The sequence below is a fragment of the Apodemus sylvaticus genome, chromosome 18 (assembly GCF_947179515.1).
Source record: "Apodemus sylvaticus chromosome 18, mApoSyl1.1, whole genome shotgun sequence".
NCBI lineage: Eukaryota > Metazoa > Chordata > Mammalia > Rodentia > Muridae > Apodemus > Apodemus sylvaticus.
Genome location: NC_067489.1, coordinates 59,299,784 through 59,528,764, shown reverse-complemented (window position 1 = coordinate 59,528,764; position 228,981 = coordinate 59,299,784). Strand labels below are relative to the sequence as shown.

General features: G+C 39.7%; 1 protein-coding gene and 1 long non-coding RNA gene across 4 annotated transcripts; one reads left to right on the top strand and one right to left on the bottom strand.

The window, feature by feature from the left end:
* Positions 1-4,617: 4,617 nt before the first annotated feature.
* Positions 4,618-129,613, bottom strand: LOC127668459 (probable ATP-dependent RNA helicase DDX60). Of its 3 annotated transcripts, XM_052162111.1 has the most exons (39): positions 129,533-129,613; positions 128,928-129,160; positions 111,827-111,934; positions 111,591-111,657; positions 111,149-111,338; positions 109,328-109,669; positions 106,497-106,613; positions 103,257-103,418; positions 95,488-95,646; positions 84,664-84,805; positions 83,238-83,393; positions 81,768-81,873; positions 81,245-81,360; positions 76,698-76,855; positions 71,363-71,615; positions 68,352-68,518; positions 66,472-66,630; positions 64,561-64,710; positions 61,376-61,495; positions 59,632-59,727; positions 55,983-56,098; positions 54,586-54,728; positions 54,358-54,467; positions 48,183-48,287; positions 47,465-47,593; positions 45,578-45,702; positions 40,896-41,054; positions 33,123-33,270; positions 30,825-30,977; positions 28,389-28,493; positions 25,979-26,179; positions 19,453-19,557; positions 18,823-18,964; positions 15,319-15,440; positions 13,713-13,860; positions 12,071-12,213; positions 9,308-9,459; positions 7,683-7,745; positions 4,618-5,828 (listed from the first exon to the last, which is right to left on the bottom strand). In XM_052162111.1, exons 3-39 carry the CDS (start codon positions 111,828-111,830, stop codon positions 5,729-5,731), a joined length of 5,133 nt encoding a protein of 1,710 aa, XP_052018071.1. In that variant the 5' UTR covers positions 111,831-111,934; positions 128,928-129,160; positions 129,533-129,613; the 3' UTR covers positions 4,618-5,728. The 3 variants fall into 3 exon arrangements, with proteins under 3 accessions (XP_052018071.1, XP_052018070.1, XP_052018073.1); XM_052162110.1 differs by lacking the exon at positions 128,928-129,160; XM_052162113.1 differs by lacking the exon at positions 128,928-129,160 and having other exon boundaries at positions 76,704-76,855.
* An 87-nt stretch (positions 129,614-129,700) lies between these two features.
* Positions 129,701-154,299, top strand: LOC127668460 (uncharacterized). Its single transcript, XR_007974110.1, has 3 exons — positions 129,701-129,895; positions 144,786-145,079; positions 153,557-154,299. It is a non-coding gene; the product is annotated as an uncharacterized LOC127668460 (long non-coding RNA).
* Positions 154,300-228,981: the final 74,682 nt, after the last annotated feature.

Here is a 228,981-nt window from a genome sequence, read left to right as displayed (position 1 = left end):
CCAAGAGCCATACTCCTGAATTACTTGTACAGAAACTTGAGTTTACCAGTAAGGGTTTACACACCTCTGTGTGTATACTCTGATTGTGCTACTGCCACTCCAATAAAGACAGTTAAGCTACTTTTTAAAAGGAAGTTCTTGGTTTAGTTTTGAAAGAAGGATGGGTGCATATGGACGGACCATGGTTCATGGGCACCCTGGCACATATGTAAAGGCCTAAGGCAGTTTCCCTGTGGACTCTTAAGATCAAAATCAATAAATTCCTCAAAAAATTCCAGAAAAGTTATTGTTTGATATACATAATTTTTACATTTAAAATATATCAATGACCCCTTCTCTTTCCTCTCTCTAAGACCCAATCATTACTTGCCTTACTCTCTCTAAAATTCATGGCCTCCTTTTTAAATCAGTCTGTGTGTGTGTGTGTGTGTGTGAGAGAGAGAGAGAGAGAGAGAGAGAGAGAGAGAGAGAGAGAGAGAGAGAGAGAGAAAGAAAGAGAGAGAAAATATATTCCTTAATATATAAATAAAATTTGCTCAATCCTTCTAATGTCGCTTGCAGATATGGGAGATGAGGGCTAACCACTTCACATCTGATAACCACTTGGGGTACTTCCCAGAAGAACCATACTTCTCCTGCTCTAAGTATCTTTTAATTGCCTAGTCTTTCTCTGGGGCTGGGGTCCCATGAGATTTCCCTCTTTCATGTTCGCATGTCCAGTGGTGTCTTCCTTGTTCAAATTCTTTATCAGATCAGATATGTGATGGGACTTCATGAGTGTAGCTTCTGACATGTCTAGGAGACCCAATCTCACAAAAATATCTATGGATCCTCAGGCTCTTCCAATCTTTCTGTCTATCTTCTGTAATGATCCCAAAGCCTTCGACACAGGAGTCATGGTCTAGGTGTATCAATTGGGGTTGTGCACCACATGATCACTTATTTTCCACATTTTGATAGGTTATGGTTTTCTGTAATGGTCTCTGCGCAGGAGTCATTTCTTAGGCAAGGATGAGGTCTACACTTGTATGTAAATATTGTGTATCCATAGCACATGAGAAAGAACAGGTGACCTATGGCTTTCTGGCTCTGGCTTAACTTACTCAATATGATCTTTTCCACTTGCACTTGTTTATTTGCAAATTTCATAATTTCAACTTTTCTTGAAGCTAAATAGTATTTCATAATACATATTTTTCATTTCCCTCAAGATTTTTAGTTGTTTCCATTTGCTAGCTACTGTGAACAGAGCAGCATTGAACATGTGATTGTGGAGGCCGATGCTGAGTCCATTGGGAATATACTGAGACATAGGATAACTAGGTCATATGGAAGATTTCTTTTAGGCTTTTGAAGGTTCCTCATACTAATTTCTAGAATGTCTGGATCAGTTTCTCTTCACTCCATTGTTTTTCTTTAGCTGTACAAAAACTTTTTAGTTCTATGAAGGCCCACTCTGAATTCCTGAGCAAATAGGGTCCTATTTAGAAAGTTCTTTCCTACACCTACATTCTGTATGGTAGTGCCTGTGGGGTTTTTGTTTGTTTGTTTGGTTGGTTGGTTTTGTTTATTGTATTTATTCACATTTGAAATATGAGTCCCCCCTTCAGATTTCCCTCCAGACTTTCCCATCTCATTCCCACCCTTTTGCCTCTATGAGGGTACTCCCCTACTCTCCCACCCAATCCTGCCTAACTGCTCTGTCATCTCCTTACACTGGGGTCTCAAAGCTCTACAGAACCAAAAGCCTCCCTTCCCACTGATGCCAGATAAGGCAATTCTCTACTACATATGCAACTGGAGCCATGGGTCCCTCCAAGTGTACTCTTTGGTTGGTGGTTTAGACCCTGGGAGCTCTGGGTGGTCCGTTTAGTTGGCATTGTTGTTCTTCCTGTGGGATTGCAATTCCCTTCAACTCCTTCAGTCCTTCCCTTTGCTCTTCCATTGGTGTCCTAATGATCAGTCGGATGGCTGACTGTGAGTATCTGCATCTGTATTGGTCAGGAGCTACCAGAGCCTCTCAGGGGACAGTTATACCAGGTTCCTGTCAGCAAGCACTTTTTAGCATCAGCAACAGAGTGGGGGCTTGATATCTGCAGATGGGATAGATCCCTAGGTGGGGCAGTCTCTGAATGGCCTTTCCTTCAGACTCTGCTCCATGTCTTTAGATAGGAACAATTCTGGGTTAAATTTTTGAGATGGGTGAGTGTCCCCATCTCTTGACTAGGAATTGTGCTTATATACTGGAGATGGCCTTTACAGTTTCTATCTCCCCTTTATTGGGAATTTAGGCTAAGGTCATTCCCATTGGGTCCTGGGGACCTGTTGCTTCCCTAGCACCTGGGACTTTCTAGTGGCTACCCCCAGTTCCTCATCACCAACTGTTACATATTTCTGTTCAATTTCTTTTTTCTTTTTCATTTTTATTGGTTATTTCATTTATTTACATTTCAAATGTTATCCCCCTTCCCAGTTTCCCCTCCACAATCCTCCTATCTTCTCCCCTCCCCCATATGCTTTTCACCATAGAGATTCATTCTTTGCTTCACTAAATTTACTGCTACTTGCTTTTGCAGCAAACATGACTGGAATTTTGTAGATTATTTTTAGGAGAACCTTAACATAAAGAAATGCCCTTGGATGGGGCTGGAGCAATAGGACTTGCTACCATAGCGGAGGACCTTGATCTGGTCCCAAAACCTTCATGATGGTTTAAAACTAACTGCAGTCACAGAAGAATCAACACACCTTTCTGTCCCCTGACGGCATTTGGCATGCATGTGGCATACATACAAACTGTGAGGCAGACAATTGTGTGCATAAAATAAGAATAAATATAGTTTTAGGGAAAGAAAGATGCTGGTATTTTAAATGTAATTTTTAACTGACATGTGAAGATAAATATGGAATCCAGTGTGACATTCATAACAATATGTCACAATCAGACTGGGACAATTGGTGTGTTCATCATTAAACATTTATCATTTCTTTGTAGTGGGAAAATTGAACATTGTACTTGCTATTTTGAAATGTGTAATTAATTGGTGCCAATCATAGTCTCGTTGTGCTATAGAGCACTAGAAGGTATTGCTGCAAGCAGCTGCACCCCTCTACTTGTCCCATAGTCTCTGCATTCTGCTTTGCAAACCCTTCCTAGCCTCCAATAACCAACCACTGATGTCCTCCTTATTCTTCCATAACTCTGTTCTCCTGCTCTGGTTCTTATTTCTGCCGCTGACGTATTTCTGTATCCATTCATTTACCCAACATGTAAGATTGTACTCTACATCTGGCTTATGGAGAGGAATGCTATAAGCAGCCTGAAGGTGCAGACGCCTGACTTCCCAGCAGTGGAGTCTGGGGGTGATATGATGACTTTCTATTTTCCTTGAGAAATAAATGTCCATTTTTTTCCATAATAATTGCACTCATTTACATTTCCACCAGAAATGTACAAGACCCGTTTCTCTGAAATCCTTATATCTTACTTATTTCAGTCACTTTTGACATAGCTAGGTGGAAGAGGGCCATATTGCAGTGGAACCCTAATTTGCATTATCTTAGTTGTTACTGGAGTTGAGTATTTTTTCATGTGCTTGGATACATTCCTTTGATAAATGCCTATTGAGGTCATCTGTTCCCTTTTAAATGATTGTTTAGAGTAATGTTTCTCTCTGAAGTTATTTTTTCAGTTCCTCGTATAGTTTTTATTTTATCCCCTTCTCAGATAATATAGTTTACAAGTGTTCTGTTGGTTGTTTACTATGAAGAACTTTAAAGTAAGATATATTCTTGTCAATTTATGGTCTTGTTGCTTTTAGAGTTACATCCAACCCTTCTTTGCCTCAAACAACACAGACACTTGCTCTGTTTCTGTGGAGAGCGGTAGGAGTGAACCTCACGCAGAGACACAGGCGACATGAAACACATGTCTACCCTGAACTCATCTTCTCCAGAGTAGACCCCACTTAAGCCTGGGACAGTTTTCTGTGTGTGAAAACCACCAAGCTGGAGAGACTAGCACCCTGGACAAAGACCCACATTTCTCTTACTATATGTCTGTAGTTTTTATTTTCTTCTCTGAGACCCAAGGAATCATCACAATTTCTACAGTTCCCAAGAATTCTAAGTAAAAACTTGACAGTGCATAGTTTTTGTAGGCTTTCTGAGTAAGCCCAGCAAGATATCTGTTTTACCTTTCTCTAATGTGTCTCTTCCAAACTCACTGGAGAAATCTTGAGAAATTGCTCCTGCCTACACTTCAGATTTAGCTAAGGTTGATGTAACAGTGTACCCCTGTACCCAGTGGACTCCCCTTAAAGATGTTAGGTATAATTCTGCACTTTTAAGAAGATTCCAGATGTCAAAAAACAACCTCGGTCTTGTAAATCTAGAAGCCTGATTAACTGATGCATATTTATTGAGGTGGATCTTCTCTTCACATATGATTCCCAAGTACAAGCCTGAAGTTGAAACTAGCATGATAATAGCTTTCACATTGTGTAACACTCCAGTGAGTAGAGATTAGGAGGTGCTAGACAGGATCAGGCTGTTCTAAGTGTTTTGGAGTTATAGCATTGTTGTAGCATTTAAAGAATGGAAACACAGGCCAAGAGGTGGTGGTGCAGGCCTTTAATCCCAGCCCTTAGAAGACAGAGGCAAATGGATCTCTGAGTTCCAGGCCAGCCTTGTTTACAGAGAGAGTTCCAGCGCAGCCAAGACTACATACAGAAGCCCTGTCCCCCAAAACAACAAGAAGATTGGAAACAATTTAAACTGTACCCCCCACCAAAAACGACAACATAGAGATTTCTAACATGAATCATGAAATGGTCTGTCATTTCCAACAACTGGAATTTTTCTGCTTCAGGAATAAATGTACCATGACTGTTTTTAAGCCACTATAGTCTATTTATAGTAGCAACAAAAAAACAAAACAAAAACAAACAAATAAAAATACCCATCATTCGGTGAGATACCTGACTGGTAGAAAAGTCACATCTTTTGAAGTTCAACCACTGTAAGTTCATGTTGAGAGCTTAAAATTCTAGTGATAAGTATTGAGGCTAAAAACTCAATTAGAGAATGATCCCATCTAAATAATTATATTGAATGAATGGCAGGGTGCAAGTGGATTAATAGAGGAATATTATTTCAAACAAATGAAACCAATGACATCATTATTTCAACAGCCATTTATATACAATTAAAAGGAAGAAAAACATTAGCTACATGTTTTCTTTAAAGCATCACAAATATTCATTTTTTTTACAAGTAGCTTATTTATCAAGATTTCAATGGCTAGCTCTCTAAGCAGCGAGATCCCTTTATGTTGATTGGGTAGATTATATTACATTTTCAGGATACCACAATTAATTTTCCCATCTTCAGAAATATTTTTACATATATTAGCAGTGAAAATATGTAAAATGCAATATTTGATTAGGTCTCATGGAGTATAAAAACTGTCTTCAAATGTATATATGCAAGATCCTTGTATTTTTTCATTCAATCCTCAATAATTTGGAGACATAAGCATTTTTTGCCAACTTTTTAGGAAGCCACCAAGTACGTTGGCCAAGGGTGCTTAGAAGCTTGATGGCACGTCTATCTGTTTGTTCATTCCATCTCATCGTGTATGATTGCTTGATGAAGACGTAAGAGTAAAAGTATGTAATTTGCAAAGCTTCTCTGGTGATAGTTTAAGTGGTTTACATAGTTTATCTTTTCACACTAAATCAAACTTCTCCTGAAAAGACGTAGACAATTGTTCAAATGCTAAAACAACATTGTCTTCTTCATTTTCACACAGTTCACGCAAGGAGACACTATAAATAGAAAAATACATTAAAATATACATATATTCAACTAAGTCACATTGAATATTATAAAATAGCCTGTCCTGTAAAGTTATGAGGTAGTATTAGCTAAGTTATGAGGTAGTATTAGCAAATTATAAAAACAAAGTTATTAATAAAATAATATCCAAAAATTAAATAAGAAAATAAGATAACGTGTCACATTGGGCAAAGGGTGATTGAAAGAACACCAAATTCCATGTAATTTGATCCTTGATCCCTTAGGCAATACAACAGAAATTTCTTTTCTCTACATATCTCATGGATGCATTTTGTGGTTTTTCTACTACTAGGTCCAGCATATACTGAAAACAATTATAGCGAAAGAAAGCTTCCTTTCTTTTTCAAGGTAGGGGAGAAAAATAAAGGTGGGATGTTGTCAGCAGAGTAATAGTCCTCACCTAAATTCAGATGACCTCACCTAAATCCCCAGAAACCGGGAATTATGTTAGGCTCCATAGCAAAGGCAAATTACCATCACAGATGAACCCACAGATGATAATGAATGCTCAGAGGAGGTGATTACTCTGGATTCTCTAGGTAGGACTAATGGAATTCTCAAAGGTGTTCATGGGGGTGACGAAGGAGAAGATGGGGGTCAGAGGGATGAAATATGGATATCTGATACATAACCTCAGATCTCTCTATTGAACATCCCTAGCCTCCAGACAGAAGGAAACTCTAACCCAAAGATGCAGACAACCTCTAACAGTTGGGAAAGAGCCAAGGTTTTCCCTCAGAATATCCAGACGCCTACTTTTGTCAAGTGAAACCCATGTTGACATTTGACCTTCAGAATGGTAAGATGATACATTTATATAGGTTCATACCATTGAGTGACAATTTGTTACACCAGCATTAAGAAACTTGTGAACAGGCATGAAGAAAGGGAGAAGAAGAAACATCACTCTATTAATGGGTCCCAGCATTAGGAAGGTGGAGAACCACTGCTACAGATGAACAAAGCTATTCCCTTCTGCTCTAGTATGCCCCAAATGAACTCTGCATATAACATAACAAGTAAATAATAAAATTATATGAAAGTAAGTAAGTCAGATAAAAATAATAACTAATAAAAATAATAAAATAAATAATAAAGCTCTCTGTATAAAAAACATCCATATAGATCTGATTCAGCTCTGATCAAGGAAATAAAACAAGGAACTGTTTTTTAAGGACCCTATAAGGATGGTCACTTGAACACACGTGTGACAAATTAAAAACTAGTGTTAAAATGTTGAAATGCATATAGATAAGGTAGCGGTCATTTAACGAGGTGACATTATATGGCCAATGGAGCCTAAGGATGAGGGTGTTCACATAAAATTTGATATTGCTTTGTGAGTAACTGGGCTTTGTTCTACATCAGAACAGGAAGTGACTATTATTTTACAGTCAGACAGACCCTGAAGAAAAAGGCAGTATCAGGATATTCAAGGGCAAGCAAATGCTATAAACTGGAGACCTGCTGGCACCTCAGAGAGAGTTCTGAAACATCATGTATTAGTTACGATATTGCAATTGGGATCACTAAGAATATCTGGGATCAGGGATGCTCTGGAATAGTTTTGAGCTCTGTGTACTGCCTGAGTCTGAGGCTCTATCTGAATGGAACGTAATCTCAAAAACATTTTGAATTAATTATAATACAGACCATAACCAAGAGGTTGTAGAAATGGGAAACTTTATAGGCCCTCTGGGAAGTTAAATTACATGGTATATAACAGACTCAGTGACAATTTTACATACCTGGATCATGGGGAAATATAATCTCGACATTTCAAAATGACAATTAAATTTGGGGAAAATATGAAAGTAACATACCTGATAGTTTTAATGGTAAGAGAAAAATCTTTCAACAGATAATAAACTTCCCCTGGATGTATTCTAAGGGACAGAAAAGCAGAAATTAATGGTAAAACATTATTTAGTATTGATGTTAATACCCATAACTTAGGGCTGGATCGGACATGGTGAAAGTCAATGTTGTTGTTGTTGTTGTTGTAATGGGTGGCTCATAATCAGAATACTTAGAATAAGTGATTGCTGAGCACTGACACCTATTTGGACCATCTCTGTCACTCGACCAAGACTCATCATGTGTTTTGAGAACATCACAAAAGGTGAGTCAGAGAGAATTAAGAGCTAAGTGTGAAGCAAGTGCTGTGAAATGCTGTCTTCTGGGCCTGATGTGACTCATGAGTCCACAGCAGCTAAGGCTGCCTGCATGGGCTCAGCACAAGATTGAACCCAATACCATCTGCCAAGAATGAGAGACAGGTTCCTAGGACAAGTAGTTCCCAAGGGAACCAGGGACTCTATGGAGTGAAGAAAGGAGAGCCATTTTTCTCCAGTATTGTTTTCTCCAGTGAGCCTCCTGACTTCCAAGAGATGGCACCACACTCCTGCACACGGCCCTTGTAAAAACTCACTGGGGCTCAAAAGGAAAGCAAACCTAAATTTAACGACAACACAAAAATGGGAGGCTGACTTGCTGGGGTTAGGGGGTACAACTGAGAAGATATACAAGAATATGTGGGGGAGGGTACAGTCATAATGTTTTATATACAGTTCTGAAATTATCAATGAACAAGTTTAAAAAGAAAAAAAAATTATCAACTAATGCACCAGCTACTTTATTCACAATAACAATCAACCTTAATAAGCAAAAATAGTTTAGGTTTCTGAGGACTATCAAAACTTTTTATATGTTAACTTAATAAGGATTGTTCACATTTTTATGTCTACTATATGTTTAATTCCTTAGTATATTTGCCACTAGATGATATGTTTAGCACTTAGATCAATATCCTCCTGCTCAGGGATAGTTCCCTGACTATTTCCCTGGGAGTGCATATCTAATATGCTTGGCATGACTGTTTCTTGAAATTATCAAGAAAGAACATCCCTATTGACCTAGTCTAGTCACATAAGGGAAATGTGCTTGCTTACAGACATCAAGGCCTATGTGTTCAGTGGCAATTTCTTCCTCAACTAGCAAATTTCTATGGCCACAACACTGGAGTGTGAGAGTGATGGATGCCAAGTGTATGAAGAATGACCTAAATAATGCCTGTTTCTATTTATGCTTATAGAAATGGCTTCCCTGGCAACAGGCTAAAACAATGGTGTCTGACCCAGGTATGTAAACTAGACACTGTATACTCTCTCGGGCACTAAAAAAATACCAGATTGATATTTTCCATTATATCTAAAATACTAAATGGTGCCTAAATAAAATTTTAATGTAAAGATATATTTGATATACACTAAGACACATTTAGAGTATATATTTAGGTCAAGCGAGTTGGCCCAAATACTAAACTTTTGCTGCTCAACTAGAAATAAATTGTATAGAATATGCCATCATCTGTGCCATTGGTCTAGAAGTGAAAATCTAATGTTTGGCAGGACTAGTCATTTCTTGGAATTTTCAAGATAGAACATACCTATTGTCCTGGACTAATCCAGTAAGGGATCCATGCTTATAGAAATCAAGTGCATAGGCATTAAGTGGCATTTTTCTTCCTTGACTGTCCAATCTGTGTGGCCACAGCACTGGGGCTTGTCTGTGATCGATACCAATCGTGTGCAGAATGACCTAAAGAAATATAAGTTTTTGGTTATTTACATGGACAGAGGCTTCCAACTTAGAACTTGTAGTTCTCAATAGAAAAATTTTAGTCCACCAATATGGCTGATCTGGCAAGGAACAATATCAAAATACCTTCTAGGTCTGTGTGATCCAGTCGGAATGCGGATAGTGGATTACAGTATGGTCTGGCTGGAATAAAAATATGCTCAGTACACACCTTTAATCCTTAACAATAGGGGCAAGATTAGTTTGTAGAAGGAAGAGGCCATGTTTGAAAGTAAGATGTAATTGAGGGGCAGACAAAGTGAGAAATCAGAGAAATACTGGCAGAATGAGTTAGAGATAGGATAGGCCCAACTCTCATGAAAACACAGGCGACCTCAGAGAGCATCTGAGAGTGAAGCAGGGTAGAGGAATAAGGACAAAGGAAGGGGAGGGAGGGAGAGAGGGATGGAGGGGGGGGAGGGAGGGAGGAAGAAACAGAGCCAGAGCCAGAGCCAGAGCAAGAGAGGGGACAGTTTTATCAGGACAGTTTTACAGAGACAGGTTGCAGGTGAAGACAGAATGAGGCAGAAAATTAGAAAAGCCAGAAGATAGAACATATTGAAAAGTTATTATGAGGCCAAGCAGAGCAATTCAGTCAGAAGTCCAATGAAGCCAGATTAAATCAGTCATCTTGGAGAGGACTTTGTCCTAGAATTGCTGAGTGGGATCAGCCAGCCCAAGTTCAGAAAGAGTTAGAAAAGGTGAGTTTTCTTGGCAGTAATCTTCCAAGACAACACTTACAACAGGTAAATAAAAGTTACATTGAAAGTTGTTCATCAACAGTGTCCTTCAAAGAATACTCTGTTGCCATCTGCACACACTAAGACAGTGTATCTAGAGAGTGGCTTAGTCCACCTGTGTTGGTGACTGCCCCGCAGCAGCTGATGGCAAGTCCACCAGTTTTGCTGGAATATAGCAAGACCGACTAGGAAAGAAAGGCCACTAAAAAATGTAAAGACTCCTTAACAATTCAGAGAATACCTTTGCAAATGGGATTTCAGAGAGCAGGAGGCATCCATGTCATAAGAGAATATTCAACTGAACAAATCTAATGATCTTCAGAATCAACAACCAGAATAAAAAGAGTAGAGAAGAGAGAAGAAAAATTTGAATAACGAAGAAAGCAAATAAGTAGTTTTCTGTGTCTGTTCACAGTTTTGCAAACCGCCTTATGTCATCAAAAGGAGCTCTGATGTAGAGTTAATGGTGCTATAAGCTGGCCCAACTACAGCCTAAAGAGGGTTGGAGTCATGGGTAATAGATTAGAATATTTTAATATCCCTATTTTCTTACATCCCAAAAAACCTACGTCCAAGAGAAAGTTGCACACACGTAACAGACATTAACACCAACCTTGTTTGTAGCAGCAAAGAAGTAAAAACATACCAAACATTGACAGAAGACAGAGTAATGCCTAGTTTTATGTTATAAAGTACTATGGCATGTAAAAAAAATGAACTAGAGCTTCATGTTAAAACATGGATGGATCTTACAGACATAAGACTAAACACAGGAAAGGATACTTTCCTACAATGGACCATCCCTTCACTTCTGCAAAAATAAAATGCAAGCATAAACAGAAAGTCATGTGTAAAATGAAAATCTTTGGAAGCCTTTGAAAATGTAGGTAACTGTGGTAGAACACAGGAAATGAAATAAAGGAGAAGCTTATGAGGCCTCACTCCATGGGTGCCTACTGTGTGCCTGCTCTTCATGAGACATCTAGAACACTACAATGTGGATTTAATTAGAATGTAATTTAATCAGAACTAAGCTGTAATAAGTAATTCAGGGAAATGAAATTTACATAAAGTAAATTGGGTCAAGCAAAAACAAGGCTATCATCAAGTAACATGAATCGAAATAGTGATGCCAGCTGCTTCAACATGAAGGGAAGAGGAGTACAAACTGTTTTCTAGAACTCTGGGCAGCAAGAGTACATGGGAATGAGTTTATATACACACCTAGGTCCCTTGTAATTGATGGCGATTTTGTCAACACCAAGAAACAAACTTTCTAGTCTATTCTCACCTGTAACAGTATCCCTCTGAATCACCAGAAAACTTTATATATAAAAAGGAAATAAAAGTGATTGTTACATTTCATAAATTGAGTTAATTACATAATAAATGGAAAGGAAGATTATTTTGCTCTCCTCCTCTTCCTTCTCTTCTTGAAAAGGGATTGCTGAAACTCATTATGTAATACTTAAATTTCTAGCCATCCTCCTGTCTCAGCTTCTCCAGTCTGGAATTACAGGCATGAGCCATCATATCCATCTTGGGAAAGGAAAACTATAATGTTTAAAACTTAAGGTTTTTTTTTAAATATACTTAACTACCAATCTCTTACATGTCTAAATAGTCACTTATAGACATCCAAACCAAAAAAAGAAAAAGAAAAAAAAGAAATCAAAGCCTTTAAAAATTATTTTTTCTTTCAATGAAAAGTATAATTTTGTATCATTTGTATGCTAGAGTTTCACAGCTTCAACGGCAGTCTGATAAGACACCACACGTACTGGAGCAAAAGCCCCGCAGAGACTAACAAATAAGCATCACGCTTTACTTACATTATCTGGAACTCCTGGACTAAGCAAGTCCACATCAAAGTTTCCAGAGAGACAAGCAAAGGGCGAAACCGCCACCCTTCCTTCCTTGCAGTTCATCAAGTGAGACACAAGTGGTGAATCTTCACATTCTTTACCTGTGAACTCTAAGCAGAAGGAGTTGAGATCCAACCACTTGTGTTCTTGTTATTCCAATTTCTTGTTCATTTGCTTGCTTGTCTGAGACAAAGTCTCACTCTGCATCCCTAGGATGCCTAGAACTCTCTGTGTAGGCCATGCTGATCATAGCAATCCCCCTGCCTCTGAATAATGAAAATTAAGGCAGAATCTACCATGCGTGGAAGATTCATTTTTAAATGGAGCCACAGTGTCAAACGTCATCTACTTGTATGAGAGCCAAACAATGCTAATAGGGAAGGCATTGAACCTAGCAGGGTCCACACCAGAGCGAAGATTGAATTGACACATCCAGCCTAGACACTGCACGATAGAATACATTCATTAAGTATAGGATAATAGTGCTAGTGATACTAGTACTAAGTATGTACTATACTTTTGATCACTCAAAAGTTAAACAGAAAGTTGTCTAAATTAACTCTTACATTTATAACCTTTTCTCCACTGAACTGAGACTTGGTCTTAGAATCTTCCCAGACACTAACCGTACACAGCTTTGCTTAGCTTTCCAGATCAGACAAGATTAGGCACATTTAAAGTGGCTTGGGAATAGATTAAATATGCTAGTTTAAGTGCACACTACCAGTAGGTTTGGAAATGGTTACGAGAATATGTACATTATCCATTCCTGTTCTTAGAAAATGCCAGTGTGAGCTCTGGTGTGTCACTGAGGCAGACTACCCTTCTGCTCCCATCTCACCTGGCCCAAGAGGTGGGTGTCCACCATTACTATCGGCTCTTGTCCATGCTTCTACATTTATAGAGTCTAAGAGAGTATATATACTCAACTTCTGAGAATTTCTCCAAATGAAGATGTTAGGACATAGTGAAGCACGGACATTTCTCCACAACTCAAAATCTTATATCTTAGTCACCCATCTTTCTGTTTATGATCTCTTAGGAAGCTCCCATCTATTGGTTATAAATAAGAACAAAAGCGAACCATTTTACTATGTGCTAAGCCGTCATGTGCACTAATGATTTAAAACAATTCATTTGAAGCACAGTAATACAACACAATACTCTTCTCTGTCTCCACTGTCCATTGATAAAGCAAGGACATGATTAGGGTATCACTTCTGCCAATTCCAGAGGTCAGAGTAGCAGAGTCAGGGACTCTTACTATGATAATCAACATCAAGCCTGTCCTGAAAACACTCATAGATTTACTCTTGTTTCTCTTGTCTTAGAGTCAGCCTTGCTCAGCTTTCAAGAACTCACCCAGAGTCTGCCCTGACAACAGTTTATAAATGATAAAATTTGGTTTGATTCTCCACTGTCCTTTTAACTGTCAATCACCAGCTTCCTTTTTTCGCAGAAAGAATCCAACTGTTCTCAGGCAGGCTGACTTTATTCTAGAGTGTCAGCCTTCAGAGGTAAACATGGTTGGAGCCGGACCACTGACCTGCATCTCTAGCAGCCACCTGACATGCCCTTGGGCTTCACAGTGGAACTAAAATACACTTACCGATTTTTGACAAGGGGAGTTGATACTCCTGTTTCATATCAGCCAATCGGGATACAATCAGCAGAAAGGAAGCAAAGTCTTCTGTCACTTGCCTGTTGTACTCAAGCAGGGCATCACTGAAGTCGGCAGGGAGGTCATCAAGGAACACCTAGAAGCCAAAGTTTTTCACAGAGAGTTGAATACCCTCCTTAAAACACTGAATATCTAGAGCAATGAAGGCAAAAGAACACATATTGTAATTTATTGTTTTCAATAAAGCTGCTTTTTCTTCTCTTCTTGGTTGAATGGAGGTATAAAAAACAATTATTCTTGTTCTTATATGCATGTGTAAAAATACTCTACTCACAATGTTTAATCTGACACAACTTAATCAAAACAATGGCATTTGCTAAAAATAGAAGCATGCCCTCAAATGCCATTGGACTCATACATAATTTCAAAGGATCTAGGGATACATTTGCAGAACAAGGAAGATGAAGCACACTTGTAGGCTGGGAATCATCTGTGCCTAGTTGAGAGGGTTGGACCCTCCACCTGTGTTCACTGTACTATCACTGGTAATGACTTTTACAAGGACACATGAAAGTGCTCTGTATCTAATTTTCTTTTCTTCTTTGGGGGGATGGGGGTGGGGGTTAATAGCAAACTACAACATAAAAGCACCTTTCATTTAAGACTTCTGGACCTGAATAACTGGGAAGAAAAGAATTCTGCCTCTCTCAGCCATGCATAAGGGCTCCATCAGGACCTTATATGAATATTAAGGAGAGAACCCACTTGAAGCACCAAGGAGTGGTAAGGCTGCTATGAGCTCACGTACACAAATGCATGGTTTAATTAATTCAAATAAATGTTTTAATTAAATGGACAAATGCACCTTTTCAAAACCGAACAAGCTAGATGAAAATATTAAAATTGAAAAACAATGTTTCTAAGATTTAGACTCTAGGAGTCAGAGGATAGTTTCCCAGATAACTTTGCAATACTTCCTCAGAGACGGCTTTGTGACATATGGGCATATCACAAGGCACACATTCAGCAATGAGGGTAGTTTTGGGTTTAAATATATAATTACCTACATGTTGTGCATATGAACATGATATGTGTGTGCGTGATCTCCACCCTATTTTTTTGAAGCAAGGTTTCCCACCACACCTGGCACTCTCCAAGTAGGCTCTGTTGTCCTAGCCAGGTCGGGGAAGCCATGCATTCTTGCCTCCCTAGCTCTGGGAATCAATGCACACCACTGTGCATATCTTTTCATGTGGGTACTGGGAATCCAAACTCAACCCCTCATGCTTGAGTGGGAAGTACTTTCCTAAGTTGTCTTGCAGCCCATGTATACTTTTTCATTATTGCTGCATTTTGTTGTAATCAACTAAAGAGTTGAATGTGCTTTCACGTTATTTATCCTCAAGACATGTGAACTTTGAATGGGTTCACAGAGGGACGGAATTACAGAAAAATACTACAGTATTTCTGGAAAGAATGGATTAATATATAAAATACATTCATTATTCCATATTCGTAAAACCCAATTGCTTTTGACACATTTCTGACAGATTCTGTATACTATTATTAATTCATTTTATCAGAAGATTTTTACCTTTGATTGATAAAACTTGGAGTTAACCTCATAGAACTTGGCTGGAATATATTTTCTTCCAAAAAGATTTGCCAATACTAAAACCAGCTTTTCCATTACATCTTCAGAAAAACGTTTTGAGCCTGTACAAAAGAAACGTTCCATGTTATATATGTATGTAAAAAGGGGTTGGGTCAAGTTTTTCACATTTAAATTGTTATGTTTATTTCACAGCAACTGTAGACTAAGCTTTCCAGCAGATGCTTCTCATCTGAGCTTTTACATTCATGCGTATTACCTTCATTAACATCCTTCTCTTTCCAGCTTCGAATCACTTCCTGCTCAGATGTACTCACTTTGGCCCATCTCCCAGTGAATAACCAAATTTATGACAATGTCTCTGTATTGGTCAGTGTGCTATGACCAAGAGACACAATGACCATGACAACTCTGATAAAAGAAATCACTTAATTGCGGCTGTTTACAGTTTCAGAGGTTTAGTCCGTCACCGACATGGTAGGGAAGATGGTGACACTCAGGCACACATGGTGCTGGAGAAGCAGTTGAGAGTTCTACATCTGAATGATCAGGCAACAGGAAGAGAGAGCCACTGGGCCTACTTGAGATTTCAAAGCCCCAAAGCCCAACCTCAGTGACATATTTCCTTCAATGATACACCTTCTGATCCCTCTCAAGTAGTGCCACTCCTGAACGACCATGCATTCAAATATATGAGCTTGTGGGAGCCATTCCTAGTGAGGTCACCACTAGATCCTGCTACTGCCACTTGCCAAGCTAATGAGCTGCATCAGATCCATCTGTAGCGTCACAACTGACCCACTAATCACAGCAGTGTCTTTCCCTGAATATCCCTATGGATCCTGGAGCCTGCCGTTCCTATAATGCTCTTCAGCAACAATTTAAAAACTTTATCACTATTCTTGGGGGCTCCAATACAATCCATGCTTCAGCTTCACAGCTTCATGCAATGGCCTCTTGGAGCATCCGTGACACACACCTGGCCTCAGCAGCTTGTCTTCCTCTTAGAGTGGAATTCCACAACCCCTCTCTTATATTCTTGACTTTAAAGCCAGAACTGTATGGTTGAAGTTGCTTGTTTTAGAATTACATCTGCATTAGCTTCCTCCTGCTGCTGGTTGCCTTCACTGCTTAGGTTTTTCACAAGCTGGAAGCTTACGCAGGGTGCTCCCTTTATCCCATTTATCATCATGGGCACTGGACTTAGCTCCATCACACTTCCTGGCGCTCTGTTTCTCCTCTAACTGAATATTTTGTCTTTCCCTCTGTGCAGCTTGCTCCTTTTCATTATAGATCTGCCTAAGAGTGACTGCAAATGACCACAAGACACAAGTCAATACTAGGTGGCCTTGACATCTCTGCTAATGTCAGTAATCCAGAACTCTTCAGTTTAGTCTCTGGCATAGTTTTTGAATAAGAGCAGAAAATTCTTTGCCAAAAAAATCACAAAACAGGTCTCCAGGCCACTAATATTCTTCTCCTCTGAAAGCTCTTGAGCTGAGCTGTTATAATCTACATTATTCTCAGCACCATTGTCTTTCTGGCTCCTACTACTATAGTCTATTAAGCCCCCACTTAAAATGTTAAACAACTATCCTAATCCACATTCCTCTCAAAAGCAGAACAGAACAGTCAGGCTTGTCACAGTAATATCACACTTCTGGTACTGACTTCTGCTTGGCTACTGTTTTATTGTTGCACAGAGACATCATGACCATGGAAACTTTTATAACAAGAAAGCTTTTCATTGGGGCTCGTTTACAGTTTCAGAGGTTTAGTTCATTGTCATTAGGGTGAGGAGCATGGTGCCACTCGGGCAAACATGGTGCTGGAGAGGTAGCTGAAGAGGTCTACATCAGATCCACAGGCAGCAGGAAGAACAGAGACTCTGGACTTGGCCAGAGGCTTTTCAAACCTCATAGTCCACTCCCAGTAACATACTTCCTACAACAAGGCTACACCCCCCTAATTCTTTCAAATAGTGCCACTCCCTGAGACCAAGTATTGTGCATGTGAGGGCCATTCTCATTCAAACCTTCACAGCCTCTCTCATCTAGTCCACAACATCTCAGTGAGATCTTATGAGATCTCAGGGCCTAACAACAAAATATCCAAAACTAAACCCACAGATAACCTTCCTGCATTGGAAGGGAGCCATGGCTCACTTGAGGCACCGCACTCTGACAGGAACAGTACAAGTGCTTAAAAAGTTGTCATGGTCAGTAACTTGGGATCTAGTATCAGGCTAGTTATGTTTGAGTGAGAACCAGTCAACTTAACTTCTCTATGCATCCTTTATAAAGTTACCCATTTTAGCTCCCCCTATCAACAACAATAAACACAACAAAACTTTCTGTTGCTTTAAATGATTTCTCCTTTTACAAATTTTTGGGGAATGGAACTTTCTGAGTAGCTACAACATGATACGGTCTTTTAAGGCATAAAGACTGCAGGTGTCATACAAAGTATTTCCATCAGCTAGTCACAGAAGGCAAAGTAAGAGGCATTGAAGTCACCATCACACACATAATTAAGTGCATATTACGAGAGGGCAATATTTACTTCAGAGATGTTGTATAAAGAATTTATTTTGAAATGTAATTCATTCAAAGGTTTTTCCATAATAACTTTATGGGATTTATTTTTAAATATTTTGTCCAATACGGGCAAACTTAATGTTTAAGTTGACCTAGATCACATAATAAATTCAATATTAGTTGTTGACCTATATTTATATAATTATATTCAAAGAAAATGGTGTTGCAAATAATGATCACAGATATTAATAGTGATTATGTGTAGATAGAATTTTTCTAATGTTATTACTCAAAACTGATCATATATTATATTTAATTACAAGGAAATATAATTATTAAATATACAATATAATTACTATGTATCATTCAATAAGTCCTGAATCCTACTAGCAATGCACTTTTCAAATTACAATTTGCAGTAGTAAATACATTAAAACTTATTGGCACAAAATAAAACCCTACTAATACTTAATTAACTTCATTTTATCTTCTTTTTGTAAGCCTAAAATTTGTCTGTATAATTGTCATTCTCTTTTTAATAACTAAACTTTTATTTTAAATACACAATAATAAGACTTTCATACAAAATTATTATTCTAAACTGGTATTCTCTTAAGTAACAGCTGAATAAACAGTTTCCTGAAATTCTTATTTTCTATGAATCAGGTTTTTTCCCACTATGGGAAGATTTTATTTTATATATATGCATATGTGTGTGTGCATGTGTGTATGTGTGTGTGTGTGCACGTGGGTGTGCATGCACATGTGCATATGTATAAATATTTATGTAAAAATACATATTACATATAAATTACATAAATATTACATATATTATTTGATATATACCCATATACTAACAAGGATATATTATTTATATGCTAATTACATGACAATATTACTTCAATGCTACATGAACCCCCAGACAAGACAACACAGCCCTCAAACTTACCTTTACTTGTTGGCTGACAAAGTTTATGGAAAAGACCTTTTACAAGAAAACTGACAAACACGAGATTTGAAGGTTCATGGTAATGTAAATGTGAGACAAGGCCAGCAAACCCTGTAGGATTACCTTCTTGATCTATATAACCCTAAAAAACAAAAATGATTTCTTAGCTTGGCCCAATTCATAGAACTAAGAACAAGTCAATTATTCATGGTCAGTTTAAAATAATCCATCATATTAATAAGATGGTTTATATGAATTACAAGTAATGCTACTCATTGGGTATTGTCTTCTAAAGACTACAACAATGCAATGAGCTTGAAACCCCAAAACGTAGGGCTGGAGAGATGCTCAGCAGTGAGGAGCACATTCTGCCCTTCCAGACGACCTCATCTCAGTTTTCCAGAACTCACATCGAGCTTCTTAGTTAGCTGTGACTCCAGATCCAGGCTTCTCATACCCTCATATAGGCACACACACACACACACACACACACACTCACACACACACAAACTTTAAAAATTAGATGTAAAATATGAAAGGTCTGATACTTTAAAAAATCTAGATAGCAGCAAATCTATTGCGTACACACAGAGGGAGGGGAGGGAGAGCGAAAGCAGGGTGGCTTTGTACCTCTTTTACCAGGAACTGCAAAGAATATAAGAAGTAAAGCTTTAACATGTCTGTGGCTCGGGGTTGTTTGAAGGATAGCAATGAATGCTTCAGCACTGACAGTGCCTACAAAAAAACAAAACAAAACAAAACACATTTTAAGTTAGCAACATTAAGTGAATGAAATGTCTTTAAATAGCACAGGCTAAGTTACATGTCAACTATACAAACACACAAACATAAACAAAAGAATATACCTTCTTCTCAGCACCTCATGGTACCATCTCCAAAACTGACCATACATCAGTCACAAAACGGGCCTCAGCAGATACAAAAAGATTGAAATAATCCCATACATCCTACCAGATGACTGCAGACTAAGACTCATCTTGAATAACAACAAAAACAACAGAAAGCCCACATACACATGGAAGCTGAACAATGGCCTACTCAATGATAACTTGGTAGAGGAAGAAATAAAGACGTTTTAGAATTTAAATGACGGCATAACATACCCAAACTTATGGGACACAAGGAAAGCAGTGCTAAGAGGAAAATTCATAGCTCTCAGTGCCTCCAAAAAGAAACTGGAGAGAGCATACATTAGCAGTTTAACAACACATCTGAAAGTTCCAGAACAAAAAGAAGCAAACATACCCAAGAGGAATAGACAGCAGGAAATAATCAAACCCAGGGTCGAAATCAATCAAGTAGAAACAAAAAGAACTATACAAAGAATCAACAAAACCATGAGCTGGTTCTTGAGAAAATCAACAAAATAGATAAACCTTTAGACAGACTAACCAGAGGGCACAGAGACAGTATCCAAATTAACAAAAGCAGAAATGGGAAGGGAGATACAACAACAGAAAATGAGGAAATTAAAAAAAAAAATCATCAGATCCTACTACAAAAACCTATACTCAACAAAACTGGTAAATCTGGATGAAATGGACAATTTTCTAGACAGATACCAAATACCAAAGTTGAATCAGGATCAGATAAGCTATCTAAACAGTCCCATAATCCCTAAAGAAATAGAAGCAGTCATTAAAAATATCCCAACCAAAAAAAGGCCCAGGACCAGACAGGTTTATTGCAGAATTCTAGTAGACCTTCAAAGAAGACCTAAGACCAATACACTTTAAACTATTCCACAAGATAGAAACAGAAAGAACACTACCCAGTGCATTCTATGAAGCCACCTAGGTTCATGCTGATACCTAAAACACACAAAGACCCAACAAAGAAAGAACTTCAGACCAATTTCCTTATGAATATTGATGCAAAAATACTCAATAAAATTCTTGCCAACCAAATCCAAGAACATATCAAAACAATCATTCAGCATGATCAAGTAGGGATTCAGGGATGGTTCAATATACAGAAATCCAGCAATGTAATCCACTACATAAACAAACTCAAAGAAAAAAACCACATGGTCATTTCATTAGATACTGGAAAAGCATTTGACAAAATTCAGCATGTTAAAGGTCTTGGAAAGAACAGGAATTCAAGGCCCATAACTAAACATAATAAAAGCAATATACAGCAAACCAGGAGCCAACATCAAACTAAATGGAGAGAAACTTGAAGCAATCCCACTAAAATCAGGGACTAGACAAGGCTGCCCACACTCTCCCTATCTATTCAACATAGTACTTGAAGTTCTAGCTATAGCAATTAGAAAACAAAAGGAGGCAAAAGGGATACAAATTGGAAAGGAAGAAGTCAAAATATCACTATTTGCAGATGATACAATAGTATACTTAAGTGACCCCAAAAATTCCATCAGAGAACTCCTAAAGCTGATTAAAAAAAAACTTCAGCAAAGTGGCCAGATATAAAATTAACTCAAAAAAATCAGTAGCCTTCCTATACTCAAAGGATAAACAGGCTAAGAAAGAAATTAGGAAAATGACACGCTTCAAAATAGTCACAATACAAAATATCTTGGTATGACTCTAACCAAGCAAGTGAAAGATCTTTATGATGAGAACATCAAGTCTCTGAAGAAAGAAATCAAAGACCTCAGAAGATGGAAAGATCTCCCATACTTATGGACTGGCAGTATTAATAGAGTAAAAATAGCTATCTTGTCAAAAGCAATCTACAACTTCAATGCAATCACCATCAAAATTCCAACTCAATTCTTCATAGAGTTAAAAAGAGGAATTCTTAAATTCATTTGAAATAACAAAAAAAAAAAAAAACCAGGAGAGCAAAAAACTATTCTCAACAATAAAAGAACTTCTGGGGGAATCACCATCCCTGACCTCAAGCTATACTACAGAGCAACAGTGATAAAAAAAAAAAAAATGCATGGTATAAGTACAAGGACAGGAAGGTAGATCAATGGAATAGAATTGAAGACTCAGAAATGAACCCACATTCCTATGGTTACTTGATCATTGTCAATGGAGCTAAAACCATCCAGTGGAAGAAAGACAGCATTTTCAACAAATGGTGCTGGTTCAACTAGCAGTCAACATGTAAAAGAATGCAAATTGATTCATTCTTATCTCCCTGTACAAAGCTCACGTACAAGTAGATCAAGGACTTCCACATAAAACCAGATACACTGAATCTAATAGAAGATAAAGTGGGGAAAAGCCTCAAACACATGGGCATGGGGAAAATTTTCCTGAACAAAACACCAATAGCTTATGCTCTAAGATCAAGAATTGACAAATGGGACCTCATAAAATTGAAAACTTCTGTAACGCAAAGGACACTGTCAATAAGATTAAATGGCAACCATCAGATTTGGAAAAGATCTTTACCAATCCTACATTTGAGAGAAGGCTAATATCCAGTATATACAAAGAACTCAAGAAGTTAGACTCCAGAGAACCAAATAACCCTATTAAAAATTGGGGAAAGAACTAAACAGAGAATTCTCAGCTGAGGAAACTCAAAGGGCTTAGAAGCACCTAAAGAAATATTCAACATCCTTAGTCATCAGAGAAATGGAAATCAAAACGACCCTGAGATTCTTCCTCACACCAGTCAGAATGGATAAGCTCAAAATTTCATGGGACAGCAGATGCCAGCGAGGATGTGGGGAAAGAGGAACACTCCTCCGTTGCTGGTGGGATTGCAAGCTGGTAAAACCACTCTGGAAATCAGTTTGGCAGTACCTCAAAAAATTAGACATAGTACTATCTGAGAACCCAGCTATATTACTCCTGGACATATACCCAGAGGATTCTCCAGTATGTAATAAGGACACATGCTCCACTATGTTTACAGCAGTCTTATTTATAATAGTCAGAAGCTGGAAAGAACCCAGATGTCCTTCAACAGAAGAATGGATATAGAAAATATGGTATATATACACAATGGAGTACTATTCAGCTATTAGAAACAATGAATTCATGAAATTCTTAGGCAAATGGAAGGAACTAGAAAGTGTCATCCTGAGTGAGGTTACCCAATCACAAAAGAACACACATGGTATGCACTCACTGATAAGTGGATACTAGCCCAAAAGTTCAAAATAAACAAGTTACAATTCATAGACCACAGGATGCTCAAGAAGAAGGAAAACCGAAGTGTGGGTGCTTTGGTTTTTTTTGAGAAAGGGAACAAAATATTCACAGGAGCAATTATGGAGACAAAGTGTGGAGTAGAGACTGAAGGAAAGGCCACCCAGAGTATGCCCTATCTGGGGATTCATCCTATAAACAGTCACCAAACCCTGACAAGAAGTGCTTGCCAAAAGGAACCTGTTATGGTTGTCTCCAGAAGAGCCCTGCCAGATCCTTACAGATACAGAGGCAGATGCTAGCAGTCAACCATTGGACTGAGCGTGGGGTCCCTGATGGAAGAGTTGGACAGAGGACTGAAGGAGCTGAAGGGGTTTGCAGCTCCATGGGAAGAATGACGATGTTGGCCACCCAGATGCCCCAGGACTTCCAGGGACTAAGCCATCAACCAAGGGGTACACATGGTTCCAGCCAAAAGTGTGGCAGAGTAAGGCCTTGTCCAGTATCAGTGGGAGGAGAAGTCCTTGGTCCTGTGAAGGCTCAAGAGATGCCCCAATGTGGGGAAATCAAGGGGGTTAAGTGGGAGTGGATTGGGTAGAGGGGCATCTTCTTGGAGGAGGGGTTGGGTGGTTGGGTTGGGGATTTTCTGGGAAGGGGGGAAAACCGGGAAAGGGTCTAAAATTTGAATTGTAAATAAAAGAATATATTCAATAAAACGTATATTTAAAAATTCATTAAAATAAAAAAAGCACAGTCTGAAGAGTTGATGCCCACACTTAAAAGTGGGCACAAGTCAGCAGAGGCTTCGTACCAGGCTTCTCAAATAGGCCAGACGCAGAAAGTGACCCTTCCTAATTAAGTATCTGAAAAATGACAAGGGGTCAGAGATATAGCTCAGCAGGTAAAGGGGTTGTGTACAAGCCTGGAGATGGGAGTTCAACCCCTTGGATCCATGTAAAAGTTGCCTTCCAAACTCCACGTCTGTTCTGTGACACTTGCATGACAGGTACGTGTACACAATCATACATATACCATAAAAATAAGTAAAATAAAATATCTTATAACATTAAATTATTGCTAAATTAATAATAAGTCTTATTAGATATACTTAAGAACTGAAAAACAGACCAATATAGTGGTTCAGTGGGTAAAGGCACTTGTCACCAGGATGTACAACCAGAGTTAGATATCTAGGACAAAAGACAGAGGACCAGGACAAAGAAGGAAGAAAGAGAGAACCAGGCTCCTGAAAATTGTCCTCTGCTTGTTCTCTGGCCTGCCACATGTGTGTGTGTGCCATGGAATGTGTATGCAAGCGCGCGCACACACACACACACACACAGGACAGGGAAGAGGGAGAAAAGAAGGGAGAGAAGGAGAGAGAAGACATTTTTTAAAAACCCAAACCCTCACACTATTATGGACAACAAAAAAGTGCATACCAAAAGGAACATGTCATGGTTGTCTGTGGAGGGACCCTGTCAGAGCCTCACACATAGAGAGGCTGATGCTAGCAGTCCACCATTGGACTGGGTGTGGGGTCCCCAACGGAGGAGTTGGAGGGCGATCTGGAGGGGTTTGCAGCCCCATGGGAAGAAGATGATGTCGTCCACCTAGACGCCCCAGGATTCCCAGGGTCCAAACCATAAACCAAGGGGTACACATGGTTCCAGCCAAAAATGTGGCAGAGGAATGCCTTGTCGGGCATCAGTGGGAGGAGAGGTCCTTGGTCAGGTGAAGGCTCAATAGATGCCTCAACCATCTATTGGGGTCGAGGGGGGAAGTGGATCAGGTGGAGGGGCAAATACTTGGAGGCAGGAGGTGGGAGGAGGGGTTGGGAGTTTCCATCGAGGGGGGAACCAGGAAAGGTTTTAGCATTTGAAATGTAAATAAAGATTATTTTCAATAAAAAAAAAAATGAAGAAATATCCCCTAAACAGTGTTTTGCAAAACCAGCAGACCCATTAGGCATATCCAGGAACTCTCACCTCCTCCGTAAGCAGTCTCTGATTAAACTGGTTATAATAATTCATACAAAGAATTAGGAAGAATAGATCCTGCTGTGGTCTGAATGTGGTCCCTAGGTCATGCTGAAATCTACTCTCCATGCTGGCTATCATATTGAGGTCTGGGACTTGAAGAAGTGAATAGAAATCAGAGGAAGTTCTAAGATTAGAGGATTCCCATGTTGGAATCCACATGATTTTACAAAAGTAATTGCATGGGGACAAAGAGTTGGCGAGAGCAAACAGGCCTGCATGCTTCTTGTTTAGCATGTAATGTTTTGTGACTTGGGACACTTCAAACAAAATGAATTTCAGTAGATGTCAACCTTCAGCATCAAACCTCTGGAATCATGAACCAAAACAGACCTCTCTTCATAATTCACTCCACCTGTGGTATTACGTTACAGCAGAGAGAAAATAAACACAAGTCCTTTAGCAGTGCCTTGTTCCTAACCTGGAAATCAAATCACCTAATTGCAAGTTTCCAATTCACTCTCAGACTGTCGTTATATAACTCTAAAGCATCAAGACAATGTTCTGATTATATTTTGATATCCTCTGCCTTATAAAATGAGCAATCATACCTTGGCAAAATGTCTGCAAAACAAGAACAACAAAATAATAATCATGTGACCATTAGGTAGAACCAGGCATGAAACCTTTTGTTTTGTTTTGTTTTCCAGTTTTCTATATTTTCTAAATACTCTTAATGAATTTGGATTTTGTTTTATGAAAAAAAAACTGTTACTTTACAATTATTAAAAAAAATCATTCTTGTTTCTGAATGGTAGAAACATTATAGCTAGAGTCCTTTGGTACAACATAATGATGCTGATCATACATGAAGAGACTGATCATGGGCAAACCTGTGTGCCCACCCAGTCATAAACTTTGTCTGATCATGGAAAAAACAAAATTTGTCACTCTGTTCCCAGCTTCTTCCTCCCATCTCTAGAGAACGCCAAAGGCATGGCAAGCTAAATAAAAGCACAGCTGAACTGATTTCACTCAGGCTAGCAGTGAAGACGAAGACCCAAGCAGGGGACACAGCACCTTTGCCTTGCCATCCTCTAGGTCATCTGCCTTGGTAGCCAGCAACATGAGTCTCAGGATGAGTGAGATACTGAGGGGAAACTGTCCTCTCAGCTCAGGAACTTTGGATTTTATGAGTTTTCCTACTTTGGGCAGTGGAATATCAAAAAAGTAGACATCACCCAGCAGGTCTTGCCCTCGTCTTCCGGCCCGACCAGACATCTGGAATAGAGCAGAATCATGCCATGAGAATCTCCTAAGAGGGTGTAAAGAGATTAAGCTTTTTCTGTTTTTTGAGCAAGTATGCTGCATATGGAGGTTAACTAATGACTAACCTATTTTTAATCTGAAATATTGACCACCCCTGAAGCAACGTTATTTTAAATATCTATCATCCCATGCATCATTAATCAAACCACGTATTTGTATAATGCTGTACAGAATTACACATATTTATAATATCATATATCTAACATTATGGTTATATACTGTATAAGATATATAATTGCCACTTCCTGGCAATTACTTGGTACAATATTCTATTATATATAATATATGCTATAACATATAACAGTATATGATAATGTATTGTTAATAATAATCATACATGTTATATATAATTTATATATTCTAAATTTGAGGTTGCCTACAGAAATACTGATGGAACATTTCTGAGAAGGTAAACTATACGCAGACAAACTTTGCTGTCTGCAGAACAGAATAGAACAAGGAGAATCCAAAGTAAGCAAAATGCTTTAATATTCAAGGTCAAGACTTTATAGCAAAAGAAAATGTGTGGGGAACTGAGGAAGTCCTGGGGGAAATGAACAAAGCCCTATATAAATGTATCACATTGATGTGGGTACAGATATGTCAAAGACTCAATGTCTCAGTCCCATGGAAATGGCAAATTTCCTTTATTTCACACGAGGGACTGAAAAATCATTCCTCTTGAACACTCCTCCACTGCTGGTGGGGTTGCAAATTGGTACAACCACTCTGGAAATCAGTCTGGCGGTTCCTCCCAAAACTGGGTACCTCACTTCCAGAAGATCCTACTATACCACTCCTGGGCATATACCCAGAGGATAGAGGATTCCCCACCATGTAATAAAGATACATGCTCTACTATGTTCATAGCAGCCCTATTTATAATTGCCAGATGCTGGAAAGAACCCAGGTATCCATCAACAGAAGAGTGGATGCAAAAAATGTGGTATATCTACAAATGGAGTACTATTCAGCCATTAGAAACAATGAATTCATGAAATTCTTAGGCAAATGGATGGAGATGGAGAACATCATACTAAGTGAGGTAACCCAGACTACAAAGGTGAATCATGGTATGCACTCACTAATAAGTGGATATTAACCTAGAAAACTGGAATACCCAAAACATAATCCACACATCAAATGAGGTACAAGAAGAAAGGAAGAGTGGCCCCTTGTTCTGGAAAGACTCAGTGAAGCAGTATTCGGCAAAACCAGAACGGGGAAGTGGGAAGGCGTGGGTGGGAGGACAAGGGGAGAGAAGGGGGCTTATGGGACTTTCGGGGAGTGGGGTGCTAGAAAAGGGGAAATCATTTGAAATGTAAATAAAAAATATATCGAATTAAAAAAAGAGAGAGAGAAAAATCATTCCTCTTTATGTTTGGATGTTGATAGTGTGTTCACAAGCATTCTACTGTAGCTTTCTCCTTCCAGATAGTTATGCCTGTAGACTGCTGTCTAAAAGAGACTGCTCCTAAGGAGATCAGTTAAGCCTTGTTCAGTTACATGCACTAGCCCTATTTCCCTGTTCAACTGTATATAATAAACACACTGTGCTTCCAAGTCATAGAGTTTCTAAAGGTAAGTAGACTTGCCTTTAGAAAGACAAGTCTACATGATCCCAGCTCTTCTGTATGTCCATGTATCTGTCCTTTCTTATTACCTTGCTGCCCTAGTTAGGTCAGTTCCTAGAGCTGGGCACAGTGTGGCAATAATGGGTGTACAGCTTGCAGAGCAACCCGGGAGTATGGAACGTTGTTTGGAAACAGTATGTATCAAAAGTCCAGAAAAGGATTAAAGGTGGATCTAGACTATAAAAGAAAAGACATGCTCAGTTGTGTGAAAGTAAATGTTTCCCAATTGTCTTTGATATGATCCTCTTTTGCAAATCGTTCTGTTTAGTTTGGGTGACTGTTGTGGGGTAAAGATGGTCACCCACATTCTGCAGATAGGAGAGGAGATTCGATATATCCAAGATCACACACATCTTAACAGTGTGCACATACTATCACAGCCCTGTGTTTCCTCTATACTAGTCACCTACAGCACTCTGCCAGAAACTGCAGCATGCTAGGAAATTAGTAACAAAGTAATTTCTTTGTTCATATTTTATGGCTATACAGTATTAATATGTTGAGTAAGTTAATACATATTATCATACCTGTCTGTAATTTAAAGCATCCAAGTAGACTGAGTTTTGAGCAAAAACCACAGATTTACAGGGCATGTTGATTCCCAAAGCAAGTGTTCCAGTAGCTGTCACCACCTAAAAAGGAACAAAACAGGGGTCCTCACACTGGCAATTTGGTAGAATGCAAGTATTTCCAATTGATTGATCAAAACTGTATTAAGATAACAATTAAATTACAGTGGGAAAACACATACGTTACACACATCGTGTTTGTGTAAACACAAACAGCACATTCTCTAATGGAGGTCATTATAATACTAGTTGCTTTGCAAGAAATACATATTTAATTATACTTAATATATATACTAATATATATAAATATATGCATATATAAATACATATACAAATATATACATGTATAAATACACACACACACACACACATATATATATATATATATATATATATATATATATACACACCTTAATTGTGTGGCACAAATGTCACAGAGGAAGTTTTGGGTCACATCTAAAATAATTATCTTTTCCTATCCCCATCTACCTCTCTGTATTAGAACCTCAGTGTCCCTCAATATCGTTGTGGTTTTGTTTACCTTTCAAATATAGAATGCAAGCATTATTCACAGTTCTATCTCGAGTCACAAAGAACATCTGGCATGGGATAAGTATTGCAGGAAACATTGTAAGTAAATATGAGAATAGAAATTTCTCTGTGAGAGGGCAATACATCTTTTATAAGCCTACTTCCTGGCAAGTATTTGATCTACCAAAATTCATTGAGAAATGATATAAAAGTAATGTATATTCTCTTATTCTGCCATGAAATTGCATGATCACTAATAAGAAACAGACAAGAATATGAAGTTCATTTATATCATCTAACTTCTTGTTCATTTTTTTTCCTGATATAGTTAATATATGCTGACTTGTGTCTGTCTCTTTATACTGGCGGCTGTTTGTGCTGTTTTCTGATGATGCTTCAGGGTATAAATTAATGTTTTCTAATCATTTTATAACTGAGGCTTGTGGCAGATTTTTTCCCTAATTAATTGGATAATAAAGAGTAAAAGAATCCAATCTCTGGGTGAGGAGGAGGCAGGCCTTTCGGTCTGAGAGAGGAAGAAGGAACACAAGGAGACAAGAACTTTTTTGGATGGTGAGGTGGAAGAGATAGGAGGCACCATGTAGACCAGGAATTGTTAGATCTGGTGATGGAACCCACCAGATCCGCCACCAGAAGATTTCTAACATAGAATAGTTGATGTGTTTAGGATGAGAAATTCCATGCCCAGCAGTTGTGTTATCTGCTGATTCTAAACTAAGATTGTCTGGTGTTTTCCATTTCATGGCACTCAACTGAGCCCTACGGGAAAGGTAACTGCATGGGTTGGTGAGCAGGTACCCACAGCTAGCTGCAGAAATTTGCAAGTGTGCTAGCATTGACAAGGGGGAACATGCAGTCTGAGGCTATGTACCGGGCTGGGAACAGATCAAGACCACCAACTGGTACTAAGCCAGCAATAGTGTGGTTTGTTTTATAATAATTACATGCAACAGAGGCTGAGACATATGGCAAAATAAAATATGCTACTTATTAAATGTTTTGTTCAAATACCTTTAACAAACACAAACAATGAAAGAATAGACACTTTACATATAAGAAAGGAACAGCCTTCTGCACCTCCTGAAAATGTGCTCTCTGATGAAGCTATTGTATTTCCCTAAATCTGTTTGGTTATTCATCACCTTATTACTGATTGAGAAATTACTGACCAATCCTATTTTAGCCAGGCCTCTTTCTGTCTTACTCTCTCTTCTTTCTATCCTACCCTTCATTTACTCTATGCCACACAAAAGTTAAAGTGGATAATTTTTAGTTGTCATAGTCTATGTTGAAATCATAGTCAAAATTCAGATTAGGTTAGTAATGATCTTGGTGTCTTCTGTATACTTGTCTGGGTCACTGTAACGAGCCTTCCTAGGATGTATTAGACAAAAGATGGCAAGGATGTGGACTGAAAGTTATTCATGGCGGTCTTCCTCTTGTTCCCCATCAATAACAGGAGAACCAACAGTAGATCCTGACACATCTACAAGCTCTGCTGAGAGAAGCAAAGCCCAAAGAGGCAGATACCTGTGCTCGTCTTTGTGCTACCATAGTAGAAAAAGATCTGCCCTGAACTCGAATATAAATCCCCTCCAAAGCTTGGAGAGAACATCTATAGCAAAATCACATCAACCAACCTTCCATATGAAAACTACAAAGTAGGACACACCACTGAGACCGGCAGAGGAATACTTCCTCGCTTAAATGACACAGGGCATGTGGAAAAGCAGGAAACATTCAGGAAATCAGCCCAAGAGACATAGCTACATGAGAAAAAAATAAAGGAGTGGCTTTATAAATGTTCACATTCTCAACTCTTAGGATGAAACATCAACCCACCCTGATGAATCCTTTCCTGAAGAGGATTTCCACCAACTGCTTTTCTTTGGCACTCATGGAACTGTGATGATAGCCAATGCCCCTTCTTGCCAACCTCTTCAGTGTGCCACCTTTTCGTTCGTATTTCACCCGCCTAAACACCATCTGCAATGACTAAAAGAAACCAAAGATTTAGAGCATTGCTTATCAAATTCTAAAGCAATCCAGTGTTTAATGAAAAGAGTAGGCATATTACTTAATAATTTGCCCAAATGATGTCACCATTAGGTCTTTCTACTATAAAACAATGACAACATTTTATGGCAACAACAGTCACCATAAGAAAAATCTTCCCCTCTCCTTGGCATGGACCAACCCAGTCTCACCTCAGTTCTGAGACGGAAGATCTGCCAAAGTAGTAGACCAAAGCACCAAGGGCATAAGTGGGGCCCACTCTCACCTGAACAAGATCAAGTGACTATGGAATTTTTCTAAAGGCTCCCCCAGAAAGCAAAGCAAAATCTTTATAGTATAAGGTCACAAAATGGCTACATCCATTGAAAATGACATACTGAGGACGTTTTTTTAAATACCCATGTCTCAAGCACAAGTCCCTGACACTATTAATGGTACTTTGCTATGCTTGCAGACAGACAGCTAGCATAGCGGATAGATGGATCTGAGAGGGTCCATCCAGCAGCTGACTCTGACAGATATAGACACTCATAGCCAAATAGTGGATAGAACCTGGGGACTCTTATGGAAGAATAGGAGAATGATTTCAGTCCCCAGAAGGGACAGGAGCTCCACAGAAAGACCAACAGAGTCAACTAGCCTGGACCCTTGGGATGCTCAGAGTCTGAACCACTAACCAAAGAACATACATGTGCTAGTCCTAGGCTTCCATGCACATATGTAATAGGTATGCAGGTTGGTCTTCATGTGTGTCCTGAACATGAGGGGGTGGGGGTTAATCCCAAAATCTGTTGCCTGTACATGGGATATGTTTTTCTATCTGGACTTCCTTGTTTGGCCTCAGTGAAAGAGGACTCACCTAGGATCCCAGATATTTGATGTGCCAGGGTCGGGGGATACCTATGAGGGACATTACCTGCTCAGAGCAGGAGGAAAGGATTGTGGGAGAAGATATGGGGAGGGGGTGGTGAGTGGGATGTAAAGTGAATAAATAAATAAATTTAAAAAAAAATACCCATGTCCTAAGGAGGAAATCCATTTGGATCCAGTGTTATAAAAGATCAATACCCAGAGACAATGGAGAAGCTTAAGTCTCCACAAGTAAAAGGCGAGTATATTTTGATTATATAGCTCCCTGTAAGACAGAATGTCAGGAATCAATTAAAACAATAGTGTACATACTTGGTCATGAAAACAGACTATGAAGCTAACAGAAAAAAGATTCATGATACAATAAACATAGTTAAATATATGTGTGGGGTGTATGTGTGTATGTAAGTGTGTATGTGTATGTGTGTGTATGTGTGTGTGTGTGTGTGTGTATGGATGGTGTCTGTGCGCCCATGTGCATGTGTGTGAGTGTATGTGTATGTGTGTTGTGTGTATGTGTGTGTGTGTGCATCTGTAGTGTGTGTGCATGTGTACATGTGTGTAAGTGTGTATGTGTGTTATGTGCATGTGTGTGTATGTGTGTATGTGTGTATGTATGTATAAGTGTGTACATGTGTATGTGTGTGTGTATGTGTGTGCGGTATGGTGTGTGTGTTTATGTATGTGTGCATGTGTTTGTGTACATGTGTGTGCGTATGGCATTGCTTTTATTGAAACTGGTTGCATTATCAAGTATGTCATTTATAAACAATAGCTCAAAGGGCAAAATGTCTAATGATGGGGCAAACCAATTTTAGATATCTTAGTGACACTTTGATGAAAACTTTTAGCTGAAATATAGAAAAACTCTAATTTTAAGAAATGCTGTCAGGATCTAAATATATTGTTCTACAGTGATCCAAACTTTCAATGGATTATATGACACTGAAGTCTAGAATTATGACTACAATATATAGACCTTTATCCATGACATAACACAAAACTGACATGGTTTCGAACCCAAGATTGTGTCATGTCAAAATCAACCTACAAATTCTAAACCTATCCTTCCTGAGTATAGATTACAAGGTCCCTGAGGGCTGTATGTTGCAAAACGTACTTTCTGCTACATTTCCACCTCACAAGGACTTCCTGACAAGGTTGCACACAATGTGTCCAGCACTGCCTGCCTGGAGAGGCATCTCTGATGGCCACTATACTCTCCAGGAGCAGTGGTCCTTTCCGGGTACTCACCTCCTCATCTATTGCCTTCTGATCGGCATATGTGCAGTCCTTGGGGATCTCTAGATTCTTCTCCAGACTCTTCAGGAGGTGATCATGTTCAGCTTCATACATAATGCTTTGATCCAATCTTCTGGAAGATTTCTGGCCCTTTTCATCTCTTTACAAAAATACAGTTTTAGGAAATCAATATTTGTATCCAACTGCTATAGGAAGCCCAGAGTATACTAAGTCCTGCTCATCGACCACGGTCACTATTTTCGTGCATTTATATTATCATGACTCAGTGCCCTGCCTACAACGTGCTTGCTTGTCAGCCTTAGGGGACCATCCCTCCATAATGGAGGCCTCAAGATAAATCCATTATGGATGTGATTTTTGCTCCACTCATTCCCTTTCCCCAGATTACCCTTCCTTCATTTTGCTAACATAATAATCATTTTCTCTTCTTCAACCTTTCTGACTCTCAAGGTGGAGGTAATGTGTTCTTCCCAGTCTGCTTTGCCAGCTCGGGCCATTCTCCTGCCTTCTAGAGGTGGACACTGGAGCTGCTCTGCGTGTTCACTAAAGGTGATTAGACGTACTCTCCTCTAGAGAATGAAAGCTCTTCTGAGAGATTACCTGCCATGAAGCATTAACAATCAGCTGAGATGGGATGGGAACGCTTTGGAACACTCAAAGGGACCAAGTTCAGGCTTTCAGCAGAAGCCACACCTTAACTGTGCTTTCTTGTCTCCCTCTTGTTCTTACTTATGACTTCTTATGAGCACACCCCTTCACTAAGGCATATACAGCCATTCACAGCATGTGCTGCTAGGTAATCAAACCTAGGACACACCTCCATGAACCTGGCCAAGACCCTTAAGCAATCCTATACCACAGGGCCCCTGAATTCACCAGGCCTTTACATTCACTAGGGTCAAGTACACTTCCTGCACAATCTCTGTCTCGTAAATATGAAAATAAGACATTTCTGAACATAAGAAGATGAGGTTACTTATATTCTACCATAGAGTGGTATATACCACCTCCAGCTATCATTGAACAAGGAGGAAAACAGCATGAATATTTAAGGCCCAAGATTGATGTTTTCAAAACATCTGCTAAAGTACTTACAGAGAATTGTAGGTTACTGTCTAACTATTTTAAACTATTAACCATGAGGTGCTGAGAAAAAGGTATATTCTTTTACTTTAGGATGAAATGTTATATATATTCCAATTGGTCCAAAGCTTCAAATAGTTTCACTGTGTCTCTGTTTAGTTTCTGTTTTCCTGATCGGTCCATTGAGGATAGTGGAGTGTTGAAGTCACCCACAATTATTGTGTTAGGTGCAATGTGTGCTTTGAGCTTTAGTAAAATTTCTTTTACAAATGAGGGTGCCCTTGCATTTGGAGCATAGATGTTCAGAATTGAGAGTTCTTCTAGGTGGATTTTTCTTTTAACCAGCAAGAAGTGTCCTTACATGTCTCTTTTGATGACTTTAGGTTGAAAGTCAATTTTATCTGATATTAGAATGCCTACTCTAGCTTGTTTCCTGAGACCATTTGCTTGTAAAATTGTCTTCCAGCCTTTTACTCTAAGTTAGTGTTTGCCTTTGACAATGAGGTATGTTTCCTGTAGGCAGCAAAATGTAGGGTCCTGTTTTCTTATCACGTCTGTTAGTCTATGTCTTTTTATTGGGGAATTGAGTCCATTGATGTTAAGAGATATTAAGGAATAGTGATTATTACTTCCTGTCATTTTTGATGTTCTTTTTATATTTGAGTGGTTATCTTCTTTTGGGTTTGATGAAATAAGGTTACTATCTTGCTTTTTCCAGGGTGTAGTTTCCCTCCTTGTATTGGAGTTTTCCACCTATTATCGTTTTCTTAGTACCTCATGGTACCTTCTCCAAAATTGACCATATAATTGGTCACAAGACAGACCTCAAAAAATATAAGAAGATCAAGCTAATCCCATGCCTCCTATCAAATCACTATGGAGTAAGAGTGGTCTTCAATAGCAACAAAAACCACAGAAAGCCCACAGACACTTGGAGGCTGAAAAATACTCTACTCAAATGATACCATGGCCAAAGAAAAAATAAAGAAAGAAATCAAAGACTTTTTAGAATTTAATGAAAATGAAGGCACAACATACCCACATCTTTGGGACACAATGAAAGCATTGCTAAGAGGAAAACTCATAGCCCTGAGTGCCTCCAAAAAGAAACTGGAGAGAGCATACACTAGCACCTTAACAGCACACCTGAAAACTCTGCAACAAAAAGAAGCTAATTCACCCAGGATGAGTAGAAGACAGGAAATCATCAAATTCAGGGCTGAAATCAATCAAGTGGAAACAAGGAGAACCATACAAAGAATCAACGAATCCAGGAGCTGGTTCTTTGAGAAAATCAACAAGAGAGATAAACCCTTAGTCAGACTAACCAAAGGGCACAGAAACAGTATCCAAATTAACAAAATTAGAAATGAAAAGGGAGATATAACAACAGAAACTGAGGAAATTAAAAAAATCATCAGATCCTACTACAAAAGCCTATATTCAACACAACTGGAGAATCTGGAGGAAATGGAAAATTTCCTAGACAGATACCAAATACCAAAATTAAATCAGGATCAAATAGATCATCAAAACAGTTCCATAACTTCTAAACAAATAGAAGGAGTCACAGAAAGTCTTCCAACCAAAACAGCACAGGACCAGATGGTTTTAGTGCAGAATTCTATCAGACCTTCAAAGAAGACCTAGCACCAATACTCTTCAAACTGTTCCACAAAATAGAAACAGAAGGAACACTACCCAACTCATTCTACAAAGCCACAATTACACTGATTACAAAACCAAACAAAGATCCAACAAAGAAAGAGAACTTCAGACCAATTTCCCTTATGAATATTGATGCAAAAATACTCAATAAAATTCTTGCCAACTGAATCCAAGAACACATCAAGATGATCATTCACCAAAATGATCATCAAGTTGGCTTCATCCCAGGGATGCAGGGATGGTTCAATATACAGAAATCCATCAATGTTATCCACTACATAAACAAACTCAAAGGAAAAAAAAAAAACACATGGTCATTTCATTAGATGCTGAAAAAGCATTTGACAAAATTCAGCATCCTTTCATGCTAAAAGTCTTAGAAAGAACAGGAATTCGAGGCCCATACCTAAACATAGTAAAAAGCAATATACAGCAAACTGGTAGCCAACATCAAACTAAATGGAGAGAAACTTGAAGCAATCCCACTAAAAGCAGGGACTAGACAGGGCTGCCCTCTCTCTCCATATCTTTTCAATATAGTACTTGAGGTACTAGCTAGAGCAATTAGACAACATAAGGAGGTTAAAGGTATATAAATTGGAAAGGAAGAAGTCAAACTATCACTATTTGCAGATGATATAATAGTATATCAAAAAACTCCACCAGAAAACTCCTACAAAAAACTCCTGAAGTTGATAAAGAACTTCAGCAAAGTGGCTGGTTATAAAATCAACTCAAGCAAATCAGTAGCCTTCCTATATACAAAGAATAAGCAGGCTGAGAAAGAAATTAGGGAAATGACACCTTCACAATAGTCACAAAAAATATAAAGTATCTTGGTGTGACTCTAACCAAACAACTGAAAGATCTGTATGACAAGAACTTCAGGTCTCTGAAGAAGAAAATTGAAGAAGACCTCAGAAAATGGAAAAATCTTCCATGCTCATGGATTGGCAGGATTAATATAGTTAAAATGGCCATATTGCCAAAAGCAATCTACAGATTCAACACAATCCCCATCAAAATCCCAACTCAGTTCTTCATAGAGTTAGAAAGAGTAATTCTCAAATTCATCTGGAAAAACAAAAAACCCAGGACAGTTAAACTATTCTCAACAGTAAAAGAACTTCTGAGGGAATCAGTATCCTGGACCTCAAGCAATACTACAGAACAAGAGTGTTAAAAATTGCATGGTATTGGTACAGTGACAGGCAGGTGGATCAATGGAATAAGATTGAAGACCCAGAAATGAACCCACACACCTTTGGATGGTCAGTTGTTCTTCGACAAAGGAGCTGAAAACATCCAGTGGAAAAAAGATAGGCTTTTCAATAAATGGTGCTGGTTCAATTGGAGGTTGGCATGCAGAAGAATGCAAGTTGATCCATTCTATCTCCTTGTACTAAGCTCAAGTCCAAGTGGATCAAGGACCTCCACATAAAACCAGACCCACTGAAACTAATAGAAAAGAAACTGGGGAAAACCCTTGAGGACATGGGTACAGGGGGAAAGTTCCTGAACAGAACACCAATAGCATATGCTCTAAGAGCAAGAACTGACAAATGGGACCTCATAAAATTACAAAGTTTCTGTAAAACAAAGGACACAGTCAAAAGGACAAAATGGCAACCAAAAAATTGGGAAAAGATCTTCACCAACCCTACATCTGACAGAGGGTTAATATCCAATATATACAAAGAACTCAAGAAATTATACCTAAGAAAGCCAAATAACCCTATTAAAAAATGGGGTACAGAACTAAACAAAGAATTTTCACCTGAAGAACTTTGGATGACTGAGAAGCACCTTAAGAAATGTTCAACATCATTAGTAATTAGGGAAATGCAAATCAAACCAACCCTGAGATTTCACCTCACACCAGTCAGAATGGCTAAGATTAAAAACTCAGGCGACAGCAGGCATTGGTGAGGATGTGGAGAAAGAGGAACACTCCTCCACTGCTGGTGGGACTACAAGCTGGTATAACCACTCTGGAAATCAGTCTGGCGGTTCCTCAGAAAACTAGGCACATCACTTCCGGAGGACCCTGCTATACCACTCCTAGGCATATACTGAGAGGATTCTCCAGCATGTAATAAGGATACATGCTCCACTATGTTCATAGCAGCCCTATTTATAATCGCCAGAAGCTGGAAAGAACCCAGATTTCCCTCAAGGAAGGAATGGATACAAAAAATGTGGTATATATACATGATGCAGTACTTTTCAGCCATTAGAAACAATGAATTCATGAAATTCTTAGATAAATGGATGGAGCTGGAGAAAATCATCCTAATTGAGGTAGCCCAGTCTCAAAAGAATACTCATGGCATGTACTCACTGATAAGTGGATATTAGCCTAGAAGCTTGGAATACCCAAGACACAATCCACACATCAAATGATGTCCAAGAAGAAGAAAGGAGTGGCCCCTGGTTCTGGAAAGGCTCAGTGCAGCAGTATAGGGGAATACCAGAACAGGGAAGTGGGAAGGGCTGGATTGGAGAACAGGGGGAGGGAACAGGGCTTATGGGACTTTTGGGGACGGGGGAATCAAGGAAAGGGCAAATCCTTTGAAATGTAAGTAAAGTCTATATCGAATAAAAAAATTTTCCATGAAAATTGTCAATTTTCACATGTTCATCTGAAATATTTTCCATGTAAATCTTTGATTTTTATTATAGTGTTTTTACTACCCTTTTCAATAAGAAAAGAAAGGAAAAAAATAGCCTATTAAATAAAATAACTGTTAATAAAAATTGCCAAAGAAAATAGCCAAAATGTCCTTCCAGCTCAACAAACATGACCCCGAAAGAGTAAGCTCTTCATGTGCATGTTTCTTTAGGAGTCCCCCCTGTTTCAGGAATGGATACAGATAGATAAGAATCACAATGTTGCTTTCCAACACATAGGGTCTGAATCAAGGTCTACTCAACCTCCTTACTGTGAGAGTGTTGGCGATATCAAACACCTATCACGCTGACAGCTTGAGTTGCTCGTCACTCATCCATGCTGGCACACGGCTCCTGTATCCCTGAAGCAGTGCTATCCTAAAAAGGATCATCTACCAAGAAATTGTATACTTCCTGCATATATTCTCCTTGGGGTTCACTACTTAAAATAAACAACACTGCTCAAGAACCAGTGAAACATGTACAGGCAGTATGCATGAAAGGGTCCACAGCAAATTCCAGCTTGCTCTAGAATTTGAAATATTTGAATCAGAGATGCTCTAAAAGTTTGTTTCAACTTCAAAGTGAATCCGAGTTCCTCACTTAAAAATCTCTCCAGTGCTGCCTAGGCACTAGCTTTCACAGCCCCTGAAGGTGCTCTACAAGCTGCCAAGGGAACAAAGCAATGAGGGCCTTACCCAGCTGTAAAGCCTACAAATGACAACAGCAGCATAGCAATATATCCCCAGTGGTGCAGCAGTGGCTCTTAACTTTATGGGATAATTAGCAACAACTCATTAGACTTAAGGCCATACTCAACACTGGGGAGATTCACAGCTGCTTCTGTAAACCTAGCAAATGTGGCTGATGAAATAACAGGTCAGGGAGGAAAAAAGACTCCTGCTAAATTTCTAAACCAGTTTAACTAACCACCAACCCGCCTTTGAAATTCTTATTCTTACATACACAGAGAAGTATAGTTTTCACCCTCACCAAAGAAACTTCTTCCTGTATTTGAAATAAATTTATACATAAAACAAAGTTTTATTGGTGTGAAGAGACACCATGACCATGGCAACTTTTTTATTTTTGTCTTTTTGTCTTTTTAGAGGCAGGACTTCTCTGTGTAACAGCCATGGCTGTCCTGGATCTCATTGTTAAGACCAGGCTGGCCTTGAACTCACAGAGATCAGCCTGCCTCTCTGCCTCTGCCTCTGCCTCTGCCTCTGCCTCTGCCTCCTGAATGCTGGGATTAAAGGAGTACACCACTACTGACCAACAAAAACAAAGTTTTATCAAGCAAAAATTTCTATATAGAGTGTCACATGAGCACACAGAGCTTCAGATTTTAAACAATTTTGGATTTTGGATTTTTCAGATAAGAGATGCTCAGTATGGGTATTTTGAAAAATACAGAATAAATTTATCTCCTAACTAAACAAAGTCAGACATGCAAGAAAGTATAAAGCTGAGGAATCAGTACAAGATTCAGAGGATAGATAATGAATTATGAGTATACACTTTGGAAGCAGCAAGGGTGAAGGTACTGAAGAAACAGCTAGTGGGGCTCATGAAAAGAAAGAAGTGGGAGAATGACCAAAGTGAAAAGAGACATAAATACCCTAAAAGGAATCTAGGGAAAATGAGTAAGAAAAGTAAAAACGCAAAGGGAATATCTTGGATGACAAACAGTAGAAGTTAGCCTCCATCCGCTGGGCAACAGAAAAAGAATGCCCAGCACATGGAGTAATCTAACCACATTCCAAGTTTATAAGCTCATATCAGTTAGGTAGGAGCAGAGTGAAGCTGGAGACTCTCAAGTTGATAAAGACCTTGGAAAACTATGATGAGTTTTCAACCCACACAATCACTAAAGGAGGAGAGGAACATAAAGAGATTATTATTGTTGCTGCTGCTGTTGTTGTTGTTGTTGCCCTAGAGCTGGCAGAACTACATGCTAAGAGCAATGAGCTTCCAAGTGTGAAATTGGGATTGTAATCCAGTTCCAAACACACTCTATGGCTCGCACTGCAATAGTACATCATGAATCAAGACAGAGTTCCTGGTCAATGTGGGAAGAACATGTCAAGTTCTACAATACACAAAGACTGATAGAATTTGAACCTGCTTCTAACAATCATAAATTCAAATGATCTATGCAGCTAAGGAATATGTAATGATGGTCACTTGTCATTACCCGGTTCTCCTTCTGAAATTTAAAAACAAGAACAGTCCAAGCAGTAATTAGAACTTCGTTATAGAACATTTCAATGCATGCTTCCTACTAGGACATTTGGATTCTACAAACCCATATGTGACCAATTTGCTTAGTGAAATACTTACATTATCTTTTGTTTCTCCAGAGATTTTTTAACTTTTCGAAGTTTGTTAGCCATGATGTGAGCCTCTTTATCAGCTTTGGGAGGTCTTTTCTCCTCCTGTTTTGCCTCCAGGAATTCGTAAGCATTTTCAGCACATTCTTCTACAGTACCTAATTTAAATCTGGAAGTAAATGAACATGTATTAAAAATAGCATAAGATTCGCTTCTCTGTTCTGGTTGTGTGTTACATTTCTTGTGGCTGTGAGCAAATGCCTGACAAAAAGCAATTACAGAAGTGTTTACACTGGTTTACAGTTTGAAAGGACACACACCTCCTTATACAGAGATAGGAGTAAACATGGCAGCAAAAGTAAGAATTGACTAGTCACATTGTGTCTATAATCAAAAAGCAGCAGAAAATAGGGCTGGGTATAAAACTTCTAGGCTTGACCCCAGTGACCCAGTATGGTAATTTGAATAAGAATGGCCCCTATCAGCTCATGTATCTAAATACTTAATCTGCAGTTAGTGAAACTATTTTGGAAGGTTTAGGAGATATATCCTTGTTGGAGAAGGTATACCACTAGGGTCAGGTTTTAAGTTTTTAAAAGCCCACGCCATTCCCAATTAGCACTCTCTCTGCACCCTACTTTCTGATAAGGAGATTATCTCTCAGCTAATGCTAAAGTATGATGGCTACCTATCTTTTGCCACGCCTCCACCACCACCAAGGACGATAACTCCTTGCAACTGTGAGTCTCACAGAACCCTTTTCTTTCTACAACTTGTAACTTGTCTTGGTCATGGTGTCTCTTCACTGTAACAGAAGTAACTAAAGTACCCAGTAAGGCTTACAGATCTCACCAAATTTAATCTTCAGCCCTTCATTTGATCTGTAGCTCTGAGCTGAGAAGTCTAAATGGTGACATCCCAGTCCATGCATAAGGTGGCATCTCTCCACAACTTTCCACACCTCTGCCAACTAGCACAGACTGTCTAAACACATGCTGATGGAAAGCACATCACATCCAAACCACAACAGTGAGATATTCTTCCAGGGCTTGTGAAGTCCACCTTTGTGCATTTTATTCTGAATTCTGGGTGGATCCCCATACTTCTAATTAAGTTCTCAAATTTCTGTAATCCTGTGATACTGCAGTGTAAGATTACTGAAATTCTTCACAGGGCAGACATGCTGGGACACAGGAGAAACAGTGATTTGTAAACACAAGAGAAAATTGTCCCTAAGCGTCCACATAACCTCCTGAAAGACGAAAGATTTTTAGGGAACCAGAGAGGTTTTTTTTTTTTTTTTTTTTTTTTTTGGCAAAGTGGAAAGAGGTATATTTCTCACTGTCACATGATCTAAAGGGCAGAAAGGCACAGAGGTCACAGATTTTACAATCCAGAATGACTCCTAGACTTGGCTTGTATAACCTTTGAACATGTGAATATTGAGGACTATAAAGCCATAGGCTTCTTGGAACTCTGGAGCTTAGCCTAGTGACCTACTCTGGACCTTAATACCTTAGACTTCTCCGATCCGAGCAACAAGCAGAGCTGGTTGAATTCTGTCTCCAGAGAAATTAAAAAAAAACATCACCCTAAGTTTGCATCATATGAGTTTCACAGTATCTGGAATGCAGAGTGTTTGATGACAAGCAGGCTGGGGGAAAATCATTTCATTACACCACTCTGGCTAGGCGCCAAAAGCTGTGTCTGAAGTACCTACTGGGAAACACCACTATACTCTATTTGAACAAATAACAGGTAGGAACTTTATAATAAAGTCTAAGCTTAAAGCTTGAGACAACCTATTTTCTTTAAAAAGTAAAACTTTACAAAGTCAGTATATTAAAAATTGTGAAATTGGACCAATTGCCACACACTTTTCTCTAATTCCAGCTAGTAGGGAGACTAAGGCAGGAGGATCACCAGTTGAAGGCTAGCCTAATATACAGAATGGATTTTAAACTCGCTGGTGAGGTCTTCTAAGAAAATAAAAAGGAAAAAAGACAGCTGAAGCTATTGCTCAGTGGCCGAAGGGCTTTCTAGTATGTGCAAGGTTTCCCAGTCAGTGTCTCAAATACAAACAAACAAACAAACAAACAAACAAATAAATAAATAATGACAGTCACTGCAAGAAATAGCAATCAATGTTCCATGGCTACATCAAGTAACAAAATAATAAGAGAAGTATAGTGTAGTTATTGTTCTCAGGTGCAATTCTAAGTGACTTGAATGTAAAACATCATTTGGTACACCAACAATTACATGAAGCCAACTCTATTATTACTATACTACAGGTAAGAAATGGGGATATGAAGAGATTAAGGGGCCTTCCCATGAGTACACACAGCCTGTTTATAACAGTATGTCTTCTTTTTTTTATTTGATATATTTTTATTTACATTTCAAATGATTTCCTCTTTTCTGGGCCCCCACTCCCCGAAAGTCCCATAAGCCCTCTTGCCTCCTCCCTTTTCTCCCATCCACCCCTTCCTACTTCCCTGTTCTGGTTTTGCCCTATACTACTACACTGAGTCTTTCCAGAACCAGGGGCCACAAAGTGTGTCTTCTAATCCATGTTTCTGCTATATGATGTGGAAGTTCCTGAGGAAGAATCTATCATACTTCATTAAATATGGTAATTTCCATCAGAATGTGAGTCTTTTTTAAAAATCTACATTGCTTGAAAATAACTGTACCTCCTAAATTTCTCTGAAGTACATATATTAAAAGTGACCATGAAACTGCACATTAGCAATTAATATCTTATAGCACTGGCTTACATGTTCATGACTTTTTTATTTTAGTCTCACCAAAATCCTATGTATGATCACATAGTCATTAAGTGGTTGTCAATCAATGACATAGCTAAAGGAGAGAAAAGTAGAATTTATGCTTAGGTCTAGCCTTGAAATGCATGATCTTATAAACATATCAACATTTCCAACCTCTTAAAATGTTGTACACACTTCTCTCCACTCAGGGTACAGAAAGTTGGGGCTATTACTATTAATGTGGTAAGTAAGCTCTGACAGTTAAGGCTTGGTCCCAGACCAATCTTTGATCTTTTTATGATCTGGTGCTAATAAAGGCATAGGCTCACATTGCATTTAAGAAAGGATTCTCAGTTTGTCTTACAGATAACCCATTGTTCATTTAAAAGTTTCCAAGATGGAGCTCAACAAGTAGAATTCAGACTATTATATTTTGTTAACATTACCCTTTTCAGATACCTTAGGAACTCACAGCTCAGAACATGCCACCCTTAAACTGGAAAGATGAGAAGTTGGGAACAAGAGACATCTGCACAAGCCTGACTTCCCAGCCATTTCTCCTCTCTGTTGTGTCAATGGCATATGCCCATTTACTGGGTCACAGATTTACATCTTGCTCTGCTCAGTTCAGGGTTAAGTGTTTATTTATAATGTCATTGGGTCATCATTTCCTCATGAAGTTCCCACACCATAAACTATTTATTCCAAATTAGTATATATGCTTTTCACATGTTGACCAACATAATTCTCTCAAAAAAACAGGGGAAAGATATATGTTTATATGCATAAGAGTATTTAAATAGTAAAGACATGTTTTCTAATTTCAATGCTACAGTTAAGCTTGCAAATATATGTCATAGACAGAGAATGCCTCTTGTTCTTTATATCCATAGCTGTGCTTGGAAGTGAATAAACTGTATGAATTATTCATACCACAGAGAGTTTTTCTCTCTTGTCCTACATACAAAAGCAAAGTGGACAATTTTTGCTACAATTAAATCTCATAGATAGATAGATAGATAGATAGATAGATAGATAGATAGATAGATACTATTACCATCATTATTTGGAGTATGTATCACAAATTATGATCATTACCTTATGCTTCAGCATATGTTAATAAATAATATACTTTATAATCCTATAGTTTTATTTATTTGATGATCCCATGATGTTAGAGTAATTTACAGTTATCTACAGTATTGCTTCTTGCTACATTGCTAATAAACTTACTCTACATACTTTTATCCACTAACTAAATTATCATATCATATTTTATCAGAACTGCATCCATTAAATCAGTATGTTCAATTTTAAACTATTACATTCTACATAAGCTTAATTTGGGAAGATATCACTGGTTCTATGTCATATTTCTATTTATAATGAGTATAAAAAACCAAAATATTTTACATATATATGTATATATTATAGCATGTTATTAAAAGTTAAAATCTGTGTGGGAAGGCAACATTAATGGACATGTTCAATGGGTTCTACAAAATAACCAAGATCTGTATAGAAAATTACTAGTAAGATCTAAAAGAAATAAAAACGAGAGTTTATAGTAAAACAGAAATGAGAATCAAAACTAGTGAAGAAAATTTTAATAGGATACTAAAAATATTTTTAAGCATACAACTAAAACTGGGCAAAATGGTGGATGCCTATCTATAATCCCAACATGACAGGAAGACAGCCCAGAGCACACACCAAGATCCTGTCTCAAACAAACAGAAGGCGGAATGACAAAGAGTTGAACCAGAAAATCGTATGACTTTAAATAAGTCATAAGATCTTGACAAATGAATGTGCCCTGGAGAATAATAAATACTAGATCACAGCAATAAAGTCTATACGACTTCCTCTACCTTAAAGGAATGGCCTGACTCAAATTACCTCACAAAGTTAAATAACTTACAAAAAGAAGAGTGCAGGCAACTTGTCCATTTCCCTTAACTTCTCAACAAGAAGTGGAAAGAAGTCCAGCATCCTCTCTGAGTGGTCATGGTAATCAGGACTCAGTTTCTTCAGCACCATCCTGGCCTGTGAGAGGGAACGGCAAGCATTTGTACTAAATTCTTCATAGCAGTGAAAGGCCTGGGCATTCTGACACACTTTCACAGCTGACATCCTTTAAAATACAACCCTATGAGAATGTGCCACAGGGCCATAGGAAGCACAGCAAGGACGCGTACGCATGGCACACTTGATATCAAACTTCCAGTGCACTGTGTGCACACATCTGCAAATGTCTGAGACAGGGAGAACCCAGCAGAAAAAGAATGGCTCAGTCATTGGTGCCGTTTCCCTGGCAACAGTAGAAAGGAGCCCGTTTGGAGTGGTCCTTGGTTAGGTGAAGTCTCAATAGATGCCCCAACAAAGGGAAATCAAGGGGGAAGGAGGTGGGAATGGGGGAGGGGGAGGAAGGCATATACTTGGAGGCAGGGGGTGGGAGGAGGGATTGGGGGTTTTCTAGGAGGTGGGGAAACCAGGAAAGGTTTTACCATTTGAAATGTAAATGGAGATTATATTGAATTAAAAAAAAAGAGGGGGCATATAACCTAACTTAAATACATGATGTTTACAAATAAAATAAAAACAAGTCAAGGTACGAGATGGGACAGGGGGAAATCACATGAGAAAAATAGAAGGATACCAGCAGTTTTCACGACCCCTTGGGGGGTTGTATATTAAACAGTCTCATATCAGGTATTTACATTACAATTCACAACAGCAGAAAAATTACAGTTATGAAATAGCAACCAAATAATTTTAGGGTTATGGATTAGCACAACCTAAGGTACTGTATTAAAGGGTTGCAAAATTAGGAAGGTTATTTCTAAAAATAAAAATCAGGAATCACAATTTTTCTTGACAAAATAAGACTATAAGTTTATTAGTTTAATCAAAATGAATGTGTAAGCATGTAGTAAGATTTGAGTACTTAAATAGTTCCTTACAATAAATTGTAAATTTATTTGCAAACTAAATTTAAAACCATGGAGACTAAAACCCCAAGGACTGTTGCAAACTAGAGTCTCTAGATATGACAGGGACATTGAACACATGACCTCACAGCCCCTGTGGATACCTGGGGCAAAAGCTCCCTATAGATTTCAGCTTGAATGAGGAAGGGCTCCCAAAGTCTCACGCTTGGCTGGGGAGCTGCTGCCACAGGATGGCACTGTAGGAGGGCAAACAGCAGTGTTCTTCATGAATAGGTGGCCCAGGGGATAACCCCCCTCCTCCCCCCCTACACACACACTGGGGGCATTGACTGGGAGCCCAAGTTAGAAGGAAAAAATAGTAGAAGGGATATGGGGGAAATCAGAGGGGGAGGATTCGGGGGGGGGGGATGTGGATCTGAAAACACATTACACATACATACATGATATCCTCAAACAATAATTAAAAAAAAAAAACTCCAAAACTAAAAATGAAAAGTAAAAATTTATTTCAGCTACTTGAGTCATCTCTCTATGCTGCTTCCCAGGCCGCCCTCCCTGCAAAATCAATAATTCCAAACACGAATTTTGTGTTCTCCCTTGTCTGTTATTAAATCCATGAGGAACTGCTAGCCTCTTGTCTAATGTATTAGGAGACACTGAAAAGAATTTTTAAAAGTCAAATCTCTTTCTTTCTTTTTTTTTTTTTTGTTCTAACTCAGAATCACTACACATCATGTCAAGCTTAAAAATCTGAGCTTAAAATTGAAAACTATAAAGGAAAGAAATGGTATTATTGATTGAATGATACAACTCAAGGAGACAATACAGAATGCTGTGTCCAAAATGTGTGAAATTACCTCCTCCTCGTTCCCATTTTTAACCCAATTTGTGAATTCTTCCTTTAAGCTCTCTTCATATTTTCTAGCATCTGGCTTTTTAATGACTATTTTATTCTTAAATTGAGTGAAGTTCTCTGGACATAGGTTCTGGAAAAGGAAAACCATACAAATAATGTGAGAAAAACTAGAGATAATTCTCAATTATAGTTTTCAATGACAGTTTGATAGGTTCTATGGTTAGAGATGTTTAGACTTCTTGTTCTTCCCCATGCCTTTGGGCATATGAAACTATACAGGAGCTCTCCAAAGGCAAGCAGGAAGAGCGAGCAGACCTCTGAAGAAACAGACCTCAGGACACAGAAGAATGGACAAGAAAAGAATCTGAGTTGCTATGAGCCCAATGGGAAAGGAGACCCAGATACCACAGTGTCAGAAAAAGAAGGGACATTTTTAGGCATTGATATAAAACACCATTTCTAGATCATTAAAGTGAGAAGATAGTTCCTTTAGGGAAATGTCTGCTAGTCTTTTATTTTATTATTGGTTGTTTTGTTTATTTACATTTCAAATGTTGTCCCCCCCTTCCTGGTCTCCCCTCTGCACCCCCCCCCCAGCCCATCTCCCCTCCCGTTTGCCTCTAAGAGGGTTCTCCCACCAAATGCAAGTAGTGACACTGTTTCTGAACAGCAGCGGTGGGTTCCACCAGAAGAGTACAAAGTCCATGAAGATTCTTTACCTGGGCCTGGGGCCAACTCTTCCAGACCTGGCACATAGTGTCATACAGCTGGATGCTTTCTCGGGGTGAAAAGGTGAGATCCGAAGGAAAACCGTACTTTTCAATCTATGATTAAGTATAAAATCAAACTTATTAATATTTTATCGATAGGATGTAAACATTTACTAGAAATGGTTACTTTGCATGTTAAAAGGTGGAAAATTGGTAAAGACTGCATTGCACATATTTTCTTTTTTGAAGGAATTTTTTAAAATTATGTGTATGTGTGGGAGATTCTGTCCCCCAGACAACAAAAGTGGGCCAGAGATCCCCTGTCTAAGCTCTGTGAACCACCCAGTATGGATGCTGGGTCCTCTGTGGGGTCTTCTTAATTGCAGAAACACCTCTTTGTCCCCATTTCCCAGTGTTAGCCTTGTGTTCTCTTTTTAATTATCACTTGAGAGTGGTTATTTTTTTTTCAGCCAAACTATAAGGAAACAAAACCAAATCCAAGACTCCCCATAAGTTCTATAACATAAATCTTCTGTTTGGTCACAGGCTTGGGATTTCTTATGTCATTGACCCTTTTAAACATGTTCAGTTTCCCCCTTTTGAAAATAAAATTAGTTCTGTCTGTGTCATTAATTTATTGTGCAAAGTAAACTAGAAAATAAATATGAGTCTTAGGCAAATGCCTGGCATACTGTTGGTGAATGATTCATCAATATGACTTATTAATACATTCATAGTTCATAACTTTCAAGGAATAACAATTCTATGGTCCAAGGTGGGATTCAATCTAGTTGTTTACGGCTACAAACCAGCAAACTGCTAATACCAATACCTGAATCACAGAGAAGGAAGAAAAGCAACACTGGGTCACTGTACCCCCAGTATAAGTTGTTTTGCAAATGCAAGTGTCCCTACTCCCACAGGCCATGTTAACAATCAGTCCACACAGAGCAAGAGATAGCAGTTCCTTCAAGTCTTCCCTGGAGCTGACAGCCCTCCAGACAGCAGCAGCAGCTGGGCCTGAACAGTGTGATAATCAACGGCAAAGGTCAAACGAGGCTGCGGTTTGCCAGAAACAAGACATATATGGCTGAGGGCAATCTGTCACTGGTGATCCCTTGCTTCTGTTGGGTTAAGGCCAGCTTGTTTTTACTTGTCCATTGCTGCCCTTTGGGAATCGTTTCTCTGACTTAGCCATAAAGGAAAAGCTACTTAGATGATTCTTGGTTTTTTATGTTGATAAAATTGTGCAAATTTTGGGGCATTCCCTCAGCTCTTCCTTTAGTTGAAGAATACTAAACAAGGTTTAGAATTATCTACTCATTCAGAAGCTCCACTCACTTCTATTCTTCTTCTTTAGGAAACGGCTTACATAAGCATACAACATGCAAGCGGTTGTTAAAATTCATTTAACAATACCCAAGCCTAGCATTTGCTCTGTACCCTTGCTACTGTAGCACGGCGTGACCTTTTCAGAAGTCACATAGGGTCAGAGCACACTGTAGCTACTCTACTGCTTTCCAGCTACTCCATTAACAGTAACCCCAATGAGAGCGAAGACCCTTGGGGCAAGCACAGAACTTGCATACTTGAGGTTGTTTAAAAGTAACCTGCATTAATCACATTACATAAAGCAAGTAATTTTAAGTACTATGCGATTTTTAAAGATACTGGATCATGTTGAAAATATCTGACATTCTGTAGATATCAGAAAGGGAGGAGAGGATCAGGAGTGAAAGGGGGAAAGGAAGAGAGGGAAGAAACAAAAGGGTTTCTTTATTAAATAAAACCCCATGTCCAGATTCATTTCATTGCTTTAGGAAGTCATTCCAACATATAGTCAAATACTGTCACACTGTCACATGGTGATAACTCATTCATATAGCTAGCAGACAAATCTTTCAGATCAATATGGAGTCAATAAACAGGTCTGAGATGAAGTCTGGTCTGAACCATTAACTCAGTGTGCAGTAGTAAGTTAGCTATCTGTCTCAATTCTATTACTTGTGAAATAAAAACTGTAGTAGTATCTCCATCATACAATTGTTATGATGTTTAACAGAAAGGAAATGGGTAAAATATTTTAAAAACACAATTCTCATCAGCTATCCACTAAAAGCAGCCAGTAAACAATGGTATCACACAAAAGTGCACTGGTAACTCTAAGCATGTGAAATTCACCCTCAAGTGGTTGTTTCTGAATGCTCAAAGACACATGTGAGAAGGTCAAGGGTGATCGGACCTTGCTGGCAAACAAACATTAAGTGCTATGGAGAAGTTTACATGGCATAAGATCAGTGCAGCAGTTGGGATGGAAATCTTCCCACTGCCATTTGCACCAGGGAGCCTGGAGACTCCACCCCCTTCTGTGCATAGCCCACCAGGAGAGAGTGATCGCCCAGCAGTGCTTTCACTTTTGAGCACAGAGGGGACCAGCTAGGAGCACACAGGGCCTAAGATCAGTAGAGCAGCTGGGACAAACATCTTCCCACCACCATTAGCACCAGGATGCCAGGAGACTCCACCCCCTTCTGTGCATGGCCCACCAGGAAAGAGAGATCTCCCAGCAGTGCTTTCACTTTTGAGCTCACAGGAATAAGGACACAGGCTTACAGGTCCACAGGAATAAACTCCAACCAGAGAGAACTATACCAACTAGCACCAGAGATAACCAGATAGTGAAAGCAAGCACAAGAACCCTACCAACAGAAACCAAGGCCACATGGCAACATCAGAACCCAGTTCTCTCACCACAGCAAGTCCCGGATACCCCAACACACCGAAAAAGCAAGAATTGGATTGAAAATCATATCTCATGATGCTGATAGAGGGCTTCAAGAAAGACTTAAATAACTCCCTTAAAGAAATACAGGAGAACATTGGTCAACATGTAAAAGCTCTTAAAGAAGAAACACAGTAGCCAGAAGCTGGAAACAACCCAGGTGTCCCTCAACAGAGGAATGGATACGAAAAATGTGGTATATTTACACAATGGAGTACTATTCAGCCATTAGAAACAATGAATTCATGAAATTCAAATGGATGGAGCTGGAAAACATCATACTAAGTGAGGTAACCCAGTCTCAAAAGATCAGTCATGGTATGTACTCACTGATAAGTGGATAATAACCTAGAAACCTGGAATACCCAAGAAATAATCCACATATTAAATGATATGTCCAAAAAGAACAGAGGAGTGGCTCCTGGTTCTGGAAAGACTCAATGCAACAGAATACCAGACAGGGAAGTGGGAAGAAGTTGATGGAGGAACAGGGGGAGGGAAGAGGGCTTATGGGACTTGCAGGGAGTGGGGACCCAGAAAAAGGGAAATCATTTGTTATGTAAATAAAGAATACATCGAATTAAAAAAAAAAAGAGGAAACACAAAAATCCCTTAAAGAAATGCAGGAGATCTTTCAAAAGGCAGAAGCCCTTAAAGAAGAAACACAAAAATCCCTTATAGAATTATAGGAAAACACAAACAATAAAGTGAAGAAACTAAGCAAAACCATCCAGGATCTAAAAGTGGAAGTAGAAACAATAAAGAAATCACAAAGTGAGACATCTCTGGAGATAGAAAACCTTGGAAAGACTTCAGGAGTTATAGATGCAAGCATCAACAACAGAATACAAGAGACAGAAGAAAGAACTTCAGGTGCTAAAGATATCATAGAAAACATTGACTCAATTTTCTCAAAGAAAATGCAGAATGCATAAAGCTATTAACCCAAAACATCCAGGAACTCCAGGACACAATGAGAAGATCAAACCTAAGGATTATAGGTATAGACAAGAGCAAGGATTTATATCTTAAAGGCCTAGTAAATATCTTCAACAAAATTGTAGAAGAAAGCTTCCCTAACCTAGAGGAAGAGATGCCCATGAACATACAAGAAGCCTTCAGAACTCCAAACAGACTGGACCAGAACAGAAAGTCCTCCCAGCACATAATAATCAAAACACCAAATTCACTAAACAAAGAAGAATATTAAAAGCAGTAAGGGAAAAGGGGCCAGTAACTTATAAAGGCAGACCTATCAGAATCACACCAGACTTCCCACCAGAGACGATGAAAGCTAGAAGATCCTGGGCAGACCTCATACAGACCCTAAGAGAACAGAAATGCCAGCCCAAAGAGAACAGAAATGCCAGCCCAAAGAGAACAGAAATGCCAGCCCAGACTACTATACCCAGCAAAACCGTCAATCATAATAGATGGAGAAATCAAGATATTCCAAATTTACACAGTATCTCTCCATAAATCCAGCCCTACAAAGGATAACTGATGGAAAATGCCAACAAAAGGAGGGAAACTACACCCTAGAAAAAGCAAGAAAGTAATCTTCTTCCAACAAACCCAAAAGAAGATACCCACACAAACATAAAAATAACATCAAAAATAACAGGAAGCAACAATCACTTATTCCTTAAAATCTCTTAACAACAATGGACTCAACTCCCCAATAAAAAGACATAGGCTAACAAAATATTTCTCCTGTAAATCTTCAATTTTATCAGAAAATGTTTGTAATTCCCCTTTTAATTAATTTAGTAATGTTTTTATGTCTACCATTTTATCTGCATTATTTTTCATGATAATCTTTAATTTTAATATGTTTCTATATACTTCCTCTATTTTATCAGAAATGTTTTCAATGTAAATCTTTTATTTTCACAAATGTTCATAATTCTACCTTCATTTAATTTAGAAAGAGTTTTTATATCTACCATTATATATGTAAATTTTTCCTTGAAATAGTCCATTTTAACGTGTTTTTCTATATATTTCTTGAATTTTACCAGAAATATTTTCCATGTAAATCTTCAATTTTATCTAAAAATATTTATAATTCCACCTTCAATCAGCTTAGAATTATCTTTATGCCTATCATTTTATCTGTATAATTTCCATGATAATCTTTAATTTTAACATGTTTTTCTATATATTTCTTCAATTTTATCAGAAATATTTTCCATGTAAATCTTCAAGTTTATCAGAAAATGTTTATAATTCCACTTTCAATCAACGTAGGAATACTTTTATGCCTACCATTATTATATCTATATAAAATTTTCCATGATAATCTTCAATTCTAACCTGTTTTTTCTACATTTTTCTACAATTTTATCAGAAATATTTTCCATGTAAATCTTCAATTCTATTATAAAATGTTTCTATCCCATATTTCAATGAATTTAGCGATGTTTTACATGGCTACCACTTTACTCTTTAATTTTCCATAAAGTCACAGAAGGATTATAAATAAGACTCCACATCACAAGAGCTTCAAAAGAAACATCAGTGTCAAGGCAGTAGCATTTGACATTTGGAACCAATAAAGTATAACATGAAGACTTCCAAACAAAACACATTCAGCACATGCACTGTAGGACAAGATCCTGGAAGATTTTAGTTGTTAAGGGCTGTATATTTACCCTTTGAAGACTAGAATTATAATTAAGGAGCCATAATATAGTATCTGAGTGTCAAATGTACTTCATTTATCAGGTCTTAGAAGGAAGAGAAAGGAGTGGCTGTCATTTTGAAGACCAATGGGAATTTAAATGAACCTTTCAAGGGAGTGGAAGAAAGGAAGAGGTCTATGCAGGAAATATTTAAGGAATTATGTCTCTCTAACTACTCGATAGCCCAGGTGGCATTGTTTCAAGGTCTCTCCATTCTGCAGAATCCCTACCAAAGAGTCACCACTTGACTGGTATGGAGACAGAAAGCATGTGTTCCTGGCTTAAGATCATATGCACTAGTCATGTTCTCAGGTATGAGTCATAGCCACAGGAAGCTGCATGGAGAGGAGAGGGTAAAGACTGTCCTCAATGCTTCATTAGTGGTACAGAAGTGAGCTAATTAGAGAGACATGCAGACACACGTGCTTAACAAAGAGGTGGGATGGAAAGTGGCAGAAATAACGGCCCCCGCATAATGCAATCATCGAGTTAAAATATTTAGTAGTTTTTAAGCTTTGATGATCCTCGCAACTTCAGAACATCAAGAAATTAAGAAAACTAGAACATTACTATTCCTTCGAAAATCCAAGTTGTAGTTTGTGCTCTGCGTTCCGGCATCAAGCTGCACTCTGGCTACATGTCGCACAATATTGCATTTTCAGTTATAAGCCAAACAGTGTGGTTACTTGCAACAGCTGTGACAGAGGATGTTACTTACATGATCTGTGGTTAGTGCAGCACAAGGATGAAAATGACCAAAGCAAACATCGCCCTGTCTCACAGAACACAAATACTTCTCTAGATCATTGTATCTCTCTTCATAGAGCACTGGAAGGGGAAGGGTGAGATTTTCCAAATGATCAGAAATGTAGTAAGTGGTTAATCTGAAAGCAAGTGACAAAGCCAAACAAAAGCACCGTGGTCCAAGTACACAGAGCATACGTACCAAGTCTAACTTTGTATGACTGCCGGGCTTGCGCTCGGTCTTTGTGATAGCTGCCACGGGAGGCAGCATTTCTTTTGGAAACAGAGCTTTTCTCCATGGTACTGTCTACTTGCTTCCAGTATCGCTTTACTGACTGGAGCCACCTTAAAAGAAAACAAGACATTATTTATGATTTTAATCAGCAATGTCAACGATGGATTTTGAGCACTTGCTTCCCAGTCTTTGGTAATATTTTAAACCATTAAAAAGCCATTAAAAAGTGAAAACTGCACAGCACAGGTCAGCCACTAGCAAGAGGACTTTGTAGGCGTCAATCAGTATTAGCCATCACAAGTTTATGCTCGCCACTGTTCCTTACCTAGGCCTCTCGGCTGCTTATCTGTTGCCATGGGAACAAGCTGCTGCCTCAGGCTCCCACTTCCATGGATGAATCCTCTCCACCCCCCACCCCACCCTTGTCTACCCCACTGTGATGAGTTGAAATCTTTCTAAAACCACAAATCTAAATAAAGGTACAACTCTCCTCTAAAGGTAATTTTTGGTCACATCAACACAAAATTAACTCATACGTTATTTAAGCAGAAAACAGACATAAGTTACATGAAATTAAATAATTAAATGCATTGTTACTTATTCAATTAAATAATAAAAAAGAAAATTTTGTTTGTCTTAATATTCTCACTTAAGGAAATTACTTCTAGAGTCACATAACCTGAAACAAAATTCTAGCTGCCTTACTATTAACTCTGAATCCTTCAAGAATCTTTAATATTTCTGTGCCTTGCCTTTCTTGTTTAAAAGTTACTATAACACCAAAAGTACAATTATCTAAGGATGATAATGGAAGTACTAATACAAATATTGATGATATTTAAGATAAATTACTAGATGCAAACTACTTAGGAAGGAATGTGATACATGGGGGATGGGATATGGTGGTGTTATCAGTAGTCATTATTAGAGCCATTCCAATGACCAGAAGATGTATGTATGGCTTTCAACTAATGAAGCTTTGCTCTCTTCCTGAATATGTCAATAAAATTATGATCTTTGGGATCTATGGTTAGATATATCGTTCTATCACCTTGACTTCTGTTTCCTATAAAAGTGGGAAAGAGCTATCATTTTATTTTCTGAGGTATGACATGATACTTCCTATTCAACTGCAGATATGACCCAAGAGGTCATATCTTCTTCTTGGTAGATATTTCTTTGTGGTAGATATTTCTTCGTGGAGAGTAGCTAAGATTTGTCAGAAACAACTAAACAGACAGTAGCAACTTGAAGATTCAGGGATTGCTATAAGTTAACCAGAAATTTCAGTGACTCTAAAACTTATAAAGGATGTCTGAAATTTAGACATTCAAAATAGATCCAAAATGGAACCAAGTTCATACTCAGTGAGATGCTGAGGGTTGCTAATGGTAGCTGAAAGGGCCAAAAAGGGACATCGGATCATGACAAGGAGATGCTCCCAGACTTCTGCTCCGATTTCTCCACCAAGACAATGGACCTATAAAAGAAAAGAATGTTTACAATTGATTAGTTAGTCTTTAAGAATGGCAAATGAAAATAACATGTGGAATCTTAAACTGGCCATAGGTGTTTTCTATCATCTTTAATGAACCATGCAAGTTTAAATAACTACTGAAAAAAAAAAAAACCAGAAGTAGGGCATCTTGGCATTTAAATTTCCCTTAATATTTTTAACCATTCACCTGTGATTCCTTTTATTTTGCTTTCATGTCTCTCTTTCACAGCCATGTATTCCTTGCCATGTCCACTGCCAATCAAGCCTCCACCGCAGCTCAATTACAATGCAGTACCTTTGTGATCACTATCCTAACTGGACACCTACATTCTTGACATCACAGACAAAATGATATGCTTCAAAGATAAGATGTGTCTAGTGACGTCACTAGTCAACAGTTTCCCATTTCTGGTGGAAGAAATTTAAGCACTTGATGGGATACATAATGCTTGGCACAGTTGGCCCATGGCTGCCATTCCAGCTTCATCCGAAGTCACTCTTCCCAGTCTTACTGAGACCTGCACCCATCAGCCATTTCTCCATTCCTAGGCATACACTTCCCACCCCCAGAGATTTCACATGGCTGTGTCTCCTGTATAAAATATTCTCACCAGTAAAATTAAAAGATGATAAAAATAACCACAGCCTCTTAATCTGTGATGCTCTTCTCAGTGTCACTAGTTTTAAAAGATCTGCAGAGCATCCATTCCAAATGGTTCTCCAGCCTGCCTTCTACCACTGTTGAATCTCGATATTTCGATTGACACTCTTGACCTTAACTATAAGAACTAATGTCAGCTTATAAGCATGTGTGTTTTCTCTGCCTTAACCAGTCTTTCTCATTTCATCTGTGTCTTCAAATCTGCATTATTCTAGCATTGACAACATGACTAGATCTAGGGAGGCATTTTCCCCTAAGGAAACTGAATAAATAAATCCATGGCCAAATTAAGTAAGATACAAGAAAGATTCTTGGACATGATATTAAATAAGTAAGTTAAATTTGACACCTTAATGAATTAGGCAGTTTTCCAGATGTGTGGAGAGTTGTATATATACATATTTTCTTCTGCCCATCTGACTTAGTCTTGGTCAAATGGCATACCACTCTGCTGAATACTAACTTTAAGCTTTGCAATATTTAACAATTTTACATGACTCTGACAGAAGAGATGCTAACCTTCAAATCCTTTAGTGGTTTCCTGTAGAGAGCCTTATTGGGGTGCCATGCCACCTGGCAGGAACTCGACATCGACCAATGTGAAGTTCCTCTCCTAGCCTTTGAGCTGGAACTCCTGTGTCAGCCATAATCCCCTCCACCTAGGGTGGAGTGCTCAGACCAAGGTGAAGCCCATTGTTCTTCAAGGACCTGCAGTTTGAGAGGCACTAGCCACCTGCTGAGCAATGGGCTTTGCGGAGGAGTTTCCAGCCTTTGGGGGAAGGGTTTTTTTTGCCCCCTGCCTATATATATTTGGAGACCCCCATTAAACTTTGAGCCTTGATCAGGAAATTTGTCTTGGCTTCTTGTTTCTCTTGCTACCCCTTTCTATCTCCAGCTTTCCTTCTAGGTAACCTGTTAACCCATTCAATGTAACTGCAAGCAGTTGCAGTTTCCCTCATATAAAATTGGAACACCTAAAGTATTCAGTGCTATATCATTTCAGAGTTTAGAATCCAAGCTAAAACTAGGTATTCTAGATTGTCTTGTGATTTAAACTTTTAAAGTTTTATGTATATGAGTGTTTTACCTACATGTATGTTTGGCTTTGTATTATTTAAATAAGACTATCCAAAGTCCCCAGGATACAAAATATACAGGTTAACTAAAAGTAAATATAACAAGTCAGTATCAAATAAATTAAAAAACAGATTGCTTGGTATTTTCAAGTTTATCATATAGGGGGAAAGGCTAGGGATTTGGATCAGTACTGGACTCCTTCCAAGATCTGAATTTAATCTCCAGGACTACAAATGTATTATTATTATTATTATTATCAAACAAAGTAAAGATAAGCTAAATATGGACTTCTTTTTTTCTTCTCAGTTTAAAATCCAGGAATAAAAGGATCTACTTTTCTGTGATGCCTTAAGTCTCTATGCATAGGTATACTGAAATATGCTCCGTCTACATTGGGTTTTACCCCCCTCCTGCCCAAGGAAACTGAACTACAGATAATATTTCAATGAGACTCCCATGTTCTCTGGATCTCTAGATTTTAACAACATACTCAATTGGCTATAGGTCAGAAAATGAAGAAACGCATTGAGATCAGTTTGCTGTTGGCTCCTCCCAGATTGCCTGAGCCAGAACTGTACAAAGGTTCACTCCTTGAACCTTGAAATGCAGCCCATCAGACTCTCCTTTGGAACCTGAAGTTAAAACTTCCTTATCTTGTTTCTTTAAGACTCGCAAGAAATCCCTCTCTCTGGATTTCCTCAAATATCTCTTTCTTAAAGCATGCTTTTAAACCCATACTTTGAAATGGCCATTTGTTTTCCTTAGGGATCGTGATGGACAAAATTGTCTCTATAATCGGCATCACCTGCTGGCTCACAAAAGCCTTCACTGGCCCCTGGGTCATGAGAGCCCGAGAGCCATTCCTACCCTTCTCTTGCTACAGCCCTCAGGAGAGCAGGCCTTGGTGGCGTGGGTCTGAATGAGCCAGCCAAGAGAGCATGAGAGGAGTGGGAAGGCTGGTTCGGCCCCTTGCTGGCTGCAGTACTGGTTGGGCCAGCTGATGTTAGGCAGGAGAGCTGATGGTATGGGTGTGGGTTTGGGAGAGCTGGTGGACTGACCAGCCCAGACACCTCTCAGGCCAAGATCCAGGGCCTTAAATTGGCCCATCCTAGCATCCATAAACTACTGCAGCGCATAAAGGGGGGCTGGTCCTACTGATCTAAAACTACAGGATCTGCACAGAGCAACAACAGAATATCTAAGAGGATCCCCAGTGAGTGCTCAGTATCAATAGCGTGGCAGAAGCCAAGGGCCTCGAACCAGACCAACAACTCATCACAATAAACATTTGCAGGTTAAGAAGTGTGAACCAACAGGTATACTGTGAGACACACTGTGACACACCACAGCTTCCATAAGATTTTCTTTCTCTTTTTAGGTGGAGGTTGAAAGGGTGGAGGACAGGTGGGGGGGGGGGGGGCTAGAGATAAGTGGGATTGGGGTGCATGATGTGAAATTTAGAAAGAACATTACACGTTGAAAAATCAACTTTCTTTTGCAAATAAAGTTGGATTTTCTCTCGGGGGAAACTTGGGTCATGAGAGGTTAATTCTTTTCTCTCCACATAGCAGTCACATTGGAGACCCATTCCTCACACCAATATACACTACTGAATCACAACAGAAGAACCAAGCCCTAACATCTGGGATAAATGCTTGGGAGAAAATTGCCTCCCAATCTGAACTTCATTCAAGAGACAAATGTCTCAAAGCTGCAAAAACCTTCGTACAGTTTATAAACACCAGGAAGTTAGTCTGAGAAGTGATATCAAACGTACCTCGTCAAATATAACGTATCTGATCCTCTTCACCCAGTTTTGGCGATGAGGAGATAGTAGCAGAATTTCAAAGCAGGCAGGCACGGTAATAAGCACCTGAAAGCAACAGTACCACATGTCGTAATCCTTAGTATGTGCCTAGTTTTAAAGCTACATGAAGTAAAGGTTATGAACCCTGAGTTCATATCTTTAATGTATCTTTTAATAACCAAAGTCTGATGCTACTTCTAAGAATTAAATTTGTTACATTTGTGATGTACTTATTATCTTGAACCACATGAAACTACTATTTTCATGGAACAAAAACAATAAAATATCAAATTTGAAGGGCATATTCTTATATATGAACATTCTGTGTCTAGCACTAAATAGGACACTACATTGACATCTTTCCTAACCCCTTGGGAACCATGAGAAATGAAGATGGAAAGTGTAGAGTATGGTGAACTGCTGTCTTTTGAACGAGGCAGGACAGTTCCACTCATGAGCCCCCAGCCACTGTAATCATCCATACAAGACCTGCAGAGCATCAAACCAGTCAAAATCCCTGCAGGTATGAGAAAACAGCTCACAAGGCCCCATTCCAGTAGAGGAGTTTCTGAAAGCTCATGGCTGCCGAGAAAGAGACATGATACTGGGTAGGATAGTGGTGGGGGGGAGAACGAGAAGGGAGAGATGGAAAATGGAAGAGAGTAGACAGGATCGTCATACATCTCAAGCATGTATGAAGGTATCAAAAAATACATAAAAATGTTTTATGTACCCTCCCCTGCAGCCTTTGATCTGGAATTCCAGATCTCAATGCTAGCTATAATCTCCCCCACCTAGGGTGGAGTGCTCAAACCAAGGGGAAGTCCATCATTCTTCCAGATCTACAACTTCTTTAATTAAGCAGGTGACCGGCCAAGCAGTGGAGCCAACACTTGCTGAGCAGACGCTTGAACTTTGGGGGAAGGGTTTCACCCCCAACTATAAATTCTGAGTCACCCATTAAAATTTGGGACCTTGATCAGCAACCCTTGTCTTGGTCTCCTTCTTTTCTCACCACCTTCCCATCCATCCCCAGGTCCCCTTCCAGGTAATCCATACGATGTTATGCAGGCAGCTACAGTTTTAACTAAATATTTCTAAAAAGATGTAAGAATCAGAGTCATTATCCTTCAATAATCAGAGTCCTTCAAATGTAACACTGACAGAACTTGTGTTGGAAAATGTTTCTTTGAAAGACAATCCAGGCAACACATCACCAAGCATACTCTAAATAATAATAATGCTCTAAAAGCATGCCTATTTTTTTCATTTATCCTAATCACTGATCTGAAAATTCAATAAGAAAGAAAACTATAACTTCATTAACAGTAGGTTTGCTTGCTACAACATAACATTTTTAACTAAAATAAGTGTCTTTAACAAGAAAATGTAATTATGATTATAATTGCCATTCACTAAGTTTTTGTAGCTTGTAAAGATCTTTGGGTCATTTTGTGAATCCATTGTAAAACAATACAATGAGTGAGCTATAAACTGAAAACTTAACTTCAAAAGCATCTTTACAGAAAATGACCTTAATTTATCACATTCTTTAACAATGTAACAAAATAGTATCCTCTCTGAATTAGTTTTGTCCCTCTAAAATTCAAGGAAATTACTTTCACGGGCCTTCTGAAGATGCTAGATTTCTAGTCAAAATGGTAAAATATTGTTGTATAATTTGATAACAAGTTTATTAAATAGTGTATCAAACCTGACAGTTGAGGACCTCATGACGATACTCCCTAGTAAAAACACCACACAGAGATGCACCAGCTGGCATATTTTTGGTATAACGATTTTCAACAGTTGCTGCCACTTGATTAACAAGAGCCTGATTGACAGAGAAACAGATGTATTAGTTACCTAATTAAGTATAGTTTTATTTGTAATCTATAAGGCAAATTTTAATAGAATGATGGAGATGTCAAATACTGTTCTGCTATGAATGCAGAAAACTTACCAAAGCCTTTTCTAAAACCACCCCACACAAACAAGCTTTCCCTTTGAGCAGCTAAACTAAAATTCTGAACCTCTTTTATTAACAAGAACCCAGTAAAATGGCAAACGTATCTTTTAGAGCAGAAAAACTAGCATGCATGGCACAGCAGCCAGAGGATCGCCACTTACAGTCTGAGTCTATCACAGAAGGAAGTTGGTAGAGTTGTAACTCTTCTTTCAAACCTCTCCCAGATATCAGAGGTTTGAAAACATACATGTTTCTATACAGTAGGTATAGAATCACTTAGGTCCAGCAGGTAGCCTGGGCTGTGGAGTCTATAAACCTTCAAGCATCTATTTCATGCTTTTAAACTCTGCCCAATGTAAACACCATATAGATGAAAATGCAAAATTTATAATATATTCATGGTCATATTTAAAAGTAACATTTCAGCCATTTTAATGTATCTAAGCACACAACCCTCTTGTGCTGGCCTGTACTCCACTTTCTAAATTGATGCTTGATGTGGAGGGGAGTACAGCTCACTGCGGACAATGTCATTTCTGCACTGGTGGCCCTGGCTGCTACAACAAAGCAGGATGAGCAATACATGAGGAAGATAGCCAGTATCCAGCACTCTTCCATGGCCTCTGCATCAATTCCTGCATCCAGGTTCCTACCCAGATTCCCTCATTGATGGACTGTGTTGTGCAAGTGTAAACTGAAATCATTCCTTTCCTTTCCAAGTTTCTTTTGGTTGGGCATGGTATTTTATCATTGCAATAGGAACACTCAGGAAGAAAGTCTCCAAATGAAAATTAGGATAGGAATGATTACACAAAGATTTAATATAAGCATTGAACTGAACAACCATAATAAACTAAAGTAAAAATATGGTCCATGGAAGTATTTTTTCTGTGATTCAAAAAAGATATATTATATATTATACATGTTTTGATAAATCAATAAAAAAACTAACTCCTCCAATATAAAAGGAGGCAAAGATATCTTCCAGATATCATAAATAAAGAACTACCATAGGCCAAAAGTCTATTCATATTGGTGCATATCAATATTACTTAAATCACTGACTAACAGCAGAAACACTGAAAAATATCTGCAATTCCTTCCATCAAAAGCAACAAATGTTAAGATTTGGGGAAATATGTGGAAATAGGAACCCTTACTCACTACTGTTGAAAATATAAACTGGTATTTCCACTGTAGAAATAATTATTGAGATTTCACAAAATAATTTTAAAAACTGACCTCATGACATAGCTATATCACTCCTGAGTATATACCAAAGATCTTACTAGTCTTACTACAGAGATAGTTGTACATCTATGTTCATATTTCCACTATTCTAATAGCTGGGAAATTGAAGAAGCCTCTACATCTGTCAGCAAATTAATAGATAAGTAAAATATTGTACAAATATACAATTCTATTCAAAAGTAAAGAAAACATGTTCACAGAAAAATGGAGCTGGGACACATAACACATACACATACATATACACATACACACAGTACACATACACATACATATACATACACTATACATACACATGTGCACATAGTACACATATACATACATAAACACACAGTACATATACACATACATATACACACAAATATGTACATAAAAATAAAATTTATGATCCAAGTATGAGAGAAGATATGTCCTATATTTCTGAGTTTGTGTTATCTTGCTTAAAACAATGTGTATATGTACTGCGTACATATATGTGTGTACGGTGTTTATATGTATGTGTATGTATACAGTGTATATATGTATATGTATGCATACTGTGTGCATGTGTATGTGTATATGTATGTGTATGTCCATTGTATGTATATATGTATGTGTATGTGTACTGGGTGTATATGATATGAATTGTATATATATATATATGTATGTGTATGTGTACTGTGTGTATATGTATGTGTATGTGTACTGTGTATATGTATGTGTACTATATATATGTATGTATATGTGTATGTATACTGTGTGTATGTATATTTGTATGTGTACTGTGTGTATATATACTTGTGTATATATGTGTGTGTATGTGTATGTATGTATATATAGATTATTATATGCCTATATATGTGTGTATAGGGCCTCTAACAAGGAAAGGAATCATGAAAAGGAAAATGGTCATAAAGAAAGGAAGGGAAATAAGGTAACAATATATGTGACAGGAAAGTGAGGTGAAGGCTACAAGAGAGCAAAGGGGAGCAGGTGATTAAATCCTAGGCGAGGGAAGCAGTGAGGAGAGTCAGAACCTCAAAATACTATGTATGAAAATGCGCCGATGAAGCCCATTACTGACGTTAATTTTTAACTAATGAAAATAAGGGGAACTGGTTCTACCATGTGGACTGCTGTCTGTGTGAAGGTGAGGGCAGGCACCAGATAAGGCGAGAGCCTGTGAGTGGGCAATAGAAAAGGAAGGCAGGCCGAGAATTTTAGATAGCAATACAGAGAGTACAGAGAGACAGAGGAAAGACGATGGAGGAAGAGAAAGATGATCCTGATTCCGCGTGGCTTTAAATAGCCACAGGTAGCTATGAGTGTCTTATAAGGGACGGATAATGACAGGACAATTTGTCCAATCTAGGTGAGCAATTTATATCAATATCAATTGGCTCTGAGTTCATTGTGTGGACGTTTTGTGGGGTGACAATTTACTGATATAAATCCAACTAATAAATCACAAGCCTCTAGGGTTTTTATTTTAACTGGTTATGGGGATTTGAGACTGCTAGATGGGTTGTAGCTACATGGGGTTAACCACGGAGGCAGCGAGACCGCCGGGGTCAGAGAGTAGCCGGCGTTAGCATGGGATGGTGTGATTCTTTTATTTCACACAACACTACCACATAGCCATGTCTAGCATTTCTGAGTAAGCTCTATCATGAAGAAACACGCTACCTTCGCCAGCTCCCTACCTTTGTTGGTGCGACATACACGACTACGCCTTCATCGCTCTCCTTCAGCACCTTTTCCATGCAGTAGTAGGAAGCATACGTTTTGCCGGACGATGTGGGGGCAACAATCACTGCAGACTCATAGTTATCCACCACATCCAGGAGCTCTCGCTGCGGAGTGGGGAGGCAGAGCATGATTTGTGTCAATCAAACAAGCCATGTTACTAAGACAGGCAGGTTGGTCTTTCCCCATTGTGATTTTTCTAAACCTCACAAAACACACAGACAATTTAAAAGAAAAACCTGAGACTCATTGTCTCAAATGGTGTGATTTGTTTGTTTTCCGAGCAGCTGAGAGATGGGTTTTATTTGTGAAACGGAGTATTGTTGGGAACGAGAGAGCTTGGCTCAACGCCCCAGCTGAGCTGTTTGCACAGGTTTCTTGAGAGCAAAACATCCCGTGGCTTAGCTTGATTCCTGCCTTCCTGCCTGGTGTGGTAAGGACTTCCCAGGTGCCTGACCTATGACTATAATTGTTTTTTCCTGTTCCCTTCCCTGGCCTCTAGTATATATATATTGCTAGTCTCTCAGTAAAGCTTTGGCATTCTCCTTGCAGAATGACCTGTGTCTGTGTTTTTTGTTAATCCCCCAGGCCTACGCCCGATACTCGCTACCATGGCAGTGCGGGCACTGTCAGAGTATAAAGATTAAAATTAACTTCACAGAGGAAGGGCAAAGGAGCCATTCAGGACAAAGGAGCCATTGAGGAGGACAGGGAATCATGTGTGTGAATTGATGGAAGTATGTCCAAAGTACACAACATACATGGAGGAAAAGACCACCCTGAAACCTGTTCTTTTGTACAATGAATATATAATAATAAAATATACAAATCACTCAAAAGTGTCAGAATAAGTTATTACTAGGAAGGTTGTTTTTAATAGTTAGGAGTACTGAATGGCTTTGAGAAATAGAGTTGCTGGAAATAGCCAACCCCTGTCTTCACAACAGTAAGAAAAATGTTGAAGGGCAGAAATAGCACCAATTCTTCATTTTGCTTCTTACCCTCTATATGGAACTATATGGGGCATTATCTTTACATCCTATGATTTTATTCATCAAGATGATGACTAGTCAAAAGAGAGGAAAAGCCTATGTGAAGTACAGAAGATATGAAGTACTCCCAAATCCCAACATGCCCACCTCAAGAAACCTCCCCACAAGCCACACTTCAGTGTAAAAAGAAAATGAAATAATTTGGGGGTGCATGGAAAGTAGGAGAGAATTTGACTGTCCTAGTCAGACTGAACCTACAAAATTTCATTTCTATAAGTAAATAATGCTCATGTTCAATGTGTGCAGAAGTTACTTCCAAATTTTGTAATCATCAATATTCATCATATATATATGTATACATATATCTAGAATGGTAACATCTGTAGTCTGTAAATATATAAATAGTTTCCCACTGTTTGAACTTCCCAAACTTCGTGAATATTTACATTGTTTACATATGAAATTCAAATGACAGAAAAACATGGAGTCTGGTACAAAATGATACTAGCTGCATAGCACAGACATCTCTAAGCTCTATGTATATGAATTCATCCAATACCTCACCAAGGAAATAGTCTACATAGTAAATGAATTCTTAAATGTCTTTAAATGGAAAAATTTAGTCTAAAGGAGACCTTTTAAACAGCAAAGTATTTTGAGGGAAATAATTTTGAAATGAAATAATTCAGTATTATGCAGTTCATGATAAGGACAAATATGAACTCACACACACAAAGAGAAACAACTTTAATGCTAAGAAACTCCTGGATTCATACATGATTACAAAATATAATAATTATTTTTATTTATGCTAAGAAACTCCTGGATTCATACATGATTACAAAATATAATAATTATTTTTATTCATATTTTTACCTGCCACGTGTCAGGAATAAAATCTTGGACCCTGGGGTCTGGGTCTTTTCTTTCTTCTCGCAACAAATACTGACCCATATATTGTAGTTGGAACCGAGCCGGCCCAATCCCAACTGAATATTTATTCTTTTTCTTCGTTTTTATGTCATCTGTTGCATCCTATATTGTTTTAAAAGATTGTTTTGAAAGCAATTTAAATAGTTGAAATATTTATGACTGAATTCTTCTATATGAAAACCATTTTCAATTATCCTTTAAACATCATGAAGACCTTGCTACTTTTCTGAAGTACAAATAAAGCAGTAGATTTCAAGATTTTCAAATGTGTAATCTAATATTTGTGGCTACAACCTGTCATATTTAAAATAAATAAACAACCATTATAGATTTGAGTTGTTTTGCTAGAATTAAGCATAGGGTTAATTTTTAAAGTCTACATAAATCATCTGACATTTTATGTGCATAATCAAGTTGTATAAAATATTTTTAATATTTGATCAATTCAACTTTTGGCAGTTGGATTAACTAAGACGCTATGTTCTACTAAAAATAAATCTAAAAGAGATGACTGTATTTAAAGGATGCTTTGTACCATGTCTGGCATGGCCTAGGTAGGGGTGGAATGACATGGTTCCTGCCCCTGGATCAGGACCAACAGTAAGGATGCAATACAAATTATATGAGGGGCTTCACAGAGGTAAAGGAACAGAGGCAGCGCACTATGAGCCAAATATCAGAAAAATACTAAGGAAGGAGACAGACATTTAAGGAGTGGTGATACCAAGGCAAGATCCCAACCAGCTAAGGTTTTTGTTTGTTTGTTTATGCTTACAAAGGCAGACAGATTACTGAGTTCAGATCAGCCTGGGACAGAAGGAATTTAGGTCCAGGCCCAGATGTAGTAGCAAACATAATATCAGGGTGGGGGTCTCTATCAGGGTGGGGTCCCTATCAGTGTGGGGTTCTTATCAGGGTGGGGTCCTTCCCACTCAGCTATCTTATTGTCTGGGCTTGTGCTTGCTGTCTCTTCCTGAGAATCAAGGGGCTAAGATCGTGGAGTGCTGACTTGTGAGATGGCCAAATGGAATCTGGAGTAAATAACTGAGCTGGTACGTAAATAAAAGACTGGACTTGTGGTCTGCATGAGGTGAGTTAACAGAAAGCAATAGCAGTTCTTTTTTAGAAGTTTTCTCTAGTGAGAGCTGAGCTATCTGGCGATCGCTAGAGAGCGAACACAGTTCTTCAGGAATTTTTTTCTAACAGATTTCTAATTTTAGTAGGAAAATCCATGGAGAGCATATAAAGCTCTTTTAAAATTTTGCATAGCTCTTTTCAAGTTTTCCATAGCTCTTTGAGAATTTTTTCTAATAGTATTCCCTACCCTGGTCGAAAATCCCAAGAATTACTTTGAGATCGAACCCAGCTCTTTTAGAATGATTGCCAGAAGCTATTCAGAGAAGGTAGTCTGAAGAGAAAACACAGCTCTTTTAGAATTTTTTCTGACTTTGGTCAGAAAACTCGTGAGTTATCCAGCATGCTCTAAGAATTTTTACTAGAAGAAAGCTAGCTGTCTCAAGTAGAGAAATTTTTAGAATAGCAACAAAACCCTGTCTAGATCAGAACAGACACAAAGAGAGAAGTCAGAAAAGCTGTTTCGGTAAGAGCAGAACTACAGAGCCAAGAGCTATCTACAAAGAGGGAGCCGTCTCCAGCAGAACACGGGCTGCCAGCTTGAACCCACAATTTTAGACTTAAAGTCTTTTGTTTTCTCCACTCCCAGACACCCCTTCTCTCAGAATGCCTCCCCAAGATAAGGTTGGTCCTTGGCAGCTTTGTATATAGCAAATAACAGTAAAAATGAAGCTGTCATAAAAGGTTACCTGAGTTGGATATAAAGAATCTGCGAGCTCATAAAACCCTAAATACATAAGACATCTGGCAATGAGTTTCTGATCTGCCTCTTGCAAAAGTTCAGAGTGTTTGTCCAACAAGGAGTGAATTCTCTTCATCATGTTGACAGCTATGCTTAAGTCTTTCGTGGTTTCACCTTGGTGCAAAATATAAAAAAATAAAATTGTTATAAAGGCCATCAAAATAACAAACGTTAATTAACAGAGCTCAACCACCTAGCTTAGCAATCCTCTACACTTAATGACACTCACTCTATTCTTCACGATTAATAGGTATTTTAGAATAGAAAGGGGTAGATAAAAAATTTCAGTTCAGAATTAAAGTATGATTAAAACATGACTTGTGTAGAACTTTATAGTGAATTAGACATCTTTTCTCTGTCTCATAGTGCCATGGCTCCCCTGTTCAAGAAAACCGGTTGTGTGATTTTTAAATATAAGATTATAATCTTAGTGTACTGGCTGGTTTTGTGTGTCAACTTGACACAGGCTGGAGTTATCACTGAGAAAGGAGTTTCAGTTGGGGAAGTGCCTCCATGAGATCCAGCTGTGGGGCATTTTCTCAATTAGTAATCAAGCAGGGAGGGCCTCTTGTGGGTGGTACCATCCCTGGGCTGGTGCTCTTGGGTTCTATAAGAGAGCAGGCTGAGCAAGCCAGGGGAAGCAAGCCAGTAAGGAACATCCCTCCATGGCCTCTGCATCAGCTCCTGTTTCCTGACCTGCTTGAGTTCCAGTCCTGACTTCCTTTAGTGATGAACAGCAGTGTGGAAGTGTAAGCTCAATAAACCCTTTCCTCCCTAACTTGCTTCATGGTCATGATGTTTGTGCAGGAATAGAAACTCTGACTAAGACACTTAGCAACATTCATTTAGCCTTACTGTAATGCACCAGCCATCCCAGATATGAGCCCTCAATGCCTTCACTCAGTGCGGTCCTTCTCTTCCAGCTATCACATCAAAAGCCTGTCCACTCTCCAGCATTGTATTCACTGGTTGTCTCTCCCCTCTGTTAACCTTTCCATTATCGCCACATCTGTCCTGGTTCTGCTTTTCTTTTAGTTAGTTTACACTCTCACCTACTTGACAAGTATTATTACCAATCCCATACTGAAAGCTGTTATCCCAGAGTCTACCAAGTTAAATGTAATAGAGTTTGTACCCTCCAGGAGCATCAGGTTCACGTGCAGACTAGATGATATGTGATTAGCTCACACCAAGTGTTAGGAACTATAGGTGTTAGGAGTCGACTCCGGAGGAAGCATTTATGGAAATGCATTTCATGAACTGGATGTGGAGGATATGTAAAATTTGGTTGTATGAAAAATATGGACAAGGACATCTATGCCAGTTACTACTCTTAGTTTATCTACCATGTAGTAGTCAAAATTTCTCACTTACATCTTTGTGCTATTGCTAATTCTACATACCTGGGGAAAAGTAGGTTTGCATGTACCCCTTGTGGTTAAAGTGGCCTTTAACTAAGATCTGACTAATGATATCAGCATAAAAGATTTCGATGGCCAGAAAAGTACACTAGGAAGGCTAAGGAGGTGAAGAGATGTCTCCACAGTAGAGTAGCTGCCTCTTACAGAGATGGCTTCCCAGCAACAATGTCAGAAGCCTCACAACGACCTGGAACTTCAGCTTCAGGGAATCTGAAGCCTTCTCAGGCATCTGTGGACACTGCACACACGCACACACCACACATGTACACACACACATAAATAAATGAAAACTTCATTGTGCATATGGAGAGTAAGCAGGAGCTAAATGGCTTATAAAAGGCTCTGGGCATGGGAACAAGAACACTGATTTTCTTTCTTCTCCTCAAAGCATTTTGTTCCTTAACAACCTGCCTCTGCTTCTGCCAATAACCATGGGTCTTGCCCAATTTCTTGTTACTGGACAGAAGAACCTGGAAATCCCAGAAGGAACTTTGCTTTAAATTTACAGCACCTAAGGGTGACCTTTAAATTAAATACATCGTGATATTCTTTAAGCCACTCTAAATTCTGATCTCTGTGGCATCTAACTGCAAATCCTGGTTCAGTGTCTTGGTTAGAGAGAAAGATAAATATATGCTAAGGTAAATCATGCACCTCTAACCAGTTTGCACATCTTTATCTACTCCGTTGTACTTTATCTTCTTTCTGTGTTTCTTCCTGTTTCTGTCCATAAAAATTGTAAAGGAGTATGGAATCCTTGTTGACCTTGGAAGAAGTCTAGATAGTAGACGTAATCAGTATTGAAGCCTGTATGGTTGGTGTTGGCTGTAAATCTTATAGAATCTAGAATCAACTGGAAGATGGGCCTCTGACCATGCTTGTAAGAGATTATCTTTACTAGACTAATTGACCCAGAAAACCTCATCCTAACTGTGGGTAGAACCATGCCCTCTGCAGGAATCTTGGGCTACATACAATTGGAACTGAAGTAAGCATGCATTTATTTATCCATCTCTCTCTGCCTTCCTATTGTGAATATAATGTGACCAGTGATTCAAATTTCCACTTTGATATATGCCACCTCATGATGAACCCTATACCCTTGAGTTAGTAGACAGGATAATGTCTTTCTCCATTAAGTTGTTTTTATCAAAGTATTTTATAACAGCAACCTAAGGAAAACTAAGTTAGAAGGGAAACACACACCAACCCATCCGGAAAGAAAATGGTTAAGCTTCAGAACTCAAAAGTGAGTGGCAGGCAGGTTCTTCCCTCAGTGCCTGACTGGCATTGGATCTGTTAACAATGCTCTCTACCCAGTCACCAGTTAATTTAAACTTACTGTTAATTGTGCTTAGGAATGTTGTTTCTTTGTTGTTGGCCACCTGACTGAGATTTCACTGGTGACTGATTACAAACAGAGACAATAATCCTATGCAGGTGCTGTACTATGTAGATTTCTAGTTAAAGGATGACAAAATGCCATCATTACATCTCTACAACCTCTCCAGTTCAGGGTAAGCCAAGAGAATTATACCTTCAGCTCGGCAATGGTCCTTCCAGGCTTTCAAACAAGTCTGTAAGCCAACTCTTTCAACCTGAGCTTTTACTGAGCTACTTTTACATGATTTCAAGAACTCTTCCAATTTCTTCATTCCAGAGTTTAGATTCTTTCTCATTTCCTCCTCAATAGAAAATGACAGGGCATTCCATTTTTGCTCTTCTTTTTGTTCTTCCTCAACAATTAACCTCTTCTTATTCTCTCTTCTAATTATTTCAGCCTTGGTCTCCTGCCCAAATGGAAAGAAACACATCTCATGATAAGACAGAACTATTCCAGACAGACATTCCTTGAATTAAATGATATTTTAAGTATGCACTGATGATTTTGACCATCATCTCCTATATTTGAATAATCATAAAAATACATTTTTAATTAAGATGCTGTTGATTGAAAACTTAATAATTCAACTCAGTGAATATAAACACTTGCTGTAGATAATTTCTTAAATGTCTACAGGTAGTATTAAAGACAAAAGAGTAGGGAGGGAAGGATCTGGGAGGGAAAGTGGATGGAGGAAGGGGAATTGGGAGAGAGGGGAACATGATCTAGTATTGGGTGAGGGAAAAGGACTGAAGCCCTGAGGGTCAGCAGAAAGAATGGAACAGGAGATAAGAGATTGGGAGGACCCTCCTGAATGCAATAGAGACCTTGGAAGTGAGAGACTCTCAGGACTCAAAGAGAGAGACCTCAGATGAAATGCCTGAGAGAAGGGAGAGAGAACTTGTAGAGCCCAACTCCAGAAAGAAAACAGGGTGTCACGTGAGGGAGGGGGTTGCCATTCCACAGTCAAAATTCTCACCCATAACTGTTCCTGTCTGAAAGAACTGCAGGGATGAAATAGAGAGGAGCCTGAGGAAACAAAGGTCCAGCGACAGGCCCAAAGTGAGATCCAGCTCAAGGGGAGGTCCCAAGGACTGACACTGTACTGAGTCTATGAAATGCTCGCAAAAAGGTGTCTATCATGACTGCCCTCCAAAAAAAACCAACAAGCAGCTGAAAGAGTCAGATGCAATGGACAGAAGCTGCTGACCCCTATGGCTGAATTGGGGAAAAGCTAGAAGAATCTGAGGAGGGAGACCTTGTAGGAGGACCAGCAGTCTCAATTAACCTGGATCCCCTAAATCTCTCAAACACTGGACCACCAACCAGGCAGCATACTGATTTGATATATATCATATATATATATATATATATATATATATATATATATATATATATATCAGAGGACTTCCAGGTCTGGGTCCAGTCAGAGAAGATGCACCTAACCCTCAAGTGACTGGAGGCCCTGGGGAGTTCAGAGGTCTGTTTGGGTGGGTGGTAGGTGGTGGGGACATCTTCCTGGAGACAGGGGAGTAGGGAGTGGGTATAGGATGTAGAACAGTTGGAGGGTAGATGGGGTAGGGGAATAAAATATAGGGTGTCAAGAAAGAAAGAAAGAAAGAAAGAAAGAAAGAAAGAAAGAAAGAAAGAAAGAAAGAAAGAAAGAAAGAAAGAAAGAAAGAAAGAAAGAAAGAAAGAAAGAAAGAAAGAAAGAAAGAAAGAAAGAAAAGAAAGGAAGGAAGGAAGGAAGGAAGCATAAAAAAGATAAAAGATAAAATCAAAGAGACTGTGCAAAAATTCTTTCATGTCTCTATGCAGTGATACCTGCTATTCTCGCTAGGATTTTCTGGGACTTTCTGCTGTCTTTTCTATCAAGTCACCTTCCTACTCTGTACTCTGTATATGTCTATTGTGATCTCTTTCTGAACCTATATAGCTTTCCTCTGCCAAGGATCTATCAAACTTCTCAAGGTTCACTATATCTGTACCTCCATGACTAATTCTTCCTCTCTAGACTGAGATCCATGAGATAAAATTGAACTAAAGTTGCTTGGATTGGCTAAGTCAAAGGCATTTAGTCCTTAATGTTTTATGAGTAAATAAAAGAAGAGGACTGAAAACAAGGTAGGGGTAGGGATCATATACATATATATGTATATGTGTGTATACATACATATGTGTATATAATACTTATACACATATAATTTGACTTCCTAAATAAATGTTTTCAACTGATTTTAAAACAGTATGGACCCACTTTTGTTGTGGTTTTACCAAGCAGTTTTATTTCACTTTACATGGACAAATCAGAAGGCCAGTGAAGTAAAGGTCTTACAAGCCTGATGCTGGAGTGCAATCCCCAGAATCTATGTAAATGTGTAAGGAGAGGACTCTACAGATCTTCCTTCTGTCTTCCACATACATACCCTGACACTCCCCATTGATTTCCACATACACACCTTAGCATCTCCTATAGCATCACCCCACTGACATCCACATACACACAGTAGCATCTCCCCATTGACTTCCACATACACACCAAAGCATCTCCCCACTGACGTCCACATACACACCAAAGCATCTCCTCACTGACATCCACATACACACCAGAACATCTCCCCATTGACTTACACACAACACCATAGCATCTCCCCACTGACATCCACATATACACATGGCATCTCTCCACTGACGTCCACATACACACCAAAGCATCTCCCTACTGACGTCCACGTACACACCAGAGCATCTCACCACTGACGTCCACATACATACAGAACATCTCCCCATTGACTTACACACACACACCATAGCATCTCCCTACTGACATCCACATATATACCATGGCATCTCCCCACTGATGTCCACATAGACACCAGAGCATCTCCCCACTGATGTCCACATACACACCATAGCATCTCCCCATTGACTTCCACATACACACCATGGCATCTCCCCCATTGATGTCCACATACACACCAGAGAATCTCCCCATTGCCCTCCACAAACTTACCATAGCATCTCTCCCACTGACTTCCATATACACACCATAGTGTCTTCCCATTGCCCTCCACATATACACCATGACACTCTATTCATTGATTTTCACATATACAGGATAGTATGCCCTCCCGTTAACCTCTATATACATACCATGGCATTCCCCACATTCATTACACAAACACACAGAAATAATAAATAAAATAATTTTTGAAAGACAATAGAGAATTATGTTAGCAAAATAATTCTGACAAAAACTCCATTATTTAGGTTAGTCATGGGAATAATACCTAAACATGCACCTATAATAATGTCACATTTAGCTATCACCTTCTCAAACTACTTAATTATAACCAATAATATCTGAAGTTTTATATCTCTTATACTTGCAAATAAGTGTTCCCTACTGCTCCATTTGCCAGAGTTTTTCTACAAACAACAATGGGAAGCCTTAGAATATTATCAAGCACAGAACTACCTCTGTCTCAGATGTGAAGACTCATTACCCTGTTGGTCATAGAGGACATCTATAAAGTACTAATGGTGTGGAATATCTTTGATAACTCATTTAATTTTTAAGATTGGGAATAGTGAAACTTATACTTGTCAGTCTACTTTTGCTGTATGGTGGGAGAATTTGCCTGTTTATTACTTTATAAAACATAGACAACCAGAGCAAACATAAAGAGGAAGAGGAAGAAGAGAAGGATCAGAAGGAAAACAATACTCTTCCTTTCCTCCTCTTCTCCTTCCTTCCTCCTCCTCCTCCTCCTCCTCCTCCTCCTCCTCCTCCTCCTCTTCTTCCAAAATGAACAGGGAAAGAATTCAATGATTTGGGTATGAAACTGAAAAGGTCCTGGCCATGAGGAAAAGGCAGTGACAGCAAGCAGGAACTTATCAGACTTGCTTTTGATGAGCAGGGGGTAAGGGGTGGGGGTGGAGAATGAGCCAGTCGCCATTCTTCAGTGGACCTGTGAAGCAGTTCGAAGAGAAAGGACTCCCCCTGGCATTAATATGAGGCACCCAGCAATGCTGTATGTTTAACTATTATACAAGAGAGCTGTTGCTAATCCCCCAACTAGTAGCTGTCCTTGGGAGCCAAAACTCTTGAACTACCTACCTGTTAATTAGTGGCATACCTGGCAAAGAAAGAGCATTTGCTGTTGATTTTCTCCAAAACACAAGCCTCCAGAAATGAAAGTTTAAAAATCTTTTTGTGCTCTTTGTGAGGGCTCTTCACTGACTTCACTTCTGATGACTTTGCCACACTAACTGCCGTTGATAAGGTTGACCTATCATAATTCCTCTCCCACTGGATGTGCTAAGATGTTACCCTTTATAGTATATCAAAACAACTGTTATTAAAGGAGTTCCCATGAAATAAGTGCCTTCTAAACTTTAGAGCCCACTAAAGATTAATGAGTTTAATTTTTAAAGTATGTCTCTCATCTAAAGTCATCCAATTAGTAAGTCCAGCTTTAAAAACAATGACCTATACTTGCACAGTAATATGATCATAAATATTAACATATAATTGTCAAACATGATATTAGTATATTAGTGTAGAAGTAAATTGAGATTTCATCCCCTGTATTTTATCCTCAATTAGGGTCTTTGGATACAAATTGATAGAAAATGATAACAATAAGGTAAGTAGTAAAATTAAGGGGATGTAACCTGTATAGGAAAAGGAAATAAACATCTTTAACTTTGCACCTGAAAAAATATGGTCAGTGCAGTAATTCTTAAAATACTTTGAAAAAGGTTCAGAAAATTTAAGTCAAGCAAAGAAACCATGTGTTTCATGTTTATTTGTGCTACATTTATGAAAAACATTCTGATTCTTATTAGTTAATAAACTATATCTTAATGTTATTGCAAAATTTTAAACCTTTAGTCACCTAATGCTCTATTTGCTTCTCTAAATAAGGATATATCATTACATAGAGAGGATCATATATAATAATTTCTATCCGTGTTAGACTTTCTAAGCAGGTATGATAATAAATATGTTTACTTTTTGTGTTTGTTACTTTTCTATACTGAAATAAAACACCGGGACCAAGACAACTTATAGATGAAAGGGGTTATTTTGCTTATGATTCCAGAGGAATAAGAATCCATGACAGCAGGGCATCCAAGAATCGAAGCAGGGCCTCTGGATCTAGAAGTTGAAAGTGTACATAGTAAACTGCAAGCAGAGAAACAACTCAAAGGGGCAAATCAATAAATGCTCAAAGCCGACCTCCAATGACATGCTTTCTCCAGCAAGGACTGCCTCCTGAGCCTGTCCATCAGTGCTGCCAACTAAGAGCCACACATTCAAACACTGAGACTGTACGAGACACTGCACTCAAACCACCACACCCATGTACGTCAGAAAGGAAGACATCTATGGAAAGAAGTCATCAATGGGATGAGCCAATAACAATCTAGTAAGTAATTGCCAAAAGAGCTTTTTATAATAATAAAACTGACAGAGACATACACGTGCCTTTGTGCTCTTGGACTTAACGCAACCCTTCTTTGGCATAGGACCTTGAGTTGTGATGACCTTTGAAGTGACTGATTCTAATGACCTCCCATAAAATCGCTGAAAAACATGATACTTCTGCAAAGCTCTAAGACAACTGGGATCTCTTTTGTCTGAAAAAAAAAAAAAGAAAGAAAAAACTTATATAAAATTTCTATGATTTCTTAGTAGCATCTCTCTAAATCTTCAAACCATTCTATACACAGGCAGTATTCTTTCTATTATAGAATAGTAATTTTATATAATCAGTTTGGTCAGAGAAGTTATCTTAAATTAGGCACTCTCATCCATAGAAAACTTTTAACATATCTACAAAAGTGACAGTTTTTTAAACTTCCTTTTTTTCTATCAATGGAATGAAACCAAGTAATCCATGCACACAGGTTAAGGACTCTACCACTGCTCAATTCCCAGCAGCCCTAACACTTCCAAGACAATTTTTCATAGCCAACTTCCAAAAGAAATACCAAGAATGTTATTTTAATTTTATTGATTAAATGTAGTTTTTGACAATTCATATACGTATGTAATGTACCCTAATTACTTACTGTCTTAGTTAGGGTTTCCATTGCTGTGAAGAGACAGCATGGCCAAGTCAACTCTTATAAAGGACAACATTTAATTGGGGCTGGCTTACAGGTTCAGAGGTTCAGTCCATTATTATCAAGGCAGGAAGCATGGCAGCATCCAAGCAGGCATGGCACTGGAGAAGGAGCTGAGAGTTGTACATCCTTTTCTGATTACATTCAGAAGAAGACTGGCATCCAGGCAGCAAGGAAAAAAGTCTCAAAGCCAACCCCAAAAGTAACATGCTTCCGCCAATAAGGCTACACCTCCTAATAGTGCTATTCCGTGAGTTATATTCAAGCTACCACATTCCACTTCCTGGCACTCATAGGTTTGTTTAAACACATAAGTGTGTGGGTGCCATACCTAGCCATAGCATAATGCAAAATGCATTTATTCCAATGTCAAAAGTCCATAGTCTATAACAACCTCAACAAACTTAAAAGTTCAAAGTTCAAAAGCTCTTCTGAGATTCATCTATTCACTTAAATGTAATTCCCTATAAAGTCAAAAATCAAAAAGCAGGTACACAAGGATCACCTGAGTAGAAGATCACTTGGGACATGGCCCACCAGGGCTCCTCCTGCACCCAGGAGCTGGGCAGCACCAAGGCAATATGTGCTGGGGGAAAGCCGGTCACCCAGGGGAGCTGAGACAGGTTTGCAGGCAAACAGGAGGGACAGGCACCAGCCAGTGACAGCAGGTCCAACTAACACCAGAGATAACCAGATGGCAAAAGGCAAATGTAAGAATGTTACGAAATGAAGGCAATATGGCACCATCTGAACCAAATTCTCCCACAACAGCAAGTCCTGGTTACCCCCAAGCAACCAGAAAAGCAAGATTTGGATTAAAATCACAGCATATGATGCTGATGAAGGGCTTCAAGAAGGACATAAATAACTCCTTTAAAGGCATACAGGAGAACACAAGTAAACAGGGAGAAGCCCTTAAAGAACTAAAAGAAAACACAACAAACAGGTGAAGGAATTGAACAAAATTATCCAGGATCTAAAAATGGAGGTTGAAACAGTAAAGAAATCACAAAGGGAAACAACTCTGCACATGGAAAACCTAGGAAAGAAGTCAGGAGTCATGGATCAACAACAGAATAAAAGAGATAGAAGAGAGAATCTCAGATGCAGAAGATACCATAGAAAGCATTGATAAAACAGTCAAAGAAAATGAAAAATGCAAAAAACTCCTGACCCAAAACATCCAGGAAATCCAGGACAATATGCCAAGACCAAACCTAAGGATTATAGGTATAGAAAAGAGTGAAGATTTCCAACTTAAAGGGCCAGTTAATATATTCAACAAAATTATAGAAGAAAATTTCCCTAGCCTAAAGAAAGAGATGCCCATGAACATACAATAAGCCTACAAAACTCCAAATAGATTTGACCAGAAAAGAAATTTCCCCTGTCACATAATAATTAAAACATCAAATGTACTAAACAAAGAAAGAATGTTAAAAGCAGTAAGGGAAAAAGATCAAGTAACATATAAAGATAGACCTATAAGAATCACACTGGACTTCCGCACCAGAGACTATGAAAGCCACAAGAGCCTGGGCAAATGTCACACAGACTCTAAGGGTACACAAATGCCAACCCAGACTGCTGTATACAGCAAATCTCTCAATTAGCATAGATGGAGAAAACAAGGTATTCCATGACAAAAACAAATTTACACAGTATCTTTCCACAAATCCATCCCTTCAAAGGATAATGAATGGAAAACACCAACAAAAGGAGGGAAACTACACACTAGAAAAAGCAAGAAATTAATCTTCTTTCAACCAACCCAAAACAAACATAAAAATTGCAGGAAGCAACAATCACTATTCCTTAATATCTCTTAACATCAATGGACTCAATTCCCTAATAAAAAGACAGACTAACAGACTATATATAAACAGGATACAACATTTTCTGCATAGAGAAAATGCATCTTAGTGTCAAAGACAAACACTACCTCAGAGTAAAAGGCTGGAAAACATTTACAAGCAAATGGTGTGAGGAAACAAGCTGGAGTAGCCATTCTCATATCCAATAAAATAGACTTTCAACCAAAAGTCATCAAAAAAGACACAGAAGGACGCTTTATACTCATCAAAGGAAAAAAATCTACTAGAAAGAACTCTCAATTCTGAACATCTATACTCGAAATACAAGGGTACCCTCATTCATAAAAGAAACTTTGCTAATGCTTAAAGCACACATCACACCCCACACAATAATTGTGGGTGACTTCAACACCTCACTCTCCTCAATGGACAGAGCATGGAAACACAAACTAAACAGAGACACAGTGAAACTAACAGAAGTTTTGGACCAAACGGATTTAATAGATATCTACAGAACACTAGATATTTCATCCTAGATCAAAAGAAAATACACTCTTCTCAGCACCTCATGGTACCATCTCCAAAATTGACCATATAATTGATCACAAAACAGACCTCAACAAATATGAGAAGATCGAATTAATCCCATGCCTCCTATCAGATCACTATGGAGTAAGAATGGTCTTCAATAGCATCAAAAATAACAGAAATCCCACATACACATGGAAGCTGAACAATGCTCTACTCAGGGATAACTTGGTCAAGGAAGAAATAAGGAAAGAAATCAAAACCTTTTTAGAATTTAATGAAAATGAAGGCACAACATACCCCAGTTTATGGGACACAATGAAAGCAGTGCTAAGAGGTAAACTCATAGCTCTGAGTGCCTCCAAAAAGAAGCTGGAGAGAGCATACACTAGCAACTTAACAGCACACCTGAAAGCTGTAGAACAGAAAGAAGCTAATACACCCAAGAGAAGTAGAAGGCAGGAAATCATCAAACTCAGGGCTGAAATCAAGTAGAAACAAAAAGAACTATACAAAGAATCAACAAAACCAGTAGCTGGTTCGTCAAGAAAAATTAACAAGATAGATAAACCTTTAGCCAGACTAACCAGAGAGCACAAAGACAGTATGCAAATTAACAAAATCAGAAATGAAAAGGAAGAAACAACAACAGAAACTGAGGAAATTAAAAAAATTATCAGATCCTACTACAAAAGACTTTCCCAATACAACTGGAAAATCTGGATGAAATGGACAGTTTCCTACATAGATACCAACTTCCAAAGTTTAACCAGGATCAGATAGGCCATCTAACTGGTACCATAACCCCTAAAGAAATAGAAATAGTCATTGTCAGTATCCCAACCAAAAAAGCACAGGACCAGATGGTTTTAGTGCAGAATTCTATCAGACTTTCAATGAAGACCTAACAGCAATACTCTTCAAACTATTCCACAAAATAGAAACAGAAGGAACTCTACCCAACTTGTTCTATGAAGCCACAATTTTGCTGATTCCAAAACCACACAAAGATCCAACAAAGAAAGAAAACTTTAGACCAATTTCTCATGAATATTGATGCAAAAATAAACAACAAAATTCTTGCCAACCGAATCCAAGAACACATCAAAACTATCTTTCACCATGATCAAGTAGGCTTCATCCCAGAGATGCAGGGATGGTTCAATATATGGAAATCCATCAATGTAATCCACTACATAAACAAACTCAAAGCCATAGAGCTGTGAGCTTAATCTCCATATATTAGACTTCAAAGAACATCCAGACTCCTTAAACTACAAACCTTCTTTCCTTAACACAGTGACAAGCTCACAGCTCAGAAGACAAAGATCACATATGCATTCCTCTCCCTAAGACACCTACAAGCTTCGTATGAATAACCAACCACCAGGAAACAACATGATAATTTCCTGTCAACATGATTCCTGTTGTGCATCTGAATGTCTTAATGACTGTTCTCTCCCAAAACTTTCCATTTGTGTTCATAATGTGTTTCCCATTGAAATAAAAGGCTGAGTGAAGTAGATTTAAATTCTTTCAGCTGAATCTGCAAACTCACCTTCAAAATTGGCCCTTGTCCTGTCATAATCATCACTGAGTGGTCTGTGGGAATGCCAGTGCACAAGGTCATCAAACTCCTTATGCTTCACCAGTGATGTAACAATAGGGTCATCACTGTAAAACAAAAAGAAAAGCATATTTCGAATTTCATGACTCCAAATCCAACACCTTGTAAAACTTTAAAAACTATAATTCCTTTTCTTCTTCCTGGGATATAACATTTGTGGTAGAATCCAAAGAGCATTTTATTAGAAGTTTCAGAAACCAGGACCTCTTCAATGTCTCCAACACTCTCAAACATTCCTTGTTTCAATAATTTATCGTAATGGTGAGGTACTTTGTTCTCCAATTAAAATTATACAGATGTCATAAAGAAAGTCAACAGACAATATGTTGTTGCACTACCATCTTAAATATGCCATGCTTCTGGAGTTTATTCAGGAAAAGTGTTCTCAAAGAACCTTCAATAAATAACTTATCCATCCCAAACAGGTATTTATTAAAACATATTTAGGCCTTACCTCTTTAGGAAAGGCAAGTCTTTCAAAATGTCTCCAGCAAATTCATCAACTAAATTACATGACATTGGAATAAAACCTAAATTTGGCATCATCTCCTGAGAACTTCCTGTAAATGGAAAAAAATTGTCATTAATTCAAATGTGAAATTTTCATACAGGAAGACAACAATTGTTTTCCAAATTTTCACAATTAAAAACATTTTATATTTATTTCATTTATATTTTATATTCTAATTCCAATCCTGTGCACAAAGCTATTTTCCACATTGAGTCTTTTGGAACAGTTGAAATAAATAAATACATAAATAAATTAAATAAATAAATAAATAAATAAATAAAATCTAATAGATCAGTAAATTAAATAAGTAGGCAGCTGAGGGACTAGATAGACAAACTGATAGATATAAGGTCAGATACATGATGATGGTGAAGACAGACAGTAGATAGATCACCAGTATTCTATGGCTATTATAATGGAGTAATGAATACTCTTTATTTAACATATATATGATTCTTAATTGTCCTGATGCTCTCTGTTCCTGTGTTTGCCCAGACACCTTTTGTAACAATTAGTTTAAGTTCTTTTCTCCTTATCATCCACAAAGACCAAACCTGAAGCAAGAGAATAGTCCTCAGCCCAAGTCATAAGAGGAACTGGAGAATACCCTAGCTCTCTTGTTCCTCACAGAAGATGCTCCCAAACTAGTTTGTACTCCATCCCAAGATTCCCAATGCAATCCACCTCCTGTCTTCCAAAGTAGAAACCTCAAGAGTATTTCATTATGCTCCAGACCCAGTGTGACTCCTTTTCATCTCTGTTCATCAACAGGCTGGTCTAAGGGGAACTAACCTTTGACTTATGTTCTTATTGGCTTGTGCTGTGTGAAGACTGAGTTCTACCACCACCTGGCTCTGGCCTTGGCTTCTGTGCCTGCTCCCAGGGAAAACACAACCATCTTTACATCTGTGCCTTGCATTGATTTGGTCAAAGGCTTTCTAAAGGGATTGCTGGCTTTTTATTCTTCAGACTTTCTTTCTTCCCTTCTAACACACAGCTACAGGTTACTGTATAAGACAGATGCTGAGTATGGAGCCACACTAGACTCTAAACTGGCTTAAGTGGGTCTCAGCTTCCCCTAGAATTACCTTGCTGGTTTCTCCCATTCTATTGTATTAAGTGGAACTATCATTACGTAAGAGAATCTGAGTGTCTTCCATCCACCATTATTACACAAAGAAAAATTTCAGTTGACATAGGTTGCATTGCTAGACATAGAATTCACTCAAATTTCTTTTCTATTTTTAAATTGGAAAACATATTTACAAAAAAATCATACAAGTTTTCAGTATGAATCAAAGAACACAGCAGCACACGAATATGACAACTATTTAAAACACACAGATGCTAGAAAATGATTTCTACTTGGAGCTTTTAAACATTTTCCTCAAAGTTAGGTTGGGAATAAATTACCTTTGATCGGTGATGGTTTCTTTTCAAGAAAATGAACTTTTGTTGTCCTCAAAGGAATTGCTTCTCCCACATCAAACTTTCTGACCAATTCTGACACAGTGTCCCAGAGACATACATACTCTTTCATGATGGCATCTCCAACATTCAAATCCAAGCCTGGACCATAATTAAAAGCTCTCAGTATTAAGAATCTCATACCTAGAAGCATACACACACACACACACACACACACACACACACAACTTCACTCAAGTCACCACACTCTGAAATATGAGGCAAACAATGGAATTTTCAGTAGACTTCAGACTGAATCTAAATGAAAATGATCACTCTGTGGACAATATCCCTGATACATCTTAAAACCAATCTTGCTTTTCTGATTGACACCTAATTTAATCCAACGCATAATAATGGAGCAATATGAAGGAAACAAATCTTGATGTAAAAGACATTTCAATAACACTCAAGTACTATTCTCTCAAAATGTGTTTTATATTTTTCCATTGACTATAAAAACACAAGAAAAATTATTCTAACAACAAAAAAACCATACACAAAGAAAGTATAAGGATTATCACTTATCTCTTGGAAAGACTTAAAAATCTCTAAATATCTAATACTAGTGAGATGTTTTGATTAATGAGAGTGATTTTATAATAAACATTATACACCATGTGTGAAAATGAACTGTTATGAAATGTTGAACACATAAACACATGTTTTTAACAAAAAATACTTATAGAATAATATTAAGTTGAAAAATATTTGGATTACTATGTTTATTCTGATCACCACTAAATAAAATTTTAAACAAAGACTGGGAAACTGGAAAGTAATTACTATTTATACAACAGACATTTAAGTAATGGTTTGACAGAGACCCACAACAAAACATTAAATGGAGCTTGGAAATTGTATGAAGAGTTGGCCAGCAGGATTGAGGGACTCAAAAAGACTCCACAGAAAGACCAACAGAGTCAACTAACCTAGACCCTTGGTGGCTCCCAGAGATCAAATCACCAAAGAGTAAACACAGAATGGGCTGGACCTAACCCCACCCACCCCAACCCACCCCTCTCCCACATATATAGACCAGATATGCACCCTGGTCTTCATGTGGGTCCTCCAGCCCCTGGAGTGGTACGATCCCTGAATCTGTTGCCTGCCTGTGGATCCTACTCCTCTATCTGGGCCTCCTTGTCTGACCTCAGTGAGAAAGGATGCACCTAGTTCCACAGTGGGGAGTAGTGGTAATACTCAGAGGAGAAGGGGAGTGCGGAATAGGGGAAGGATCTTCATGAAGGAGTAACGGGGGACTGATATTGGAATATAAAGTAAATAAATTAAAAAATAGTTTTGAAGCTTTAAATTCTTTATGAATTTTGTCTCTACATGAAGGTGATATTTATTATATGTTCATTGATACCTTTTGTATTTTCATTTTCATAGTAAAAAGCAATATTCTTCAACAAAGGCTCATCACTTAAGTCAGAGAGGTGAAGTAAATTCAGACTCCAAGATTCAAACATATCCACATTACTTAGGATAAAATACTCGCACCACTTTTTCTGAAAACCAAAAGTAAAACAAAGTTATTGACAGCTTTTATGCCCACAGTAGTGTATGTAGAGAGTGAGTCCATTTTCCTCTCTTCCTGATAAAAGGCAAATGGACAGGCTGCTCCGTCCTGAGCGATGTAATCCCAGTTAAGATGAATAAGAATTATGCCTTGTTCTCTAAAACCTGAAGCACTGCATACAATAAAAACTGATTCAAAAATCCACTTTAAATTCAAGTGAATGTGGCCATGCTATAATCCCAGCTGAGTCTACAGCAGGAGGTGCGCTGCAGGGTGGTGGCCAGTGTGTGTTACACCAGGCTCAGAACAACCTCGGCTACACAGTGAGGCCTTGCCTCAAGAGAAAAATTCTTTTTCTTCTCACTGTGCCTCTTTACTTTCCTTGTTCACTTTTGGGCTGTCAAGAGTTGGGTTGTCAAGGGTTCTAGAAAGCACTAAACCTTTCAAACTCAGATATCCCCAACTACCCACGCTGATGGCTATTCACCAGTCTTAAGTTTGTGCAGTGATGCTCCATTTTAACACAAAGCGCACTTACTTCTGGGCACGGTAGAGGAGTCTTCTTCTCAGTGATATGGTTTATGGAGTCAAAATGAGAGCCTGCTGGTTGAGGTCTCCTCACCCATTCTCCTTTGATTAGAACTTAATCGAGACCCATTCCATGTGAGAGCTAACCCTGACACTATTAATACTCTGCTATGCTTACAGACAGGAACCTAGCATAACTGTCTCCTGAGAGGCTTCATGCAGCTAATGGAAGCAGATGCAGAGACCCACAGATAAACATCATGCAAAGCCTGGGAGCCTTGTACAAGAGTTGTGGGGAGGGGTCAAGGATACCACAAGAAGACTCACAGAGTCAACTAACCAGGGACCATGGGGCTCAGAGCCTGGGCCACCAACAGGGAGCATGCAGGAGCTGGACCTAAACCCCTGATGACACAGTTGTAGCAAATATGCAGCTCAGTTCATGTGGTTCGCCTCACAAGTGGAATGGGGGCTCTCTCAGTGTCTGGTGCTTGCCATTGGCTCCCTTCCCTCCATACTTGGACTGCCTGTTTTGGCCTCAGTGGGAAAGGATGTATTTAGACCTGTTTAGACAAGATGCCTCAGGGTGGGATGGTTCCCAAGAGGAGCTCCCCATCACTTGGGAGAAGGGGAGGAGGCAATGGGGGGAGGTATTTGTAAGGATGGGACTGAGAAGACAAGAAGGAGGAGGGCTATGATCAAGACATAAAGTGAATTTAAAAAATAAAATAAAACCAAATAAAATAAGCAATGCAATGCTTCCCAATGCGGGGAAGAAAAAGAAGCTACTATTTGTGATCAGATACATCCTTCCAGGCCATCTTAGAATACTGTACAATATTTAAAGATCCTTATAATGTCTTTTGATCCAAAGCCCTTCCATTGTGTATTTAAAAAAGTTAAAATTCTTCACCAATACCAGTCTTACATAGAAGGCATCCGTTCCAGTCTGTACTGCATGAACGGCATTCACAACTCCAGATCAATTACAAAACAATCGATTTAACTGAGAAATAAGTTTATAACAAAGGCCAAAGTACAATACTACTGCCGCAATGTTTACTTTAATTACACACACCAGTAGATTTAATATATTAACCTAAAATGACTCATAATAAAGTGTTTAAAAGAAGATAGGGTCTGGTAGTGGCGGAAGCGGCAGCAGCAGCTGGTCCAGCAGAAAGGCCATCATCAGTGGAACCAAGGTGACAGGGTCCAGGCAGGCCCTGTGCCCACTACCACTGACCATCGCTGGCCAGCCGGGCTGCAAGCGGCGGAGTTACAGCACCTTTCACAGCACAGAAGCCACATCAGAACTCTGCCTCCCACCAGTCAGTTACGAGAGGCTCTCCACCATCTTGACTCTCGGACGCCAGAAAGAACTGACAGCCCTAAGGTATGCAGACTTAGCCAGAGACCAACGTCGCAGGGGTATAAGACTGACAGGCGTTGGCCTGTACCCAGGTCCTGGGCTGTTCCGGTGGGCCATCTGGGTGCCAACCCGGACAGGAGGTTGTTAGTACTGCAATCTGTCCCGGCTCTTGCAGGAGGCGCCCATCACCATTTAGGCTACAGGATGCCAGAGAGTTCTAGCAGGCAAAGTCAGCTAACAGTCACAGCCCGAGGCTAACATGGGGGGGGGGGGATCTAAGCCCGACGGGCATTGGACTGCACCCAGGCCCTGGGCTGTCCAGTGGGCCATCTGTGTGTCAACCCGGCCAGGAGGTTGTTAGTCCTGCTATCTGTCCCTGCTCTTGCAAGGGGCACATGCGCCGCCATCTTGGCTACCTGACAGAACCAGTTAGCAGGCATAGCCCATGGCGAACATTGCCTCAGGGTCTGAGCAGCTAGGCTAGCCTTGTGTGCACCAACTTGGTTGGGGGATCGGCTGTCCAGCAGAGTGATCAGCACTCAGAAAAGGTCCCCGCAGCATACACCATGAGCACTCCCTGAAGGAACAAACAGGCATCACCTGGTTCACTGAGGCAATCTGGGGCAAGGCACACTAGGGTTCCAAGGGCAGCCAAGAGGAAGGCAGCACATCAGCAATCTGCTACAGGGGAAACTCAGCCATCCAGTGTTGCCGAAATAGCCTTACAGCTCACAGGAGGCTCAAACACCAGCCAGAGACAAGACCACCTAATGCCAGAGATAACAAGATGGCAAAAGGCAAACGTAGGAACACTACTAACAGAAATCTAGGCAATATGGCAGCATCTGAACAAAACCCACAAACAACAGCAAGTTCTGGATACTCCAACACATCAGAAAAACAAGTTTGGATTTAAAAATCACTGGTCATGATGATGCTAGAGGAACACAAAAAGGACATAAACGAATCTCTTAAAGAAATACAGGGGAACATGAATAAGCTGGAAACCTGTATAATGGAAACACAATAATCACTTAAAGAAATGCAGGAGAATAAGGCTCAAGAGATAGAAGCCAATAAAGATGAAATGCAAAAAGAAACTTAAAGAAATGCAGGACAAAGTGAGTCAAATGGCAGAAGTCATGAAAGAGGAAACACAAAAATCTCTTAAAGAATTAAAGGAAAACACAAACAAACAAATGAAGGAACTGAGCAAAACCATCCTGAATCTAAAAACAGAAGTAGAAACAACTAAGAAAACACAAAGGGAGACAACTTTGGAGATAGAAAACCTTGGGAAGAAATCAGGGGCCATAGACGCAAATATCAACAACACAATACAAGAGATGGAAGAAAGAATCTCAGATGACAAAGACACCATAGAAACCATTGACTCAACAGTCAAAGAAAATGCAAAATGCAAAAAGCTTGTAACCCAAAACATTCAGGAAATCCAGGACACAATGAGAAGACCAAACCTAAGGATTATAGGTATAGATGAGAGTGAAGATTTACAACAGAAAGGGCCAGCAAATATCTTCAACAAAATTATGGAAGAAAACTTACCTAACCTAAAGAGAGAGATGCCCATGAATATACAAGAAGCCTACAGAACTCCAAACAGACTGGACCTGAGCAGAAATACCTCTCGTCACACAATAATCAAAACCCCAAATGTACTAAACAAAGAAAGAATATTAAAGGCAGTAAGAGAAAAAGGCCAAGTAACATATAAAAGAAGACCTATCAGAATCACACCAGACTTCTCACCAGAGACCATGAAAGCTAGAAGATCCTGGGCAGATCTCATGCAGACTCTAAGAGAACACAAACGTCAGCCAAGATTACTATACCCAGCAAAACTCTCAATCAACATAGATGGAGAAAACAAGATATTCCATGACAAAACCAAATTTACACAAAATATTTTCACAAACCCAGCCCTACAAAAAATAATAGGAGGAAAACACCAATACAAGGAGGGAAACTACACCCTGGAACAAGCAAGATAGTAACCTTCTTTCATCAAACCCAAAAGAAGATAACCACTCAAATATAAAAAGAACATCAAAAATGGCAGGAAGTAATAATCACTATTCCTTAATATCTCTTAACATCAATGGACTCAATTCCCCAATAAAAAGACATAGACTAACAGACTTGATAAGGAAACAGGACCCTACATTTTGCTGCATACAGGAAACACACTTCAGTGTCAAAGACAAAAACTACCTTAGAGTAAAATGGCTGGAAGACAATTCTAAAGCAAATGGTCTCAGGAAACAAGCCTGAGTTGCCATTCTAATATCAGATAAAATTGACTTTCAACCTAAAGTCATCAAAAGAGACATGGAAGGACACTTCTTGCTGGTCAAAGGAAAAATCCACAAAGAAGAACTCTCAATTCTGAACATCTATGCTCCAAATGCAAGGGCACCCTCATTTGTAAAAGAAACTTTACTAAAGCTTAAAGCACACATTGCACCTAACTCAATAATTGTGGGTGTCTTTAACACACCACTCTCCTCAATGGACCGATCAGGAAAACAGAAACTAAAAAGGGACACAGTAAAACTAATTGAATCTTTGGAACAATTGGATTTGACTGATATTTATAGAACATTTCACCCTAAAGCAAAAGAATATACCTTTTTCTCAGCACCTCATGGTACCTTCTCCAAAATCGACCATATAATTGGTCACAAGACAGACCTCAACAAATATAAGAAGATCAAACTAATCCCATGCCTCCTATCAGATCACTATGGAGTAAGAGTGGTCTTCAATAGCAACAAAAACAACAGAAAGCCCACATACACATGGAGGCTGAACAATACTCTACTCAATGACACCTTGGCCAAAGAAGAAATAAAGAAAGAAATCAGAGACTTTTAGAATTTCATTAAAATGAAGGCACAACATACCCAAATCTTTGGGACACAATGAAAGCATTGCTAAGAGGAAGACTCATAGCCCTGAATGCCTCCAAAAAGAAATGGGAGAGAGCATACACTGGCAGCTTAATGGCACAAGTGAAAGCTCTGGAACAAAAAGAAGCTAAATCACCCAGGAGTAGAAGACAGGAAATCATCAAACTCAGGGCTGAAATTAATCAAGTAGAAACAAAGAGAACCATACAAAGAATCAACAAATCCAGGAGCTGGTTCTTTGAGAAAATCAAAAAGATAGATGAACCCTTAGCCAAACTGACCAAAGGGCACAGAGAAAGTATCCAAATTAAGAAAATTAGAGATGAAAAGGGGGATCTAACAACAGAAACTGAGGAAATTCAAAAAAATCATCAGATCTTACTACAAAAGCCTATAATCAACACAACTGGAGAATCTGGAGGAAATGGGCAATTTCCTAGACAGATACCAAATACCAAAATCAAATAAGGACCAAATAGATCATTGAAACAGTCCCATAACCCCTAAAGAAATAGAAGGGGTCATGGAAATCTTCAGGTTCCATGGCACAGGACTAGATGGTTTCAGTGCAGAATTCAATCAGACCCTCAAAGAAGACCTAACACCAATACTCTTCAAACTATTCCACAAAATAGAAACAGAAGGAACACTACCCAACTCCTTCAACTAAGCCACAATTACACTGATGCCAAAACCACACAAAGATCCAACAAAGAAAGAGAACTTCAGACCAATTTCCCTTATGAACATCAATGCAAAAATACTCAATAAAATTCTTGCCCACCGAATCCAAGAACACATAAAAACGATCATCCACCATGATCAAGCAGGCGTTATCCCAGGGATGCAGGGTTGGTTCAATATACGGAAATCCATCAATGCAATCCACTACATAAACAAACTCAAAGAAAAAAACCACATGGTCATTTCATTGGATGCTGAAAAAGCATTTGACAAAATTCAGTATCCTTTCATGCTTAAAGTCTTGGAAAGAACAGGGATTCAAGGCCCATACCTAAACATAGTAAAAGCAATATACAGCAGACTGGTAGCCAACATCAAACTAAATGAAGAGAAACTTGAAGCAATCCCACTAAAATCAGGGACTAGACAAGGCTGCTCCCTCTCTCCATATCTTTTCAATATAGTACTTGAAGTTCTAGCTAGGGCAATTAAACAACATAAGGAGGTCAAAGTGATTCAAATTGGAAAGGAAGAAGTCAAACTATCACTGTTTGCAGATGATATTATAGTCTACCTAAGTGACCCCCCCAAAAAACAAAACAAAACAAAACAAAAAAAAAAAACTCCACTAGAGAACTCCTACAGCTTGATAAACAACTTCAGCAAAGTGGTAGGTCATAAAATCAACTCAAGCAAATCAGTAGCTTCCTATCTCAAAGGATAAGCAGGCTGAGAAAGAAATTAGGGAAATGACACCCTTCACAATAGCCACAAACAGTATAAAATACCTTGGGGTGATTCTGACCAAACAAGAGAAAGATCTGTATGACAAGAACTTCAAGACTCTGAAGAAGGAAATGGAAGAAGACCTCAGAAAATGGAAAAATCTCCCATGCTCATGGATTGGCAGGATTAATATAGTTAAAATGGCCATTTTGCCAAAAGCAATATACAGATTCAATGCAATACCCATCAAAATCCCAACTCAGTTCTTCACAGAGTTAGAAAGAGCAATTCTCAAATTTATCTGGAATAACAAAAAACCCAGGATAGCTAAAACTATTCTCAACAGTAAAAGAACTTCTGAGGGAATCAGTATCCCAGACCTCAAGCAATACTACAGAGCAATAGTGCTAAAAAGTGCATGGTATTGGTACAGTGACAGGCAAATGGACCAATGGAATAGGATTGAAGACCCAGAAATGAACCCACACACCTATGGTCACTTGATCCTTGACAAAGGAGCTGAAAACATCCAGTGGAAAAAAGATAGCCTTTTCAACAAATGGTGCTGGTTCAACTGGAGGTCAACATGCAGAAGAATGTGAATCGATTCATCCATATCTCCTTGTACTAAGCTCAACTCCAAATGGATCAAGAACCTCCACATAAAGCCAGACACTCTGAAGCTAATAGAAAAGAAACTGGGGAAGACCCTTGAGGACATCGGTACAGGGGGAAAGTTCCTGAACAGAACACCAATAGCTTATGCTTTAAGATCAAGAATTGACAAATGGGCCCTCATAAAATTACAAAGTTTCTGTAAGGCAAAAGACACCATCAAAAGGACAAATTGGCAATCAACAAATTGGGAAAAGATCTTCACCAACCCTACATCAGATAGAAGGCTAATATTCAATATATACAAAAAAACTCAAGACGTTAGACCCCAGAAAAACAAATAACCCTATTAAAAAATGGGGTACAGAGCTAAACAAAGAATTTTCACCCGAAGAACTTCAGATGGCTGAGAAGCATCTTAAAAAATGCTCAACTTCATTAGTCATCAGGGAAATGCAAATCAAAACTACCCTGAGATTTCACCTTACACCAGTCAGAATGGCTAAGATTAAAAATTCAGGAGACAGCAGGTATTGGTGAGGATGTGGAGAAAGAGGAACACTCCTCAACTGCTTGTGGGGTTGCAAACTGGTACAACCACTCTGGAAATCAGTCTGGCGGTTCCTCAGAAAACTGGGCACGTCTCTTCTGGAAGATCCTGCTATACCACTCCTGGGCATATACCCAGAGGATTCCCCAGCATGTGATAAGGATACGTGCTCCACTATGTTCATAGCAGCCCTATTTATAATAGCCAGAACCTGGAAAGAACCCAGGTATCCCTCAACAGAAGAATGGATGCAAAAAATGTGGTATATATACACAATGAAGTACTATTCAGCAATTAGAAAAAATGAATTCATGAAATTTTTAGACAAATGGATGGATCTGGAGAACATCATACTAAGTGAGGTACCCCAGTCTTAAAAGATCAATCATGGTATGCACTCACTAATAAGTGGATATTAGCCTAGAAAATTGGAATACCCAAAACATAATCCACACATCAAATGATGTACAAGAAGAATGGAGAAGTGGCCCCTGGTTCTTGAAAGACTCAGTGTAGCAGTATAGGGCAAAACCAGAACAGAGAAGTGGGAAGGGGTGGATGGGAGAAAAGTGGGGAGGAAAGAGGGCTTATGGGACTTTTGGGGAGTGGGGGGCAGAAAAGGGGAAATCATTTGAAATGTAAATAAAAAATATATCAAATAAAAAAAAGAAGCATATAGGACCCAGAAGTAGAGACTCCCTGCCTTTTGTCAGTACCTACACAGAGCCATCTTTACCATGTCTAGTATTTATTGCCTCATAGAACTCTTTAAAAATCCCATTACAACAGCTATGTATGTTCAACAGTGCAGATATTCGATATATCTTGACCCTCATTTGTATGGATATAGGTGTGGTCTGGGTGTGTATAGGTGTGTGAAGGCAACAGAATGACCTCAGAAGTCATTCTGGTATATTCTGCTTTATGTATGTGACAGGGTCTCTACTTAGCCTAGAACTTGACCAAGTAGGCTAGATGGCCAACAAGCGATCTTTCCATCTACCTCTCCTGAGCAATACAAGAGAGCACCTGATTTGATTTTTACATATTGGAGATCACAAAGTCAGGCTCGCGGGCTTTTGAAGCCGAGTGCTTTATCAACTGAACCACTACTCCTGTGCCCTAGGCCTGACCTTTAGTGTCCAACCCCAGGCACATCATGTTAAGATAGTAAATGTAATGAAAGCAATATCAAGAAAAAGTAATGTAACTTAATCACCTCTATTTACACTCAAATCAATACACCTCATGAATGTTCCCCACATCTCCCATGGTGGACTCTGACAGGAGCATTTTGCACGCTCTATCCCTCATTGACTAAGAAAGGGACACTCCCCATGCAGCTGAGCTGCCTTCATTATGTTTACATCATACCTCAGAATGCTATAGAAAAAACATACTCAGAGACACAAGTGTAGAGTGTTCAATAGTCCCTTCCCTAGTCTCTCTAACACCATCAACACTTATATTGCCGAGTAGTCCCCTAATTCCCCCAAACCCAGAGGAATTTTGTATCAACACTATGTGGCCTACACGACAAGTCAAAAATACTTTTCTAAAAAACAAAAGTACCATGAGCATGCTTAAAGCCATTTAGTAGTTGCCCAATGAACTTATGATGAACTTACTCATCCTGACCTATCAGATGCTACATAACTTGTCTCTTACTCCCACTTCATTGGCAACTCCATTTTCTTTTTATCCTTGACACGTTTGATGGACCTCAGTTCCTTGACCATGCTATCTATCTTCAGGACAATCACACAGACTGTTTCTTCTCTAAAAATATGGTTTCTGTCCTCTACCCTTCAGTATCTGGGTCATGTAACTTCTTAGGGGAATCATTGCAAACTTGGTTAGACCTTTTCATTATGAGATTCTAAAATACTCTAGTTCTTCTTTCACAGTAATTATTCAATGTGCCTTCTCTATAAAATATAGCTGTTTGAAAGAGTTGGGTGTGGATAATGAAGAATGATTTCCTCACTCTGTCTCTAGGTTGGAAGAGCACATTTTCTAATTCCATTGCACATAAGACACTTTCCTTGACTAGATTAAGATCCTAAAAATAAGTACATATACATAATCCACATTATGTGTATATGTGTGCGTGTGCATACACACACATGTATATATAAAGAGATGTAACTAGTAGTCATTAAAGATGATACCATATAATATTGGAAAGAAAATATGAAAATGTTAAAAGAAAAATATATGTATATCCCTAGAAACCCTACTCTTGACAGTCCAAAAGTGAACAGGGAAACCTAAGTAAAGAACAGAAGCACATTGAAAAGATGTGCTATGTAAGTTTTGAGATTTTTGGGCCACAATGGGAGTCAGTAGTAATTCAACAGATATTTCTTTAACTCATAAAAAAAAAGAAAGGCACTGAGCCACCAACCAGGCAGCATACATGAGCTGGTCTTAGGCCCCCAACACATATACAGCAGAGTACTGCCTGGTCTGCCTTCAGTGAAATAAGACACACCTAACCCTTGAATAGATTGAAATATAATAATAAAAAGAAAGAACAAAAGAAACTTGAAAAAAAGAATTTTTTTTGAGACAAGGTCTGACTGTGAAGCCAAGGTTGCTGAGCCTGAACAGTGTAACACACACTAGCCATGACCTTGCAACGCTCCTCCTGCCCCAAGCTCATAAGTGCTGGGATTACAGCATATCCACTGTATGATGGATACATACATCCATCATATCCACTGTAAATTCATTTTCAAATTTAGTGTATGCAATGTTTCAGTTTTCCCACAGAAAAATCTGTGCATTTAAAATGAAGAAGATAAACTGAAGGGTTAACAGGTTCTAACACAAGATTGGCATGGAAGACTCAAGAGAAATTTTTGCTTTCAGTTTTCCTAAGGTCTCCGTATTATCTCTACCCATAACCTGTAACAGAAAAAAAATTTGAAGCATTGTATTAATATCCTCAGCTCCTTCTCAACATATAATATGATGGTCACTGGGAACTTCCTAGCTAGTCACATAAAACCTTGATCCTGACAAGAATTTAAAGAAGGAAAACCTCTAGAAGCTCCTCCTGGGGTTGGATACATACCACGATTCTTGTTATTGCTACCTAATACAGTTGTTAAATCTAATCCAAGTGAATGATTTAAGCAAGCTGACCTTTGAAGACCTCAACATTTAACACTATGCTATATAAATCTGCCACAAAGGTTATTGTGATTTTTATGTATCAGTTATTCAAAACAGAAGAATGAGTGAATGAAGATTATATTTACCATTTTTAAAACAGTCTTGAGGTCCTGAATCCAACGAGAAGTGATGAATCTTGAGCGAGCTCTCTGGGAGAGAGGTAAATGGAGCAGAAAAGCCACACTGAGGCAATGTAGTTTACAAAAGTCTTCCACGTCCTTCAGGGTTAAGCAATTATCTGTTTTCTGAAGGAAATAATGATGGTGAGTGGAGAACGGTAGGCTGGGAGAGTACACACTCAGTTTTCAGAAGTACAAACTCTGTAACCAAGCTCTCTGTGTGCGAATTCCACAGCCACACATTCTCTACTTCAGAGTCAGTATGCACCCAGACACTAGGCTGCATTTACACATGCTTGAAATAAAGGAGAAAGGAAGTTTCGAGTTTTGTAGAGTTGGCATTGGCATGATTCAGTATTTCAGGGACACCATGTTTAAGCTAATAAACCAGGTGATAAAGGAAAGGTTTCACAGGACCTTGGGTGGTTGGGCCTACATGATAAGTACTCTCTTCTATCCATATATCATATTCTAAGGCAAATACTATGAACTAGCAGCATGAAGTCAGCAGGCTAACGATGTATCTAAAAGGTGTAGCTGTGGAATGGAATATGGAGCAGACACCATAGGAGAAGGATGACATCATCCTATAGTCAAACATTTTCGGCTCGTTGGAGGAGCAAGAAGACTTCATGGGAGATCTACAGGATGAGAACAGGGAGAGAGAAGAGGGCTTATGGGATTTTCAGGGAGGGGGGATCCAGGAAAGGGAAAATCATTTGAAATGTAAATAAAGAATATATCGGGTGCACCCAACCAACCACTATTCTTTGTTCCCTCTTTATAACTGGACTAATGCCCGTGCTATCTTCGCTGCCTGTTGGAGCAGAAAGGTAGGACCAGGTACTGAGATATCCCAAGTTTAAGAACTCTGGGGGCGCAAACGGCCACTGGTCAGCCTGCGCCCAGGACATGGGCAGCTAGGGGGTTCATCTGTGTGCTAGCCTGTCACAGAGCCTGTGTCCTACGTAGGGATGGGCACAGGGAGTGACTCCCTGCCACCATCTTCACTGCCTGTCAGAGCAAAAAGGCAGCACCAGGTACTGAGATATCATGAGCTTAAGATCTCTGGAGGTGCAAACCTCCAGAGGTCTGCCTGTGCCCAGGATCTGGGCAACTATGTGATTCGTCTGTGTGCCAGCCTGTCATGGGACCTGTACCCTACATGGGGATCAGCACAGGGAGTGACTCCTCGCCACCATCTTCACTGCCTGAGCAGACAGGGAGCACCAGGTTCACTGACACAGCCCAAGTATAACATTGCTTGGGGCAAGACACAGCAGGACTCCAACAGGCACACAAGAGTAGGGCAGTACAACAGCAATCTGTGCCAGGGAAACCCAGTCAGCCAGTGTTGCAGAAATAGCCTTACAGGCTCAAAGGAGGTTGAAGTGCCAGCCAGTGACAACAAGACCAACTAACACCAGTGAGAACTAGATGGCAAAAGGCAAACGTAGGAATGTTACTAACAGAAATCAAGGCAATATGGCAGCATCTGAACCCAATTCTCCATTAACAGCAAGTCCTAGATACCCCAACACACCAGAAAAACAAGATTTGGATCTAAAATCACTGGTCATGATGCTGTTACAGGAACACATGAAGGACATGAATAAATCTCTTAAAGAAAATCAGGAGAAACGGATCAAAAGTTAGAATCCCTTACAAGGGAAACACAAAGATCATTAAAAGAAATTTAGGAGAATATGGGTCAAAAGATAGAAGCCAATAAGGAGGAAACGCAAAAAAATCACTTAAAGAAATAGAAGAGAACTTTGGTCAACAAGCTGAGGTCATGAAAGAAGAAACACAAAAATCTCTTAAAGAATTACAGGAAAACACAAACAAACAAATGAATGAGCTGAGCAAAACGATCCAGGATCTAAAAACAGAAGTAGAAACAACTAAGAAATCGCAAAGGGAGACAACTTTGGAGATAGAAAACCTTGGGAAGAAGTCAGAGGCCATAGATGCAAATATCAACAACAGAATACAAGAGATAGAAGAAAGAATCTCAGATGCCGAAGATAACATAGAAACTATGGACTCAACAATAAAGAAAATGCAAAATGCAAAAAGCTTGTAACCCAAAACATCCAGGAAATCCAGGACACAATGAGAAGACCAAACCTAAGGATTATAGTCATAGATGAGAGTGAATATTTACAACTTAAAGGGCCAGCAAATATCTTCAACAAAATTATGGAAGAAAACTTCCCTAACCTAAAGAGAGAGATGGCCATGAATATACAAGAAGCCTACAGAACTCCAAACAGACTGGACCAGAACAGAAATACCTACAGTCACATAATAATCAAAACCCCAAATGTACTAAACAAAGAAAGAATATTAAAGGCAGTAAGAGAAAAAGGCCAAGTAACATATAAAGGAAGACCTATCAGAATTACACCAGACTTCTCACCAGAGACCATGAAAGCTAGAAGATCTTGGGCAGATCTCATGCAGACCCTAAGAGAACACAAATGCCAACCAAGACTACTATACCCAGAAAAGTTCTCAGTCATTATAGATGGAGAAACCAAGATATTCCATGACAAAACGAAATTTACACAATATCTTTCCACAAACCCAGCCCTACAAAGAATAATAGGAGGAAAACTCCAATACAAGGAGGGAAAATACACCCTGGAAAAAGCAAGATAGTTACCTTATTTCATCAAACCCAAAAGAAGATAACCACTCAAATATAAAATTAACATAAAAAATGACAGGAAGCAATGATCATTATTCGTTAATATCTCTTAACATCAATGGACTCAATTCCCCAATAAAAAGAAATAGACAGACTGGACACCTAAACAGGACTCTACATTTTGCTGCCTACAGGAAACACACCTCAGTGTCAAAGACAAACACTACCTTAGAGTAAAAAGCTGGAAGACAATTTTACAAGAAAATGGTCTCAGGAAACAAGCTGGAGTAGCCATTCTAATATCAGATAAAATTGACTTTCAACCTAAAGTCATCAAAAAAGACAAGGAAGGACACTTCCTAAAGGTCAAAGAAAAAAAATCGACCAAGAAGAACTCTCAATACTGAACATCTATGCTCCAAATGCAAGGGTACCCTCATTCATAAAGGAAACTTTACTAAAGCTCAAAATACACATTGCACCTAACACAATAATTGTGGGTGACTTCAACACCCCACTTTCCTCAATGGACTGATCAGGAAAACAGAAACTAAACAGGGACACAGTGAAACTAATTGAAGCTTTGGACCAATTAGATTTAACAGATATATATAGAACATTTTATCCTAAAGCAAAAGAATATAGCTTTTTCTCAGCACCTCATGGTACCTTCTCCAAAATCAATTATATAATTGGTTACAAGACAGACCTCAACAAATATAAGAAGATCGAACTAATCCCATGCCTCCTATCAGATCGCTATGGAGTAAAAGTGGTCTTCAATAGCAACAAAAACAACAGAAAGCCCTCATACACATGGAAACTGAACAATACTCTACTCAATGATACCTTGCTCAAAGAAGAAATAAAGAAAGAAATCAAAGACTTTTTAGAATTTAATGAAAATGAAGGCACAACATATCCAAATCTATGGGACACAATGAAAGCAGTGCTAAGAGGAAAACTCATAGCCCTGAGTGCCTCCAAAAAGAAAATGGAGAGAGCATACACTAACAGCTTAATGACACACCTGAAAGCCTGGAACAAGAAGAAGATAATTCACCCAGGAGGAGAAGAAGACAGGAAATCATCAAACTCAGGACTGAAATCAATCAAGTAGAAACAAACAGAACCATACAAAGAATCAACAAAACCAGGAGTTGGTTGTTTGAAAAAATCAACGAGATAGCGAAACCCTTAGCTAGACTAAGCAAAGGGCACAGAGACAGTATCCAAATTAACAAAATTAGAAATGAAAAGGGAGTTATATCATCAGAAACTGAGGAAGTTCAAAAAATTATCAGATCCTACTACAAAAGCTTATACTCAACAAAACTGGAAAATCTGGAGGAAATGGACAATTTCCTAGACAGATACCAAATACCAAAATTAAATCAGGATTAAACAGATCATCTAAACAGTCCCATAACTCCTAAAGAAATAGAAGGGGTCATAGAAAGCCTTACAACCAAAAAAAGAACAGGACCAGATGGTTTTAGTGCAGAATTCTATCAGACCTTCAAAAAGGACTTATCACCAATACTTTTCAAACTATTCCACAAAAAAGAAACAGAAGGAAAACTACCCAACTCATTCTATGAAGCCACAATTGTGCTGATATCAAAACCACACAAAGATCCAACAAAGAAAGAGAACTTCAGGCCAATTTCCCTTATGAATATTGATGCAAAAATACTAAATAAAATTCGTGCCCACTGAATCCAAGAACACATCAAAACAGTCATCCACCACGATCAAGTAGGCTTCATCCCAGGGATGCAGGGTTGGTTCAATATAAGGAAATCCATCAGTGCAATCCACTACATATACAAACTCAATGAAAAAAAAAACACATGGTCATTTCATTGGATGCTGAAAAAGCATCTGACAAAATTCAGCATCCTTTCATGCAAAAAGTCTTGAAAAGAACAGAAATTCAAGGCCCATATCTAAACATCGTAAAAGCAATATACAGCAAACCGATAGCCAACATCAAACTAAATGGAAAGAGGCTTGAAGGAATCCCACTAAAATCAAGGATTTGCCCCCCTCTCTCCACATCTTTTCAATACAGTTTTTGAAGTCCTAGCTAAAGCAATTAGACAACATAAGGAGGTCAAGGTGATACAAATTGGAAAGGAAGAAGTAAAACTATCACTATTTGCAGATGATATGATAGTATACTTAAGTGACCCAAAAAACTCCACCAGAGAACTCCTACAGCTGATAAACGTCAGCAAAGTGGCTGATTACAAAATCAACTCAAGCAAATCAGTAGCCTTCCTATACTGAAAGGATAAACAGACTGAGAAAGAAATTAGGGAAATGACACCCTTCACAATAGCCACAAACAACATAAAGTATCTTGGTGTGACTCTAATCAAACAAATGAAAGATTTATACGAAAAGAACTTCAGGTCTCTTAAGAAGGAAATCAAAGAAGACCTCAGAAAATAGAAAAATCATCCATGCTCATGGATTGGCAGAATTAATATAGTTAAAATGGCCATCTTGCCAAAAGCAATCTACAGATTCAATGCAATCCCCATCAAAATCCCAACCCAGTTCTTCATAGAGTTAGAAAGAACAATTCTCAAATTCATCTGGAATCACAAAAAAAAAACAAACAAACAAACAAAAAAAAAAAAAACAGGATAGCTAAAACTATTCTCCATAGTAAAAGAACTTCTGGGGGAATCAGTATCCCAGACCTCAAACATTACTATAGAGCAATAGTGATTTAAAAAAAAAACTGCATGGTATTGGTACAATGACAGGCAAATGGATCAATGTAATAGGATTGAAGACCCAGAAATGAACCCACACACCTATGGTCACTTGATCTTTGACAAAGGAGCTGAAAACATCCAGTGGGAAAAAGATAACCTTTTCAACAAATGGTGCTGGTTCAATTGGAGGTCAGCATGCAGAAGAATGCAAATTGATCCATTCTTTTCTCCTTGTACTAAGCTCAAGTCCAAGTGGATCAAGGACCTCTACCTAAAACCTGACACACTGAAACTAACAGAAAAGAAACTGGGGAAGACCCTTGAGGACATGGGCACAAGTGAAAATTTCCTGAACAGAACACCAATAGCTTATGCTCTAAGATCAAGTATTGACAAATGGGACCTCATAAAATTACAAAGTTTCTGTAAGGCAAAAGACACTGTCAAAAGGACAAAACGTCAACCAACAGATTGGGAAAAGATCTTCACCAACCCTAAATCCGGCAGAGGGCTAATATCCAATATATACAAAGAACTCAAGAAGTTAGACCCCAGAGAACCAAATAACCCTACTAAAAACTGGGGTACAGAACTAAACAAAGAATTTTCACCTGAAGAAGTTCAGATGGCTGAGAAGCACCTTAAGAAACATTCAACATCATTAATCATCAGGGAAATGCAAATCAAAACAACCCTGAGATTTCACCTCACACCAGTCAGAATGGCTAAGGTTAAAAACTCAGGAGACAGCAGGTGTTGGCGAGGATGTGGAGAAAGAGAAACACTCCTCTACTGCTGGTGGGATTGCAAGATGGTACAACCACTTTGGATTTCAGTCTGGTGGTTCCTTAGAAAACTGGACATGACACTTCTGGAGGTCCCGGCTATACCTGTCCTGGGCATATACCCAGAGGATTCTCCAGCATGCAATAAGGACACATGGTTCACTATGTTCATAGCAGCCTTATTTATAATAGGGAGAAGCTGGAAAGAACCCAGATGTCCCTCAGTGGAGAAATGGCTACAGAAAATGTGGTATATTTACACAATGGAATACTACTCAGCAATTAATCAAATTCTTAGGCAAATGGTTGGAACTGGAAAATATCTTCCTAAGTGAGATAACCCAATCACAAAAGAATACACATGGAATGCAATCTCTGATAAGTGGATATTAATCAGTGCAGAAGCTCTGAATTCTCAAGACATAATTAGCATATCAAATGATACCCAAGAAGAAGGAAGGAGAGCTCCCTGGTTCTGAAAAGACTTGAACCAGCATTGTAGGGGAGTACCAGAACAGAGAAATGGGAGGGGGGTGATTGGGAAATGAGCAGAGGGAAGAGGGCTTATGAGACCTATGGGGGGGGGGGGGGTAGAACCAGGAAAGGGGAAAGCATTCGGAATGTAAACAAAGATTATAAAAATAAAAAAATTTCAAAAAAAATCGAATAAAAAATAAAATAAATAAATTTTAAAAATATTAAAAAAGTAGTTCCAAAGAGGAAAGTTTGACTTACTATCATGATTTTGGGATGATTGAAAATAGGATGCCTAAATGTGTTACAAAGGATTCATTAAAAATTATATTTAAGGAGATACTACTAAGCAAATATTAAAAACATGTCCTTGTCCATTTCTGAAATCAAGAAAGTTAATAGTATTCTTCAGCTGAGATTCCATAGTACTCAGATCACATATAACATGGTATGTGCACCTGTGTGTTTACCTATGTGCCCATGAGCACATATATGCAAAGATGAATGTTTTGTCATAGTTAAAGCTCAACTGGCTACTAGATTCTTGACCCTTTTTACAATAAAGACACCTAAGAACAGTAGTCCCTCCCCAGCTAGTAGGGTACCACAATGTGATAGTATATTTTAAAGTCAGTAAGAACTTTCCACAAGATAAATCTGAATTCAATCTACATTATTATTTAATAACTTGCATTGGAGGACTGTTACTTTCAAAAGCCTTAGGTCAGTTCTTTAAAATATGGACTAGAAATAGCATGCCTATCTTACAAAGCTTTCCTGAGCATTTCATGCACTGTGCACAGAAAAAGTCGAAAGCATGTAGTAGGTAGTTTCTCTTTTGCCTGCCTGTGGGTGACTTAGGCTAAATAGATCCGTACATGAAAAACCTGTCTGTTACACTCTACATTGGTGGAGAGAATAGTTCTTTATTACAGGAATTGTAGGGATTTTCCTGGTTTTGAAGTTCATATAAACAAGAGAAAAATCCTAGGGCCACATGCGGAAAATGGTAGGTAAAAAATAATAAAAAAGCAACAGTAGAAATCAATAGTGTATCCAGGTGTAACAACGTGTATCCCAGTGTAACAACCACACCTGTTTGACTTCGGATGTCTCCACAGATGCTCCCTTCTCTCTGTTTTCTAAGTAGCAGTGGTACATTTCCAAGAAGAGAGAACATGAGGTGACACAAAAGACACGTCGGATGTCAGACCCTTCTGGCCAGAGTTGCTGCAGCAGACATACAGTTTGACATACCTGGAAGAGTAGAAAATGGTAATAGGTCACAGCATGTAGAAAACTATATTCATTCATCACTGATTGTATAGTAAGAAATGGGTTGACATGGAAACTGCAGCTATTTTCACTAAAAAAAAAAATGAGCAAAAGTTTTGAGCAATAAAATTATTTTAAAACATTTTTACAAAAGTGTTAACCAATACATACACATAAAATCAACAAGAAAATCTATGACTCTTTAAATACTTATTCTCTAATAAAACACAAAAAAATGAGATAACAGGAAAAAATTAAATTCTTTAGTAATATAACAATTGCAGGGTTTTTTATTTTCATGTTATAAAGTGCTTTTTCATCATTTAATACTTTAATAACAGTTTCAGAAATTAAGGTATGCCACTCCTCATGTTTTCCTAACGAAGTTATAAGCAGGCAAAGGTTCAGGTAAAGGCATAGGACAATACATTGAATTGCCACTCAATATACGAATATTTCTCATTCAAGTTCTAAAGAGCTAAACTAAAGGAACAATCCAAAATCTGTCCAAAGACAGGCACGAAGGTGTTCACAAGAGAATTATTTGTAAAAGCAAACGGTCAAACCATTAATGTTTGGCATTCAAGGAATATGTCCATATGCCCATAAAATAACACTTGTAAGAATTTTAATGAAATCACAAAATAAGTATGCAATAATTTAGAAAAGTAACTAAAAGGGTGTATGTCAAGCATAACTTGACTACTGTAAAATACATTGATGTCACTTAAAAGATATAGTAAAAATATGTGAGTCTTGCATCTATACATAGCCTACACATAATAATAAGGAAAAATATTGAGAATATCAAGATCATCATATTCTTGAATCTAAATGCTACATTTCTATTGATTAAATTTACAGATATCCTGTATTCCCATGTGAATCAAGGCACTGGGTTACTTAAAAAAATTTTATGCATTCTAGACTTTCTTTTTTATTATTTTTTGGTAATGAATATTTGTCCATATGTCTATATGTGAACCCTGAGAGTCCTGGCTTCCCATGGAAGTCAGAAACAGATCCCCTGGGACTGGAGTACAAATGGAGTGTGAGCTGCTATGTGGGTACTAGACATGGACCCTGGATCTTCTGCAAAAGAGTTAGTTCTCTTATCACTGAGTGAAACTCTCCAGACACTTTCTTAAAAGACCTGTGTGTACAGTGTAGGTAATCTACAGGATTACAAGCAACACATGTCATAGCAATCAACTTTCTGAAAGTGTTGAGTGCTTATATGGGTATTCTGCACAAAATTACCTCTTTTGCATTAGTTAAAAAAAGAAAATAACAGTTCTGGAAAACAACAATGCAGAATGTGGGTAAAAAGGGAGAAATATGATAGGACAGCTGAAGAAGATGTCCAGTTCCCCGTCATACTTGTAGTGCTCCAAAACCTTGCAAGAATAAAAACGAGTGAATTAGAACAATCACAAGAAATACTGAATCTGCCCTAGATATGCAAATGAAATTTTTAAAGAAATTTTTTCATCAGGAATTTGTAATCATCTTTTTATTATTTTTAGATTTATTCATTTTTTGTTAAGTGTGAGTGTATTGCCTGCACATACGCATGCTGGATACCCACCAGTGTCAGCAAGGGGCATCATATCTCCTTTTACTGGAGTTATGGATGGTTGTGAACCACCATGTAAGTGCTGACATCTCTGAGAGAGTAGCCACTGCTCTTAACCACTGTCCCACCATTCCTGTCCCAGATTTAAATTTTCTATTAAGTCATTCATGTGAAAAAAAAAAAGACAGACTGAATTTATGTAATTTCTTTAAAATTACATAATAATAAAAACAGTAAATATAACAGACTATGAAATATAGTGAAAATTATTGTGTGCTATATCAAAATCTATGTAATGCAATGGAAGCAGTGTTCAGAGAAAAATCCTAACACTAAACAACATTTAACAGCAAAAGTGAGAAGAGGCTATTCTTAAAAAAAAAAAATAGATGAAAGAAACAAGAAAATCAAAAGTAAAAGACAAAGATCGTAACCTAAGAAAATGAAAGTCTATATAGCTAATTCAAACTCAAGCTGAAATTATAGAAACATGGTTAAACTAGTAAGAGAAATGACAAATGTATGAAGTAAAAATAGGCAAGAGAGTAACACTGAGTCAGAAAAGAACTGCAAAGTTTATTTAAAGTCTATTTCAGAAACTTCGATAGAAACAACTTGAAAAGGTAAAGTTGCTAATTTCCTGGAACAAACTATAAAACTGATTCTCTCAGAATTAGTAGGCTTAAGTAAACCAATATCCATGAACCACAAAAGATGACTAAGAAAACACCCAAACAAATATACAGCAAGTTTAAATAGAGAATTTCAAAGAGGCCTGAATAATTCCAATGATCTAGACAGTATCCAGAATATTAAAAAAGAACTAACATTTTAATAATTTCCATGAGGCACATAAAACCTTACAAACAAATATTATACAATACAAAAAATGAAAACTAATGCATCCCAATGCCAACCAAGGCAAAGATTGAACAGGAAGTACAGCAAACAGAACCCAAGACCATATTAACAAAACAAGACACCATGATGAAATATATGTATACCAGGATGCAGTTATTAGAAAATGTGTTAAGGCAATGTGACAAAAAGAAAGCTAAGGGACTATGGGACTGTAGTATTGTGCTATATGTATACTAATATGTTCGTGATATAATAAACAATAGGAAAAGCTCAGGGTCCTTACACCAGAGTCTAGACACATTTATATCTTAGTCCTACTTCAAAGGGGAGACATTTATTTATAAGCTGATCAGGAACAGGGGAAAGGCAGCTAGTATTTTTCATACTTTCTACGGTTACAGTAGTCCTATTATTATATCCATTACACCAGAGAAACCCTGAAAACTTGCTGATCTCAAACAAGGTGAAATGATAGGACTTATATACAAAGTTATATCCTGACATTCATACACACAGCACATGGGCTTATGCATACACACACACACATACACACAAACACACATACACACACACTTTTAAAAAAGATAGTTCAACTAAAAATGTGTTTTTTCAAGTTCTATTACCTCCTCTTCCATATCATTGAATTTTAAATCTCCAAATAGACGCGTTAAAGCCGTATCTCTGCAATTTTTCAAATGTTGAATCAGGCTTTTGTAAACAATCATAATCAGTCTCTCATACTGCAAAACAAAGTATGAAAACTGTCATAAATAAATTTATTATTTCCCAATGACAAAACTGAGAAACTTAAGATACAATCATATTAAAACGCAGTTCTCAATTTAAAATTTACACTAATGGAAATGAGGATGGCCAGCAATGTTTACAATGCATTGCCAAGCAATACTTGTTTATCTTTCCTTTTAAAATAGCACCTTATCTTAGAAGTTTCACAAAGGTAGAAATAATGTAAAATAATATAAAATATACAATTCAACGGCTTAGAAAATCGACCATCATTATAATGTAACATATTTGCAAACCTCCCCTCCAAAAAAAATTCAGTGTGTTTCACTAGGACAAATTTCAACCAGGCACCTAAAATGAGACTATAATCTCTCCCCACAGGCATCAGTGTCACTGTAAACAGTTTTAGCCAACAGTTTCAATGGCACTGCATTTTAAATTCTATTTCAAGTAGGCCTCAAATTGGTTAATGTTGAAGGATTTTTGTTCACACTGTGAAACCCAAGATTGTATTGTGTACTGGAAAATCCGATTTCTAGTTATGATGTGGGTCAGCCGTAGCATATACCTTTAATACCTCTGCTGACACACAAACATGCCCTTAGTACATACTTTTAATCCCAAACATTGAAAGTCAAATTAGTTTGAAGCAGCCATGTTTAAAAGTGATGAATGATTGAGTGGCAGACAAAGTGTCGAATCAGAGAAAGCTCTGACAGAATAGGATCTTCCCAACTCTCGTAATAGAAATGGAAAGATACCTGAGGGACAGTGCAGAAAGAGAGAGAGAGAGAGAGAGAGAGAGAGAGAGAGAGAGAGTTTTACTGGGACAGTTGTACAGAGACAGGTTTCAGAGAGAGAGAGAGAGAACAAGCCAGATACAGGTGAAGACAGAATAAGGAGGAGCCAGAAGATTAGCTCAGTTAGTTTGGGTCCAATCAGAGCAATTCAGAAGCCAGGTTCAATCAGTCAGCTTGGAGAGGAGTTTGAGCCAGAATAGCTGAATTGAATCGGCCAATCAGAGATCAGAAATAACTAAGAAGGAATGATCTTATTCAACAGTAAGTCTCAGAGGCTGAAAACATTCTAGGTCTAGATTATAATATATTGGGCCCTGAAGCTTCCAGGACTAGACCTAGAATACCAGAAAGAGGCAGTAATCCCCTAAGACCAAAATGAGAATTTTTATAGGTGAATAAAAGTTACTTTTACAGGTTAATGTAAAAAAAAAAAAAAAAAAAAAAAAAAAACTTCTTTAAGATGAATGTTAATGAAATAATTTATAAATTATTTTATAAATAAAACCCTCCATTAAAATTTATTCTAGGCAGAGTTTTCTCAGAACTCAGATGCAGAAACTGCTGTCAACAGAATATTATAAACTCAGGCTGGGTATAGTGGCACATGCCTTTAATCCCAGCACTCACGGATACAGAGGAAAGTGGATCTTCATTAATTCTAAGCCTTCCTGAGCTACACAGTGAGCTCTGGTCAATGAAAAGAAAAAAGAATTACAACATAAATTCTGTAGTTAATACTTCCCCTAGGTTTAAAAATAGAGCCCAGGCCTGTTACTGCTCACAGTTAGCAGAGTTAGGAAAACTTTAATGATAGGAATCCTAACAAAAGCAAAATAAACTATCCCATCATGTCACAAAACCATTTGCATATATGCAAATGCATGATGATAAATATGATGTAATTCTCAAAGAGGGACACATATTAACTGGTTCTAAAGCTAAGCTACTTTGATATAAGATATGAAATAATACCTGTATGCAAAATCACCTTAACTAGTAAAATAATAAGCAAGTTAGATTTATGTATAAAGTCTGCATACATGCTTTACTCTGAAAAATTCAACAAATTACTTCTCAAATACACCAATATAGAAAATAATATTGATTGTTTGAAAAGCAAATGATTGAATGAAGTTATTTATAAAGAAATAAATCCATTTGTCTTTTCCTTCTTTACGCTCCAGTGTGTTCTCATTGAAGATAACCACAGAATCTATCATTTCACTACTAGATCTCAGCAACAGAGACATACCTTAGTCTCCAATTTCATGTCTTTTATTAACTTGTATTTCGCATACACAATGTTAGGGCAAATGGGACAGGGTGATATTGCTTCTCATAACATTTCTATTCTATCCTACTACTCACTCGGTGTTGATTTTGAACAGGCTATTTATTCAAGCATCTTCTATTTCGTTATCTTCAAATTTAGATGATTCTTATGCTTGCCTCAAGGGATTTTGGTAATGGTCAAATGTGAATAATCCATGGATTAAGAACTACTGTATAACAAGGAGTACCTGAAAACGTCTCTATGTTGTTAGTATTAATTCGTTGTTATTGCTATTAAGCTGTATATATTCCTATTAAATCTATAATACTTTCTTTATTGCAGGTAGAGTCAATATTGAATCAAGAAGTATTTTTTTAAGATTTATTTAAGTTTTAGTTGTGTGTGTATGTGTGTGTCCATCTGTCTGTCTGTCTGTAAGTATATGCATGTAAATATGGTACATGCAGAAGCCAGAGGAGTCAAATCCCCTTGGAGCTGAAGCTATAGGCAGTTGTGAACTACCCAACATGGGTGTAAGACTAATATGCACTCTTAAATCGCTGAGCCATCTTCCCTGAATTAATTTAGAAATGTTTATAAAATTCTAGAACACGGCCTTTTAGATATACATTACCTTCTTGAAAAACATCTGCTTTTCATGTGAGCTTTGCATAAAGTATGCATAAAGACGGAGGATGTCAGACATCTGCCCTGAGAAGAGGACAATATTGACCTTTGCTGCCCAGGCCTGAATGACTACAAAGTTGAAGAAATGTGTTTGCAGGTTGTTCACACCCTCATCTGCCAGTATCAAGAAATATGGGCAACTCTGCTCCAAGCGAATGCTCCACTCTTCTGACAAGCAGTTAGAAAACGTAGTCCACACGTCAATGGTGGTATTCTTCTGAAGATGCAGAATTAAAGCAGTTCTCAGTGTCAAAAGTTCAGGGACACTGAAGTATGCATACTCAGCGTCCTACAGCAGAGGAGGTAAAGTATGTTATTTGAAAAGTATCATTTTGTATTTTACTAGTTTACTCAGTTAACACATAGCATTAAGGTCACTGAAGAAATATAATACAGCATTTGGTTTTTTTGGTTTTTTTTTTCTGTCCTATAGTCAGTAAATTGACACTAGAATTTTGCTGTATCACAAATGTATTATATTATCACAAATGTATTCTGTAATCACACTTTGGACTTAAGAATATGGGTGCCCTGAAAAGAGCATGGTACTCAGAGTTCACCACACTCTGCCTTCCTGTATTATAATTGTTCTCCCATCCTACCTCACTTCAAGAAGACCAAGTGCAGAAAAACTATGAAAATAGTAATCTGCAAGTGTAAATTTTCTGAAATTGGAAACTAAAGAGGAACTCGTTATTCTAGAGAATAATTCCAGGCTGCAAAAACATTTCTTAAATAGCATGAGTTTTTCTCAGCAAACCAAAATTTATACAACCAAACTGTAAACAGAGATCAGAACCCTGGCTCCTTGTGCAAAATTCTGCTGGCCAGCAATGCTCAGAAATCTACACTAACGTGAGTTCCAAACTAAACTAACCCATGCCCAAGTCCTGCTAACTGTTCTAACTAAAAGATATGGTTAGAAGATATGGTAGCAGGTACATATACCTGTATTTGAAATTGTCCAAATTGTATTAATTAGACCAAATATGGTATTCTCTCATAAGTATTTTTGACAAAGCATAGAATACCAAAGTAGAGTTAGTTAGTTTGTGTAGGCTCAAATACACCCAACAACGCACTCTAATAAATTGCCTGCTGAGTTTGGAAGGCAGAATATTTCTCAGATGGAGGACTAGAACTGAGGCCTCTGTTGAGAATTTCATCTATTCTTGTGACTCTGTATCTGTTCAGTAAACACTACAAATACCTCATTGCACATGACAAAATAATCTAATTGTGTTTATTCTTGAATACTGCAATGCTAGGATGTTGGGTTTTTTCTCTTCTTCCCTTTAAATTTTCTGACTTTGTTTTGTTCTTGTTTGGTTTTGGTTTGTCTTGTCCTGTTTCTTTTTGGTACTGGAAATTGAACCCACAGTCTTGCATGCATAGGCAAATCCCCACCAAGCTGCATTTTCAGATTTTTTTTTTTAAGAGAGACTTTTCAAGACTCACTGCAAGAGGTTCAAGCAGGCTTCAAACTTCAATCCTCCTGACCTTAACCTCCAAACCATTTTCTGCCCTTTTAAAAATACATTTTACTTTGCAAGCAGAAATGAAAACATTTACAAAATTTTATAAAACCAATTTTAGCCGTAGCTGGATGTGGTAGTGCACACCTGAAATCTTTTCACTTGGGAGGTAGAGACAAGAGGATCGTTGAGTCCAAGGTCAGCTTCGCCAATAAGAGACCTTGTCTCTAATTAATTAAGTGAATTCCGGTTTTAGTCTTTAGAGATTCAATAACTCAGCTGGTCTGTATTACCTTGAAGAAAACTATGGCAAATTGTCCTCCTTTGCTAATAACATCCAACAGGTAGCGCTCAACCTTGTAGAAAAAGTGGAGACTCTGTCCTGGCTCAAGTGACTTCTCACACACACAGGTGATGAGCAAGGAGTCGCCGTCAATCAGAAAGAACTCCGATTCGACAAAATCATTGAATAAACTGGAATAGCTAAAACAACGACAAAACAGAATTATAACAAAATCCAAATGGAGGACAGCATACCCCCAAACAGGTGTGGTGCTGTTGCTGCATTATCATTAATCTCCTACATTATTGAATATACAGTTACATATAATTACATGTCTCTATCCATGGAGACATATACAGATTAAAACCGTATAAGGCTAAATAACTCTACAGGAAAGGGGAATATTACACATGATTTCAAAACTCTGGATTACTGCAAAAAAAATTACTTACTCAGCTTTTGGCATAGCTTCCAAGATTAAATTTGACATTATTTCTGAAAACCTTGTGTATTTTTTTTCTGAAAAAAAAAAGGAAAGAGAATGGATGATTTTAGTCAGTCTTTAAGGAAGCTCTTTCTTGTTATTTGAGAAATAAAGAGTGATTCAGTTATTTTAATATGTAAACTATTTAATCTGTACACCATATATTTTATAATGCTATAAACAGTATTTTGAATCAAAAATTACCCATTTTTGCTGATATCTGTGCTTCCAACCTGAACTGGGAAATATTAAAAATGTAAATATCCTTTTTTCTGTTTCCTCTCAATGGTCATTAGTAATGAAATGGCGTATCTGCAAAGAAAGAGAAAACTGATCAACTTTCCTATCAACAGAAGTGCCCAGAATGACTATATCTTTTACAAAAAAATAAGCAGTAGGAATACAAAAATGAGCACATTCTATGTGAGCTCTGTTCTCCAGGAACAAAAACCAAGAAAACAACCATTAATCACATAATTGTATATGCAATATGGAACAGTTACAAAGGAGACCAAGTCAAAGATGTGAGACAGTTCCCTAAAAAAAAATCAATGGCCAAGAAGAGTTCTAAAGGATTAAACAAGAATTAGATTAGACAAAACAAAGGAAAGGAAAGTTCCAGGCAGGGAAGAGAAGAACATCATATGTTACATATGCAATGGCCTGTAGCATGAAGGAATGAAGCCCGAACCAGGTGTCTGTAAAGAGCCAGGAGTCTGGAGTGCAGAGTGAGAGAAAGCCTTTGATGTTCAAGAGAGGCACCAAAGCTTGCAGAGCCTTTGAGCATGCATTATAGTTAGTTACTAAAGATTTGAAGGAGGTGTGAAGGCAACTGCATTTTGGAGAGATTACTCCAGCACAGTACAGGGGCAGGAATAATATTCTTGCCGCTGCTGGGCAGAGTAACAATGGCAGCTTGGTGTAATCACAGGTTATCGGAAGGTTGAGGTAATAAGGCTGGAAAGGTGTGAGTTTATTTGATGGCTGTTAAAAGGTAAGGAGGACACAGATTGACAACAAATCAAATCAGGGTAGAGAAGTGGGCTGTCAAGGATGACTCTGAAGGTTCTGATTCAGGGAACAGAGATGCTTACATAGGTAAGAGGGCTTGTTACGAAAGCATGAGGAACTGAGTTCAAAATGCCAGCACCTGTGGAAAAACCCAGGCATGGCTCATATTTCTCTTCATATAACTAGCATTAGGGGATGAAGGCAAACAGCTCTCAGGAGCCCACTGCCTAGTGAGTCTCACTAAACTAGCAAGCTTCTAGTTTCATTGTGGATCCTGTCTGAAGGCAATAAAAAAAAAAAAGAATAGAGCAAAACACTCACTCAGTTGCCTCCTTGGTCCTCAAAATGAATATGCAGGACATGTGGATGCATTCGTACATATGCATGCATCACACATACAATAACACACAAACATAAGCACACACATACACACATTGTAGCTTATGCAGCAAGATAGATTATTAAGGTATTCTCTGATCTCAGAATCTTGAAATAAGGCTACAAGCCAAGCAAATATCAGTAACTCATTTGTGGTCCACCTTAATTTGACTGGCTTTGAGACTTACAGTAAGCCATGTAATGTAGATTCTTAAATGTGAAAGGCTAGAAGTCAAACACAAGGTCTCAAACTACATCTGAATATATAGGTCACTTGCTTATTAATGATAAAATGGGTCACTGGGACAAATGACCTGCTTGGATGCAGAGAAACCACATCAAGAAGAGAACTAAATATATAACTCTGAAAATTACTAATCATTAATAAATTTCAGGAGACTGCCAGGATGACAAATTTTTGAGGGATAGCCAAATGCTCAGATGTCTGCTGTATAGCATGTCTAGGTTTGTAGACTTTATTATGTGATAGATAGATAGATAGATACACAGATAAATAAATAAATGTGTGTATGTATGTGTGTGTGTGTGTGTGTGTGTGTGTGTTAGAGAGAGAGAGACAGACAGACAGACAGACAGACAGGGATTTCAGTGGACAGAGAGAGAAGCCAAAAGTCAGAGATTTCTATCCCATAATATTAAAACAGGAACATACAGTGGTGAACCAAACATAGTAACAAATATTAAAATGAATGAGAATATGTGTCTGTAAAAATGATCAAATCTGAAGAAAGAAGGAATGACTTTGACACAGGATTTTTAAAAACCACTTGGGCCAGGCAGTGGCCACACGCCTGTAATCCCAGCACTCTGGGAGGCAGAGGCAGGGGGATTTCTGAGTTCGAGGCCAGCCTGGTCTACAGAGTGAGTTCCAGGTCAGCCAGGGCTATACGAAGAAAACCTGTCTCGAAAAAAACTAACAAACAAACAAATAAACCACTTGGGTATAGAGAGATTTTAATCCAGCAACAGGGCTGCTTTGGCAAGAGATCACATCCCAAGTAACTTCTAGGTCTATATGATCCAGCCAGAATGCAAACATGTCCTGGAATACTTTATGATCTGGCTAAAACACAGACTTGCCATTAGAATACACCTTTAATCCATAACAATGAAGGTTAAGTTTGCAGAAGGAAGCAGCTATATCCGAAAGTGACATTTAATGGGGGGGGGGGGCAGACAAAATGACAAATCACAGAAAGATCTGACAGAATGAGTCAGTGATAGGTTACACTCAATTCACACAAGAACAGCATAGGAAAGAGAAGCTACTTAAGATCGGCCGGAGAGAGAGAACTGGGGTGTGGTGGTGTGTGGTGTGTGTGCAGTAGTCTTACAGAGCCAGGCTGCAGAGAAGCCAGAGAATGAGAAGCAGCCAGACTAGAAAAGACTGCCAAAGTTAGATAAGGCCAAGCAGAGCGATTCAGAGACATCAATTCAAGCCAAGGGAAGAAAAGTTGAGTCAGAAAGAATGGAGAGGAGTTTGAGCCAGAACACCTGAGTTCAACCAGCCAGCCTGAATTCAGAAAGAGCTAGAAAGGGTGAGCTTCCTCAGGAGCGAGTGTTGGAGCCTGAAGCATCCCATGCCTGGCTGAGCAGACAGAGGCTTGAAGCTTTGTCGAGCATGTGTGATGCCTTGGGTTTTGTGGTATTGATTGCAAATACCACAAATAGAAAATATCAAAGAATAAAAAGGTCCAGGCTTCCAGAAGATTGGATTGTAGAGAAGCTAGAAGTTTCCAGGCCTAGGCCTAGGCCTAGACAGAGACACTCTGGACTCAGCCCGAGCCGTGTATTTGCACAGCTTGGGTGTGACTCTCACCTCATCCCTCCATCTGAGGAAATAAAAGCAACATTTACACACACACACACATAACACTCATTTTTTTTAATGAAAAGTTTCAAGAATGGATAGTGTCCAATTCTATATTATAAAACACTATAAGGCAATGAACAAGTTCCTATATATTCACAGTATGCATGGTAGGTGGGCAGTAGCGGTGGGAAAAAAACAAAACAGAATGACCATGGTAAATCTAGACTGTTTTATTGAACTGTTCTAACAAAATAAAGAGCCAAATTATAGCATTTAAAAAAAATAGTTTGACAGTTCATGCCAAACAAATTAACATGCACATATCTATGACTACAGAAACTAAAACCACAGAAACTGTTTAAAGAAATGTCTTAAAGAATTACTACATTGAAGAAAGCAATATAGTTTTAATTAAGGAGTCATAACTATCAATGAGATGCAGGTGCCTGCTGCTACAGCACTACTTTTAAACTAGCCATGTTGTGGTATAAAACCATTTGTTTTTAATTTTACAATTAAGAGATTCATCCCACAGCCTGCCTGCCTGCCTACCCTCCTCTCACTACATTATGTAAGAGCTTCCCTAGTTAGGTCTGTAACAAATTACATGCAATCCTTAATATCCACTTATCAGGGAGTACATACCATGTGTGTTCTTTTGTGACTGGATTACCTCACTGCAATCCTTAGCGAACAACGGAAGTCCCAACCATTATCCTACCCCTCCTTCTTCCCCCTCTTAAGTGGCAAGTTATGGAACATAGAATCAGTTATTTGTATTCCTGTAATAATTAGTAAATGACTATGAATGCTCATGCATTCCTGCGTGCGTACATGACTATGTGTGCATGTGCGTGTGCGTGTGCGTGTGCGTGTGCGTGTGCGTGTGTGTGTGTGTGTGTGTGTGTGTGTGTGTGTGTGTGTGTTGTGTGTGGTTGTGTGTGTGTCCTGGTTCTCAATAATTTTTGTTAGGGTTAATGATGTAGCTCATTGATTGAGCCTTTACCTAGTATGTGTGATGCCTTGGGTTCAATTGCCAATACCACAAATAGAAAATATCAAAGAATAAAATGAGCCTGCTATAATCTCAAGTTGTTAACATGGATACCACATGCAGGTTGTCTGATACCCCACAAACGCTAATGTAAAGAACAGTTGAATACACAATCTAGGCTTTGTTAAGAGAGGTGGTGATCTGATGAGAGAGCTTGTTCTCACCGTAAAAGCAATCTGTCTTCCATCTCAGGCCTTATAGAAAGGACAAAAGCAGGTGATCATTCCAGAGCTCAGGTCTGCCTCTCTAATTAGGTCAACCGCACTTCTTAGACATGTGGCGTGTGTATCGTTCTGGTTCACAACACTTGACCTACACCAGTTCTCTGGCCATCAGAGTTCAGCCACGTCTTATAACACTGACACTAGTTAGCATCTGCCAGTATCAATCCTACCTGAACAGGGGAGTCAACTCAGAACAAGCAAGTCCTAGCAGTGTGTACATGCCAAGCTGTTAAGAACATGTGTACATAGACTGCTTCCTCAGATATGGAACACAACAGTGCCTGTGTAGTCTGAAGAAGAAAGTGGCTGTATCCATCCACATATACCCATCATCCTCCACCGTCAGTGATAACACTTTCATCTGTAATAGCGGCTTCTTAGGAAAGATGGCAAACTGCCACTGTGGCCCCTAATCAGCTGTCACATGTCTTATTGCCAGCACCTCACTTCCAGAAGATCCTGCTATACTACTCCTGGGCATATACCCAAAAGATTCCCCAGCATGTAATAAGGATACATGTTCCACTATGTTCACAGCAGCCCTATTTATAATTGCCAGAAGTTGAAAAGAACCCAGGTATCCCTCAACAGAAGAGTGGATGTGGTATATATACACAATGGAGTACTATTCAGCCATTAGAAACAATGAATTCATGAAATTCTTAGGCAAATGGATCGAGCTAGAGAATATCATACTAAGTGAGGTAACCCAGACTCAAAAGATGAATCATGGTATGCACTCACTAATAAGTGGATATTAACCTAGAAAACTGGAATACCCAAAACATAATCCACACATCAAATGAGGTACAAGAAGAATGGAGGAGTGGCCCGTTGTTCTGAAAAGACTCAGTGAAGCAGTATAGAGCAAAATCAGAACTGGGAAGTGGGAAGGGTTGGGTGGGAAAACAGGGGGAGGGAAGGGGACTGATGGGACTTTCGGGGAGTGGGGGTCCAGAAAAGGGGAAAGCATTTAAAATGTAAATAAATATATCAATAAATTCAAAAAAGAAAGAAAAAAAGAAAAGAAGAGAAAACTCTCCAGTGCATCTCTAGGCCTATCTCAGAGTACCACATGAAACAAGAAACAATTATAGCCAAAGACACGATGATTAGAAAGACTAGAGAGGCTTCTCTGAGAGATGTAAGATGCTGAAGCCAGGGGATAAAAGATAGATAGAAACAGAAATGACCCTCTCTTTTCTTTGAACCCGAATCAATATTATGAACAATCTTAACTTGATGTAGTACGTAAACAATTGTTAGCAAATCCTATGAAGTTTCTCCTCTCTTGCCAAGGCCAAGGTGATTAATATTTATAGTCTGCCCCTGTCCTTATATCTCTGGACAATTTCCCATGAAGATATTGTTGGTTAGCCATCTGATTATTTAATCCCTACTATTCCTGCTACTTCAATGACTTCTCTCTTGGTTGATGTAACTAATACCTTTTTGTGTGAGTGTAGGAAGGGGTGGAGGTGATCAATGTTGGTAATTCAGTGCCAATGAAACCTGAAACCCCTTTTAATTGTTTCAAATTTTGACAGCTGAAAGATACAGATGGCTCTTGGGCTAGCTACATCTGAACTGCACTCCTGAGTTTAATTATGTCTGTCCCTTGGATAATAGTCTAGAATCTTCCAAGTGAAGGCCAGGTTCTTCTCATAGGGGCACTGTTCTGTAGAAAGTCAACAGACAGCAATTACAAAGATTGAGAAGTAGAACACAAAATAAACCAATAAATTTAAAGATTTTATTAAAAATATGAAAAAATACTTATTGGAGATCTATCTATCTATTTTTGTGTAGTAATAGCCAAAACTGAATGATGAAAGATATAGAGGGAATCTTTTGTGCAGTGTATGGAAGTATCACCTGTCAATGAAAAAAAAACCTATGGCCAATTAGCTGAGGCAGAACTGGAACATGGAGCATTTGGTAGAGAGAGAGGGGATTCTGGGATAGAGCCAGGTATGGAACAGGAGATTTGTCCCAGAACACTGATGGAGAGAGAAGGTCAAATGAGCCTGAAGGAGATCTCATGAACCTGAGGTAACCCCCATGCGGCAGGACTTAGAATAGAATGAACAGGATAATTGAGTTGCAAGCTAGTACCAGAGCAAGCCTTAGATTTTAGCCTAGACAGGTATTCATAATAATTCATTCTCAGAGTCGTTATCTCTTGAACTTGGGTGCAGATGGCAAAGCTCACAGCTACAAGACTTAAAAGAGACATTAGGGTTTCGCAAGAAGCTCAGTAACTGCCAAAGCAATATAGTTATCCTATCTAGAATAACACTAAAATAGTTGTTTATAAAATGGCATTTCAAAATTTTTTTAAAAACTACTGCATTTCATTTCTTTAAGTGTGTGTGTGTGTGTGTGCGCGCGCACGCACGCGCGTGCGTGCATATGTGCCCATATAAACGTGGAGATTGGGGGACAACTTCTGGAGTCAGCTATCTTTTTCCACATGTGGGTCCCAGAGATAGAACTCAGGTTTTCTCGGGCTTGGCAGCTAGTTCTCTGCTTAGTGATTTTACTGGCCTCATTTAAAAATTTCTAAACGTACAATTAATTAAGCTTTACAACTTTAAAGCTATTTTCCTAAAATTTCTGACAACAGAAAACATAAGTAATCACTGAGCTGATCAGTAACATATAACCTAATTTTTAACAGAGGACTAGTTCCAGGTCTTATAAGAACAGACCTTAGGAGCCGTTAACATGTTCTTTCGAGGATTTCCTATATGAATGCCGGGTCCCCATCGCTCTCCCTTCTCCTCGCCTTCCTCCAGTCCTCCTCTGTCCCTTCCACTCCCTCTCCATTGCACTGGCTTCTCATTCTTCAGGTACAATCCTTTCATACATGAAGATAAGTTTATAAATACACTCTACTAATTAGTAACCTTCAATAGTCATTCAATGCATCCGGGACTTCCTCCTCGTCCTCCAAGCCTCTGCAGCGTCTCTGGCTGACTTCCTGTCAAGCTTGAGAACCTCCTGCCAGTGCCCTCATCTCTCCTATCCCAAATAGGCCTGTCTTTGCCCCAGAACAGAACCTGATTGTACTATGTGACAAAATAGTTCTTCATTTAAAAAAAAAATCCCCCTTTTGACCTATTTTTTAAAACGGAAAGTGTGCCCACTTCACGTTCCATCCTTCTCTCTTCTAATTATTGTTTTTTTCTTATTTTACTTCCTTATTTGTTATATATGAAAAAAATATAACATGGAAATTTTCAAAATGTATTAAAGTTGGAGTGAACCCAACTTTCACTTAAGAGATAATGTAGCAAATTAAGAATATCTGTCCATAGTCAACCACACTGCAAGGCTGCTTTTAGCCCTACGCAGAGTTTCTGGGATTCTGAAAGACTCTTACACATTTTATCTTTCTTAGGATGAGAGTTATAGAATGTTTCATTTGAGAAAGAGCAGCCCAAGATAACAAAGCTTTCAATGACCTTGTACAAGCAAGAAGGGAGAAGGGAAAGAGATACATAGACAACCAAAAATTCTTTTATGCTAACCCTGTAGTTGCAGTTTTGGACACAAAAGACATCTATCTATTCCTCTAGAAATCCGTAGGAGACAGCAAATCGTTTCTGGAGCTTAGAAAATAAAGCAAGGGGATGTCCTGTGGTACAAGATTGGTGAGAGGCTTACTATTCAGCCTAGTAATGGAAGGCTGGACCTGGAGTATTGGTATATTAATTTTGAAAATTAATATATACAGCCATGCCAGCCAAGGAAGCAGCTAGACAATCATCAGCTCTTTACTCTCAATTCTCTTCTCCATTAAATTCCCCAATCTCATACCCAGATCTGTAATACACTGCTGGATGCTGCCTCTCCTTCCTCTCTGCCTCCATTTCCGGGGAACTAAGCAGATGTTACTGGCAAACCCTGCTTTTCTCCCTCCTGTGGACCCATTAGCCCCACTTCCATCCCTAAACGTCAACTCCCAATGCCAAGAAACACATTGTAACATGAACCCCCAATAGCCACACTAGGCAGGCTCTCAGAAGCATTCACTATCAGAAAACCTAGTGCCATCACCCAGAGATAGCAACAGAATACACGGAATGAAGCATCTACCCCACAAAGACAAGACCAGAGATCAGCACCTAGAGTTACAATCATCCCAAATTGTACAAAATGCCAGCGTAAAAAGCATAATCAATAACAACCAGGATAATATGTCTCTACTAGAGCCCATCAGCCCTACTACAGTAGGCCCCGAGATAAGGACTTGCAAATAGCCTGTATGAATGTGTTAGAGGTTCTTAAAAAGGAAATGTGTAAATTGATTAAAGAAATCGATGAAAACACAGTTTTAGAAATTTAAAACAAAACAAAATAATAGTTCAAGACAAACAATAGAAATGAAATCAATAAAGAAAACCCAAAATGAGGAAAAACTGAGGTTGAAAAATTTAGGACTAGAACAGGAACCTCAGAGGCTAGAATCACCAACAGAATACGAGCGGTGAGACAGAGGATCAGAGTCACTGAAGACAGAATAGACGCAATGGATACTCAGCAGTCAAAACAATGCTAAATCTAATGGAATCTAGGCACAAAGCATCCAAAACTTGGGACAATATAAAAATTCAAATTCTATACATAATGGGAATAAAGGAAGGAGAAGAAACTCAGGTCCAAAGTACAGAAAATATTTTCAACAAAATTATAGAAGAAAATTTCCCCAACCTAAAGCAGGAAGTCCTTATCAAGGTACAAGAAGCATAGAGAACACCAAGCATACTAGACCAGAAAAGAACTCCCCCATGTCACATAATAACTACAACATACAGAACAAGGGAGGAATAGTAAGAGATGAAGGGGGAAAAGACCAAACAACCTCTAAAGGCAGGCCTCAGAGAATAAAACCTGCTTCTCAATGAGACTCTCAAAGACAGAAGGGCCTGGAAAGATGTTGGGCAAATGTTAAGAGACCACAGATGCCAGCCCAAACTATACCTAACAAAATTTTTAGTCGAAATACATGGAAAAAACAGACATTTTACAATAAAACCAAATTTTAACAATATCTATCTACAAATCTAGTCTTACAGAAGGTGGGAGAAAACACATCCAAGAAAACACAAGTAATAAATGGTGTCAAACCAAAATATCAAATGAAGGAGAACAAAGAAAACCCACAGCACAACAACAAAGTAACTGGAGTCAACAAACAGGATCACAGTAAGAAGCAATGGTCTCTCTCACTTTCCCAATAAAAAGATACAGAATGGTCTTAAATTCAGGAATGAAATCAAAATAGAAACAAGCAAGCATTTTCAACAGATAGTGCTGGTCAAATTGGATGGCAACATGTAGAAGAATCTAAATAGATGCATCACCCCACACAAAACTCAATTCCAAATGGATTGAAGCCCTCAACAAAAGACCAGATAAACTGAACCTAACAGAAGTGAAAGGAAGAAACATCTTTGGACTGATTGGAACAGGAAAGGACTTTCTGAATAGAACACTGATAGCACAGACATTAAGAACAATTAATAAATGGGACCTCATGAAACTTAAAAGTTTCTGGATGGCCAAGGATGCTATCATTCAAAGTGGCAGCACACAGAATGGAAAAAGTTTTTTTTTAATCAAGTATATATTCAATAGAGAGCTATATCCAATATACATAAACTCAAGAAACTGCACATTTAAAAAAAACACAAAGTAAAAATGGGAACAGATCTAAACAGAGAATTCCAGACAAGAGAGGAAATTCAGATAGCTGAGAAACACTTAAAGAAATGTTCAAAGCAACTTGAAGCAATCCCACTAAAATCAGGGACTAGACAAGGCTGCCCCCTCTCTCCATACTTATTCAATATAGTACTTGAAGTTCTAGGTAGAGCAAGTAGAAAACAAAAGGAGGTCAAAGGGATACAAATTGAAAAGGAAGAAGTCAAATTAATCACTATTTGTAGATGATATGATAGTATACTTAAGCAACCCCCCCCAAAAAAAACAAAAAAAAAAAAAAAAAAAAAAAACTCCACCAGAGAACTCCTACAACTGATAAACAACTTCAGTAAAGTGGCTGGTTATAAAACTAACTCAAGCAAATCAGTAGGCTTCCTACTTCCTACTGTTTATCAAAGGATAAACAGGCTGAGAAAGAAATTAGGAAAATGACAACCTTCACAATAGCCACAAGCAATATAAAGTATCTTGGTGTGACTCTAACCAAACAAGTAAAAGATCTGTATGACAGGAATTTCAAGTCTTTGAAGAAAGAAATCGAAGAAGACCTCAGAAGATGGAAAAATTTTCCATGCTCTTAGATTGGCAGGATTAACAGAGTAAAAATGGCCATCTTGGCCAAAAGCAATCTACAGATTCAATGCAATCCCCATCAAAATCCCAACTCAATTCTTCATAGAGTTGGAAAGAACAATTCTCAAATTAATCTGGAATAACAAAAAACCCAGGATAGCTAAAACTATTCTCAATAGTAAAAGAACTTCTTAGGGAATCAGTATCCCCAAATCAGTATCTCAAGCAGTACTACAGAGCAATAGTGTTAAAAACTGCATGGTATTGGTACAGTAACAGGCAGGTAGATCAATGGAATAGAATTGAAGACCCAGAAATGAACCTACACAATTATGGTCACTTGATCTTTGACAAAGGAGGTACAAACATCCAGTGAAGAAAAGAAAGCCTTTTCAACAACTGGTGCTGGTTCAACTGGAGGTCAGCATGCAGAAAAATGAAAATTGATTTAGTACATTCTTATCTCCATGTACTAAGCTCAAGTCCAAGTGGATCAAGGACCTCCACATAAAACCACACACACTGAAACTAATAGAAAAGAAACTGGGGAAGAGCCTTGAGCACATGGGCACAGGAGAAAATTTCCTGAACAAAACACCAATAAGTTAAGCTCTAAGATCAAGAATTGACAAATGGGACCTCATAAAATTACTAAGTTTCTGTAAGGCAAAGGACACCGTCAAAAGAACAAACCGACAACCAACAAATTGGGAAAAAATCTTTACCAACCCTACATCCGACAGAAGACTAATATCCAAGATATAAAAATAACTCAAGAAAGTAGACACCAGAGAGTTAAATAACCCTATTAAAAATGGGGAACAGATCTAAACAAAGAATTTTCATTTGAAGAATATGGAATGGCTGAGAAGCACCTAAAGAAATGTTCAACATCCTTAGTCATCAGGGAAATGCAAATCAAAACAACCCTGAGATTTCACCTCACACCAGCCAGAATGGCTAAGATCAAAAACTCAGGAGAAAACAGGTGCTGGAGAGGATGTGGAGAAACAGGAACACTCCTCCACTGCTGGTAGAGTTGCAAGCTGGTACAATCACTCTGGAAATAAATCTGGTGGTTCCTCAGAAAACTTGGCATGATACCCCTGGAGGATCCCACTATACCACTCTCAGGCATATACCCAAAGGATTCCCCAGCATGTAATAAGGACACATGCTCCACTATGTTCACAGCAGCCCTATTTATAATAGCCAGAAGCTGGAAAGAACCCAGATGTCCATCAATGGAGAAATGGATACAGAAAATGTGGTATAATTACACTATGGAATACTACTCAGCTATTAAAAACAATGAATTCATGAAATTCTTAGGCAAGTAGGTGGAACTGGTGAATGTCATCCTGAGTGAGGTGACCCAATCACCAAAGAACATACATGGTATGCACTCACCGGCAACTCATTGGCTGATAAGCCAATATTAGCCTAGAACCTTGAAATACCAAAGAAACAACTCACATATCAAATGATGCCCAAGAAGGAAGGAAAGGCCCCTGGTCCTGGAAAGGCTCAGTGCAGCAGTGTAGAGTAACACCAGGATAGAGAAACAAATGGGAAGGAGGTGATTAGGGAACAGGGGGAGGAAAGAGGGCTTATGGGACTTTCAGGGAGGGGGAATCCAGGAAATGGGAAATAATTTGAAATGTAAATAAAGAATATATCGAATAAAAAAAAAGAAATGTTCAAAGTCCTTACTCATTGGGGAAATTCATATTAAAATTACTGTGAGATTTCATCTTACAATAATCAGGATGGTCAAGATCAATTTAAAAAGTTACAGCTCATGTTGGGGAAGATGTAGGAAAAAGGTAACACTCATCCATTGCTGGTGGAAGTGAAAACTCGTACAACCACTATGGAAACCAGGGTGGTAGTTCCTCAGAAATCTGGGAATCAATATCCCTCAAGATCCAGCCATACTCAAAGGATGTATCATCCTACCATGGTGACAACTGCTCAACCATGCTCATTGCTGTTCTATTCATAATAATAGCCCAAAAATTGGAAGCAACCTAGCTTGGTGATAAACATTTTGCACAATGGATCACTACTCCGCTGTTAAAAATAGAAAGTCATGAAATTCACAGCTAAGTGGATGGAATTAGAAAAATAATCATCCTGAATGAGGGAACTCAGACCAGAAAGACAAATACAATATGTATTCACTTATTTGGATGCTAGCTGTCACTGATAGTCATTGATAAGCAGGCTACACACTGTATAACCACAGGGGTTAAGGATAGTGTGAATGGCTAGAATGAAGGTTGTGTTGCCCTAGGAGAAGGAAATAGAATAGCTTGTTATGGATGGATGGCAGGGAATTGGGGTGGGATGGGATTGTAATGGGATGAGGCAAGGGAGAGGAAATGGAGAGGAACCACTAAAACTAAGGAACATTTCATGGGGCGGGGGGGGGGGGGTCAGATGGAAACCTAATACAGTAAACTTTCCTATCACAAACACACAAACACATATATGAAGACAATCTAAATGAATTTGCCAAATAGGGGGGCGGAGTGGAGTTGGAGCTCCAACTTGACATCTCCTGTTTCAAAATGGAGCTTCCATTACCAGGAATGGGTTACATCTAATGGGTTACATCTAGTTCTTGGCCAAGTAAGGCCCATGGGAACACTCAAATAACCTAGGCTATTGCCAAAGCCAACCCTCTTGGAGTCCCCTGAGCCCAAGAGGAGGTAGAAAGAGTGTGAGAGCCAGAGGACACTAAGGAACCAAGGTCTTCTAGACACAATAGGGCTGGAGCACAGGTGAACTCAAAGACTGGCGATATGAACAAGGACCCACATGGGTCTGCACCAGATGGGGCACCAGGGCTGAAAGAGGTGAACATACACCCTCCCTGCCCCCATCCCTAACCTAGAAGCTATCCCTAATAGGCAATCACTTGCAAATAAAGAATTAGTTTCTTTCAGGGGAGTCTCGCTGAGGAAACAATCTACTCTTAAGGGCAGGCTTCACATCCACCAATAGATGGCCACCACACACTCAAGGCATCTTTGTAGGTTCTTTGTCTTGTAATGTTGAGTCAGAACTTTCATCTCCATCTTACAGGTCCTTAGCATATGTATTATGGCTTCTTCTTTGTGTTTCTAAGGGATCCCTGTGTATGGTAAAAATGTATGTCTCTGTGGCTTATCTTCAGGGTGTTTCATTCTGAGCTGGTGATATGAAAAACAGCTGGTAATCACCCTATAATAAATAAAGTGCTCTACAACTCATCCCCAACCAGCCAGCCTCAGAGAGACAGACCAAAGGCCAAAGCTGACAGCCACCAAGAGCTCGCTCTCACCCCACTGGTGCAAACCCTCCTGGAACACTGAGTCTAGTTAGTGTCTGCTAGTATCGACCCAGGACTGGACCGTCAACTCATACCAAGCAAGTCATTAGTAGTAGTATGTGCATGGCAAGCTGTTAATGGTATGTATGTCTAGATCTATTCTACAGCATGAAATACAAAAGCACTTCCATCAAATGAAATATAAAAGTGTCCCTGCCTCTGTTGGACTTAACCGTCTGAGTATTAAAATACAAAAAAAAAAAAAAAAAAAAAGAAGAAGAAAAGAAATTTAGAAGACAGAAGTGAAAAACAAACATGGAAAATACTAAGAAAAAAATGACAGATGAAGAAGTCAAAGTGGATGGGAATAAAATTAGCCAGGTATGTAGTTTTCAAGTACCATGCACTATTATAAAAGAGCTATGTTGTGTGAGATAGATAGATAGATAGATAGATAGATAGATAGATAGATAGATAGATGATAGATGATAGATAGATAGATGATAGATAGATAGATAGATAGATAGATAACTTATGAAAATCTTCTCAAACTAGTGAGAAAAAGTACGATAAGAATAAAAATAACAAAAGCAAAATGCAAAAACAAAACAAAACAAACATACTACAAATGGAGCCATAGATGAGTGAACAGAGGTCTCCACACTGCAGACAGAACATCTAAGTTTTAAGCCTTATTAGCAAACATACTATGCAGCTTTAAGTTATACAATGCATTTACCTTCTTTATGTATCAACCAATAGAAATGCATGAACTGATATAAAAAAATTTGTTTGAAGGGTGTCTTGTAATATTGCTGGATACTTTTATGAGAGGGGAAAAAAAACACGTTTTTAAATTTCTTAAAGAAAATAACTTGAAGCCAAAATTCTATATCAAACACACATTTTAGTTCATTGAGAATGCAAAAGGATATAACCTGTCATTAAAGCATGAGAAATTCCACCAACTATGTATCTTGAATTGTAATTCTATTTAAAGGAAGAGGGGAAATGCAAAAAATAAAGAAAATCAGAAGAGTAGTTCTTGAATTGTAATTCTATTTAAAGGAAGAGGGGAAATGCAAAAAAATCAGAAAACAGAGAAACCGTGGAAGATAAAAAAAATTCAATGGAGCAATGTACATGGTTTACATGTAGTAAGAATCTATTTCCAGTGGTAGCCACAGTAATATAGGACTATATTTTCCAACCAAAACATGCAAACTGCATCTACAGTGAATAGTATTTACATAACCAGGCCAATAAAATTGCTCAGCAGGTAAAGTTGCTCGCCACCCAGCCTGTGACCTGTGGTCCATCCTTGAGACCTACATGAGAGGAAGAGAACACGACCCTCCAAGTTGTCCTCTGATCCCCACAGGCACACTCTGTCTTTAGGAAGTATGCACATATAAGGGCCAGAAAGACAGCGGATGACACAGTAAGTAAAACTATGCTGCCATTGTAGAGGACCAGGTTCTGTTCCTAGAAAGTAGAGAGGCTCACAACAGCCTGTAATTGTGCCTCAAGGGATCCAATGACACTCGACTTCTAGTATATTTGCACTCAAATGCATATTCCCCATACATAGCACACACACACACACACACACACACACACACATACACACACACTTAAAAAAATAAATCAAAAAACTATTTACTGGTTTCTCATTTTTTTACTCACTATGAAAACAAATCACAAGAATTGTCACAAAGTCCTGCAAAACATGATTGACCTTGATACACACATACATGTATGTGTGTGTATATATATGTGTGTGTATATATATGTGTGTGTGTGTGTATATATGTGTATTTAAGTGTATGTATGTATATATGTGTACATGTATGAATATGTGTGTATATGTGTATTTAAGTGTATGTATGTATATATCTGTACATGTATGAATATGTGTGTATGTGTGTGTGTGTGTGTGTGTGTGTGTAGCAACTACATAGGGAGTATTGTTAAAAGATAACTTGACGAAAGAGAAGAAAGGATGCTACATGACTTCTCCTCAGCAAAGTAAATATAATATCTAAAGATAATATATCAGGAACAATTTCTGAAAGCAAAAGTTGTTAAGCTGCCTTTCTGAAAAGGACTATACAAATAAGTTACTAAACACCTTAAGGGACAGTCCCTTCTCTAGAAACCATCTAGCTCATAAAATGAGGGACTAACCAGTAGCATATCACCATTACACAACTCCCAGGGCAGGACCAGAGTAAAGCAGATATTGAGAGAAATGTCTGCATCCAGACTGATGTGGCATCCCACCCACCACCCTTCCCCCCACCAAAAGAAGTCAAAGCCCAAACCTGACTAGAGCTCTAGCGACTGTGACTAATTTACAGGACCTGTAGGAATGTAGACATATTAATGACAGAGTAGGAGATGTCTGCAGCATAATACACACGTAACTCCGGTTCTATATATTACAATGGGAAATTCAAAAGGCATATCCTCTGAACTCAGTACTGTCAGAATTGGCTTCGAATTGTGCTTGAAGAAATCTTTTGTGAAATAAGGAGGAGAAAAGGGGGAAGAGGAGAGATGAGGAAAGGGATGCGGGAAATGTAAAGGAAATGGGGGATATTGGACGGTGTGTGAGCTGCTGATAGAAGGACTGAGTTCCTACAAAGGAACCTGGAGAAGAAGCGCTTCACCACCACCACCACCACCACCACCCCTGTGGGGCCAAATCTTAAGATGCCTCTACAGCTTTGCTCCACGTTTTGCCTTGCATACCTTCCTTCCATGGGGGGGGGGGGGGGGGGCGACGGGCGACACCCTCATTTAACCGGACAGTCTCTGATAATTAGACTGCCAGCATGCTAGTTACAGCAGAAAGCTTTCTATAACCCTGGAAGGCACAGCCACCTGAGAAGTGACCTGGGGTGTGACAATGGAAGGTATTAGATTCTGAGTTGCCCTTAACCAACAACTTGTAAGAAATCAGAGAACTCCAGGCTTCTTGCTGACGCCATCCAACCAACCAAAATGAGCACCCAGCACCTGACTCCGCCCCGGCAGACGCCTTGAGTTCAGGCAGAGGCTATGCTGGGCTTTGCAAAAGCACTTAGCCCGTGTCTAAATAGAATCTGCAAAGTAAAACACCCATTGTGTTTAAAGCAACTCGGTGTGTACTAGTTTGTTATGAGGAAAGAGAAAATCAATACCTGCTCCTTACACGTGAATACATTAATCTCAGGGAGACTAAAACAGGGAGACTGAGGCAGGAGGGTTACTCCAAGTTTGGGCTCCTGTAGGGAGTGCCAGGAAACACAGGCAGACTGCTAGGGGAAGCGTGCAAAGAGTAATGCATAAATGTAAGAGCAACTATATTTCATCTGGGTTCTTCACATTCGGCTTCTAGCTCGGCAAGTCTGGAGTAGGGCCACCGATTCAGCACCTAGGAGAAAAACTATCGATGCGGATGCCCGACTTTGATTGGCTGCGCACATATCCCGATGCCCCTACTTATTGACCCCTATCCCAGAAGCCTCAAGAGACTGAGTCGGTCATCCCACTCACCACTCAGGCCCCTTCCCTCTGTGGTCCATCGAGTACTGGCCCCTGGGTTAGGGGCTTCTGTGCTCCATTGAAAGCTACCCCCTAGTGCTGTCCCCTCAGCTCCGCTTCAGCCCCTATTTCGGGATATTCTGACCTTGCCACGCCCTACAATTTCCCGGGCTAGCACAGCAGCATCCCCCTGGCCTCACCGCCAAGCCCAGACCGGGAACCCGGACCTGCCCTGTGCACGGAGCCGCTGCAGGTACCGTACCGAGTGAGTGCAGAATTGCCCGCGGGAGACGAGAGATCGCTCCGCTCCTCAAAGTGGAACCTTCACAGTCACTCAGGCGGCCTTTTATAGTGAAGGATAGTTTCAGTTTCTCTTCTGCTCCCAGAAGCTTTAAGTTTCAGTTTCCATTCATCACTAATCAAAGAGGATTTGGGGAAGGCAGCTTTGCACATCCTTCTGGAAAGTTAATACTGCTAAGATAGGGGGGAAAAAACGGAGGCTTTGGGATTCTTGAGATAAATAAGGAGGGGGACCTTGTCAAGGAATCTGGGGACAGGTAAGCAAGGCGACACTGGAGGGGCTGTCGCTGCAGAACTCCAAGCGCAGTGCCTGTTTCTCCCACAGGTATGTTAATGACAGCACAGTGGGGGTAGGTAGGAATGTGAGATTACAGGAGTTTAATATTGAAGCCTGGGATTAATCCATTTGCGATCTTCTTTAGCCAAATGGCACCACTAAACAAGCCCTACTTTTATGTCTGCCTTAATAATTTTTTCTTTCCTTCGTTTTTGTTTTGTTTTGTTTTTTTACCTGTTGATACCTGCATTTTGGGTTTGAAGGCTTGCTTGCTTGCTTGCTTAGTATCCCGTGCTGCTGAACTTTAGGAAGGCTCTAAATATAAAAATGTATTGGAATTCTAGAAAGTGGGAGACTCTCGCATTTGGGTGATCTTGACAACAGTGTCCAAAAAGCTATTTTGTCAGGAACTTCCAGAACTCTATTCCATAGGGAAAGAGCAACAGAATGCAATGTGTTGAGGTAACTTGACAAACATCCTTTTTTTTTTTTGAAGGCCGTTAAGGATGGACCCTTCCCTCGTGGTGGTCAGCTTTTGACCCGGTTCCTGTTACCTTGGTAACAGTAAGACAATATCCCACCCTTTCTGTCCTCCTTAACATAAAAATGCCACCTGAAAAGTGAAGGTGTCTGGGCTTTGTTAAGGCTTTGTCCTCCTTGATGAGAAAATGACAAAACCCTTTCCTGTTTTCTCCAACAGAGGTCAGTGTCTTAATTCCCTGAGACTACGGTAACTGTGGTAATAGATGCTGAATACATAGCCTAAACCAAGGAGAATGATCTAAGTGGATTATCCCAGGTGGGCCCAAAATGATTATAACCAGGGTCTCAACGTGGTGATGGAGGCAGAAATCCAGGCCTGTAATTTGACGACATATGGAGTCCTCTAATAAGACTCTGTGAAGGATGATGGAAAAACCACAAACTAAGGAATGAAATTGAAATTATCTACTCCAGGTTACAGATCTCCGTGCTTATATTAAGCCGTCTACGAGCACTGTGAGTTCTTTACACAGCCAGCTGACCAAGAGTAAGCTAGCAGCTCAGGAAAGCTCTTGGTAGAGAAAACAGGGCAGGGTTTTTCAAGTCAAAAAGCTGCAATCATAGCACACAGGGTATAGGCTGAGGGTGTGTCACAACAGAGAAGGACCCCTTGCATCTGTAAAACACCATACAAGAAGGAACTTGTGGGATATATCCAAATCTGCCAGCAGTGAAGGAGGAATCCCTTCATTTGGAAAATAGGAGATAGCATTTGTTTACATTCTAACATTAAATGTTAGCATTTAATACATTCCAAGTATTAAAACAAGGTATCCCAAGACATTAAATTTGCTCCAAGGGATTGCCAAAGGTTTTAAGGCCCTGTAGAAGAGGCAGCTTGCAGACAGGAGAAAGAATAGAAAGGTCGAAGAAACGTGAATGGCCAGACTGCTTGGCTAAGTATTATGTCTTGCTTCCTATTGAAACCTTACCCTCATATGAGGACTCTGGAGATGTACTTGGAGATTCACTGGCTTTTTTGGTTAGTCATTCCATTATGGCCATATTGGATATGTCTTATTTTTCTGCTTTTCATTGTTTAAGTGGCTTAGAAAAGAAGAAAAAAATCCTGTGTTTGAAGAAGAGAGATACAAACCTGAGTTGCTAGGACAGCCAGAATCAATTCACTCTTTTTAGCTGTTATTTTTTAATATATTATTCCACGAATTATATATAAACATATATATAAACATATATATAAACATATATAATATGTACTTAGTTTGGTCATATTATCCTCTCAACTCCTTCCCCTCCCACTGAAACCTTTTCTTCTTCCCCAGTCCCCAGTCTGGTTTTATGTCTTTCTCTTGTTATTGTTCCTCTTCCACAGTATTTAACTATGGTTTCTTAGCCTGAGCATGGATGAGTATTATTTACTGAAGCAAGGACGAATGGTGGTGCAATTCAGTGGTGGCCACTGAATCTGTGGCCACCATGGAGGGATATGACTCTCCCAGCAAACATTAAGTGCTTGCTGGTCCTCAGGAAGAGGGGAGATCTCATGAGCCCCTTTCTCATCGACAACGGAACATTGATGAGCCTTGTCTTGTGCAGATAGTCGCTGTTACTATGACCTCACAGGTCTAACAGCCATGCTATGTCCAGAATAGACTGTTTCACAGCACTCTTTCCCATGTGAGGCTCTTACATTCTTTCCCTACTTTTTCCCATAATATTCCTTGAGCTTTGGAGGAGAAAATATCAATGTTTCATTTTAGGGTGCGCACCCCGCTGTCCCTTATTCACTGTTTATCACTGCATTAACCATCACCTACTCCAAACAGAAGCCTCTCTGATCAAGGCTGAGAGCAACACAAATCTATAAATATAGATACAAATATTTAGAAGGCAGTTTGACATCATATCCATATAGCAAAACAACAGGAGTGGTGGAAACCACTTTAGAGCCTATAACTGCCACAGTCATGGGCTTTGGACTATGTTTACAATGTCAGGAATGAGTTGTTCCTGCAGGACAGACCTAAAATCCTAAAATCAGAACGTGGTTGGTTATCTCCATATCAGCCGTACCACTGCTGCACCAGTGGACACATTCTGTCTGACAGGTAAGTATTAGAGAAAACAGGTCCCTTTCTAGATCTTCTAGAAACCACTCCTAATGGCACCTGGATTTGAGCCCAGTGAAACTGACCTTCAGAACTAAGAATAAATTAGTCTTGTTCTAATCGACTAAGTGTGGATAATTCATTACAGAAACCCAAAGAAGTGAATAAGCAAACAAACTAAATGTACTGCAGTAGTGGAAGTTAATGTAGTGGAAACCCCGTAACATATTTGCTAGTAGCAAAACCAAGTCCCTTACAACACAGAAGGCTGCTATGAGCTCAGTGATATGGGAATATCCTTTTTATTTATTATCATACTGTTCCACAGTTTTACAAGATGGATACTTTTGTGTTGGGTTTTTTTTTTTTTTAGATGAGTTCAGTAAGGATTAAAGTGATGTAAAGACAATAAATGGTGCCCTGATTCAAAACTTAATGTAAACTAAAAGTCTGGTTATAGGATCTTCAATTATGTGACCTCTGACAAATGCTTCTCTATCTAGAAGTAAAATTCTTCCAGCATATAAACCAATTACTTTATTTTTATTTTTTATTTTTTGATTAACCTTGTGTGCTCTTGTTAGCATTTTGGGGTTTTCCTTATGGGCATTTTGGGGGTCGGCAAACTCTGGTGTTGATAGTTGTTTTGACTTTGAGTGCCTTCAGATTTTTCGGTGAATAACTTAATAAACTTTGATTCAAGTGCCCCAATTTTCTAGTCTTTGCCTTTTTTGTTACTAAAATAACATGACATAGCCTGGGTAATTTATAAGGAAAAAAGCATTTACTGTAGTCTTGGAAACTTTGAAATCTAGAGTGCCAGCCTCTGGCCAAAGGTCCTCCTTGGCAGCATCTATAACAGCAGTTCTCAATCTTCCTAATGCTGGGACCCTTCAATACAGTTCCTCTTGTTGTGGTTACCCATAACCATAAAATTATTTTGGTTGCCACTTTATAACTGTAGTTTTGCTAGTGTTATGAATCATAGTATAAATATCTCATATTCAGGATATCTAATAGGCAACCCTGGTGAAGAAGGGTTGTTTGGCCCCAAAGGGTTGCGGTCCATAGGTTGAGAACGACTGGTAAGGGTGCAGTGGAATCCCAACTCACAGCCCTTTAATTGCTACTCATCCATTTGTGGAGGCAGAGCCTTTGTAAATTCAACACATACCTGTCATTGAGGACCCTCGCTTCTGCTTGATCACACTGATGACTGTAACACATAATTCTAGGTGACACATTTAAGCCACATCCTACCCCGTGGTGCCTCAACACCCCTCAGCAGCTGAGGATTAAATGTTATGCTTTGGTGTCTGTGGTTTCTGTTTGTTTTACTCCACCTCCTCTATCTGCTCCTGTCCCACACCCTGCCCTTTTCCAGAGGTTTGATAAGCACACATTCCATTTCCACTTTACTTTATGCCCTGGACTTTAGCCTCTTTGGATTCTTGAGTGTTTGCCTTGTGGGGCAAGCTATGTCAGGTCCCATTTCACGCTTCCTCAGCCTAACGTAGTCAACATTTCTGTCCTATGCCTTCCCTCCCTCTGTTCTTACCTACAGTTTGATACTCTGTATAAGCTTATTTTTTTCAATACCTGATCATTGAGGAAAATGACCTGATTTATATTCCATCAAATTAATCGTTCATAAATATCATAGTCAAGTGGATTCAGAAGGTACCAGATTTGTGATCTGTAAAACCTCTGTCCAGGGGTATCCAGTATGTGAGCAACTGATGTTTCTCAGGAAGGTGTAGCACTGGCTGTCTAAGGCCATATTTTGTATGGAAGCCCATGGTTGAATTCTAACATATTCAGGGGAAGCTGGGAATGGCATTACAGTGACAGACTCTCTGAAGGTGCTAATCTGAGGGCTCACTGGCTTCAGTTTAAATGATTCTCAGAACATTTGTTTGGACAGGGCCGTCCTTTAGTTTGAGCTACTTTATAATTAATTGTCAGTAAAATAAGGTATAATTTGCAGACATGGAACATAATATCTCCAAGCCTCCAACAAGTTGACTTTTCATATTGTGGGTCCCAATGTGAACACTGTTAGATGCTCAGGGTGTCAAATAAAATAAAAACAGCCTCCACTACAGGAAATAACTTTCAGAAATGTAGCCAATTTGGCAGGACCTTGCACTTCTGTGTTGTGTTGGTGCGTTTTATATCAACTTGAGAGGAGGAAACTTCAACTGAGAAAAATGCTTCCATAGGACCTGACTCTCTGCTAGCCTATAGGGCACACCTATAGGGAATGTTCCTAATCAGTGATAGATGGGGAGAGCCCAGCCAAGTGTGGGTGGTGCCATTCCTGGGCTGGTGTTCCAGGATGTAGTAATAAAACAGCTGAGGAGCCTCCAGTCAGTAAGCAGCTCCTGTCCATCCTCTGTGTCAGCTTCCACTTCCAAGGTCCTGCTCTGACTGCCTTTGATGCTCAATTATAATTAGGAAGCAGAAGTGAAATAAACCCTTTCCTGTCAAAGTTGTTTTGGTCATGCTGTTTCATCACGGCAATATAAACCCCAACTAAGACATATATGAAGCATGGCCCTTTGTAAGTGTATTTGTAGATACTTCTGTGTCCTTTATGGGCGTTTCAAATTGATAGCCATAAAGGATGAAGTCACTGGTGCTGTATCGTGTGCTTATAGAGAAGGGTGGATATGGGAATGTTGCCGAACGACTGTGTGATGACAGGTAGCCGGGTGTCCATGTTAAAGGTCCCTTAAGAGGTAGCACATTCCACCCTGCTTGATCCCAGACGCTTACCGAGAGATGACAAGGAAATGAAGAAAGGACAAACACACAGAAACAGGTGCAGAGAAGCCACAGTCAGGTGAACCAGGTACAATCTGGTACAGCTAGGCCATCTATACAATAATGCAGAACACAGGGTGTTTAGTGGGCACTTTGCAGGGGTTATCATTGCTTTGTCTTGGTAGGTTGGTAAGAGGTCTCTGTAGGGGAGGAGTCTCAGGCTATAAACAACTGAGAGGAGGAAGCTACAGCTGTAGACTTTGCACATACTGGTCCATTGTCTATAAATACTACTAACTGAGCATACTGTCAGCATTGACACTCAGACCAGAGGAAGGCTTTGCCATCCCTCAGAGCCTGGCCAGGGGACAGTGGGCCACCATTTTCAGAGGTCTAAGGCAATGGCCTTTGATTAGGCTCTACCAATGTTAACAAAACACAGTCACTTTTCTGCTCTTTATCCATTTACGCAATGCCTCGCTGACTCCCTGTACAGATAAGGCAAACTGAAACATGGAGACTGTTGAACCAGTCAATGAACAGAATAGTATAATCAAATCTGTAGCAAGTTTCTCATCGTTTTGAAGGCTTTTATTGTTCAATTTCATGATGCTAACATCTGGCAAGAGATCTGATTATACAGAGCAAGTATTTTAAGAATATTGACTATTAAGCATAAGGACTTAGCACGGTCCATAGCATTAAAGTGGTGATAATACACTGTCGGGAGCAATAGTCTCTTCAGATTTCAGAGCATGTGAGATTATTAAGTAGAGATACTGTGAGGATAAGCACCTCTGAATCCATTAGTCTACAACCACTAAAGAGTTTAATAGCCTCCTATCAGATTGTTTCACACTTGCTTTCTTTTTTCCAACACTGAACTGATTGACATTTGAGGAGCTTATTTTGCACGCACTGTTGTTAACATAAAACAGAATTAATACTGTTTAATTTTGCATCCATAACAAGTTTTTAGAAAGCCATGATAGCTTTATGTATGGTTCAAATTAATGTACGCCAACATCTTTTCTTCCAGAGAGCCCCCTTCTATATGAAGAGCCCCCTTCTTCTTCTATATGAGAGCCCCCTATCTCTGTAGGTTTGAATTGTGTGATCATAACTTCAGTATGGAAGTTAAAAATCAGAAGAGTCTGTGATCACAATGCACCCATATGTGTGTCTATGGAAACGTTACTTAATCTACACATTACTTGCCTCTTTTTTTTCCCTGCAGAAACAAATAAAAGGCTTCCTTGTTCAAGAAGTAATACATTCAAACTCTGCCACCTAGGCAGGTATAAAATTAGAACGACAGAGGGGTCTGGAATATTTCTGTCACCAGCTCTTTGACACCTGTTGACCAATCATTCAGAGGAAACCTTGAGAGCTGAAGATACTCCAGTTCCGAGGACATGCCTTCCCGAAATAGTTTTTTATCAAATTGCTGGGGCAAAAGAAGCAACAGGGTGGGCGGACTCCCGGCTGCATGGCTCCGCAACTGTCCCTAACGGTTGGCATTTTGTCAGTGTCTAAATCCTCTGATGCTCCAACAGCTGATTTCCTCCTTTGTTCCACTCTTTCTGCCACATACTTCTCAGGCCTCTTCTTTGGAAGCAGCCGCTGAAATGCCCACACAGCTGTCTGCAGTTGTCCGACAGTGACCGCCATATTCAAGAGTATGATAGCCCCTCCCCCAGGTCTATCCATGAGGCGGCTGAAAAGCAAACTGGAAAAGAAAGAAAACTGTTAGTTTTGACTTAAGGCAAATAAGTGCCAAAGGCCCTTCTAAATATCCACTTGTCCTTCTCCTCTATTGAAGAAAAATAAAGAAAATCAAAGTATTCCATCCGATACGTTCCTTCCTTTTATATCCACTCAATTTTAAACATTAAAACCTCAGCCATAAAAATGATGTTGACCATTTTTAAAGACTGCCTTCATTGTGTAAATACAAATAAGCCTCGTTCTTCATTGGACTGTGAGCTTCCCGTGAATTCTCCAGCGTCTGCTTCCTGTCTTGCCATAGGAGTGCTGAAGAGCCGTGTCCCACTTTGTCTGGGCTGTACGAGGGTTCTGAGGAACTAGACCTAGGTCCTGTTAGTGCCACCAGGCAAGAATAAGAGTTTGAGCCAAATTTAGAGGAAGGTTGATTTTTATTGGGGTGCACCTGAGAGCAACTGCCTCCTAAGTAGCGTTAAAGAGGGCAACCCTGAGTCGGTTTCTTGGGGCCCTTTTAAATAGAAAAAGCATGACTGGTTGCTAAGCAGGTTTACAGAAGACAATGGAGCAATAAGTACAGAAAACTATAAATAAATAAATAAATAAATAAATAAATAAATAAATAAATAAATAACAAAAAAGTAAAACAAACAAATAAATAAATAAATAAAAGAACCCAACACCATCGCCATGTGGTCACCATGTGATTCGAGAGCTGAAGGACAGGTGCTGGCTTCTTATAGTAAATACTCCTCTCCATAAGTTTATTTGGCTATTGTCTGAGACACTGCCCATGAATGAAGCTTTGAGCTGTGCAGAGATTTCTGAGAGTGTCAGGCGGTGGTGGTGCACACCTGTAATCCCACCTGTAAACTCTGGAAAGTAGAGGCAGGCGGATGTCTGAGTTCGAGGCCAGCCTGGTCTACAGAGTGAGTTCCAGGACAGCCAGGACTACACAGAGAAACCCTGTCTCGAAAACAACAAATCCAAAAAAACCAAAACAAAAAACAAACAAACAAAAATAAAAAGATTTCTGAGAACTTGTGATAAAACTTTAAATAAACAAGTGTCTTGTAATATCTGTTCCTCTATAACAGGGGTTGTTCTCAGAAAGTGCTTTCCTGCCTCTCCTGGGTGTAAATAGGAGTGGATTTTGATCTATTATCTTACTTTTGTTATTCAAAGATGTTCTCTAGACTAAGTTGCCCTCCTGACTGTTTACAGCCAGAAAGTGTGGGACCTTGTCCTGTGGGTGTATACAGCTTGCACTAAAGTGACCTTTTCTCATGTGACTTTGCCTAATACTCAGAATTCCCAGATAGAAATGGTCTGCTTTCCTATATAAAGATGACTATTGCACGCCAGGCGGTGGTGGCTCACACCTGTAATGCCAGCACTCTGGGAGGCAGAGACAGGTGGATTTTTGAGTTCTAGGCCAGCCTGGTCTACAGAGTGAGCTCCAGGACAGCCAGGGCTATACAGAGAAACCCTGTCTCGAAAAAAACAAATCCAAAAAAACCAAAATAAATAAATAAATAGATAGATAGATAGATAGATAGATAAATAAATAAATAAATAAATAAAAGATGAACTATTGCATGAGATCCTCTGCCTAGAGTTTTGACTCTGGCCTCCAAGGTCTCTTGCCTCCAACTGGAGTGGTGACAAATAAAATGCAATACAATTATTCCTAATGATATTCTAGTGTACTCATAGATCAGTGCCTAGCCTATTGACCATCAGAGAGGCTTCCTCCAGTAGCAGATGGGAACCGATGCATAGAGCCACAGCCAAACATTAAGGAGAAAGAGAAGTCAGATTGGAGACCTCCTTCAGGTCTCTTGAAGCTCTGGGAAGCTCACAAGGAGAGGGAGAAAAAAAATTTAGGATCCAGAGGGCTCAAGGATACCAGGAGAACACGGTCAACAGAATCAGCTAAGCATGGCTCATGGGGGCTCACAGAGACTGAAGCAGCAATCACTGAGTCTACCTGCATCTTCACTAGGTCCTCTGTATATGTTATGGCTGTTAGCTTGGTGGTTTGTGGAGCTCCTAACAGTGGGAGTGTGTGTGTGTGTGTGTGTGTGTGTGTGTGTGTGTGTGTGAGACTCTTTCACCTGTCTTGGGATGTTTTTTCTCCTACTAGGTTGCCTTGCCCAGCCCTGATATGAGGGCTTGTGCCTAGTATTATTGTATCTTTTTTTTATCCTTAATTTTTCTTATTGAAAAGGAAAGTAAAAACACTTTATGATAAAATTCAATATTTACATGGAAAATATTTCAAATAAACACGTTAAAATTGACAATTTTCATGGAAAATTAAAGAGTAAAGTGGTAGACATGTAAAATATTGCTAAATTAATTGAAATATGGGATAGAAATATTTTTATGATAGAATTGAAGATTTACATGGAAAATATTCCTGATGAAATTGTAGAAAAATGAAGAAAAACATGTTAGAATTGAAGATTATCATGGAAATTTTTATATAGATATAATAAGGATAGGCATAAAAGTATTCCTAAGTTGATTGAAAGTGGAATTATAAACATTTTCTAATAAACTTGAAGATTTACATGGAAAATATTTCTGATTAAATTGAAAAAATATATAGAAAACATATTAAAATTAAAGATTATCATGGAAATTATACAGGTAAAATGATAGGCGTAAAGATAATTCTAAGTTGATTAAAGGTGGAATTATAAACATTTTCAGATAAAACTGAAGATTTACATGGAAAATATTTCTGGTAAAATTCAAGAAATATATAGACAAACATGTAAAAATTGACTATCTCATGGAAAATTTTACATATAAAATGGTAGATATAAAAACTCTAAATTAATTGAAGGTGGAATTAGAAACATTTGTGATAAAATCTCAGATTTACATTGAAACATTTCTGATAAAATAGAGGAAATATATAGAAAGACATATGAAAATTGAAGATTATCATGAAAAATAATGCAGATAAAATGGTAGGCATAAAAAACATTACTAAATTAATTAAAAGGGGAATTACAAACATTTTCTTATAAAATTGAAGATTTACATGAGAAATATTTCATTAGTCTATGCTTTTTATTGTAGAGTTGAGGCCATTGTTGTTAAGAGATAATAAGGAATAGTGATTGTTACTTCCTGTTATTTTTGATATTATTTTTATGTTTGTGTGGGTATTTTCTTTTGGGTTTGTTGGAACGAAATTACTTTCTTGCTTTTTCTAGTGTGTAGGTTTCCTCCTTGTGTTGGCGTTTTCTATCAATTATCCTTTGTAGGGATGGATTTGTGGACAGATATTGGGTAAATTTGGTTTTATCATGGAATATCTTGGTTTCTCCATCTATGATGATAGAGAGTTTTGCTGGGTATAGTAGTCTGGGCTGGCATTTGTATTCTCTTAGGGTCTGTATGAGGTCTTCCCAGGATCTTCTAGCTTTCATCATCTCTGGTGAGAAATGTGGTGTAATTCTGATAGGTCTGCCTTTATAAGTTACATGCCCTTTTTTAAATATTCTTCTTTGTTTAGTGAATTTGGTGTTTTGATTATTATGTGCTGGTAGGACTTTCTGTTCTGGACTAGTCTGTTTGGAGTTCTGAAGGCTTCTTATATGTTCATGGGCATCTCTTTCTCTAGGTTAGGAAAGTTTTCTTCTACAATTTTGTTGAAGATATTCACTGGGCCTTAAGATGTAAGTCCTCACTCTCATCTATACCTATAATCCTTAGATTTAGTCTTCTCATTGTGTCCTGGAGCTCCTGGATGTTTTGGGTTACCAGCTTTATGCATTTTGCATTTTCTTTGACTTTTGGTCAATGTTTTCTATGGTATCTTGAGCACCTGAGGTTCTTTCTTCTATCTCTTGTATTCTGTTGTTGATGCTTGCATCTATGACTTTCCAAGTTTTTTTATCTCCAGAGATGTCTCACTTTGTGATTTTTTTATTGTTTCTACTTCCATTTTTAGATCCTGGATCGTTTTGTTCAGTTCCTTCACTTGATTGTTTGTGTTTTCCTGTAATTCTTTTTTGGATTTTTGTGTTTCTTCTTTAAGGGCTTCTGCCTTTTGAAAGATCTCCTGTATTTCTTTAAGGGATTTTTGTGTTTCCTCTTTAAGGGCTTCTACCTGTTGACCCATGTTCTCCTGTATTTCTTTAAGAGAATTATTTAAGTCTTCTTAAAGCCCTCTGTCATCATCATGAGATACGATTTTAAATCCAACTCTTTTTTTTCCGGTGTGTTATCCAGGACTTGCTGTGGTAGGAGAACTGGTTCTGATGTTGCCATGTGAACTTAGTTTCTGTTGGTAGGGTTCTTGTGCTTGACTTTCACCATCTGGTTATCTCTGGTGCTAGTTGGTATTGTTGTCTCTGGCTGGAGTTTATTCTTCCTGTGGGCCTGTAAGCCTGTGTCTTTACTCCTCTGAGCTCAGAAGTGAAAGCACTGCTGGGAGATCTCTCTCTCTCTCTCTCTCTCTCTCTCTCTCTCTCTCTCTCTCCTGGTGGGCTATGCACAGAAGGTTGTGGAGTCTCCTGGTACCCTGGTGCAAATGGCAGTGGGAAGACTTCCATCCCAGCTGCTCCACTGATCATATGGCCTGTGTGCTCCTAGCTGTTGCCCTCCAGAGAGAAGGTGGAGATATCACTTCTGCACTCAGAAGTGAAAGTGCTACTGGGAGATCTCTCTCTCCTGGCGGGTTATGCACAGAAGGCTATGGAGTTTCTCAGCTCCCTGGTGCTGTATTATTGTATCTTGTTATGCCATATTTGGTTCATATTTCTGGAAAGTCTTTCTTTTCTGAGGGGAAATGGAGGAGGAGTGGATCTGGGGGAGGGAAGGTGGAGGGGGAACTGGGAGGGGTGGAGGGAGGGAAAACTATAGTTAGGATATGTGTATGAAAGAAGAATACATTGTAAAAAGTAAAGCATAAAAAATACTTTTTTAAAAAATATCCTAAGAAGTTACCGAAAGAATTCATTGGGTAAATTATCCATTGATGAAATTATAGAAACCTTACTAAATTATTCCAATTGTAAATAAAGGGGAGAAATGTATTCAGTTAACAAACCTAATGTTCACATTCTCTAGAATCTTACCTGACACCAAAACCAGCCCAAATACATATTCAGAAAATGAGAAATTAATAAATTCAACTTCATATAGTAATCTTCTTTCCAGTTTTCCTGCCAACTGGGTGTTTTCAAATAAATTATTTTAAAAATACAATAGGCCAACAAGGTATCTCAATAGGTAAAGTGCTTGCTACCAAGCCTCATGCCTAATTCAACCCACAAAGTTCACATGGCAGGAGAAACAGATTTTGAACCAATAAGGACTCATATTCAAATCTAGGGATATAGCAGAATCACAAGGAAAACAAAATAAAAAAAGAAAGAAAATTATGTTCCAGTACAAATCCACAGCCTACTCATCTTACCTTTCATCCCTTAAGAGAGGATCTGCATGTGCAGTCCAGATCCCCTGTTGGTCATAGTGCTATCTGTCTTTGTCATGTATACCCATCATCTGTTCTGTAAGCCATGGTCCTTTCATCAGAAAAATACCCCCCCCCTTTTTGCTGCAATTACTAATTCCTTCTCCTTTTCCCTAAGACAGAGATCTAGCCCTTCTTCTGGGAACAGCTGCTGCTTGGACTCTCTGGAGAAGATATATAAGAAATATCTGAATAGTATAGAGGACAAGGAAGCTATTCTAATATTTCTAGGTTAAATGGCTTTATCTTAAGTTAATATGCCTAAATGCTAACCTGAAGATAACAGTGTTAGGAGTAGGCAATCTTTAGGGGGTGATTGTGCATAATGCTTATGTTGTGTAATTACTTCCTCCAAATTGAAATATTATCTCCTGAAGGTTTGAGAGGAGATCAAAAGACTGGGAGAAGTAGCATAGTTTAGAAGGGTCAGAAGTCTCATGCAAGGTTAAAGACTCACAACCCTACACCTGGCCTATGTATGCACTAAAAATCTGCTGGGAAGAAGACACATGAATGTAGACAGGAGGAAGTCACACAGAGCACTTCAGAGTCTGTCCTTACCCATGATGAAGTGAGTTTTTTGGTAATGTAGACAGATGTGTTGTGGGTAGATTCCCAAGAAAAGAGAATATCACTTGGACACAGGTTCAAGCCAATAGAAAGCCTTATTAGTCACCCAGTGACTACACTGAGTGTTTGGGATCCCAGTGTCATCCTGAGCCTTTCACCAGTTGGCTTTTAAAGCACAGAACCTGTAGAGAGCACAAAATCATTGTACTCACAGATAAGCACTTGGGGGAAACCAGGAATGTTAAAAAGGCACATTTTCTCTTCAAAAGAGATGTGTAGGCTTAGATTATTCAAAACCTACCTTAATAAGGGTTCTTAAATGCTTCAACCTCCCCTGTAGTCACCAACCAAATGTAGGAGAGAAAGATGGTCAGTAGTACAAGGGGGATGTGGACCTCTTTAGAAGTCGTTCTTTGGGGCAATTCCAAACACGAATCAATAGGGTCAGTCCAGTTCAACTGGAAAACACCAAACACACAGCTCAATCCTTGAGGTTCCAACAAATTGGTATTCATCTGCAAAAGTGGCAAGATGTAACCAGAATACCTTGAGAAGCTCCCTGGCACATTTCTCTCAATGAAGTCACAACAAGTGAAGATCAGTAAAGACCAGCAAAGCACCGCAAGGCACACCAATACAAAGGCATTCCCTCATTGTCTATGACATTGCATTTATATCCTTTCCAAACTCCATACACGCTTTCAAGTGTCTGTTTCAGCAAAACATCACATTCCCTCTCACGAGACAGTTTCCAGCAAGACACCACATGTCTGTTCTCAGCAAAATATCCTCTCATAAGACAGTTTCCAGAAAACATCATATGACACAACTGAGTCTCCCAGGATACCAGAAATTTCCATTTCAGAGGCATAAAATCTGTTTTCATCTACAGTGCAGAGAATGAATGTGGTCAATAGCCTAGTAACCTCTGCACTGTCCGCATAGCTAAGGGCTTCTCCAGATGTACAAACAGGACCAGAGGTGGTTAATAGCATGGGTGACCTCTGTGTTATCTATAGGATCAGGCTACATATCTCTCCCTGCTTAGACACTGATGATGATTAATAGTCTTGTGATCTCTGTTTTGCCAAGGCCACACCAAATCTTCCCCCAGGCCTATAAGACAACACATATAATATATATGTATATGTACATGTATATTTATATTCATATATATAAAATCTGTTTTCATGGAAGAGGTGATAATGTTCTCTAAAAAGAGTTTTGATGTAATTATGCCTTAAGTGTAATGGTGTATCCAGGATTGTGTACCCCAGAAATGTTTTGCCAACTTACATTGTATTTAAATACACCAGTAAAGTAAACTGTCTCAAACGTTAGAAGTTTGAACCAACACTGGCTACCGAATCATGTTAAACTGGACTATACAGGACATTAATCTGCTGGTCATGGGGTTTGCAGGCACATATATACAAATAAAAAGACCCTAGTTAACACACCTCAACAAGAACAATTAGCCAGACACAGAACTGCAGAAGCCAAAAAGCAAGGTTAGCACATTTAGGGACTTTCCCAGAACTATAGTCTTTGATGGATTAGGTCCTTGTTCTTGTTCTTGTTTTGGCTGGTGGTTCTGCCTATATGCTGGGCTCCACGGCTGGAATAGTACTTTTATCATGGCATCTGTTGTACTAAGTTATGGGGGGAGGGGTGGCTGTTACAGCTGTTTGAGTTACTCACATTCCTTGTCAGTGACTCCCTTACCCACAATCCTGTAAGTAATAATAATCTTATTATTCCAGCAACCTAGACACTGGAATTGTTTATTTGGACTCCTGCCAGCGCCTCATCTGGGGAACACAGGCATTTAGTCACATCTCCCCAAAAAAGTCACACAGCAGCTGGAGCCCACAGTGAATGAGATCAGTGCCTTTGAGAGGAGATGCCAGGAAAAGCTCCTTCAGTGCTTCCGCTATGAAAGGCATAAGATATCCACTTATGAACAGGGAGCCCAGCAGTGTCCTGAAGCAGAACTCCACATCCTTCAAAACTATGAGGAAGAAATGTGTGCTGCTCATGAGATACTTCCGTCTACTGTAATCTGGTAAGTCAGCCTGGACACCCTGTAACAAATGCTGGGGTGAGGCTCAATTATTCTCTCTATGAGTATTTGTGAAGCACTACCACCTGCCAGAAAACATGCTCGCCCTGAGGATGTGGGAAGAAATGTGCTTAGTTCTCACTGTGGGAGACCTCGCAGCAGAGGCTACAGTCTGGTGGTACAAAGGAGTCCAATGTTGTGAGGTTACGATGAAGTAAGGGTGAAGAAAACAGGCAACAAGCTACCTGGGGGAAACACTACAAACTGCAGAACTGACATGGATGCTGAACTGACAAATCCTAAGCTGGCTGCACACGCCAAGAGAAAGCCTAGCCCTAGAGGTAAATGTACTGTTCCTTTGGTGAATTCAGGGAGAAGATCTCTTAAAGGGTTAAAAACTTTAACAGAGGAAGTCTTATCAGGAGGATTAGGGACAGCATTAGCTTTAGTAGGTAATAAGGAAGTGAGAGTTTTATGAACAGTGAAATTTTACTGAAATATACCATTATGTTAGAAGTATCACAGCAGCAACTGTGATGAGCACATTGGAGAAAATAAACCTGGGACAGGAAACATACCACAAAAATCACAAATAAAAAAAAAACCAAGGACAAGTGTAGTTTTTAAAATAAAATCTCATTTATTCAATTTTACCAATGAAGACTTGAGAGCCAGATGCTGGGGTGACAGCCTGCTAGCTCGGAGGCAGAGAAGTCACCCCTCCTACCTTCCTCTTCAGCCGACATCACAGCAGCAAGTCCTTCTCTCACGGCATCTCAGAAAACCTCCTCCAAACAAAATGTCCCTCCCTTTTCCTTCCTGGGCCTCTATCTGGCCTTCTGACTCCCCTTATTCTCTATGGGACTTTTACTTAATAATCCTATGCCCACTTCCTGTCAGCTGCTTGCTTGCTCTGCCTCTTGACCAGTCATTGACATTATCTAGTCCTGTTTATAACATTCCAGCAGAAAACACTTGGATTAAAGGTGTCTGCTATGGCTGAGCCACACCACAACCAAAACCAGGTATTTCCAGTAAATAACACAATCTCCAGGTTCACAGTATGATCAAATATCCTGCAACAGACAGAGAACCAAGGCAGAGTCAGTGTCTTAGGGTTTCCATTGCTGTGAAGAGAGACTTCACATGACTACCGCACTTCTTATAAAGGAAAACATGCCATTGGGGCTGGCTTTCAGATTCAGAGGTTTAGTCCATTGTCATCATGGCAAGAGGCATGGCGGTGTGTATGCAGACATGGTGCTGGAGAAGGAGCTGGGAGTTCTACATGGGATCAGTTGGCAGCAGCAAGAGAGAGTGACATTGGGCCTGGCTTGAGCTTCTGTAAAAGCTGACCCCCCACTTACATACTTCCTTCAATGAGGCCACACCTACTCCAACAAGGACACACATGTAATAATGTCACTATGTATGAGTCTATGGGGGTCGTTTTCATTCAATCCACTACATTTTACTTCCTGGGTCTCATGGGCTTTAGCCATATCATAATGCAAAATGCGCCAAGCCCAACTTCAAAAGTCCTCATAGTCTATAACAGTGTCAGCCCTTTTAAAGGTACAAAGTCCAAAATCTCTTTTTGAGACTCGTGGCGATCTCTTAACTGAGACCCCCCTATAAAATCAAAATAAAAAAAAGTAGATGACATTCTTCCAACATACAATGGCACAGGATACAAATCACCATTTTAATAAATCCTGGACCAAAGGAAGACCAAAAACCACCTGGACAAACTCCAAACTCTGTACCTCACTATGATGTCAAAATGATTTTCAGATCTTCAACTCCTTTCTGTTTTGTTCACTGCAGCACATGTCTTTCTCCTGGGCTGTTTCTACTCCCTGTTACCAGCTTTTCTTGACTGCTATCCCACTGCTCTCTCACCTCTAGCATCTTAGAGTCTCCATGGCAACCCCAACTTCACCTTCACAGCTTCACACAATGGCCTCTCTAGGTCTTCATGAAGGGACACCCTGGACATACTCCTGGCCTCAACTTTCCTTAGTCAAGGAGGGAGACTCCATAACTCCTTTTTTTGTATCCCTGACTTTAAAGCCAGAACTATGTGGCCCAAGCCTGCAGGTTCTACTTCTTGCTGGGGTTTAAACATGGCCGCCTTGCTCAAATACATTTTCACCAGGTTTCTGGTTTTGACTGATTCCTTCACTGACTAAGTTTGGCTGTCCTGGAACATACTCTGTAGACTAGGCTGGAAGGCAGACTGACACTCTGAGCCTAGCTTGAGCTTCTGAGCTTCTGTAACCTCAAAGCCTCCATGACACACTTTCTCCAATAAGGACACATCTACTCCAAACAGGACATACCTCCAACTTCCCTCTGAAGTCCATGTCTTTATTTCTTTCTGAAAGTGCTTTATGGAATATTTTGAGCTCTTAAAGACCAACTTAGTTAAGTAACTGTTTATATTTATTTTTTTCTTTCTAATGGTCTTTAAAACATTTTTACATCTTTAATCTGTGACATAGACACAGCACTCGATGTAGGCATGATATTTTTCTGTCTTTTCCACAAAGCAGCAAATACTTTTAGCTTGTCCTTTTTATATCTCCATTCATGGGGATGGAGGTGTGAGTGACATTGGGTGGGAAGAGGGATCTGGGAAGAAATGCAAAGGGAAAATGTGAACAATATGTATTACATGAAAAAATTTTATTTAAAAAATGTTTAATGTAATCTGATTAAGTCGCTCCTAGAGCAGGCTCAATTTGGTTATTTGAATGACGCCCAAGGAGGTTCTGTGTAAATGCATACCTCATAAATTTAATCAGTTGTTTATGTATTTTGGAAAAACCATGTGCTAATATCTAACGTGAGGCACAGGAGAGCAAAGGTTCGACTCGAATGGCAGCGATGTAGCTGGGATGTCATTCCAGGTCAGGACACACTGGTGGCTTGCTGCTTTCCAGTTACTCCATTAATAGCTACTGGGAATGGAAAAAGCACATGACCAAAATGATGACTTCATCAAGTCCTCCAAGCTACTGTACTCACACTGCTTAGAGACAGCTTGTCCTCAGCCACCCTAAGCAGAGTCAACCATCTAAAGGGTTCTACCATCGTATGCAGTAAAACATCCTGAACTGCATGTGTCAGAATATCACTGAAAGGCCTAAAAATAAAGCAGTATCTGTGCAATATCCAGATTTTAGGCATGGGGCTGGGAGTGGAGAGAGGCTGAGGCAAAGTGTTTTATTTCATGTGGTTAAGAAGGAAAGAAATAAAGTTACATAATAAAATATTCTTTGAACATTTCCAGAAAAATCACTTCTATATGACTTTTATAAAACCTCAGTCTTCAGAGTTCCATGTCTGTGACTGCATCACTATTCAGTCCTTCACCCATGCATTCAGTCCTTCACCATGCATGCAGTCCTTCACCATGCATACATTCCTTAACCTGAGCATTCAGTCCTTCACCCATGCATTCAGTCCTTCACCCATGCATACATTCCTTCACCCATGCATGCATTCGTTCACCCATGCATTCAGTCCTTCACCCATGCATTCAGTCCTTCACCATTCATGCATTCCTTCACCATGCATGCATTCCTTTACCCATGCATTAAGTCCTTCACCCATGCATTCAGTACTTCACACATGCATTCAGTACTTCACCCATGCATTCAGTCCTCCACCATGCATTCAATCCTTCACACATACATGCAGTCCTTCACACATACATTCAGTCATTCACCCTTGCATTCAGTCCTTCCCCATGCATTCAGTCCTTCATATTCAATAGTTAACCCATGCATTTCATCCACAAACAATTCAGTATTAACAGTGGTTAAAAACATCAGGCTTCACCTGTAGAATATTTTCTCTCATGTAGAGAATATTGATTTATATGCATATATGGCATGGCATAAGACACGAGTTGAGACAAAGAAGTCTAAATAAAGGGTAGCAGTAGGTGGCAACAGGAGGAAGAAAGACAAATATTGATTGCAAGTTTTCTTTCATATGTAGACTAGAGGAAGGAAACCTACAGGAATGAAGGAGGAAGGATGAAGGTAAACAAGAACTAGGTAAAGTGATTCTTGTATTTCAAGAGTCACATTAAACCCATTATTTTACTCTATAACAACAACAACAACAACAACAATAATAATAATAATAATAAAAAAAACAAGGAGCATCAGGTTTTGGTGTCAGGCCATCTGAATTTATATCTTAGCCTGACAATAACTAATGACTTTTTTGGAGAGTTAATATACCTTCCTTATCTCTCTCCTGATCCATAGATTGGGAATAATCATAGTGTCTGTTCCACAGATGTTGTAATGATCAAGGTTCATGGGCTGTGTTGACTCCTGAGGTCACATTGATGTCTGTGGTCTATGCTGCTGCTGGGGGCCATGTTGATGTCTAGGGCCTGTGCTGTCATCACAAAGGTCCATGCTGGTGTCTGTGATCTGTGATGCAGCTTTGTCCATGAACTGTACTGCTGCCAGGTGGCAACTGTCACCTGAAACCATGTGTAAGAAGACCGTGACCCATGCTGCTGCTGACTGTGAAGGACAAAGGGCTTCTTTAGCAGGGGTAGCACTGACTGCAGACTCACGGTTGAGAAAGAGAGACATACAAGGATGCTGTCACAATCTCTGTCCCCCACCCCCATCTCACGCCCTTACAAGGAAAGAGTCTAGACAAGAAGCCATTGAAGAGAACTCTTTAAAAATTGTGATAGGGATCCTGAAGTGTCACTCTTCCCAGTTGATGGCTGCTGGTTGGCGTGCATGTGGGGTTGGGGATGAGGGAGACTCAGTTTTCTTTAAGAAGCTGGCCACTGGGAATTGACCATGCTTTGGGGGCGTATGGGCAACGCAAATTGGACTTGGTTCTTCTTTCTTGTTCTTCTTGTTCTTGTTCTTGTTCTTCCTCCTCCTCCTCCTCCTCCTCCTCCTCCTCCTCCTCCTCCTCCTCCTCCTCTTCTGCAGCTGCTGCTGCTGCTTCTGCTTCTCCCCCTTCTCCTTCCTTCTCTTTCTCCTTCCATCTCCTTCTCCTCCTCTTTCTCCTCCTTCTCCTCTTCTTCCTCCTCTTGCTCCTCCTGCTTCTCCTCCTCCACTACCACCTCCTCCTCCTCCTTCTTTTTTCTCCTCCTTCTGCTGCTGCTTCTGCTTCTCCTCCTTCTCCTTCCATCTCCTTCTCCTCTTCCTCTTCTTCTTCTTCCTCTTGCTCCTCCTGCTTCTCCTTCTCCACTACCTCCTCCTCCTCCTCCTCCTCCTCCTCCTCCTCCTCCTTCTCCTCCTCCTTATCCTCCTCCTCCTCCTCCTCCTCCTCTGTTGGGAACCAGAGAGCTTGGCTCAGCGCCCCCAGCTGAGCTGTTTGCACAGGTTTCTTGAGAGCAAAACATCCCATGGCTTAGCTTGATTCCTGCCTTCCCTTCCGGTGTGGTAGGGACTTCCCAGGTGCCTGACCTATGGCTATAATTGCTTTTTCCTGTTCCCTTCCCTGGCCTCTAGTATATATATTGCTGGTCTCTCAGTAAATCTTTAGCATTCTCCTTGCAGAATGTGTTTTTTGTCTATGTTTTTTGTTAATCCCCCAGGCCTATGCCCGATACTCGGTACCGTGGCAGCGCGGGCGCTGTCACTCCTCCTCCTCCTCCTCCTCCTCCTCTTCCTTCTTCTTCTTCTTCTTCTTCTTCTTCTTCTTCTTCTTCTTCTTCTTCTTCTTCTTCTTCTTCTTCTTCCTCCTCCTCCTTCTCCTCCTCCCCATTCTTCTGGAAAAAACATAAGGTTGGGGCCTGGATCTGGGACGTCTGCGACAAGAATATGATTGGAGCACATTATGTAAAATTTCCAAACAATAAAAATATTATGTTGAAAAAGAATTTAAAAAGAAAAATATATACAAACGATTAATAAGTTTTCATGATGTAGATAAATGATTGACATGTCTTCATTTTGCATATACTTATTAAGCAATATTTAGGTATGCAGAAACTCAGAGATTAAAAAGTATAAAGCTATTTATTAATTTGAAAATGTAATGAAATAAATAAGACGTCAAATATCATGGATATGGATAGCTGTTCTGTCACATGGATAGGAAGTGAAACAGCTTGGGAGATAGAGATAGGCATAATCTGAGTGAAAGGCCAGCCTGGTCTACATAGAGGTTCCAGACCACCTAGGGCTACATAGTGAGACCCTACCCCTAAATAAATAAATAAATAAAGGATGGATGGATAGATAGATGATAGAAAAATTGGGTTAGTTCTCAAAAATCCTGCAAGACTGCCAAGTAAGAAAGAGAAGAAAGTAGAAAACTCAACAGCTATTGTGTATCCACTATGAGCCTCCAAAGGCTAAATGTCCTGTGGCTGAACGTCCCACGTCCCCTACATGCTGCAATCGCCCTTTGATTTTTAGATGTTGAAATTTTATCCATGTGTATGTAGGCGTGTTGTCTGTAAGGTCACTGTGTGTGTGTGCAGTGCCTACGGAACCCAGAAGTGGCCAGAGCCTGTGGAAATGGAGTTAAAGTTGTTTGTGAGCTTTTTGGTGTTGATGATAGGAATGAAACTGGGTCCTCTGCAAGTCCAGCAAATGCTCCTAATTGCTGAGCCATTTCTCCATCCCTTGCAGGTTCTTTAATTTCATGCAATAAACAATGTGAACATCAGCTAGAAACAGTTTACCTTCTAGAGCTCCTAAAGGCACAACGTTTTTATCGGTTAGATTTTTTTTTCCCTCCCTGTCACAGAGTTAGAGGGACCAGCTCAATCTCAGACAAAGGGTCCCTGGGGGACACTTTGAGATGAACATACTTGGCTTTGAAAAGGGGAATGGGCACACCTTTGCTAGCAGGGTCAGCTTCTCAGCTTACACTGTACATGACAATTTGGCAATGTATAGTGATATACAATCTTGGGAATTAAGATTAAAAACAAAAATGTAAGAGCTGGAACTTTACTCAGCAGGTAAGAAAACTCCAGAGGACTGGGATTCTGTTCCCAGTACCAACATCAGGTGGTTCACAAGCATCTGTATCCCCAGCTCTAGGAGGATCCAGTGCCCCTAGGCTCCACAGATACCTCCACTTAAATGCACAGACCCGCACACACAGAGACACAAAGACAGACACATAATTTAAAATAATTTTTAAATTTTACCTTTAAGAAATCAAAGTGTAAATCGTTGGGAAGAACAAGTGTCACAAAGCACCAGCTAGAACAAAAAGTCAGATTTAACAAATCTTTACAGAATGATATTTCCAGTTAAACCATAAACTTTATGGGATTGTGCCTGTAGACTTCCTCTCAGATCTCCATCCTTAGAGGGGCAGGAAAGGAGTTTGAAGGAGAAATGTTTCAATCCAGATAACAAGTGCACTGAAGGACAATTAACGAGAGATCTAGTGCATTGTTCAAAGGCACAAAGCTAACCTCAGCAAGAGTTCTGTAAGCATGCAACCAGGGTTGGAAGAGGAAATGGAGATTTCAGAGCTGGAAGCCAGCTGGCTTAGACTAAAAACAGTAACGCAACAGAGTCGCACGACGTCTATTTGAACCCCAGACGATCTGTATCACATACAAGAGATCTCCTGAACCCCACTGGCTGGAATATGCTTCTTTATCTACTTTCTTAGTCTGACCAAAAGATGAACAGCTTCACTGCAGGTCTCTGCCTAAGGACACACCCCACTTCGACAACCCCAAAATGTGACTTACAAGGACCATTTTACACACACACACACACACACACACACACACACACACACACACATCTCCCAGTCCTCACTTGGTCGTCCAGATCCTAAACACAAGAGGGAGTGAAGGTTACGGGACAGAGTTCGGAAGCGCTCAAGTAGGATGTTTGTGGAGACGCTGGACCTTGGAGTCCACCTGTCCGAGCTTCCAGCACGGCAGCTTCTCCACATACAGGATGAGTTTCAGTTTCTTTTCTCCTCCTTGCCACCTTTCTGGTTTCCCTTTCCCCAGTGTATAGGAGAGAGATTATCCATTGAGAACTGGTGTACCTGAGAACTTTAATGAGGCAAAAATCAGATGCAATGACGTGACTGGGAAGGAGCACCGGAGAACAGAATGGTAGCACTCTAGAGGAAAGAAGATCAGAAACTAAGAGCAGGATACTGTGAGGTGTGTTTTCTTTGGTCTGAGAGGCACTGGGGAACACAAAACAAGGTAAAGGAAGGCACAGGTTCAAATTCGTTTCTGTGAAAAACGTCCATCAGTAATTCTACACAGTGTGGACATTTGAAACGCCAACCATCCTCCAGGAAGCGCTTCTACTGAGAGAAAAGCACATCTTCAGTTGTATGGTTGTTCCTGTTGATCTTTCCCTTTAGACTTCAGTTGTGTAATCTCAGCGCAGTAGTCAATTTATGTACCAAAAAGAAGGTATAGCCTCTTACCAAATGCCTAGCCACAGAACACTGATCTTGAAGTGACTGACCTAGCATTTATTCCGCAGAAAGCCTCCTTGATTTGAAAACGATCCACCCGACCACACTACAGTCACAGCCATAGATGTCAAAGGAGCACACTGGGTCTGGGATATTTCTGCCACAGCCGTTTTCGACACCTGTTGATCATTCAATCAGAGGAAACCTCGGAGCTGAAGATATGCCAACTCTGTGGAAATTCCTTCCCAAAATAGCAAGAGCTGAGAGAATTGCTGGGCAGGCAAGTCCTGGTGGGCGGGGCTCGGGGCTGCTTGCGGTTCAGCAACTATCTTTCATGGTTGGCATTTTTACACTGTCTAAATCCTCAGTCGGTCCAACAGCTGATTTCCTCCTTTGTCCAGCTCTTCCTTTCTCATTTCCTGGGGAGTGGCGGCCACACCCTTCCACAAGTCACTTCTTTGGAAGCAATTGCTGAAATGGCCACACAGCTGTCTGCAGTTGTCCGACAGTGACCGCTACACTGGAGTTTGCTCTTCCCTCACTAAGTCCATGAATTGTAAAAAAAAGCAAACTTTAAGAGGAACAAGGCACTGTGTCCTAGCTCTAAGTCAAATGATGTGTAAAAGCCATTTCTAAGCCTGTCTCCTCCCATGAGCAAAACTGGAGGGAGTCAGGGGCTCAAACAACCTAGGGAAGCCTTCATATTTTTAAAAACATCAGACTGTGTGTTTAAACTTTAATCACGTAAATATCCATTATGCTTATGTTTCATATTCGAACCACAATTTGTGTGTTACTTTAAAAAATAAATAGCTCAAGAAAAATCACATTTTATGGTTACAAAATTTTATGAGCTAAGATATTCCATAAACTGCATATGCATTTTGGGGGTGGATGCTCTTACAAACTTTTAAATAAGTGTCTCTTAATAAGTAATATCTCCCCAGTAGGTCTAGGATAGAGTAGGTCAAAGGATATGACATTTCCAAGGTAGCCAAATGAAGATGGATCTTCAGGTTGCAGACTGTGGTCCAGTGGTGACTTGCAAATCAGCATGCAGGAGCTGACTAAGAAGACAGGGAGCCTCGATTAACTATTTATAGTCAACAAAGTTTATTTTTAATTCCCATGGCAAAATATGCAAAATCATAGAAAATATTTTTTTTCTCTACTTTATATCCAAAGATCTTGAAGAATTTTGTGTTAGCTAACAGGTTATACACTACAAACAATGTTCTAATGACTGACATGACTTAAGCTTACGGAGTGGATAGAATCTTTCCTTCATGTTTTTCCTAGTAGCAATCAGATACAGATTTCAAAGAAAAATGTAGAAGGAAGGAGGCGGGGAGGATAGAAGGTTCCTTGAATCTTACTTTCCAGCTATAGTAACTGGCAAAAAAAAAGGGACTTTTTTCTTGGATGGTAAATTAATTAAAGTTATCTTTTCCATATCATTTTTTTCTTTCTTTAAAATGCATCTTAAAATATTTCTTATTGGGCTGGAGAGATGGCTCAAGCAGTTAAGAGCACTGACTGTTCTTCCAGAGGTCCTGAGTTCAATTCCCAGCAACCATATAGTGGCTCACAACCATCTATAATGTGATCTGATGCCCTCTTCTGATACATGAAGATAGCAACAGTGCACTCACACATACAAAATTTTTAAAATCTTTAAAACAATATTTCATATTAATGAGAGGAGGGTATATATACAGGAGGATATATAACATGAGAGTAAGAGCCAGTAACAGTTAAGATAGCCTATGATGTCATATGAAGAACTACAAGGCATGAACATTGCAATAAAGTTCTCCATGCATCCTGCTCTAGTTAATGCATATTTTTTGAAGATGTACCACTGTGGAGATACTATATACCAGGAGAAGAAAAGAAACTGTAGCTATAGATATGGATATATTTGAGAATGCTATCTACATTGTTAATCCAGACCATAATTGTATACTGAATATATCCCTGTGACTACATACTTATTAATGCATTCCACTCCATTTCCCTCATAGACCAAGGAATATCTATTGTACTGAATGAAGTGAAATATAGAGTTCCTTTTCCAGATTTATTTTATTTTTATTGGGTATGTGTATATACATGTGAGTACATGTGTGTGTGTTTGTTTGTGTGTGTATGTATGTCCACATAACTGTGCATGCCTGTGAAGACCAAAAGAAGGCATTGGAACCCCTGAGGCCAGAGTTGCAAACAGTCGTGAGCAACCTGACCTGTGTGCTAAGAACTTCTGAACTTTGATCTTCTACAAGCATTTTCAACCTGTGAGCCATCTTTTCAGGCCCTACACAAAATCCTTTAATCTATAGTAAACAAGAGATCAGTAGAATTGTGCAAAGCCTAAAGGAAAAAAAAATTGCTGCCACTTCAATTGAGTATTCACACGCAAGCATCCGATATGTCGTTTACCAGAATCCTCTACTCATGTCTTCTGGTCCCACCAAAGGCATCTGTTGCCTCGGGTTTCTGCAGCTGCCCCCTTCACACAGTCTTCCCGTGTATTTGGCTACAGAAGTTTGTCTGGATGAAATCTTGTATTGCTTTTCCTCTTCCAAAATGAAGTGCCTTTTGGATTGAAGTTCTATGGAATGTGTAGATTTTCTTTTGTAATGAGAACTGACTTGCCATTGAATCAATCCTTCTGGTGATAGAAATGGAGCACATCATTCCGTTTCTTCTAGGATTGCATTCCCGTCTTATCTTCCACATGTGGAAGGCTCTCAAGTGGGAGCTGAAGTTGGCTCCGTGGTTACCAGGACAGGGAAGCAAGAAGGGGTTGATTGGGGAACAGGGGGAGGGAAGAGGGCTTATGGGACTTTCAGGGAGGGGGGAATCCAGGAAAGGGGAAATCATTTGAAATGTAAATAAAGAATATATCGAATAAAAAAAATAAAAAATAAAAATTAAAAGAAACATTTCATTATCAAGGTTTTAGAGGATGGATAATTGGCAATAATTCAAATAAATATTTTTTCCTTGTTCAAAAAAGAAAAGAAAAGAACACCTGCTGCTCCTCAACAGGGAACCTGAGTTCAGTTCTCAGCACCTACACCAGAGGCTCAGAACAACCTGTAACTCCAGCTTCAGGGGATCTGAAACCCTTTTCTGGCCTCTACACTTTCCTGTAAACATGTGTGCATATTCTCCCTCACACACAAATATGCATACATACACATAAATAAATATAAAATATATTTTTAAAAAGACTTGCATAGTCTTTGATAGTATTTGTTGGTGTTTTATGTCTAAGTCCTATGTGACATTACATATGTACATGATTAAATGTGTATATATGTACCATGTACCAGGCTCCTGTGCATATAAACTTTAAAATGTAATGAGTTAGAACCATTTTTCTCACCTTCCAAAATTATTTTTTAAATGAAAATGGATGTTGACTTTTGTTCAAAGGCATGCTAATAACCAAAAGAAAATAGCCATATGGTTTTTCCCTTTTGACTCACTAATACGCTAAATAATTTTTGCATAGTAAGACAACTATTACAACTTGGATAAATGTAAGTTGTAATATATTTTTATTTAAATATATAATTTCCTTCTACTTGTTAATAATTCTTTCAAGTATTACCTATTACTCTTCAAAACACCACTGTGTGCTTTTACTGTATTCAATTTGACATTATTCAGAAGTGTGAACATAATATAATACATGATTTATGTCATCATTATAAAGACATGTGCTTATTTTTCTTAAATTAATTATGGCCTATTGAAAGAAATGTTCTTTTTTTTCATCTCTGTGTAGAACTTTACACTTCCCCCCTTTAGGCAGATTAGAAACTGAGATTTATGGAACTAGAAATGTGATTTTGAGGTAGAGTGCAAGGTTCAGTTCCCAGCACTGAGGAGGCAGGGGAAGCAGAGAATACCCAACAGTGCCCACTGCTCACATATAATACAAAGTATAGAGTTTCGTCTCATTTTTCACATACAATTTCAATTCTGTTTTCATTACTTTGGCATTGGGTCATTTTATTTCTAATCATCGTGAGCACATGCATGATCTGTCAAGTGCCCTGTAACCAGAAGACCACCCCCAGGATCAGACAACATATATACAGAAGATTAAACAAGCCATCAGGAAACCGAATCTATGGGCAGCATATCTGAAGTTCACTGATGTGGACAGATAAACATAAACTCGATGAATGCTATATTTGATTCTGAAGGGTGGGCTGAGCCAGATACAATGTCAAAGAAAGATGTCTAAAGATGGACCATGTTTGAAGGATTTGTTTCTGAGCCAATTAATAGATCATTGCTTAGAACAATCTTGCAAGGTCTTCATGCCTCCATTTCTATTGTTTCTTGACCAGATTCATCAGTTACTACCTCCATTGCTGCCACACCGTGCCAGTTTACTGGTGGAATTGTCCTAAAATGAAGAAGAAATGTGTGTTCAATAAAGGATGTAAGAGAGAAAGAAGACAAAAATGAGAATGTCGTACATTTCTCCCACGGCTAGAATCTGCTTTAAGGTCCCAGAACAGCAGCCTCCTGCCTTCCCCGAGCACGAGAAGGCACCACCTCCTAGCTGTCTAAAGTGGAAACAAAGAAGGAGCAAAGAGGGATTCTCTTAGTCCAGGCCATAGGTCTAATCCTATTCCTACTTGCAATAGTGAAGTTGTCAATTGAGACAATGTACAAAGCAAGGTCTGACCAAGCCTCCCACTGCCCTTCCTCTGGGATTCCATGGTGAATCCCTTTTCTGTGGCAGCCCCTCCTGTAGGCATGTGGGTTTATAACCTGGACTGGGCCTCCTAATTACCACTTCCCACCATTTTACGCACCTTCTCTCATCTTCCCTCCCATCTCTCTCTACCCTTCCCAGTTTTGTTACTCCTTATGGGATAAAAGCATATTAGACAAGCGCTTACTTGTTTAATCCATGCGAAGGTCTGAATGTCCCATCCAGAATTCACACAGAGGCAGCACCTCAGGCTGAGGCATTCTTTCCCTCCTGTGATCTGTAAATGCAGTTAATCCTCGCTGCGTTCTCTCGGCAGGCATGGAGACTGGTGTACACTGTCTACTACCTTGAACTCTGATTTAAAATTTAGTTGCTTCGTTTTTTTAAAGCTGTTGAACTGTATTCCCAATGCAACAATATTAACAGTATGGCTTAGGAGTGAAATTCTGAGTTTGGACATCATGGAAAGAATTAAATACCCTTATTAAAAGGCCCGTGCCTTCCACTTTCTGCTGTGTTAGAGGAGTGTCTCCATCAGAGGACACAGAACAAGGACTTTTACTGGACAATGAACTCATGGGCATCTTTCAGCCTGAAGAAGTATCAAAGTCAATTTCTGTTCTGTGTAAATTATCCCATCTGTACTGTTTTCTTAAAACACCAAAAATGACCTAAGACGGGTACCACTTGTGCTTTACAAAGGATAAGTTGTAAAATCACTAACTGATAAATGTAAGAGTGAATTGGCCATGGAAGCACTGTGCCAGGGATCAGAGCTGAACAGGGAGCAAATAACAAACTTCATCATCAGGAACAGATTTCTTTAGACATGAAACCAGACCAAAGGTCATGAGATCCAAATAAAGTCTCAGTACTTTCTGAATTCCCTTCCTATGATTCTCTGTACCCCATTAGATCCTACTCTAGTAGACAATCTTGGGTCAAAAAAGTTCTTGGTTCCTCCTACCTCTATTTGTTATTAATGAGAGAACAGAACAGCCTACGTCACAGTGAGCTGCTATAAAATAGTCAACAAAAGGATTTGTGCTGCATTTTTGTTTTACAGTTGTGACAACTTCATTCTTGTATGAGACAATGTTCACTCACCGTTTGTTCACCTTTTCCAGGAAATAATTTGCTAAGTGTTCTTAATGCATCAGGCTCAGCGCTCTGAACTGTAAGACTCAGTCTCCATTTGTTAACACTATTCCATTATGCCTTGGACTATGTCTTTAATACACACTCTAGTCATATGACAATTTTTTAAATTAACACTATGAAGTAAGAAAGCAATTGTCATCTCCACTCAATTTGGCAGGTGGCTTAATTTTTAAATAGTTGTTGGGTTGACTATTTTAGAACTCACCACATGGCTAAATTTAAGCATACAGTGCAGATAATCTCTGGAGTCTTCCTCCCAAGTCTCACTGTTTAAAATTGGGGATCATAAACATATTTGTAAATAACGAAAGGCACGTAAAAAGTCTGGGAGGTAATTTCCAACAACAAAGTCAGAGGGGACTATGTTTAAATGTCACGTTTTTAAATTCAGAGCTATGGTTCCTTCTATACTAGGTGGTTTTAATTTCTAAGAACCCAGCCTCAGATCTGGTGCTGCTTTCCAACCCACTACTGGGATTCCTGATTGTGGCGCTCAGCTGAAACATGAGTTCAGTTACCAAATATAGTCGAGTAGAGTAAGAGAACAGATGAGTATCTCAGGCCACAGTTGTCTCAATACCACAGACCAAGCAGTCCTTAATGGACGGGCAAGACCGACCTCCACTCACCAGGAGAAAGGAGAAAAGCTCTTGGGAAATCTGTCACCTTTGGGGAGGCTGCAAACCGAGCAAGCATTGAAAAGTTCTGTGCACACCTTAACACAATTACTGGTAAGACAACACTTTTAAGACTTTTAAAGTTAGAAATATTTCAATAGCTTTGCCTGGCACTGTGATACTATTTGTAAAATGCTTGATTTTTTTTCTTTCATGAGGATAAGAAATGTAATGTTAATTTTGTATTTTTTCCCCAAAACAGGTAACACATAAACTTTGCTGGATTTCTTTCTGTCCTCAAGTTTATAATCTTAGGTGTGCTAAATCATTTGGATCAATTCCAAAAGGCTAAAAGGATTAAATATGTTTGTAGATGGAGTCAAATTTGTCAAAAGTGTGCATGTGCTATATTTCATAGTAAATGAAATTGCAGCCATATTGTCTGATATCTGTGTTTAAGCTAGAAACTGATGGCATGAAATAACAAAACTAATATTTAGTATTTTGAGTTATTAATTACCTTTTAAAAGATTTTAAATTTACCAACAGGACATAATTAAATAAGTTGGCATAATACCAGGTAATATAAAATAATTTTAATATGGACATGAATAAAACATTCATTGTCTATGGATATCAACAGTGCAGTCTCTCAAATATAAATATTAAAACCCAGTCCTGTATCGTGTTGTTTTAAAGCTACTGAGGAAGTTGTCTTGAATCCAACACATGATGTTGCTGCAGAATTATTTCAGGCTCATATTACTTTTTAGCATTTTCTAAAAATACTGATTACCTTCTAGTGTAAATACTATGGCCAAATACAAGGTCTATTACTTTGCAATAGAAAACTATTCAAAATCTGTTCCATTTCTGTATATATCAAAATCAAGTCCTTTTTACATGATAAAGACCTGACTATTTTTTCCCAGAGAAATTGAACATGCTGCTCAAATATTCAGAACTTTATAACTACTAACTGAAGAGGAGGTCTGGGGCCCTATCTAGCCATAACCCACTCTGTAACAACAGGATTGCACGTTCCTGCTCCTGTTGTTCTGACATCCAGTGTGTGTAGGGTCCCTTTCTCTGGCTCTATGTCTGCTCTCTGTCCAGGCTTCTTTGTTCTGCAGCTAAAAGTGAATATTTAAATTGCCCAGATCACATCTTGAGAAAAGGAGTGAGGCTCACTCTGGGAAATCACCACCATGGTGACTTCTTGGCTTTGGTTTTGTTTGCTTTGCTTTCTTGTTGAAAAGGTGTGAATAGGAAATACTTGAGTGTGCAAAATAAATTGTCCTAATTCTTTAATGTACACTAACTGATACTCCTGCAAGGCCAGGACAAGAGTCCCCACTGCTTAGACAGGGTGGTCAGAGGCCTTTGAAGGACACTATGATTCTGGAGTTCAGCTAAGGATTAAGGCTACGAAGAGTAAATTTTACCAGTACCTGGTAAAATTCCAACCAAGAAACAAAGATTAATTAAAGCATTATGACTATAATTTTCAAGTGGCACGGTATCACAGCAGAGAATATAGGAATGTCTTGGGTAAATAATTTTACTATACATATTTTTGACTGTGGCTATCTACAGTGCAGTCTGTCAAGTGTGATCTTTGAATGAAAGCGAGAAATGGGTGAATGAGAAATAAAAACCACAGTTATTCCCCGTGATTTCAATATAAAGATGATAAAATGAAGAGGGTACCAGAAAACAAAACCTTAAGTCCTCCTCATTTAAACACCATCTATGGCTGAGTCGGAACTGAACGAACTGCTAGCTTCTGTTCCCAAAGTTTAGAAAACGTGTTTTACTTTGGGAGGGTTGATTGTATTTAAGACCACAGAGTAAATTTGAGATACCTTTTCACAATGGCAATATTTCTGATGAGTAAAAAGAAAAGACGCTTGAGTGTTTATTGAGCAATGACCACGCAACTAGAGTCATTTTGCATAGGATTTTGTGAATGTTTTCACATTTGGCTGTTGCCCTACAGGGTTCTTTGTAAGGACAAAAAAAAATTTACTGAAATGAGGACAGAGAAAAGAGAGATTATACAGAAAAGGAAGAAGGAAATAAGCAAGCAATTACTCTAAAGCTAGCCATGATTCTAAAACAGTAAAAATAGATACATTTCAGAGCCTTTGTTGTTAGTGTTGACCTTCATAGAGAGGTTTTCTGAATAATTTAGGCACTATTGAATGGTTTAATCAAAGTGTTTATACATTTTTTTCTCTGTCTACAAGCAAATGAGGGTGCCGACTTTAAATATCTAAATCATTTACGATAGAGAATTCCCACCTAAGCTTGAATTTCCTGTTTCCTTTCTAAATCCCACCAGAGAGCTAACCAATATTGGCTGATTGGCTTGCAGTCTTCCATACTTGTCATGCATTTATTGCTGTGCATATGCACATTTCCAGGTGACTGTTGAACTGTCTGTCTCTCCCTCTCTGAAATCTCCAAAGCTCCAGAAGAGTGCTTTTTAAATCCTAGTCCACACAATTAAAGGACGTAGGATTCATTGTCCATTCTAAAATAAGGTTTTCTTTTAAAATTCTAGCCATTCTCTGGTGTGTCTTGGCCATGGTGTTTCTTGACGTATTCTACAAATCACAACCATTCTCTTACCTAAACACGTATGATTACCCATAGTATCTGCAGTGGGGAGAAGGAGCTTTGGAGCTACACACAAGCTTCTGTGCTGAGTCTGCCAGCTCCAAATGCTACACATTGAGGCAAATATTTGGGCCGTTTTTTTTTTTCAGTCTTGAGTAATAAAAGTATTAAAGTAGAAATGGGTCAAATGATTTACTATGAAAACGATTAACTCAGAAGCAGTCATAGGAAGTTTGCTTTGACGCATTGTAAAGCACATCTTTTTGTTGTTGTTATACTTTACACTGGCTGTGTATGTCTAGCTTATCTTTCTTGTAGTCTGTTAAGTTTCAGAAATAATTCTTAAGGGCTGGAGAGATGGCTCCGTGGTTAAGAGCACTGACTGCTCTTCCTGAGGTCCTGAGTTCAAATTCCTGCAACCACATGGTGGTTCCCAACCATCCATAATGAGATCTTTTTTTTTAATTTTTTTAAATTTATCTTCTATATTCTTTGTTTACATTCTAGAAGCCTTCCCCTTTCCCAGTCCCCCCCCCCAATATGTTCCATAAGTCCTCTTCTCTCCATCCATTCTCCTGTCTTTCCCCCTCCCTTTTCTCTGTCCTGATACTCCCCTACTATGCTGGATCAAGCCTTTCCAGGATTAGGGCCCTCTTCTTCCTTCTTCATGGGAATCATTTGATATGCTAATTGTATCTTCAGTATTCAGAGCTTCATGGCTAATTAATATCCACTTATCAATGACTGCATTCCATGTGTATTCTTTTGTGATTGCATTACCTCGCTTAGGATGATATTTTCCAGTTCCATCCATTTGCCTAAAAAATTCATGAATTCATTGTTTTTAATTGCTGAATATCTTTTCCCAATTTGTTGGTTGCCGATTTGTCCTTTTGATGGTGTCCTTTGCCTTACAGAAAATTTGTAATTTTATGAGGTCCCATTTGTCAATTCTTGATCTTAGAGCATACGCTATTGGTGATCTGTTCAGAAACTTTCCCCCTGTACCGATGTCCTCAAGGGTCTTCCCCAGTTTCTTTTCTATTAGCTTCAGAGTGTCTGGCTTTATGTGGAGGTCCTTGATCCAATTGGAGTTGAGGTTAGTACAAGGAGACAAGGATGGATCAATTACCATTCTTCTGCATGCTGACCTCCACTTGAACCAGCACCATTTGTTGAAAAAGCTATCTTTTTTTCATTGGATGTTTTCAGCCCCTTTGTCAAGGATCAAGTGGCCATAGGTGTGTGGGTTCATTTCTGGATCTTCAATCCTGTTCCATTGATCCTCCTGCCTGTCACTGTACCAATACCATGCAGTTTTTAACACTATTGCTCTGTGGTATTGCTTGAGGTCAGGGATACTGATACCCCTCAGAATTTCTTTTATTGTTGAGAATACTTTTAGCTATCCTGGGTTTTTTGTTATTCCAGATGAATTTGAGGATTGCTTTTTCTAACTCTGTGAAGAATTGAGTTGGGATTTTGATGGGTATTGCGTTGAGTCTGTATATTGCTTTTGGCAAAATGGCCATTTTAACTATATTAATCCTGTCAATCCATGAGCATGGGAGGTCTTTCCATTTTTTTGAGGTCTTCTTCCATTTCCTTCTTCATAGTCTTGAAGTTCTTTTCCAATTTCCCAACAAATTGGGAAAAGATCTTCACCAACCCTACATCAGATAGAGGGCTAATATCCAATATATATAAAGAATTCAAGAAGTTAGACTCCAGAAAACCAAATAACCCTATTAAAAAATGGAGTACAGAGTTAAACAAAGTATTTTCACCTGAAGAACTTCGGATGGCGGAGAAGCATCTTAAAAAATGCTCAACTTCATTAGTCATCAGGGAAATGCAAATCAAAACAACCCTGAGATTTCTTCACCTTACACCAGTCAGAATGGCTAAGATTAAAAATTCAGGAGACAGCAGGTGTTGGCAAGTATGTGGAGAAAGAGGAACACTCCTCCACAGCTGGTGGGGTTGCAAATTGGTACAACCACTCTGGAAATCAGTCTGGCGGTTCCTCAGAAAACTGGGCCCCTCACTTCCAGAAGCTCCTGCTATACCTCTCCTAGGCATATACCCAGAAGATTCCCCAGCATGTAATAAGGATACATGCTCTACTATGTTCATAGCAGCCATATTTATAATTGCCAGAAGCTGGAAAGAACCCAGGTATCCCTCAACAGAAGAGTGGATGCAAAAAATGTGGTATATATACGCAATGGAGTACTATTCAGCCATTAGAAACAATGAATTCATGAAATTCTTAGGCAAATGGATGGAGCTGGAGAACATCATACTAAGTGAGGTAACCCAGACTCAAAAGATGAATCATGGTATGCACTCACTAATAAGTGGATATTAACCTAGAAAACTGGAATACCCAAAACATAACCCACACATCAAATGAGGTACAAGAAGAACGGAGGAGTGGCCCCTTGTTCTGGAAAGACTCAGTGAAGCAATATAGCGCAAAACCAGAACAGGGATGTGGGAAGAGTTGGGTGGGAAAACAGGGGGAGGAAAAGGGGCTGATGGGATTTTCGGGGAGTGGGGGTCTAGAAAAGGGGAAATCATTTGAAATGTAAATAAAAAATATATCGAATAAAAAAATTGCTGAATAGTACTCCATTGTGTATATATACCACATTTTCTGTATCCATTCCTCCACTGAGGGATATCTGGGTTCTTTCCAGCTTCTGGCTATTATAAATAAGGCTGCTATGAACGTAGTGGAGCATGTGTCCCATAACGAGATCTGATGCCCTCTTTTGGGTTGTCTGAAGACAGCTACGGTCTTACTTACATATAATAAATAGAGAAAGAAAGAAAGAAAGAAAGAAAGAAAGAAAGAAAGAAAGAAAGAAAGAAAGAAAGAAAGAAAGAAAGAAAGAAAGAAAGAAAGAAAGAAAGAAAGAAAGAAAGAAAGAAAAAGAATTCTTAAGCTGGGTATGATGACACATGCATTTAATCCCAGTACTCAGAAAGCAGAAGCATGTAGATCTCTGTAGGGTTAGGGTTAGGGTTAGGGTTAGGGTTAGGGTTAGGGTTAGGGTTAGGGGTTAGGGTTAGGGTTAGGGTTAGGGTTAGGGTTAGGGTTAGGGTTAGGGTTAGGGTTAGGGTTAGGGTTAGGGTTAGTGTTGAGGTTGAGGCCTGCCTGCTCTACAAAGGTGGTTATGCTAAAGAAAAACCTTGTCTTGAAAAACAAACAACAAAAAGAAAGGAGAGGAAAAAATTCTTATATCAACAGTCAGTAGTGCCTTTTGTCAACAGGATTATTCTGGAAGCATATATATATATATATACACATATATATATGAACATATATTTTTCTCACAATATAAAGGATTCTCCAAAGTGTCATGAATATAGTTTTTCTATCCATCAAAGTCAGCGACTTTAAAAGCCATGGTTATTTATAACTTATAGATGTGTCTATCTTTTTTGTTGTTTGTATATTCACCTAGCATGTGAATCAGGAACATGTACAATATATTGCATATTCAGGGTCTCCAAAATAAATGTTTCCCCAAGTACTAGGGCAGTAATGCTAAGATTTCATTTTTTAATTTTTTAAACTTTTTATTGATTCCTTATGACTTTCACCTCATCCACTGCAATCCTGCTCCTCTCCCCACCCCCTCATAATCACCCTTCTCCCTAGCAACTCCCTCTCCAAAATAAAAAGCACAAACAAACAAAGCACAGGAAACACCTCACTGTGAAAGCTGTAGTGTGTCACAGGGTGGACTACAGCTCATACGTCGTCTCTTGCAACGTTCGTTGCGATGAGTCATTGGTCTGTCTGGTTTGAGATCTCTGACTTCTGTGACCGTATTGAATCCTCACAGGGCCTCCTCCCATTTGTCTTTTCGTTGCTCTGTGTCATGGAGATTCTGCAGCTTTAGATAGCATGACTGGCCCTGTCATGTGTCCCAACCACCTTCAGATGATGTAGATTTTGGAGTGGGCCAACTCGAAGCCCTGGATCTGGGCCTGGGTGGGTAACTGAGCTGGTCGCTTGCCAGTTCTCCCCTATCCCTACCCCAAAGTGAGCTCTCCAGCACTGCTCTGGCTAGGCCACCCAACATGGCCATCCACAGGAGGCCATCCACAGAAGGTAGAGTAGCTGTCCTGATCTCATTCCCTTCCGGAGGCTGGCTCACCAGCACCCATGCCTCTAGGGCCAGCTCCACCGTGCTGCCCAGTCAAGACATGAGGCCCACTCTCCCAAATGCTGCAGCCTTGGAGGGGCTGGACCAGCTCCTGCTCTCACACCCTCAAGGCTCGCTTATCTGAGCCTTCTCCATCAGGGCCAGCTCCACTGTGTTGCCCAGGTGAGCTTCAAGGTCTTCTCTCCCAGGTGTTATAGCCAGTGAGGGGCAGGGCTAGCTCTCCTGCTCTCATGGCCTTGGGGCCAGCTCTCCCCACTACCACAGGTGGTGAGGAGGAGGGCATCATCCTTACACCCACCCCAGCTCAGCCACCTCAGGCCAGATGAGTGTCAGGGCCAGCTCTCCCTTTCCCTCAGGACTGGCTCACTCTCTCTTCTTCAACCAAGTCCAGCCCTGCTTCTCTGGAACAATCAATGTTCCTGAGCTCTCATCGCAGAACTGGGTTACCTGCACCCCACTATCAGGGTCGGCTCTGCTGTGCTCTCCAGACAAGGTGTGGGATCAAACCCAAAGTGCTGGTGAGGGACTGCACTATGCTAAGATTTCTTTCTTTCTTTTTTTTTTATTTTATTTTTTTATTTTTTTTTTCTGAGACAGGGTTTCTCTGTGTAGCCCTGACTGTCCTGGAACTCACTCTGTAAACCAGGCTGGCCTCGAACTCAGAAATTCGCCTGCCTCTGCCTCCCAAGTGCTGGGATTAAAGGTGTGTACCACCACCACCCGGCTTATGCTAAGATTTCTTATGATACATATACAAAATACAAAATATTCAATATAAACACCATATGTTCTACATTTTATAGTATGACATAATTACACAGAATTCAGATATTAATTCAAGAACAAACTGTGAGTTATAAAATTACATATAGAAAGACTCATCACATTAAGTGCTATAAATTGTAAAAATGAGTGTAATATACATAGGAAGTTAATAAAATGTGTGATCATAGGAGTTTACATTTGGAAGCAATGTCTATTCAGAATAAGCAAGAATTCTGATAGGTTGCATGCTCATATCTGGAGGTAGATGAGTGTCTTTGATACCTTGTGGTATTGGCTAACCCTCCCAAACCTTTGCAATACCAAATGCTTGCTTAAGAGCAGAAAATGAACAGCATGAACACATATCCAAATTCGCCTGCAAGAATTTGCCTGCAAAGCACTGTGGGATGCTATCAGCAGCTTCTGTTTCTCTGGTAGTTTGAGGGAGACTAAAGCCTGAGCCCAGTCCTGGTTTATGGCAGTCATCACCCTTCTCTCTAACAACCAAGAGGCGTCCAATGAGCAATGGTCTACAGACATCATAAAAACATAGTGTAATTGTTCAAAAGTCAATCCAGAAAAGATAAAAAGGTATTTAAGGATAAGATATTCAGAACCTAGAAATTATTTCTTAATTTACTAATCATACCTCTTCAGTTAAAATGTTAGACTGTGGACATGAAGCTCAGAGGTTGGGCACTTAGTATGCCTGAATTCTGAGCCCTGATTCTTGGGACCAGCAATAAGCAGAAAGTTAAAGGAATATTGAGATGTTACTCCTTCAGATGGCTATGTCCTTAGGCTATAAAAGAGAAGCATAACTCATAGTAGGTGCTTTTAAAACTGTGTCCATGTTACATATATTACAAAGAATTAGCAAACTTTACACAATTCTGGTTGAATATCCTTTATGAAAAATGTTTAGAACCAAAGATGTCTCAGATATTGTATTTTTCAGCATATTTTTTGCATATACATAATGAGGCATTTAGGAGATGGGCACTCAAATCTGTATGCAAAATCATTATGCTTTATATATGCTATACATATGTAGCCTGAAAGTATGCTCCAATATATTCTTAATGGTATTATTAATAGTACCTTTGAACAATTTTTATGTGGACAACAGAATTCCATGGTGGAGAATTTTCTACTTGTGATGTTAGGTCAGGACTTTAAAAAGTCTAGGGTTTTGGACTATTTTTGGATTTCCAGTTCAGGATAGTTCATTCTCAACATGTACTAGAACTGCTGGAAAACAGAATGGGTGATTTCTTTTGCTTCTGATGGTCTTCACGAGACGCTTCCTTGGCTGGTTGATAAGAAACGTCCAAGTCAGAATCATTAGAGATAGTGTTTAGTAAACTATCTTCAACATTTCTAAGTGAGCCAGTGGTGAGCATCTTACGCGCAAATGTCAGATGTTATGTCACAAGCAAGTTCCGTCAGTGGCATAGATGGATCTGTTTTAGTCTTTCCAAAATGTGGGAATTCCTTAAATAACAATAAATTTTACAAGGCAAACCAAATTCTTTAGCTTTAACTGAGAAAGTACTCCTGATACCACTTATATTGATGGTCAATACAAACACAGGTACTTCAACCCTTCATTTCTTAGTGTTGGTTGGTTGGTTGGTTGATTGGTTGGTTGGTTGGTTGGTTGGTTGGTTGGTTGGTTGATTGGTTGGTTGGTTGGTTGGTTGACTGGTTGGTTGGTTGGTTGGTTGGTTGGTTGGTTGGTTGGTTGATTGGTTGGTTGGTTGGTTGGTTGGTTGGTTGGTTGATTGGTTGGTTGGTTGGTTGGTTGGTTTGGGGGTGGGGCTTGTGTGTGCCACAAGATGCATGTGGAGGTTTGCATAGAGTTTTCAAAAGTTGGTTCTCATCTTCTACCATGTTAAGGCAGCCCTCATTTCTCCTTCTGCAGTGCACACTCCAGGGGAGCTGGGGTACTAGGTTCTGGGTGATTCTCCAGTCTCTGTCTTCCTTCTTGCCACAGGAGCACTGCCATGGCAAGGTACAGCCCTCCGTCCAGCTCTCTATGTGATTTCCAGAGATCAAACGCCAAGTCACCAGGCTGCACAGTTAGTATTTTACCTCTGAGTCACTTGATCAGCCCAGCCCCACTGATCCCCAATCTAAATTACTACAATAATTGTTAGATCATGCATCATACTACATCTGTGAGTATTGTTTATGGGTATTCTGCCATGCATGTGGAACACAATGGCTCTTAGAAGAGGCTAAAGAGGCTACACCATTCAGAGGAACTGCATGGAAAGTCAAGGCAGAATGCTGATAAAGATGCAAAGGGAACACTCTATAGAAGACTGGATAAGAACCACAGAATCAGAACTGTTACAGTGTAGAGCTGTCAATGCAGGTCTCGGTGACAAGCAAATTTAAATGTCAGTTTCAAGTGGCCCTGGGTGTCAGAGGTGAGAGAAACTATTTGACCTGGAGCCTGGAACAGGGGCAGAGGTATTTTTCAGTGACATTTTTCCTGGGTGAGGCAGCTTTTCATGAGAGACCAGGACATGGGTCAATGTACCTGTCTTATCTCAGTCTTGCGCCTAACACGCCTCATTCTTTTCCCTGAATACATGAGGAAAATATTGCCAGAGGACATACAGACCCAGTCTGCTGGACTTCTCTTCTAACTAGGATCTCCTATGACTGGTTGTAACAATCTACGGCCATGAGCTTACCCTCAGCAATTTGGTCCCACTCCAGTGGTGTGTTGCTGCTTCTTTAAAGATAGGCAAAATTCAATGACTTTGATGGCATTGAAAGTATAGGACACAGAACCCTGTGTATGATCCATATGCAGTAGCACTGCTTAAAGCTGAATAGAATTTCCAGGCAGTGGTGATATGTGCTTTTAATCCAGTGCTTGGGAGGCAGAGGCAGACAGATCTCAGTGAGTTCGAGGCCAGCCTGATCTATAAAGTGAGTTCCAGGACAGCCAGGGCTACACAGAGAAACCATGTCTCAAAACAAACAAGCAAACAAACAAAAAAGCAAATAAACAAAACGAAACAAACTCTGAACAGAATTCTGTGATGCCTGACCACCACAGAGGCATAACCATGGGTGCATCTGGATTTGCCTTAAAGAAGTTGGGGGAAAGGGGATGCTCTTGAAATATCAGGATTCTCTTTTTGTTTCTTGCTGAACAATATATTAGGGACAACCTGGGATTGTCTTCTTGTTCTGAAACTGCAACACCATAGCCACAGGCCCTGAAAAATTCTGGACCTGGGTGCCATCCAGTGGTGAAATCCAGAAGTAATTACAGACGCATGGAAAAGAAGAGTTGAGGAGACGACTCACAAAGCAGGTTAGGAAGACTGAAGTAGAGACTTAACATTGAGACCGGATTTCATGACAAGCAGCATCTGGAGTGTTTAAAAGAAAACCATCCCCGCGATCAATAATCAGAATAAGGTCAGGAAGCACATAAAATGAGGTATCGGGCAGGAGCCAGTATAGGGAACGTCTCAGAGAGCTGAAAACAACCTTTGTGGGACTCAATGAGCTTGAAGAAAATGGAGAATCATTTAATATTATAAAAGAGAAACCTTAAGAGACAAAATAACTTCTTCAAAAAAAGATCAAGCAGTAACTCTTGAGCAGCAAAATACACACAGAAAAATTTCAAGTGCAAAAGAGGCATCCACAGGAAGGACAGCAAACAGAAGGAAAAATAACAGCAAGATGACCAGCTACTCCAACGTTTCCGGTTGGCAGAAAGAAAAGTGTGAGGAGGAACGAGGATCTGTGGAGCCTTGGGTACAAGGTGAAGATGGCAGTTTTCAGTCGTGTGAGTTTAAAGCAGACATGAGAATGCCAAGGAGCAGAAATAAGATAATAATAGCAAACATCACAAACCTGAAGAAAGGTACAAATATACACACAGAGGAAGGTCAGGGGTCACAGGTCAAATGTAACTCAATGAGTTTTACCCCAAGACCTGTTATAATGAAAGTCTCTTAGCACAATGCTCAAGGGTGAAAGAGAGTGAATAATCAGGGATGTGAGAAAGGAGGGACAGGTAATTACGTGGGTGTATCCCAATTTACCTGACAATCATTTTCCCACAAAAAACAGTGTGTCTCAACCTGTGGGTTGCAAACCCTTTGGGGTTGAAGAATCACGTATCGTTCTATATTGCAATTCATAGCAGTAGAAAATTTGGAATTTTGAGGTAGCCAAGAAAATAATTTTATGGTTGGGGGGTCATCAAAACATGAGGAACAATATTAAGGGGTTATAGCATTAGGGGGGTTGAGAACCACTGGTCCAGGAGAAAGTAGCATGAGTTTGTTTTTGCAGTACTAAAGAAGAAAGTATTAAGAAATAATTCCTTGTTTAGCAAAAAAAAAAAAAATCCTTTGGAAATGACAAAGGCTCTCCCAGACAAACCAAAGCTGAGAAAAAAAATATATGTATTTTCAAGGCACTTATCTACATGACATACAAAAGGAAGAACTACAAACTGGAGGAAGGACATGATAATAATTAGAAGAGAGCATAGAAAAGTCACCAATAGAGTAACTACACAAACTGAGACTATGCTTATATTGAACTATGATGCATAAACCACCCCTAGTGTGTGAAAGGCAACAGAGAAGTGTAAAATGGGGACTGGAGAGATGGATCAGTCACTCACTATGCTTGTCTCAAAATTCTGAGTTCAGATCTCTAGAATCTGTGTGGAAAAGAGGAGGAGCACAGCATTCTCCTGGAATCTTGGTGCTATTAAGAGGTAGAGAGGGATCGCTGGGAGCTTGCCTAGGTGGTAAAGTTCCACACCAATGAAAGATGTGTCTCAAAGGGAATGAAGCGCCTGATCACACATGCGCTGTCCGTGAGCTTACCAACAAATACCTGGAGGAAGAAAATGCAAAATGGGACACTAAAATTCAAATCGTGGAAGAAATTAAATAACATAGCATAACCATCTCCTATTAATTCTTTGTGAGCCTTTTCTTTGTTTCTGTTTGTATCTCAATAAGCATGTTAAGTTGCTGTTGTTAAAAATAGATTTCAGTGAACAAAATGTTTTTCCTGTATTTGGGGTGCTGTGCTCCAATGCATGCACGTGGTGTGTGTGTGTGTGTGTGTGTATGTGTGTGTGTGTGTGTGTTCCGAACCTGATATAAAGTGTCTTCTTTTATCTAGTTCTACCTTTATTGATTGAGATTGGGGTCTCTTAACCCAGAAGTCATCAATCAGCTAGTATAACAAATCAGCTTGTTCCAGTTATCTCAGGTTCTTGAGTGCTAGCTTCTAGGTGCCAGCCACCACGCCTTCCTCACTTTACCTGGGTCCTGGGAATCTAAACTCTTATCCTCACAGTTGCACAGCAAATGTTTTATTTGCTGAGCCTTCGCCCCAGTCCCAGGAAGATATATTTAGTAACCCTTGGGTTAATGGCAAAGCAGTCTATCCTTAAAAACAAAAAAATCCAAGAAATCAAACCATACTATCACAGTAACAAACATGGACAACAACGAATACTATCAAAGAGGGAGAAAGAAACCATGACGATATTAGAAAACAGGTTTAGCCTGATAAAACCATTAATCAATATATGAATACATCAGATATGACTTGGAATCCATTAAGTGCGCATTTTTGTTTTATTTTGTTTTGCTTTTATTTTTCAAGACAGGCTGTGGGTCCGCCTACTCTCATGGATTGTAGCCAATTCAGTCTAAGAGGGCAGTAAGAACAGCGACAGCTAGCAAGAGGGTTGGGAGCCCTGTGAGTGCATACAGCGTAGGACCACACCAGGACCAGCTGTCAGGGACCACATCAACTTCACATCGGGTGATCCAAGGCTTATCAAGTGCTGGGGGACTGAGAGTAGGAACATCTAGGATGGGCAAAGGTTATTGGTGGAGGGCTTAGGGTACTAAAAGTCTCATTAGCATGGGGAAGCATTTCAGGAATCTCAGGTGCTAGCTGAACAGGTTTTATCAGGATAAAGGAAATTGATCCTGTAATCTAATTAAGGCTAAGTGACATTCCTCAGACAATATGTGTAGGTGCTTTGAATTCCCCAGACTAAGTCAGAGAAGGAGAAGCTCTGCTAATGAAGTCTCACATAATGTGCTGAACCCAGAGGCTATCAGGTCATGGTGGACTTCTACCTTATTTAGCAGAGTTTTCCCACAACAGGGTTTCTCTGAGTAGCCCTGACTGTCCACTCTGTAGACCTGGAACTCACTCTGTAGACCAGCCTGGCCTCCAACTCAGAGATCCACCTGCCTCTGCCTCCCAAGAGCTAAGTTTAAAAACATGTGCCAGAGCTGCCTGGGTACATGGACATATTTAATGTCCGCATAGGATGCTTGAAATGAATTTTTAGGTCTAGTGACTGGCTCAGCATCCCAAGGCTGCTGATATAAGTTTAATCCCCAGAACCCACATGGTTTAAGAGGAAACTGACTCCCTTACACATACACACTTCGCACTCAAATAAATAAATAAATGCAGAAAAAAATAAGGAACTTTTACGATTCAAAGTTGACAGCAGAAGAACATTTCAGCGAAGAAGATATGTTTGAAACGGTACAGTGGGGCTCTGGTTCTGAGAGCAGGGGACAGCAGATTTCAGTTCCTGCCTTTGTTTCTGTCACTCCGTCTCCTGACAAGCCCCCCAAAAGTTCAAAACATGTTTGCAATACTAGAGACTTCTGAGTATTTCTTCACTACAGGCTGTGATCCAATGTGGTAAGCGGTAGCCATATGAAGACTCCACTCAGATCTCCTGCCTTCATGGTGCATACAGCTCAGAGGGGAAGGTCTACCCCCACCAAAAAAGATGTATACATCTAATTGGGAGCGAGGGGTATAATTCACTGAGAGAATGCGTGCCTAGCATGCCCAAGGCCCTAGGTCCAATGCCCAGTGCTGATAGAAAACAATACATGCATGGTTTAAAAAGATAAAGGCAATGTTAAATACTACCCAAAGGACCCAGAAGCAAATTGTATTAACCAGAGAATTCTAGAAATTCTTCAAAGGAAGTGGACAGGCAAACGTGGTAGAAAAGCAGGAGTGGGAAAGACAAGAGGGGGCATTTTAGGCAAAATAGACAATTTATGCAAAGTCATGAAAATGAAAATATAAAAGAATACAAAATGTCTAAGGAACAGAGGGGCAGAACCTGGGCTGAGAGCAGTCCGTGTTAAGAGGGTGTGCAGAGAGTTTTCATTGGGCAGATTGTCTGTAGGTAGACAACCCAGATTGTCTGTGAAGCTTTTCATGCGGGCCGGGGAGTAGCCCAAGGAGGAGGAGAGAAAACATTGACATGATAGACTTTGTAAAAATGGTCCCACTTAAATCTTTGATCCCTACTGCAAATTGCTTAAACAATATTAATAGCAGACAATCGTCATGTTCCTCTGTGTGGTTATTTTTTTATGTTGATCAATCCCTAATATTGGACTATTAAAAATCAATTAAAAATCACTGAAGTATGTCTGACATACTTCGTCTTCCTTGAAGCTTCCCTTGTACCAGGAAATGTAAGACCCAATAAACGAGGGCGCCCCAGCGCCCCATGCCTTGGAAAGTGATACCCATATCACTCTCAAGAAACGGTCTTGATGCAATAAGCAAGAGGATTTTGATTCCAGAAGCTCTGGGGTCCACAGTCGTACACCGTGCAGAGGTAGAGGACTGTGGGACCCGGAGTGCAGAATTGGGACAGCTTTTATAAGTTTACAACAAAGCCTGTGAATCACAAGCCAATTATTCCTTAGCATCGAGAGCCCACGTAGTGTGAGCCAATCGATTTGTACCACTCCATAGTTTTTAGACCAATCAGTTTAAATTATCAGAGCCCACACTCTGTGGACCAATTAGTTTCCTATTTTCTTGGAGGTCTATAGCTGTGTGAACTCCTGGGTTGGGGGGGTAATGGTATAAGCAGTTTACAGAAGCAAGATAAGCAGATAATTAGCTCATTTCCAGTTACCTTACAGGGCCAGGATCACCTACTCAAGGCCTTTTTGCCTAGCTCTTAACCAAGGGTGGGCTCTGGATACGACCTTTCACCTAGTTTCTAACAAAGAGCAGGCTCAAAGAATATGAAGTGTTTGGGGCTCCTTAGAAGGCTGGAATTAGAGCTTCTTTAGAGCGAGATAGCATTTTCAACTTCTGACTTCATGGGATCATTAGAGAGTTAGGCTGTATTTTCTATCCTTTCAGACACAGCTGTCATTAACTGCTCGTTCTACCATTCTGTGACAGGAAGTGGAAGAGGGGATGGATCGTGACATTGAATTACCTGGATAGGGCCATGGAACCGCCATTTCCTCCATGGGGAAGAACCTAGAACTGCACATACTCCAAGAAATGAGAGAATTATGGCTTAGGGCAGGTTTAGGAGAGATGGCAGCTAAGCTAAACTGAGGAGAGATGAAACGAAGACAGAGGGATAGTCAGGCCACCCTCAGTACTGGAGAGGAAGCAGTGAGACATCAAAGCTACAGAGGACCCTTCTATTCCTCAAGATGGCTGTGCTGCTTGCTGAAGGAGAAACACTTCCCTTCTGGTGTGGTGCGTGTAGTTTTAAAAGCTACCACCTTTGCCAGGGGTCCACTCTGCTCTGGTCCCTCCTGACTTCCGTTTTGCTCTACCGGCCTTTGCTCTGGGGAGTGGGCCACACTACCAGTCTCGCCCAAGACCCTTGAATCCTCAGATGAAAGACACATACACACACACACACACACACACAAACACACACACACACACAGAGAGAGAGAGAGAGAGAGAGAGAGAGAGAGAGAGAGAGGATGGAAGGAGGGAGGGAGGGAGGGAAGGAGGGAGAGAAAGAGGGAGGGAGACCTTACATGGTTCTCTCTTCTTCCTTCAAAGCATGGCAGGAAAGACCCTCTCTACATCCCTGTGTCTGCCTTTTCCTCCTGGGACCTGGAAGTCCTGCCCGTACCTTCCCCTCAGCGATAGGCCCTGGCCTTCTTTACATCCAAATCAAGAACCAATTGGGGAACAGGACGCTAGAATCAGAATCCCCCCCCCCCCCCGCCTTACATTGGCATTTCTCTCATTCCCTCTTTACTAACAAAAAGCAAGATAAGTTGAACTCTTAATTTTGTTTCATAGTCTGCATCTCTCACAACATTACTAGATTAGAAAAAGCATGATTGAACATCCAACAGGAAGTCTTGGGGAAATAATGGAGATGTTTGCAGCTGTGTATCATTCCTTTTGAAAACAGTCTTTTCATTTTGGGGTGTTGACTGACACACACAAAAAAAAAAATCTCTGAAGCACAATTTTCCAGTGACCTCAGGCATCCTGGAAACCTCTCTTGTTCATCCCTCATTGAGTGAGCATTTTTTTTCCAAGCCCACATACATGTTCCAGCAGCAATAACTGAGCTGAAAATTAAATCTGGAGCAGGTACACAATCGTGCTATTAATTCATTTTTTCACTGTGCAAGCAATTTTTAAACGGCACCTAATCCTGACAACTGGATCCCGTCAGGTGGCGCCTGTGGAAAACCAACACGTGAGTTAGTAAGCCGGCGAGACAAAAAAATGCCTGCAGCAAACACTCCCTGCTTCCCAACGAGAAGCGGCTGTTTCCCATCATTCACTTAGCTTCCTTATGTAATGCTTTTCCTGAAGCATTAAAATATATCATAATATTCTCATATTATACTAAGTTATAATGGAGTTAGTGCTGTAAGGATCTTGTTTCTGATCCTGTTTTATTAATGTGATACCTGGTATAGGAATCTTGCTTGTAAAACTACAATTTAACAGTTCTAAACTACATGGGTAAGACAGAGCTCTGGAGTCACTGCCTGGACCTGAATCTTTGTTCTCCTGTGTAAGGAGGGTCTCACTGTGGCTTTCTGGCTGGCCTGGAACTTTCTCCTTAGAATAGGCCGCCTCCCAACTCCTGAGTGTTGGGTTGTAGGCATGTGCAACCATGCTGGCCTGAGTGTTTCACAGACATACAAATTATTATTTTCTTTCTAGTGAAAATAGTACTGACTTGCATTCTGTTTGACTCCAAACATTGTATTTTATTGTTGTATAGATCTTAAGCAGTTGTAAGTCTACCAAAAAATTTAAGCGCCTGCAATCACTTCCACATGTGTGTAGTCTTCAGTGCCTTCTTTGAAATGGTTGTAAACTCTTAATGGTTTCATGATTAATTAGCTAAATAAAATTTTATATGTGTATTTGTTTTATACTTGTTTATTTTTAACCATGATTCTGTCATCTCAAAATTATAGTTTAACTGCCTGTTGCTCATAAACAAAATATATTCACATATTAAAAGTGAACTGAGAACAAAGTTTCTTCATAAGAGAATAATTAGGATGGCTCCACGGTACGGAGCAGTCAAGACAAAGGAACTAGAGCAGTGGTTCTCAGCCTTCCTAATGCTGGGATCATTTAAGACAGTTCCTCATTTTTAACCATAAAATTATTTCATTGCCCCTCTAAAATTGTAATTTTGCTAATGTTACAAACTAGAATATAATATCTGATAGCAGGATATCTGATCAATGACCCCTGTGATGGGGTTGTTCAACACCCCAAAGGGGGTTGGGACCCACAGGTGAGAACCACTGAGCTAGAGCACTGTTGAGTTGATAAAGGTAAGGACAGTGAGAGGAACAGGACAGTGGAGCTTTAGGATTTGCTGCTTCACCAAGTTAGATACCTAAGCAGTTCCAGTGCCTAAAACCACTGATGAAGACCTGGGAATTCCCAGGAGAGTAGCTGATTTAATCTTTATTGGAAGATTCAAAGAAAATGGAGTTTGTGGTCAGTGAAGGATCGCAGCAGCAGAAATAGATGCACTTGCTGAGAAAGGTGTCAGGGCAGGCAGGCATCCATATTCCTTTTACCCAGGATCCCTTTATATCTGGGCCATTGATTGGAAGGTGCTGTCCACTGTTAGGTCTCTTTCATTTACCCTCTCAGTAAACACCTTCCAGAGGTGTGTCTCCTAGGTGGTTCTAAATCCTATCAAGCTGACAATTAAGATCAATCATCCGGATGTTCTGATCAAGCCATCAGATTTCCTTAGACGCAAAGCTGCTTCAAGACTATTGGCCCAATATTCACTTGGCCCAATTGTCACACTTCTGGGGTCTATCCCACCTGACAAACCTTACAGAGCTGAAACTCACCATGCTCAATACTTCCTTTGATGACTTCTAAACACAGTCTTGAAGGAAAGATTACTTTGGGGACTTTCTAACCTTTCCTCCTGTGATGCTATAAGCAACATCTAGAAAAAGAACACCACAATTAGGGGGATGTTTAAACTGATGCCTAAGATACTGAGGTACTCTTTATTTGATTCTGATGATAGTCATAGGTAAATGTCATCCTCTGCAGGACACATAGCTGTCTTACACATCCTTTAAAACTAGGCTACTCCTCCCCACATGATTCCTAGGGTTCCTATACACGCTTCAGCGTCTTGTAAAGCTCTACCATGTCATTTGTCTAAAGGCTCCATTTTATTACCCCATGTGACTTTTTAACTCTTGAGTGGAATGTGTATGTCATGATTCTGGGTCAAGAGCCAGTCAGCAGACATCATCCTCTGAAGTTAATCCATCCTATAGATATTTTATGTACAGAACTATGTTTTTTTTTTTTCACTGAAAAACAAAAACCCCTTAGGGCCTTATCAGATGACTCAGTGGTTAAGAGCAGTGGTTACTGCTCTTTGAGGAGACTGGTGGAGCACCAATATAGGGTGGTTCACAACTTATATATATAACTCCAGCTCTAGGAAATATGACACCCTATTATAACAGGACTTTCTCTGACCTGCCAGCAGTATAAATAATGACATAGATGCTTTTTAATATTGTAAAGCTTAGGCCTTTCAGTTAGGGCAGACTCCCAGACAGCTATCTAACTGAATAGGACCAATCCTGACACTATGTCCCATCATGTGCCTAGCTCTACCTCTCTGCTTCACTCTGGTCCCGTAGTTCACCTCTTTGTCTGCTGGTGAATCTCTGAGTCTCATTTCTTCTCCCAGCATCCCTCTTTCAGAAGTTCTGTTCTCTCTGCACAGCTATTCAGATCTTTGTCAGAGCCAATCAAATACAATTGTAGATTGTCTCTAGGCTAATGAGGAATAACAATACTAAGATTTTGCCAGCATTTAGCTCTCTGCCAGTAAAGAATAAACAATTGAATATACGGAGACACACCTTCACCCAGTGGACTCCAACACTTTATTCTAACTATGAAGCCACCTGCATGTGTTCATAAGCAAGTATGTACACACCGCACATGTCTTTAATCCCAACTCCTTTGGTAGACTGAGGTTGGAGAACTGCAAGTCCAAGGCCAAAGCCAACCTGAACTGCATAGTTAGACATTTCTCCAAATAAAAACAAAACAAGAATATTATAACTTTTAAAGATTAACATTTAAGAATCAGTGTCCACAAATAAAAGTGTGGACAGAATCATGCTAATTAATTTTTATCTAATCTATGATTGGTTTCATGATAACATGACAGCTAATAAATATAACAGGAGTGCTTCAGTCACAAAGTTAGAAACACAATACATGTATACACCCTGTCTCTCGAGAGAACAGTTGGGGAATACTTCATAGGGGACATACATGCACTCTCAGCCCCTGAAAGTTAGTAAGTGATTATTGCTGTTAGAATTAAGTTGAACGAATGAGTATACCTGATGTGACTGCACATATGAGACAGTTGATTGAGACATAAATACATCATCACTTATAAACACACAAATCCTTAATCTTTTTATTTATAGTTATTAAATGAGGGAAATCGGAGATTGTTCATTTGCCCTTGGTGGATTAGGATCGGGTGAATAAAATCAGTGTGCTGATTGCCTTTTGTCACCATGACACAAACCAGAGTCACCTGTGAAGAGCAACTCAATTGACTCCATCAGATGGTCCTGTGTGCATATCCGGGGTCGTGTTCTGTTTTATGATTGACGTGAAAAGCCTTAGCCCACTGTGGGCGGTGCTGCCACTGGACAGGTGCTTCTGAGTTGTATGAAAACAACGCAAGCAGAACAAGCAACGGGAACAAGTCAGTAAGCAGCATTCCTTCATGGTCTCTGCTTTAGTTCCTGCCGCCCCGTTCCTGCCTTAGCCTCCCTCCATGATGGATGCTAACCTATAAACCAAATAAACCTTTTCCTCCCAAAGTTGCTTCTGTTCATAGTATTGATCTCAGGAACAGAAACCAAACTGGGACAGTCTGAGTTACTAAAATTCTCAAGCATTTATCTGAAAGCATTGCTGCATTGAGACCACGGATGAGCTTTGGGCTGAAGAAAGGCACAAAGCCAGCCCCCTATGTGTCTACTGTGGACCTGTTGAAGACGCCCTCTCCTTGTATCATTTGGCAGTAGTTACTCACTTACAGAGTGTGTGTCAATCTGTAAATACAAGCCATGCCAGGCACTGTAGCCCAGCCTATAGCTCTCAGACCTGGACACAGAGATAGAAGAGTGTGTGTTCAAGGCCAGGCTGCGCTACATAGTAAGATGCTTCCTCAAAAACCTAAAATAAATACTTCACGAGTTGTAAGTTGTAAACGCACAAATATTTAGTCTTTTTTCCAATTTATAGAATAAAGAAGGTTGCTATATTGGTTTATCTTAATGTTTCTTCCAACTTGTTGTTACTAGTGGTATGTGAAAGAAATCAGGAGAGGTGTTATTAGCACTGATGAAGACTGTGTTGTCTTTCAGACAGCAAGAACACAGGCTTCCTGTGCCTCCAGCCTTCCTGCTACAAGCAACGAGTGTGTGGAGACTGCTCAAATATGTCAGAGACTTCCTCCCACGACTCCTTCTATGACTCCTTATCAGACGTGCAGGAAGAGGGCAAAAGTGCTGACTTCTTCCCAGGCCTCTCTGCTTTCCTCAGCCAGGAAGAAATAAATAAAAGCCTTGACCTGGCACGCAGAGCTATAGACAACTCTGAGACTGAAGATTTTGACTCCGAAAAGGAGATCTCGCAGATTTTCAGCACGTCTCCCATAAGCCTCTGCGAAACTCCTTCCCATGAGGAGACGAAATCAGGTGAGCAGACTTCCTCAGAACGACCTCCGGATAACAGGGGAGCACCTGCCCAGCCTCTAGCAGGAGAACAAGTTGAAAGGATCACTTCCCCAGCTTCGAAGAGAAAACCTGGGGTATCACCCCTGCTGGCCAGCCCCAGCTACATCCGGAGCCTTCGCAAGGCTGAAAAACGAGGTGCAAAAATTCCCAATCCAAGTGCAAAGCCCAAAGCTACCCAGCAAAGCAAGGCTGGCCCGCAGAGCCAACTGTGCGACAAGGCGGCTAGTTTCATCGAGGAACTGACATCCATATTTAGAGAGGCAGCAAAGCCAAGGAACAGAAGCCCAAATGGTGAGTCCTCATCACCAGACAGTGGGTATCTGTCTCCTAAAAATCAGCCATCAACCCTGAGGAGTGCCTCAGCCAGCCAGAGCCCCACTGCAGACCAGCTAGACCAACTGGAGATGGACGCAGACATCAAACAAGCCCAGGGCAGCCTTTGCTACCAGGCCCACCAGACCCCAGAAGAGGCTTTGCCACACACTCACATCCCGAACCCACAGCCCCAGAAAGCCCGCCACTTGCCGTCTGCGCCTCGGTTCATCCAGAAACTGAGGAGCCAAGAAGTTGCTGAAGGAAGCAGAGTTTATCTGGAGTGTAGAGTCACCGGAAACCCAACGCCCAGAGTCAGGTAAGAACTCTTATTATTGAATGTAAAGTGATTGTATTGACTTCCGGGTAACTTCAAGGGAGACAAAAAATTTCTTGGACTGTGCATCCTCTGTTCTCTGCAGTAGAATTTTCTCAAAAACCTGCCAAACAAAAAGCAGGCCAAACAGCCAGCACCACTAGGTGTCCCAGGTGTAGGTGTCCCAGGTGTAGGTGTCCCAGGTGTGAGGGGCAGGTTTTGTTGTTACTTGAAGAGGCAATGAGAGATACCAGCTGTTACGTGGGGGTGTAGGTTTTCCATCACCTAGGGAGTGTAAAATATCTAAATGGTTTATCCAAAGTATGGAAAAAAAGTGTGTGGTTTTGGCCATGAGTCACTGAAGAAGGTAAAAAATTATCCTAAGGCTAGAGATGACAATGTACAGATATCAAACATAGATAAATAAAATAGACATCAGGTCCAAGGAATGGGCCAGACTGCCTTATTAATTAGAGACAAACACACACCCACATTTACCAAGTGTAGCGACCAGAGTAGGCAGAATTTCTATGTTAAAGAACAATAAACCAAATCCATAACCCAGCAGGTCGGTTTTCTATGCTTAGCCTTGGGCACAGCTAAAGACGACAGCGAATAGAGTGTGTACGGAGAGCCAAAGAAGCTTTGTCCATTATGATTCTTTTAAGTTCTTCTTTGTAACTTTCAGACTGTATATCTTCTCCCGTGCAATAAAAGTTTGGGAGAAGGACCTTACATCTATATTGCAGGACTTACAATCAGTGATCTTCCTTGGAGTCATCTCTTAAAACAAGACACTTTGGGGACTTGGTGTCTTCAACATTGAGATGAAAATATAATAAGAAATTACATTCTATTTTTTGATACCTGAATTAAATCATATGTAAAATAATAATGCCTTGCAGTGGCCTCGTAGCTGACGTTACCCAGGCTCCTTAGCATGTCTAATTCCTTAATTGCAGTCAGGATTAGACTATAAAGATGGGCATCCATTGAGTTATTTGAATGTTTTATCCAATCTATGTGAATATTAAATTCCAATAATTTAATGTAGAACACAATGAAGTGGGCAAGGTCAGCTACACAAGTCAGAGCAGACTTCATATGTTCTGCCTTTCTGTGTGAGGTCCTGCACACGTCACCCAGCTACACAGGTCAAAGCAGACTTTTACATTCTGCCTTTCTATGCGAGTTCCTGCACATGTCGCTGGCATGGATTTCTTCACAATCATCGCTTAGAATAAAGCTTTGGGATTATCCACTAGCTAGCTAGATTACACTGTCAATTTTTACTGTAATGCTTGCTATTTTAAGAAACCGACAGCAGGGGGCAGTCAAAACCTTCCTAATGTATTTACTAGGACACACTGTTCTGGATTCTGCATTTATGGGTTTTCCATAAGAATGTAATGATTTCTTTCGGATTCTATTTTGTTTTGTTTTGTTTTTTTAACCTACCAATTTTAGGAGCAAATCGCTGCAAAATGTATGTTTAGGCAAAACAATGTTACTGATTTTGAAACTTTATGGTTCGATTTACATTTATGTGCCAAAGAGCCTCTTCCAAGTGGAATTCAGTAGCAAATGCGTAACATGTCAATACTGACCGAAAGCACTCCACTTAGCACCAAAGCACCCAATCAAATGAGCAGGCCACGATTCCTTGTTAAGGTTCACTTAGTCGCTTAGTAACATAGGAGTGCATCAAAACCTTGTCTGGGCTTCTTGAGGGCAGGTGGGGACAGTAGGTTTAGACATTTAGTTAGTAGCATAGTGTTTTAATTATTTTCAGTGTACTAAAATCAATGACAATGTTCAATTGACATGGTAAATAGTCATTAAATCTTTGGTAAGAGTGCTCCATTGCCCATTCTTTAGCTAACTGACTATTTTGTATCCTTTAGGGTTCGTTTTTTGTTTTATTTTGCTTTAAGAAGATGAATATAAATGCACAACAAGGTCAGGGGTTTTGTTTTCATTCCTGTTTGAGGGCTCTTGCTCATGCTGACCATGCATTTGGAAGCACACCAAACTTCACGATCATTAAACTTTATTGACCACGTGAAACATGTGATGGTCTTAGCGGAAAACCTTCTGTAAAGACAGTTTTGTGTAAGGGGGAAAACCTTTAATAAAAAGTGCTCTGAAGCTTGAGAAACTGGCTCCGCCTGCATCCGTCCAGGGACACTGACCTACATATTCGAGACCTCGTTCATTGGCAGGATACCTTCTAAGGATCTAGAAGTTGATTGTCTTATGGAAAGGAAGGGCGTGTCAAGGAATCGAAGCAATCAGTGGGCAAAAGCCCAAAAGATACTGCTTGATAAACACAGAGGCACACAGTGCTGGGTGGTTGGCAGCTATCCTGGGAAGGGGCAGGGTGTGGCTGGGTGGCCGACCAGAGGAAAGAATGCACTGTTGGCAGGTATGGCAGTGGGTGGCAGGATCCTGAGGTAGGGACCATAACACAGGGAGAAACTTCTCTTGTCAGGAGTGTAAGCAAGTAAGCACAAGACCTGAGTTCCAGGAGGACACAGGAACAAGGTAAAGAATACACGTTCAGCTCTGACAAAATGAGGCCTACGTCTAGTGACTTGACTGCATTTGTGCTGGGTAAGGAAACAACTTCCTACAACGCCGCTGTGCTACTAGCTAGCTTAGAGATCCTTAAATCAGGCCAAGACAGAGACTACTCTACTCCAAAGCCCCAGGCCAGACTTGGTAGCACAAGCCTTTGATGCCAACACTGGGAAGCAGATCTCTTTTGAGTTCAAGGCCAGACTGGTCTACATAGTGAGTTTCAGGCCAGCCAGGGCTATCTGGTGAGTCTCTGTCTTTAAAAAAAATCAAAACAGAAGAAAACCCTGGGCATCATCAAACTAATAAATTCGATAAAGTGGCCCCAGCTAAAAGGAGAAGTGGGAGGAACTGTAATGGAGAAGCCAGGCCAGTCATTTCAAGACATTCCTACTTCAAACACGAACACCATCCCCACGGGTACAAATGTCACAAAGAAAATGCGAAAGCAGTGTTCTTTCCCTCCTTTATTCTTACATATCCAGAAAAATCCCAACAATTAAACGAATGAGAAGATATGTATAAGTAATGTTCAAGTTATATATAAATTATTTGTTAACAATTTTAGTTTAAAAATTTTCAGGATTTGTATTTATTTGTGAGTGTATGTGCTTGTACATATTTGTGTGAGTATGTATCTCTGTACCTGTATGTGCATATGTGTGTGCAGTTGCCCCCCAGAGGCCAACAGACAGCATTAAAGACTTTGTGTACCATCTGACGGGATGTGAACTCTGGTCCTCCTGATTGAGCCGCAAGCACTCCTAACCTCTGAGCCATTTCTCCAATCTCATACAAATTGAATTGTTGCATCATCTGTTCCCCCATTCATGTGCTGTCCTAATGGTCCTCCTTTGTCAGTCTTCAGAGGAGCACAGGACAGGTTACCCGACACTACTCACCTTCCTTGGTCTTCTGCACTCTCAAATTTTGAGTGGGCAACTAATTCATCAAAGTGGGTTAGGGTGCATCCCTATAAACCTAGCACTGGGAGGATAAAGGCAGAATGGTCTTGATTTTTAGATCAGTCTAAACTAGATAGCCAAATTTAGTCTCAAAACAAGATGACTGTGCTATTATAAAAGGGAGGCTTCCTCCTTTTTCTCCTCTTCCTTCTCTTCTTCCTCCTTCACCTCTTCCTCCTCTTCTTCCACCTCATTTTTCTTTTTCTTCTGAGACGGAGCCCCACTATGGATCTTTGGCTGGCCTGGAACTCACTATGTAGGGCAACATAGGGCCACTCTGGTCACAAACTCACAGACATTTGCCTGCCTCTGCTTCTTTAGTGCTGGGATTGAAGCATATGCCTCCAGACCTGGCCCACTTTCTGCATTTAAAAGTATTTTTAATGGAAATTGTATCTTTTAAAACACTTAAGTTTAAGAGGCCCTAGATATGAAACTGTACAATAATACACCAAGTAATAAAAATGGTTAATTAATCATAGAGCCTAGAATGTACGTCGGGGATTTGTATTCCTTATCATGCAGTCTGGTCCATAAGAAGGCCCCACCACTGTCCTTGTTTCTGAACTGCTGGGTCTGGCTCACTGGCAACTTCCAGACGTAGAAGTGAGAGGAAAATAAAAATAAAATTAAAAAAAGATAAAAATCGGGGTATGGAGGAAATCATATTCCAATTACTTTCAAAGAGATGGTAGCGTGATATTGTCTACATAAAGAAATCTACAGTTCTTCATGCCTGTGCCTCTTTTCCTTCAACCCATTAACAATCATCAGCTAACATAAATGTTAAAAGTGTGTGTATCTCTGGAAATCAGTCTGGCAGTTCCTCAGAAAACTGGGCACGTCACTTCTGGAGGATCCTGCTATACCACTTCTGGGCATATACCCAGAGGATTCCCAGCATGTAATAAGGACACATGCTCCACTATGTTCATAGCATCCCTATTTATATTAGCCAGAAGCTGGAAAGAACCCAGGTATCCCTCAACAGAAGAATGGATGCAAAAAATGTGGTATATCTACACAATGGAATACTATTCAGCCATTAGAAACAATGAATTCATGAAATTCTTAGGCAAATGGATGGAGCTGGAGAACATCATACTAAGTGAGGTAACCCAGACTCAAAAGGTGAATCATGGTATGCACTCACTAATAAGTGGATATTAGCCTGGAAAACTGGAATACCCAAAACATAATCCACACATCAAATGAGGTACAAGAAGAAAGGAGGAGTGGCCCCTGGTTCTGGAAAGACTCAGTGTAGCAGTATTCAGCAAAACCAGAACTGGGAAGTGGGAAGGGGTCGGTGGGAGGACAGGGGGAGAGAAGGGGGCTTATGGGACTTTGGGGAGTGGGGGACCAGAAAAGGGGAAATCATTTGAAATATAAATAAAAAATATATCGAATAAAATAAAAAAAAGAAAAAAAAGTGTGTGTATACTCCACATGATAACTGCAAAGAAGACTAGACCTTCTAGTTAGGAGCAGTGATATGCATGCTTTCATATTCAGATAATTGTAAGGCAGATGTACTCATATACGAAAGGGAAAATACTTTCAAACACTCAACTACTGAAGTGAAAAGGATCCAGCATTCATTTTAATATTCCATACACAGTTCCTCCTAACAGATGCCTATTAGGTCATCCTTCTTAGCCTTGTAAAGTTGTATTTAATATGTATAATTGCAATTAATTATATTCTTTCTTTTTATAATTAAAACTCAACACTTTCAGTGCCTCGACATAGTTTATGTGAACAAGACCTTGATCCTCATCAAAAGCCAAAGCGACAAGAGTAGCCATGGGAAATCAACACAGCACTGTCTGTGGATATTTATGTTCCCTCAAGAATAATCATAATAAATAAAACATACCACAGATATTTATCGTAGTAAGACTATCTGCATAGCTTGGGACAATATGGCAATCATGCCACAGACAGTACATTATAAATGTGAAGATACAGATGGCTTAGCCCAAGATTATTCCATGAATTGTCAACGTTGAGAATGCTACATACCACCAGATTACCAAAATAAAAATAATTGACAATGTCATCTGGTGTTACTGCAATAGGACACATAGTTATACAAAACTTGGAGCACAGTTTTAGGATAACCAGTGAGTTTACAATGTACACACACAAAACCTTTACATAGCATCTCTGTTGATATCTAATATAAAGTTTTAAGGCTTCCTTTCTAGAAGGTCAAGAAAACATTATCGCCATCACCCTTGACTGCACTTGTTCTCAGCCCCATCTCTGGTCCATCCAGCAACCCAGGTGCTTCTCCATTCCAGATCTCCACATCTGGGTCTTCATCCCATCCCTCTAGTGTGCTCCTCTCTGAGCGTCATCCTCACGCAGATGCTAGCACTGCCTCTAATAGACTTCTCTGGGCCTCCATTTGTTCATCCGAGTCCACATGACGCCCAGCGTAGTTCTTTTCAGTGAACTGTCATCAATCACAGCACTGCATGCAGTGACTTCTTATCTGGAATAAAGTGGAATCAAATACACTATCCTGGCTGGCGCGAATAAGGTCTTTGACTTAGCCCCCTCTTCTTGCCATTGAAGAGCCCACATCGGCCACTGTGGGACCTTACTGTACCTCTGTCATCAGGGCCTCTGTGACTTCTGCTCCTTCTGCATGGGATGTTCTTTCTTCATATTTTTCCTTAAAGTATCTTTAGTGTATGGCTTTCTGTATCTAAGTTAAAAGGAGTGGGGAGAGATCCTGTCCCCACTACACAATTCCACTGTCTGGCAGTTTTCTCCATAAACTTCTATGACAGTTTGTGGAGTACTGGTTTAATTTTTTAATTTTTTATATTATTTATTATTATTATTATTATTATTATTATTATTATTATTATGGTTTTCTGAGACAGGGTTTCTCTATGTAGTCCTGGCTGTCCTGGAACTCACTCTGTAGATCAGGCTGGTCTTGAACTCAGAAATCCGCCTGCCTTTGCCTCCCAAGTGCTGGGATTACAGGCGTGCACCACCACTCCTGGTTTGGTTTAATCTTACTATCCATTTTCTTCAATAGAATTAAAAATCCTTGGGTATAAGGGCTTACTAATTTTTTTTCATTTATTAGTGTCTGGGATCTAAGCCAGCATCTGACATATAACAGGTGATCAATAAATACATGTTGAACAACTATAGGAGTAAATTCCACTCCCAGGTATATATACCTGGAAGAAAATGTTACCTTGTATTCTCAGTAAAACTGAAAAAAAGGTAAAAGTAAACGAACAAATTAAATTGTGATATATCCATAATAAATAAACCGGAGGTGGATTTATCAGATCCGAAACTCAGAAACAAAATACCAATTAAGAGTAATCAAGATAAAAAGAAGAACACGGGGGCTTATTTAACCAAGTGCTTGGTTAACATGCACAAAGCCCAGGGTTTGATACCCAGCACCTGAAAACGAGCAAACACACCAACAAACCAACAAATGCAAACGTGCAGGCAGTGGAAGCAGGGGCTTATAACTTTGTAGCAAAAGGGGTACTGAAGCCAGCCTGGCCTCAGGAGTATGCACAACTGGCATGAATAAATGTTTTCCTTAAAGTGACTTTCTAAAACTACTAAAGCAGTCAGAATACAGACTAATACAAAAAGAATGTCAAATGTTACATTAAAGATAACAATAAACACAGAGACAAAGAAGCAAGGAGCTTCTGTTGTGTTCACAGTCTTGTGTATTGTACGATGTGTGAGTTGCTGTTTTTATGGGTAACATTAAAAACTCCTGCCCTTTATTTTCCTTTACTATCTGTGTACTATCTATGCAGTGATCCTGTACATAATTTAGTTCAGAAAACCCACCCAAAAGAGCCAGGTACATATAACTCAGTGAAAAAACATCTGCCCAGCACATTCAAGGCCCTGGGTTCAATCCCCAGCACCAGAAGAAAACCATCATAAAAATGTCTTGATATCTAGCATCATGAATTGGATAGGGTGGGTCTTAGTCGTTTTCCATTATAACTTAGACCAATTTTCTAGGTTGTGTTAGTCATATTTTAGGACTTTTAAAATAATTGTTTGTTTTGATTTCATCATGTTCCAATATAATATTATGTATGCAGTCATTATGATAAATGACTATATCATTTAATGATATAGTCTACCCAAGCTTTTGGCTACAGAAGATATATGAAAAAGTCAATATGTAGCCACTTGACTTCATGCGCACGCGCACACACACACACACAGACTGTTCCTTTTCACAATTAGCCAAATAAAGTCTAAAGTCTGATAAGAATTACCCATCATCCCCCAACTTCCTCCCGTCCATCCTGTCATTTGAATGAGAGCAAGCATACAAGAAGGCAGAATCTATAGGAAGCCCAAACCTATCAATATCTTGTCTTCTCTACCCAGTGAAACCTAAGTTCTTACTCTTTTAATATTATAAGTATTTTTTCTGCTCTATATAGGCCTTTCTATGTAACAGAGGTCAATAAACGTTCCCTAGAACAACAAATTACTGTTGAACTAGAAACCAAAAGAGGTCAGCAGCAGAGTAGTGCCTTTCGGTGATGTGGAAATGGAGCCCTCTCTCTGCCTCCTCCACACACACTCGCTGTGCCCAGCAGATTAGAGGTGTGTGGTCTGCTTGGTGCTCTGCCTCCTTTCCTATTCCTCTGTTCTTTCCGAGTCCACTTCTCTCCAGTACCTGCCCACATGGAATTCTTCCTTTAAAGCATTGGCTTTATCTCTATGATAAAGGCTGTCATTGATCAGACCGTTGAATCTTCTGCTTTAGATCTTAAGAATATGGAGTCGCTCTGTATTGCAGACTTTAGGAGGTATTGGCCCTGTTTGCCGGAATTACTGTTTCATGGTTTGAATGGTTACAGATGGCCAGTTGCTACCTCACTTCCTTTCTGGGTTTCATTTCCCCTTCTCAGGCAGAACCAGGATGTGTGACAGGCACATTCACGATATCCACAATAAGGTTGCTATTTCAGGGAATCAAGCTTCAAGGCCTGGAAGATGGCTCAGGGAGCAGAGGCCTTTACTGTCAAGGTTGATGAGACCTAAATTCAATCCTGGGACCCAAATGATGAAAGCAGAGAACCAATGGCTACAGTTTGTCCATTGACCACTGCATGAGCAATGTGGTACGTGTGCAACTGTGCAGGCATGGAGATGGTTCTCACATGCACACAACACTGTATAGATGATGATGATGATGATGCACACAACACTGTATAGATGATGATGGTGATGATGATGAAGAAGAAAGATAGATAGATAGATAGATAGATACATTAAATAAGTAAAAAAGCAAGCTCTGTGTCCAAGAAAAAGAAGATGTATCACTGTAGTGATGAATTTTGTTGATGAGAACTGTCATTATAGGGTAAATTTCCACAGTTGACAATACTAGTAACAAACAACCATTAAAGAAATTCACCTAAGAAATAAAGACATATGTAAGGAATCCCTTTACATAATTAAAAATTGGCTTACAAAAAAACATGTCAGAACGGCTGAGTATAATAGTTGGCTGTAGATTCTAAAGCTAGAGGGAAATTCCAGCTCTACCTTGTGTCAGATAGGTCACTTGGTAAGTTTAAGTTTTCATGCCTCAATAGCCTTTCTAGTAAAATAGAAATGATGAGCTACATACTTCTAGGGTAGTGTTTAGGCCAACCGAGACAGATATAAATTTAAAATTGTGTTGGACATGTAGTAATATGCTCACACATATTAACATTTCCTTATAAAGTTTTTTCCACTTTTTTTATTCGATATATTTTTTATTTACATTTCAAATGATTTCCCCTTTTCTAGCCCCCCACTCCCTGAAAGTCCCATAAGCCCCCTTCTCTCCCTCTGTCCTCCCACCCATCCCTTCCCACTTCCCCGTTCTGGTTTTGCCAAATACTGCTTCACTGAGTCTTTCCAGAACAAAGGGCCACTCCTTTCTTCTTGTACCTTATTTGATATGTGGATTATGTTTTGGATATTCCAATTTTCTAGGTTAATATCCACTTATTAGTGAGTGCATACCATGATTCACCTTTTGAGTCTGGGTTACCTCACTTAGTATGATGTTCTCTAGCTCCATCCATTTGCTTAAGAATTTCATGAATTCATTGTTTCTAATGGCTGAATAGTACTCCATTGTGTAGATATACCACATTTTTTGCATCCACTCTTCTGTTGAGGGATACCTGGGTTCTTTCCAGCATCTGGCAATTATAAATAGGGCTGCTATGAACATAGTAGAGCATGTATCCTTATTACATGGTGGGGAATCCTCTGGGTATATGCCCAGGAGTGGTATAGCAGGATCTTCTGGAAGTGAGGTGCCCAGTTCTCGGAGGAACCGCCAGACTGATTTCCAGAGTGGTTGTACCAATTTGCAACCCCACCAGCAGTGGAGGAGTGTTCCTCTTTCTCCACATCCTCGCCAACACCTGCTGTCTCCAGAATTTTTAATCTTAGCCATTCTGACTGGTGTAAGGTGAAATCTCAGGGTTGTTTTGATTTGCATTTCCCTAATGACTAATGAAGTTGAGCATTTTTTAAGATGCTTCTCCGCCATCTGAAGTTCTTCAGGTGAGAATTCTTTGTTTAACTCTGTACCCCATTTTTTAATAGGGTTGTTTGGTTTTCTGGAGTCTAACTTCTTGAGTTCTTTATATATATTGGATATTAGCCCTCTATCTGATGTAGGATTGGTGAAGATCTTTTCCCAATTTGTTGGTTGCTGATTTGTCCTTTTGATGGTATCCTTTGCCTTACAGAAACTTTGTAATTTTATGAGGTTCCATTTGTCAATTCTTTTTTTTTTTATTTTTAAGCAGAATATCTTCTTTATTGCCAGTTTCTTATTTTCTGTCTCATTTTTTTTCTTTTTTTTTATTCGATATAATTTATTTACATTTCAAATGATTTCCCCTTTTCTAGCCCCCCACTCCCCGAAAGTCTCGTAAGCCCCCTTCTCTTCCCCTGTCCTCCCATCCACCCCTTTCCACTTCCCCGTTCTGGTTTTGCTGAATACTGTTTCACTGAGTCTTTCCAGAACCAGGGGCCACTCCTCCTTTCTTCTTGTACCTCATTTGATGTGTGGATTATGTTTTGGGTATTCCAGTTTTCTAGGTTAATATCCACTTATTAGTGAGTGCATACCATGATTCACCTTTTGAGTCTGGGTTACCTCACTTAGTATGATATTCTCTAGCTCCATCCATTTGCCTAAGAATTTCATGAATTCATTGTTTCTAATGGCTGAATAGTACTCCATTGTGTAGATATACCACATTTTTTGCATCCACTCTTCTGTTGAGGGATACCTGGGTTCTTTCCAGCATCTGGCAATTATAAATAGGGCTGCTATGAACATAGTAGAACATGTATCCTTATTACATGGTGGGGAGTCTTCTGGGTATATGCCCAGGAGTGGTATAGCAGGATCTTCTGGAAGTGAGGTGCCCAGTTTTCGGAGGAACCGCCAGACTGATTTCCAGAGTGGTTGTACCAATTTGCAACCCCACCAGCAGTGGAGGAGTGTTCCTCTTTCTCCACACCCTCTCCAACACCTGCTGTCTCCTGAATTTTTAATCTTAGCCATTCTGACTGGTGTAAGATGAAATCTTAGGGTTGTTTTTATTTGCATTTCCCTAATGACTAATGAAGTTGAGCACTTTTTAAGATGCTTCTCCGCCATCCGAAGTTCTTCAGGTGAGAATTCTTTGTTTAACTCTGTACCCCATTTTTTAATAGGGTTGTTCGGTTTTCTGGAGTCTAACTTCTTGAGTTCTTTATATATATTGGATATTAGCCCTCTATCTGATGTAGGATTGGTGAAGATCTTTTCCCAATTTGTTGGTTGCCGATTTGTCCTCTTGATGGTGTCCTTTGCCTTACAGAAACTTTGTAATTTTATGAGGTCCCATTTGACAATTCTTGCTCTTAGAGCATACGCTATTGGTGTTCTGTTCAGAAACTTTCTCCCTGTACCGATGTCCTCAAGGGTCTTCCCCAGTTTCTTTTCTATTAGCTTCAGAGTGTCTGGCTTTATGTGGAGGTCCTTGATCCATTTGGAGTTGAGCTTAGTACAAGGAGACAAGGATGGATCAATTCGCATTCTTCTGCATGCTGACCTCCAGTTGAACCAGCACCATTTGTTGAAAAGGCTATCTTTTTTCCATTGGATGTTTTCAGCCTCTTTGTCGAGGATCAAGTGGCCATAGGTGTGTGGGTTCATTTCTGGATCTTCAATCCTGTTCCATTGATGCTCCTGTCTGTCACTGTACCAATACCATGCAGTTTTTAACACTATTGCTCTGTAGTATTGCTTGAGGTCAGGGATACTGATTCCCCCAGATTTTCTTTTGTTGCTGAGAATATTTTTAGCTATCCTGGGTTTTTTGTTGTTCCAGATGAATTTGATAATTGCTCTTTCTAACTCTGTGAAGAATTGAGTTGGGATTTTGATGGGTATTGCATTGAATCTGTATAGTGCTTTAGGCAGAATGGCCATTTTAACTATATTGATTCTACCGATCCATGAGCATGGGAGGTTTTCCCATTTTTTGAGGTCTTCTTCCATTTCCTTCTTCAGAGTCTTGAAGTTCTTGTCATACAGATCTTTCACATGTTTGGTAAGAGTCACCCCAAGATACTTTATACTGTTTGAGGCTATTGTGAAGGGGGTCATGTCCCTAATTTCTTTCTCAGCCTGCTTATCCTTTGAGTATAGGAAAGCCACTGATTTGCTTGAGTTGATCTTATAACCTGCCACTTTGCTGAAGTTGTTTATCAGCTGTAGGAGCTCTCTAGTGGAGTTCTTTGGGTCACTGAGGTAGACGATCATGTCGTCTGCAAATAATGATAGTTTGACTTCTTCCTTTCCAATTTGTATCCCTTTGACCTCCTTATGTTGTCGAATTGCCCGAGCTAGTACCTCAAGTACAATATTGAAAAGATAAGGAGAAAGGGGGCAGCCTTGTCTGGTCCCTGATTTCAGTGGGATTGCTTCAAGTTTCTCTCCATTTAGTTTGATGCTGGCTACCGGTTTGCTGTATATTGCTTTTACTATGTTTAGGTATGGGCCTTGAATTCCTGTTCTCTCCAAGACTTTAAGCATGAAGGGATGCTGAATTTTGTCAAATGCTTTTTCAGCATCCAATGAAATGACCATGTGGTTTTGTTCTTTGAGTTTGTTTATGTAGTGGATTGTATTGATGGATTTCCGTATATTGAACCAACCCTGCATTCCCGGGATAAAGCCTACTTGATCATGGTGGATGATCGTTTTGATGTGTTCTTGGATTCGGTTGGCAAGAATTTTATTGAGTATTTTTGCATCGATGTTCATAAGGGAAATTGGTCTGAAGTTCTCTTTCTTTGTTGGATCTTTTTGTGGCTTTGGTATCAGCGTAATTGTGGCTTCGTAGAAGGAATTGGGTAGTGTTCCTTCTGTTTCTATTTTGTGGAATAGTTTGAAGAGTATTGGTGTTAACTCTTCTTTGAAGGTCTGGTAGAATTCTGCACTGAAGCCATCTGGCCCTGTGCTTTTTTTGGTTGGAAGACTTTCTATGACTCCTTCTATTTCTTTAGGCATTATGGGACTGTTTAGATGGTCTAGTTGGTCCTGATTTAATTTTGGTATTTGGTATCTGTCAAGGAAATTGTCCATTTCCTCCAGATTCTCCAGTTGTGTTGAGTACAGGCTCTTGTAGTAGGATCTGATGATTTTTTGGATTTCCTCAGTTTCCGTTGTTATATCTCCTTTTTCATTTCTAAGTTTGTTAATTTGGATACTTTCTCTGTGCCCTTTGGTCAGTCTGGCTAAGGGTTTATCTATCTTGTTGATTTTCTCAAAGAACCAGCTCCTGGTTTTGTTGATTTTTTGTATGGTTCTCTTTGTTTCTACTTGATTGATTTCGGCCCTGAGTTTGATGATTTCTTGCCTTCTACTCCTCCTGGGCGAAATAGCTTCTTTTTGTTCCAGGGCATTCAGGTGTGTCATTAAGCTGGTAATGTGTGCTCTCTCCATTTTATTTTTGGAGGCACTCAGGGCTATGAGTTTTCCTCTTAGCACTGCTTTCATTGTGTCCCATAGATTTGGGTATGTTGTGTTTTCATTTTCATTGTGTTCTAAAAAGTCTTTAATTTCTTTCTTTATTTCTTCCTTGACCAAGGTATCATTGAGTAGAGTATTGTTCAGTTTCCACGTGTATGTGGGTTTTCTGTTGTTTCTGTTGCTATTGAAGACCACTTTTACTCCATAGTGATCAGATAGGAGGCATGGGATTAGTTCGATCTTCTTATATTTGTTGAGGTCTGTCTTGTGACCAATTATATGGTCGATTTTGGAGAAGGTACCATGAGGTGCTGAGAAAAAGGTATATTCTTTTGTTTTAGGATAGAATGTTCTATATATATCTGTTAAATCTAATTGGTCCAAAGCTTCAATTAGTTTCATTGTGTCCCTGTTTAGTTTCTGTTTTCCTGATCGGTCCATTGAGGAAAGTGCAGTGTTGAAGTCACCCACAATTATTGTGTTAGGTGCAATGTGTGCTTTTAGTTTTAATAAAGTTTCTTTTACGAAAGAGGGTGCCCTTGCATTTGGGGCATAGATGTTCAGGATTGACAGTTCTTCTTTTTGTATTTTTCCTTTGACCAGCAAGAAGTGTCCCTCAGGGTCTCTTTTGATGACTTTGGGTTGAAAGTCAATTTTATCTGATATTAAAATGGCTACTCCAGCTTGTTTCCTGAGACCATTTGCTTGTAAAATTGTCTTCCAGCCTTTTACTCTAAGGTAGTGTTTGTCTTTGACCCTGAGGTGTGTTTCCTGTAAGCAGCAAAATGTAGGGTCCTGTTTACGTATCCATTCAGTTAGTCTGTGTCTTTTTATTGGGACATTGAGTCCATTGATGTTAAGAGATATTAAGGAATAGTGATTGTTACTTCCTATCATTTTTGACGTTATTTTTTAAATTTGATTGCTTAACTTCTTTTGGGTTTGAGGAAAGGTTACTGTCTTGCTTTTTCCAGGGTGAAGTTTCCCTCCTTGTATTGGTGTTGTCCTCCTATTATCCTTTTTAGGGCCGGGTTTGTGGATAGATATTGGGTAAACTTGGTTTTGTCATGAAATATCTTAGTTTCTCCATCTATGGTGATTGAGAGTTTTGCTGGATATAGTAGTTTTGGTTGGCATTTGTGTTCTCTTAGAGTCTGCATGAGATCTGCCCAGGACCTTCTAGCCTTCATAGTCTCCGGTGAAAAGTCTGCTGTGATTCTGATAGGTCTTCCTTTATATGTTACTTGGCCTTTTTCTCTTACTGCCTTTAGTATTCTTTCTTTGTTTAGAACATTTGGTGTTTTGATTATTATGTGACGGGAAGTATTTCTGTTCTGGTCCAGTCTGTTTGGAGTTCTGTAGGCTTCTTGTATATTCATGGGCATCTCTCTCTTTAGGTTAGGGAAGTTTTCTTCCATAATTTTATTGAAGATATTTGCTGGCCCTTTAAGTTGTAAATTTTCACTCTCATCTATGCCTATAATCCTTAGGTTTGGTCTTCTCATTGTGTCCTGGATTTCCTGGATATTTTGGGTTACAAGCTTTTTGCATTTTGCATTTTCTTTAACTGTTGAGTCCATGGTTTCTATGGAATCTTCAGCATCTGAGATTCTTTCTTCTATCTCTTGTATTCTGTTGTTGATATTTGCATCTCTGTCCCCTGATTTCTTCCCCAGGCTTTCTATCTCCAAAGTTGTCTCCCTTTGAGTTTTCTTAGTTGTTTCTACTTCTGATTTTAGATCCTGGATGGTTTTGCTTAGCTCCTTCACTTGCATGTTTGTGTTTTCCTGTAATTCTTTAAGAGATTTTTGTGTTTCCTCTTTCATGAGCTCAGCCTGTTGACCAAAGTTCTCCTGTATTTCTTTAAATGTTTTTTGCATTTCCTCCTTGTTGGCTTTTGTATTTTCCTGGATTTCTTTCAATGATTTTTGTGTTTCCCTTGCAGGGGCTTCTAACTTTTGATCCATTTTCTCCTGAATTTCTTTAAGTATGTCCTTCATGTGTTCCTGTACCAGCATCATGACCAGTGATTTTAAATCCAAATCTTGTTTTACTGGTGTGATGGGGTATCCAGGACATGTTGGTAGAGGAGAATTGGGTTCAGATGTTGCCATATTGCCTTGATTTCTGGTAGTGACGTTCCTGCGTTTGCCTTTTGCCATCTAGTTCTCACTGGTGTTAGTTTGTTTTGTCAGTGCTGGACTCACCAGTGCAAGCTGCTCCTTCCCAGTTGGCCTCTGGTGCACAGCTTACCTCCTGCACTGCTTGTAGACAGGGTGCTGCTGCCCAGGCTGTTCAGATCCCAAAGCAGGCACCCGAAGGCTCCCGCTGGGGCCTGCTGGATTCACTGGAGCACACTGACTTCTCCCAGCTGGCCACCCGGAAACCCAGCTAGCCACTTGCAGGACTTGGAGATGTGGTGCTGCCGCCCAGGCTGATCTGGGCAGCTGAACTCCCAACCGGGTTGGTGCACACAAGGCTAGCCTAGCTGCTCGGGCCCTGAGTCTAGGCAAAAGCCTGGCAGGCCAATGTCGGTGCAAAGTTCCCCTCAGGTGTGGGTGTTAATTGGGTGTGTCAGGTGGCTAGGATGGTGGCGTGAGCGAGTTCCCTGAGAGTGCTGGGAGAGTCTGCTGGGCTAACAACCTCCTGGCTGGGTCAGCACACAGATGGCCCACCGAGCAGTCCTGGGCCTGGGGGCAGTCCAGGGCCTGACCGTCTGAGACCCCTGCTATGTCCGCCTTGGGCTATGCCTGTTAGCTGCTTTGGTTTTGCCTGCTAGGTCTCTCTGGCTTCCCGTAGGCAAAATGGTGGTGGTGCGCGCTGGCCCAGGCAAACAAGCTCCTGGCTGGGTCGGCACATAGATGGCCCACCGAGCAGCCCAGGACCTGGGGGCAGTCCAGGGCCTGACCGTCTGAGACCCCTGCTATGTCCGCCTCGGGCTATGCCTGTTAGCCGGTTTGGTTTTGCCTGCTAGGTCTCCCTGGCTTCCCTTAGGCAAAATGGTGGTGGTGGTGCGCGTGCCGGCCCGGGAGGAAAAAGATCTCCTGGCCGGGTTTGCACCCCGGTGGACCCCCGATCAGCCCAGGGCCTGGGTGCAGGCCAACGCCCGTCGGGCTTAGACCCCTGCGATGTTGGTCTCGGGTTATATTTGCGTACCTCAGTCTGATTTCTCTGGCGACCGAGAACCAATATGGAGCCCTCGTAACTGACTGGCGGGAGACAGAGTTCTGATGTCCATTTGTCAATTCTTGATCTTAGAGCATACACTATTGGTGTTCTGTTCAGAAACTTTCCCCCTGTACCAATGTCCTCAAGGGTCCTCCCCAGTTTCTTTTCTATTAGCTTCAGAGTATCTGGCTTTATGTGGAGGTCCTTGATCCATTTGGAGTTGAGCTTAGTACAAGGAGGCAAGGATGGATCAATTCCCATTCTTCTGTATGCTGACCTCCAGTTGAACCAGCACCATTTGTTGAAAAGACTATCTTTTTTCCATTGGATGTTTTCAGCCTCTTTGTCGAGGATCAAGTGGCCAGAGGTGTGTGGGTTCATTTCTGGATCTTCAATCCTGTTCCATTGATCTGCCTGCCTGTCACTGTACCAATACCATGCAACAAAAGAAATTCTGGGGAATCAGTATCCCTGACCTCAAGCAATACTACAGAGTAATAGTGTTAAAAACTGCATGGTATAAAGTTATTTTTTAATGGTTTCTCTGGAGCTGGAGAGATGACTCGGTGGTTAGCAGTGCTTGCTGTATAATCACAGGGCCTAGAGCTTGGGTCCCAGCACCCATATGACAAGCCAGGAGGTCCGCCAACACCTGTAACTGCAATTCTGATGAACTCAACACTGTGTGTGCAACACATAAGTGCATGCGCACACACAGAGAGAGGGGGTAGAGGGAGAAAGAGAGAAAAAATAGACACACGCATGCAAAACAGAATTTATTAATTAAATCTTTTTAAAAATTCTTACTTTTATTACTGTTGATTTAGCATAAAGTCCCCCATAGTCTATCTGCTCAAAAATGTTTGAACTTGTCTTTTGTCTTTAAAATCTTTGTTCTGCAATTTCCTTTTCTAGTCCTAAGCATTCACAATGCTATGGAGATAATGGACATTATAGGACAAACAACTGGCTCCTAAGAAAAGCAAACACATGCTTAAAGGCATTTCATTGCCTATTTTCTCAGAGTCCTAGGTCTGAGTATCAGGGTCAGAATCCGCCAAGACTTCCTTGGAGTCTCTGTCTCCAGGATCTGGCTATTTCTACTTTCTAGTTTTACCTTACTTGGCCTCCTGTTCCTTTATGGCTGTGGGGGATGGGATTACAAAGAAAGGAAATGTGATTTATTCCAATCACCTCTCCCCCAAGTTCCCCACCCTTGCCACCTAAGGGCCTCCCCTCCTCTTGCTAACCTCAGAGCGGTGAAGGTCAGCCCAGTATTGTGACTTACAGTCAACTTGGAAAGCTTTCCAAACCCAGGCCTCTTAACTATTGTTTTCTTGAGGTTCTTTAAATTGTTCCTTCATTTCCTTGGCTTCTTTCATAGGTACCAATTAAATATTTGCTAAAGTCAATTGAAAGTAGTTTCCCAACACTTTGCTCCTCGCTTTTGTATTCCAATAATTTTAACAGGAAGAAAACGCTAAAAATAATTTGAGTAACAAATACATGCCCCCCAGGCAGCCACCCCTCCCCCAGTGATTTTGTACTGTCTTGCTTAAGTAGTATAGCATACTGTAAAACTCTCAAGAGGAAATGAATGAGCCTTTGCGTATTTACTGGTATGAAATTGTTGTTTTCCAAGAACCTGACTGTGAAGTTTCAGATGCCTCCACAGCAAGACCTATTCAGGCTTTCAAATCCTTTCTATGGCTCTGATTTAATTTCTTCATTTGCCTGGAGCGATAGCTCACTGTGGAGCACATGGTGTGTGCATGTATGATTACAGCTATTACAAGCTCTCTGTAAACACCACATTCTTTTGACTTAGGAGTTACATTATAGATGCAACTGTGGCAAATAGAATTATGTCTGAAACCCGGCACAACTTGCTTTGTACTTCAAGATGCAAAACTATCCTTCCTATTGCTGTATTCAAGTGGCGTGTAGTTATAGGAATACTCTTTCCTGCTTCATTTTAGTTCTTTAAGCCAAAAAAAATAGTAATATGTTGAATAATCTGCTGGAATAAGAGTGAACCACTAGCCACCTGTACAATGATAGGGAAATATAGATGCAAGCCTTCCGAGCAGAAAAGTGACCAACGCGAATTAGAACTCACTTTGATCTCTTATGTATGAATTCCAACAGTGAAGACTGGCTCTGTATAGCTGGGCATGCTCTCAGCCACCGATGTCTACTGATTCTGTCATCATCAGCCACAAAACATAAACAAGGATACCATGGGAAATAAGGTTTCTTCCCAAGGGGATGGCATTGAACCTTGGCTGCCAGAATTGGAAGTTTCTCATGAGAGAGAAAGAAGTTTGGGGACACGTCCTCCAGTTGGTAGAGGAGAATATTCTGTAAAGAAGGTAGAGGAGCAAGGAAGAGAAAACAGAGAAAAGAAAAGAAAAACATTAATAATAATAATAAAAACCCTCTCATTAGAATAAAATGGATTCTTTCTTTCGAAGAAAGAACGTCAAAATCATTTTTACCATGATAGAGGTTATTCCAGTCTGTGTGTTGATTGCTTCTCTAAGAGCAGATGCCTATAGATGGGTTCCTTCTGTTACCCACCGCAAGATCAAGAAAACCCAAAAAAGAAGGGCACCATGATCAGAGATTTCATGGTCCTCCTGAGAACATGTCATACTGTGTGCAGTCCCGGCAGCCTCAGTAGTGTTGACAGGAGGGAGAGTCGACAACATCTTTCCTGGTAGAATAAACAGGGTTGATGCAGCTTTGGAAAAGCAGAGCACCAACCAGATCATGTGCCAGGCCGCGCTCGCTCTCCCAAACAGTGGTAATGCCAAGAAGCACAGAATAAATATGATTTGTAATCCAGCATGGTACTATTTAGCTCTGATATTCCATTGCCAGCACTTTAATTAGGAATGCACTGGCCTATGTGGGCCAGAATCCTGCTACATGGAATTATTCTGTGTGCCAAGGGTAAGGACAAATCATCATCACTGCCTGGAATACAGTTGGGAAGGGCCACTGCAATAATGGCGGCCTTTAGTTCTATGAAAGACACTGTAAATCCAACAACACGCAATGGGGCTTTTTAATGACACAAATAACTTTAACCTCAAACAGGTAGCTTTTGGAAGGAAGCAAGAAGATTAAAGAAACTACTATCTTTAGCACTGTGTATGAGCACTGTTAACACATGAGGAGTCACTGAGCATATCAAGGTTACAGGTACCCCTCACGTTGGCAGAGATGTTGTCATGTGCCCTGTGGGAGTGGTCAGGTAAGCAAGGAGATTCTCTATAAAATGCTGTTGTGTCCCTTTAGAGACAATTTCACTGACTCAAAGTAGACACTGATCCTTTGTATGCAGTCAGCTTTGTGACATCCCAACCACGTCTGCCCCAGATTTTAACATTTGAGTGAAATGTTTAATAGAAGTAGATTGGAGCCTATGTTACCACTCCTTTGTTTCACCATTTCTTAATGGAACCTGCTAATGTGCCGCCTCAAATTAGAAAGCCACCACTCTTACTAATTACAGGAAAAACATTAGTTTAAACAACAAGTACTCCACAGAAAAATAGCCAGCGTCATCCCTCCATTATGAGAGCTGTTGTATTTGGACTGATTTTTTTTTTCCAAACCGTAGCAGGTCATTGCAAGACAAATAATGAATCTGTTAACAAGGTGTGTCCATCTTACTCCAAATCAAAGCAACTTTATAAGCACTGTATCATCTATAATATATACCTGCAAGAGTTATGTTGCCAATTAAAAAAAAAACTTATTACATGCCTAGTTCCTTTCATCTTCAAGTCTTAAAATCTGAACATCGATTCGTCTGCTGTACTATTGCACAACGGCTTTAGTTCCTTGGAATCTGAAGGTGTGTTTCTAATAAGGTCTAAACACGGCTCCCTGCCTTCCAGCTGCTTCCCACACACACCTCAGGTGCCCAGACGCCACGTTCTCGAAACACAAGGCTAGCCCTTAGCTACTTTCATTTCAAACTCTGCTCTGTGGCCCCAGCAGCTCCTGGACTCTACATGGGCTCTTCCTCAAGTTCTCAGCTGTCACACATGTGTTTATCTCTCCTTGATAGGTTTCTAGCTTTCAGATTTTGATAAATCAGAAAAAGATTAAGCCCAGCCAAAGGCTGTCTTTTATTACAGCTTTCTCTGGTTGAAGCGTGCAATTTTCTTACTCACACCCATGGAATTAGAATAAACTGTGATCCGAACTGTAAGAGCAGTTTGTTTTGTCTTCCCTCTCCTCATTGGCATTGTATCCCAGTCCTGTTCTGACACTTACAACTTTCTGCCTTTTCTTCTTCCTCCTCCTCTTCCTCCTCCTCTTCCTCCTCCTCCTCCTCTTCCTCCTCCTCTCCTTCCTCCTCTTCCTCTTCTTCCTCTTCTTCCTCCTCCTCCTCTTCTTCCTCCTCTTCCTGCTGCTGCCTCTTTTTCCTCCGACAGTCCTGCTTACACTCCAGGTATGTTTATAGAAACAGAACTTGGTTTTTGTTTTCTTTATTCCAACATAACATCCACCTGAACTAATGGCCTGTGCTTGATGCTCATGGGATTGTGTGAGGCAGCGATTAGGATGCCAGCACCTGAGTGTGTTCTCAGGGACTATCCTACATGGATATACTTCATCAGTTGGATAGAGAAATATATCATAGATGATCAGAGCAGTAAGGGAGATGCAAGATAGGGCTTATAAAAGTACAGGAGACCAATGAAGGTTCCAAGAAGGGACTCAATGGCATGAAAAAAACATTCTGAGAAGAAAGGAAAAAGGCCAAGTTGGAAATAGCTGAGTGCTAGAGACCATGATGACATCTATATCCCAAATGTTTCCAGACCAAACATGTAAGGAAAAGAAATTAGCAAGCGAGAGGTTCCCCCTTCGCCAGCCAGTCCTGGCATTAGTCTGAGCTATTCCAGAGCATGTGGTTATGTGATCATGATAACAAATGTTTAATATTGATGTGACAGCAATTATTCTGAAGGGGCATGAGTCAGTTTTAAAAAGATGCTAATAGGATTAGCGTAATGAACTTGGGATTGCTTCCTTATGACTTTGTGGATGGGTATAGGAGGGAATGAGGAGAGAGCCTTGTGGCATCTCTTTCTCTGTGCCTTCATAAAGCCTTTCGTAATGGCCCAGAAAGAAAATTCAACAAATATCCCTTTGGATGAGGCTGATGTAACCCTGTATTAAGATTATTAAATCCAAATTCAGCCATATGTTATTTAATAATAGGAATGTGTTCTAAGAAGCATGATTTTGTTATTATGCAAGCATCTCAGTATGTTTGCAAAATTCAGATGGCATAGGTCAATGCTGTGATGTGGCCCTGTTCTGTAGGCTCTAAAGAATGATCCACAATGGCTGTAAATTTTTGCTTTAGAATGAATAGTATATTAAGTATATACAAGCTAAAGTAAAAATAAATAAACATCAAGAGATGGATGGATACTGTACTGGCTGGTTTTATGTGTCAACTTGACACAGGCTGGAGTTATCACAGAGAAAGGAGCTTTAGTTGGGGGAGTGCCTCCATGAGATCCAGCTGTGGGGCATTTTCTCAATTAGTGATTAAGTGGGGAGGGTCCCTTGTGGGTGTTACCACCTTTGGGCTGGTGTTCTTGGGTTCTATAAGAGAGCAGGCTGAGCAAGCCAGGGGAAGCAAGCCAGTAAGAAACATCCCTCCGTGGCCTCTGCATCAGCTTCCTGACCTGCTTGAGTTCCAGTCCTGACTTCCTTTAGTGATGAACTGCAACATTGAAGTGTAAGCTCAATAAACCCTCTCCTCCCCAACTTGCTTCTTGATCATGATGTTTGTGCAGGAATAGAAACCCTGACTAAGGCAGATACCAAGGCATAAAGTAAAAATAAATAAACATCAAGAGATGGATAGATACCAAGGCATTATCAAGTCAGGTGCACAAAATATTCTGCAGAAATACTAAGAACAATTGTCTAAAGGAACCAGCTGGAGTCCCTAATAGAACCCTGGGAAAGCAGGTGAACCCTCTGGTGGGGCTCCCAGGTGAAAGAACAAATAGCACATACAGAAATAACATCATCAGACTGAGTACTCACAATGTGCAACGGAAGTGGACTGGGGAAACTGAGTCAGCCAGCTCTTCCCCGCTGAGGAGGCCCTCCCTGCTCTCTCACTAGTGAGCTTCCCGAGGCTGAATTGCTAGCTCCTCTCTGCTGCGCAGGCACGCGGACTGGCACGCGCCACACTAAGCTTTGTCGGGAATGGTTCACTCTTCGGTTGTTTCCAAGGATAGCATGTTTTCACTCAGGTTTTTTTTTTTTTTCATTTTGCCCTCCCAGTTACAGAATGAGGGGGACCAGCCCCAAATAATATGCTTGGAGGATATTTTGAATCAAACAGGATCAGATCTGAAATGGGGAAGAGAGCAAACCTAGCTTCCAGAACCAGTTTCACAATGGGTTTAAACAACACACAACAATTTACCAATATAATAGACGTTAAAAGCCCCTGGATGCAATCGTGGGATGTGGGGCAACATAACAGGGCACACTATTTTGCAGTGAACTTTTTTAAAAGCTTAATTTTTAATTATCTGTGTATATATGTCTGTGTGTAGGTATGTGTGAGTACAAATGCCCAAAGAAAACACCAAGTCTTTTTGACTGGCTCTAGAATAATAGGCGGTTACAGCCACATGACAGTATGGGTGCTGGGAACTGAACCTGGGTCCTATGCAACAGTAATCTGCTTTCTTAGCTACTAAGCCATCTCTCTAGCCCCACTGTGAACTTCGTTATGCCATTTAGGAGGCATAATGACCAGCAAGATGACGCATCTGGTAAAGGCAGTTACTGCCAAGTCTGATGACCTGAGTTCCGACCTTAGGAGTCTCCTGGCAGAAGGACAGAATAGACTCCCTGAAGATGTCCCCTAGCCTATCCGTGGACAAAGTTGTACACACAAACAAGCAAACATAAAAATCCTTGGGTTGTGACATTTATTTATTGCGCAGGGTGCAACATTATAGCAAATGTAATGTCACAGAGCCACAAAAGTTCATAGCTGCATTACAGTTTTAAAGAACCACCAGTACACACAAGCAATCTGTCATCAAATGAGACATTATTGACAAGTGCATTGCTGTGCAACATGGCTCATTAGGACTCTGGGACAGGAGCGCTGCACAAGTTGAGAGTCATCCTACCATTTGTGTTTAGTTCAATGCATCTCTGAATCAAACAGAAATATCAATCAGTCTACTAACATGAGGATCGGTAAATTTTCTGTAACCACTTTTTGCCCCATGATATCCTGACTGATCAGCTTTCTTTGCCTCTATAAAGCTGTTTCTTACTCTTCTTGCCCCGAGAAGTTCTTCTGTCTAGACTACAGCAGACATTTGTAGGCCTGTGGTTGTGCAGAGCCCTTCAGACCCTGAGCAAACCAAAGGGAGGGGAACTTGGGATATTTATAGGATGTCACCTTCTTATGGACTCCCCTGACCCCCTTAGACAATACAGGTCTCCACTGTGCTTGCTAATTCACAACCCTGTTCCCATCCTTTATCCTTCTAGAAGGAAGGGGAGAAGCAATCCACCTTGACCCCCAAGGTTGTCCCTAAACTCTTATGAGTTTCTTATATTTTGAGACCTTTAGATCTAGTCATTTCATGAAGCCCCCATGTGTTAACTCAGTTTTGCTTACCTCTATGTCTAGCTGGGATTGACACTTGTGTTCTTTCTGATCACCCATCTCAGGATAGGAGATGTTTCATCATTCTTATAGTCCAGATGTAGTAGTGTGATCAATTTCTAAAATGCTTTCTTTTGAAATTGTTGAGGTGATTCAGAATTTCTCATTGTCAAGTTGTCCATTCCAATATTATAAAGTACTAGTACTAGTAGTAGTAGTGGTGGTGGTATAGAGGTAGAGGAGGAGAGGAGGAAGAGGAGGAAGAAGAGGAGGAGGAGGATTACATTGATGATAAAAATCCCAAAAGGCATTTGATATCTCTTGTTGTTAGATATTTAATAACTCTATTCGTTCTTATTGTGGTTTGTCTAGCCCCCCAAGTCAAGACAGACTTCTATTGATTTATTTAATCAGCATTAGCACAATTACTGGCTGATGACCTCTAAACTGTTTTTCTATGCTAGACTTCCCAGCCAAATTCCTTGCTGTTTGAGCCTCACCTGGGCTGTTTCTGCTCCATCAGTTTGTCTTCAGGGTACACTTCTCTTGTCCATATGCTCCTAGTTCATCCCATCTAATGGCAACCTCCTGCTCTCCCTGTCTTCCCCCCCCCACTCCATTCTCTTCCCCTCCTACAGGTCCCTACCTGTAAGTCCCCAGTCCTGTAACCAAAGCCCCACCTGCCTCTCTAGTTGGCTGTCAGTCAGTTTTATATAACCAATCAGAGAAGATTGTAGAGCAAAGTTTATACAATGGCATTTAGTGTACATGAGAAAGTGTTCCTTGGGACTGCAACCAGATCTTGGGGCTAGGATTTAACATTTGAATATATAGCAGCAGACCAACCCCGAAAAGATGTCATTTATGGAATAGTCTTTTTTTTCTGTTTTTTTTAATATTTTTATTTTCTATATTCTTTGTTTACATTCCAAATGATTTCCCCTTTCCCAGATCCCCCCTCCCCATATGTCCCATAAACCTTCTTCTCTCCATCCATTCTCCAATCACCTCCCTCCTTTTTTTCCTCTGTCCTTATATTCCCCTCCAATGCTAGATCAATCCTTTCCAGGATCAGGACGTTTTCCATACTTCTTCATGGGAGTCATTTGTTATGAGATTTGTGCCTTGGGTATTCAGGGCTTTTGGGTTAATTAATATCCACTTATCAGAGATTGCATTCCATGTGTATTCTTTTGTGACTGGGTTACCTCACTTAGGATGATATTTTCCAGATCAAACCATTTGCCTAAAAATTTTGTAAATTCATTGTTTCTAATTGCTGAGTAGTATTCCATTGTGTAAATAAACCACATTATCTGTATCCATTCCTCCTTTGAGGGACATCTGGGTTCTTTCCAGCTTCTGGCTATTATAAATAAGGCTGCTATGAACATAGTGGAGCATGTGTCTTTATTGCATGCTGGGGAATCCTTTGGGTATATGCCCAGGAGAGGTATAGCAGGGTCCTCTGGAAGTGTCTTATTCTTGACTACTCTGGCATCTTCTGTCACTGTGAAATACATAATGTGAAATGAGTAAAACTCATTTTCATATTTTTATAATTTGCTCTGTATGTTTTTTTCCAGTTTGCTCAGGAGTTCATTGAATGGGCTATCATTCCTCTCTCATCATTTCACACACGAAGAAGCTAAGAATAGAAGGGCATGTCTACAGTGTGGTGTTTGAATGAGCACACGCCTCATATGCTCATAGGTTTGAATACTTGGTTCTGAGTTGGCGGGACAGTTTCACACCTCCTTGTTGGAGATGGTCCTTCACTGGAGGTAGACTGTAATGTTTCCAAAGACTCACACTATTCCCAGTATGTCCTTAGCTAGCTACTACTTGTGAGTGAAGATATGAACTCTCAGCTGTTCCTGCTACCATGTATTTGTTCCTCCACTGCAGACCCTGAAACCATGAGTCCAATGAAATACTTTCTTCAATGAGTAGCATTGATTGTAATGCTTTGTCAGAGCAAAAGAAGAGTAACTTAGACATATAGTTAAGACTATCTCTGAATTATTAACACCAAAATTTGTTTCCTTGGTTAATTTATAATCATTACTGAGGTGTACATCTGAATAATTCCTAACAGACAAATTCCAAATGTATTGATTTAAAGCAAGTTACCATTTTCTGATGGAGTCTTTGTAGACTATCCACCATAGGCACACCTGTAAGCATTTCCTTCAATCTAATATAATCTTGAATGAAGAAATTTCTAATAAGGACAAGTAATAGAGGATAGTGTGGAATGAATAGTGAATAGTTTGAGTTGACTCTAAAACGGGGGTGGGTGGGGGTGGAGGAAGACAAGTCCAGACTTAAAAAATAAAAAGGAGAAAGTCCCTGGCATAATATCAGCTGGACCATTAAGAATCATGTTCTTCCCTTTAAAACCTGACTCTTTTCTTTAGTGATGTAACTTTCAAAATAAAGCTCAGAGTGATGAATCAGAGGAAAGGTCTATCTGTTAAACACTCAGTGTCATGGAACGAAGGTAAGAGAAGCATGCACTTGATCCGTCAATACATGAAGAGAGAAACATGTACAATTTTGTCCGCGGGACCTTACTTTTGCTTGCTTTGTTAAAAATCAAGAATAATCATCTTGTAATCAAAATTTTGGCATATTTTATTCTCATAAACTGCCTAAAATCCAACTCAACTGTGGCTCCTCTAATAGAGCATCATTATAGAGAGCAAAAGACTATCACAAAATTGAATACAGTTGGTGTAACTTTAAATCAAATAATTGCCTGCACCAGTAGCAATGACTGATATTTTTGTTTTTTCAAAATAAATAGTAGGTCAAAATGAAAATAAATGCTTAAGGAAGCCTTTGCTGAAGCTAAAGTAAAGCACCTTCTTTCTCCCCCTAAATTATCGACTCGCTTATTTGCATTTTATGTATACCTGGAGTCAGTGTGAAAGTGTAAACTTCAAACTAGTTTTATAAATATCTACTAAGTTTATTATAACCATACTTCATTACATCATTGTAGTTGGCATTCAGGTTCTATGTACAAACAGTTGATCATTACAAAGAATTTGAGAAGATATAAAAGTAGTTCAGTAGCCAAGTGCACTTGCTGTGTAAGAGTTAGACTTTGGATCCCAGGACCAAGGTAATGCCAGGTATCTCACACATGCCTGTATTAGCAGCTCTAATGGATGGAGACAGGAGGATTTCTGGGGCTTGCACTCTTGTAGCCTTGCTGAGGATGTGAGCTCCAGGTGTAGAGAGACCCTGCCTCAGAAGCATAGCTGGAGAGTGATAAAGGAGGATACAGAGTGATACAGGGGCCTATTCCGGCCTCTGCACTTATGCACATAAGTACACACACACACACACACACACACACACACACACACACACGTGCATGTGTATATATATATATGATATATATATATGATATATATATATCATACCAACACATATGCACAAATAAAAACTATTTTGTAGAAAGTTGGAGGAAACCTTTGATGTCTACTTAGTCTCTAGAATCAGTACATAAGTAATTTGACAATAACAGGGTAACAGTAATTAAATCTTACTTATCTATTGCAATTAGAAAAAGGAGAAGTAGCTAATTGTCTGCTAGTCTGGAAGTCTGATATCATAATCAATAATCTTAAACTTCTCCTTAAACAAAGTATGTCTTTACATGTAGATTCCCCGACTATATTCACTTGTATTGTTTGTGTATACTAGTTGTGGAATTTTCAAATTTGTTGTTCATATGAGGAGGTACTGGAGGATACAAAGATGGCGTCAACCACTTCAGTGTGAATGTAGGATTGTGGGACATAAGCAGGCAGCATAGGTATTTATAGCTAAAAGTCCCTGCCTCTCAAAAAAACGATGCAGTTGTTCCCTGCCCTTACCTGTTTTATAATCTACAAAGTTCAGACTATTTCTTCTACATCCTTCCTCCTCTGCGGGGCTCCCATTTCCACCTGTGCTGCTTCTGCACTGCAGTGCGTTGACTCAGATGTACAAAGTCAGCATCCCTTTGAGTTCCACATCTAAATTCCTTTATTCACGTTTATGAGCCTAATAAACGTCACAGAGAAGGTAGAAAGGACAGATGAGAAGTTTTCACCACAAAATGCCTGATATATAAGGAGAGTATAAGGGTAGACAATCCCGGGTGTTACATGTCACTTTCAGGCATTTTTGTCACATGTAACAGTCAATGGCCACCGTGCCAGGTAGGATTTCAGCAGATTTGCCTGCTCCTAACCTCTCCCCACTTGTGTTCTTACTTCTCTCTCCCAATTCCCTCCGCTTCTTTCACCTTCCACCTACCTAAGTTTCAGCAGAATTTTCAATTCCCAAATTCTTTGCCCACTGATAGCTGTTCCTTTTTCTAGAATCTTGGCATCAATTGACCCCAGAAATGTACAGAAAAGAATTCTTCTGGAAGAAATTTTTGTGCAAACTACTATCATATCTTTTGAACATTTTCCCTTTTGTCTCACAACCCTAACTTGAGGCATGAACTAAAAATCCTGGAAAATAGCAGTGTAACAATGTTATTAGAAATTGCTTATTCAGTAAGATTGTACATGTGTAGACCTATGTAATTGCAGAACTCCATGATGAACTGTTTTTCCCTCTTCACACATTTGTCAAGAGTGTTTGAAAGCAAGAGCACTTTAAAGTAATAAAAACATTACCTAAAATGACTGCATGTAATTTTTTAAGCTAATGATGAATTTGGAGCAGATGGCCAAGCCCTGGACTTGATTATTTTGCTCAGATGAATTATGGGGCTAATAGATGCCTTCAAGTTCTTGGAGAGAATGTAAGGTATAGATGGAATGTATCCTAAGGCAGAGAACGGTTAAAGAAGCAAAGTTCAGGGCTGGAGCAAAGCTGAAAGATCACTGGGGTAGAAGAATATTGTGACCCTGGATGTGTGTTTATTCTGTCTGGGAAAAGAACTGAATGTTGGCCTAAGAAATTCAGACGCAAGCTCGCAGATGAAGCAAAAGAGTCAGGCTACACTTCAGAGATGCTCGTTTAAGTATTTAAAAAGCTGATGGAAAACTCTCCCTTATATCCATGGTCACACAAACCATTTAATGCTGGTAGAGACAAATTCTTCATGAGATGTTGGAGGTCAACAAAGTCTCTACCTTGTTAAATATACATCTAACACTCTGTGATCCCAGGAGTAATTTCTTTCCTTGATAATTTTGGGTTTGAGTCTCACAGGAAAATCTTTTTTCCATAGCTCTACTCTCATAACAAGGCACAAATAGGGAAACATGTTCTTTACTGCCACCAGGGATGCAAACCATGTTATTATGCTGGTCATCCTAGGTCACTGTATATAAATATGATGTAGACACCAAGGATCTCTAGGCTGCAAAGGAAAGTAATCAACTTGGAAGAGCTCTGCTTTTCCATACACATAAACATAAACAAAAAAGACAAATCTGAAGAGGGGAATGAAAAAGAGTTCAAGAAAAAAAAAATTTCAAAGAAAAGTCTTTTTAAAATCCCATGCAAAAACAGGACAAAATATAAGTATAGCAGAATATCGTTAGGTATCATTTCATTCACAGGTTTTTGCCAGTCCTGTTTGGTTCTGTCCTGGGTTTCTGGGCCTTCTGAACTCTGGTTTCTGGTTCTTCAGACAGTGTCGGGAGTGGGCTGCCTCTCGTGGCATGGGTCTCAAGCTGAATCAGTTATTGGTTAGCCACTCCTACAATTTTTGTGCCACCTTTACCCCAGGACATCATGCTGGCAGGAAAAATAGTAGGTCAAAAGTTTTATGGCTAGGTTGGTGTCCCCAAACCTCCACTGGAAATGTTGCCTGGTCACATGACATGGGTGGATCAGACTTTGAATTCCCCATCACTAGAAGTCTTAGCAAGAGTCACCCTAATAGATTTCTCGGAGTTTCCATTGAACTAGTTTTCTACCTCACCCTGAATTAACCCCAATTCCAGTTGTCTCTACCAGTTCTCTCTTCATCCATCCTCTCCTGACCTCATCCCTCCTGTTCCCATCCCCAAGTCCACCCATAATATCTATTCTACTTGCCCTTGCCAGGAAGAACCATGAATCCATTCATGAGCCCTCCTTGCTACTTAGCCTCGCTGGGTCTATAGGTCGATTATTCCTTACTTTGCAGTTGATATCCACTTATAAGTGAATACATACCATCTTTATATTTCTGGGTCCTTATTCAGGAAGATTTTATTTTGAGTTCTATCCATTTGATACAAATCTCGTGATGCCATTGTCTTTAACAGTTGAATATTATTCCATTGTGTAAATGTACCACATTTTCTTTATTCATTCTTTGATTGAGGGACATTTAGGTTGTTTCCAGTTTCTGGCTATTATGAAGAAAGCTGCTATGAACATAGTTGAGCAGGTGTCTTTGTGGTAGGATGGAATGTCCAGGAGTGGTATAACTGGGTCTCTAGGTAGATCAGTTCCCAATTTTCAGAGAGGCTTCATCAGAAACTGATGGAAACAGATGCAGAGGCCCACACACAAACATTAGGCAGAGTTAAGGAATGCTGCTGAAGACGGGAGAAGAAGTATTGTAGGAGCTAGAGGGTCAAGGACACCACAAGAAACCCCCAGAGTCAACAAACATGGACTCATAGGGGCTCACAGAGACTGAACCAACAACCAGTGAGCCTGTATGGATCTAACCGAGACCCTCTGTGTATATACTGTAGTTATGTAGCTTGGTGTTTTTGTGGGTCTCCTGACAGAGAGAGCTAGGGCTGTTTCTGATATTTTTGCCTGCTTTGGGAACGCTTTTCCTCTTACTTGGTTGCCTTATCCAGCCTTAATATGAAGGGAGGTACCTAATCTTGTTGCACCATCTTATGCCATGGTTGGTTGCTATCCCTGGGAGGTGTGGACATTTCTAAAGGAAAATGGAGGATGAGTGGATGGGAAGAGAGGAGTGCCGGGAGAAGTAGGAGGTGGAGGGAGCTGGAAGAAGGGAGGGTAAACTACAGTCAGGATGAATATATGAGAGAGTGAATTAATTTTTTAAAAGGAAAACCCAGTGTTGTATAAATAAGAATGTGATTAGTGAGGGTAATAGGTCATAAAGAAATTTAAGGCAGGATTATAGAAAATCCATTTTGGAAGATGGCTCAGCTGTAAGAGTACTTGGTACTGCAAGTGATAGGGCTTGAGTTCAAATCCTCCTTACCCCCAGCATCCACACAGAAAGCTGTGCAGACCTGTAGCTCCAGTGCTGGGGCAAGGGCTGGAGGCAGGGGGATCACTGGGGCTTGCTGACAACCAGTCTGTTGTGGGGGGAGGGGTGCACAGCAAAGTTCAGCTTCAGCAAGAGACCCTGTCTCAAGTGAATTGTGATACAGCAGGATGTGAGAAATTATCCTTTGGCCTTCTCACACCACATACATACATGAATGTACACACACACACACACACACACACACACATACTAAAAATTTTTAAATTCCTCAATCCTTCCCCCAATTCTTCCCCCAAGACTCCCCAAGCTCTATCTAATGTTTGACTATGGCATTCCATTGACTGTTGGGTGGAGCCTCTCAGAAGACAGTTATGCTAGCTTCCTGTCTGCAAGGATAACAGAGTATCATTAATACTGTCAGGGATTGGTTCTTGCCCATGGGATGGGTTTCAAATTGAGGCGGCCATTGGTTGGCCCTTCCCTCTGTCTCTGCTCTATCTTTGCCCCTGTACATCTTGTAGGCAGGACACATTTTGGGTCAAAGGTTTTATGTGTGGGCTGCTGTCTTTATCCTTCCACTGGGAGTCTTGCCTGGCACAGGAAGTGGCCACTTTAGGGTCTATATCCTCCACTTCTAGGAGTCTCAGCTAAGGTCAACTAACCTGGACCCTTTGGGACTCCCAGAAACTGAACCACCAACCAAGGAGTGAGTACTGGCTGGACCTAGGCCCCTGCACATATGGAGCAGATGCACAGCTTCATTTTGATGAGCGTCTCCCAACAGCTGGAGAGGGGGCTGTCCCTAAATCTGTTGCCTGCCTGTGGATCCCATTCCCCTAACTGGGCTGCCTTGCCTAGGGTCAGTGGGAGAGAATGCACCGAGTCCTGCAGTGACTTGATGTGCAGAGGTGGGGATACCCAGAGGGGAGCTACACTTCTCAAAGAAGAATGGGAAGGAGGAAAGGAGGGTAAAGCAACCATAACAGAACAAATTCAGAGGATATTCTGAAAAGAAAAATTACAGAACAAATTTGGTTATTTCATATGTGGTATACCATTTTCTTAGGTTGATCACACATACAAGATTATATTGTAGGCGGCAGCAGAAACTGGAGGAGGTGTGTGAGGTCATGGTTTAGCAGCAGTATTCCCTTAAGAGAAAACAGAGTGAACATGGAGGGGAGGCTCTTGGAAAGCAGTATTAGATAGCTACTGGCTTTTTTGAGAGAATGACTGGAGTCCTCAGGAAGAAAAACATCCACCAAGTGCTGCACACACTAAGTGTACAGAGATTGACAGAGAGCACTGCCCATAGTGTACAGAGATTAACAGGGAGCACTGCCCACTGTAGGCAGAGATTGACAGAGAGCACTACCCACAGTGGGAAGAGATTGACAGGGAGCACTACCCACAGTGGGCAGAGACTGAGAGAGAGCACTGCCCACAGTGGACAGAGACTGAGAGAGAACACTGCCCAGAGTGGACAGAGATTGAGAGTCCATCTCCAGATGAAGCAGTACTTTCAAAACTTCCAAGGAAGCAATGGCTTTTGTCTTGGTAGAGCCAAGGATGAAGGAGAGATTCGTAGAGTTATATGGCATGTGGGTAGCACTGGGTGTTGATGGGATTTCATAAGGTGGAATGCTGAAGAGCTGGCAGTACTGCAGACAGCAGCATGAGAATTACTCTGTCAGAACCGGTGGACTAATTGTCCCTATTGAAAAAGCCCATCAAGTTTAGGCAAACAAGGGGAATTACATCACCACTTCACCTAATTGTCCCAGGTGATCTCTATATTAAAACGCCTATGGAATGTAAGTTCCAACCTTTCACCCATTAAATCTTAAAATGAAAGAAAGTAGACATATGAATGGCAAGTCTTGGAACATTTAAAGAACAAAATCAGGGATTTGGGACACAATCCAGGCTCATGTTCTCTATACACACAAAAAAAACAAGTATTGTAACTCTGACAGAACGCATAAGCAAGATGGTGTATCATTTACATCAAGATGGGAGGCACCTCTGTGTCAGAGATTTCACCCTGTGGGTTTTAACTTCCACTCCACTGTGTTAATGAAGAGGGAAGCTCTGTAAAGCTGTCCTGAATCGTGCCTTAAGTTTTAAATCTTCTTGTAACTTCTTGTAACTTATGATTCTCTCCTGCTATTCAAGGCTCTCCTGAAAGACCTTTACCCTCTAGTGCTCACTTCTGCCTGTAATGTAAGGTTACCCTGTGAGGGAGTCTGTTTCTCCCTTAACTAAGCTACTGTTCTCTCCAGATTTGATCTTCCCCTCCTCCCTCCCCCTGCCTCCATGTATATGCCCCTCTACCTAACACAGTCCCACCTCCCCCCCCCAACTTCCCCCCTCATCTGTTTCCCTTTGTTGTGGCTTCTATTGAGCCTTTACCTGACCAAAGACCACTCCTCCCACTGATGCCCAAAAAGGCATTCCTCTGCCACATTTTTGGCTGGAACCATGTATACCCCTTGGTTGATGGTTCAGTCCCTGGGAGTCTTGGGGTTTCTGGGTGTCCGAAGTCATTGTTTTTCCCATGGGGCTCTATACCCCTTCAGCTCCTCCGGACAACCCTCCAGATCCTCCGTTGGGAACCCCAAGCTCAGTCCAAGCTTGGTTGCTAGTTTCTGCTTCTGAATTCGTAAGACTCTAGCAGGGCTCCTCTGGAGACAGCCATGGCATGCTCCTTTTGGTACATTCTTCTCATCATAGTGTCGGGGTTTGCTGACTGTTTATAGGATGAATCCCCAGGTAGGGCACTCGCTGGGTGGCCTTTACTTCAGACTCTGCTCCACACATTGCCTCCCTTGTTGCTCCTGTGAGCATTTTGTTCCGTTTCTCAGAGGAACCATAGCTCCCTCACTTAAATCATTCTTCTGGAGCTTCCTGTGCTGGGTGAATTGCAACTTGTTTATTTTGAGCTTTTGAACTAGCATCCGCTTATAAGTGAGTGCATACCATGTGCTTTCTTTGGTGACTGGGATACCTCGCTCAGGATGACACTTTCTAGCTCCATCCATTTGCCTAAGAATTTCATGAATTCATTGCTTTTAATAGCTGAATAGTACTCCATTGTGTATATATACCACAGTTTCTGTATCCATTCCTCTGTTGAGGGACATCTGGGAAACGGCAACCAACAAATTGGGAAAAGATCTTTACTAACCCTACATCTGATAGAGGGCTAATATCCAATGTATACAAAGAACTCAAGAAGTTGGTCTCCAGAGAATTAAATAACCCTATTAAAAAATGGGGTGCAGAGCTAAACAGGGAATTCTCAACTGAGGAAACTCAAATGGCTCTAAAGCACCTAAAGAAATGTTTAGCATCCTTAGTTATCAGGGAAATGCAAATCAAAACAACACTGAGATTCCACCTCATACCAGTCAGAATGGCTAAGATGAAAAACTCAGGGAACAGCAGATGCTGGAGAGGATGTGGGGAAAGAAGAACACTCCTCCATTGTTGGTGGGATTGCAAGCTTGTAAAACCACTCTGGAAATCAGTTTGGCGATTCCTCAGAAAATTAGACATAGTACTACCTGTGGACCCAGCTATACCACTCCTGGGCATATACCCAGAAGGTGCTCCTACATGTAATAAGGACACATGCTCCACCATGTTCATAGCTGCCTTATTTATAATAGCCAGATTTGAGATCTTAACACTGCTTGGTATCACTCCCCACTGCCACACTTACCTTCCTGAATTACCTTCTACAATATTTTAGAGTTGAAACTTTTCATAGATGTATGAATCACCTTTTCTACAGGCATATATCTAAACAATACTGCCCTTGCAATTTCAAACTGTTTATGTGGAGAATACAACCTACTGAGCGCATATTTCAGACATTAAAGACAAACAAACAAAACAAGCAAAAGTCCCCACCTCCATCTTTTTAAAGTGCTAAACAAGAAGCACATGCATGACTCAACCCATCAACAACCACATCTTGTCAACGACAGGGCAATGGCAAGTGTTCCACATAACTGTCACTTACCACTTCTAAGACCGTTCTCCTCTAGTCTGCTGTGGAGCAAATTGTTTAGCTGTGATGTTGTCTATCTCCAATTAACTCTCAATTTAAAGACCTTATAATTATCTTATATCAACCAGCCAAGAACATAAATAGCTCATATTGAATCATACTTACACTAATAATAAGACCCTCAAGGTTTGGCATCAGTGTTCATCTCAGATAGGCTTCCAAAAACCATGATGATGGTTCCCAACTCTCCAGACAGCTTGAGTCTGCAAATGTTGGCTGGAGATCTTGTGAGAACAAGGTTTTTTTTTTTTTTTTTTTTTCCAAGAGCTACAGTGTCTGTCTCCAGACCTGGCTTCAAATCAGACTGCAAAGGCAGATGAAATGGGAGGAGAAATTTTATCTAAATATTTTGGAGCTCCAAAATTGGGTCAAGGTTCATAGGAAGGAAACTCTTATTTCCTTTCAAACCAGTTAAGTGCAGTTTGTACCTATCCACATTATGTTCAACCTGTTATTACAGTAATATATTGGACCGTTCCCCTAACTTAAAGTGAGAATAACTATTCAAGTAACTTTTATATTTATATTCTTGAATCCTTTCCCTATTTTAACACTAGAGTGGCAATACAAAACCAAGTTGTGTTTTTATTTAAATTGTTTTAATGTATAGGCACCATACCTAAATATTTACTGGCAGTTAAGTAGTGTATTAAAGTTACAGGAAAAACAAAAACAACAACAAAAATAAAAAGATGAGCTGCAGCAGAATGGAAGTAATTCTTTACAATGCAAATGATTGTCCACATTCCTCAAGGTTGGAAATTCAGATTTAGTCAGTTATCCTAGGGAAGTTAGCCATTGCATTTTGGTTTAGCTGAAGCATTGTAAAAGGTTTCAAATCTCTTGCTGGGAAAACAAAAGGTGAAGCGTTTACCGGCTGGCTCAGTGGATGAAGGTGACGGCCACCAAGCTTAATGACCTGAGTTCAGTCCTCCAGCCCCGATGACACACGATGACAGGATAGAACAGGCTCCGGCAAGTCCTCCTCTGATTTCACACACCCTATGGTGTGTGTATGAACACACACACATCTGCAAAGAAATAAAATAATTTTAATCAAAAAAAATAAAAAAGTAAGCATACCAGATGAAACCAAAGGCTTAACAGAATCAGAAATTTCTGAATGTAAATTGGAAGCTCAGGGCAATGCAAGTTCAGATTAAATTTGCTTATTGAAATTAAATAAAGGTATGGAATTGATTTTATTTTATTTATTTATTGTTTTGGTTTGGTTTTTCAAGACAGGGTTTCTCTGTATAGCCCTGGCTGTCCTGGAAGTCACTCTGTAGACCAATCTGGCCTCGAACTCAGAAATCCATCTGCCTCTGCTTCCCAAGTGCTGGGATTAAAGTCAGGTAGCCCGGCCCCAAAGTTCTTCTTTGTTCAAATGGTCTGCAACCATTCCATAGCCTCTTCTCTTCAGGCTCCAGAATGCAAGAAGCCACACAAAGTTGGACACATAATAAATCTTTGGGGTTTTTAATTGAATTTCAGATTACACTGGGAATACAGTGTAATAAATCCAGGTCTTTGGGGGGAAATCTTCTCCACAGTGAACTTCCTTCTCTGTCTTGGAAGCCATCTTCCAAGTCTATAACATCATACTCACATCAGCCTGAACTTTACCCTTTCTCCAGCCCTCCCCTGAGGGGGGAAAAATGGATCTGTTGACCTGCAGAAAACAGCCTTACACAGATTTGGGTAAATTTATAACATGTAATAAAGCTAGCCATGGATCCATAATTTGACATTCAAAAATAAATCCACCTGAGTACCTGCTATGTGCTGAATTTATTTTAGATTCGTGCAGCATTTCCTAGAATCCTCACAGCAATGGAGGAAAATGGACCCAAGAAACACAATTATCACTCGCAGTGTGTTAGGGTGGAAACAGTGCAGCCAGAGTCCCGACAAATCAAGTCTTTCTATGTTGCAAGTAAAATCAGATTTCCCTGAAAGCCTGAAGCTTATATGTAAACCTCACCCTTTCCTTTCCTTTCCTTTCCTTTCCTTTCCTTTCCTTTCCTTTCCTTTCCTTTCCTTTCCTTTCCTTTCCTTTCCTTTCCTTTCCTTTCCTTTCCTTTCCTTTTTCCTTTTTCCTTTCCTTTCTTTGTTGGAGAGGGGCTGCTGTGTAGATCACAGCACACACAGGCAGCACACACACCAAACCGCACAGCTCACTTTTCATCTGATAGATTTCACCTAATTAATTAACTGTAGCTAATTTCCCTAAAGCATAGCAGCCAGCCTCCTGATCAGATGGCTGGAAATGACCTCCATCGCTTCTGTTGACTCTTCCAGCACTGCAGCCTACAGGCAGACCAGACACTCTTCCTCTGAAGAGAACCAGTCACATCGTACTTCAGGAACCTTAAACCCAGGGGCTGGAGAGACGACGGTTCAGTGTGAGGAGCACATACTGTTCCTGCAGAGGACCAGTGTTTGCTGTCTCATAGCTCCAGAGAATCGGGCATCCTCCTCTGGTCTCCTCATGCACACAAGCACACATTTTCCCCAGTCTCCCTCCCTTCCTCCTTCTTTCTTTCCCTCTTTCCTCCCTCCTCAAATAAAACTGAAAAAGAAAAATAAATCCCTTAAAGTCACTAATTGTTACCTGTTCTGCCAACATGTAGCTGCTGGTCTTTGGGTGGGGACAGGACCAGTCTCAGTTTTGCCCTGGCTGATGCTTTAGTCTGTTTCCAGGAAGGCCTTGTACAGTCCCTGACCCCAGCCTGCTGCCATCGGATTCCTTCTCAGCTTTTCACATTCCCAGGCAGAGATAAACTGCAAGCAAGCTTAAGAGATCAGGAAGGCTTTCCCTTTCTATGAGGGGTGATTAAGTTTGATCTGTGTCTGCTGCTGCTGCTGCTGCTGCTCAGTCTTCCTTCTCTGCTTCTGAAACCTAAGACTGCCCAATGGATACTTACTCCTCACGTCCCTGGGGATTGCCCTAATTATGTCTTCATCCTGACCCTGGCTTTCTTTCAGAGGGAAAGGCAGTGTCCAATGGGTGACAATTCTATTTCAGTTAGCGCTAGTTCTTGATGGTAAGATGAGAAAAACTTGAAATTAGTATCTATGTCTTCCTATTTTGACTTTCTTTTAAGGCAGAAGGTGTGTGTGAGTGTGTGTTTGAGTGTGTGAATGTGTGTGTGTTGTTTTGTTTGTTTGTTTGTTTGTCTTTCTTTCTTCTTTCTCTTTCCAGCTTCTTATCTTACCCATTAAGGAGTCACCCGTTAACACTGGGTGATGGAAGTGAATTCCATTCTGTGCGAAGACTGCAGATCATTACACATTCTCTCTCACTGAACCAAAGCCCGTCAGAGGCCCTCCCTGGACCAGCCGAGCTTTTAATGGATAAGAAGAAAGACTCACTTGCTGTTTGTTTGTGTTTTTCAACACTGTGACCAACACTCTGAGAAACCGTTGGCTGACATTTTCAGTGTTTTTCCCTCATGCTCCATTAGCTCCCTTGTTTCAAGGCCCGTGGTGAGGCAGGGTGTCACAGCAGGGAAGACTGAGACAAACAGAGCTGCTCACTGCATAGTGGATAGAAAGCAGAGACAGGCAGGAAGCAGGAGGCACGTGATAAAGCCTTCTGGAACATTCTCCAACTCAGCTGTACTTCATAATGACACCACCATAGGATTTGGAATCTATCAAGGGTTAATCCACTCGTTAGGTCAGAGTACCAATGATTCAGTCACCCATCACTGATGGGATCCAACAGCTGGAGACAAAGCCTTCAGCAAATGTTGAGAATTTCATAAGCGTGCCATAGCAACGCTGGGGTGATAAGGGCCTATTGAGCATCATTGGGCTATCAGATCAGCAGCCAGTCGATGATGCTTTTATCAGGTGTAACTGCTGTTTCAACCCTCCATCCATCCCCCTGCCTCCCTCTCTCCCTTTCCTCCCCCATCTCTTCTCCCCTCTCTCTCTCTCTCTCTCTCTCTCTCTCTCTCTCTCTCTCTCTCTCTCTCTCTCTCCCCCCACGCCTCTCTCTCTAACTCATAGAAAGGCAGAATTATTCCAAACTGTTGACTGCTTCTGGGGGAGTAGTTGGTCTCAGAATTCCTCCTGTCAAAGATGACTGCACTGTCTCCCTGCTCGTGAGCGCAGTTCCTTCCGGTAGATTTAAAAGAAAACAGTGGGCAGTGACACACAAGCTCTCTTCCAGGCCTGTGCAACCATGTGGCCTCCTTGTTACTTAGGATCCAATGAACCTAGGGAGATGTTCCCTGTCTCGATCCGCCACAAGCTGGGAAGAGTTGGAGAGGTAACCGCCTTCCTCTGTCTGTTGATGTTGTTTAGGGTTTTGTTTTTGTTTGTTTGTTCCCCTCTCTTGTGACCTGTTCAGATGATTGCATTTCCAACCACAAAATTCAGAATCCTGACTGCTAAAATGATCCCTTCTTGTCTGATGTAATCATATTAATCAAATTACGTTATCTCAGAAAGACATGTTTTTCTCTCCTTTGTGGTTTCTAGATTTTGTATAGGCAAATAAAATCATGCATTTGACATATGATAGGAAAGTAAAAGTGAACTGTTTAAAGGAACAAAGGGGAATCGTTGGGAGAGAACGGAAGAGTAGCATGGTATGGGGTAGAGCTTTCTTAATGTATGCTATGTACTTATAGGCAAATGTCCTTATGTAACATGGTACTGTGAATATATACTGTTCACCATATGGCTACCTGACTCAATTGGTGCAAAAAAAATTGAAAATTATTGAACACCTACTAAGTGTCATCACCGATCAGGAATGTAGGAGTGGACAAAACAGAGAAAACAATGTGTCGTTTGGAGATAATATTTTACTAGCAGGGCTAAAAGAAAAGAAATGGTGGGTGTCACACCAAACATCTCTCTATCATGGATGTGTTCAAACTCTAAGGTTTACATACTGAATTTGTCTAATAATCACACCTGTATGCATACAGATTCTATACTCTACACACATGAGAAACTGAGGCACAAGGAAACTGTACCCAGGACCCCTAAGGGAGTGAGCCTCATGTCTGGGATACTGGTCTTGTATTTGGTGCTGGGAATCTGTGTTTCCATATGTAAAAATGTTGCCCCTTTTCTCAATGATAGATAGATTTTTTTTTTTTTGTAAACTAAGAGAATCATGAGATAAAACAAACTAGTTTATACTTGTTTCTAGTATTGGCATTTATAGATTTCATGTTTACTGTTTTATCCCCCAATATATTTAGAAATTTCCAAGGGTGGTCACTGAAATATTTCATTGACTTTACAGGTAACTTCACATGTCAGTTGAGGCTAATTAGCAGAGGGGACTCTCATTGTCATATGAGGATTGTGTGTGTATAGCTAGCCTTTCTGCTGATGGTTGTCTGAGCTATCTCCATGTCTGTGCAATCACCATACATGTGCCTATCGTGAGCAGCAGGCAGAGTAAAAAGTTAGCCTTGTTCAGATGAATGCAAACTGACTTCAGATACAGTTACTTAATCAGGCTTCCAGAATTGATCCCATTCCAAAGTGAAACCATTCCCCCAGAAGCTTTTGTGATTTTACCTCCTCTCCAAGAGTCAAACTCTACACTCCCACTCTCTAAAGCCCGAGGCCCGGCCATGAATAACCACTTCCTTGCTTTCTTTTCCTAAAACCAGAGACATTCTCTTCCCTCTCCTCCAGCTAGTACTGCATGAAAAAAGGATATACTTTTTTAATTTTCACACTTACCTCTCTATCTTAATATGAGCCCTTTGTTTATCATCCATTTCCAATGTCTGTCCTGTATCCATTCCATATGGTACAACTATTGCATCACCCTCTCCCTGGCTCAAAGATGATACTGCTATAATTAAGGCTGTTCGTGGGTTAATATAAGACCACTGAGTTTATATAATAGGCACTTTGCACAGCTGAAAACAGTCTCCATTCATGGATGTTTACAATGGATATGAGTTGATGGAACGGTTACTTCTACATCCACTTTGAATAACTTAATTATGTTAATTTATTTAACAAGTAATAAAAAGCTGCCATTTTCAAGTCTTAGTTTCCAAGTTTAGCAAAAGAATAAAATGCTACTCAACTACACAATTCTATCCTAGGAAGAACAGATTCTGTGAGGGAAGAAATCACTGGGTTTTGCTAATAACCCCAGCATCCTAATGGTTTTTGTATGTGTACAGTTGGCCCTAAGCTGACTTTGGGCAAGTGCCACACAAAGTAATCTGAGAAACATGTGGAATTCCTGCAGGACACCTGAGAGGAAGTGAATGAAGAGGGAAAGAGGGAGGGGGAGCTGCCAGCAGGATCAGAGCACTAAAAACATATCACAGGTTGTTTAAAAATCCCCAGAAGCAAGAATGGCTAACAGGGAAAAAAGGAACTTTTACAAAGGCGGATGTCTGGTTTTCAAGTTAAGATTTTTACTGTGCCTGCTTCATAGACCTTTCTTGTCTCCCTACGTGAATAACGAAATTCCTTAGCACATGGAAGAGGCATTCTCTACAAATCACAACAAGAAGCTGAAGTAGCTGTGCACTCAAAATATATAGACAAGGCGTAGCTAGTGCGTGATAATGTCTGATACCCCACGTATCCACATAGGATACATACGTAATACCAATCCTATATAGACTATTTTTCCATATATATAATTTATCAATTACAAAGTTTAATTTATAAACCAAGTGCAAAAGGCAATTAATAACTACAGCAGTCTCTAGTAATTTTAAAATTGCTTTCTATGCCAAATCTTCCCCTGAATCTATCTATCTAAAACCTGGCAGTAAATGAGATGGTATTAATTACTTCAGGCAAGCCAGTCTTGATACAGTCTTGATGCTCGCTGATGCTAACAGTGCTGTGAACTAGCACACATCTGTGGCTCCTGTCTTCCACCCACAGATATGATTGCCTTTTTCATCCTAAGCCCTATCATGTGCAGTAACCATAACTTTTTATGTCTTCTCATCAGCATGTGTGAGCTGCAGGCACATCTAGTTGTATACTTTGAGGCTGTTATTGATAAAACCAGAGTTACTGGAACACAAAAGCACTGTACTGGCACATCTAGCTGACATCATCACTGTTTAGTGGGTGGGTTGCATGGGTACCGTGAATACTGGGTAAATGATGATTTGTCTCATAGGTGGGATAGAGCAAGAGATGGATCTTACTACACTATGTAGAACAGCATGTGATTTAAAACTTATGTGTTTTGGTTTATTTTGTTCTTTCTGGAATTTTTCTTTTAATATCTTCAGATTTCCATAGGCCACAGCTAACAGAAAGCAAAGGCAACTAGAGCTAAGTTGTATGCACTGCTGGCCTTTGTTCTCAAATCACATGCCACAGGCCATGGTGCCACTGGCTATGAGAAGAGCGCTATCAAGGGAAGCCAACTGGTCCTTGGAGATGCCAGATGCACACCTAGGAAAAATATCAAAGGATGCCACCTGCTTATTGCAGATGCATGCAGATGAAATCTTGAATGAGAAGGAAAGTACTACTGTTCTCATCTCATGAATCAGAAGTGGGTCTGAGAATGATAAGACATGGTCCAGGATGAAGGACTCACCAGCTGACGGATGAGAAATCTGTGTCAACTTCGTAAAAACAATGTCTTTGTTATTATCCCATTTAACAGGTGATAATTACAAGACAAAATTGACAATGGTTTACTTCCAGCACCGAGAGGAACAGATGTCCGCTCTCATCTCCTGAGATGTACACTATATCCAGCGGTGGTATACAAGTCACTTTAACTTGCATTTTGTAACTCTGTACGTCAGTGTGAATAGCAGCCACAGACTATACTTATTCACAGGAACAAGCATTTTCCCCTCTCCCTACCACCCCTAAACCTAAAACCTCATTTTTTTTTCCCTATAAAATGTCATTTGGGGGCTTTCTTGGTCAATCTTTCAACTTGTTAAAGTAGTTTGGAGTTGTGAGTCTCTCATACCTGGTTCAGCTGTAAATTTAAGCCTTGTGCTTTCACCCTACCATGGGCTCTAAGGCTTGGAAAGGAAACATCTGATACAGATGTGGTGATGATTGTTCATAGTTAGACACGAATCTTGCAAGCTCTGGACCAGTAGGACTGAATCCTTCAGAGTGTCAATTTCTCTAAAACAAACCTGTGACAAACTTTCCTGCAATTATTATGAAAACTGGGTGTGGTGTGTGTGTGTGTATGTGTGTGTGTGTGTGTGCACGCACACGCATGCATATTGGTGGCATGGTTAGTGTCCCTGTGTTCTCACAGGACAACACTGTGACCAAGTTATGATGATGAATATGAATCCCTATGGGCCTGCCAGGAAAATCTCCATTCCTGTAAGCTCCTGATACAATTATCAAATATTTCCTTCTTTTAAAAAAATAATTGACTTTATTTGTGTGTATGTGAGTGGGTATGTACACATAAGTGAAAATACCCATGGAGAACAGAAAAGGGCGTCGGATCCCCTAGAACTGGAGTTATAGGTATTTATGATCTGCTGAATGTGGGTGCTAAGAACCAAACTCAGGTCCTCTCCAAGATCAGCATATGCTTTTAACCTCTGAGGCATCTCTCCAGTCTCTAGAAAAACTGACTTTTTGAAAACTACTGCACATGAAATTCATCTCTTCCAATTGTTCGGCAGAGAAAAAGGGACATAGGGTCTCATCTAAAACCATTGGCATCTGTCTGTCTGTCTGTCTTTCTGTCTATCTGTTTGTCTATCTGTGTGTCTGTTTTGTAAAGAATGGGAAGTGGGGGAAGACTTCAACCAACAAAGGGCAATACTTATTACCCTCATGATTCCAACTTAAAATGGAAGAAACTGTCTCTGCTCTCCCAGATGAAAACTTAGGGAAAAGATTTCTATCTAACTCAGGGGATGGGGGAACAAGAGAAGACTCAACTACTCTTAACAGATTGTATTGCTTCTAAGGGTGTCTATGGAGAAAAGATGGGCTCATCTGAAATGGTCTTTAGCACTCAGCTCTTCTCTGTGACTAGTTTAATCTGGAGAGATTGTATCTCAGAAGAGCAGGTGGAGGGGGTGCTGTTGGGATTCTTATCCCTGAGGTCTAAGCTGAATGGAATGTGGGCATCATCAGAGAAATTTGTAGTTCCAGGTGACCATTATGATACAAAAGATGAAGCCCACAAAATTCTGTGGAGAAATACCCAGTAACACAAGAAAGATAGAGATGCAACCAAATTTATGTAAAAACATATGTTACAAGTTAGTTTCTTTCTGAAATGTCTAGGTTATCTTAAGTGTTTTTATTCTTAAAGTTAACTATCTAAATGTAATTCAGGAACAGTGATGCATAATCTGAAAATCATAATTACAGCTTGAGGAGAACTGAACTAAGAACACACACACACAACGCTGGTGAGTGAAGCCATAGGAATGCCATTTATAGTCTGTGTAATTAAACCTGTGCAGCATGGGTTTTGAATGATGAGTTTTCTCTCACAAAGATATTACTCTAATAATTAGAATTGTCAATGGATCTCAGTGTCACTGCTCTCAAGAAATATTCAGTGTTAAAGAATCCTAGCCAAAAGTAGAAGGTGTGTTACAGAATTCAAGACAAAAATGGAAACGTTGTTGATGGAAAATGGGTGCCCTACTAGTGAGTATTTAAAATACATTTTTAAAATCTAATATCTCTGTAGAAGTATTTTCACAGTCTTACTCCACTAATTGGAGGTAGCAAAATGTATATTCAAATGTTCACTGTTGAGGTCATCCATTAAGTAATTACATGTAAAAATCAACTCATTTTCTCAGCTTTATTTCTTTGATTTTTTCAAACATCAAACACCAGACCATCCTGAAATTGTAATGTCTATGCAATCTTTTCCCATTATTAAAATGTCACCCAATGACTATTTTTTATAAAGGACTATCTATATTTTAAGAGAAACAGTAGCATACAAGCCTCAAAGCCCACAGTTTATTTTGAAGTTCTGATAGATGAAAAACTAAAGCCATCTAAATAGTCATTTAGGGGCTATTCAGTTTCAGAGAAGGTGTCCATGCTAGGTGTGTTGTCAGATACCTACAAGCTCATTGTTTGGCAGCCTGAGGCAGGAGGATGGAGGGTTCCAGGCAAGAGTGGACTTCACAGGTCAGTTTGGGTGGCCCAGGTCAGTCAGGACTACACAGTTGTCTCAAACTAACAAAATAGGCAACCACTAGTTTGTGAACCTGAGAAGAGAGGGGGGAGAGGGTGGGGGATGGGGAAGAGGGGACAAGAGAAAAAGGACACACACACAACCAGGGCGGGGGTGTGGAGGGGGAGAAAGAGAGAGAGAGACAGACAGACAGACAGACACAGACAGAGACAGTATTTTTAAAAGCAAATCAACTACAGAAAACCAAAATACATGTGAATATTTGATAATAACTTTTGATAAAAGTCAATGAAATCCTATTCCAAAATGAAGACATGGATGATGGTACTGTGATAATTAATTAATGTGGAATTAATTATTTTCAGAGTTTTTTTGTTTATGCCTTTTATTTTCATTTATTCCTCCTCAACTCCTTCAAAAATCATTTTATAACCCAAAAAGAATGAATCTGGGTTGATAAACAATTTAAACATTAGTCACAGCAAATGCAAATCAGCAAGAGCTAAAACTTCAGGTTCATTTTCCTCAGGGTACATTTCTGAATATCAATAAATATTGATGATAAACATGGCTTTGGAGTTGGAAAGGGGTGAAGAAAAAGACACAGCCAAAGGGAAGAAAAAGAGGTATTCAGAAGTAATTCTAACTTTAAAGAGAGAACTTCACTTTGAAACCACAAATTTTTCATCAGAAATAAAATAGAAAAACAGTAAGTTCTTCAATGCAAAATTAATGACTATATCAAATCTGCCCCAAACTACAAAAA

What these genes read in the sequence shown, in the direction of transcription:
- LOC127668459 (XM_052162111.1), bottom strand. An exon ending in GAAGCTATGCCAAAAGCTGA is followed by an intron (nt 111,339 to 111,590) that starts GTAAGTAATTTT and finishes TCGTTGTTTTAG; the next exon opens with CTATTCCAGTTTATTCAATG. An exon ending in TTATTCCTGACACGTGGCAG is followed by an intron (nt 64,711 to 66,471) that starts GTAAAAATATGA and finishes CCCACTCCGCAG; the next exon opens with CGAGAGCTCCTGGATGTGGT.